Below are 285,829 nucleotides of genomic sequence, written 5' to 3' on the forward strand. Positions count from 1 at the left end.
GGCCCTTTGCAGGCAAGACGGATGAGCTGATTGCAGCTTGGAGGTTCACACGCTGGCTGTGTGCAAACCCAGGAAAAGGTGGTGTGTCCTTGGAGAAACGCTGCCTTCACAGCTGGTTTTGTTGTCTCAGCCACAGCAGAAAAGGCATGGGGTGGGATCTTACTGAGGTAGGACTCAGGTTGGCGGCTGCCACTTGTGCACCATGGGCACGTTTCAATTGCTTTTCATTTCAACAGGCCCCCTAAGCAGCTTTATTTATCCTTGTGTAGAGATTTGTAACAGCAATACTGTTTTTCAGAGACATTAGACATTAGGCTCGTTAGGCATTCAGAAAGTACCCATTTCTGCAAGGAATGACAAGGCTATTTAAAAACTGAAGATTATTTTGTCTTTTAAATCAAAAGTGGCATCATCAAATTGAGAGACTTTTAAGCAAGAGATTTACAAGCAAGTGAATTAATTTGTGGGCACAAACCTCACCAGCCAGGATTCCAGAATAACAAAGGCTCTTTGGAAAATGCTAATCCTTTTGACTAAATTTTGTTAGAAAACCACACTGTAAATTAATCATCCTACTAGCTCCAATACTGAGACTGAAAGGGAGAGCAAGTAGGATTTGGAAGCTCTTCTCAAGCTAAACTTGTTTCATCATGCAAGGAATTTGTCCATGATTCATAGATCTTTAAGGCCAGACTATATCACTATCACAATCCAGACTGACGTATGGCATAACATAATCCATACAACCTCACGCAATGTATTGTGCCAGCACAGCACAGCCTATTGCTGGCAAAGCCTGAACTCTTTTGTGCTGTTTTTTTTGCTGCTTTGAAGGGCTTCCATACCAATTATTGAGTGGAAATAACTTTGAAGAGCTTATTTTTGACATTGGCTGGTTATAGTGTGATTATGCTATTTACATAGTTTTTGAAGCAAAAGGCGCTCTGATTTGGGGAAGAACTTTCGCTTTAAAATGATAGCAGATTTTTCGAATACATAGGCACAGAATTTATAGCAAAGTCAAAAAATTGCTTGCGGTGCCCTTAAAAGTAACCCGATGACCTTCAAGCACAAACCATAGACTAAAAAGAAAAAATTTTTGTAGTTGTATTCATTCTTCTAATTAACTAGCCTGTTCGCATGTACTCTATAAAACATAGTTGATTCAGGACACAGGTATTGTTCTTTACATTACTCTGAGCCATGTAATACCATGGTCTGAGAGGAAACCATAAACACTTTTGTGTTCTGGAAAAGAAGTCTGTGAAAGATCTGCATTTGTATTTACAGGTATGCTGAGTAACTGCAGTCATTTGCTATTAAATTTCAGTAGAAAAAAAAGCTAGCTAGCTAGCCCTAAACAGTCACTTAAGTATGTTTTTATGTGAATAACAGTCAGCCTCTGATTATTCCCTGCGAGGAGGAGAGCACTTTTTTCCAGTCACTCTCAGCTTCTGAAATAGGTCTCTTAATTAAGAGTGGTGTGCATGGGTCTAGCTTGGTCCCAGCAAATACACACAGAAATTCGCATCCTCTTCAGGATGGTATCCCAGAAATGCTGACTGGATGCGCTTCATGTCCTGTGTAACAGCTAAGACACGCTATGCTTCAGATGTCATTAATCATTTACAGAAAAGAAAGAGGAGTAACAATACAGACACCTTTCTATAACTGCTCATTCTCAGGCTATTATTTAACTGCTCTGAGGTTTGATTGTTATTTTTACCCCTTTAGCAAGTTGTTGTATAAGCTGTTTGGAAAAAAGAGGTTATCCATTGCTTACATAAAGCATTCTGTCCTCTATTTTATAGCTAAAAGCTACTCAAGATAAAGTGCTCACCTAAAAACGGGGCAAAAATATCAAGTGTGGCCTACTCAAAATCAGTGCCTTATATAAACTGGGCTCCTACTCTGCCAAGACTCAAGGCTAACTATATGCTATAAACACCAGTTGCTGTCGTATAGGAAATGTATGAAATGTACGAAATGTTCAATGAAGAGACCAATCACCTTTGAATAAGAAACAAGTATAGTAAATTATGTTTAAAGTCTGTGTTAATGGACTGGTGGTGCCAGGAGATGTGGCATTGTGCACCGAGGAGAAACAGACAAGAAAACATGACAGGCAGAAATATTGCTGAGGGATTGATCGGATTTTCTGGCCTAGACGTACCATAAAGTGCCAAAATTTTCTGTATTCATTGAATTACAAGTAATTCTATTGTTGCACTAAAAAATATTAAATAAAATGTGAATAAGGTACAGGAGCTCTGTTTCTAGTGAGACAGTTTAAAAAAAAACTATTGCATTTTGAATGTCCTCACTGAATGTTCCCATATGGAGAGAGTTTATTTAATAGCTGTTAAACTATTAAGTTTGTTAAAACAGTTTTCTGGAACTACTTAAATTTTTAACTCACTGAGCTTTATAACAACAGCTATCTTCAACTAAATTCTACCTAAATCTCAGAAAGCTATGAAAGAAACACATCTTTGTTTTCCGTTTTTTTCCCCAGCTGTATCATTGACTAGGTAAGTTACTAATCTTCTACCATGTTACACTAAATTCATAGGTGTTCAGAAGGATTTTGCCCATGTCATTTTGTGACGATTTACTTTCTCAAGTTTTTTAAAGTGTTTTGGCAGACATACATGTTTATACATAATGAAAATAAAGACAATACTAAACTGCTGTCTTAGATGGGATGATGGAAGCAGAGAAGCGAAGATTTGATGAGTCTTCTGTTTCAAGCTATTAGCTTCCCCAGAATAAAATACTAACTTTCCTACACAGAGAAAACAGACCTAGAAACAGCTGGTTTACACATAGGAGGTTTTTGTCAAGGTATATCAAGCTAATGTAAGAATCTTTAGTAGGACCTCAAAATTTCATTAACTTTAAGGGGGGGGAGGGGAGCTTCCTTTTTTTAAAGAGAGTCAACATAAACAGTCTCTTCTAATTTTATAAATAACCATAATCACCTGTACTCTTACCACCAGTGGTGAGGTGCTTATACACGTTACTACAAGAGCCCCTCTGCACTGTTTCTACAGCTCCAGACTCATTGTTCGGTCACATGTGACTATCCTCTTGAAGAAAATAGCCTTTCAGAAAACTATCTTTCAAGCAATTTATTTCTGCAAGAGCAATTTTATAACCCATAGCTTTGTCTTAACCCTTTGTATGCTTGCAGCTTCCTCGGACGTGGGCAGATAAACGGCACTCACACACATATACTCCCCCTCAGCATAACATAGTCAATGAGGAAAATACTTATGTAAATAATACTCTTGCTTTTATTAAAACTACGTGGATCTTTTTTGCGTATTTAGTCACACTTCCTTTTTCACTTTTAGCAAAGGATGTTTTTTCTTTTTATCTTAACAGTAATTTTATTATGCCTCTGGACCCAAAATAACCAATCACTTGTCTGTAGCTCAAAGACACAAATTTTAACGACTTAGATAAGAATCACTAGAACAGACAGTGAAAGAATGTAATATACTTTACAAAATATTACACCTACTTTTGTTAGTTCCAAAGGAACCCCCAATACTAGTAACAGACAGAAGCTCTGAAAGCCTTGCAACAAAACAAAACAGTGCACTTGCAGAAGTAGCTTCCTTCACACAGGTCACCGATCATCTGGATCCAGCCTTACTGGTGAGTGGTAACAGCTGCACTGTAAATGCAAGTTCCCTCACACCTGAGTCCAATGGGTACAAGCAGCCACACACGCAGCCCATGAGGATGGCACAGGTAAGCATGTGCGGGTCCTAGGCAATAACCGATTCTGCCACATCTTCAACTGCAACAGAGCAAGCACAGGCTACATCAACATTAACAAGCAGGGCAGCACAGTTAAGGGCAGTTCTGTCAAGTGGAACAGGCATTGGTGAGGTCCCAATGCCCACACTGTATGTGTTGTGGAGTTCTCATTTCATACTAGCTCTAGTGGGGGTCTTGTTGAATGGATGCCCATTAACAGCTGGAGAACATTAAGTTTTTAGAAATGCATCCTGAGGTCTCCATGTAAAAGGAATACACTTTGCACACACCCAGACTACTCCAGGATGTGAACCAAAGCACGGAGAGGATGATGGGCAGATTCAGTTCAACAGTGCACCCCTGGTATTAGCAAAAAACACAGCTACAGAGCCTCAGCATCTAGTGTAATCCAGGTCTACTACACAATTTAATACACTGGTAAAAGTTAACCCTATTTTTATGCTACTTTTTACTGATATGTGTAACTGTTCTTTGTCCTGCTCTGATTACATGCTGGAACAGATGATCCGAAAAGGCCTCTCCCAGTGAAAATTATTACAAGATCCTGATTCTTCCTCAGACAAGGTGTCCTCTGTACAGCACCGTGAAAAATGCAAAATAGAATAACAGAATTCTTTAGGTTGGAAAGGACTTTAAGATCAAGTCCAACTGTTAACCCAGCACTGCCAAGTCCACCACTAAACCGTGTCCCTGAGCACCACATCTACATATCTTTTAAATACCTCCAGGGATGGCAATTCAACCACTTCCCTGGGCAGCCAGCTCCAGCGCTTGATGACCCTTTCGGTGAAGAAATTTTTCCTAATATCCAGTCTAAACCTTCCTTGATGCAGCTTGAAGCCGTTTCCTCTTGTTCCATCAATAGTAACTAGGGAGAAGAGACCAACACCCACCTCGCTATGACATCCCTTCAGGTAGCTGTAGAGAGCGATAAGGTCTCCCCTCAGCCCTCTCTTCTCCAGGCTAAACACCCCCAGTTCCCTCAACCTCTCCTCATAAGACTTGTTCTCCAGACCCTTCACCAGCTTCGTTGCCCTTCCCTGGACACGCTCCAGCAACTCGATGTCCTCCTTGCAGTGAGGGGCCCAAAACTGCACACAGTATTAGAGATGCGGCCTCACCAGTGCCGAGTACAGGGGCACCATCACTGCCCTGCTCCTGCTGGCCACACTATTGGTGGTACAAGCCAGGATGCTCTTGGCCGCCTTGGCCACAAGTAGCGGGTACAAAGGCGAAGGTAAAGCGATTTTGCGGGTTTTCCAGCCCCTGGGCACCGGCTCACTCGCCCGCCGAAATCTCGCGAGAAGTGTCCCGCCGGCCGGGCCGGGCCGGGCCGGGCCGGGCGGGGCGGGGCGGGGCGGGGCGGGGGGGTTGGCGGCGCCGGCGAGAGGGGAGGCTGGCGGGGCACCCCTGAGCCCTCCCCCGGAGCGGCGGGATGGGCTGTTTCTCCTCACCTTAGCTTACCTCCTGCATGCCGCCGGTGGCGGGGGCGCTGTGGAGCGGGGCAGGGGCCGCCCGCCATGGCCGAGGCAGGAGCGGGAAGCACGGAGGGGGCCGAGGAAGAGCGGCGGGCCGCTGCAGGTGGGGGTGGGGAACGGGCGCGGGGGGTGCCGCTGTAACGGCTGTGGGTGGCGCGTTGCGCTGTGTGTGTGGGCGGTCGTGGGTACGTATGGGATGGGGTCTGTCCGTCCGTCTGCCTGCCTCCGTAGGCACGAGCGAGCCCTGCGCGGCCGTCGCGGAGAGGTCGGTGCCCGCGGGGCAGCGGTGCGTGTGCGCAGGCTGTGCGCGGCCGCCCGTGGGGTACAGCCTTCCCGCGGGGGCGCTTGGGTCGCGGCGCGTTCCCGGTATCGCTCGGTAGCGGTGGGTTTTTTCCTAATGGACGCGGCTGCCGGTGGCCGGGCCGGGGCGCGACGTGGGCGCTGCCGGCTCCGCGCTCCCGCTGAAGTTCGGAACGGGCACTCGGGGGGCTGGGCGCGCCCGCCCCGCCTCGGGCACCCACAGAGAGGTCCCGGGCGTAACGCTCGCTCTGTGCTTCTCTTTTTCACTGTTACAGATGTGTCATCGCACCGATGTGATGTGGACTGAAAATGCTTTTGTGGGGTTTTTGGTTGTGTGTGTTTTTGGTTTTGTTTTTTTTTTTTTTTTTAACTTAATACGTAGTTTATTCTTCCTGATTAAACACTTAGATGTTTTATGTGTTCCTAATACGCTAGTATGATTTTTTTTTTCATACATAATTTAGCATCTTGGGTATAGTGATCTTGGCTTCTCTGTGTATGTGTGTGTGCGCCCACGCCTGTATGGTGACCGAGGTTTGATGTTCCTTCCTTGTTCTTAATGATAAGTTTCTGGTACTAAAACAAGGCTGGTTGCAAACCACCAGCAGCTGTTCGTGCTCCTTTTGCTTTGAAATGAGTGTGTAGCTTCCCTTCTCCGAGGAGAAAGAATGGGTTTTGCACGGGATTTTGAAAACCAGAAGTGAGCAAAGTCTCTCCTAAGTCATCGTTGCAGTTCTGTTTAGTTAGCACCAAGTCTCCTAGGTTAAGTAGTAATTGTTGTTTTCTCAGCGTCTGAGTTACGTGTGTTTTAATATATATGGGGATCCTGGTTGTCTGGAATAATCGGCACTTTTCTGTCTCTGCTGCTTGATTGTTATTGTTTAAGTACTGGTATAATTTTGTAGGAAATAATCTAGTGTTTGAAAACAAAGTGGGTTTTTTTTTAAGAGTTTTTGCAGTCTGTAAAATTGTGCTTAAAACAAGGATTGATTGTTTCTGTGTCGTGCACATACTGTAAGGAGAGGAAATAATCACAATAAAGAAAACCCCAAATATGCAGACATTTCCATTTACAAATAGATTTGGGAAAGCAATGAACCATAGGCTTTCATGTTCTGTTGTGAAAGAAACTTCCCTCCCTGGTTTCTTTTGTTACCCATGTTTATACCTATTCTTCTGAAGGATTTTGAAGAAACAGCATTTTTCTATTATTTTTTTTTTAAGATAAAAATATCCATTTTTGTGGAATAGGTCCACACTAAGATTAGCCACTTACCTTTTTTTTTTTTATTTGAGTGTACACTGGTATACTTGCACATTATGAAAAACCAACTCTAAACCGGACAGTTCACATCAACTAAGAATCAAATTCATTGTAAGAAGAAATAATTCAGTGGGAAATTGTGGGAAGTGAATCACTGTGAACACTGCGTTGAAAATTCCCTGTTTGGACTCCAGGGCCAGATAAAACCATGGAAGTTCTCCAGCTGACTTGATGGGAATCAGTGTTTTACAATAATATGAATCAAAAAATTTCAGGAAAACAGCTGCCCTCCATTCCTTTAGCAGTGTATGGTTGGAGAGGTGTTTTTTTCAGTAATGAACTACAATATACAAGACAGTCAATTTCTATCAACGACCTGGTTTGAGCCTGAAAGTGACTGGGAAAGCAGGGTAGCCTTTCAAAGGCCTGTGTAGCATTAGCTAGTGACAGTCATACTTTTTAATGCACTAATAGATTTGGCCAAATATTTGGTGTTTGAAATCTATTAAGTGTGTTTTTTAGTGAGTAGGTTGTGATTCTTGACTACTTCTCTTCTAAATGGTGAAAATAAGTAAAAATAGATGCAGAAAGTAATCAGTTGCCTATGTTAATATTTCATTTAAATTTCTATAATTCAGGATATTATAATTTTTCCTTTCATCATGTTGAGATATTAAAACAAATCCAGTGTTGTTAAGGTAACCTATAAGGGTTTGTTCTCTCTATAGTGTTGTTCATGAGATGGTTTCATTACTGAAGTCTCTGTCTTGCTTCTGCATTACATATGATTATAAAATTGGGGGGGGCGGGGGGAAAGCTGGTTTAGACAGCATGTTTCTCCAGTTGTCGTGACTTAACTACAATGAAGATTGTTGCCCCAGCTTTCGATGAGGGATGCTGTGGGCTATGATGTGGATGTCACCTTTCCCATAACTAGTCTGAAGATGCTTCTCATGGCCTATTTTAAAGCTCTAAAATTAATAAATAAAAATATTTAATATAACTCTCACCCGTGTTTAGAAAATGTAGTTATTTTTTTTAATAGGTGTTCCGATCTGCAGGACCTCTAAAGCAGTGCACATCACAGCACCTGTAACTTGCTTCTTCAGACAGGACTATATGTATGTAGGATATAGGTATAGTCTTCTCATTCTCTAATGAAAATCTGCAGTAAGAATCCATTAAAATTGTTTTACTATGGAGTTATTTTTCTAAATTTAAGCTATTTGCGTGACATAGAGTTATCTGAAATTATTTGACTCAATAGCTGTCCTCTGTGTGCTGCGTGTATAGATAGAGATATCTGTAATTGCTTAGGTAATAAGAAACATCTTATATCTTAAAAGTTAGCATGCCAATTGTGATAAATCTTAAGAATCCAACTTGGTGGCTTGAGTAGTATGTCAGTTTAGAAAATTTATGTTGCTTGTGTGCCTAGATGATTGTGGATATATCTTCCTTCTTTGTGTGACTGCACTCCTAAGGATGTTAGACTGAGACCCTGAAATCCAGTAAGTACTCGGAGGCTGCGTGTGCATTAGCGTTTTGATTCAGAGCAAAGCATTGGTTTAAATTGAATCCCATCATCCCCACTTACTGCTCCTTGGTTTGGTTGGCAGACCAGCTCTGGTATAAATGAACTGGACTCCTTTCGGAAGAGCCTAAACTAGAATTTTGTTGTAGCAAGGCTAGTGCTACTGCAGGTACATTCCAAACATACTCCAACTCCAAACGTAAGGGACTGAACCAGTGATTTGTTTTCAGACAGCTTTAAAACACATGCATTGTAAGGATTTTTGGCCCAGCGAATCCGACTAAATGTGATTTGGTGTATGTTCCCTGAACTACTTACAAATGAGAAACAGGAGCTTCTGCACCAGCTGCTTCTCTCCTACTGACCTGTTGCTCTTATGCCATTGAATTTACTGCTGTAGACATAGCCTAATAGCTCATGTGAGTAGATTTCAATTCTACTAACTCATCTAGTTAGACTAAAGAACCCTTATGTGCCACTTAAACTACAGTCACTTCTAACATAGTTTTGACTTTAAACTTGTCAAAGCCTGAATTTTTAGTTCAAGGTTTTTGTGCGTGCCAGGAACATATATTTAGAAAATACACATTTTAATAGTCTGTGGCATCTGTGGTCCTAGAAATTTCAATTCAAAGCAGCTTCTTCCTTCTCCTTTTCTTCTGCCAGAAAGTGTTTCAAAATAGGAAGCTGGATTGAAAGTGCCTTCTTACTCTTAGAAAGGTTGTGCCAGTGTTACCACGTTAACTGAAGCAGCTGCAGAGCTGCAGCATTTCTCCCAAGTCTGGTGTGTACATTTATTCAGACTGTGAAGGGTGCCACCCATAAGTTTCATAAATGTACACATCAATGGCTATTCCACTTTGAGCATATTTTCCTGTAATATCCTGATAGATGGATTTAGATGATCTTTTTTAAACTGGCTAAATGAGGGCTGACTGACAGCTTTTTTTATTAATACCTATGTGACTTGTATTTTTCTGCTGATTTTTGGAGTGCTTATGTGTATCTTGTATGATTTCCTTTTGATGGTTCTAAAAAGCCAAAATAATGTTCTAGTACTAAAGTAGTATTTTAGGAAAGCCTATGAGGAGTAAACCTAGCCAGGAAAGCTAACTTTTTAGCGGGGGTGAGTGGGTCGTGAGGTGGGAGTGCATAATTAAGGCAAAAATTTTGAAATTTGAAGGCAAAAAATTTGAAAATTTCAGGCTTAAACTTGTTGCATGTGGCACAAGCGAGTGCTGTGGCTGTTATATTTTAAGAATTGCATGATAGTTCTCTAGCCACCTTGGGTGGGGCTCATCATACTTATCTTCAGATGTCTACAGAGTAGATATCCAAGTCTGAGATAGTTACTTTAATCTTTGTATAATTACTGAATAGATATAGGCACTCTTGGACTGTATTTCATCTAACCAACTGTAGGAATCTATTTTAGATTGAGATGAATCACCCTAGAAATGTTGTATTTCATCTTGGCCAACTGTAGGAATCTATTTTAGGTTGAGATGAATCACACTAGAAATGTCGTCTTCCTTCCACGTGGGACTAGAATGGCTAGTTCAGATGTGGACATATTTATTTGTTCAGACGGATCTCACCTTTTATGGCTGGTGAGTTTGGCCATAAGCCTTTCCTAAGAGATTGTGTTTGTTTAGGAACAGAAAACCTTAAAACTGTTAGTGGAGAAAACAGCTCAGGGATGTGGCATGCCTTTAGAAAATATTATTGTCAGTAATTGGAAAGATGTAGAGTCTCCCAAGCCTCGTTTCTTAATATATTGCATGTGATTTACACAGAACCTTTGCCAAACATAGGAGTACGGTTGATTTCATATGTCTTTACTTCATATCCCATCACTAAACAGTAGTTTCGTGTAGTTCATTTGCAGTTGTTCACTTCCTTGCCAACACCCTTGGGGACTGTAATTTATTTCTTTTTTCCGTGTAGCAAAACATGAGAAAGGTTGGAGTTCAGTCGGGTATGGTCTTGTACGTTGATGTGATGAGAACTGTATATATTGATAACCACTCCTTAAATATTTTGTTTGCCTGATTATGAAGTATACTAAAGTTAGTGTTTAATAGGTTTTTACTTCTGATACATTTACTGGGAATGAGCCATTTTTCATATGGTGTGTTTGCAATGTTTGGATGGTCTTTGCTTTTTCACAGAGAGAAAAAGTGGTGGTTTTTTTTTCAGAATTACTTTCATCTGTCCTGATGTGCCTAAAAAATTAAAAATATTTTAAAAGCATGTTAATATAAATAAGCATATATGCTTAATACTGAGAGCCAAACATAGATCATAGACATATGTATTTGAGGAACTATTCACTTCCCATTAAAATTTGGTTATCAGTATGCCAGAGCATTAGCAAAACTTTGAAAAAAAACTTTTTATAAAAAAAAAAAGTGTAACTTCTCAGTTGGAATTTTATTTGACTTGTGAACCAGGCTAGTGTAAGTAATAGCCTTTGGGGTGGTAAAACAAAATATCTCTGGTTGAATTAAACTGTTTCTAGCAGTTTAAAAATTGACTAGTGATTTCAGTTTTCCAGGAGAATGAACTTGTAACAGAGAGTGGTCTTTCTGGATATTATGTTCTATGAAATTGGGAAACATTTAGTTTTGCTTCACATGTTCTTAGGGGTGTTTGCTTTTGATGTTAATGGTATGAAAATGTTCACAGAAATTGAAAATATAAGAAATGCAGCCAGGTATACAAATGAAAGGAAAGAATCCAGCTTCTTCCTATTGTAGAAGCACACCCTGGTATTGGGGTGCATTCTAGCTCATTCTGTTTGTGAACCCAAAGATTTTTAAATCCTTTGTCCAGCTTTCCCAAAGTGGTATAGGCCAAGAAGTAAAGAAATCTTTCATCACAGACTACACGAGGTTAAGACACTCTTCAGGGAAAGAGTAAGCACACTGGAACCACGTAGTACATAATGATAGCTATTATAAAGACCTAAGAGATTGTTTTAAAGTGCCCTTACTGTCTTTTCAAAGCTGACTTAGCTTTATGAACTGTTTCTGTCTGCTTCTTGTTCAGTGAGTAATAGGTATTAAAAAGATTGGCTCGTCTGTTAAATTCCAGATAATTACTTTTCTACTAACCTTGGTACTTCTGAAGCTTTAAATTTATTTCTCTATCTGTTTTCTTTTGCATTGTTTTGGGGGTTTGGTTTGGGTTTTTTTGAGATTCTTAAAGAATATATGCTGCATGCTGTACGTGTCAGGGATCAATACAGATTCTTAACCTTATATTTTTGTCTAAGATCAACCAGCGGTCTTAGTAGCATTTAGTTAGATGGCTTTTAACATGGCATTTATTTTGTCATTTAGCATTCAATTTATCACCTAAAAATTGTAGTGTAGACGTTCTTAATAGGTCACTGTAGCTGATAATCTAAACTTTTTTGGTTTTCTTAGTTAAGAGAAAGAAAAGGGTGGTGTTAGGAAATGTAGAGAAGTGCAGCATTCAGAATTTGTTGCCTGACTGTGAAGAAAAAAACCCAGTAGTTCCTTTGATAATATGAAGGATAAATTGGAAAATGGGTAAATGATGCATTTCATTTTGTTTCTTTAAAGGGAAGCGGTTTAGAAAGCAGGCTGGCCATCTGTGTGGAAAGGAGTATTTAGGTCAGTGGGTCTGTTCTGTCCTGCTTTGTTCCAGGATGACAGGATCTGTTGTGCTGAAGGCGTTCTTGTCTTTGATACATGTAGGTTTCTGTTTCGTAGGTACTCTTGCATTAATATCCATTAAGTATGAGTCTAATTTAATAACTTAATCTAGTAATTATAGGCTGCTGTGACCTCAGTGAATTAAAACTACTCTTCAGTTATAAAGAGTTCCTTTGGAATTGTTGGGGTTTTCTTGTTTTATAATTGAATGGATTTATAGTAGAAATATAAAATGAGACTATTACGAAGTGATGATTAACCGTAAAAATACTTCAAACATCTACCATTTGTGCCTTTGTAGTATTTATGGTGTCGTTTCTTTTAATATATATTTAATATCCCTGACTCAAATATGTTGTGTAGTTGAAGTAACCAAATTTTCTTTCTGTTGCAGATGCCCAAAGGCTGTTACTTATTTGTCAATTATTTATTGAGTCTTAAAGTTTTTAGAGCTTCTACTTTCTGGGGTTTTTTTTGTTGGTTTTATTTTTTTTTTAACTTCCTGTGTGACTTAATGAGTAAAGAGCTTTCTAAAATAAAACAAGGGCTGACTCTGTAGTCTGAATTGGTAGAGAGAGGATTAGTGGAAGACCAGGCAAGCTGTTGTTCAAGTATTAGCCTATTTTCATTTTAACTCTCCAGAGTCATATTCCAACAGAAAATGAGAACCTAGAAGGTAATTTTTCTGGTGTAAAACGTGCTTACATCTAAGGGGGAAAAAGCATACACTGTGTATCGTTCTTTTCACACATTTTTACCTATCATTTACAGACAGCACAAATGCTAAAAAAAAAAAAAAAAAGAAAGCTTACAATAAAGCATTTCTTCCTTCAGAAAAAGGAACATTTTCTGAAACACTTCAACAAAGCAGCCTGCTGGATTTTGAAAGTATCTTGGTTTTTGCCTCCTGCTAAAAGCAGGAGATGCTCACTTTAATGACCTCTCTCAATCCCTCATCTGTCCTTCCATGGAGTTAATTCTTTATTGTTTCTAGATGTATCACACAGGATATGTTCCTCACTAGCACACAAAGTCTAAAGGAGTGCCTACATTTACTGAAACAGGGTTAATTCTGATTCTTTACCTAAACCTCAGTGGGTGATTCTTTGTGATAGCTTTGCATTGGGATAGAAAAAAAAAAGTATAATGGTGCTTAGATTCCTTGAGACTGTTTTCCTTTCCCAGTAGGTCACTAGGATTATTTTGGCTTGTGACTTCTCCTCTGTCCCTCCCAGCAACAAAACAGTTTTCTTTGAGAGGGCAGTTGTGAAGGGGATATGGAGGTAGAACTTGACAAGCTTTCAAGACTCTTTGGACTTACGTGACTGATGTTATCTGTAATTGTAGATTTTATGTCAGAAACATAGTTATGGCAACCTTTCTTTTTTTTTGGATGTCCAGCTTGTTAAAAAAAAACCCAGTTCACTGTATGTTTAAGTTTAATTTAGTATTAGTCGCAGTTTTTTGATCTGCTAACTAATGCCACATCTTGTGATTTTGCAGCAGGATGCTTGAGGTGCTGGGGGATTTAAGTATCGTCTGCTAAGATTGTGTAAGGAGGAGAATAGGTGTATTTTGTATTGCATTGGTAAGTTGATTGGGTTGATGAGATTGTTACAGGACTGTGGGAAGACAATGTACTCTTTCTGTACTTAGGCTGTAGCAGTGCAGTCTTTGTTTTTTATTGTCAGAGGCATAGAAGCCACCCACAGATTATTTTGGGGTTTTTTTCTCCAAATGAAAATCAGAATGGATGCATGATGATATAGCTCTTCCTGGACACTGAGCCTTTTTTTTTTCTCATTCACAGATAACTTCTCAATAGATGGAAACCTGTGCATTGCTTCTGGAGTCCCCAGCCTCATGAATCCAATAACTAAGCCTGCTACCACCACTTCTTTCAATGCTTCTGTGGCTGAGATTCCAAGGAAGCGCAAAGGAAGTGATTCTGATAACCAGTAAGTAAATCGATTCTGTATGTGTCTCAACATAAATTTGAGGCATTCATTTGTTATTTATGCAACACAGTAACAGTCTAATCCCCCTTCCTTCATTTACTACCATTATTTATTACAGTTTCTTCCAAATGCATTCTTTGACAGTCCTGAGTTACTAAAAATAGAAAAAATAATCCTTAAATTTAAGGGATATATGTAGGATTCTATAAAGCTGTTTCCTTGCCTGAAGTCTCTGGGTAATGTGTCTTAAATGCTGCAATTTCAATTCTAACTCTCTTTTTTTTTTTTTTTTGCATGCTAGTAAAGGCAAGTTCTCTTTGCAGCAAATTGTTATTAAGTTGCTTGAAGTCTCACAAGTGCACACATGAATATCACCTTAAAGCGTGAAACAAGATTACTAGTTAAGCTCTTTGATCTAGAACTACAGAATGAGAACTGCTTTTTCAGTGACCAGGGCAGCCGTTTACTTCAGTGTCCGGACAGAGCTGTGACCTAAAAATGAGGTCTGTCTGACAGTAGTACTCAGTCTTTTTAAGTGGGTCATACTTGACTACTGAGATGATACTGTTCTACTGTTTTCTCCTGTTTTATAACTGCCAAATAGATGCCAGTTAATGAAATAATCATTTACATAGAAAAATATTTTTTGAAGTGATCTATTCAAAGCTATATTAATCAGCCAGAAGTAAGGGACACAAGTCAGCCTGCAGATCTAGTGTATTACAAGCTTCTCCAAACTAGTGTGGAAAATCCACTTCTAAAAAAGGGGGGGAGGTAGGAAATTTACATGTCTTTGTGATTATTAAAGCGATTCTTTTTAATCACTGCTTCTTCCATGTATAGTCCATTGATCTATAGAATGTAGCCATAATGTGGGTGTTGATATAACTGTCAACTTGGAGATTCAAGTGTATCTTGTAGACTGCTGAAAACTCCAGAAATACATTAGTTTCTGAAAAAAGTCTCCATTCTTTTTCAGTAGCACTTGTTGATTTTTACCCGTTCAGTGAAAGTGCTGGTTCATCAATAGTCTTTCCCTGAAGGTTGGATCTCTCTCTGATTTCATGAAACTTCATCATAAAAAAATTCATGTCCAAGTTGAAATACTAATTGAAAAAGTGTTGTTTTGTAGGAACTAGTAATTAGTTTCTAAAAATTAATGTTCTTGCCGAAAGTAACTATTCAAGTGGGGTTTCCTCTAAAATTTTTCTGTGACCTTTTTTCGTTAGGTATATCAGGTCATCTTTTTGTGCTTCGAACTACATTTTGCTTACTTTATTACCTGTTTTTACAGGGATACAGCTGAAGTTGATGGTGATCCTCAGAAAAGGTACTTTTTATAAATCAATCCTTTTCTGTTTTCAGTGCTATAAACATGTCACATTTTCCTGTTTGGCTAGATGAGCTGTGTGGTTTGCCTTAAGGAATGCTTTGTCTAAGGGCAGGTCTTTCTACAGCACAAGGTAATAAACATATAGCTAATTAAGAGGATAGATAGGTCCGTCCAATGTTAAGGTTTTCTGATACTTCTTTCTAAGACACTGACGTGCTTGTAACTTTACCAGGCTTGTTAGTATTGAAATTAAGGTAAAAATGTGAACAAATGAAAAGTAACAGTAAGATAAGAAGACTAAGGAGGCGAAGGAGAGGTCTCGTACTCTTCTAGGACAGGTGCATATAAGTATTTTTTGTTTCTTTGTTTTAACTTTGTCAAGTGCTTTTTAAAACAGAACTACCACAACTATGTTAAAATAATGCTGTTACAAGGTGACAAACCAGAGTTAATATTGGCTGTGCAGTGTAAGTAAACCTTTTGTGTATATATGTTATGGGATAGTTATTAATTACATTATTACTTTTTTGTGATTTCTTTTTCTGCACCTGGATACCTTACTTAGAAAATATATTTGTATTCTTTTTTTTATAAAATAGACGAGTCCATTTCAGTTGGAAGGGACCTACAATGACCACCTTGTCCAACTGCCTGACCGTTTCAGGGCTGACCAAAAGCTAAAGCATGTTACTAAGGGCATTGTCCAAATGCCTCTTAAACACTGACAGGCATGGGGCATCGAGCACCTCTCTAGGAAGCCTGTTCCAGTGTTTGACCACCCTCTTGGTAAATAAATGCTTCCTAATGTCCAGTCTAAACCTCCCCTGGTGCAGCTTTGAACCGTTCCCACGTGTCCTGTCACTGGATACCAGGGAGAAGAGATCAGCACCTCCCTCTCCAATTCCCTCCACAGGGTGCTGTAGAGAGCAATGAGGGCGCCCCCTCAGCCTCTTTTTCTCCGAACTAGTCAAACCCGAAGTCCTTGGCCGCTTCTCACAGGCCATTCCTTCCAGGCTTTTCAGTAGCTTTGTTGTCCTCCTCTGGATGCATTCAAGGACCTTCACATCCTTCTGAAATGGTGAGGCCCAGAACTGCACACAGTGCTCAAGATGAGGCTGCAACAATGCTGAATACAGGCAGGGTAATCACTTCTCTTGACCGGCTGGTTACACAGTGCTTAATGTTCCCCAGGGTGCTGTTTGCCCTCTTGGCTGCCAGCGCTCACTTCTGGTTCACACTGAGCCTGCTGTCAGTCAGCAGCTCCAGATCTCTTTCTGCAGGATAGTCAATGTATGGTACCTGGCTTATTGGGTAGTATGAAAAAAACCTCTTTCTTTCAGGATAAATCGTTTGTTCCTGTGTGGATTTTTTTCCATGGTGCTCGTGTTGGAAAAGTACGAATAAAAATACTCCTTTTCTGTCTTTAAAACCTCTGCTTCCATTTTAGAATAAATGGGGAAATGTGGTTAATAAATCAATTGAGAAAACAGAGGAAAAGGTGGTATTCTTTTTTTTTTTTCCCCTGATCAATACAGACTCTGTTCTTTCTAGTACCAATTAAGTATACCTAGATTATAGCCATGAGGTAGAATTTCACCCTATGTTCATCTAGTCAAGGTAGTTTTCATCTAGCTATTTATATCAGTAACAACACAGCTGTTAGGACAGAGGCTATATAAATCCATTGAAGGCTCTGACTGATTGCTTGAGCAGCAAATTTGTTCTAGTTTCTTCCCCATGTGGAGCTCCTGGGGGAGAAGGGAATTAGTTAATAGGCCACATGCTGCATTGCAGTTGGCCTGGCTCCTCCTTACCTCTTCTCCTACGGTCAGACAATGTAACTTCTGTTGGACTTCATAGAATATACACATTTCTGGTAAAAGTTTCTTTTAAAATGAAAGAAAAATGTTAGTTATGGCTAACTCATCTAAATCTGAAACAGATCCACTGAAGAGAAGTCCTAGGGTCCTGTGAGCCTAACCTACTCCTGTGTTCAGGTTTATCAGACTGTCTAGAAGACTTCTGGGTTCCAGCGAAATCCCAGGTTGAAGAGCTGGATCTCTGAATCGTGTGTTAATTTGGCTCTGGCTATTGGATCCTTGCTGGGGTCAGTGCTGAGTTACAGGTGGAAGCAGTTTTTGGGACCTTTCCTAAAGCTGTAATCTCCAACTGTCCTTCTACTTCCTACTTCGATTTCCTCATAGGAAACAGTTGCTGACTGATTGGCCTACCTCCTTATAATCACTCTGGTGCAACATATGCCTCTTCTAAAATGGTCATAGGCTAGCAGGTCTCTCCTCTGGAATGGACATTAGAGCACTGCGTGAGATGTTTCCAGTGCTGAACTAAAAAAAGCCAAAGAACTTCTGTAGAAAGGTTTTTGTATCAGTTTTTCTTTTAAAGAAAATTGTAGCCAGTATTTGGATGGGAACTCTCTCTCTGCTAGTACCAAATTGCTCATACTGAATTGGCAAGATACCCATTAGGCCACGTTCTGAAATTCTTAATAGATGGTAGCAAAGAATACAGTGATCTTGGGGAACAAGAAAAGATCATTGCCCTTGTTTGAATTGTCCTTTATATTTTCCTGCTGCCAAGTATTTGTTGTGATATAGGCACTATGATTGTCTTTCATTTACAATTTTCTTACATAGATTTTCCAGTCATTGCTGTATGGTGTGGGAAAATATTTAATTATTACTTTTTCTGACCATGAGCAATTAAAGTGTATTTTAGGCCCAGTCCAGGCTAGGGTTGATTTTTTTCACCTTTTGACAATAAGATTTTGGAAATAAAAACATGAATAGGTTATATCTCTTGTAAATTTTTAAATAATAAAAAATATCAAGCCTGCACTTATTTGAATGATCCATTAATCTTGTGTTCTCCAGCGTAGAAACATCTGGTAATTACAAAATCTTCATAATAGGTTCACGTACCTATGAATATTGGAAGTTATGCTTTGTTCTCTTTCTATTATGCATCACTTGCGAGATCATTTTTGTATTAGGAATTTTTGTGGGTTTGCTTTTATTAGAGCCATAATAAATATGTAGCATTTTCTGTACCTTCTTGAATTCATGAGAGGAAAGAAGTGCCTAGTATTAAATATGTCATGTAAAACTATATCTTGTTTTCTCTAGGAGTGAAGATGAAGAACATGTTAAAGTAAAAGATTTCAGGTACTAATTTACAATAAATGTGCATTTTGTTAGTAAATACTAGGATTCACAGTAGTAAAATATTATTATAGGGGTAACATTCATTAAAACTGTCAAATATTTATTTTTCTCCACTTAAATGTATAGCAATTTTTAGAGCCTCCTTGAGGATTTTATTTTCTACTAATTTTAATGGAAGTTGTGTTGTAGGGCATCTCAGATGGTTTAGCAAAAAACTGAGGTTAAAATTTTCAAGGTGAGAATTAAATGCAGTACACTGAAGTCATATATAAAGGGAGGAGCTGATCCTCAGTCTCTACGAATTTGAGAATTGTTTTTTCTAGATTTGTGTACACTTAGAGGTATTAAAAATTTATCCCACATGAAAATGGATTCAGCTAAAGCATGACAAAGAATTCTTGTTCTGGAACGAGGTTTTTTTGTAGGGAATTATTCAAGGTTTGCCATTGTACTTTGAATTCACATCTTACCTGAATCCAAATGGAAATTCATGTAAAGCACTTGTAAGATTCAAAATGCTGTGTGACTAAATGCAGTCATGATTCATCCAAACAAATACTTTAAACTACAGACAAGCCACTTAGCAAAAGTAGAGCTGTTTTATAAAGTTGTTTGAAAAATAGAAGTATCTTTTATTTGGCATGTGAGCAGAGATGTCAAAGCAGAAATACATAATCCACACTGCTGTCAAAAGCATTACTTAGCATAGTGTGTAAGTAATAATTATTCAGTGTTCTTGTCATTTAAATTAAATGGAAGAATTGAAAGTGTTCCAAAATATATTTACAGTTTTTTGTTTAACTCCAAAATTAATTTTTCTTTACTGAGTATCCCAGATTGCTGTAAAAGGTTCTGTTTTGTACATTGCTTTAATAATGTTCATGTTGTATTGGGTTTTTTTTCCCTTAAGTTTTGGTTCATTAGTTGGAGGAAAAAAGTTAAGTAGAAGACACTTTGTAGTTTTGCTTAACAGTTATCTCCCTCCAGTGTTTCTTTTCACAAGCTTATTGGAGACCTTGCTTTTCTCCCTTCCCCTTTGTAACTGAGGAATGTAACAGCAGGCTTTTTGAATCATCCAGTCATCACCTGAATTTCTGCATCCACCTGTTCAGGTTTCTATAACTTCTTATTGACTCTTAGATACGTTGAAGATTGTTCTCCTTCCCCAAATGTTTGTATCTGTCTTCCTGAGGTTCACAGTTCAAGGAGCATATGCAATATATTACTTAACTATTCCTACCTGACACAAAGGAGAAGTTGGGTGAACCTGCAGAGCTAAGAATAACTAATAAACTGAATTTTAAAAGAGCCTTTAGAGGCAGAAAAGCTAATTGCTTGGATGAGTGACCCAGAATTATTTGTGTAGAGGGGGGATTTACTTTTGGGAAAAATGATAAAAATAATAGAAGAGTAGGTCTTTAAAACTGTAGTTTGTTCTTTCTCAACAGGCCTGGAGTAGTTAAATTTATTACCTTTAATGCTTTCTGTTACAGTATGTGTAAGAGGAAGAGTTTTGGGGATTAGTTAACAAAACATGTTGTCCCTCAGTTTGGTTAGCTGCCACTGCGTCTGGTCTCAATTGGAAAGGAAAATAATCTTCATTTTTAACTGAGTGGGTAGCTTGTCTTCTGGGTAGGAAGGGAATAGAATGAATTAAACTTTTATTGATCTGCTAGAGGATATTAGAGGGGAGGAGATCAGCTAGAAAAGCTAACATATTCCACTAGAAAGAATTAAAGAAAAAGTGACCTGAGATATAAACATATTTGTGATGTGCACTGTCATGTGCCTTAGAAGAGGTTTTCTGATGAAAACTGTCCAAGAAGAGAAGCTGTCTTTCTGTGATTGAGTTCTTGGACAGAGGCTTACCAAGAGGTGAAACCTGAGACACAAGGTGTGCACAGAGGCTGAAACCCTTTCTGCGACCTTATCAAGTGAATGAAGGGGAAAGCTTTCTGAAATACATCTGGTGAAATTAGATGAGGCGTAGCTTTTTCTTTCAGTTTCCACTACATCTCATCTTTATACACCTATAAATGTGTTGTCTGTTGCTTGTGTTGTGCTATGAATAAATGCTTGTGTTTGTATCTGTCTTCAGTCTGAGTGTTTTTTAAGGTAATGAGATAACAAGAAGACATGGCTCATCTCAGATTGTTGTGGGTTTGCATAAAACAGAGTTCAGAGATGCTTTAGCAAGTGTTTAGATAGAGGTGGCAAAATGAATACCCCTTCTTAGTTACACAGGCCAGGTAGAGATTGGGCTGGGGAGCAGAAATGCCTTCCAGAGGTTACTAACGACATCAAAAGTTCTCTGGTATACAGGAAGATGTCAAAGTATTCACTTGGATGTCAAAGGTCACCAGAAGAACTTAACTTCTATAAGCCTTCATAACCTCTTGTTCCTGCCACATATAATCAAATTGCTGCTTGAGGTATTTTTTCCCCCTCTGTATTTCACATCATTATTGTGACCATTTCTGTTTTGTTCAAGTGAATCAATTAAATTGTCAAACACAAGTAGTGTGTGGAAAAAACTTCCAGTGCAGTAGTACTACTTGTGATATGTTCCTCTCCTGAAATCGAGTTGATGAATAATATGGGGAAAATCACGTCTTCTACATCTTTCTTAAAAGAATTTTTCTTCTTAGAGAGGCTCACAGTCAAACAGAGAAACGAAGAAGAGACAAAATGAATAATTTGATAGAGGAATTGTCTGCTATGATACCTCAATGCAATCCCATGGCACGAAAGCTAGACAAGCTTACAGTGTTACGGATGGCTGTGCAACACTTAAAATCTTTAAAAGGTGAGTTTTAGGAAACTAATCCTGAAAGTCCTTGTTCTATCAGGAGTTACACTGTATATCATCTTTGTTAAATAAATCAGAGGTCATTTATTTTCCGTTTCCTTACTGAATTCAGTTCCACATCTGTTCTTCCTTTAACTTTACGTGTTTGTAGCTTCCAGAAGTTAATTTCTTCTTTTCACTTAGCGTAAGAGAAAAAAAGCCACTTTTCAGTATCTGATATTTTCTGTTTGCTAAAGGTATGCCTTGCAATTAAGTCACTCCTTGATTCTTTTTAAAGAAAGTCTGTCTTTCATTATTTTCCAGCCCCCAAATTAAGCATGTGTCCTGTGATCTCTCCACTTCCCGTCGTACTTTCTGTAACAGTAATATCTGTGGTGCTGTACTGATGTCAACAGCTTTGCTGCTAATAGAGAAGCAAATGGTCTTCAAACTCCTGTTTATTCCCACATTTGTGATTGCATCAACCCTTTGTCTCTGTATTGGAATTTCATGTTTATCTGTTGACTTTGAAACTTACAACATCGTGGAAAAAGACCATTCAAAAAATGCTTACCTAAAGAAACTGATGTAAGTAGTTGCACTGGTAGGGAGCACAAAGATCTCATTTCAGTGATAGGTTAAGTCTTTTTGCAGTGTAACTTCATAAAACCAAAACCAGTTGAGTAAAACTAAAGAAAAAATTACATTTGGACATAATCATCTTTCAAACTTATTTTATTGCCTGCAAGAACAGTAGTCAAAAGCAATGTTTCAAGACAAAACGTACTTTAACTCAAAGTTATCAACCATTCTGTTAGTCTTAAACACCATGAAATCATAGAATCATTAAAGTTGGAAGAGACCTCTAGGATCATCAAGTCCAACCATCAACACAACACTACCATGTCTCCTAAATGTTAGAGAGTAGCAAGAAAAAGAGTTACCAAAAGCTTATATCCTCACTCAGCTACCACAGTTCATCATGGATCTCAGTGAATGGTTTAGTGTCAGGATTAAACCAGGATATATTCTTTCTGCTCTTTTTGCTATTGCTACATTTTGGGATTTTTTTTTTTCCCCCCTCCCCTAAAAAAAAAAAATAATCCAGGTTGCATATCGTGTGGTCTATTACCAGCACCCAAAATTTCAGGGTTTTTGGCAGCACTGTTTCAGAATAATAATTTGGTCAACTGTAAGCAAAAATCAGAGACTTCTGCATTGCAAAAAAATTTATTGTGAATAAACATAACTAATAAGAACCCCATTAAGTCTTAAGTCAAAGGAGTGTAGGGGATGAATTATGCTACTGACTTGACAGTAATAGAACCACAGAATAGTGTATGTTGGAAAGGATTTCTAGAGGCTCATTGGCCCAAGCAGGCTGAGAATTTTGTGTAAGGAAATAATGTGACAAATTAGCAGGGCAGTAAGTTCCCTTGCAGTTTAAACAAGCATCTACAAGAAATCTTCAGCTCAGATATTTCCATTTTACCAATAGAATATGAAAACTGGGCTCCATCCAGCACAGTTATTAAATGTATCTTCAAAGCAAATACTTTAAGAAAATACAAGATATTATATGGAATTATAGTGAATGCTGAAATTTGGAAAGTTTAACTACTATTTACCCCAAAAAATACCTATAAAAAGTTGTGGAAATGCTTGTAATGGGTAAAAATTATTTTAGAGTACTTGCCACAGGTGCTAGAACAGTAAATGTAGTGAGTCTGTCTCCTTACATTTAGTGAGACATGAAATTTAACTACAATGGAGTGGGTTTTGGATTGTTGGATATATAGCACTAATGAAGCATTATGTATAGCAATTAATAACATTGGAATTATTCAGATTCAGCAGATGTTAAGGATTCTGAAATAGGCCTATGAAATGTTTCTAGAAAATTCAGTTCTCATAATACCATTTCTCTAGCAGTACATTAAAGATATCTGAACAGTAGTTTCCTTGCTTTATGCTAAATAAAGGGCAAGAAAAAACTGGTTGTGTGCCCATATTAATTCAAACCAACACACGTTTACGAGTTTTTTTATTTTTCATATTTTTAGAATTTAAAATTTTTTTTTAATCAGCTGTTGTGGTTGCAAAGAGAATTTATAAAATACAAACCAAATATAACTCTGTTAAAAGTAAATTTAAAATGTAACTTTTGATACTATGTCTTTAAACTATTTTCCAGGTTCCACTAGCTCCTATACAGAAGTCCGGTATAAGCCTTCATTTTTAAAAGATGATGAGCTCCGACAGTTAATCCTCAGGGTAAGTGGAAGGAAACTCAGTTAAATGATGCACTTATTAAAGCTTGCCATTAACTCAGATTTTTAGTTAGAATGTGCTTTTTTCCCCATCTTTTTCTTGAAGCAAGTGCTCTGATGTACTTGATAAATACTGGTTTATAAATGCTGTACACTACAGGCTTTTTCATAAAGGCTACAGAAGATGATTTGTGAGCATGGCAGACAGCGGCCCTTGAAGGGATAATAAATCTGTATACAATCCATGTATTTAATACGTAAGTTTTTACATTGATATTGAAGTCTGCATGCAAGTATAGAGAATTTTTTATGCTTTTAATTACGCATAAATATACTTGCAATTGTTTGCTGTCCTTCATTTAAATTCTCAAAGACGTACTTTGAAAAAGATGCAGAAAAAATACCTGAAAGAAAATGTTTCCGCACTTCGTCACGTACACTCACCCCGTTACCCTTTCTCATTTGCATCTATTTTCTTTTTTCTTTGCTGCAATAACAGACACTGCCAGGATCTGTAAGATGACTCCCAAGTTAAGCTGTTTTGCAGCTGGCCACCTCTTTTCCCAAAGGCGTTTCTTAAAAACCTTGACTGTCTGTAGTTAAAGGTCTGATTCGGTCCTTGCAATCTTATTTGCTTTTTGGTGTGATATATAACTTACTTGATTTTTAAAAATCATGTTTAAAAGTGTGCTTCCTCGTAGTCATCAATATTCATTGTATATTTTAATTGTATGTTTTTAAAGACAGTATCTTTATATTTTCAGGCTGCAGATGGATTCCTATTTGTGGTTGGATGCAACAGAGGAAGAATTCTGTTTGTCTCGGAATCAGTTTGCAAAATACTTAATTATGATCAGGTGGTTATAACTAAGTTTCTTGATTTGCTTTTACCTTTAATTTTTAAACTTTTTCCATTTTATTATATATTATTAAAAAACAGTCCCTGTATATAATTTCTTGGAATTTCTTTGATTTAACCTGCTTCAGAGTAAGGCTGCATATCCTGAAATATTTGCAAGCACATTCAGTGTTCCTGACCTGAGCAATAGCACCAAATTTCAGTTGACCAACCTTAAGAAAACTGCTAGTCTGAGAGTAAGGGATAATTTGAAGATGTCTTAAAAGAAAATGTCTTGGAAATAGAAATTAGATGGTGAAGTGATTTTGGGGGGTTTTTTATGGCCAAGGAAAATTGGTAGTTCAGCAGTGGAAGTTAATTAAAGCTTTCCTTGCTAATGGCTTTATGCTCAGATGCACTACATACCACCTCATCCGCAATAACTATCCATGTTTATACTCTTAACTTGAAGGAAACTGATACAGTGTGAGTTAGCTTAGCCTGCAGAACAAGAGAAATAGATAAAGTATAAGCACCTTCCATTAGTTGACATTTAACATCATGGACATTTACCACAAATAGTCAAGGCATGATAGCTTGTTCATGTATCTATGACTTCTGTTCCAAAAACAGAGGCTAAACCAGTGCTTCCATCTGTCTGCTTCTGTAAGTTTGAAATCATTTGTGCTATGTTCATTTTCTTCAAAATGGAAGGGTAACCAATCTGGACTCTGTTTTCTAGAGATTCTTTTTTACCTTTTATTTAAAAAAAAAAACCAAAGCTATATATTTTTAAGTGAAATGAATAATCTTATGTGAACAAGCATAGAGCAGATGATTTTTTTAACACTTCTCACTAGCTCAAGGACTAAAACGTACCTTTTGGAGTCTCTCACATCAGACATACTTCCTTCCAGACCTATAAGATCTTCCCTGTTCTAGCCAAAATGGTTCAGAGAATGTGACTGACTTAACCCATGAATTTATTAGCTTATTTGGGAATCATTCTAGGTTATGAATCGCATCCTGCAGCCTATCTGTTACACCTATATATTTTGACAAGGCTGCTGTTAGCCTTTCTCAGTGGCAGTCAGCATTTTTCCTTTGCGTTAGGGTTGGATGGGGACTGGGCAAATGAAAGAGGCTCTATGTTTATCCTGCTTTCTTAGGAGCTTTTCATTAAACCCATTTCTGACTCTGGCTTCCTGGAAAAGTGCTCCCCTTTATGTATACAGTGATCACATAGCAAGTGGCATGGGTCCAAAATGAGTTGCAATTTGAATCTAGAATACTGCTTGTCAACACAGCTCCTTTCTACCCATTGATTTGACCTGCTGTGGTGAAGGTAAGCAATCAAAAAAACCCAAAACAACCAAACAAAAAAGCCTAGCCTACTTCTGTGAGAATTCCTTCCTGTTTCAAAGGAAAGTGGTGCTGCCTGCAGTAGTGCAGCAGTCCAGTTACTTTGGATCAGCAGAGTCAGCAGGTTGAATGGATCCCAGCTAGAGAGATTCCTGTAAATATCCCCTACTAAGGAGCACTGAAGTGAGTTGACCCCTGCTTCCAGGCAGCTCTTGGCTCAGTGGTACCATTTTGTCCAACAAATTAGAGCTCAGTCATTAAGTGGCATGAATATTTCTTCCTATTTCCCAACCTTCCCTCCCACCAGTAATCTGTGAGTGGAGTTACTTTGTGTGTAACCTTCTTTGGCTAGGGTCAGGAATGGTGTTATGTACATAAGTAAAACATTTGGTTTTACAGAACTGTTTTTCGATATCCAACTGAATATGTGATTTTGCAAAGAGAAAGTAAAAAATTATGGGTTTTCTACCCTGTTTTTATAAAAATATTAAACAATGGCAAATTAAATGGGGATCAAAATATTGATGTTTAGAGTAACTGTAGTATTTGACTTTAATGGTGTAGAAAGTTGTTTTTCTGAGATAACTAATGTATATGGCATTCCGTCCTAAAACCATGTGGTTCTTACACCTTTTGGGTTTTGGTGTTTTTGTTGTTTGTTGTTTTTTTTAATAGGCCAGTTTAATTGGACAAAGTTTGTTTGATTACTTGCATCCAAAAGATGTTGCAAAAGTTAAGGAGCAACTTTCTTCTTCAGATATCTCTCCTAGGGAGAAGCTCATAGATGGGAAAAGTAAGTCATATTTGAATGTGCTCAGATTTTTTGAAAGATACGTTAATAAACTTAGTTATTATGCAGGACATATTCATGTGTTCGTATGGGTATGGATGTACAAACTTGAGGTATAATTTCTATGAACCAAACATTTGAATGCTTATCTGCTGCTTAGAGTGCACTTACAGTTAAAAGCTAGCCCATTACTTAGATAATAAGAATGACTGAAATTTGCACTGTTAAACATTTACCAAGATGTGGTCTGACATTCTTCCTACCAGGCATACTACTTTTTTTTCTTGTATTTGATAGGTCTTGTCAATACAAAAGACCTGATGTAGTCGAACATGGGATAAAATACTTCAATACCAAGAATCACTGTCTTCTCTGAAAATGCTAAGTGTCAATCCTAATTTAACCAAATCTTATTTTGTTTACAGTTAATTCTAATATGAAAAATGTTATGTACTGTGCAGCTAATTGCTATTTTATAGCTGGCTTTTATAAGCATCTTTGCAGTTCTTCCTTGTACCAAATAGAAGGTGAAAGTTTATAAAGCATATTTAGTAAAATACCTTTCAAAATATCAAGAAGTGTTTAGAAATAGTTTGGTAGTTCTTTTTAATTTTGGAATATGTGTGACAGTCACGTTTTCTTTGCACTATTTAAGTTATTAGACTTTCTTAATTTTCAATTGTAAGGAAAAAATTTAGGCAACTAAAGAGTTTGGAGAATGTGCTGGAAGCTGAAATGAAGAAAAGGCCTTGTATTCTGAAGTTTTATTGTTGGATTTTGGTTTTTTAACTACTTTAACTAAATTTTTGTAAGCTGGCTTGCAAGTACACACAGATTTTCAAGCTGGACCAGCTCGACTGAATTCTGGTGCTCGACGTTCCTTCTTCTGTCGGATAAAATGTAGTAGGACCACAGTCAAAGAAGAAAAGGAGTGCTTGCCCAACCCAAAGAAGAAAGGTATTCAAGCAGTGTAGATGAAGTGGGGGCTTTCTGTCTTGAAACTTGGTGTATTTAAGTTCCAAGCCAGTAGTGTTACCCTTGTACTTATCATTGAATTCACAAAGTAGCTGTAGAGAAGTTTAAATGTGTACTAGAGACACGTTTTGAGAAACAGTCTAATTATACTCTTTCTCCTTGCTATTCGCTCCTGGAAAAGAGGGAGGGAGGAACCTGAGTTACAGTGGCTGCTTAGAAGCACATGGTCTGTTGTAGTAAAATTTCAGAAGTCTCAGGGAAAATTTTGAAAGCACTGGAGCAAATCAGAACAATGAAACTAGATAACATGTATCTTGGAGATAACTGTGAATAAGGCCTGCAAAATCTACTGTTTTGAAGGAAAAAAAAGAAAAAAGTAAACTGTCTTTTTTTTCTGATTTACTTTGTGTTGTGTGTATGTAAAAAGTATGAATTTTCCTTTTTTTTTGCTTTTAATAATAAAATTAATTCCATTCATTTTTCCAATAATTTTAGCTTAGTTCAAATTTTGGTATGGCTGTATAGCAGTATACTCTTCAAGTTTTCAGTGAATGGATCTTTTTTAAATGTAACTTCCAGCTTTTATTTGATACCTTAGTATTGATTTTTGCAAAGGTGTGCTGAAATTGTTTGACTCAAAAAATCCTCCTACTCGTTTTTCAATGTAACCTGTTATTGTTGAGACATACCATACAATAGTAAATTTTAAAATAGGTCTGCATTGTAAGTATATCGAATTGTCTCCCTTGATGAGCCGACTAACTTGGTCAGATAAGAATTTAACTTGTATAAATGTGTCTCGGGAATGGAGTACTGAGAGAAGGCGCTTCGACAATCTCTCATCCTACTGTGACTTTGTCACAGTTTAACTCAGCTTTTCATTTGACAGAGTTGCTTTATGTTTTCCATAGCTGATAGGGTTAATGCAGTCAAATTTAACTTTACTTTATTAGTAAAGCATAACTTGTTCAGAATACAGATACCAAGAATACTTCGGCAATTTTTGGGGGGTTATGGTAGAACACATAATGTCATCTTGATGTGTATGAGGGTGTTTACATGTTTTATAGGCAGCAGAGTCTACCAGCCGTAGGAATAAATGATAGTGTGTGCTGTAATTTAAGCCTTTTAAAATACGTGTACCCAGAAAATTGAGGAATTCAGAAGCCTGAGATAAATAGAAAGTAAGCTAGGTTGTTTTGGGTTGTTCTCTTGACTGATTCTTTTAGCAATTGCAGTAAGTATATGTTAAGATCATCATGTTCACAAAAGGTAAATTGATTTGGAAGCTACAGAGTGCCTCTCTAGTTTATTTTAATTTACAATACAGGTGAAACTATATAAAGAGAAAGTGATCTGTGGGTTACTAGACTTTTGGTTTACTTTCTTTTTTCTGTGAGACTGTGTTTGAACTGCCAACGCCTATAACTTATCTTCCTAAATCTTGCATAGGGTTAGAATTGCGCTCTCCAGGAAAGCCAAAATGTAGTAGTACAAAATTAATTTTAAAATACTCCGTAAATTTATCTATAGTCTTGTACAGTTGTCTTAAGTAAGCACAAAATAGAGTTGCTGGTCTCGTGGTGAACAGAATTAAAAAAAAAAAAAATTCGGTATACTTTTTGAACCATAACGGCTTCTTATTTCATTTCTTTTTATTAGATCACAGAAAATACTGTACCATTCACTGTACTGGGTATATGAAGAATTGGCCTCCTAATGAGGTGGGAGTAGAAGAGGAAAATGATGTAGAAAAGGACAGTAGTAACTTTAACTGTCTTGTTGCAATTGGGAGGTTACACCCTTACATTGTTCCACAAAAGAGTGGAGAGATAAAAGTCAAAGCAACAGAATTTGTTACACGATTTGCCATGGATGGAAAATTTGTTTATGTAGATCAGCGGTAAGCATTTTGTTCTTTAGTGAAGAGAAAATGAAAATGACACCACTAGTTAAATTTTCTAATACTTTCTGTCAGAACTGTGATTTCTCAAGCAGGGTAGAATTTCTAGGTGCCGTACACAGAAAGCAGTTCATTCTGAATCTCTGAGTACTGGGGCTTTTTTTTTTTGTCAAACATAAAACATAATGTATAAAAGTAAGTGTATCATTCTATAGGAAAAGATGAGCTAGCAAGATTCAAGTATGATGTAAAATGCACTGATGTGTTTATTCATAAAGAAAAATCTCAAGTTAGAACTTCATAGCTATGCATAGGACTTAATAATTTTTCATTAAGTGTTTATTACTTCTCAAAATCTTACTGTTTGGACCACATACACTATATCTGAATGAGGTACCAAATTATTTCATAAGAAGTAAAAGCTAAGTTCCTATTTTCTGAACATTCTTAAACAGACTTTTATTTGTTGTACAGACTGAGCTACTGCTTTGCATTTTGAATTTCACATTGTCACTGGAAGCTTTTATTGCTTTCAGTCATCTTGTCTTTCATCTAAAAGTGTCAGTTTAAACCTGTTCTTTAAAGTGGCAGAGCAAAATTCAACTATGACATTTTTTAAATGCCTTTATTATGTGTCACCAATACCCTGATTGGCTAATGGGAAGACCTACGATCATAAATATTTTGTGTGTACATGTGGTTTGCATGCTTAAATGCAGTTATTTTGTCTTTGAATTGCCATTCATTGCAAATTGATAGCTTGCAGTGAATAATATTTCCTGTTGTTTTAGAGCTATACTAATGCCATATCTTTTCCCCAAATATGAATACAAACATTTATTTCTTTAAATATTAATTTTCTGCTATCTGATAGCAAAGAAAACAAGCTTTGTAATTGCTTGACTCCGCTGTAGTTCATGTTTTTATTTCTAACAGTGCAACAGCAATTTTAGGGTATCTGCCACAAGAGCTTCTAGGAACATCTTGTTACGAGTACTGCCATCAAGATGATCATAATCATCTAGCTGAAAAACATAAAGAAGGTAAAAAATAATTGTTCCTCCCAGATTACATATAATACATGTAACTGCTGTGTGAAAGCAGTATGAATCAAAAAAACGAGAAGCTGAGAATTAATTACATTAAACAATCTTAGCATTGTCCTTTTCTATGTCTGCATTAAGACATGCCCCCATAAAGCTTGTAATAAAAGCAGGGAGAAACTTCTGTTGCCTTGGGTCTTGAAGCTGTGCTTTAATTACAAGGTAATAATGTTAATGCTTCTTTCAACCCCCTGCTTCAGTTCTTTGTAAGAATTACAAAGGAGTCCTGAAGAGCAAATGTGCCTAATCATGTCATTTAAAGACACTGATTATGAAAGTTCACCAAGTCAGGAGTCTCCCTACTAGTGGTTTGCAGAAACTTAGTACTTGGGCTTTAATATAGGATTAATTGCTGAAACTGTAGTTTGGTTTTAGCAGGGGTCCCGTCCTGTCAGTTTTTCTGGCATTTGATTTGTATTTCTGGCCATCAAAAACATTTCGGTTTTATGATGCTACAGAACGATTTCTTTTTAACTTTATCTTTCTAAGTATACCTATGGTGATTACAACTTCCCTTTCTTATCTAGTGTTGCAGAATAAAGAAAAAGTATTTACAAATTCCTACAAATTTAGAGCAAAAGATGGGACTTTTCTCACTTTAAAGAGTCAGTGGTTTAGTTTCATGAATCCGTGGACCAAAGAACTGGAGTACATTGTATCAAACAACACTGTGGTATTGTGAGTAAATAATAATATGAATTCCCATGTTGTTTTTTGTCTTAATTACAGTTAGCATTAACAGAAAGCATCCTGTTTAAGAAGCAGAACGAGACTAGAAAATATCAATACTGCACAGAAAGTAGTTGAGTAACCTGGAAGAACTTTTTTTTGCATTTACCAGTTATTTTTATTTCAGTCTTAAGTCTTGGATTTAACTCTGAGAACTGTGCTATTTCCAGTAGAAAAAATGAGGCGAAAGTGTTTATTATTAAGGGAAGAAGGATCTTTTTAAGAGAAGTAGGTATGAATAACTGGAAATGTGAAGTTAGTTCTGCTTTTCCTTCTGTGATTTATAAGACTGCATGTGTCAGTTGACATGATTTTAAGTGCTGTTCTACCTACCCATGTGTCACAATGTGAAGAAGCATAATTGATAGATCGTAGAAATGCAAGGCAGGATAAAAAGATACTTACTGAATTGATTTCAAGGGTGGAGCCTGTGAGACAGTAAACGTGTGTTTAAATCTTCGTGCTCTATTTTTAATTCTTCTTTTTCACTCTCTGTGTGTTGCAATGGAGCTGTAATTTGCATTGTTCCAATGATACCGAGGGTCTCTGCCAATGACTGGGTTTTTGAGAGGGGGACAGAGGGGATTTATTTCTTTTCTATTAAACCAAGTTGTCAAGGGGGCCTTGTACTCATTCTGTAGCTAGTTCATATCTCGAAGACAGAGAAGAGCAGTTAAGACAGTCTATGCTGCCCAACAGCCAAAGGCCACTTTTGCCTGCCCTGGAGATCCGGGCCTCTGCGGCTGTCTGGAGGAGGAAGGGTAGGCAGCAGCTGCTGCAGAAGGTATCCACTAACCTGTCCTTGTAGCGGTTGTTTCTGGTTAACTAGTCTCCTTCCTAGGAGTGAAAATGGTAGCCTTGTTCTCTTGTCATGGAACACAGACAACTAAAAGAAGACAGGCCACTAATTTGGAGAATAAGTAGAAATTAATATTTCACCCAGTGCTTCAGAAATGACAGTACAAAGGATTGAACATTGAAACATATGAGGAATATAATTTTTCTTTTACTACTTTGAGGATGCTAGTTTTTACTCTGTTTAAAGTATTATTGAAATCAAATGTAAATTGCTGGGTTTTGCCTTTGAAAAACTTGCTGATTTTTTTTTTGTTTGTTTATTTATTTAAATCTCAGAGGTCATAATGAGTCAGCTGAAGAACAGATCCCCCACGGTTCCCAGCCTGCAGAAGGCAAGTGTTACTTCTTACAGTTATCATAAGACCATCTCCTGATCAATCATTACAATTTTAGATTTATTCAGTCGAGGAATTTTTATTCTAGGTTGTTGTACAAGGAAGGATTTTTTTTTTTAAAGCTAATTCTGATGACAATTTCTAGTTACACACAGCATGCTAATTCATACCATTCACATAACTGTGATCAGAAGGGCTTATAGCATATCTTTTCTTTCTAGCAGCTTCTACTATAGCTAGAATTTTAGTTGACAGGATATTATGCTTCTGTCACAGACCCCCTTCATATTTTGCCTGGTTTTCTGAAGAAATGCAATTCTACTGTCTGAGTTTACCTATAGAATATAAAGTGATACTGATATTGAGCTATATCTTGTTAATATTTTTCTGCTATGCATAGATTCTGATTTCTACATGCTGTTTTGTCATCTTGCTATAAGGTTTTTTCATTTTTGCTTTTGAAATTGTTCTTTTTAATAAGTGATTTCAGTTTGTGAAAAATACAAGGGTGGTTTTTCTTGTGTTTTGCATTGTCTGTGAGAGACTGGAGGTGGTAATGATTAAAGCTCATTTCATTACCAGAGATCAGCAATTTCCACAAATATATTAATCACTTATCTTTATATTTCAAATGAGACTTACAACACCCTCCCCCATGAGTTAGTGTTTTAAGGAATTTAATTTCTGAAAATAAGACATACAGAACAAAATCTGCTTTAAAATGAATCCTTGAGGTGATTATTCCTTGCTGTGTACTGACACTGTTACAAACCTAAGGTTTTATTTTGTTTTTTAAACTGTAGATGCTGTAAAACAGTCTTTAGTAAGTGTACCTGGAATGTCCTCTGGAACAGTTCTTGGTGCTGGAAGTATAGGAACTGAAATTGCAAATGAAATATTAGAATTGCAAAGGTAATAAACTTAACATCATATGTTAGTCTTTTAAGTAAAGAGAGAGAAGAGTTTGATATGTGATTATGTGGGGGTGGTTCAAATTTCATTTTTTGTGGTGTTTTATGTATAAAACATTCTTAGTTTAAGCAGTGGCATTATGAGATACCAGTTATAACCCAATGTTAGTCTCATGCATGGCAGAACACATCACTGGTATTGATAAATAGTGTTGTCCTGAGCATGCAATTTTCTTTGTTAATGAAAGTATTACTAACTACCACCTCAAAAGCGTTACTGTGATGCAGCTTCTTCACATGATGTTGAAATGGGTAGATACATCATTCAGGAATGAAAAAGCAATTGTCTGTGAATAGTGTTTATATTTTTCTGAGAGCGTCACTCTGCTAGGAAGACTTTCCTTGAAGCAGTCCCCAGTGGAGTGCTTTCAAGCCTGCCTTGTCCCTTTCCTGACTATCCTGAACAAAAAGTGTTTGTTGTCTAAGAACACTTTTCTAAAAAATCTCGTGAGCCAGCTAATTACAGGACTTTGGGATGCACATGCACAGAAAAAGTCTGTCTTCAGACGCAACTCTTTGAGGAGTTAAGGCTTCATCAGAAGGTCCAACCACTTTTCTAAGGTCAAATTTAGGATAATGGTACTATCATCTCATCAGCACAGGACAAGTTATCTAAGTGTTAGCTTTGGATAATGAAGCTGTCCCTCAGACTTCAGATCTTATTCTTTCAGTTCCAGGTAAAGGAATGCCAGGAAACTTATGTTCTGAGGTCCCATGTTGTTCTTTTTTGCAACTGGACTTGAAAGAGCAGTAATATTAAATCTCCCAGGAAGAACTACACCAGTTTTAGAAACAATGGTAGAGGTATAAGGAATAGTTTCATATCGCAGAATATCCTGAGTTGGAAGGGCCCCATGAGGATCATCAAGTCCAACTCCTGACTCTACATGGGGCAACCTAAAAGTTAAACCATATATGTAAGAGTGTTGTCCAAACACATCTTGAACACCAACAGGCTTGAGGTCAGGACCACTTCCCTGGGAAGCTTGTTCCAGTGCTTGACCATCTTCTCAATGAAGATCTTTTTCCTTATATCTTCCCCGATACAGCTCTAAGCCATTGCCCATGTCCTGTCACTGGACAGCAGAGAGAAGATATCAGCACCTCCCTCTCTGCTCTCCTTCATAAGGAAGTTGTAGACACCAATGAGGTCACATCTCATTCTCCTCTAAGCTGAACAAACCTAATATCTTCAGCTGTTCCTCGTAAGTCATGCCCTCTCGTCCTTTCACCATCTGTCTTGCCCTTCTTTGGACACGTGCTTGTATTTTTCTATCTATCTTATATTGTGGAGTCCCAAACTGCACATAGTACTCAAGGTTAGGCCACACCAATGCTGAGTCTAGTGGGACAATTGCTTCTTTCGACCAGTGAGCTATACTGTGCTTAATGCACCCCAGGATGCCATAGTCCCTCTCGGCTACCAGTGCACGTTGCTGACTCACATTGAGCTTACCATCAACCAAACCCCTCAGATCTCTTTCTGCAGGGCTGCATTCCAGCCTCCTGTCTTCCAATATATACACATGCCAATAGGCTGTAGCATAGTCAGCTTCTGCTGTTTCAGTAGTAGCCTGGCTTATTAGTTGCGATGGGATGAAAAGATTGCTACTTCAAAAAAAAAAAATTAAAAATCCATCCCACAGCATGTTGGCAGGTTGCTGGGATTATCCAGCAAGGATGAGGAAAAGCACTGGCAACAAAAAAAGGATCGATACCCTCAACAGTGAAGATGGGATGTTACATTTTGGTAATACTGTTGTTAATGTCCTCTCATCAGTAGCACCTGTAGAGGGAAGGAGAGTCACTTTTTATTACATCTTTCTGAAGACAGAGTAAGTTGGCAAAGTTCTCATGTCTGATGGTTAATATCCAGGCATGACCCAGGAGGTTGATTCTTGTTTTAGACACTTCAGTCAGCTCAATGTGATGTTCTTGACTGAGAACACCTGACCTTTGCTGAAAATGCTCATCTATGTGAGCATACGTGTCATCAGCTTAAGGAAACCAGTAAGTAGATGAATAATAAATGTACTGGATGATGAAAGAATAAATACATTTCTGGGAAAGTTCCCTTCAAAGCTACCCTTTGAAAGTTCTGGTGTCTGTGTTTTTAAGAACCTCAAGCAATGCTCTTTCTCTTCATATTGCTACAGAGGCAACAGTTTCAGAAGCAGTATCTTCCTAAGTAACAGAGGGAAATTTTGAGATCTTTTAATGAAGATCAAACCATTACTCCTCTCTTGTGACAGTTCAGCAGGTCACAAGAGAGCAAAGTCTCTCCTAATCTTAGGAAATGGAAGAATCCATTACAACAGAAAGAATTGTGGAATTTGGAGAAGTAGTTATGGTACTGAATGAGTCTCCCTAATTTGGGGGAAAATTTTTTATTTTGTAGGAGTGGGATTTTTTTTTTGTCTGTTTAAATGGAATTCAGCTGTACAGTTGAGGCAGATATGACTGAGGCCTCTTTAGGGATATTTCAGAGGAATATTTATTATTTCATATGCTTCCTAATCCCAAAAGAAGAATAGGTTTTTCTAGTCCACTACAGACCTTACAGAAATTGAGCTTATTTATCAAAAAGTTCAGCTTCCATAGTATTAACACTGGCATAATTTTCTTTCTGTCTGTCTGCCTATCATAAGCTTGAAGCTCATGATGCATACCTTCCTATCTGTCAGAGATTCATTTTGTAGGTGTCTTGATTTCATTGTATTAGTGAAGTATGTACTTCTTTATGGAGCAGCCGTTTAAGGCAGCAGGATGTTTACCCCAGTTTGTTTGATTTACCAAAACATCTTTTCAGGAAGATCACAGTGATAGTTCAGACTTGCTTCTAATTTAAAAAGTGAGGCTGCCAGGAGAAATAAAAACCTGCAAGCTCTGGATTCAAAGAACTAGTTTCCAGGACAAACATTTGTGAAAGTGTTGGCAGTGATGAGCACATGCCTCAAGAAGCTGCATCAGGTAGTCTTATTCAAGTCATTGATTGACCTTAGTGGTTTTCCCAGCTATGTTCACATCTTGAACACTGGTTAGTAAATGAAACAACATTATGTTGCTTTCTTTGGCAACAGTCACCTTATTTCTCAACTAATAGACCAAATATCACAAGATCATGAAAGGAAAAATGGTTTGCTTGCCAGCTTCATCAGCCACAGTGATCTGAGCCATTTTGGTCTTGTGCAGGTGTGTTTGTTTCAGTGATCTCAGTTGTCCATGGACACTGGAAGTTGCAAAATAAACTTGTGGTGAAACTAATAGCCCAGGAAGTTGCTATGCAGGTGAAAGTAAAGGTTAAGAGTGAAGTCATGCAGAATAAGGTAAACTCTGTATCCAAAGGAAGGCCAGTTCTGAAAAGAAGCCAGCTATGGAAGGGAGCAGTTGCACTGTGTAACTGGGATCTCTGGCATCATATTCATGCTACAGTCCTGTACCTTTGGGGAAAATAAACAAATTTTTATCTCTAGAAGAGGAAGAGGTATTCACAAATACAGGCCTCATACTGATGAAAGCCTCATCAGTAACAACTGAATATTTCTGGAGGAGTCTGGATGTAGCTGCTTGCACCCAGATGTAGTTCACTTTTCCAGAATCATTGCTGAGAACAAGGCTGCATTTCCTTCCAGCCAAAGACTAGAACTTCGTGCTATTTATTAATTTTTCTTTTGTATGAACTCAAGTTACTATCTTGCACACACTGAGGCAATCAAAATTAGACGAAAGAGTGATCAACAGAGGCTAACACCAGCTGGTTTTCATCAATTAACTTTGTGACAACAAACATAATCCAGTAGGGTGAGTACGTTTACTACCTGAATCTGCTCTCTGCATTTTTTTAATATCAGTAAGGCACAAGATTCTTATCAAGATGTGCCTCAGGTATCACCCAAGTATTTCTAAAAATGTCAGGACTATGCCTACAGCTCTATTTACAAGCGTATCTGAATTGAATTAGCATCTGATGAACGATCACTTCAGTTACAGCAGTTCTATAAATATTCAATCTGGAGTTTGTCACGTCTTCTAGAGATGGCAGCACTGCTTATTAAATGGTGCGTGCATATTGGAATGTAGGGAACTAACAAATATTCCATGCAGATAATTCAACTTATTTAAGATAGGCTGTTTATTCCTCCAGTCCCTTATCACATTTTGGATCTGAGGAAATGACAGAAACAGAAGCATCCAGAGCACCCCAGTTCTTCTATAGGTTTGTGCTTTGGGAGTCAGGAGGAGCAGTGGGAGATGGGAGCAAGGTGTCCATATTTTTTGGTGTCTGATCAATGTGACTTGGTAAATCAACTAAACATGTACAATTCTAGGTTGCGTTCTTCACCATCTGGGGAGTTAAGTCCATCAGACCTCTTGAGAAAGTCACCTTCTCCAGCTTTAACTGTAAACTGCAGCAATGTGAGTATGTCACTGCCTGTAAAAATCTAAAAGTGAAAGGTTGATGTCAGATAGCTCAAAGCCTGTTTGAACCAAATTACCCTGACCTGTGTTTTTGTGAGAGAACGTGTAAGGGATTGCCAACTACCTTGCAGCTATGAAAGGCTTTTGAGAGATGTGCCAGCAGCAGAAGTTCCAGCCTGATTTGCAGGGGCATCAGTTCAAGCCTCAAGGGAGCTATCCCTGACGCTGAGAGGACTGCAGTCTCCACTCAGTTATTAGGATCCCTGCTGAAGCTCTACAAATATGCTAAATATAAGTGTGATTCATGTGATGAGGTTCTTCTGGAATTGGAGTTAAAGCTTTTAATAAGTAACTGTCAGGAGTAAAAGTGTTTCCACCTGTTCAGTTTGACAACCTAAATAAAATACCAGTTCTTGTTTTCTCTCACTTGTACTTTTAATGTTCTGGAAGACCCTTTTCAAAACCTATGCTGTATGATTTCAGTTTTGAAACATTTAAAATTTTTACTTCGAAGGTATTTCAGTAGTCTTCTAAAAATTGATAGAATATGCTGGTTTATTAATCTAGTTGTGCTGGTAACACCACAAACTATAACTATCACAGTTATTGATCACAGCTATGGAATAACTAACATTTTTTACCCAGGTATATTGTATGTTGTATATTGTGCACTTTATGAACAAACATTTACTTCTCTATCACCACTTCCCTGAATGTAGATTTCTTTCCAACTGAAGACAGTTTACCTTCCCATTGCAATTTGGATTTCCTAACAATACTCTTCTGGATGAGGGATTGTTCTGGCTTTCTCCCTTTTTTATGATCAGTTCTCCCCTCCCTTACCACAGGTCTTTCTCTCTAAGAGTTGGTTGACTTATATATACTGAACTCTCTAAATCATGCAGCATCTCATCATAAGGACAACTTCATTGTATTAATTGAAGGTTTTTCTTTATTTTGTGCTTTGGGGTATCCCCTTTGTTCCTAAAATGTTTTTGTAAAGCATTTCAACTTTATTCATTTCCTAGTAGAAGTCAGGCAAGCCAAGAAATCTATCCTGCAAAATTACATGTATTGTGTTATATGAAACAAATGGGAAAAAAAAATATTCTCCGGTACATTTGGGTTAGAATGACTTCCATCACTACTGTTGCTACCCTCATTTTTCCAAAGTGCAAAAAGTAATTTAGAACTACTTAGTTTTTTATCATGATGGTAACAAGATGCAAGATAATAGAAAAGATGCAAGTTTATAATTCATGTAGTTTAATGCATATAGAACATGGGAGGCATGAGGGTCTTTTTTTTAATCTTTTAGCTAGAATGTGTCGACATTGACAAACATGATGTCACTCGGAACTTGTAGTTTATGGTACTAGATATGAAAAGTATATACCAGTACACTTTGTTGTGCAGATTTATTTGCTGAATATTGAATTAGACTCTCAATAAAGCAAATGCCATCACTGTGAAGTACCTTCACAGATGTGTGTAAGTAGCACCTTTTGTTTAAGCCAAGTCCAGTGCTATGTGAACTTCTAAAGAAAAATATTTTTAAATGCAGTAGATCTGCCTGTTGATGCATTTTTTTTTCATTATTTACTCTATTTAGTTCTTAATAATTTGACAGCAATTTATGTTTCTGTAATGTAATAATTGCGACTAAATTTGGGATTTAATCCTGTCCCTTTTACTGCTTCTTTCAGATGCCAAATAAAGAGTTGATTCAGTTATGTCCTTCAGAAACAGAAGTTCTAGAGACTCCAGAACAAAACCAGGGTGCTATTCCATTTCCCAATAATGAACCTCTCCTCAGTAAGATTTGTTTATCTTGTGGGTATTTTGGGAGTAGCAGGGAAAGATATTTCTGATAAATGGTGTAATTTTGACTGCACCACTTCGCAACTATGTATAAATTGTGAAGAGATTTGTCTGCCTGTCTGAAAATGGGAGGACTCATAAAACAGATGTATTATCACTGGAAGGCAAACAGCAAAATTTGATCAGTGATTGAATCTCATAACAAAAATAATGTCCTGTAACAGAAGTTTACCATCCCATTCTTGCATGCTACAGTTTTAATTAGGTACTTACTAGTTCTCTCTCCAGGAAAGAGAGATGGGTAAGGAAAAATATTTCAGTGCAGTGTAAGAGAACTGGTTGTAATTTGTTAACTATTGTCCTTTTAGCACTTTGTCTCTTTCCGAACTGCAAGCTATGGATAGACAATACAACGGGCTAGTCAAAATGTTTCAGAAAGGAATTTTTTTGTCCTTCCCCTCCTTCAAGCAAGCACTAAGGCAGCAGTTTGTCTGTATATAGGATTCCCTGACCCTGTAAGAGGAGAATGCCGCTGTATTATTTTTAACATAAAAGGCCAAATGCTATAAAAGCAGTGTTTATGCTTATCCTGTGTTTCAGCTCTTAGAAACTTTCCCGTCCCCTTTTATTTCAGTTACTAGAGCTTTATTTATTTACTTATTTATTACCTATAGCTCTCTTCTAGTTTATCTATGAGGCCTTTATATATATAAAAAAACCCCTAATCCCCAAATAAGGGTTTGGAAAAAAAACCTAAAAACCCAACAACATTTATCAAAGATAGGCAATGAAACTTCTTTCACTGACACTAAAGGATTTTACCTTACTATTGTTAAAGGCAAGGGTATGGCATTGATTTCTAGAGCTAACATAGTAACTTGTAAGGTTTCAGGAGTTCATCCAGCACAGTACATCAGATGAGACTTGAGGTACATGATTGTGTTTCCACTAAGGTGATATGAAATAGAAAGCAGTTTTCTGCTTCAGCAACATGAACTATACTGCATGGATACAAGTTTTGTGAGCTAGCAGTTGGAGGTAGACCAATGGATTGGCAAGATCTAAGTCTTCTTAAATCAAGTTATGTATGTCCTTATAACTGTCTGCAGATAGCCATTGTTTCTATTAATTTTGTTTTAACATTTACGTGTAAATGTTAGGCTTGACTTCAAAGGAAAATGCTGGTTAGAAACAAACATGTTGAAAGTCACCATATTCTTCATGCTTTGTACTGCATACACTAATGTTTTAATAATATTATAGGTGGTAATTCTCAGCTGGACTTTGATGCAATATGTGAAAATGATGACACTGCTATGACGGCTCTTATGAATTATTTGGAGGCTGATGGAGGACTTGGGGATCCAGCTGAACTCAGTGATATACAATGGGCTCTCTAGTTTTGCTTTTTCAAAACAAGAAGGAATGTAAAATCCGTAATGCACAACAACCGTACATCCTCAGTACTGTATTGTAATTTTTTAATGTTTCATTTAAATTCATGCTTAGTGTCTATATATTTTTAAAGACTGAAGCCTTGTTCAGAGAGAGACAGTTTCTGCTGCACCTACGGAAAAATGCAATATTTTTTTCATGATGGGGAAACCTTGAAATTTTAGTATTGAACTATCTGTAACTGGAATGCTTAAAACACATTACTATATTTTTGCTAAGAAGCTTTAACCAAAAGGTGCTGTACAATGTACAGGAATATTTTTTCTTAATTTTAATACTGTTATTGTTTTTGTTTCAAACAATTCAAACAATTGATTATCCATGTTACTTTCTGTAGAATCTACTGTACTTATACATATAAGAATATTTGTAACTATTAAATTTAATTGAAATGATGATTTGCACACACTACGGTTGTAAAATAAGATATTGCGATTCCTTGCCCTTTTCAGAAGTGCAAGTTTTTTTAGTCAAAAATGAAAATAAAGCATACAGTTATGGGAGCAAGGATTTGAATTAGATCACCATAACGATCAGAAGATAATTTGAGAATAATTTCTCAAATCAGAAGATTTGAGAAAAATAGTCGCTTCCCCAGTATGCAAACATGATAAGGGTCTAAGAAAAGAGCAACAAAATCTTAATTACTATTTCGTATTATTTGTGATGTAGTTTTAGAGGGGCAGTGCATAGAACCTAAGAAAAGTAATGCTATAACTGTAATAAAGCACTTCGGTCTCATCACTAGAGGAGCTTGGATAGATTTTCTTGGTTGCTGAGTGAGGCCAGCGCTGTCTGTTAGTGAAAAAATCTTAAAATTCTACAGTATCTTTTATAGTTTCTATGTTTTTGGAGAGATTAGGGTGATTTTTCTATTGCTTGAGTCTGTGACTTTTAAAAATATTTCTGTAATATAGTGCTGTCTGTAAGTAAGTACTATATAGGATGATCTTTTGGGAGACAGCTTTTGCAAGAATTGTATCGCAGTTACAGCAAATTACTCAAGAATGTGGCACTTAAGAGGCTGTGTTAGAACAATATAGCATTAATATATGAAGTGGATCTTTTTATCTCTGGTATTAAAGGTTTAGACAAATTTTTGCGTTGATTATATATCATAAAAGCATAACTTTTCTGTTGGATTTTTTTATTTGGGTAAGGAAAGCATTTGAAGATATTTGATACATGTGCGTATTTTTAATACAGGCATTTAAACACAGGTGCCACCATAAGCACTATTGCATTTGTTTTAACACTCAAGGTGAGCTATAGGTAGCCTGTTTCAGACCGTTTTATGAAGGCTGAAGTGTGTGAACAAATAGATGTAGTAGCCACTAGATGTCACACTTCTACTGTTGGATAACTACCCTTTCCTGAATGAATACATAATTTTGTCATGCACTGACTTCCTATGCTTTGACAGAGCAGCTTTATATCTTATAGATATGAATCGTTTTACAAATGATGAATTTTTTGGCAACATCTTGTCCAGGTGTTCTAGAAAGGCTTTTTGGGTATTTTTTTTTAAGTCCATAGATATTTTTTTTTTTTACATTTAACTTGCGTGTAATTTCCTGCATTCAAATTTTTTTTTCCTACAGACATGGGGCCAAAATTATCTGTTCTCTAGCTGTATTAGAATAAAATTTTCTGTTTCTTCACAGAAAATGAATTTTGGGCTGTATCATGGAGCAAAGTGAAAAAATAAACAGGTACTTTCTAAGAATTGGTAGAACTCTATTTGTATAAATGAAATCTGAGAATTTCAAATTTTGCCATTGTGATATGTATTTTCTTTTTTCTATTTCATTCTAGAAATAAATTCTAAGTATAACAAATACTGTAGCTAACACAGATAAACGAGTAAATAAATAACTTAAAACTATAAAGACTTTCCTCAACATGCTTTCTTTAACTGGATTAGCTTGAAAATGGTGCAGATATTGTTACTGAAGGAGCATATTTATTCTTTCACAAGATTTGTATAACCATTCAGAGTCAAACCACTATTTTTTGATTCTTCTTGGATTTCCCTAAAAAAAATAAAAACAAAAATGTAACTTTGAGTCTTTTGTGGTCATTGATCGATATTGTGGCTCTCAATTAATTTCTTAGATTCTCCCTTTACTATTTGTGACTTTTTCTGGTTTAAAACAGTCTTACAAGAACAAGTGTCACTTGAAAATGTTTGTGATGAAATTAATACGTCTTTTTAATACAGTTCAGATAGCATGTGCTTACTTCTGTTCGTATAACAATACAATTCTAGTAAGATCTGGACAGGTTTTTTTCTTGGCATGGTGCAGATTGTCATAGGATGTGGTTAAATCAGGTCAATAAAATGTTATTTTGATGCACTGCTGTTAGTCTGACAATTCTACTTAATACTCCATTTAAATATGAAGTATTCATCCTTTCAGATCCCAGGCTTGTTCCCTAAAAATATAAATGGGGAGGTTGAACTACTGTGACTTTTGGTAGCTCAAGATGATATTCCCTAGCCAGGGTAACTTTGTAATCCAAACTAACGTGCATTTTCTAGGTACTAAAAAACCGCTGATGTTGCAGCTTAATTGGGCCATCTCTGGAAAGGAGAGTGCCTGTAGGGTGTACCTGAAGGAGCCTGTTTGTTCAGAAGCAAACAGAGTACATGGATACCATTCTTAGAGTCTTGCCGCGGGTAGGTATGGTAAGTGATAAAGCAGGTGTGTCAACAGGCTCTTAAAAGCCTTATTAGTTACTGAGGTTGTACTTGGAGATGGGTCAACTAATTTGTACTGCAGGCACATATGGAGTTAAAGATAAGAAAACCTTGATGGGAGAGGAGTTCTGATATAAGCAGCAGCTTATTTGGGAAACCGGTTCCTGTGTTGACAGGAAGACATGAGAAAATTCTTTTCAGAATCAGGAGAAGAGAATACGAATGTGGTAGAGGCAAATACCATCTGAGTATTGTTGGAGTGAGAAAGTGATCTGGCTGGGTGGAGGGTAATAGCTGGCTATCACCAGCCTGAGTTAGATCAGAGGCAGGCTGCAGGAAGGCCTGGACTGCTACGTGGCACACAGGATTAAAACAGTGCTTCAGCATACCATCATGGCTTAGAGTGGTGAATCGTGAAGATGTCAATATGTTAAACCTTAACTTTCGCATTTCCCGTAACAATAGTTGACAGTTGTTGGGGCGGGGGCAGGGGTGATCCTTTCTGTGTTCTTTTGGGTGTAATTGCTTCTTGGGATTCCTTTGGAGTGTTAAGCACAGTGCTATCGTGTGCATCTAAAGCAGAGCTTCAGTACATGTTTCTTTCCTGTGGTTCATTGTAGTTCTGGACTTTACTGTGGATCTTATGCTTTTTCTTTTCTTTTTTTGTGGTTTGCTTGTTTTTGTTTTTGTTTTTTAGGGTATCAGAAAATTGGCTTACAGCACAAAAAGCCATCAGTCATCTCAGTGGTTGCTGACAGTAGTATGTTCCTGTTCATGACCCAAACTGAAATGAAGAATTTATTCTTGCATAAGCGATGCCACTTCTCCCTAAGCCTTGAATTTCTGGCCTCTTTCACTTAGTCTTTTGCTTCCTTCTTGTAGGTTGACATAAATAATGTGAATTCATAAAATGTCCTGGAATTCCAGGAAATAATCGTCAGCTGGAAAGCTTTGTGCCATTACAGACTTATCTGAAGATGAAAATTTTATTCCCGATTCCTGATGAGAATATGGAGGTGAAGAGGATACTTGGGGTTACAGGTTAAAAGATACAAACCCATGTTACAGAGCAGCAGAATTAGAGGATCCAGGAAAAAGGCAAGGGGAATGGCAAATGAGCTGCTGAAATACAGCTTTTGCTGCTGTGGCACTTTTTGAGTGTACCTCATTTCTAGAGGGTTCATCTAGATCCCCTTTACTGTGACAGATGCCTGACATGACTAAATTTTCTAGGTTGTTCCTGGCTTAATTGCTTTCAGAATCTTCATTTCTCCCTGGTAAGGAAATGACAGAATTCCTGAGACATGACAAAAATTCTTATGTCCCTCGGAAGTAGCCAGTTCTACCGGTGCAGGTCCTGTCTCTATAGCTCTTCTTATTTAAGATCCTGTAGAACAGCTGCCAAGCTACAGCAGCCTCCTGCATTTAATAATAATAAAAAAATATTAAGGGCTCTGAGAACTGCATATATTATGTGTTGACTTCTGTGAAGTGCTTTTGTTAAATGAGAAAAGGGAATACAGTACCTCAGCATGCCTGATTTATTAAAGGATAAGTTAACATGTATGGGCAGTTACTACACATAGCTTTTTATCCTTCAGTTGTTTTCATGTCAAAACCTCTAGAAATAAACACACAATCTTTGGAAATTATAAAAAGGTTCACGGGAAAGATCTTCCTTGTTTGTTGCTCTCACAATGCTGGTCCTGTTCGGGTGGTGAGAGTTTTCTTCCCTAGCATTTGCGGACCCCAAGTGTACATGACCTGACATCAGTCATCTGTCCTACAAAACTTAGGGAACTTTGGCACAACTGAGAGAAAATAACTTACTTAATAGGCTCTTTTGTAACAGTGAAGTACATCAGTGCGTTTCTAGAAGGGACTGTAAAGTGACCAGCAGAGCTTTGAACAATAGAATATCTCAGGTAATATGTGATGCTTTGAAACAGCAAATCTGACTTCAAAGATCGCTTCTTTCATACATCTTATAGCTAGGGCTATAGAAGACAATACTACTGGGGCTTTAGCATTTAGACAAAATTTAAGATGAGCTCATAAAATTCTTTGACAGGAGTGGTTCTGTCTTTAGACTTCATCTTATCAAAATAGGATGATAAGCAAATTAATTTCCTAATCCCTCATACTTTATATGCACTTGATTTGCCAGGTCTTTAACAATGCCTTTGTTTTCAACAAACATAGTTACAGTATCAGATAACGTTTTTGTTAGTGTTAGAGATGGTAAACCTCTCAAAAAAAAAAAAAAACAAAAAAAAACCAAAAAACCCCACACAAACCCCAACCAAACAAAAACCCAGACAAACCACCAAAACAAAGCACCAACACAAAACAAAAAACAGACACATGAACTTAGTGTTTTTTCAGCAAGATGCAGTCAGCTGCTAAACTCTTGTTCTGAGCAGCTCTGGGCTGGTTGCACTTCATTCTGCGTGGAACGTAAGAGCGGCTACAGTGTTTAACCCTGCCTGTTCTGCTGCGGGCAGCAATGGGCACGAGCTGCCTCCTGAAGACAGTTACGGATAGGATCAGCACAGCAGCTGTTTCAGCTGCATTCAGCTCAGGGGTTTTCCTGAGCTTGATTTGGTTTGTCCATTTGGTAAACCCCAAGGGATGGCTACTCCAAGTGCATCTACCTGACCACCCCTCTGCTGATCCCATGGAGCTACTTGTACCCACAGACTCGGTTAATGGAGTGCCACAGGCCGCCCCCCTACTGCAGGAAAAGCCACTTCTCTATTCTGGCTCCCGCTAGCTTGATCTGCAGATTGCTGCTTCATTTGTGGGTCGCTGCTTCTGGTACTGGAAGAGACACCAACCAGTCATTTCTTACCTTCTGTCTCTCTGCTACTCATAGAAACCTAATAAGTCGTGGCAGTCCCCCTTTATGAACCCCCAGCTTTAAAACTTTTAAAATCATACAGTTCTTTGGAGCTGTCTTGCTCATGGTTTATTGCAGTGATTTACAGCATGCTCCTAGATAGTCTTCTCAAAAAAACCCAATGTATTTAGTTTCCTGTGGTATGCTTTAACTCTTGGGGGCATTTCGTATCCAAGTTCTGTAAGGAACTTGAAGTTTCCAGTATAATAACATGTGTTGTGTATCTCAGAAATCAGAGGTCATTATTCCAGAGTTGCTTTGGTAGAAAGCCATGGGAAATGCTCCAATGTTGTGGGAGTTTGCAGATAAACAGAAAGATCAAACTGTGTGAAACTCCAGATAGAGTTGCAGGAAAAATACACATTTTTCACAAAAAAAAAAAAAAAAAAAAAGAGAATCAGAGCAACTACTTATACAAATAATCTAAAGATCAATTCCATATCATGCTACAAGCAAGATGCTCTATGAGTGGGGCTGTGGCATGGTGCCCCATCAGTTCCTTTGTGATAAAGCAAAGGGGGCTGGATTGTTTGTTCTTCTCTATCTCCATCTTTGCTGTATTTAAACCCAGTATTTACTGATTTTGATAACCTTTCTCATTATGATCACTTTAATGGTGTTTCAGCTTTGGCAATAAGCATAAGGGTTAGTAACTTTAAAAATGGTGAAGAGGATTACTGATAACAGTTTGAGGGGGAAATATTTGCAAGTGGATTATTTTCCTCCTTAGGCTAGTATGCAACTGCTGCCTTTTCGGCCAGTCACTGAATAATAAAACCCACTTCAAAATTGTTGAATTTAGGTTTCTGAGGATTATCTAAACAGAATTTGAAACTTCACCTTATCAATCTGCAAGGAGTTGGCACAATGCTGAGTGGGACTTGCACTATTGGAATGGCTTGTTTGTGTCAGTAAACATGATCCTTTTTAGAAGGACTGCAAGTTACCATTTCTAACCCCTTATCCTGCTGCTTTCAGCCTGGTTTTGGTACCTTGCTTTAATCAAGCTAAGGTGTTAAGACAGGGTAATAGGGTATAAGGCTTTCAAAATGTAGATTTGAGACATTTGCAGTCTTGATGCCTCTCCCACTCCAATACAGAGTCAAAGTTGTTCAGGTATTTTTGGAACAAGCAATTTGGAAGATGTAACTTGGAGTCCGGTAATTTACATTTTTATGGCAGGAAGCTTTTCATAGGACAGAACTTCTACCTTGTTCCAGTAGTCCTAATTCAGTCTGGTTTATGTCAAGAAATAACTCTGGTTACTGATGTGCGAATTAGGCACGCGCTGTATGGGATGACCAGATTGTCTTTGGCTCCGAAGTGATCAGACATTCGTACGTATTTTCATTTGGTCACTGATGTGCAGGGAAATTTATGAGCACTTCTGTTTGTCATTCGGTGAAATGCCCAGTGTAATCTTGTGTATGCCAACAGATGATTAAGCCCTTCCTTGCCATTAATCAACTGGGGAAACTTCTTCTAACCCTTGAAATAGCTGTAATGGAGAATGAGCTTTTAGCTCTTTGCAATTTTCTTTCTTCTGAAAGTTGAGTTTCAGTGAGAATGCAGACCAGGATTTATAGGACTTTTAATAAGTCCCAAGTGGACTTTAACATTGTAATTGATTTATACTAGCAGAAACTGAGTGCAAACTTGACTCCACAACAATCGGTAAGATTCTTTGCTCTGGCTTCAGCGTGGCCAAGATCAATATTAAGAATAATTGCAAGGTGACTGTTAAAACTGAAGCTCAAAGTAGAAAAATGGGTTGGGTATAAATCCTCTCTACACACAGGCTGCGGGGTTTTTCCTGTTCTTTCTCTGCAGTTAATATTGGATAGATGAATGGGCATTTAGATACATAAATCTGTATATATTTAATTCACATAGGCTGCAGATGAGATCATCAGAGCAGAACTTGCTTTATCGCTTGTAGATGTAGTAATGCATCTTTTAATGAGACCGAGCTTTCTAAATGTTGTAGCTTTTCAGGAACTGATAGATTTAAGTCATGTGCAGCTGTTGATAGCTAAGCAGCAAAAAAAAAAAAAGGCAGCAAAGCTCATGTACTGCGCTCAAGGTTAGTGCACAGTTAATGACCTGGAGAACAAGTTATATTCAAAACCAGCATTTTGGCAAGATGTTTGTGTCAAAACAGGGAATTATGTCTTTAAATGGTTTTTAAATTCCATTTCAGCATCTTGGTGGAAATACAAGTCATATTCTAGCTAAGATGTGCAGATGTCCACATTTTAAAATTAATATAAAAGGTTTTGCAAAAGGTGTAAATTGTTGTAGAATCTTAATGATGTTTGTCATCATTACTCCCTTTCATAATGCCTAAATTTAATCAGTTTAAAAACTGCAGTCCTTGGCAGCTGTTCGGGAAGAGTTCTGCATAACAAAATGTTAATTTTATGAGCTTTAATTTTGAAGAAGTGGCCTAAAATTGATTATACATGTTTGATTTTGAGCTGGAAATAGTACAACCAATAATTGGTTTTAAGCAAGCGCTTAAAAAAATCTGCTGTGTATGAAAAGATGCTGTTATTTTTTTTTAATGATGTAGCATTTTCCTGCAGAAGCATTCCTGCTTTACTGATACTACTAATGATGTGATAACGCTGTGCAGTACGGCCTTGAGAAAGTCCAGGGCTAGTTCTGAGCAGGCTGGTTTGTATATGGCACAGTACAGCACCATCAGCGCCCCAGTGAATACTAGAAATTATCTAGTTATGATAGCAAAGCCTGTAGGACTAACCTAATTGGCTTGTCTTCCACCATCTAGCTCTAGATCCAGCTTGGGTATCTCTACAAAGCACTACTCAGTATGGTGTAAATATAGCCTAAACGCTTAATCTCGCAGATGTTTTAATGTATCTTTATTCACTTGACTAGCTCTCTTTAGAATTAGCCACATGTTTAAACAAGCATTTGCACTCGGAGCGTACAAGCTAGAATTAAACCCCACAGATGAAATTGCTTCTTTCTTTGGTGGTTAAGTGAAAGCTTATGGCAGCACAGTAATTCTGCCCTGGAAGTAAAAAAGAGAGAAAAAAAGAAAAACAGGTGGAGCCAGAGACAAAAAAAAAATAATAATTTTTTAGCAAAGGTTGACAGAATCAAAATTATATTGAGATATTTGTAAAACTGTAGTTAAAAATTAAATAGAAGTGATCTGCACCTCAATTTTAAGCCTAATTAGATTTTTAGTGCAACAATTTCAGTCAAAATATTTCTCACAGAAATGCAAAGGTATTAATAGCATTTTCTTGATAATATATTTCGGTAAACACTAAAAAAACACCAAGTTCTTTCTGCATCAGAGACGACACTGGAGTTTAAGTGGCATTTGCTGACACTTCAGGACAAATGTTAGTGACGGGCTGAGAGAGCTTCTGCTGTGGTAATAGGAAACTTGGCTGAAGAGCAAAGCCAGGATAAACATGTGAATTCAGCCATCGTTTAGCTTAAACAAAGCTGTACAGAAATAGCTGCAAACTTTACTAAGCAGATGTGACTTCCCTTTTGTAGGCTCAGGATACCACTTCCAGATTTTTAACTTTGCCTACCTGTTCTCAGTGTTGTAGCTAGTCTTACAATTGCTGTGTATTTTTAGCAATTAACTTACTTTCCTAAAGCCTATAAACTGAAATGAAAACATTTTCCAGTCCTGCCTGTTCAAACGCGCCACTGTACTTGAATGAGGGAAAGAGTCACGGGGCCAGAAGGAGATGGAGGGAGGGAGCACACTTCTATTCACAATAATGAATGAGTCTCTCCTGAAGTGACCACGTTACTTGTCATTTAGCTCAGGATGAAAGCCGATCATTCACTGCTGAAGGTGGTTTTTTTTTTTCCAAATAGGTGAGATCTTTACGTACACCTGAATCGTAAGGAAAATTAAGTCTAATTATTGGTTGGGAATTGAGTCACCCAGCTGGCCTCAGCAAATCCATTTCTCTCTTTAAGCCTTTTTGTGGAAAAGGAGTGAGTTTAGTACTCTCACTTGGCTTGTATTTTCAAAGCGTGTAATGGAGTGAGGTGCCGTCTCTGGCTGCACTTCCACAAGAAGTCAAGGCCTAACCCTCTCACGCTTCTTCAAAAATATCTGCTCTTCAGGCACTTGCGCATACCTGTGTTTTCCCACGTATAGTAAGTCTTGATGTAGAGACAAGTGCAGAGTAAAACAGAGGCATACACAACAAGGCTGGCGCGCTCATGTTTGAGGGTTATGCACTACCCCCAATCGCAATGTATGGTGTAACAGAGGTAACTCAGAGCAGTGTCTCACCTCATCTGCCTTCTGAAATAAGGAGGATTCAAATAGGTTTTTACTTAGTTTTCGTAATGAGAAACCTGTCGTGAGACTAACTTAATCTACAAAATCTCATTATCTGGGTTTTCATTTGGGGTTATTTGTCAGTACTGTGGCAGAATTACATCACTTAAATGAGTTTAGTGCTGAGAAGAGGAATTGGATCATCGAATCTGAAACCCTGCTAGGATAGCACAGGTGTTACTGCCATTTGGAGCTCACCATCATCTATTGCTGTGGGTTTTTTACCTGTAGTTTTGGAAAGGGAGTCTTTTTTCTTAGTCTTTTACTAATGCTGAAATAATGTAGATTAATAATGTTACCAATGAAATTTCTCTGCACCAAGGACTGTCATAAAGCAGAATAAGAATACTTAGCAGAGGTATTTGTAGGTATAGGTTTGCGTACATTTAGATACTGTGCAACGTCAAACACTACCGCCTGAATATAGGTGTTAGTCTTTTTACAGAAGTAGAAACTTGGATATAGACATCAAATGCCTTTGTCCCAAGGCTGTGCTAAAAGATCCTAGTCCATAGGTTGATTGATGCTGTGCTCTCTCTCCACACAACACCACTTGGATGCGGAGATTTTTCCTCAGCCTGAGAGGATGCATCAAATTCACCTTTGGTTTCCTTGGTTGCTTTGCCAAGTTTGGAAGCCCAGCTTATAACATGGCACCAGTTGTGATCTTATTTGTTTTGTAGTATGTAAATGCTTATGCGTCAGATACTGGGGTGGCCCTTATCACAGGTTTCGATCCTCGTGAATTTAGTAGGTTTGCAGTTTGTAGTGAAAAGGTACTTTGCAGATGAGAGATGTTTGTAATTCTCAGTTCTGGGAGCCTCCGGGTAAAGGGTGATCCCCACAATGGGGGCTTATGACAGCAGGGAGGAAACAAAAAATGCCAAGCTGAAACAAAGCAAACTAGGAAAACCGTTGGGTCCATGATTCCTCAGATCTTTTTTTTTTTTCAAAACCAGTCAGGATCTAGAGCCAAAGTCAAAAACCTACTTGCTATTTTCATTGGCACAATAAGGTTGAGACCATCAGCTGTGCAAAACTGTATTGCTCATAAAATCCTGTGCTTTTGAGTAAAGGGCATGAACCATCCTGAAGCTTTGCTTCTTGGCAATGGCTGGGCAGATGGATGGACTCCAGTGCTTTAACATCAGTGTCTACAATTTCATTTGTCCTCACGATGGCTACTGAGAGTTCTTCCTCAACCTCACAAGGAACTAGGGCAGGTTCCTTAGACACACTAAAGGTTCCATTTGAAGATGCATGTTGATGCAGGTGTTTTTGTAAACCCATGAAAAAGAAGGAGATTGAGGGAGCTATTCCAATAGCTATTTTTATTCTACCTTACACCACGTATGCATTTTAAACAACTAGGCTGGTGCTTGGGATATCTGTGTCTAGTTTTGCTGCTTTGCTACAGGCAACCTGTGTGACCTTTGGACTTCAGTTAATACCATTGTTTCTGTTTTCCACCTGTGAAAACAAGGCTCAAAGTACTCCATGCTTCAAAGGCCTTTTTTTTGAGAATTGCTTTACTGTTACAGGAAGAACAATCATAAAGTGCTCAAGGCAGAGGGACACCACACATTAGTAATACTCTGCTAGTTTTCCTGGGAAAGCACTGCATAGGGAGAGTTAATAATTGCCAAATGTAATGATTGTCAAGCTACAGCTGCATTTCTGAGCAATGTATTGAGTAGATAGCTAATGCCATACCAATATAAGGAAGTCAGTGTTGTCGCTTGTACTGTAGCTCAGGGATGGGATGGAAAGTTCTTGCCAATTTGTTAATGAATTAGCGTACCATTAGGTTAAAACCAAGAAGAATAATGTCAGAGAACGCTGGAGTGGCTGGACTTCAAGGCCTCGAGAAGTCTGTCTTCTGCTCTTGGTTCTCCTTGCCTTATGAGGAACATTGCAGCCTTAAAGTAATTATTTGGTTGGTAACTCTTCTTGAAAAGCGGAATAAGCATGATGAACCAAACTTGAGTTGCATATGAGAAGCTGCACTTGAAAGCAGCGACACCATTTTTCAGCTTGATTAATTCAAGTTTAATCAATAGCTGGGACACAGCTGTTGACTAGAAAACCAGGCTATAGGGCTGATCTGCGATTGTCTGAAGAAAATAAGAACTTGTGCGCACATTAGCCCTACACGTCTGTTACGGCAATTGCTGTTTATGTATAAATCTCGCCAGATTGACAGTAAGTCTGAGTTCTTACTGTGACTTGACTTGTTAAGGTTTTGGAGAAAATGGCATGTGAAGATGAGCTTTGTGCTAAAAGTGAATCTGGTGCTGTGCTGCTATCTATAGTATTTCCTGTCTCACAATAGCCCACCCAGCTGTCTTCTGTATAGCTGAATATTCAACCCTAAGTAATGATGCACAGACAACCTAATTCTGCAGTGCAGCACAGTGCCAATGGCAGCTGTAGATTTGCTATCCCCACACATTAATACAGACCACGGAGGCTTTAGCGTCTCACTGAAATAATTGTGGCCAAAACATGCTGCTTGGGAATTGTAGATTTACCTGGGGGATTGCTGGGTTTGTACTTGTAATCTTCCCTTAGGTGATTTTAGCACCTAATTTTAGCACTGCTAATTCAGCAGTGTGCAGAGTATAAACTGATGTTACTGCCTAAGACTGAGAGAGGTTTGAAACCTCTAAGAGAAGGCTATGCATAGAAGTACCTGAATCTACACACTTCTCCATTAGATGTGGCTAACCTCTATGTTGCACCTGACCTTGATGATCCATTCTTCATCATCAGATATTACAGCCAAGTCAGCTACTTCAAGATATATCTAGGATTAAGGGGTTCTATAAAAAAAATCCCACCTTTAATTAAATGAGATTGCCAAAGTCAGGACTCGCAGTGCCTTGTTTACTGCCAGTTACTGAGCTGAGCAGTGCTGTCCCTGAAAGAGTCACCCAGAATATTCCCATCACAGAGGCAGCTCTCAAATTGAGCCAGAAAAATCATTTAGGTTTCTCTGAAATTCTGCAAAATGTTGGTCCCAATTACTAGAAAGCAGATGGGAACAGAAGATTCACCATCTTGTGTGCGTAGCAGAGACCAGGAATGTGCAAGCAACTCCAATGGCTCATGGTGGCGTCGTTCCTGGGAACCTTGCCTGCTCCCTAGCTTGCGTAGCCGCTCACAGTCACAGCAATGGCACCGTCTTTCTCAGCATCTGGCCTAATATGCCACCATGGGGAACCTTTGATGTAACTGACACATACGGATGTCCACAGAGCCAGGTAAGTCCCCAGTGAGTGCACTGGTGCATGCGCAGTAGAACAAGTTACTCCAAAGTAACTTTGTGCTAGCTTTGTGCTAGAAACGTCCCCTCCAGATCTGCCTGCTCCAGCAGGTAATGCTTTGCTTTAAATAACATTCTGTGCTGTTTTGACATTTCCCCCTCCTGCAAGCTACAGAGCTTGTCTGAAAAGCTGGAGGGGCTTTTTTGGTGAAGTGGCAGCATTAAAGCAGATAGGCAGATCTGCTGCAGGGCACCAACAAATAAATGATACCAACCCTCAGTGAACATATCGCTGATGCAAATTTCAGCTGTCAAAGAGATGCGCTCGCTCCTCCTGCACCATCAGGGTATGCACCTCACAAGGATGGAGGCACAGCTCTGTGGTGTCCTGTAGTTATATTGTGGGTTCTTGCCTCCAGAAGCTGCTTACGTAGTTTCAGACAGAAGGCAAGTATCTGCAACAGGTGATAGCAAGGGAGGGAGGAGAAAAGAGTAAGATGACTGGAGATTGCCATTGTGTCTCTTGGCATCTCTTCTTGGTGAGGATTCATTTCTGGTTTGTGTTCAAAATTGTCCTCAGTCCTCCTCCTTATACCACTCTGCTGGAAGAGCTGCTGCCCTCCGGCCCAGGCACAGTGAGGGACAGCAGGTTGCATATGAAAATATTTCCCAGGCTACCTCCTCTCATTCTCGTGCTCCCCACAGCAACAGGTGGTGGTGTCTTATTCAACCATTTTCACCATAATACTTTATTGATTCTGGAAGTTCAAATCATTATTTACAGAGATTATTTCCCCCTGTGAAACTCCAAAAGCTAGTGGCAGGCCTGCATAATGCTCAGGCTAGCTGCTTCCCCACCAAAAGCAAATTCCAGGTTAAATCAATCTTGAGACTTGGCACAGGGGAGGGGACATGAGCTCTAAGCAGAGCGAGAACTTGCTTCCAATGCCCCTTTTTTGGAAATGCTGTGGCTACATTTGCGTTGGATGAGACGAATTTTTTGAAACTGCCTGAAACTCATTTTAGTTGAAGTCACTGGGGGCCCATGTCAGTCTCCCAGTTCTCCTTTGATGTGTGCCTCCCAGTTAATGCAGGAGCAATCAGCTGCATAATTTTTATGAAAAGCAGGAGCGCAGCTTGCCTTAATGTCCTATGTGTAAAATAAGACATGTTTAATTTAAAAATACCACCACATACTTAATGCAGCTTTGGTAGCTGACAGCCCAAACTGATTACTGTAGCTGATAGGGATCCTGTGGGCTGAATGACGATAGAGGACATGAAAGGCCTGTGATTTTTAAGTCTTTTTTTCCATCATACTTAATCATAAGAAATGCAGCACAGTTTCTGTCCTGTGTTACTGAAACACTCTCTCTGATCTCCTGTGCTCAGGGTGGTGACGGGGGCCTCCATCAGAGTTTGAAAACTTTTGCAGTAACTTTCTTGTAAAGAGTTTGTTAACAGGAGTTCATGAGGAAATGCCAAACTATGTCCTTCCAGCATGCAGGGTGGGGTGGAGGTATGTGGTGCTGGGCTGGAGGACTGGAGAGCAGAGCTGCTGGTGTCTGCTGCTGATTTCTAACTTTGGCAAAAGCCTTGCTTAAGTTGCTTGCTTTTGCTTGGCCGTACTGGTAAGGAGGCAGCAAGATTGCCCTGGAGGAAAGGTGTTGTGGCCCAGGTGATACAATACTCCCCTCCGCAGGTAGATGCCTGCAGCAGAGCTCAGGCAGAACCATGGGCCCCGAAACAGAGAGACCCACCGAGACCTTGCCCAACGCCGCTCGAAGCCGCTCAGGCAGCGGCTGCTCTGTGTCAGCCTGCCGGTGCCACCTCAGCACCTGTGAGATGGGGGATAGGGGAGCAAGGTGGCCGTGCGCAGCGTGTCCCCAGCCAGCCCAGAGGGCAGCAGGTCCCTGCCGGGACAGCACGTGCTCCGGCGGCCGCCGAAGAAAAGAAGCTGGCCCCTGTGGCAGGACCTGGGCATCTGCACGGGAGGTGGCAAGGAAGAACTTGTTAAACCGCCATTGTCTGCTGAACCATGGCGGCTGAGAGGTAGCCGCAAGCCACACTTTTGCCATGAGCTTGCTCCAGTCGGTTGGTGGGACCCCTGCCCAAGCCACACATGGCCAAACCTCCTGCCTGGGGGTCACACCGTACCCCAGCTGCACCAGCAGGCCTCATCCACCCCAACACCTTCCCCCAGGCCCCACAGCGCTGGGCAGCATTTTGGTGCCAGCCTCTGCCCAGCCCTGTCCCTGCTGTAGCAGCTCACAGACCGCCCCTCGGGGCTGGGGTGGGTGTCGGTAGCTCTAAGCTGCACCTTAAATTCATTTTCCAGCTCACTTGAGTGGAAAGTTTTGTTTTGCTTTGTTTATTTGGCAGAGGTTTAGCCAGGGTTGTGGTCAGCGAGCCCCACGAGGCTGGACAGGCAGGGAGGTGGCACGGCAGGCTCCGGGCGAAGCACCGCTGCTGCTGAGCCACCGCCGTGCATTGCTGACAGTGCGTTCCAGTAATTTGCTCTCTGCCATCCCAGCTCCAGGGGATGTGACTGACTGCTGTACGCCCCCCTCCCAGTGTCTCTGAGGGGTCACCCGCTGCCACGGAAAATACATTGCTGTGAATGATCATGTTGTTCAGAAACACTTTTTAAGAGGGTATGTATCACATATTTGTTTCATATATATCATTCTCCCCTAACGAAGGTACTACTACTTACACGTGTATTGGGCCTGAGATTGAAAATAAGCGTGGGCTGTAGGAGGTAAGTGAAGAGGAGCCAGCCTGGACCCAGCCTGCCTACACCAGCGTGTGGCTAATCGAGGTAAGCCTGGGCCAAAGGAGGCAAAGGAAAATGTGTACCTATCTCATGCAGGAATGAGCAACAGAGAATTTACGTGGCAGTGCTTGGTGCTTTACCCCTGCAGTGCCTGTGTGCAGGGTTGGAAGCCCGCTGCTTCCAAGCTGCCTGGGTGGGTGCCCCGCATGCTCAGCCTCCGGCTTGGTTCATGACTGGGATCTCAGCGCACACACTGTTCAAAAACAGTCTGTCCTTCAGTATCTTTAACAACCATGCAGACCATTCTGTCCACAGAAGAAACAATGCAGAGCTCATAGTTGTATATTTTTCATTAAAATGTCATTAATTTAAAAGGAAAATTTGCAGCTGGTGAATCGAAGTGCTTGCTGCTGATCACACTGTCCCTCAAAACGTAAGCATGAAGAGATGCCGCTTTCATTCCTCACTTTTATTCACAGCTTAGCAAGGAACACAAGCTTTTTGGTGCTTAGTTCCCAGTTAGTTTCTCGCCTTTGAACTTATTGCTATTTCTGTTTCAGATTATTCAACTTGTTCAGCTCCAATATTCTTTCTGCACATGTAGAAAAATTACTTTTATCAAAAGCTGGTTCAGTTCAGCCAATTCTTGTTCCAGATGTTCAGATGGTAATTCCATCAGTTCAGTGATTTTATGTTCTTCAAAATTTTAACGGCAAACATTTATGGTTTTCACCTTGAGTTTTATTTCATTCATTTAAAAAAATATATATTAAACTTATGTTTTAATACCCATTGTAAGAATTTCATGCTTTATTTTAAACAGGCTTACATCCTAAGTAGTCTACTGAATTACTAATGAATCCAGCTTAGGTGTTTACTTATGTATATGTAAAAGTATATGCATATACTTTAAAAGAAAACAAGATTTTAAAATATCATGCTTTCTAAAGTCCTGATTTCCAAAGATTAAGGGGGACATTTATGTTTGCAAAACACTTGCCAAAAGATAGTGGTTTCTTCTGATTCCTGTTTTATCTTAAATGTGAAAACATCATTCCTCGGATGCCTAAGATGGATTAAAACTTCCTTTGAATGTTCCTTGCACGTGTTTTGTATATGAATTAAAAGCCTCATATCTGAACTTCCTGACATTTTTGTTTGAATTGTAAGGCGATTTATGTACAAATATAGCAGTGCTATATGCAGTTATACAAGAAGACATCTGAGTAAGGGGAACTGGAGAGTAAGTTATCTGGAAATGCTTAAATAGTTCTTTACTGAACTCAGGACTAGAAGAAATATCCACAGACGTTAAGAAGAAATTACAATAACTTTGATCACCTAAATTTGAAACTTTCTTTAAGAACCTTTTTAAGATATAATGTTTATTTTAGAAACCAAAGACATTTTTTATGGCAGATGAACATAGCTGTTCTCACTAAAACAGATCTTCAGCTCTCGGAGGTCTTGATGAAACCTGCATGGCACTCTGGTACCTGGATTAATGGAGAGCTGTCTCTTTAAAGACGTTCTCAGAAGTTTTTGGCACAAAGACAAAACCGCCACAACCGGACCGCTGATGCAGGATCCCAGGCCTCATGCCTGTGCATTAGCAAATTGCACACTGACGAGCTGATAGGGCTAGTAAAACCATTTTGCGCAACGGCATTTAGCCAACCAGACGTGACAGCCGCAGGTGTTTTCATGAAGCCGAGCTGCCAGAGGAGGTGTGCCTTCCATCTTCAGCAAGATTAGGCTCAGCGTCTAATTAATCTCATCTGAGACACACATTGGCTTCTCCACCTTTATGTTGTTTTGTTATGCTCCCCTGTATTCTGTGCTTTGCTCTTTCTTTTGCACGTGTTTAACTTTTCACCATTCACAAGCCCGCTCACTTCTGCAAGCTGTGTTGCATCCAGCCTGTCCGTCTTGTCCCTGTGAAGGAGCTGCGGTGGCAGCAGGATACCTAAAATGAATGCAGAAGGTACAGCTCAACAAGACAGAGGGACCCTGGAGCCTGGCAGTAATTCTGCACTGTTTGCTTGCCACTGCATCCACCCCAGCCTTCACCTCCTTGCTTGGTCAGCGCTGCTTTGACCAGGCTGAGTGGTGAACAAACCCATTTGTGCATTCCCATGAAATAGCTCAATATTTATATTCTGATTTTCATATTAATTTGCTTAGCTGCTGTTCTTGGAATATTTCATTTCACAAGACTCCTAAATATTCATTTCTTCCTCCAAATGTGTTGCTCTGTTTCTCTCAAAATGTCAAAATCAACACTTTGCCCGGGATGGAAGTTAAAACATTTAACCAGCCTTAATAGAGATGTTGTTGAATAAAAGCTGTCTGAAAAAGCATTTTGACATCTAGATTTCAATGGCCTGTGTAACAACTTTGGTAAGACATTCGGATTCTCTTCTAATGGGAAGAGGCAACTATTTCTCCTGAAGTTTCAGAAAACTGGAATTCAGTTCATCCTGCACAACTTTTGATAAGAATGCCAAAGTGGGATTTTAATTTTTTCCCATTGTTTTGTCTTATGAATGATCCTCAAATAGTTTTATTTAGGTAAATAATGTAAATACTTTTAGTTCTATAGGTTTAGTGAAGTTCTATTTATAAACTCTTCATATCAGCCATACTAACTCAGATAAGACTTACTCCCCACTTAAACCAAAATCCCTTCGTCTCTTCTTCTACTTACCCTTAACACAAAAAGACAGGGCTTACAGGTGCTGTGGAGGATAGAGATCATTTTGTTGTTCTTTTCTAAGCTAAAAAATAGGTACCTTCCATGACTGAAAGCTTTATTCTCTCTCCTCATTCCTAAGGTGTAAACTCTCTGGAGAGACAGAGAGGCAGACCAAAACCGATAGTAACCAAACTGATGATCACCATCTCCTGTGCTCCCCCTGAGCTGTATTTCCCACTTTTCTCTCTTCTTTCTTTCAGAATAATAATCCCTGTTTTAAGGTTGTCTGTCACTTTGCTTAGAGCACGGCAAGTCTCACGCTGACTGATACACTAAGACAGCTTGGTCACTATCCTAGTCAGCCCCTAAGATTTTGCTTGTTGCCTTTTGTTTCTCTAGAGCAGATTTTAGTACTTTCAAGTGATTAAGTTGCTTGGTACTTGCCACCTGAAAGCATCCCTTCCTACCCTGCACGTGCCTGGGGTGACTCAGCTTGGGAGCCTGGCTGTGTTTCCCATCTCCATGAGTCACCAGCAAAACGCATTTCCAGAGAAGTCAGTCCAGGAACAAACAAGGTGCACATATCTCAGGCTCTTGGAAATGGGAAGCAAACGTAGTTCCTGCTCTCGTGTAGGCAGGATACTGTCGCCTTCCCCCCCGGCCCTCGCAGCCCTAGTATTTAAGGAATGTCTGAACTGGCGTTGTTTTCCTCTCCTGAAGGCCGCTTAAAGCCTGAGCCTAGAGGCTAGCTGACTGAGCTAGCTTTGACACTGACTCATTATGTGATCTGGAGTAAGACACTACAGTTATGTCTACAGCGTGCCGGGCAGAGATATCTGCGGCTCTGGAAGTGGGGCTGGCACCGCAGCGCGGCTGCTTTTGCCAGCTGTGCAGCAGAGGGACTCGACGGTGTGAATGCAAGTATTCAGCTACTCCGGATTGTGCAAATGCACTGCCGTGCTCCGAGATTTGCTCAGGAGACTCTGTATGGTGTTACACTGTGAGATGAGATACAGCCTTCATCTCTTTCCCCTTGTTTTCTTCATTGGCACGGTGGAGAGAATAACTCCTATGTGGTAGTATGCAATATTTGAGATTCTCTTACGAAAGGCATTTTATCGCAGTACTAGTGCTTTACTTGTTGGAAAGCCCCCTTCATGCATTTCCTGAGGGAGTGGGAATGTGAAAGTCATTATGAAAGGAACGAAAGGGTGATAAGGCCATGTCTGTATATGAACAGTGCCAGGCAAACCAGAGCAATATGAGCTCAGAATTAGTGGGAAATTAATAGTGAGAGTTATCCTAGTGGCTGGGGCACAGAAGGTGAAGTGTGGGGGTGCCATCACTGGCCAGGTGTAGATGAAGGGTAGCGGTGAGGTCAGACATGATTAACAGTGTGAGTTGTACAAGGGATTAATTTGGCTGGGTCTACAAGAAAAGTCTCCCTCAGATTAGGCAGATGTTACAAACTGAGTTTCTGGCAGGGTTTTCCATAAGGACCAGGGGAAACACTCGCTGTTTGTTATGTCCTGCTGTATCCACCATGCCTGCTTTCCTCTGATCACATTTTGCAGCACTTCATAGACTCGGGTATTTGCCTTGCTGGCTGATCACTGTGCAAGCTGTGCCCGCCTGTGTATTTCAGTGGAGATGTGCTTATTTGGTACATTCCATAGCGAGGTCTATCAGTAAAAGTTAGTGCCTCTACCTAACGCCTGTTTCTGACTACTCTTGTACCACAAAGTTGAACATTTTTTCCTGTGACTGAAGCTAAACACTCTGAGTACTCAAAGGGCTTCTCTCTAGCTCTTGATTAAGCAGTCGCCTTTACTGAGTATAGCAGAAAGCAGCTTCTGAGTGTAAGAATTATCTGCTGATACAGAAATAGAGAGAATGCTATGAAAATTGCATTGCGTGAACTTAATGAGTATTTCAGCCCAGTTAATGTACACTGCCCAGTTAATGAGCGAGTGGGAGACCTCCAGGGAAAGAAAAATAACGTTTTTTAGGCCTGCAGAAATTTAAGAATGTAAAACTTACTTTCCAACTGCAGTCTCTCCTTTCCTGCTTTTAATGATTGCAGTCATTCAAAATAAAGGGAAGACAAAGTCAGTCTGAAACACCCAATCTTTTCAACAGCGACACTATTGCCACTGAATGTGTATGCATTCCTCACGCCAGGAGGTTTTTTCTTGCTCGCATTTTACGTAAGATGTGCAGCACCTTCTCCTTAACATTATTACTTTTTGTGATTTCCAGCTACACACTGACACATCTCTGATGTTCATCGCAGTGCTCCAGCTGAAGAAGTTCCTGCAGCTAATTACTTTTTCACCCTCATGGGTGTGTAATTTTTTATGGGAAGCTTTCTTGCCCACTTGAGAAAGAACTTGAACTTGCTTTTTCCTGGTTTCCAGGAGGTAATTCCACAAGGTTCCAGATAAAATATGCAGAACTGGTCATCTCAAAGGCTGGCGAGGGCCACACCAAGCACCTTGCCAAACGTGAATAACACAGGTATGAAGTGGCATCTTCTCTCCAGCACTTTCTGGGAGACTGAGTCTTATCCAGCCATCAGGATGACTCTTCACAGATGGATTTCACCACTAACCCCTAGATCACAGATTCTCAAATGGAAAGGTGATGTGCTTTGCTGCCTGCTGCAGCTGCAGGCTCGCCCCATACTGCAGCTGGAGGTTCTCGGGCCCGCAGGTAATCCCGCCTCAGAGGATCAGGGGCACCTGAAACAATCCTATGTGCAGGAGCTGACTGGTCATTTCTTAGATGGCTTTCTTCCTTTTGAGGGGTTTAAACTGAGAACTGTGAGACAGTTCAGCCCTAAGCAGGTCTGCTGGCCAGCGCAGCAGAGCCAAGGCAGCATCCTTTATGTCAGTTCAGCGGTAGGTTCAGCATGTGGGGCTTTTCTTACAGTGTTTTCAAAAGCTTGGCTGCAGGAAGACCGAGGGGTGGAACAGCCAAGGTCAGAAGTTTGATCGTTCTGAGGGGTACAGTTTGGGGCCATTTTGTACTGAGACTGCTGTGGATTAAGTTGATCCTTTGGGCACTGAATCTCTCCTCTCCTTTTTAGGCAGGGATTGGAGGGGAATTTAAACATGAGGAAGGTTAAATTATTGATTTGACAGCTAGAAACTGTTTGTGGAGTGCTTTGTCCTAGGACTGAACATAATGTCATACTCAAGGTTTTGGCTGAAACAATTAGCTCCGTTGAGTATGTAACGGTCAGGACACTTGAGGCAGCTGAAAGCCAGGACAGCTTTGACAGCGTAGCTACAACAGTTGGTCAGAAGAGATAACATTTCCAAGGTAGAGGCAGCTTCTAACAGTAAAATCGTGCTTTTGCTGAGAGAGCGAATTCCAGCTTTCTCGAGTGGACAAAAGCGCCGTTTTCTCCGCACAAGGTGCTTTTGCTGGCACAGCTCTGCCTTCAAAGGATCTTATCTCGTCACAGCTCTGCCTGACACAACTGTGCCAGGAGACTCAGTAGCAGAGACCTGACCTGAAAACACCCTGGCTCAGCTTCAGGTTTAACACCCGGCCGGGTATAAAGAGAGCAACTTGCAGAACGCGCTTTCTGAGCTGCCCTGAAATGAGAGACATGCACAGCCTGGGTGTGCGAAATCATTGCCTGTTGGGAAGGAGATCCCTTGGCTCTTTCAGCTGTGGTATTCTGGGGAGTGGGTTTGGTCTAAAGGAAAACCTGAGGGTCCCAACAATGTGCTGAAGTTTAAAACAAAATAATTAAAAATTGGCTGCGATGCACACAGGTGGTTGTATTTCAGGGCCCTGACTGAGCAAGCACGGATACTGAGGCGTGGGGCTAACGACTGTTGCACTGCTAGAACCAGATTACTTCCAGAGGAGAGGAAAATTGAAATCTGGATCATACAAGTCATTAACAGTCAACAATTAACCAAGGTGAGTCACTTAAACTGTGTAAAATGAGATAGTAACGCTTGGGAGAACGTTGTAAGGAAAACTGCATTAAAAACTGAACGACGTTTATCACTAAGCAATGAGGCTCCAGTAAAAACATGGAATAGATGCACCACAGACGTAACAAGAGTGCTATTAATCGCTGTTTTGCAAGGTGCTTAGTCTGATCTCAGAGTCAGTGCCAGTGGGAGGCATGGTCCTGCTCATGCATCCACCCCTGACACCTGCTTTGTGCCAGTAATCCCTGGGGCTTGGGGTATATCTGCTCACCCCACTGATCCAGCTGAAAAATAACTGCGCTACAGCACCAGATCCCTGGTTGTAGCACCACATGAATGCGTGGAAGACTCCAAGCACCACCCAAAGAAGATCATGTAAGATAGTGCATGCCGTGCCTTCCAAATGCCTCTGACAGCTCTTGAAATACTAGGCTTGATGCCATTTATTGATTTGTAACCACGGAGACGGTACTCGTTCCCGTTGCAAAGTGAGGGAAAAGCTCTTTCCTGTCACCTCCTCATGCAGTGAAGAATGTCGGAAAACACTCTTACTGGTTGTAACCTCCTGTGGCCTTCACGGGAGGGGTGAGCAAGATCTCTGGCTTCTCAGAGGCTGCTGCGTTTTCACAAAGGTGGAGAAAATCAACCTTTCCTTGCAACCAGCCTGGAGCAAAAAAGGACTGAGCTATTTTGGGAGATGGGAGATAAGCAAGGCAGAAAGCCTTATCAGAGATTTGTCTTAACTTGCAAAGGTATTTTCCTTGATGAAGGAATTCAAACAGTTGTTCATCAGCTTGGATTTGTTTTCAGAGAAAAATCACTCATATACCATCCTGGACTAATGAAGCCCTTCTGCATTAGGTTCTTTAATAAGAATCTTCACTTTCTGAATTAAAAATTAATTAAAGTGTAAGCAAAAAAAAAAATCAACAGAACAAGCAATTCAGAAAACAAAGGCTGATGAATATTGGGATTCAGTGAGGATCAAGATTTGTTCCAAGCGCTTGTTATTAGGCAAGTCCAAATCTGGCTATTTCATGCGGGACAGAGCACAGGATGTGGAACCCCTGTGATTTAGCCCATCGACTGACAGCAAACTGGTAACATATGCTGGAGTTTCGATGAGGATTTGAGGAAAATGGTCAAAAAGGCCAATTGTAGAAACTGATGCTACAGCATAGCATGGGTACTTTCCCATTTTCTGTTGAGAAGTCAAAATATTTACTTTCAACATGCTTTTGAATGGAAACTTCCAGGTTTGTTTTTTTTTAAATTGTGATTAGAAAGTAAGTACAACCAAATCATTTTTTCCACATACAAAACCATTAGACTTTTGTCTAACCCAGCCATTGGAGGAGGGGAGGAAGTGGTCTGATAATTTAAAAAAAGTTTTGGGTCAACTCAGATCAAAATCAATAGTTGGCTGGACGCAGCTGCCAGGCCAACCCCAGTCCCACCGGTTGTGTGAAGGCACGATATCGGCAGGCCTTGCCGGCCATTTTGCCACGTGAGAGGGCAGCGAGAGCGGCATGGCTGGGTTTTGGGGTGGGCCTTGGGGCAGCCGACGCAGCGCACCCGTCCCCGCCGCGGGTTGCTGTGGTGGTTGGCGGTAGGTGTGAGGTCTCCCGCCGGCTGCGGGGCCGGGCCCTGCTCGGGGGGGACGGGGTCAGCCCTCCTTCCCTTCCCAAGGGGGAGTCTGGGGGGTTTGCACGGGCTGTGTCAGAAGGTGGTGCTGGGGGCTGAGGGGAGGGCGGGATCCTGAGGCGCGAAGGCGGGCGTGGAGCACCGCCGCCGTGGGGCGGGAAGGGTCCCCGCCCCGCCGAGTGACTGCCGCCGGGCCCAATCACGGCGCCGGCCCGGCCCGGCGCTGCCGCCCGCCCCGTCGGGGAGGCCCGGCCCCGGGGCGGGGAGCGAGGGGAGCGCCCGGCCCGGCCCGGCGCGGCCCCGCTGGGTGCCGGCCGCCGTGTGGGAGGCGGAGGCGGGGGCGGTCCGGGGCGGGGCCGGCCGGGACGGGGCGGGCGGCGGAGCGGAGCGGCGCGGCGCGGCGCGCACCGGACCGGAGGGCGGCGGGGGCTGTCCGGAGCCGGCAGAGGCGGAGGCGCGGCCGCCTCGGGAGGGCCCGCCGGGGTTTAGGCGCAGGTAAGGGGCGCGCCGGGGTAGCTCCCGGGGCCCGGCCCCGCTGCCCGAAACCGAACCGAGCCCGACTGCGGCAACTTTTGCGTCCCGGCGGGATGAGCCCCCGCCGCGTCCTTCCCCGCGGCCGCCTTGTGCCGGCGGCAGCCCTCCCCGACGGCTCCCGCCGCGTCGTGCGGGCCGCAGCGGGGCCGGCTCCTCCCCGCCGCCATGGGACCGGGCCGCCCGCCCCGCCGGCGGGGAGCGGGTGTGTGTTCGTCCGTTCCCCCCGCCCCTCCCCGGGGAACGGCGGGCCGGGCGCCGCTGCGCGCCCCGCGCGTGGGCTGGGAGCCCGCCATGAGCCCGGCGCCGTGGGCCGGGCACCCCCGCGCGTCCCCCGCAGCGCCGCACACCCCGCGAGGTTTCAGGGCGGGGGGTGGGGGGAGGCCGTGGGGCGCTGGGAGCCCGCCCGTTCTTCGCTTGCACCCCTCGCCTCGGCCGTGGCCCGGGCGGTGCGGGGCGAGGGGGTTTCCCCTCCAGCCTGCCCTCCCCGCTGCCAAAAGCAGCCGGCCCCTGTCCTCGGGCTGCGGCTAGGTGTGCCCCTGCGGCCCGGCTGGAAAGGGGGAAGCCGAGCGGTTTCAGAGGGAGAGTCTTTAATTAGCTTCTGACCTTTTGTAACTTACTTAGGTGCTGGAACTGGCGTAGCTTTTAGGGAAATTTTGGGGAGAGGTAGGCTCCGGTTTAATCTTTACAGGCTTTAGTAGGACGCTTCAGCCACAAGTGCTGTGAAACTTCAGTTATGAGTTTTATCTTGAACTAACAAATGCGTTTTGATTTAAGGTCTGGGTTTTTTACATCCTGTAATTATTTCTTCTAGCTCTATTTCTTGTAGGCTTGTGATTTAAAAAAACTGAAATAGTTATGCTGGCTCACACCCTGGCTGAGATGCAGCTGCAGTGGTAAAAAGGTGCTTTGTACCTACATAGTTATTTCTACAGGGGGAAAAAGTAAGCTATGGTATTAAACGCTTAGCTGTGGTATAACAGCATGTGTGTGCTCTCCTGTGGAAGCGTAGCACTGCCGGTCTTGTGCAGATGAAATGTTTAGGAGTTGGGCTGCGTCTGAACCTTCAGAGACTCTGCTGGCTCTCCTTATTTCGGCCCAAGCACAGATATTACCAACAGCACAACGTGTAAGCTCTGTATGTATTGCAGTGGCAGCACGATTGAGCAATACGAGCGTCTCTGCCTTCCAAAAAGTAAACAGCAAAAATGGGTCACAGAGGGAGAATATTCTCTGTGCTTACATGATTGAACATCTGAGGGGAAGATGTTTCAGTGTGCCAACTCTGGATGTATTGCTTCTGTTGAAGGTGGCAGTCGTAGCTTGAGAATTTGTGAAGGACAAAAGTGACTTGCAATTACAATAAAGACCCCAAGTATGGGTGTCAGTAAAACCAGTGCACTCAGTGAGGCGGCACGGCAAGTTGGTTTGAGAGGCATCGCAGAAATAAGGAAAACTGAAATCTGCTTAAACTCTTGGCTCCAAATGCAGCGAGCATTTTTGCCTCTCAACTTCTTCACGTGAGCAAGAAATTGAGACAAAGTGCTCCCTAGTTTGGCTTAGTGCCCCTCCCAGGGGAGTTTTGACAATAGCATTTAGCACAGTTTCTTGAAAAGCCGTATCAAATACATCAGCTCCTAGAAGCAGAGGGAGTTGTTTAGCTTGCCAGTGAGAATGACTGTCAATAGCATGCTGCGTTGCTCATAAATGAAGGCCTGTCTTCCCATGCCAAGAGTGTGAAGTTGATGTTTCCCTCCTCCGTGAAGGCAGCAGGAGCTCCATGTGTTTACCTGGCTGTGGAGTGGGGCCTTTAGGAGCAGGTTCCCCTTTCAGCAGCGTTGCTCCTGCTTTGAGGCACGCTGCCTTTGAACAAGGTGCTGTTAAGTATTCAGTGGCTACTGTAGCCCTCTTAAATGAGATACTGGCAAGAGCCTGAGTCAAAATGCATGAGTCCAAATTCAAGTGCATCCTCAGCTTTGAGTTTTGCCCTGGGTTTTTACCCTTTTGCTGGATCTCTCTTGGGTTTGAGTTCTGCTGAAGAATATTTAAGTTGATGTGTCTTGTACACATGTGTCTGCATCAGATCTGTGCTCTGGAAAAATTGGTGAGTAACGTTTCTGCTTGTCCCTGAAACACAGGGTGGAGTGCCTTGAAGTCAGGGGATGTCACGTGGAAAGTTGTGTTGAATGTCATCTCTCTTTTTTTTTTTTTTTTTTTTTTTCCCCTTACTTAAATGCAAGTCCTGTTTCTGTTTTGGGCTGCACTGCCTGTGCAGTGTAAAACGTTGCAGGGAGGAATGAGGTCCTGATGAGAATGTCTGTGGAGGTGTATGGAGAGACTTTGCTTGTGACCTGTGTCAACATGAGGATGATGTTCACATTCCTGGAATTACAGCCATTCCCAGGAGACTGAGGTTCCCAGGTGGTGCTGCCAGCCTGTCTGGTCCCATTGCTTGCTGATGACGAGGAAGATGAAGTCTGGTCCCTGCTTACTGGTCAGGTCTGGATGGCCTGAGGACAGGCAACGCTGTGTGCTATGAGGTGCACGGTACAGCATCCCTCAGGAGGTTTTGTGTCTCTTGAACCCCTCCAAATGGGGTTTCTGTGATGTTTGTCTTCCACCGCTTCAAGGAGCAGTTTCAGTGAAGTGAAAATCCTTCCCCTGAAGAGGTTTAAAACTGAAGAAGGTTTAGTCACTTTCTTGACAGTGGTGTAATTACATCAAAATATACCTTTGGCTTACTCAGGACAAGATAGTGTTGCTGTAAACTCGTTTGAATAACTGACTAATTCCCTTTGTTGTGCTTTGCGTTATGTGTTTTCTCTGAAGGTAGGGGAGCATGGAGAGGTGGCTGGATCACTAATCTGGTACAGATGGTCCAAAAATGTATCCCTGACTCCTGGGGTGGTGCAATAGGAGTGCAAAAAAACCCAAAGTGCCTGTGACTGGGGAGTCCCCTGGTTTGCAGTAGTTTTCAACAGAGAAAGTAAGAGCCCAAGTATTAGGCAGAATTTAGGGAGGTACCGAAGTATCCTGAAAATTACAGGAGTGTTAGAGGTGGTCAGTAAAGCCTCCGTCCCGCGGCTGACTTTGCATGCTTTTCCTTAAGAAGGTGCTGGTAACCTCTGCCTCAGCTTGTAAATGGTGATACACAAGTTAGGTTGGTATACCTGAGGCAGCTTCTTCTCGTACTTAAGTTTGTTATTTTCAGGCTTCAAAGCAAAACTCAAGTTTTGTTGCTGCTTTAAAGCTGTCCTATCATAGTCTGACCGATTTCTGTCTGTCTGAGCCACATCTGTAGGTTTATAAATGCAAGGAACAGGTTTATTGGAAGGTTCAGGCAGGTTTTGTTGTGTTTACTCTTCTTTTGTGGAGCTTGTGCATACAGCTGTGCATTAAGAATACATAAAAACACTTAATACCTTCATAAATAAAACCACTTAGTGTCTTCCTGTACTTAGGCTGAATAGTGGCCTGCTCCCCCATTTGTAATTGTGAGATCCCATTAGTCATCCCATTAGCGACTTTGCTCTTGGATCCAGCCCAGGAGAGGTAAACTACATTGCCTTGCCTTGCGTTTACTGCTGGTGTTTATACCCAGATGTTTATTTAGCATTTATGTGACATCTAGTACAAATTCCCACCCTGTCTTGCCCTGCATGTAAATGTGTTCGCGTGCCCAGAGCCCAGCTGGTGTGTTGCAGCATCTCTGTAGCAGATGTACTGTGCCTAGGTCTCTTCCTTTGTCAGTCTTTGCATTTGTGCTGACTTTTTTAGTTTGAGTAGGACTAGGGCATCAGCCCTCCCTGTGTCTTGGTAGGAAGATGTCCGTTAGTGCTGAAAAGTTGACTGCTGAACAGGTGATCTGTGAGTGGAGAAAGAGAGGCCATTTAATGACAGCTTCATAAATCAATGAGGTTTACTGTTCAAATAGCTTTTTGAAGATGGCAGGTTTACAAGCATTAATCTTTGCATAACATAGGAAAGGCTCTGTGTTACTCGAGAGAGATGACACCTCTTGCCCAATGTTTGGCAAAGTTAGCACTTGATGCCAAATTAAAGCTTGGCCCTTCTTTTGGGGTACAGTGTTACTCTTGCTGTGGGGTATTTATCTACAGTTGCATGTCTCCAACTTCAAGCGACTTTAGCAGATGATCACGTGAAGTTGTAATGTCTGTCTCAGTGGGTTTCTGGTGGGATCTTTGCTTTGGATCTTTCCTTTTTCTGAGTGCCCTAGTGAGGGTGCTTAGCTGTGAACACACCTCGAGATGCAGGGAATGATGCATCCATTTTTGCCTCCTGTTTTGTGCACCTCTCACAAATTGACTTCTGTGTTGGTTCAGCTCAGGCTGAGGATAGCGGCTGTCTCTTATTTTTCTAATAGTGTTTGCTGCCAAGATAGTACTTTATTTCTGCTTAAAGGTTGGAATTTTCCATTAATAATTCAGGCATCATACAGAATTTGCAGTTCCTTGCCCATGATGTGTATTGCCCTTGCTATAGGCGCATATGATTTCCTGATATCCTTTAGCTTCCAGAGCACTTTGTTCCTCTATGACTTCTGCTGTGCACCAGAAAATTGTGGTGCGTTAAACCTTTATCTTTTTTCCAATGGCTGTGCTTCTGTTTCTGTCAAAAGGCCAAGATAAACCAGTTAGGTAAAGAGCTGATTTCTTTCCTCAGTGGAAATATTTTTAGATACAGGTCTTGCAGCCAGCTGAGGCTATAGACTTTCTTCTCCTTGCCCGGGCCATCTTCATCATTACTGGGGGAGGCAGGTGGAGAACTAGGGAAGGGCTTAGGCTGTGCAGTATGGTCTCACAAACCCAACATATCCCCTAGATGGGAGTCCTCTGCTCTCTTGCTGTTGAGTGCTTGGCTGCTCTGGGCTGACAGAGCTAATGCTTCATCAGAGCGTTCTTCATCAGAGGTGCTGTCTGGGAGGAGTGCTGTTAAATCTCACCCTTGTGCCTTGCGTGTTGGGTCTTCTCCTGTGTGTCATCTCAGGGCCATGATGAGTGGCCCCTGGTGAAGACCAGAATTGTTCTCCTCTTTCTGCAGAAGCATGGTGCAAGTCTGAATCTTGTCAAAACCTCTGCGAGATGCAAAAGCCTGGTTCCCCCATATCATGTGAGAATACTTAGGCGGGGAGATTAGATCTCTTGTCCAGCACTGGGCTGGAAAATGGTGTCCTAGTCTGTGTTGAGGTAAGGATGCTCTCTTTCCCTTCTGCTGTTCTGCGTCATTAGTCAGCGCAGGTTGCATCAAAGAACCAGAACCAGAGGCCATTTATTCAGACTCTGGCTAGTGGTGTTTGAGGGAAGATAAAAATAACAAAAAGTGTGACTTTAAGCATCCATTTGCATAATGTTGATGGTAATCACACTTCCAGTAGGCACAGTGTTGTAACTCCTGCATGAATAAAATCTTATCGAATGCCACCTGTGAACAAAAGGCTCCAAGATCAACTATGCTGATCCAAAAGTTTATTTGTACATGCATCTTTCTTTACAGGCTTTTCCCTAAATATTACTGGAAAACTTAAGGCTAAGACTTGAGCCGGCTGTTGCAGCATCTGAACTCTAAACTGGAGAATCTTTATGCTGTCAGGCAGCTGTCTAATTATGTCTCAGATAGGAAAAATCTGATAACTGCTAGGATGAATCAGCACATTTTAAATCAAAGAGTTCTTGTGGCTCCAAATGTGATTTGGGAAAACAACTTTATTTTCTCGCGCTGTAATAGATGTGTCAAAATAAGAGGAAACAATAATGATTTGGTCTTGCATTTTGTCTTCATTTGGTCTTCTCAGACTGGTGAATTCTAAAATAAAAATCTAGGGGAAAAGTATAGAGTGGATTTTATATATAGATGTAGAATATAAACCCAAATAGTTCATGGACACTGCAGTGGTGGTGGAGATACAACATATGCAATTTATAGTTGGGAACAGAAAAATAGCTTTAATGCTGTAAAAACAAAAAAAAATTGCAAAACAATCTACCCAACCTCCTCATTTTCAAATCTTTCCCCTGTAGCACTCTTTTATGAATGACAGAAATGAGAACACACGTGTTTACCAAACCAGTACTAGGATCTGGTTTTGGGGATGAGGAAGGGCAGTTGATGCTGTTGCAGCTGTGCACACAGCTGTCCGTGTGCTCTCTCAGCGGGCATATGATGGTCATGGAAGTCTGGCGCTCTCCCAGCTTTGTGGTTGGGCATTCGCAGGCTGAGGGGTTCAGCCTAGCGCAGTGCAAGTCCTAAGGATTTCAGACCTAGTTCCAATATTCAGAAGGAAGGTCCTTAATAGTAGTGTCTTTCCTTGCTGTAAAGAAGAGTGGTGCCGTGAGTGACTCGGAGGTGGTTTTGTTGGCCTTTGCCCCTCGACGCAGAATCTGGCAAAAATGTTAGAGCTGGTTTCACTGCAGCAGTAGGGTGCAGTTAAGGTTTATGGTCACTCTTGCACTTAAAGGGGTGACCGAGCCATGGCTCACAGGCTGTGTGCTGCTCACAGTAGATTTTGTGGCCTGTGGTTTACTGCTGGCTACCTGTTGTCCCAGGGTGGTTGCAGGTAGAGGGCAGGAGGAAGTGTTGTTGCTACAAGCACAGAACTTCATCTGAGGTCTTGCAGTACATCAGATGCATTGAGGATGTGCTGGGTTTGCTGAGTGTGCTTAAACTGTTCTGCTCTGCTGAGTCTCTTTCCATAGCGTGGGTCTTGATCTGAGCAAAATTTAATTTTTGAGTACCTCCAGAGTTTAGGGAACTTCAAGTCCATTTGAAGGATCTAGAATAAGGCAGAAAATCTAGGTAGGTGTCTTACTGAAGTCTTATCTTGATGTTTTCTCTATATATGTGTATATGTATCTTATACATATATCTATATAGTATCTAGATATTAATCTATATGTGTATTTTCTATCTATATGCGTACTCACGAGCTATAGCCATGTATGAAGTTTAGGCAGAATTACAGCCTTTGCAAAACACAGGAAGGGTGTAAGCACTGTTGAAGGAGATTAGCTATTTAGACTAGCTGAGATCATAGGGAGTGTAAGGGTTGGAGAAAAGAGCACACAGGCCCTTTGGAGGCTGGTCTGCATGTTTTTGGATGTCACGCGGTTGGTACGTGAAGGTGTCTGTAGGATCAAATTAAGGTTCTGTGGAGTGTAATGCTGATAATTAACATCTGCCTTGAAGAGCATGTGAGGAAAAGTAGCTTCATTGTAAAAAAGTGCTGAGCTGTTTCTGAAAATAGTTGTTATCCCACACAAGTGTAGCACTTGTGGTCTTGGGTTCTGTACACCTTAGGAAGGACACAGCTGGCATGAGTTTGTAAAAATCACTCTTGCCATATGGGAACTGACAGAATCTGTTTTCTCTTAGGCTTGCATCAGGTAGTCTACTCATATGGAAGAAATCCTGTGGAGGCAAGGTGTTGGCAAGGAGAGGGAGCGTATGGCCCATTGGGATCTCCTCAGCTTGAGTGTGAATGGGTGTTTGTAGTTGTCAGCTGTGTGATTGTGTTGTTTTGCCCTATTTTTGGAAGCTTTTCTTGTTGATTTGAAGTGTCTCCTCTACCACCCTGGTTTAGGTTTATAAACCTGTGCTGAAATGTAGCGTGGGTTCATCTTTGTCCATCCCAGAGGAGCTCTGGGAGTGAGCCTGGTGGGGACTGTGCTGACTCCTAAGGATGCTGTGTGCAGGGTGTGAGGGGAGGCAAAGGCTGGGACGTGGATGAGGCTGTGGCTGTGTGGGACCAGGGAGCATTCCTGGTGCTGTGACCTGCTTTGGTTTCCCTATCCAAATGTCCAAGCTGGAAAATGTGCTTTACGGTGGGAGGTGGTGGTCTGATGGCTGTGCTCCCTGTGCTGCTCAGCTGGGGCCTTTTTGGTCTCTCTCCTGCACTGGAAGCATCTCTGATAGACTTTGGTTACATGGGAGGGGAGGGATGGTATATTGAGCTCCCTTTTTTAAGAACCAGACAAAACTTCATGTTCCCTAAAATGCTGGTACACTGAAAATGCAAGGTGCTCCACACCACAGCTGACACGTGCTTTGTGTAGCCTGCTTCCTGCGGACCTCTGTGCTGTGAGGGGGGACCTTTGTGTTGCAGCTGGAGGCTGAAGTAGCCATCCTTGGTGGCACCTCTCAAGATGTGAGCACAAATGGCTGTTCGCCTGTAAGAGGGTGTGTATTATAGACAATTTCAGTGGGTTAGTGGCTTCCATAGAGGGAGGGGTATGAGGACATGTTGGAGCAGCCAAGACACACCAAGTATTCCAAATTCCTGCCCACAGCTGTATGCACAGTGGAGCAAAGGTCCTCTTCAAGAAGAGGTGGGTGTGTTGAGCAGCTAATCTACAGGAGAGCTATATGGTAGCTAGATGCCTCCTGGTGCGTTCAGGTGCTAGCTTTGTTGTAGTATCCTCTGTCGTGCTTCCAAAACAGGATTAAGCAAAGGAGACTATTTCTTTACTTTTAATTTAAATCTCTGGGAAGTTGGTTTTGCTTCAGAACAGACCTGAAAAGGCTTGTCAGTTGGATCTTAGAGCCATCAGCATTTTTTTTTCTCCACTTGACTGAAGCTCATTTAACTTGTGACAGCACTTTTAATTTGTTATATTTGTAAAGGAAACATCAGGGGAGGGTTCAGAAATGCATATTTATGTTTCTTGGCTAAGCTTAATTTGGCTCTAAGAGGCTGTTTTTCTTATTTCAATAAAGAAGAATTTTTTGTCTTAGGCTTAGATTTCTTTCCATATTTCATGGGTTTTATTTGGTTTTTTGGTTTTGTGGGGTTTTTTTTCCCCCTCCTGCAAAAAGAGCATATAGTGACTTACCTTGGACTACACCTTCCCTTGGATGTGAAACATGTAATTAACAGGTCCTGAACAGAAGTATCCTCTTGGAGGTTTCCTCGCTCATCCTGGAGTTGGCGTTGGACCTCCTGTGTAGTGCCAGGCAGGACCATGCAAACTCTGATGGTGCTGGCGCCGGAATGTGTTTTTGGGGCCTTCCTTAGGATATGCAGCACTACCAGGAATTTGGACACCATGGGGGAGTACATGTCTCTCCCCGCTGCCCTGGCTTGGGAGGGCTGGAGCCCATTTTGGTGGGGGACCCCAGGGTGGTGTGTGCAGCGTGGCTCTGCTTTCTGAGTGAGCAGGAGGACTGCTGCTGTGCTGGGGGTGCGGATGTGGCCCCTCCTGCCCCAGCACCCCGGAGGGAGGCATGCAGCAGGGGCGGATGTGCTGTGCCCCACGGCATGGGGATGCTGCAATTGTGTGGCATGCCTCTGGCGCCTGGTGGGGCATACAACCAGATTTGTGGTACTGCTGTGAAACTGGGATGCTGCTGGTGGTGGTGGAGTGGCAGAAACATCTGGGAGCAGCCAGCTGTGGGATGGGGTGACTCCTGCAGCCGCCCCATGGTGTTTCCCCTTGGTTGGCTTGCCCCATGCCCAGTGTAGCCCTGCACTGGTGGGCACTGGGGCTGTGTGGCCTTGCTGGCCGCCAGGTAGTAGCACCAGCCTCAGAAGTACATGGCAAAGCTGTGACCAAAGCATTGTCAACGTGCGCCGATGTCTGTCACTGAGAGCTGTGAAAGTGTCTGTGTGCTGTCTAGACCAAGCGCTTCCACCCACGGTGGCTGGTGGCACCCATACACCCCGAGGGCAGTAATGACACTCTTCAGCCGCTTCCTGGGGAGCTTAAAGGATGATTAATCCTTCCTTGATTTCAAGCCTTCACATGAATTAATAAAGCAGTATTGATGATGCAGTTGCATACACAGGTGGGTGTTACATGAAGGGAGTGTTAACAGGTCTGTCATAGGTGCAAACACTTCTGCAGTGGCAGCGTCTTGCTTGCTTTCCCTCTGTTTGCGGTGTTGGTTGACCGCATCCATTTGGTGAACAGCCGTGAGGCTTTAAATGCAATGTGGCAATGTGAAGACTGAGGTTTGTTTTCAGGGTGGTGCTGGTAAACTTCCTGCAGCTTGGTGGAGGAGATAATTCTGCAAGTTCTGGCTCCATTGTTGTGATTGGGTCTAAGGTGAATTTAAGAAAAATATTTTGGTCAAACAGGCTTTCCTTTCTGTTTTATCCAAAGGGAAAAATCTATTATGAGCCTGATCTGTTGTTCTCATTACCGGGGGAGTTTCTGAATGGGACCTAAATATGTAATTATTTGCATGTCCTTATCTGTGTGACACAGTGTTTTCCAGGTCGGTATCTCAGGTTTCAGACGTGCTTGTCATGATGTGCGGTCTTAAATCTGCATAAGCAGAAGCATTTGATCATAGAGATGTCAATATGTTGAATGGCATTTCTCTTGGGATTGTTTTGGGCATCATGTTGGAATTGGCCACTGAGGACCAGCGTTTGTTCAGCTTATGGCAAGCTCTTGAGCTGCTGTCAGAGGCTGTCCCTCTGTTGCCGGCATACTATATAGTGATGCATATTTACTCCTTACTTTCAGAATTACTAAAGCAGGACCTGGAGTTCAAGGCTGCCTCTTGCAAGGAGCCACCATGCTGCTGTCTCCATCTGAAATCTGTTTCCATTTTCTTCAGCTTCTTGCTCTCAGACCTTGTGGTACTTAAAACTCCCCCTTCCTTCTCCACTCTTCCAAGGAATTTTACAAAGAAATCAATAGCTGTCTAGTTATGACAGCAAAATGAAGAAGGCTGTAACGTCTCCATAGCTACCTAGAAAGTACTTGTAAAATGCTAGTGGAAGAGGGTGCCCTACAATTATCCCGTGCATTCCTCGCATGTGGACTGAACAATCATTTGCATTAGTTAAGTAATCACTGCACACTTGTCCAGTGAGAAGTGTTTGGTTACTGTGGTAAATTTTTGTTCCTTTAACCCTGTGAAGCTGAAAAAAAAAGAATCTGTTTTACATAGAAAACTAGCTGACCTGAACTCTCGGTAGATTAACTGATTGTAAATGTAGCAGCTTAATCCTGGTTGATTTTTTTTTTTTTCTCGTGTTTCATGTAGCATCTGAAAAGAGACAGCTTGTGGCAAATTAGCCAGGGTGAGACTACAAAAAGATTGAATTATTCCTGTCTGAACAGTTCTCAGCATGTGAGCACTCGCTGCTTGGATTGTACATCATCTGTATCTTGAGTTGGCCTGCCAAAGCTGCTGTGATTGAGGTGAAAGTAAATAACCTCCAACTGGAGATCTTGCCTTTGATGTAAATGATAATTTATTCATTTATCAGTAAAAAGATCAGAGATATGATGAACAAAAATTGTGGTTGGTGTGTGAATTTCTTGCAACAAATGTCTTGCCCTGATGTGTTTCTACAGAGAGAGACTGTTTGACATGCTGTCCTGAAAAGTCACGTTGCTCCTAGTGAATCCCAGTGCTGGTATGAAAATGCAGTTGTCAAAACATACGTGAGGATGCACTTGGTGTGCCTCTGTGCCTTATGCTGCTCTGTTCACGTTGGGGCATGGCATAAAAATAACAGGCTGCAGAGTTAGGTCTGCCATGTTTAGGCAAGGCTAATCTTACTGTCAGGCATCTGTAAATGCAGAAGTGGTTGAAACAAGACGATGTTTCTGTAGGGACTTGCCTTGATATACTGATGTGTTGCAGCCCCTCTTGTGGAGGGGAGGGACTGAAGGGGCAGGGATGTTTAGTTGTTTAGGACAGTGTATCCAGCTAGACTGCTGATGCTAAATTGGAATTTGGCTGCGATATTGCAGTTAATTCCTCTTCTTTCTAAATGTGCTATATCATCTCTCTATGGCTGTGGCAATTAGGGCCTGGCTTTACTGTTGCACATGGTGGGGAACAACATTCCCCTTCCTTAGATCCAGCTGTGTTCATATAGCTCCCACTGAGTGTGCATTTAGGAGCAAAACGGGGTCTATGTCTGTTCTTCTGTGTTAAAAGGAAGAAATGGGACTCTACTGCCTTTCCTCTGAGCTGCATTGGGTTTGCTGTCCTTTTTGCCCTAAGCCATTGGGCAGTTTGTGGGTAAGATGTTACTTGCTGTAAGCAAAGTGAGAGAACACAGTGCAGTGGATGAAATATCTGGAAGAGGCAATGAAAATCCTGCTTTTGCTTTTAGTGCGACCTCAACTTGCCGTGTCTGACTTGCTGTGTTTTTCTGGAAAGAGAGAGATTAACAGGGATGGAGACCCAGTGATGGCCTCAGTGAAGATGCCTTTGCTGTGGTCCTCTTTGTCTGGGTGAGATGTTAGGGTGATGGCTGGTGAAGGCAGGAGGACATCGTGATACTGTCCCCCTGCATGGAGGGGATGGTGGGGTCTCTGCTGCTGAAGTCTTTGAGCCTGGAAGTGAGAGGCAAGGAAACAGGCCCCACAGAGGACCTGGGGCAGACTGGGCTGGGCTAGTGGGGGTAGAGGTGGGCTTGCTGGGTGGTGGGAGCTCCTCTGTAGCCAGCTATGGCAGAACAGGTGGCCTTGCAGGCTTAAGGGTTAGAAATCACAGGGTCAAGGATACAGCAGCACAGTCCAAAATACTGTCACTTGACGTAAGTATAACAAAAGATGACCCTTCCAGGCTGTGAAGTTTTAGATTGGGTGTGCTCAGCTAGCTGGCTGCCCCTTGGCATCCCTGGTGTTGCGGCTATCTGTTTGCAAGCCTACATCGCTGTGCCGCCGCCTAGCTGGACCCAGCATCCCCTGTCCTGATGGCCACTCTGAGAACAGTGGAGAGGAAGAGTGGCCTCAGCAGCCAGAGCGTGTGTGATCCTCAGAGGCCTCCATGGGCCCCGTTGGTGGACATGCTCCTTACGTGCGCTGGCACCCACCATGGGGTCTGTCCTCTAACTGCATGTCCCTCCCCTCTGTACTGCAGCCTCCGGTCTCCCAGAGGTGCGTGGGAAATTCAGAATGCGATAATTTGTGGTGTCCTTTCCTTAATCCTTCTTGTCTAGCTTGCCCTGTAAAGCTTTGAGGCAGAGACTTCGCTTCCCATATCTAGAGCCTCATGCCTGGATCTGCTTGATGTTTATACAGAAGTGCAAGGGCAGCCAGAGGTTCTCTGGGGTCTGATAGAAACCATACGTGAAATTAATCCAAATTAAACTGCGTTACGCGTTCTGCGATAAACAGGAGGTTACAGCACGGACTTAATATGTTGCACAGCTTTGAGACTATGAAGAATGAAAAGTGAATCCTCCTTGAAAAGTTGGCTGTGCCTGTATGAGGCTTGATGAAGTTTTGAGACAAGCCAGTACGCCAAGCTCACTGTGTAGGCGTTTGCAAGAAATGAGGCAGACTTACAGGAGAGGACTGTGGGTATAAGAAGGCAGAGGGGTGCTGGTGATGAAGTAAGGTAGCTAAATGTGGGCGTGCTGAGGGTGATTCTGTGGCTATGGACCTGCACGTGCCTTCCTGCAGGGGAGGGAGAGGTCAGCTTGTGTGCCCTGCTAACATGGGCAAGCTGGTTCGCGTACGTGGCGGGATTTTGTATGTTGTTTTGGTAGGCCTTCTTCCTCCTCATGCTCTGCACTGACGAAGTGTATGGCAGGGATCAGGAAAGCAAGGGAAAACAATCTGGTTGGGGCAGCCTTTGAGTGGGTGGGTAGGTGACGGCCCTGTTCTTGCTGCAGAGCTTCTTGTGGGGGGCGGGAATGCTGGAGGTCAGTTGGTAGCCAAAGTGTCAACAGGGAGCTTGGCACTTCCCATGACTGCGGGAAAAAGTGTTTCTGGGGCTGGCTCAGGCTCTTGTCCCCTTTTTGCCAGCACTGCGGTGAGGGTATGGTGGACTTCCCAGCAGTGATGGCATCAAGGACAGCCTCAGAGGCCGGGACGATTTTCCCTGAATGGAGGCAAGAGCCTCTGGGGGCTCAGGGCTTTGCTGACTTGTGTCTTTGGAGTGGGCAGATTTCTCCCAGTGAGGGTTTTCGGCCTTGTGAGGAATGAAAAGCATACAAAAATTTCCATGCTCTGTGATGTGTGCTGGTGTCAAAGAGCAGTGAAGGGAGGAGATGGACCAGTGCAATTTTAAGGTCTGGTTTATGCTGGGCTTGAACAGTCAGAGCACTGTGATGCTCTGGAGGGTTTGCAAAGCCACTTGCTACTCACAGGGCTGGGAGTGGAAAGGGATGGATGTCACCTAGGAATTTCAAACCACAGGTCAGCACGGATACAGAGCAGCGTTCCTCCATGCGAAAGCAGTGCCCACGTGGTCCAGCTGCCTCTCCTGCACGCGTGGAGACCGTGCTGATATGGTGGATGTAAACAGGCTTGCAGCCTTTCTGCAGAGCTGTGATGGGCCAAGGAGAGGCAGTTTCCCAGCAAAACACTGATTCTTAGTTGTGATCCTGTGCGCTAATAGCACCTGTACTGGAGAAAAGGAGCAATTCTGTATTACAGCATCTGAAGCTTGCATGTTGATTTTTTTTTTCAAGAACACTGCTTAGGGATAAAGGATGGAGGAAATACTGCTAGTGGTGAGGAAGGAACTTTCTAACTCTGCATATGGGGGTCCCTCCTTCCTGTGGGCCCTATGCTCAGCATTGGGACCGTATTAGCTACTTGTATTTGGATTTCCAGAGGGGAGGCTTCCTCTCAAGATTTCCTATTATAATTCACATCTGTGAAGCTGAATGCAGATGCTGTCTGTTGGGTTGTGAAGATCCATGTCCAGCTGTGTATGTACTGAGAGGGAGAGATGTTATTCTGGCATTTAGAAAGACAGCTTATTAAATTAGGCTAAAGCCCATGAACCCGGGAAGAAAAGTGGTTCTCCCAAAAGTCTTACTTGATGCATCTTTCTTTTTCTTTTCCCCCCTTAAGGAATATTTGTTTGGAATAGTCTCCTACAAAACAACATAAAAGCTAGTTGTGGTCATGCTGGAGCTGCTGCTGGGTGGATGGGGCCAGGCTAAGCTCTGTTTCTCACTCCACAGCTTGATCCTTCTGAGGCAGGGATATGTTGCCTCCCTCGTTTTCACTGCTTTCCTGCTATCAGGCCTGTTGTCTGTTCCTACTTTTGGACCCTGAGCTCCTCTGACCCAGGGCTGCCTGACTGCGTAGTGTGCAGAGCCCTCGCAGACCGTGCGGCTGAGCAGCAGCAGCGCTTTTCAGGGAGGCAGAAGTGATCAAGCAGCATGTGGAGAGGTCAGTATGTTGAAGTGAGGGCTTTCCTGTGGTTTGGGCAGCTGCCTCTGACCATGTTTTATGTATTTGGTAGGGGCAACTGCCCACATGCATGTAGCAGGCTTTGTCCTTGGCTTCTTCGTTCTTTTGAGTCCTTTCTATACCCGGATGCTGTCTGTCTTTCTCTGCTTCTATTCCCCTCATCACTCTCACGTGCATCCTCTGAGGTGACCTGTACTGAGGAGTCTCTGCTGAGACCCTGTGCAGGTTTTGGGGGTGGAACCAACAGGCTCCCTCCTTCGCAAGGCTGGGGCCTCTGGCAGTGCAGAGCTGGCTTCATTTTAGGAAAACAGAATACAGCAGATCAGTATTAACTTGCCTTTACGGAGTTGATCCTGGCTACGGCTCAGTTGGATTACGTTAGCTGGTACCCAGAGACTTCCAGATTTGAAGACTGAAGCAACTTAGCCTGTGAACAGAGCGATTGGTTGCTTGGCTGTGCTCTTGTCGTTGTTTTCTGTTCATTGACTGCATCGCTGGAATAGTATGGGGTGGTGTTAAATTTCTGGACAAAGCTTTGAACAAGATCTTCTGTCAAAGCGCTTGATAAACATCTACTGTAATGCAGAATGCTAGTCTGTCTTTTTGCAAATGGAATTGTCAGAGAGCTCTTATGATTATTAAAAGCTGCTTTGTGTTAATTTAATTTCCCGTAAAAGACACAAGCTGGATGATTCAAAGAAACAGTGCAGACACTTAATCCATGGAAAAGGAAAATTTCCATATCTGTGCATATGCAATGCTTAGAGGCTTCCAATGGCATCATGTGCAGGGAAGAAGTATAAAAATATACATTAAAAAACCCCAATACTTTAAAATTTGTCAATTTTGAAGAAAGCATTTAGTTGTTGGTGAGTAATGAAAAACAGCAAGAATGGAGAAAGCATCTATTTAATATCTTCTCGGGGTGACGGGAGATGGGAATTTTTCCCCCATTGTATTTTAAATGAGTTTAAAACTATTCCAGACAGCTTGTGACCAGTCACGATTGAGCGGTGATTTTGTGAGCAGAAGGACTATTATTTGGGCTCTCTGGCTGGGTTCCAACGCAAGGGGTCCTGAGTCAGAGTGCAATGGCTCCTTGCCCTAGGCAAGCATAACTGTTACCTCCCCCTCCTATTCCACAGGGACCGGCAACTTCACTTCCTTTCTGCCTGCTGACATCCTTCAGAACTGAGTTAAGCCCGTAGCAGCCTTGCCCACGTATATGGAGCTTGTTACTGGATCCTGATAGTGATCAAGGGCTTGTGTGCCTGGAACCCCAAATGGTGCTCTTGCCAGCCCTCCCCTGGTGAGTGGCCAAAGAGAAGAGTTTGTGGGGAGAGGTGGTCCCAGCTGTGTATCACAGCAGAGCTGACCCCTTTTGAGAGAGTCAAGCTCAAGCAATCAAGGAAGGTTACTGCCCTGGATAGCAGTATCTGTGCTTGCAGGATGCCAAGGGGTCTGAATGCTCTGCTGTATTTATATATAGCACTAAACTTTAAATGTAAGTATATAGATATAATCTCTGTAAATATTTATATACAAATATATGCATAAAAAAAGTTTGGTTGCTTTCTGAATTAGTCCACAGGGTACAAGGGTGTTTTTCTTGTGCATGTGGCAGAAGGAAAATAGCAGGGAGAACTTGGAGGGCTTAGTGGGATCCCTGAGTTTTGCCTGCTTGCACTGGTGTTTAGGTGTTGCTTAAATGTGCTTAGTAAAACCTTTGCCTGCGTCTCCCGCCAACTCAAGTTAAAAGTGCTGTGCTGCAATTAAAGATGCAGATGGGAGGTCAAGTTAGGGGCAACACCTGAGTTAATTTTTCAATGTAGACAAACTCTGCTAATTAGTCTGTTTAAGTCCTGCAGCAGTTTAGTAGTGTTCTGTCATTTTCTTTCTTTGTACCCTACCCTCCTGCTGCAATGCTGTTCAAAGTCTGTCTTGCCTCAGAAGTGGCTGCCTATCAATATTATGTCAAGTGTCCTTCCTTGGGCTATGTGTGCATTGTGAAAAATATTGTGTGTATAGCTGCTTGTATCCTTTTCAAACGCTTTTTATAGCAAGAAGCATGCTAATACAGTGTGGTTCATCATTAACTGAATTTTCTGCTTAGTAGTATCACTCTTACAAATACCCAGCCTGCCTGACGCTGAGAGAGAACAGCACAAGCATATTATCTGGTTGGCATTCTCTTAGCTTTGTGTTGTGAGAGAGCTTTTCTGTCTCCCATTGTTGCTGCAGACTCTGCTCCGAAGGAGTCCTGAGAGAAGCCTGCTACTGTGTACAAGCTTGAGCAGATGCCCTTTGCAGGACTGCTCCATAGACCAGCAGTCCTCCACTCCTGCACCACGAGAAGGGACTTTCTCACAGTATTTTTCAGTTCTCTGCCCCGGTGTAACACACTTCTGAGTGCTCTGCATGCGTGGTGTGGGTGTACTGAGCTGTTCTGAGGCGGTGACCTTCCTCCTGTTCCCAAACCGAACGCTGCAGGTCAGAGGAAGTACAGCTGCATTGCTTGGAGTCTCCTAAGTTATTTAGAAGGAGCTCTTGGGAATAAAGGATCTTATTGCTCTTTTGTTTCTCTTTTTTTTTTTTCTGTCTGCTAATAATCTTGGCTTCTTGTTCACTGTTTTATCCCTTTTTAAAAAGGCTAGGGAAATATTTCTCTTTTTCTTTCTGAACTGAGTTTGCTACAGTATCTGTAGGGCATATAAATCTCCTTTTTGCTTCTTCCTGGCATAAGAATATTTTCCATTTGAAAGAAACTACAAATCTAAAATAAAAATTATAGTTTGACCTTTATTAGTTAGGAAAATAGTGATGTAATGAAATGGCTACTGAGAGGACCAGTGAGACAAATTGTATAGGCCTTTATTTGTCGTTTTCCTGGCTCTGCTTTCCAGAAAGCCCCACACTTTGCCAAAATTAGTTCCCAGCTGTCCCAGCTATAACGCCGCATGGGGCTTTAAGTTTACTTTGCTGTAGGCGCTCAGCTGGATGATCAGCCCCATCACATTTAGACCAAGCAAAGCTGGAGGGATGACTGGCCAGGGATTGTGCCAGAGCTCCCTGCTGCCCCCTCCAGCCCAGAGCAATCTTGCCCCACTGGAGGTGGCAGCCACCCATGGGAGCTGCTTCCCAGATGTGCCTGCCTGCTGTGCAGCCCTTCTCCCTCCCTGGCCAAGCAGGCTGGAGCAGGAGAGTGGCAGGATGGCCATTTGGCAGGGAGAGCCTCTCCCTTCAGCTCAGGTGTAGAGGCAGCCTCGTTGGGGATGGTTTGTGGGTGGCCACATGACCCCTCTCTCTTCCTTTGGTTTTCCTTCCTTTTCCCACCCCACCCTGCCTCTTTGGACAGTCTTGGGGTGAACTGCAGCTGCCTGGGGGAGCAAACAGCTCCAGCTCCTGAATCAGTGGCTACCTGTAAATCTGGATCATTCTGCCTCGGGGTTCATGACTAGACCGCGTCTTCATGACTCTGACTATAAAGGATCTGTGACCAACATGAAAGGACTCGGAAAACACTCAAAATTGGTTTAACCCTACCCTGGCACCTTTTCCTTCTGCTTTCATGATGTGCAAATATGAGCTTCAGAACTTGGCTTTCTGGGACTAATCCAGCCTTGGCTCAAGGAAGTGGATGTTTAGGTGGTGCTCCATTAAGTCAGTCCTATAACCCTGTAAAAAGTGGCCTTTGAATCAAAAGAGGCACCTTTATGTTCAGACGGAAAATGGTTGGTGTTAGCCTGGGTTAGCAAACTCTCCTGTTGATCTTGTTCAATGCTCTCTCACTTGACATTGCAGCACTGTTGGGTCTTGCTTCTTCTTGGGTTTGGTTTGTGCAGTTGCCATATTGGAAATCCCAGCTGCAATCCTCAATCTGCTGCAAATCTGATGGAAAATGTTGTTGTAAAGTGCTCTAATAACACAAGGAGCTGAGGAGACTTGCAGTGGCTTTGAAAAGACACTGAGGATGGATTATGTGAAGTTCAGTCTTAAGCCATTTCCTGGACCCTTGTGTATTTGTTTGGTTGGTTTTTTTTCTGTACTAACGAAACTTATTTTTTGACTCTGTATCAGCATCCTTGTATGGAGGCTCAAAGATTATCTGTGCATTTATTAGGGCTGACTTCACAGCATGGATTTGCATAGTCTTAACAACTTTACAATGGGAAATTTTAATTAAAAGTGGTAGAGCCTTTGGATAGTAAAATCTTAATTTTTAATACAGTACAACTAAATTTCTCTGTACCTAGCTAATTACACAAAACTCACTGCAGTATGGGAAGGCTGTTTGGAAACATAGAAGTGTAGAGGTATGCAGAAGGTAGTCTTTGCAAATATCAATTGTCTGAATTGTTCTACTCCTTAAAAAGTGTTCTCCCTTTTGTCTTAAATAGTACTGTTTTTGTGGTTCAGAGTTTGTAAATACAGCCTATTCCTTTGCTTGGGGTGGATGGTTTTAAACAGCTAAAGCAACGGAGGTTTGCATGTAATAAGGAGCTGTAAGCCAATTATTTGTTTTCCTTTCATTGGTGAGCATTTACGGAGTTTTTGAGGGCTCAGCAAGGACTAGGACTCAGCCAGGAGCAAAATAATGTGTCGTGAACACTCTTGAATTACAGGGAAGGTTGGGTACAAATCTGTATTCCCAATTTTCAGCTCACTTGTAGGGAGTGGTAGTGCAGGACAGCGATTATTTCAGCAGTAAGTTTTTTGGCACCTGGGATATTTATTGTCCAACAAAATGTTGAAAAAGCTATAATGAGATTGGCCTTCAAAGTTTGGATTGCATGGACAGGATGGTGGTTGTCTTAACATAGGGTAACAGCTCTGGGTTCAGACTGTCTTTTCTTGCTTTCCCTGAGGGAAGCCTGAAACAATATGGTAAAGAGATGTGCTGGAGCCCCCAGATGAGTTGGCAGTAGAGCCCTGAACCTGAAGCCAGAAGCCTGTGGCTTGCCAGACCACACTGCAGCGTAATTACCAGATAGCATTGCTGCGACTCCGGGGATGAAGCGAGCCGGGGCAGACTGAGATCCACGTTGCTGTCCTTCTGTGTGTGGTACAGGTCTGTAAGAGGGTGTCTGTTATGCTCTCCTTTCCTGTCCTTGTTTTACATGGATGCGACTCTGAGCATCAGATCAACTCTCCACTCAGAGCAGGGTAAATGGAGTTTAATTCTTCAGTACTTTCTTTTTTTTTTTTTTAAGGAAGTTCATGGATTTGTTCTGGCAAGAAATGCCAAGTAAACTTGGAGATATACAGCTTCCTAAATTATTCATCTTTTCCACACAAAACTTGATGAAGCACTGCATATCTCTGTGATGTTTTCTAATGACCCAACATATTTGGCTTCATACAGAACATCTGAAAGAAACTTTTGGAAAGGAGAGCCATGGAATAAACGGCAAATTAAATCACTCTACAGCTCTGTCTCATTTGTATTACCAGGGGAAGAGGACAGTAATTACTTCTTGGCAAATTAGACTACATAAAGGAGTTCTGTATAAAGATTATAATAACCGCTCTAATGAATAAGAATAGGTGATGTAAGCAGGAAGGGGAAATGCATTATCACCAGCTGCATTGCTGCCGTGTATGTGTGAGGGTTACTGTGGTTTAATGAGCCCAGCAGGACCTGCAGTAAGCTGTCTTAGTAATTTCATCTTGTAGCAGGTGATCTCTCAGCCTGTGGGTCCTCAGCTTGCATAAAGAAGGGGAAAAAAATCCTGAATTAAAAAAGAACATGGTGTTGCATGTTGACAGCCCTGTGTTTGAGACATGTTTCTCTGCAGAAGAGAGGTAGCTGGCTTCTCTGTGCAGGAGGCTGTTCAGTGTGGCACACGCAGCTCATACAGACTCTTCCCCATCTGTCTGTCTCTTCTCTGCACTTAATTTCTCATGCTGTTCTGGTTCATCTAGATCACCCTCTGTAGAGTGTTGCCTTTGCAGTCCTGTCTGATGCTTAACTTGCTTTGCATCCTCCTCCAAATTGAGGGGCTCTGCAAGTTTGACATCTACTAGGCCTCGTCTTTGCTGGCATTAGAGGTGTGCTATACCTAAGGAGTTACCTTGACAAGTTACACAAAAGTAACAGTATGGTTTGCCTCTTCCTGGACTGTTCAATGAGATGACTCTCTTATGCTGGTGGTTGTTACAGTAAAATGTTTTCCCCAGTGACAAGGCCCCAGGATGCTCATGGTTCAATTATTGACTTTTAAACTCTGTTTACTGTGCACAAGGCCGTAAATCAGGAATGAATGGGAAGTGAAAGTTGTGCTGGAGCTCAGTAGCTAGATTTTTTTTTTTTGTGGAAATCTAAGTAAAATGGCCTTTGCCTCTTTTTGGGGCAGTGCTCGTGTTCCTAATGAAAGTCTTAAGTGCTTTTGTGATCATAAACAGTCAGTTGTTAAGAGAGCCACTGGAAACTACTGGGGTACAAATTCAGAACAACTTACCTGTATTCTTATGTATTCCTTTGTACTGTACCCCATAAAGACCTGTGGTTTTGCAAGTGATGACTTTCTGTATAGATAAAACACAACTCTTGCTTTACTATTTGGTCAAGTATGGGAGGCTATTTTTTGCCCTCCACAAATTTATAGGATTCTTGGGGGATATTTCAGAATGAAAGGAACAGAGGCAGAAACATGCTGTCACCTGAAAGCCTTTTCTCTATATCCTGACTTCATAATTGAAGCAACCTCTCATGTTGTCTGTGGAGAGGGCTCTAATGTGAGTAAAACACTATGTACGGTAACAGGAGTGGGTTGGATTGTGGAAGGTGAGAGGTATGATGGTGACTTTATCTGAAAAGACCTTGTCTGCTTCTCCCATCCCCATTGCTTCCACCGTCTCCTCTGGGAGACAGCAACATGCTCCTGGGTATGGCTTGAGGGGATGGGCTCTGCAGTCTTCCAGTGGAAGGCCTAGGTTTCACCCTGCCCTTCTGTGCAGGGGATAGGGTCTCTCTGTGCTCCACCATCTGTCAGAATATACTCCTGAAGATGGTCCTTCCCCCAGTTTACATGCTGGAAGACAATCAGACTAAGTGACCTTGGAAGTCTTTTTGCTGTGGCCCAAAATTTACACAGCAGTTAAATCTGTTTTGTGAAATTACTGGATTCTAGGAACATAGAATCATAGAATCATGAAGGTTGGAAAAGTCCTCTAGGATCATCAAGTCTAACTGTCAGCGCAACACTACCATGTCTCCTAAACTGTGCCCTGAAGTGCCACGTCTACACATCTTTTAAATACCTCCAGGGATGGTGACTCCACCTCCTTTCTGGGCAGCCTCTTCTAATGCCACACCACTCTTCCAGTGGAGAAATTTTTCCTAATATCCAATGTAAACCTCCCCTGATGCAGCGTGAAGCCATTTCTTCTCGTTCTATTGCTAGTAACTTGGGAGAAGGGATCAACACCCTCCTCGCTACAACCTCCTTTCAGGTAGTTGTAGAGAGGGATAAGGTCTCCCCTCAGCCTCCTCTTCTCCAGGCTAAACACCCCCAGTTCCCTTAGCTGCTCCTCATAAGACCTGCTCTCCAGACCCTTCACCAGCTTCCTTGCCCTTCTTTGGACACGCTCTAGCAACTCAATGTCCTTCCTGTACTGAGGGGCCCAAAACTGAACACAATATTCAAGGTGTGGCCTCACCAGTGCCGAGTACAGGGGCACGATGGCATGATCACTTCCCTGCTCCTGCTGGCCACACTGTTGCTGATCCAAGCCAGGATGCTGTTGGACGCCTTGGCCACCTGGGCACACTGCTGGCTCATGTTCAGCCAGCTGTTGACCAGCACCCCCAGGTCCTTTTCCGCTGGACAGCTTTCCAACCACTTTCCCCGAGGCTGTAGTGTTGCATGGGGCTGTTGTGACTCAAGTGCAGGACCCGGCACTTGGCCTTGTTAAACCTCCTACTGTTGGCCTTGGCCCATCAGTCCAGCCCGTCCAGGTCCCTTTGTAGACCTTTCTTACCCTCAAGCAGATTGACACTCCCACCCAACTTGGTCTCATCTGCAAACGTACTGAGGGTGCACTCAGTCCCCTCATCCAGATTATTGCTAAAGATATTAAACAAGACTGGCCCCACAACTGACTGGCCCATATGTAGGATGTTTAACAGAGACATCCTTGTGTAGAATGTTTGTGGCTTCTAATGTTAACTGTCCCTCACGGGAAAGATGATTATTAGGTGATTTCTAAATGAAGATACAACACACACATACTTAATGCTGCACTTGTTTGCCCCCAGTGTCTTGTAAGTAGTTCTTTCACATCCAGTTTTCATTTTAGAGTCTAAACAAAGTTTGCCTCTTTCCTCAAAAAACCAAACAATCTCCCACAAAACAAACCAACCAACCAATTAAATATGAAATAATTATTTATTCACATTTCACATGAAATATGAAACTAGCATTTCGTATTTCTGTTTGGCTGGTGTGGTGGTTAGGGCTGCATGTTCTTTCATGAGAGTGAAACTGCGTGGGTGAAGTGGGAGAGTTAATAGGACCAAGTTGAGTGGAAAACTTGTAAGTGAAGATACTGCTCTCTGGGGTCAGATATCCCCACTCATCTCTGTTTCAGGCGCTGCTGTGATGCATTTGTTGGTTTTAATTCATTGTCATTTAAGGCTTATTGTTTTTGTTGGATACTTTCATTTTTATGTTTAGGCTCTGTCTTGTTCCCAGCCCCAGTGTTTTGAAGCTCCATTCCATAAACCTTGCCACCTTGCTCTTGACATGGGGGTGGGTGTCCATTTTGGCTCTGCAGCACGCTCCCCATGCCTGTTCTGGCTGCTTGGCACCTCTCAGGGTAGTCATTGCTTGTTTCGGGCCCTCAGCCTTCCCCTTCTCTGAAGCAGGAATAATTTGATTGTACTTCTCATCCCCTAATAGCTGTCCAGGGTTATGATACTGAAGGCTCCTTGGACAAAACCAACCCACAATATGTTGCAAGTGATCTTGATTCGGCTTGTAAGCTTTTGTTCCCTTTGTACTCCTTACAGGCGGTATTGTTTGGTTGTCTTTCAGTAGTGCCTCTGGGTTGCTTCCATTCCCTAGCAAGAGGTCTGTGGGATGCAGCGTGCGTTTCTCCTTTTCTGTGATGAAGGGGAAGGTGGCTGCAATTTGTAGGTGACAGTTCTGGAGAGGGATCTTGCTTTCTGTTGCAGCTGTGATGCAGGTGGATTGAGGTGTGTCTAGTCTGTCCTGGCCCTTTCCCAGCCATGAGCTCAGTTGCTGCTGTGCTGTTCCTGTCTCATCTGCCAGCTGAAGGAATGGTCCATATATGGACCCAGTAGCATCCAGCATTATTTGTGGGTGTTTGAAGATGAAACACAGTTTGTAAACAAGCAGCCCAGGATGTGATGGGAGAACGGTGTGTTGTGAGCTTTCCAGGCGGTGGAAGGAGGGCAGGGAAAGGATGTTATTGTGCTTGTAGGTATGGAGATGGGAAAGAGCTGCCACCAGCTATACCTCAGGTAGCAGTTGACAAACCTTTACGATTTTGTTTCCCCATGTGTGTTGGCCTTCTGTCCACCATGACCGGTGATTCTTCTCTTTGGACCTCTTCATTTTCGCTTTTCCTTATCTCCAAATTATCTTTTCCCTCCCTTGGCTTGGTCCATTGTTTCTTTTCAGTGTCTCTCATGTTGGCCATACAAGAGTCAACATATGCGCTGGATGCCCACTTGCAGATGCTGACAGAGTGGCTGCTGCGCCAAACAAAGCAGGGAATTGTTGACTACTTGCAGCAGAGTTTGACTCCATGTAAGGCTAATTTGGATGTCTCCTCTACCTACATACTAGTTTGTCCCAAAGATCTAGGAATGTGACACCTATTCAGATTCTTTGCCTTCTGCCAAATGTGGTCAAAATTGACTAGCAAGTTGAAAATTTAATAGGGTGAGGCCTGACAAACAACACTACTACATAAACTTAATTTCCTTTAGAATCCAGGCCAAAAATCTGTGGTGAGGGTTTTATTCTGCAATCATGTGCTTTAAAACTGTTTGGAACAGTGTGATTAGTAGAAATGGTATTTTCAGGATTATTTGCAGTGTGTATGAAAACACGACAGCTGAATCCTGTTGTGTGCATGTGTATTAGCACGGTACCAACTTAAACGGGCTGAAACAACTGAAGTGTCTGCATAGAGAAATAGCAAAATAAACATACAAAACTTTTACTTGTGAAGCTGGCAAAGCATCTAGTTATGTTCATCTTAATGTCTAGGTTTTTAAATTCAAATCTTTTGCTGTCTCTCCTTAACAACAACAACAACAAAGTATTTTCTTCCTTTTCCTGGTAAATGCTTTTGGTTTTTGCTGTTTGCATAGCTTCCACTTCACTTTTCAGCTCTGGAAACACAGAATTTGGATGCGTGAGCCTCACTAACAGGATTTCATAAGTTTTTGGTGTTGGAGCTATTTAAGTTCCTTCTAGGAACAGCAAAGTATTGCTGTGACTGAACTTCAAAGCAAAGGATGCCCATAACAATTCAGGATAATTGAAGGGCGGGCATCTTCCTGAAAAATGTTATGGCAAATGTTATGTGTGAGCCCAATCCCTTTTTGTTAAGGAATGTCTTGTGCTTCTTTCTACTGGAGTTGGGCAGGAACACAGAAACCAGTATGTGGCAACATCAGTTAGATTAAGATGATGAACAACACTGATAGAGCAGCGCCTTTTGCATTTGATGGGGCATGCCAAGGTTGAAGGTGTCCCATAAACTTCCAACTGTGAGGCACGTGGAGGCTTTTCTGGGCTCTTTTGCACGTTTAGAAGCATAAGACCGAAGTGGTGCCTGTGAGGGAGAAGCCACTTTGATAATCTTTTTATGTTAGTTTAGTGATAGCAGTGTTACAGCCCGTTGTGATCACCTTACCCTAAAAAAGCAGTCTCCTCTAATGAAACTCTTGCAGCCTCTTGGCTTCCAGAACCAGGGCTGCTTGAGACACCAACTGATTGTTGGTATTTATGCAAGGTTAGAAATGGTGCCTGAAGATGGCTGTCCACCCTGTGTGCACTGGGTTGCCGTGTGATTAACAAGATCAGTGGCTTTAGTCACCTTGGTGTCAGCAAGAGGCAAAATACTGACAAGACCAGTATTTGGTGGTACTGAATTCATGCTATGGAAAATGTCTTCCAGGAGATTGAATTCTCTCATATCTGATTGCACAGACTTCTTATCACACTGCTTCCATAATATTGGTGCTGGCAGCATGAGATCTTCAATTAAGTTCATAAAATAATCTTCCATGTCTTCCAGTCACTTCTATGTCTTCCATCAACTGATGTCTGCATTTTCACAGATGATAGACAAAATGCATATAACCTGTTGCTTTGGCTTGTAGAATAAAAACAAAGCACTAGCTGACAGAAACTGCATGGAGTGGTGCTCCAATTCAGGTTGGACTCAGTCAGTGATTAACGTAAAATTAGTCATGGATTAGTCATGATTTTTTTTTTCCTTGCATAAGTCATGTCTAGTTTCAGTTAAACTCTTGATAAGTTAGTGATTTGAAAGCTTTTATTTAAACCTCTCTAGTTTGTTCTTGCTACTGATCTTACAAGTACTTCATTAAATGGTCTGTCTGGTGTTCTTCTCTGACTCAGATTATTTATAATATTTTATTATGTATCTAGAAAGTGTTTCTTTGCTGTGGCAATGGGCTATGTTGTCTGTATCCTCCAATGTTGGTATGTTGTTTCAGTGACATCTGTGCTTTTACATGGTTCAGATGTACTGTTTTGTGGTAGGAAACGTTGTTGTATGAGATATCACCTGTTCAGGTCACTGGAGTTAATGATGTGGTTAGTTTTGCTCAGGTCCCTTTAGTTTTCGCTTTGGGTTTCTGTGTGTGCCAGACCCCTTGGTTTTGGACTGAAACTTGGTTTTTAAGCTCAAGGCTGGCACTTGTAGGGTGGACAAGTACTGTTTCTGGTTTCAGCTGTGGGTATAGTAATATCCAAAACCAGATTGGTTTGTTAATGTTGGTACTGTGTATGTTTTGTCTGTGTCAAAAGATGTACAGCCTTCTAGAAACCAAAAATGAAAAGAAAGGCTAAAGCATCTGTGTTTTCTGTGTTTGTCAAAGTGCAGCTAGCCTGTCCCATCATAAATAAGAGATGTTACATGGTCTGCAGCAGCTGAAAAATGTATCGGGGGACAGGGTGATGTAAATGTGAGAGAGATTGGGTGATGATGGGTGATCCCTGATGCGGATAGATGATGTATACAAATATGGGGAAATTACTCAAGCTGCAGCCCTGATTACTTCCATTCAGGTTCAAACCAGCCTTTACCCAAAGGCCTTTACAAAAAAAATTGTACCATTAGTGTACCAAAATGAGAGACATGCATCAATGGCTTTTTCCATGGAAAAATCATTGGGTCCCCAAATCATTCTAACTATTAGTGTTTCTTCATTGCTTTGCTTCTTAGCTTTAAATCCTTTGCCCACCTTTCCAAGGCAAGATAACTGAACGTGATCAGCCTGTATTGGTGGCTTCGTTGGAAGTATACATTATTAATTTTCCTTCATAAATTTTCAGTCAAGTTATATCTAGTAGCAATTGATTCATTCTTTAAAGAAAAAAGAAAATTGAAAAGGAAAAATGGTCTGTTAACACAGACTAAAGGCAGAGTATGCAAATGTCAAATACACTTCTCAAGCAAGAATCTTCTCACTGTAAGCTTTAAAAAAAAAATAAAAAAGAAAGATGATACTTTGTACTGCCCAGCATGAGCTAGGTATTACCATTTGAAAGGGTGAAAGTGTATGGCCAAGTTCTGCAAAATTAACTTCTAATACATATAGATCTGGGGGAAGTCGAATAATGAGATAGCGGAGATGCCTGTGCAAGCCTTGACGAGAGGAGCTGTGTCTGTGTGGCAGCCTCCATGTACACTTGCATGAAGCCACAGCATGGCTCAGCGCCTGCAAGCACAACTGGGCTTTCGGGAAGAGGCATCTTGGCTGTGGGAGGAGGGCGACTGGAGGAAGCTGAGTACTCGCTCGTGGTTTTTTGCCCCGGGGAGTGTGTGTGGCAGACAAGGGGTAGGCAGAGGAGGCCTCTTGCCACCTCTCCTCCTGGCAGCCAAGCTGCAGAAAGGGGTGCTGTCAGAAGAGATCCAAGCGATACTACCTTGAGAAACCAGAGGCTTTCGCTTCTCTGCTCTGAAGGGATGAGAGGTCAGGATGGGTGCGGAGCCGCTGACCACCAGGGAAGCACGGGCTGTTGTCAGACGTTTCCTGGAGAGGTGACTGTGCCTGCTTCAAGCCGTTAGTGTTACAGGCAGCGTCAGCTCCGGTCGCAGGGCAGAGTGGCTCGTCTAAACCTTCACCACAGATTTCAAGAAACACTCCTCTTCTGGGAGACTATGGCCTCCTCCTTTAGTGTAGTCCCTTGCGGCAGGCTGAGCTTTGCTGTCTGGCTGAGGCTGTCCTCAGCAGCCGCAGCCCTTCTGCTCAGGTCCCTCTTTCCTGTGTGATTTCTTGGTGCTGAAAGTCCCAAGTCCATTGCCCAAATGACTTGCCCACCAGTCTGACCACATCCTCAAGGTGTAAATGGTCCCACTACAAAACCTAGTAGTCTTGAGCAGGGCTGGCCCTCACATTTCATTCAGGTATGTGTATGTATGTAGGTGGTTTAGCTCATGGAGTACTTTGGGCTTGGAGCGGGTGGTAGGAGATATTTAAATACATACTCTGAGTCCTGCTGCCTGTGGAATGTATTGCCCAGTTTTCTTTTGAAAATCTAGGAAGAATGCTACAGTAGCTTTTTAATTAAAACACAAATATGTAGACATGAAGCAAGTGTGTGGGAAGGAGGAGCTATCTGAATTGGGCTGTGACTACTTGGGTCCTGTGTTGCAGTCATTTTTGCTTTTAGTAGAGAGGAGGGCTGCTCTCAGATCTTGTAACGCAAACCTGTTCTTGATCAGAAGTGATTAGGCAAAACAGATCTTTATTTTTATTTAGTAAAGAACAGACATAAACCAGATTATTTGCTTGCAGTAGTCTTGCAATGTTCCTGAAACAAAGCTTCTAGTAGGCACAAAACAAAGAAATGGTGCTGCTGCTTTCCTGGTAAGCTGTGCCCCTAAACACGGTGCAACATGTGAATTTTTCAGATCTTTAGGTGTGGGGCTGTGTCCTGTTTAAATTCATAGAGTGTGCAATTGCATGCAGTTGTGTCCCTTTAATTTGTAACAGAAATGGGTGGCTATTGTAGAGAAGCTTTGATTGGCAAGGTAAAATATTATTGCTGAACATGCAAGATTGTAGGATTAGGATTTGTGTTTTCTTTCTGGTTAAGAGATTATGGTCTGGAAATGACAAAAGAAATTCACATCCTGCATCTCTCTGTTGTTTTATGTTTGTCTTACAGTGCTGTTTTTTCCTGGGTATGCTGGAAAGGTTCCTCCAGGGCATCTATATTTGCGTTGTTCTCTGTGTGAAGGCAAAAATGCAATTAAATTTTATCTCACCTGGTTTACCTACTCCTGCGCTTCTTAAATGACCATTCCTAAAAATTGACTCTTGATTATGAGTGTGGTTTTCTGGGAGGTTATTCTCTTGATACTGAAACTGTGCTTGCATTAAACTTGGTGTCCGTGGAGAGCTTAGCTTTTGCAGTCGAGGCTGGAGAGCTCCCATTCCCCAGATGCCTGGCTGCCTATGTGCCCTCTGATTGGGGCTTTGTGGCACATTTATCATGTGTGATGATATTCACATGTGTGATGACATGTGCAGCTATTCCCTCGGTTGCCATTCTTGGATGATAATTTACCCTTCCAGCTAAACCAGAAAATCTCCACCCTTTCCCAGAAGTCCAACAAATCCCAGTTTTTGCCCAGTGTGCCTGAGCTCCAGACATCTCCTGGGGGCTGCCAGCCTTCCTGGCATCCTGATGCAGGTCGCAGGGTAAAGGCCCTTGGATCTTTGTCCTGTGCCCCGTTCAGCCGGCATAAATACTGGGGTGAACGTCACAGTCAGCCCTATGGGAATCACTTTTGAAAACAGTCTTGAGAAGTGAGGGTGTGCAAGAGAGGTTTCCTTAGCTGTGCGATTAGAGGCAGTCTGAGATTTCTGGGGAAGTTGATTAGTAATAATTAAATTGAGTTTGAGGAAGGAAGGAAACGGATGAGAGGGGAAATGTAAACCACTTCCCTAGCAGCCTTTGAAACAAACTGAATCCTTGTGGTGACAGCTCACAAGGTAGGGTCTAAGACAGTTAGTTCGCTTTTGAGAAATGCATGCAAGTGTTCCCTTTCTCATTAGATAGCGAGCATCCATACAGCTTGCCCAAGGTGTGGGCTGTGTATGTGCAACTCTGAATCTGCTGGGAAGGAAATGACTAAACTTTCTGTCAAACCACAATAACAAAGAACATCTTTGATTCACCAAAATAGTCATGGTTGAGACACGTGGGAATAGCTGTGGTGGTGCTGGCGCCCCATGCCGGGAAGAGCAAATCAATCTGAGATCTGCACTTGTAGAGAGCATGACTCTCTTGTCCTTAAAGACAGCATCAATGGAGGAACACAGACCTGGCAGGACTGGGAGGGAGCTTTGTTCTGAAAAGCTGCTGGGACATTTCCTGTGCTGGAAATGCTTTCTGCAGTGGAGATGATGATGAGGAAATTGGGGCAAGGCTGTTGAATGCCTCTGAAGTGGGTGTCAAGAGGGGCAGACCAGCTGCAACAGCCAGCCACAGTGGGGCACAGCACCAAAATCCTGCTGCTGCTGTGGTGCTCTGCACCTCCTTCCCCTTTGCCTGACTGCTTCCTGTGGGTCCTGGCAGCCTGGGAAGTGGGAATCCCAAAGATCCTGTCAATTTGTGAGCCTTGCCTGGCTCAGCTGGAGTCAATTATTTGGAATGAAGGGGAGAAGCTCTGTTTAATTAGAAGTTTTCCATTTCAGCCCTTGGTATTACTTTAAGCAGACTTAAAATAACACTGTTAACTAACTTTTTTTCCCTAGCTTTGTAGTTTCATATATGACATTCTGCAGCACCCTTTATAGAAACCTCAAATATTTTTTTTCTCTGCCTACCACATTTTGTCTCTTTTTCCATCTGACGGATGTTTTTTTCCTGCGTTGTGCAGGGCTCAGTACATAATTATTCTGTTGCAATAGCCTGAAGCCCCAGTCCTGTGATGGAGTCTGCTTGCACAGACTCATATGTCCCTGTCATTTGTGTTCTGTGTAATTTTTTTTCCCGTGGTGTTCTTGCTAAATCTAGTCTAAAAAAACTGCTCTAAAAAGCAATGAGCACCCAATCATTTGTGCCCTGAGACCTTCTATTATAGCTTTTTAGTATCTAGACCTGAAAATGCCTTTTTTCCTTCTTTTTGGTGCTCATTTCCCAGTCATGCACCGGCTGAATTCTCTCTGTTCTAGTTTATAGCTTCTGGATATTTGCAGTTGGCCTTTGTTGCCCCAAGTCAACAAATAGTTAGTCTGTGTCTTTTTAGCCCTGCTTTTTTTTTCTTGAGCTGATTCTTTGCTTTCTGGTCACGTTGCCCGCTCATCCTAAACTTCTGTCAATTTGGCAAGATCTGTTCTTGCTCTTGGTGTGATTTTTGTTCAGAGAGCAGCATCTCAGCAAGATGGTGCAGTGTCCCAGGTGAGGGTGCCCTGGAGTGTTTCTGGTTGTTTCAGTTCTTCTACTAGCCATATTTCACTGAACACTCATATATGAGTTACTAATTCATAAGTCTCTTCTAATTGGAGCTTATGTAATTTCCTATGTTTGCAAGTTTGTTATTGGTCTGGAGTTTTATTCCCCAAACTTTCCTTTTGCATTTCAAATTCAAAGTTTACCCAGAACCTTCTGCCGGAACAATTTTGTCAAGCTTCCCACACCAAATAGCTCTTATTTTGACCACAATCTGTAGATGGGAGTATCCATGACTAAAACTTTCTGTCAAGCCACAGTAACAGAGAACATCTTTGATTTCCCAAAATAGTAATAGTAAAGAGACTCAGGAATAGCTGTTGGGAAGAAGCTGCAGTGTTGGTTCAGTGCTTTGGGCTGCTCTGACTTCCACTGGCTTCACTTCACGCTCTGATCTCTAGACGTTCAATGCCATGGGGTGCTTGGTTGGGATTTTTGGAGGTCACAACAGTGAGAAGGAAGCCTTGCAAGGCATCATTCGCATTCTTTGTTTTGAGTTACACACGTGTGATCAACTGGAAAGGTGGAGGGCATGCACAGGCCAACCGTGTAATAAATACTGAGAGGGAATGTTGCTGGGGATTATTCGGAATAAACAAGCTCATTTCCCCTTTGTACATCAGTTGCCATCCTTTAATCTCTTGGAATAGCCTTTTTTTCAATGCTTTTATGTATGTAATTCACTGTGCTTCCTGTATCCTGTGTCACTTGATGATAAACTTTTAGAAGATATCACTGTTAAGTCACCTCAGACTTTGTAGTGATTAATTAAATTCTTAATTTCTCTCTTTTCAGTGTCAGAAGTTTATATGGATCAGTGGTACTTGTTCAAGAGTGACAGTGGAGATCAGCATTAAGTCTGCTCCTCTGGGTGAGTAATCTAACCCGCCACCTCGCTGATGTCTAGTATCTACGTATCTGCTGGTTTTTTGCTTGATACTTACACAACAGCTCCTTTAGGCTTTTATTTCACATGTCATTAAAATTATGCTGTATATGGCTTCCAACAGGAGTTGTAGAAGAAAGTCATCCTTCTTCTCCTTGTATAGACATCCATTTATTTTGTATCTTTTAAAGGATAGCCACCACTTAACACAGTCTGAACCACTGTTTAGATTCAGGGAGGTTTTCCACATTTTAAAGACAGTGGCTTTGGAGTTAACATATGGACTGTGGTAATGAAGTATATTTTGATTATCCAAGAAATAAAACTGAAATGACCACTGGAGCTGTTCTGTGGCATATGATGGGTACAAGCACTGCCTGTGCTCCAGTGCGAGGCCCACTGAACTTGCCATGTGCTGCATGTGTGCAGTTAATCTGACTTGGCAGGTCTATGGCAACGTGCAGAGAAACTGCCAAGAGTTTTCAGATTACCCGGGCAAATTTATGTGAAAACACATTCAACAACATAGACTATCTGTTGCGTTGCCCCTTGGAAATGGCCAAGTTTAGTTGACTTCAAGGAGTGGCATTTTGCATTCGGTCTAGACTGATTTGATCCAAGTAGCCTAGTCCATGTCAGAGCTGGCAGTCTTGTCTTGGGAACGGTTATCCCTCATCTACTTTGTTTTGGATATTACAATATGATCTAGTAAGATTTGACATCCTAAATTCCAGCTGGCTCTTCACGTGGAGAGCTGGGTCGAGCATCTGCACTTCAGCCATGCACCCTGCGGCTGGCTTGTGCTCACCCCATGACACCACCACTGAGGTCCCAGCTGCTTGCTATCTCATGTCGTTGCTCTGTTTCATACCCTGTACAAATGCTTGCCAAGACTCACATCTACTAGTATGCAGCATCCTTTGTCTCGGCTTGCTGCCCTCCAACTGCTCTCATCTCTGAACCTGTCATCCTTGTCTTATCACTGGATGAGGAATGTGGTATTTGCTTGTACCATCCTCTCTGAGGTGGTGTGTGTTAGTCCGCTGGAGAAGCAAGCATACCTTCCTTCTTGTGATGCATCTATGTAAGGCTCTGGCCATTTATTTGTCCTGGGCCCCTGAAACTCTACCTGTGTCAGCTGTTAGCTTCTGTCCCACTGCTGTACTGGGCTGCTTCTTGACTGCTGTCCTCATGCTTCATAAGGCTGTCTCCCTACACCAGCTGAGCCTTGTTGCCTTTTTGCCTATGCTTTCTGTGGCGGATGGGCTGGATCCCCTTTCTGCTCCCTGACACACCACATGCAGCTGATGTTCCTCACAATGTTTAAAAGCCTGTGACCCAGTAGGGTGCCCACTTTGCATGCACAGGTTTGCTAGCAGAGATATTGGGCTTTGGAGAGAACAGGTAACGCTTCCTCTGCTGCCCAGGACTGATGGTATCACAGAATGGTAGGGGTTGGAAGGGACCTCTGGAGATCATCTTGTCCAACCACCCTGCTTGAGCAGGGTGTACAGGACTGTGTCCAGGTGGGTTTTGAATGTCTCCAGGGAAGGAGACTCCACAACCTCTGTGGGCAGCCTGTTCCACTGCTCAGTCACCCTCACAGTAAAGAAGTTTTTTCTCATATTGAGGGGAAACTTCATGTGTCCCAACTTGTGCCCATTGCCTTTGTCCTGTCATTGGGCACTAATGAAAAGGTATTTATAGGTATCAATGAAATCCCCCCTCAGTCTTCTCTTCTCCAGGCTGAACAAACCAGGTGTCTCAGCTTTTCCTCCTCAGGGAGGTGCTCCAGCCCCCTGATCGTCTTGGTAGCTCTCTGCTGGACTTGCTTGAGGAGTTCCACATCCTTCTTAAACTGGGGGGCCCAAAACTTAAACTTCTTAAACTGGGTATGCCGCTGCTGCCTGGAAAGAAGTGGGTATTGTTCCCCGTTTGTCAGAAACCCTAAACTCCAGTGCCAAATGCTTTTATTCCCTGGGTTTTTAACCAGAGGTCTGCTGGCTTCAGGTGCAGTTATCACCTATTGTCTCCCATCCTGGTCACATCTCTTCAGTTTTACTGCTGCTTATCAGAGTTGCTGGGATTACACTCCAGATGGCCCTGCAGTTCAGCTGGATTTGAGTAGGTTGAGTAGGTTGTGGCTGTCAAAAGTCCGATGTTGGCTAGCAGCCATGTTCTGCTGGACGTGTGTCTGGAGACTTTCAATCTCTTGGCATCACCATGCCAATGTCTTGCCTTCACTGCAAGTTTCTCTCTCTTTGCTCTCCAGATGCTGTGCTGGTTTCACCTCCCCAGGAGCAGCAGGAGTTTTGGGACCTAAATCTGCTTTGTTTTCCCCATCACTTGTGCTGTTGCTCCTGCAAAGGGGTGTGTGTCCATGTCCATCCTAGGCTGTAGTAGCAGGTGCTCAGTCCTCCTTTCGCCATTCCCATAGCTCTGGTATTGACATGTTTCTGGTATTTGGAGGCAGGCTGTTCAAGTCACCCGTTGCCCTCAGCAGGCGGTCTAGAAAGCCGGAGCTGATTTCTCTGGCTGCTGCTTGCTTTCACCATTAAACAAACAAATGAGAGCCTTTCCTAACAAGATGGCAAGAAATCCCCGTGCCTGACTCAGCATTGACAGGAGCAGTGGGCTGTGTTTCAGGCTGCTGTTTGCTTCTCACAGTCAGGGGGAGAAACAGAGGCTTTCTCCTTGTGTTGCCCCAAGTTCAGCCCAAATGTCTGAGCTCCAGTCGCTCCATACAGAATACACTGATGTGTTTTGCGTGGAGTTTCGGTGCCTCTGCCTGCTGCCTCTATGTAGCCATAGAAGCACGGATTCCCATCCTGTTGTTCCTGCCCTGGCAAGCACTGTGTTAAACATGGTGCCAACAGTCCAACTGTGGCCCACAGTTAAGGCAATGTGTATAAATAATACAGAAAAGCTAAATAAGGCTTTTAAAATAAGCCTTAGCAGAGAGAGCCGCTTAAGTGTGGTGCCATGAAGGCACGAAAACCTGGCTATGTCCGTGTGGCCCAATCCAGTCATACTTCCTGCGGCTGCTGCTCTTTCCTAGCAAAATCCGCGAAAGTTATCAGGTACCTCTTCACCTCGCTCCACCAGTTCTTGGGACTGCTTTGACTTGAAGTTTGCACTCAGTGGCAGCAGATTGTCTGGGTTCCCAAAGCTGGGATGGAGCGTGCACATGCAGCACTGAAATAGCACGTGTTCAGTCCACCCTGTTACAGTGCCCGTGTGCAAAAGGAAAAAATTAATATTTGTTGGTTTGGTTTTTTTCCACACCACACCCCCCCCACATTGAATATGGGAGGGAAAGAAGTACAAGGCTACTTCTGTGTACGTCTCATTATTGTGTTTATTAGCACTTGATGACTTGTCCTGCAGGGTGTAGCCCACACACAGCTTCTTTTGGGCTTTTAATAGGTGAGCTAAACTGAAATGTGCTCAAAATAGTAATAATTTAAATAATTACCCCAGAGCCTCTGGCTATTCTCTATGTTTAGGGGAGGCGTAACACTGCCCACAGTTGGGGCATGGGGGCTGCCCAGGCCACCCCCAGTCCCCCTGTTCATGTCTGGCTGCTGGAGCAGAGGGGTTGTGGTGTGAATGCTGGGGCAGGCATGGGGCAGAAGCCTGTCGGGGTCAGGGTGTGGGAGTGGGTCAGGCATGGGGCATGGCACAGCTCATACTGCTGCAGCTTCAGGGTGCATAGGGCGGGGATATTGCCTTCCTGTTGATGTGTTACCCGAGACTGATGCATGGCACAGGGTCCAGTGCAAAGTAAAATTCTTAATTTGTAGGAAATGTGGTGCCTTCCCCTTGCCCATACCTCCCCCTACCATTACCCAGTATGTTGCTGGAGCAGTATTAGGGATGGGGATACTGATGAAAGACCAGTTCTGACCTGACTCGCCACTGGGTTTGGTAAAAATTAAAACCGCCCTTCCTGGACCCTACCTGTCCCATGTAAGCCCGTCAGCTGAGCAATGATCCTTGGACTGAGAGGATGGGGAAGGAAAGTGCCACCCTGGCAGGCGTTGGTGTGGATGGAAGGAGGGAGGATTTTTCTGTTTTTTTTTTCCTCCCTTTCTTCTGAGAGGCAATATTGCTGCTTGGAGAAAGCAGTATGTTATTACACTTTTGCTCTTTACATTTTATGTGATGTGGTTTGGGTGATGTTAATGTAACTTAATGTTATGCTCACCCACAGTACTGATGGTGGCTTTCTAATATACATAAATCCCATATGAGACAGAGGTAGTTGTATTTATCTGTAAATAGTTAGCATACTACCCTGTTTATCTAGCATGTGACCTCTCTGTTGCACACTGCATTTCCCTGCCTCCCTCCCATCCGGTCCTTTTTATTTAATTGACTTTCCTAGTCCTGACAGTCACTTTATATTCAGAAAACATAAATTCATCCCCCACAAAGCTTTCAAATCTAATTTCATTTCTTCCCTTATTTCTTTGAGAAATTTTTTGCTCTCTTCAAGACGGAGAATGTACATTTTCCCCTGCTTATTTAGGCAAGCTTATTTTTGTCTGCAGAAACCTGGGCAAATGATATGTTTCTTTTCTTGCATTTATAACCCTGTGAGGTTTACGTATTGGGAATAATCTTTGTGAGCTGGAAGAAGATTGTCCAATCTGTTTTAAGATGTCCCACTTTCTGAGTGTTGCATCTCATTAGGAGTACAGTTGGCTATTTGCATGGCTTTTTTCTTCCCCTACATAGCTTGGGGGAGAAAATATATGATTTGATCATCTAGTAATAATGCTTGGCACTTTGCGTCTTCAAAGAACTATACAGCTATGAATGGAATAATTTCTATAACATTGTGTAGTAGTTTCTAATTATTATTTGCCCCATTTTACAGATGAGGAAAATGAATAAGAAGGCAACTGGCCTTAGGCCATGAGAGGAGAAACAAAATCAACTTGAGGTTCTGGCTCCCTGACTTGTACTAGAACAGCACCACACCTCTTTCTTGTTTAAACTAAAGAGGAGAAAAAAAAAAAAAAAGGAAAATTTGATTCCCATCGACAACAAAAAAAATTTATCTTTGATCCTGCCTAACCTTGTTAACTATTTAGTTAAGTGCATTTGTTGGTGGTGGTGTTTTGGTGTTTGTTTCTAAATACGTTGTCTAACTTACTGATGTGGTTGTCACTTCTCAGCATGTGGTTGGAGGTATGCAAGGAATTGTCTGGAGTTTACAAAGGTGAAGCAGTGTGTGAATTGAGTTAGGGCTGCTTGGAGGATGTGTTGCCCACCCCCCACCCGCACTGGCTGGGGGATCTCTCTGCTCCTTCCCTCCTCTTCCCCCTTGAACCAGAAGCAGTGGAAACTTTTCTCTAGTAGTTGGAAATGGTGTCCCCCTGCTCTTGTTTTCCAGCTGAGACTGAGATGGGAAAAGTGAGGCACCCTAAATGGGAACTGTGTTAACTTACAGTGTATATAGAAACTAATTTTTCTTGTCTCACCCACCACATGCCATGCTAGGATTTTTTTTTTTCCCTAGTGGGCTCTAATGGAAGTTGTTGGCTCAGAGTGGTGTCTGGGATTACTTCATTTGTAGAAATAATTTTATACAACTGTATAAGGCTATGGGGCTTGGTGTGGATTTACAGCTGCTTAATTAACCAATAAGACCCCCAGATGTGTTGCATGCCATACAGAAAAAGAGAGTGCCCAAGTAGTAAACTGTGGAATTATGAACTCATCCAGAGGAAGTCATGGTGACAATATTGTTGACTAATTCTTCAAAGTTAGTTAAAACTTCTATTTTCAGGAATTTTGGTTTTTTACAAAGGTGCTTTGGAGCATCAGGCAGTGCTAGAACGGTTTAGTCCTCTTGGGGAGGACAGATAATCTGCTTGGTAAAAAGTGGCTTGGTGCAGAGGAACACAGAAATCACACAAGTAATTTCTTCATCTTTCTTTGGAAAATGCCATGGCTGCTTCTTCACAGGTTCTCTGAGGTTCCCTGAACACCTTCTGGCTGGCTTGAGATGTCTTGTTTGACAAACTTTATGGCAAAAGTCTTGCATGACTTTATTCTGGGCATGCCCTGCTAGTGAAGGCAGCGGAGAAAGCAGCTGTCTTCAGCCATGCACTCTATCTGGGGATGCAAAACTTTGCTGAGCCTTTTTTAGGAGCTCAAGATTTAACTCCATGATTATATTTAGTTTTCTGTTTCTGATGAGTGGGAAGATATCCTGACTCCTTAGATGAGACTTTCAATGATGGACAGCAGCACCAAGGTATCACAGCCAGCATTTTTTCCTTTCCCTTTGAATCTCTTATGTAGCTGATACTTCATTTGTACGTGCTCCCTTCCAGCATTGAACAGAGCTGTCCTGAGCCACGGCATGCTCTCAGGGCTCCGGTTTCATCCAGTGTTTCTCATGATACCCAAATTGCTGATTGCTTGTCAGCTGACTTTTTGATGAGCTGAATGTGGCTTTTCAGGAATCTGGATGGTTTTCCCTTGCTGGGCTTGGAGAGCCATCTGGGCTGGGTTGGGACCTGGACTTAGCAGCAGTAAGTGTAGAGCAGCTGGTATGCAGGCTTTCAGGCTTTACTTGTAGGGTGCGAGCACTTGTGGTGGTGTCTTCGTGACTCTCCTTTGTCATCTGACAACTTCTCTCAGTAGACTTTGATTTCAGCTGCTTAGAAGTGTCAGCAGCTCAGCATGTTGGGAGTTGCATGTTTGCCTTCAGCTGTTTTGCTGTGTTTATTTTTTAATTTTGTGTTTTGTAATTTTTTTTGAGGTATTGCACCAAAAATGGTGCTTCCAAGAATGTGTTTGGGGCAAGTTGCTCAGATCATGCTGATGCCCTTACCAAGGAATATTTTGGACACACATTAGTATCTCTGTGTTACTTAGGTATTTGAAATTGAGAGAGGGAGGGAGCTACCTGTCTGTCTGGATAATTCTTCCTTCTCCTTTTTCCCCCAATGCAAATTCACCAAAACTCAGTAGCTTCTTAGCTGTGAGAAGAATTGCATGTCCTTCTGTTCGGCAGAGCCTTGAGAGTTGGATGGTGTGCCTGGCCCCATGTGGTGGCTGCTCCTCGGAGCACCATCCACCCAAGGTCCAACACAGTAGTCGCGGGGCTGAAGAGAACTTTTCCTGGCATTGCCCCTTTGTGGCTGCAGTTGTGCCAAGCACAAGAACAGAGGGCAGGGTTATTTGGGATGTTTGGGGTTTTCTTTTTTCCCCCATGTTTCCTCCTGTCTGCAAGCCACAAAGAGAAGGGAGAAGCTGTCATGTATTACAGGTTGCAAATCACAAACGTGTGGGCACTTAAGGGAGTAGGAAAGTATCAGGAGAGGGAAAAGGGTAGTGGGAGAGAGGATGGAGGGAAGGAAGAAGTGGGAGATGGCAGCCAGAAGGTGATCATGGCCAGAGGGAACCAGGGGGCAGGAACTGGGCTGGGTACCTGAGCCAGTGTGGTTCCCCATGGTGAACTTTGTTACTACCCTCTCTGCTTTTATTGTTATAACTAAGAAATTCCATTCTGAAATAGCATAAGGCAGCACAGAGAATTTTTTTAATTTTTAAGATCTTAAATTTGCAACTTCCATGATAAACCTGCCTGTCCAACAGCCCATACCCCCACACCCTCACATGCAAGCCTTGCATGATAGCTGGACTTCCTGTTGCCCCCTTTCTTACAGTTTTTCTTGGCATAGTATGTCTATAGCAATGTGACTGGGATTCCTGGTGTGTTTGGGATATGACTACGATTACTGGGTCAGGTGATGATCTTTGATTGCAAAATTAAGTGGTTGAGTCAATGTTTAAGGGAAGCCACCCCAGCTACTGCTTCAGGAGGAAGCAGTGTTGTGCCGTGGGGGATGCAGGATGCCAGCAGGCATGCACTTTCCCTTGGGACCAGCTGGGGCATTCCTGAAATGGGAAGCGATGGCCCAGGTGTGCGGACAGATCTTGCCCAAAGGGGCTTGGACAAAGTGGCTTTTTTTGCCTGGAGCATCAAACTGCTGTCAGAAGGCGCTGGGAATGTTTAAGGTCTTGAATGGAAAACCAGCTGTTGTCATCTTTTCAGCTCTCCTTACAACAAATTGGCCTGGTCTTCATTCCTCCTGTTTTTGAAAGGCTGAGTTGATGCTGACCAGGTTTGGCAAGTGATAACTGGGGAGCCTGGCTGAGTTCTCTTTTTGTGGTTAAAGGTGTAAGCTGGTTCTTAGAATTTAACAAGGCAGTAGCCTCCAGGTTGAGGTATCTGGAAAATATCAAGGGGTAGATGACAAGGTGTGAAAGGGAAGGGCTGCTCTGAGCAGTAAGGCCGTTCCAGAAACCTCCTGGGACTGGGGACAGAGCGGTGCTTTTCTGGTAGTGACGGCAGCACGAGTGATGCTGGTTACAACTAGGGATGGGCTGCAGCAGGAGCTCTGTGTCAGATCTCCCCAACCCTTTCCATTTGTCTAAGGGAGACTCAGATCCATGCTGCATAAAATTGATGTTAGTCTTCAGTCTGCTTACCTGCTGGCCAGCCCATACACTGACTCCCAGCTGTTCTCTTATCTCAAAACAAGAGATGCACCTGAAATTGTCCTTTCAGGATTTGGAAGCTTTTTTTAATAAAGCTGTCTATCTGCAAGCGTTTTCAAGGACATGTCACACTTCAAAATCATGGTATTAAAATAATGCCTTTGAAATGAAGGGAGGGTCATGTGCCCTACATCAGAAATTCCTCTTAGTGCTTATTAATCCGGTATATAAATGTCATGGCTTACATCCACAGGGTGTTTGTATTGCACTTTTAGCTGTATCAGTATCTCTTTCTCTTCAGAATAAATGCCATATAATCTGGTTATGAGCAATATTCTTAATTTAGATACCCAAAATAGGACATAGACAAATCTGAGTTGCTGTAAGAAAGTAGGAGAGGAAATAGCCTTGCCTCATAAGGGGCAATCAAATTCAATTGAATTTTCTGGTGTTTAATGTAATGGCAAGGCCAGAGAATTCAGCCTGTTTCATTAGGGTAACACAAGGATTGCCATATTTTCTCTTATCTTTGTTTTTATTCTGAAGCCCTGATTCTCCTCTAGTATACCTGAACTGAGGTGTGCAATGAGGGTGTAGGATGGGAAACATCCTTCCTTCTTTTTCCTCCCCCCTGAGCAGATCAGTGCACACTGGTTCATAGTACATAAAGCAGTAGGGACTTAGGCTTATCCCCTACCACCAAACCCCTGGTTTGAGGGAGATGAAGTTGCTCCTCAGAGACCTACAGTGAGTGGCACTGACAAGGATGAGATGCGCATTTCAGGAGCAGAATCATCCTTGCTGTGGCAGGTGGGCATCATCCAAGAGCTCGGATGTCTGAAATACCTTCTTCAGTTAACCAAGCCAATGGTTCTATGCCTAGAGGAGATTTCTCATTCCCTTAGCAGCTGTTTATTTTAAATAATGACAATGAAACTAACACTCATATAAGAATCAATAGCTAATAATAATCAGTGCCTGATAAACTAACGAAACTAAGATTGCAGGCTGTCCCTGCAGGTTGATGACTGAGTGGCTGCTGTTTGGCTCCTCAGCATGAGTTGCAAAGGCTGTTAACTTTTAGCGAAGTCACTGTCTATGTGCCGGGCAGGTGGGTGAGCTTCCTCCCAGACCCCCAGTTGCTTCAGTGGAGGCTTTCCCTGGCTCATTCCCTTCTGCAGGCACAGCCTCGTCTCCCACTCTGTGAGCTCTCTCATATGATACAGCAGTCTTTGTTTGCCCTGATCCACTGAGTATTTTTTGTTTTGTTTTCTGTATGGGGTCAAGCTTATGGGTCGCAGTGGTCCAATGTAACCTTAAGTAGATTTTACCTAGAAACATCATGGAATGTGCTTTTCTGTGTGGTGGTGGTGTCACACTGAACCAGAGTGATCTGGAGCAAGATCAGTGTTGGAAGACAATGTGTCTTTGTTGCAGACTTGATTTGAGTTTTTAACTTCAGCGTTTCCCTTGGGCCCAAACACCCCCAACACACACACCCCCTGCTCAGTTAGCTGTGCTCTGGTACTGTTTCTGAGTAGGAAGGAAGATTGTAGCCACAACAACCAGGATGCTTATGGAGACTTGCTTGTGTTCAGTTTGCAGCAGAGGTCATGTATGGCAGCTGATGGACTGAAGCCAGTCAAGGTGAGGAGAGCTGGTATTTTGCTGTGGACCTTATAGCAGAGGGTTGATATTACTGCAAGCACAGGCTGCACAAAGCTGGCAGGTTCTGTATTTTGAGGTCCTGTTTTGGTCTAGTCAAACAAGCAGCCGGTATTAAACACATTCCTAGTACCATTGACTTCAGTGGCATTAGGAGGACACTTGTTGTCAAATGTGGGCTTATGCAACTTGCTGATCTCAGGCTGGGTGGGTCTTGCTGAAAAGATCCTGTGCCGATAGAGACTGTCTCTATTTCAGGCTGTGGTTCAGCTACATTGTCAATCCAATTTAAGGGGGCCAGATTATAAACACTATGAAATGCTGAGCTGGTGTAAAGCCGCTTTGCTGATAAGGAGCTGTTCAAAATATTTTGAAAGTTCAACTCTGCTGTGGGACTGGGCAACCATTCCTGGCTGCACTCATAAGGCTTGGTGCCAGGGGCATTTTGGCTGGTTTGCCTGCTTGGCTTGATGCCGAGCGGTCAAGACTTGAAGTGCCCTGGGTGTTGTGCTGCTGGAAGTCCACCAGGCTGTGGCAGTGGTGAAGCGGCCGTGGTGGTTCTGCCGGACCCACCAATCTGGGCAGTGAACAGCCATTCCCTGGCCATATGTGGACAGAAAGCAGGATCGTACATCCAATCAGGTGCCGCAGTGTTGCTGGGAAAACCAAAACTGAGCTGGTGGCTGCTCTGGTGCCCTTACTGTCTGTTCTCAGCTCCCAGCATAGGATGAAAATCCACCAGGTGGGGGATGCCACTCTCTGCCACATATCTGGCTGGCTGGGGGAGAGCCTTGTTGTCTGTCAGTGTTCCAGCCCCAGAATAGTCTAGCAGTGGAGCAAAGGCAGTCTCAGTTGCCAGCTTCCAAGTGCTCACAGGAGGCTTTTTATGGATTTGGTGCTTTTCCATCCAAGACCTTGGCACAGATATCTGTAACTGCTGCCTGGCCTGTCCTCTCCTCCCTCTGCTTCTGATCCTTCTCAGTACAATAGTTTGCTACTGTTTATCGCTTCCCTTGCAGTTTTGGATGTTTTCAGAAGCTCACACCTTTGCATCCTGTGAGTATCTACAGGTAGATGCTAGTACAAGTAGTTAACCTTGCCCTCACTTGCATGTTCCTGCTCCTTTATAGACTATCTCATAATTTCATTTAGGGTCCTTCTTTCCATCTGTGCTCCTATTCACAAGACTTCTGCCAGCTGTGCTGCAGTGCTCTGGGCAGAGAAGTAGTAGTAGTGATGTGCACAGACCAGCACGAACATGGTACTGTGTCCTCTGGATAGTTTCCACAAGCACTTGTCTGGATCAGATGTCTGGTGCCAAGGGGTTTCTTGGTGCCTGGGTGCGGTGTTAAGGTATGCTTCCATGTTCAGTGGGGAGATGTCAGACAGTGATAATCCCCTGTCAGTAAAGGTAGGGGAAGCACTGCTTCAAGCAACTGAAATAACTGCCTGATGGGAGAACAGGAAAGAGAAGCCCAGCAGCATCAGAAGAAACTATTAGTGTAGTCAGTTATGACAGCAAGAAACCACGTATGTACACCACAGTACTAATGGACTACATCTGTCCCCTTTAATGCTTCTACTATCTGATTAGTTGTCAATGTCTGTTAATTTCTGCTACCACAAAATGTGTAGAGTGTTCCAAGGTTTGCATTATTAAGAGTGCGTGTTGTGTATAATTTACAGTGTATTATGACAGCTGTAGTGAATGCCATGATCCACACCATGGAGCACTGAGATACGGCTGAGTTGCTATCTTTTATATTATCTAGAACAAGTTTGGAGCCTTACTGGCATTACAGCAGGAGAGGAAACGTGTGTAGTCATGTTACTCTCATCAGGCATTTACATGTGGGTCTTTGGAGCACGACATAGCACACGGTCTCTGGCCTGCAGCCACATCAGCTTCTTGGGATCTTGTCAGATCTTGCAAGCAAAGGAGTGCCAGACTGGGTCACAGTACTTGGACAAGAAACCTCCAAGGAACAGGCTGCTGTTGCAGGGATGCTGGAGATGTCCTTGTGGTGCCCTATGTGTTGTGGCATATATGCATACTTTTTTTTTTTATTGTTACTTGATATTTTCTTACTTCAGAAGAGCATTGTATTACTTTCTACTGTTAGTGGGAAATAACACTTGATTCTCTTCTCCCCCATACCGTGCCCGGTTCTAAATTGTTTGAAGAAGAATTGCTTGAGATCTACAGACAGGTATAGTGTTGATTATTTACAAGATAACGATTACTCAGTTGAACGCTGAATATCCATCTGCATTAAGTGTAGCAGTGTGGAGCTACACTTGAGATTCCTGGATGCTGTTTCCATGTGGAGCGCTGGCTTTTTCCCTACAGGTGAGAAGTTCCCACGAGTGAGAAGTTTGCACAGGTAGATGAACATGTGTTGTATTCAGATAGGCTAACCCGTTAGAATAGCCATGAAGACCAAAGTAACAGGAGTCCTAGCTCAGGTGAGCAACTTTTAACCTAAGGCGTTCAGGGCAACTGGTTTAGCTGAGCTGTTTCTTTTGATTTAACACCCATTTTACTTCATCTTTGTTTGTCTTCAGTCAGGTTAGCTCTTTTGTGTTTGGCAGCTGGAATTAGGAAAAGAATGTATTTTTCACAGCATATCATTTGTGTTGGCAGACCTCTGTGGAAATGTTGAAAATTGCTGTCCCCACCTAAGCTGGAAGTTTCCTGCCTTGGACCACACTGCAGTAGTACCAGGAGAGCCTTGGGCCAGGCTGCCGCAGCGCAAGGTGTCATGTACGTACAGAGCAGGTGGTCTCAGCAACCAGGAGTGCTGCTGAGTGCAGCCCGAGGAGTGCCTGTTGCATCAGAACTCAGCTATGACTGTGTGGAAATCCTTCTTCTAGCAGGAAGGAATATCATAGCTGTCAGGCTGTGGCTTCTCAGTACTGGTTTCAGGCCTGAAGAAGTCCTCTATCCCAGGACCTGTCAGTTTCCTTCCCTCTGCAAGCTCTCAGGGCAGCCCTGAATGCTGTGGTGCTGCCCTCTGGGTACAGGTCCCCTAGCTGGTCACTCACTGTAGAGTCAGTGCTAAATGTCTCCTCCCAAGGCCCCCAGGCACATGGTCAGGTCAGACTGGCTTTGTTACCCGTGTCCTCTGCAGGCTGCCTTTGGGACACGTGCTGTTGGGGTGTCCTCGGTACCTTACTCAGACCTGTCTTCTTTCCTGCTGAGTACATGCCTCATGTGGTAAATTGCTTCCCTGCACGGAAGGTCACCTCTTCAGTGCTGACCTTGCCCTTCCGCTGCTGGATCTCCTGTTTCAGATACCTGGACGTGCTCTGCCTTTTCTTCCTCCTGGTTCAGCAGTTAGGTGGTGTAGGCAGCTTAGGCAGTCTGGTCCTGACCGGTTATAAGCTGTAAGAGACCACAGACAAAGTCAGTCTTTGCAAAGTAACCCCCCTCTATGCTGGTGGTGTCTTTTCCCAGTGAGACTACTGCTGCAGCAAGAACGTCCTGCAGCATCAACGCAGGACACTGGATTTGTCTCGGGGTCTGGCCTTGGCTGCACTGGGTTGGAAGAGGGTGACCAGAAGTGGGAATGCCCTCAAGTACTGAGGGCAGAGTTGGTGTTGCGTGTAGCAACAGCAAGTTAGGGTTTCTTTTCCTCAGACAAGGGTATTTCCATAAATCATAAACAGCTTTTGCCTGAGTAATATTAAAATAGGTTTGCAGAAGCTTCGAAACAGGCACAAAAGTGTCAGAAGCATGGCTGAGCATCAGCATTTGTTTCAAAGATAACTGAGCCTTGGTTTAGAAAAATGGGATGCCATTTAATAGTTGTCTTTTTCATGTTATTTTCCTAAGTCTTTTTTTAGACACAATAATGCAGCACAGGGAATTAAAACCCTACTTTTAAGGTTTTTAGTTAACTGACAGTACTGATTTAGGTCTTGATGTGCTGTATTTTACAGACTACACTTCACACTACTTCATCTTGGATAGCGCTCCTCTTTCTTTTTAAAGGCAATTTAAATAGAATATTGGGGGGTGGGGTGGGGAATGAAACCAGAGCACAGAAATGGCAGTTTAGTATTCTTGACATTTCTCAGAAAGCTGCTTAAGATTATCTCCTTAAAATGGCAGATTTCGCCTGCAAGTCAAGTAGAGGAGCAGGAACTGATATTTCATTAAAATACTATGAGAGGCCTGAATGCATTTATGATCCTTGAGACATTTGCAGGAAACCAGAGCTTGCTATTTGGAACTGTCAGAAGTTTTGGTAAAGGGCAAAAAACAAATCCCAAAGGCCTGCATGACTCAGACACCTCCACTTCGAGATGTGGTTGTTACCACACTGAGATACCTGTTCCTGGCCTCTTTTTTTCTCCCTCCCCACCCCAAATGTACCTGTAAAACTTTTTATTTTAACATTGGATGTTGAACCAGAATTTAGGTAAGCTAGAGTGATGATTGCCCCTATTTATTGTTACATATATGGCCAGGTAGACTCTCTTCCAAAAAATAATAAAGAATTGATTAAAAATTAAGAGACCGTGGCTTTCTCAAGGATCTGCCATGTGGACAATACTTTTTAAATGTTTCTTCATAGACTTGAGAGTTTTTCTGGGTTTTTTCCTTTTCTCTCACCTCCCAGTATCAAGGAGTTGGGCTTCTGTCTGAGACTCTTCACTTTAGCTCAAAAAATGGAGTTGGAAAAGTCAGGACATCGAAAGATCATTTCCTAGGTAAGGTCTATAACAGCAGGAGTAGTTGCGTAGAGCGTATTACTGTTCCATTTCAGAAAGTTCTACTTTGGCACTTCTAATAAGCTTGTATTTAAGGCAACAAGTTTAATAATATCCATCCACATTTTCCACTCAGATTGTGTTGCAGTAAATGTTATACTCAGAAAATGAAAAGGAAACCCTTCTTTTAAATTTCTACCTTCAGTCACTTTTTAAGGCAAGGTGTGTTCCAGTTGGGGGAATTTATTGTTAATAAAATACAATATAATGGCAATATATTTTTTGAGGCTTTAACAGCAGTGATCTTGCACTTCATTACATGCAAGTGATCCTTGTGCTTACGTGGATTTCCACAAGCTTCGGTAGGGCTTCCTGTTGGACTTGTACCTTATTTGCACACAGTATTTATCTTCAGTGATCAAGTAAGGCTGTTTCCCTGGGTAAAGCAGTTGAAGTGTGTAGTGAATTGCAGGAGCACCCACCCAGCTTATGCAGACTTGAGCACACAGTTGCAGTGGCTGGTCTTAAAAGTTTGTCCTAGAGAAGTCCTTGCATTGTAGCAGTTAAACAGTTAGAGCTTTCTTGTAGTCTTGCTTTTTGGATTTTCCTAAAAACCTGCTAATAACAGTATTATTTCAATACTTCCAAGGTATTTCAGTACTTGCAAAACTAGTACACCAGCAGTAGCACAAGCACACTCATGTTGACTGATGCATAGTAATTAATTTGCAAAAGTAACAGCATTTATCAGCTAGACCTCAACCTCTATGAAGTAAAATATGGTAGTTATATCTTACCAGAAAAACCTTGAAGTAGATGAATCCATCTGCATACGTGGCTTAGTTTCATGCTGTAAGAAGGGTAGTTACCATAAGGATTTTGTAGTGGAGGTGGTGGGAGCAGCAGCAGACCTTTCTGTGAGCAGTTCAGCACACTTGTGATCTAGAGCTGCCCTTGTTTCTGTCCAGTGACTGAAGAGGCAACCTCTCATGGCTGCTTAAATGTTTACTGCAGGTTGTTACTATATAGTGGTAAATAAATGATGTGCTGTCCCCAAGAGGAGCCATACTATGACAGGACCCTTGCATGAAGATGTATGATGATTTACATCCTGAAATAAGGGATGTTTCTTTTCCTAAACACGGGTGAAGCTGTAGGTCTGTTGTACATGTAAAGTAAACGCTCTAACTAGTCTGGGATTTGCGTTTCCCTTTTTACACACACAGTTGGGACCTTGGCATCACCAGTGTCTTCTGCAAGCCCAGACTAGACTGTCTCAGTGCCTTCTTTCCATTCAGCAGGGTAAGAATAAGATCCTCCTCTAAGGGAGGACCCCATCCTAACTTTAGCCAGGGAAACAGAATCTGCAGTGCTTCAGAGCTAAATATAACCCCCAGGAAACAGTCCCTCCAGTGATGGCCCAATAAGCACACAGAAAATAGCCCCAACAAAGGGAAATACAGGAGCAATAGTTCTAAAATAGTTATTTTTATAGATCTGTTATATATGAAGCAAGAAGCAACCTTTTAAAACTTCTTTAGTGCTTGAGAACAGGTGAGGCTTATCTCCAGGTAACTCCTGAGCCTCTGGGTATACCACAAAGGATTTGGCCCCAGATGTTCACATGGTTGCCGAGGAAGCTGCTGTTTCATGGTGATGATGAGAAAATATAATGATTTGTTTACTTCTGTTTATTTGGGGTGGGGTTTTGGTTTTTGGGTTTTTTTGGCATGGTAATAGAGGACAACTTCTTGGCCATTCTCTTTTTTTTTCAACTGGTCCAGTGAGGTCCTTGGTTGAGGCACAAAGACCTGGTACATCTTGCTAGCCACCCCCTTTCCCTTTCGCTAGCAACTTTCACAGTGTTTTGGGAGTCCTGTTGAGTTCTCTCCCTTGCCTCTGAAGAAAACCTGAAGATGATCAGCTCACCCCTATTAAACTTCTTAAGGGCTTTGACAGTGCTGGTGGACCTTTGTTTTTCCCATGAGCAACCTCCTCCCTCCTGTGGCCATTGTAGACTGGGTGCTTCCATTGATCACAAATTCCCTCTTGATGTCAGCAAGACTATTTGCATCTTATAGGTTAAACCTGTGTTGTTCATTGGGACCAGGATCTTCAGCTGCATGTGGGACTGGGGCTGTACCCTATTTCTGTTTGACCCTTGATACATGAAGAACTTCTTGGCCAGCTGGTATAGTGAAAATTGACATATACTTAATATATACCTTCCTACAAGACTTGAGTCTTCCCCCACACCCTACCCGAAGGTTGGGAGAGTGTGAAACACTTTCAATGTCTGGTTCTTTTAGCATCAGATGCCTAATTTGATTTGTATATAAGTAGGAAAACTTTGAAGTGTTGTTGAAATACAAAGAGGAAATACTTCAAAGAAATGAAACATTAAAAGTGTATCTGATCCCCCGAGGTTTTTGAAGTTTTATCTTGAGAATATGTATTCAGAGGAACATTTGTATGGAAATACTAAAGGTCACTAATCCATCCAAAACATTGAGTGTTGCCAGTCAGCATGCATCGAACTGTTCTGTACTAGTTTTGATTTCATATCGTGGCAGGCGAGTGGTCCATCACCCATCTGTGTTGCCCATGTCCGTGACACAGTAAGAAGTTAACGTCGTATCTGACAGGGAAACCAAAGCACAGTGCTGCTACAGCATGAGACTTGTTCAGTACTGTTACCCCATATCCAGCAGAGATGCCTGGATATGGCCAAATAAACCTGCAGTGTGTTAAGCTCTCAAAACTCATGATTTACATTGGTTGCTCTGATGGAGAAGGGCCATGGTGGTCCTTGGGAGTCAATGGGGTGGTAAATTACAGATTTCTAATAAGTATCTTGAACTTTGGGAGAGGTCGGGTGTCGGATCTGAGCTTCTTAAGGTTGGGCATCCACTCCTGTAAAAACATGCCCAACTGTGCTGGATAAGGGGGTGGTTGTTTTTCCTTTTGGCAAACAAAGATTCTGGCATCGAAGTTTTCAATTGCAGGAATTATACTAGCAGTTCCCAGAGCTCAACAGTGGGGGTGTGTGCAGGAGGAGCTAATTAGATGTGTATAAATCATGGGCTAGGGAGAGCTTTAAATCCTAGATGTATTGTTCCAACCTTGCAGTCTTCTGTTACACTGGGGCTTCAGAAAGGTAGAAAACTACAAAGTTACACAAGAACCACTTTTTCCTAATACAGCTATGAAACAGCAGTGAGGTTACTTTTGCTCTTTTTATGTTACGAGAACAACTTTTAATTAAAATAGCATTAAATTACTTGTATTGTTTTTGAAGCTTTATTTTAATTACAACTGTAGGTTGAGGGAAGGGAAATAGTTAAGCAGCCTAAGCTGTTTTTTTTTTCTTTATTGCAGAGTTAATTAAAAAAAAACAAAACAGGTGAACCTGCTTCCCCCATCCACACCCCTTCTATAGCTTACTATATTACATGTCAAATAAGGGGCTTCCTGTGTTCAAACTTTGAGGATATTCTCAGATGTCATCAAACTCCCTTCAGCAACTGTGTGGTTCAGTAATATTTTTTTCTTCCTTAATGAAAACTAAGATCCTGGTGGAATTACTTCTCTGTAGGATCTTGAGTTTGGGGAGAAATCAGCTATTGCAAGGTTTATGGTGTAAAACTGGCTTTTCAGGAGAGTCTGTAAACTTGACAGGCATATCAGAGTTGTAGACTGGCTTAAACGTGTTGCAGATACTTAAAAATGGGGAGGGCCAATTCAGCTCTTGCACGGGGCAGTATTTCTACATTATTGTTGCTGACATACGATGTAGCCACACCTAAGTTTGCTTCAGACTCGTTGACTTGGGTCATGACACCACTGGCCTGGGCAGTGCAGGGTGGTGTGTGCACTAACCCATCCACTGCTTATCCTGTTGCCTGAGAAAGCTTTGCAGCCCCTTGCTTTGGTTGGACTGCTCTGGGTACCTGAACCAAGTGGTTTATAGGCGATTTTGCACTGTACTGCTGTAACTGGATTGTAAACTTTCTTGCACCGCTCTTACAAGTTACCTTATTCTCCATTTTGGTACATTATAGCCCTGTCTACTAAAGGCAGCCTACTGTTAGTAAGGTCAGTAATAAACCACAGTTTATTGCTATATCTAACGAAACAGGCATCTTGCATTGTTCTACGTAATTTAAAAAAAAGTTTCACACTTAGCAGATCACCTGTACCAAGTAAACTCAGTCTCAGTAACCTTGTTATCCGACATAAATCTGGGTGGGTTTGTAGCAGCTGCAATTCTGTCCCCAGTTGGGCATCAAATGTGCATTGATCCAAGTATGCCTTAAGTTTTTCACTGCTAAGATTTCTGTTATCCCATGAGCTGCATTTTCCTCTGTAAAGCTGGCACTTTCTGCTCATCTTGCTGATGGGGCCATGGGTGATGGGTGGGATATTTCCCTCTACTACATATGCACAGAGGCTTGACCATGGGATGGGAAGTGGCTGCTCCCTTCCATCCCTGGGTCTTTCTCTCTTACTGGAGAAGAAGCAGAAGGAAGTAATCTTTTCTTTCTCCACCTCCTTTCTTGCCAGCTTCCCTCCTTTTTCTGCTGCAGAGGAAAGGGAGGACAGTAGGGCTGGGACCAGGTTTGTTTCATGCTCTGTTCTTGCAGAGGTCACAGCTCTGACTTGATCCTGACTTGTTGCTTCCTTCCACCTTGCTGGTGAAAACCCTCCTACCCTTTAGGATCCCCTGTACTCCATGACTATTACCGATGTAGCCTTCTAGTCAGCCCCAGCATCCTTCCCATTCCCCTAGCCACCAATACCGTTCTCTTGTGAGCTCCTCTGAACCCCAGGCACAGCTCAGCTCCTGTTCCGCTGAGTTTTCTTAGCCTTGGGTGATGCTGGAGGCCAAAGGCCACCAGGGCATAGAAACGTCTTCCTGCAGAGGACAGTGAGGAGGTGTCAGTCTTGACAAGAGGAGGGAGGTTGAGATGGGATTCAGAAGGCAACACCTCTACCCTGAAGAACTTGGCTGCAGGCTTTCTTGAAAAAGAAGCAGGCAACGAGAGAGCTGGTTTCTGTGTCCTAGCTGCAAAATTACCTTTGTGCTGAGAAGCGAGGCTGGCCAAAGGGTAGGCAGGACACACAGCTCACCAGCCAAGCAAGGGCAAGTGTTAGCGGTGAGGATAGTGTATGGCTCCTTAAAGTTGCACTCTAACACTAGGGGTTTTTTTGGGGGGGCTTGCTTTGTTGCTTCTCACCAGCACAGCATTCAGAGAGAAGGAGCCTCTCCTCAATCCAAGAGTGTGTGGCTCTTGTCCTTCATCTGTTGGCACTGAAACTTTGGTGTTAAAAAAGCAAGATAAAATCAACAGCCCTCTGCCCTCAGCTGTTTAAAAAAAAAAAAAGCTTTGCTTACTCCAGTGTTACTGACATCTCTGTTTATCAGAGTCAGGGCTGTGTTGTCCTAGGGACTGGAGGTTGTATCCTGGGAAGGGACATGGCGGATAGAAGCTGATGAAGAGAAAGTGTGGGACAGGCGGACAGTGCTGGGAAGGAGCTGTGTCTGTGAGTGCCTCTTCTTTGCCCTGGGCTTGAATGAGCAGCTCTGGAGCTGTGGGAAGGAGAGGATGATTCCAAGGGGATGGGGGAGAGCATCCTGGCAGCGTTGCACTCTATGGGCAAGAGGCATCTCCCTGTTCTGCAGCTGGGTAGTGCATTGCTCTGCAGGGTCCTCGTCTGTGGCTGCTCTGGCCAGCAACATGATAGCACACATGGCAGTTGTGAAAACATAAAAGTGACCACGTTCACTTTTGCTTTCTCATTGATGAGACTAAGTGCAGGTGTTTTGGGATGTGTTTTGCACGTGAACTACTTGGGCCTTTTCAAAGCTGAGAGCTAATTTAAAATCTGAAGTCTGTGTTTTGAAAGGCACAGTACCTACATCTGATATTCCAGGAATTTCAAAGGAAGAAGGTCCAGTTTTAATAGTGATTAAGGTCACATGTTGCCTAAAGCAGGTTGTCTTGAGGTAGAGACTCTCAGATTCCCAAGTGTACTACCTAAACATGTGCTGTTGGCAAAGCTCCAGCATGAGCTATTGGCAAAGGGCTTTAATTCACGAGAAGAGAAAATGCAGAGCGCCACATGTTTTTGAGGTGAGTGAGACAAAGCCAGAGCGAAAATTGGCCTACAGGGTATTTTTCACTCCCCTCCCCTATATTTTTCTCTTTAAAAATTCCATCCTATTACATGATGGGGGGGAAAAAAGTCCTCCACCATGTTGAATTTCACCCTGCTTAATTTTAGATTGCTAAGAGGAGAGAGATGGTGAATTGTGCTATATCAGGGGATTGTGGGTGTATCAGTGGTGCAGTGGTTTTACAGCCAACCTCAAGTTCTCAGATATCACGAGTCTTTAAAAAACTCAAGTATCCTCACACATAAGGCGTATACTTCAGATATCGCACTCTTCTTTTACATATTCATCCTGGAAAAACAGATCTTAAGATAACAAAATCAGAGGCAGACAGAGGGGTAAGGATGTAATGCTGGGACTTCATATGAAAACTTTCCCCATGTAACAATTGATGCTGTGGAATTACAAAGTATTGTTTTTTCTGTTGTTCTTTACAGGTAGTTGGTAGGTAAACATACACAAATAATGTTAAAGCTAAATATATTTTATTTACTTTCTGGGCTTTTGATGTTAGGTGGCCTCTACTTTTGCTTTGTGTTTGTGACAACGCTGTGGATCTGGAAAAACCTAGACCTGAAGGTACAAAATCCAGAGTGGAATCCTTTCAAATTTGGAAGTTTGTGAATTTGGCCTTCGGATCCAGCCCATTAAAAGAAAGTGGTATGAGCTATGAAATTGGATCTAAACGTGAGTCTGTGCTTGGGATTTGGTGGTTCTTAAGGCATTTGAAGAACTACCTTTTGGACTCATAACCAACAGTGCCTCTTTTGTTTTGTAGCCTGTGCGGCCACAGCGTGTCAATACCATGTTGCTGGGGAATGTGAGGCATTTCCCTGCTTGCATTAGAGCAAGGAATGAATATCTCAATTGTTTTTCTAATCAGTGGACTCAAGCAAAACATGTGAGGAAAAAAGTATTGATTTCTTAGACTCTCTTTAGGCGAGTAGTTGAAGGCATTTACTAAATAGTTCACCAGTAAAACATGAACAGCCTGAAGTGTATATGTGGGGTTTTTTTGCAAGCCTCCACTTAACCTTGGATTGCTTGTGAGTAAAGAGTGAAAGTGAGTCTGAAGAGTGTTTGCAGACAGATATTTGCATTACCACAGCTGCTTTGCAGGTGAAGTACTGCTGCTCTGCTGTCTCTCTGTCACCCAGCGTTCACAGAGCTCACTGGTGCATCATGAAACAGTGTAACCTGTTACCTGTGTTTTTTAAATTCCTTTCAATTAGAACAAAAAAAGAAGCTGCTGGAGGATAGGGTAGCAGAGATAAGCAACCAGAATTATTTCAATACTGCAAACCAAAATAAATGGTTTGTTTTGTAATTGGATATGAATCTAAGCCATAAACCTTGACTAAAAGACTTTGGGTGTTTATATAAGCTGTTTGCTGTGTATACCTCTCTGTAAAAGTATCTGAAGGATGCCTACCTTGTTGAGGTTTTTAGCTTTTGCATCATGACTAATGTGTTTAACAAATTTTAAGGCAAACTGCAGAATGTGGCTAAGCTAGTTGCTAATAAAAGTTGTGTGATTTGAGGTAAGCTTTTCCCAGGTATAAAGAACTATATCTTGGAAGGTCTTTTGTGCTTTATGTTCTTAAAATACTTTCAAGTCTTTTCTGTGGCTTGATACCTTTTCTCCCAAGACATTTCTTACATAATGTGGGATAGGCTTTCAGCCTCAGTGTGCTTCCATTCAGTTTTATCAGTTAAAGGAAATAGTGTTTGTTGTATAATCGTATAATAAAGAAATAGTGAAATTCAGGGAACAAAGAAGGGATCTACAGTTAGGGAACAAAGGAACACTGAATGCTTTTTTGAGTCCTGGGTAATAAGAGAACAGTATTGCTTTGATGTCATTGACTAGAGTTCAGTAAGAAGAAATTTACTTTTATATATAAAAATAAATAGACATCAGCAGTTTAAGTAAGCTCTTGCCAACGTTTGGGTTGGTTTTTATTTACAGTAATGTTTAGCCTTTTTACACAGTTGAGCATTGGGCTCTTGGAGGGTGCTGAGCCCTCAGGCTGGCGAGGCTGTGAGCGTGGCCCCACTGGGCTCCCGCTTCGCGGATGGGGCTCCTTGTAGCCGTCCTCCCAAAATGGAGGACCGGTGCATGGAAGGGCCAGCCAGAGGACGTGCCTGGTCTCACCAGGCCTCCTTGCTTCGGCCTCTGTGTAACGGCTGTTCCGCCATTGCGGGGCAAGGGAGCGTGGGTGCCTGCTGGGAGGGGCTGCCAGGGAGGGGCCCCCGTGCTCAGGAGGGGGCCGAGCAGAGGTACCTGCCTCCACACAGCCTCTCCTGGCTCCACGCAGGCCCCTCCGGCGCCTTTCTTAGGGGAAGGGGGACACAGTCTGAATTATGCAGCTGAAAGCGTATTTGGGACCTAACTAGTTACCTGTCTCTGCCTCGTGCTACGATATTTCTCTGCATTATTGCCATTAAGGTAGTTCCAGTATTTCCAGATTTTACTTCTTAAATTTTATTTGGTCTTCTCTTGCAAAACACCAGAGCAATATATTCAACAAGGGTCCATTTTTTTTTTTTTTCAGTTTCTTCTTTCAGGCCTGGAAGGTATGGAATGGAGTAATTTTTTATGTTAAAAGAAATGTCAGTGACTCCTAGTGTAAATTAGCTGAATGTATTCATTATTAAGTGTTAAAGTGCCACTGACTCATGGCACTATAGTTGACATCCCATGAGAAATTGTGCCAGAGATTTAGACAATTCATTCAAAGGCCATTTTATATGTGATTGAAATGTATTTTGCAAATAAGTCTGTGTGTGTTCATGTTTCTGCTGGTCAGCCAGAAAAAGCACAAATAGATGTGGTAATGTGTCTGAAATGGCATTGATCTTCCTGAAATAGAGCTTTACCTTGTAAAAATTGCTAGGGATGTGGTATTTCAGTGTTGTGAGCCGAGTCCAGAAGGTCCTTCAGATCTCTCTCAATCGTCTCATACATGTAGGACCAAGAATGCAAGGACGTTCATTTTGACAGCAAGGTGAAATGTGGGGCCTTTTGCTGTGGAATATATTCTCTCCCTCCACCTTCCCCGTAAAATATGCCTGCAGTTTGTTAGCTTTTTCATTGTATTTTTGTGGTAGAATGCTCTGGGGGGGTTGGGTTTTTTTAATTTTGTATAGCTCTCAGAAACAAGCCCTAATCAAGACTTTTCATTCCTGTGTATCAAAATTTCCTGATTTAAGGAGTGTTGTGTAGGAATGGGAGAGATGGGAAACTGAAGTCATTCATCCTATTGCATCAGTCATAAAAATAATCTGTAGCTGATGCTTTCTTTCCAAACGCTGAGTGTTTGCAGAGCGTGTGCACAAAGAGGAAGGCGAGCGGGATGAAAGGCCAGCCCCTGCCCTTCCCCAGAGAGTTTGCACATGGGGCATGGTGTGTCCTTTTGGCCTTCGGACCTGCTAGCAGGCAGCTGATTCTCCTTAGCTCTGCAAACCTCTGGGTTTTAGAGTGGTGTGTTTTGCAGGTGGATGTCTAGAATGAGACCACCTCAAAATAAAAAAAACAAAGGGCTTGAAGTTGTTGCCCCTAGATGCCTGTCTGTATGTTGTTTAATCTAGGAAAGAGAGAGCCTGTGGGTGGGGAAACTATAATTTCCTACATATGTAAAATGTTTAAGCACTTTTTTTTTTTGAGTCTGCCATCTTAATTAAATATCTGATTTTGAAATCCATGTTCAGGCAGCTTTCCTGATTGCATCCAGCAGACTGCAGTTCCTATTCACAAAGCCCCTTGGGTTTTTTCTAGCTTTCCTTGGATTTATTTGCAGGGCAGTGTTTTGCTTTCTCTGTAAGCTGTTTGGAATACATCTTCACAAGCACAGTACCCGGAGGGGTTGTATGTCATTCAAAAATAAAAATAAAATATCTCCACCTACTGAAAAGTGAACAGCATAGCCCTAGCAACCGGCTGGTGTGTTCAAACCAGAGGAAGGGACGTTAAACGAGTAAGACCAAATAACGTCTTCTCTGCAACGGCCAGGGATGTGGTAGAAATGCCAGCTAGTGATAAGATCAATTGTAACTGATAGTGGAGATAGTTGCATTTATATTTTATTTTTATTTTTTTAATGGTAGATTGTAAATACAGCCTTGATGAAACGATGCTTGTTCTTGTTGGCATGAGCAAGGTGTTCAGCTGGGAGCTTTAAAAGGGGGATCTACCTCTGTAAAAACAACCATCCCTGCCCCATCTTGTATTGATTGTGCAAGCAGGAAGGTAAGTGTCATAATTTTCTTGGAAAGTAAGAGAGAAACTTGTTTTAAAGGGTCTGTCAGACAGGGTACTCTCAGTACTTTCCTCCCAGGTGTGTTCTTGCTGACGTTATGCCAGAGGTGGATTTTGTGTGTCTGCCTCTGTCTCCTGCGTGCTCCTTGGTTTCCCATTCCTCTGCTGTGTCATAGGTCCATCTGTGTTAAAATTATTATTTTCCTTTTTTCCTCTCCTTTTCTGTTTTTGTGCATGAAAGGAATTTAAACTGCTTGACGTCATCTGAATTATTAGCTATTCCTTGTTTTCCAAAGGAGCTACATTGTGCTTCTCGAAGATGGATTTTCATTGGTGTTACCTGACTGTGGTTTTCCTTAGTGGCTGCCAACAAAAAAAAACCCAAAGCCTTGAGTTTTCTCTTACGTTTTATTTCTATTAGACCAAAGCCATAAAAAGCAAAGAGTAAAGAAAGGAGCATACATATCAGGAAAGCTCTGCTGTTTTAGTGGACAGCCGAGGCTCCTCTCAAAGTTTGTAAAGTCAGAGGCAGTCTTGGTGCCCTTCAAGTAGGCATAGAGATTAATCTGCTGGTGTTTCAGTATTGTCCTCTTTACTATCATCTACAAAGGGCTGCTGATTTATGACCTCTGTCTAATAATTGTTTTTCTTTGACTTCCTCTGCACCTCCCCTTTCCACCCTCTTCCTCCTGCAATTTCTTGTCTTTTCTTGTTTCATGCAGTTTGGTTTGCTGTTGTATGAGGTCTTTGATTTCCCCCCTGCCCATCCGTTCTCTGTGTGCTGGTGGTGGTGCGCAAAGAATAAAAGTGATTCTCTGCCCTTACCGGGGAAGGATGCCTCCAATATTATTTTTCTATCACAGCGGTTTTACTTCCTGACTGCTAGATGTGCTGCACTGTGCTGGGAAGGTGGCCAGAGCAGGATGTGCTGTTCCAGGCTAGTTTTCAATGAACACTTTTAGGACCAAATAACCAGGAAAATGGGATTATGTTGTGTCATCTCCAGCTGTTCGGCTTGGGGGCTTTTTGTTCTTTTGTATTTCACCTCTCCAAGTTTCTCAGCTGTAGGCTTGGTCAGGCTGCTAACAGATGCTCCATGGGTGGTGGAAGGGTTTTTGGAGATCAGTGTGTTTGCATAGTCTTGCTTCACTAAATTTTATCTTAAAATTTCTCACTGCTGCTCTCAGCCACATGGTGCCTTTTGCAGTAGCAGTGGAGGAAGCACTGTGAAGACTGACATGTTTCTTTCCTTGGAGGTAGGACCAGGTAAAAGTGGGGTAAATGCTGGAAGTCTCTTGGATGCCGTTGGTACCACCATCTGCTACTGCTGCTCTCATCAGGAGAGCTGTCTTAGGGACTTTTGACAACCATGGACAAACCCCTTGTTTAGGAAAAGCAAGGAGGACTTTATTTGGAAACGTATGGGGTGGTTGTGCCTGGATGAAGCACAAGGATGGTGATTTTTCTGTGCTTATGAGCATGGCTTTATTATGCTAGTGTAAATTAGCAGTTCTGTGCCCCCAGTTAATGTCTTTCCTAGACAGAAAGTGAGAAACGAAGGGTGTACTGGGAACAAACATGGTTAGGGAGCGCTCTGTTCCATAGCACACTTTTAGCCTGCAATAAGCTTTCCTAGGCAGCCTCCACAGTGCTGTATTTAATGCTTAATGGCTGAGGTGGGAAGGCACCACTGGAGGCCTCCTGCCCACAGCAGGGATGCCCAGGCCAGGCTGCACTGTGCATGGTCCAGTCAGGCTGTGAGTAGCTCCAAGGATGCAGACCCCAAAAGGTCAACTCTTTCCAGTGCTTGCCATCCTTGCAGTATAAAAGCTTTTTAAAATTTTTATTTAAGCTTTTTGTTCTTTTTAATGCTTAAGTGGAATTTCCTGTGTTTTAATGTGTGCCTGTTGCCTCTTCTCATGTCACTGGGTGCCACTGAGAAGAGTCTGGCTCTGTCGTCTTTACTCACATGAAGTGTTTATGCACATTGGGAAGATCGTGGGCACTCCTGATTGCCAAATATTTATTGGCTGTTGTGGGTTTGTGGGTGCTTTGGGCTGTTGGCCCTTTTCCACTTAGAGCTGTGAGGAATCAGTGTTTTGCCTGGGGCAGCAGCAGCCCTGGGCTTTCTTTGTGTGCTCTTTGCCTTCAGAGGGAAATACACTGCATATCATTTACACTCTGTGTTCATAGATGCCCATATTTGAGCAGGACCTGATTATCAGAGCCAGGAAATCCTAAAGGAGAAAAAACAAGATTGTCTTCAGTATTGTCCAAGTGAACATGCTTGCAAAAGCTGCATTTTCTGCTCATTTTTATCAGTCATAGAGGCACTGGACCAAATGTCTTGTAGGATCTGCGTATTATGGCAGGTATTGTACTGGTTGAGGTTTAAAATTTACATTGTGTTTAAAATCAGGGGCTTCCTCTTTGAAGGTTGGAAGCCTTCAGTTATGATGCTACTGCATTTTTTAAGGTTTTCAACATCTTAGAGGTATTTTGACTTTATAAAATTCTTTTGGCTTTTCTGACTCTGGCAACTAAAAAATAAAGCAAGGCATTTACCAAAAGTGCAGTCTTTGTGCTGTCGATTAAAAGTTACCTTAGGGTTTGGACCTACTTCATGTAATAAAAGTTTTGATATGGAAGATGAAATGTTTGTTGGCATTTTAAGGATAGCATTTCAGCAAAGCTAGCTGGTAGCCTCCAATAAGAGCTACTTCCCAGCTGGGTCAAACCAATAAGGTGACTCGAAGGAGGGAAAATGCAGTTTATAAGATGAGGTTTTGTTTTGTTTTTTAGTAGACTCTTTTCCAGGACTTATGCCAGAGATACTGTGAACAACTTTCTTAATTGCTTATGTTGGGGCAAATGTCAGCAGCAGTGTGGCCTAATACAAAAACCAAATGGCAGGGAATGCAAAAGGTTAAAGCGAGTTTTCCTTCCTGGTGTTTGTTTAGCTTTGTTCCCTAACTGCATTTATAGTAGAAGTAGTCTCACATGTCCTAGATTAAAGCCATGACAGTCTAGACTATTTCGGTGGCTTGTGTGCCCGTTGTGCTGGGGTGGAAGGATTGGGAATGCCTCTGACCTCTGCAGCTCCACTTCAGCAAAGTACCTAAGTACATGCTTAACTTTGTAGCCCATTGGGATTTCAGGTCTACTAGTTAGCCTGCCCAGGCAGCACGTTGGGCAGGTTCAATTTTCCAGACTCTGCTGGAAATACTTCTCTGGGGACCACTTCTGGCTTTTGAAATTTTGAGGGTAAGATCAGATTGCATTGTTACAGCATGAATCTCTGCTAAGCTCAGAGCAGCATCTTTGGAGGTGTAGTCTGTGCATGCATGCTATGTCCAGTGAGTCATAAGCTTCTGAGATATCCTGCCTGTAGGCAAATAGTTGCATGCCCGGGACTTCTGGATTGTCAGACATCCAGAAATCTCGGGCAAATGGTCAGACTCCTATTTTTCTATACAAAAAAATTACGGGGGAGAAAAAACACAGCCAGTAGACACGTGGTTTATTGCTGAGTTGCAGCTTCCTTTTAGTGATAGAAGGCCTGTGTCTTCTGTGCAAGCTTCCCTGAAGTGCCATATGGAATTTCTGAGGTGCTGTATGGGGTGCCCCTGCAGGCAGAACAGGCCATGGGCTGACCAACAGTAGGAACTGGATCATCAAGTTGGTGAATTTATGCCTGGTGATGAACACCTCCAAGTCTTGTTGTGGTCAGCAAATGGCTCCAGTCTTCCTGCTAGTCCGGCGACAATGGTGTCTGAATTCAGTGAACATGCAGTGAAATGAAATTCTCTTTTGCGGATTAAATTGCAGGCTTGAGGCTCCAACTCACGCTATTGATTATTTTTTTTTATTGCTTCTTGTAGTGTTGCTGGTGATTGTCCCTGAGAAGAGAGATGATGATGAGTGATGCAAGTGACATGCTCGCTGCGGCTCTGGAGCAGATGGATGGCATTATAGCAGGTAAATACTTGGGGCAGCTTGTTCATTTAGCTGTTCTGGACCTCTTTCATACATGGAGGGCAGAGTTTCAGGCTTAGAAGGGAATGTGCTGGTAATTGCATTTGGTGTCTTTCATTATAGCTTAAGGATTACAAATAAATGGAGTGGAGGGATTGCACAGGCTCACGCACAGACACAGCTAAATGGATTGTAGTTTTTTCTCCTACCCTCTATCAAAATGCTGCTCAAAGTGGCTGAGTGATGCAGTTCAGCTGGTGCACACAGCTTCATCAAAGCCAAGGACAAGGCATATTTCAAACCAAGATGAGTGTGTTTAAAGAGCTGCTGCAAGGCAGGAAGAGTAAGTTTGCCTAATACTGACTACTCTGAAGAATTAAAACACAAATTGAATTTTTCTTTTTTCAAAATTGGAATGTTTTGGGTCCAAACATTTGTCTTGGACCTGCCTTTAACATTTGAGTTTTTATAAGTGCCTGTAAATTGTAAGTGGGCTGAGGAGAGGCGTCACAAAGCATACAAGATCTGCTTTTAAGGTGAGTCTAGTGAGTTAGAAAATAATGTAAGTGCACAACACGGAGGAACAAAGCAGCAAGAAATTAATAGTTTAATCCTATTCCAGCAGAGCTATGCAAACAACTAGCTAAACTGAAAAAATACTCTGCAAGGACAGCAGCACAGTTATGAAGTAAAATAAAGTCTTTAATAGTTCCACTTAAAATAATTTCCCCCAGGGAGAAAAATAATCACACAGTGCTCTGTTTGAACAATGACCTCTCTCTGCAGTTTTCCTTAAGATATTAAGGACACATAGCAGGAACACATGTAAAGTGGATTCAGTTGGATCATAATGATCTCTAAAAATACATATAAGCTGTGACTTTAGTAATTTCCATAAGTAGATACTGGTATTTGGATCTGATCATGTATCTGTGTTTCCAAGAGCCTAAGTTGGTTATGGCAGGATGAGGTTTAATATAAAAATAAAATGTGATGTTGGGATGTTTAAGTCACCACAGACTTAATTTACCCATGTGTCTGAACAGAATTCTAAAGTAATATAACAAAGGGATATCAACTCCTATGCTGTTGTGGGGATTTTCTTCTCTTCACTTTTTTCAAAGGGAATTAGCAGAATACTCACATTTTTGTGGCTTACCAGATGAGGTGAATGAAAGTTCGTGGAAGTGCATATATGCCATATCACTGTAATTTCCAAAAGTTGACAGCACAAAAGCTGATGCTCTGTCATGAACATGTCTCATTGTGCCTAGACACTACAGGATTAAGGTCACGAATCAGTGTGCTGAAAATTATAGTTGGAATTAGCCAGGTTGACTTAAATCAACCTTAATCTTGAATTCATAGTTTCCTTCCTTCCTTAATATATAGCAGCTTTTAATGTAGGTCAAATACATGTACTGTGAGTTTATGCAAATAGGAGATTTCTCTCTTTATTAGCATGTAGATGTCAGTGCTACCATCTCACTGTTGGGTTTTAAATATATTCTCATGCAGAAGTGATTCAGGTTTTTTTATTTATCTTATTTTTCTTTATTCTTTTAAAAAAATTTCCAGTGCTTTGAAGCAGTATTACATATTTCTGCATGGAAAAAAAAAAAAAGCAGAGCAGAGTTTCCTCTGGAAACCATCAGCGTCTGACTTGGGTCATGCAGTCTCTACAGGGTGACTCAAAGTGTTAGCAGAGCCTGTTCCCCCCACAGTACTGTCTGCCTCCGATACATCTGGGGAAGAGGACCCAGCCGAGCCTGTGCCTTGAGCCCCTGTGGGGCATGGTGGTGGCATATATGTCCTCTGTCAGATCAGCCCACCTCCTTCCCACTAGAGCTTCCATCCGCACAGCACACCAGCAAGGGCTTGCCCTTCTCTGAATTGCCACCTGGTGCAGGCAGAATCCAGCACCAGCACTGAGTTTGGTTCAGATAAATGCCACCTAGCATTTCTCAGCCCTGCCGCGGGTCTGACCTGCTTGCCTCGTGCTTGAGCCTGTGCGATTTTGCTCCCTCCAGGTTCGAAGGCGCTGGAGTACTCCAATGGCATCTTTGACTGCCAGTCCCCCACCTCTCCCTTCATGGGGGGCCTGCGGGCGCTGCACCTGGTGGAGGACTTGCGCGGCTTGCTGGAGATGATGGAAGCGGACGAGAGAGAGGGGCTGCGCTGCCAGGTTCCGGACTCGACGGCAGAGGCTCTGATTGAATGGCTCCAAAGTCAAATGGTACAGTTTCACCTTGTTTCACTTGTAACACACTCGTTTTGTGTGTTAGCTAGACCAGCTCAGGCAGCGGGACTGGGTTTTACGCAGGGCATTTAAAAATTTTAGAGTAGGTGTCAAGGAACCAAAGGGAAGAGATTTTGGTTTGGAGATGATGCTGTGGGGCCTTGGAAAAGCTGTAGAACAAATACCATGTGCAGTGGTTTGGCCTGTGCTTTTTTTGATGTACCACTGTGCCTCATTCTGGGGAGCAAAAAATTTCCAGTAATTGGAGTTTCATCTCAGAGGTTTGGAGAAAGACATTTTTACAGGAATCAGACACTTAAATGGGGGGGAAAAAAAAAGCTGTTTTCAGTATGAACTTTTCACTGAAAAGCATTTTTGGCAGGGTATTTTCTATAGGGACCAGTGTTGTTACGGAGCTTCCTTACCTGGTTTATAACAGAATTGAGTGGTATAAGCTCAGCATCCCTTTAACCTGGAAACCAAATCAAATTTTTATTTTCTCTATTTGTGACAATGTACCAGTTTTTATCACCCTTGCTTTAAAAATACACCAAAATATACCTGACAGGCTGTTCTTTCCCCAAGACTTGATTTTCCCAAAAGATCAAATATTATTAGAGTGGAGGCTGCTTGAAGACTACACTGGGAAATAAAACATGCTTATCAGAAGGTGAGTTATATGGCATCATTTTCAAGGACCCACTGGTTTTACGTCTAGGTGCCCTGTGACTGCGGACTCCCTAGCAGGGCCAAACAGGAGTCTGTGTGCTCGTGGTCTGGGTTTGCGTTGTGGTGGTGTGGGTGTACACAGGTTTCGGGGAAGCTCCAGCAGTGGAAGTCAAGACCTATTTCCAGAAGCCATGCTTCAGGGTTTAAGTCAGCCTGTAGCTGTAGCAATGACAGCAGCAGTGGGTGCGCACTTCTGCAGATTTTGCAAAATCCGTATTACAGGAGTGTCTGGGTCCTCCCGTCTGACACGCTTGGCATTGGCCAAGGTAACGCCGTACTGTTGAAATGGGGATGCCAGGTCTGGTGAAGGCTGGGTCTGATGCAGAACAGGCCACCGTGGTGGCTCCGTGTTGCACCCTGTGCGTTGCTGCTGTTAGGACGGGCAGCTGCTGTTGCCTGCTCCCTTCCCAGGACGGGCATCACACCCTGCTCAAAAAAGGTTTGATCACCCTGGAGCCACAGCTGATGTTCTGTAAAACGTTTTTATCTCAATACACAGGTTTATTTCAGTGCTCAGTTGCAGCCTAGAGTGGTGGGTGTGGGACTGTGTTTGGCCAGCGCAGGTTTGGGAGGTGTGGAGCTGCGGCTGGTGCTGGGTGACCTGACGTGCCATCTAGCGGCGTGCAGGCTGTGTACAGCACTGCAGGAAGAGACAGGGACCTGGGCTAGCCCAGCTGCGCTCGCTTGCCTGGCTCTTGCAGAAAGTTTTGAGTGGGGGGCTTTTTTTTTTTTTCTTTGCTTTGAACTATGCATTTGAAAATGCCTGAAACTTAATGAAGTATGTGGGAGCTTTCCCACTGCCTCCAGTGGGATTTGGATCTCGCCCCCACTGTCAAAGTGTGGCAGCCAACGCTGGGATCAGGAGAAGACAAGAGTGACATTCAAGTCAGATCTTTAAAATATACAGAGTTCCTGCTAACATCAGCGTTTCCTTCTGTAATGTACAGTAGTGAACATCGCTATAACTAGTCTGCTCTGTGCAGAGCAGAAATCGAGGGACAGAACAGGTTTCACGCACGTATGGACTTTCTGAATTAAAAAAGCTTATATGCCAGATAAACAGCCTTGGAAAATTAACTTCTCCCCATGGTGTGTGTAGACATCAGTAGTTCATCATGCTTAGCAATCCTGATGCACCACATGTTATTCTGGAGTGAAGGGACCCAGCAGCATGGCCAGAGACTGTAGTGTCTGTTGAGACAGGTGAAGGCTATTCATTGTCCACTGTGGTGGCAAATGTGTGATTTAGGGATGCCTGGCTGTTAGGATCTGGAACGAGGTCCTTCAGACCTGCATGACATGGATCACTGCATGCAGTGAGACAGTTGCAGCCGTGGGCTGAATCTTGGAGAGGAAGGGCTCAGTTGTGCCATTCAGCTTAGTGCCTCCTGAGCACTGGCGAAGATGTGCAGGGGTTGTGTGTACAAAAGGTTGCAGAAAATAGCTATTCCAGCGATGCTCTTCCTCAGTCTGCCTCAAATTATTTCCCTGTACTCTCTGGCATCCTTAAAGCCCCTAGTAGGAAAAACTGAACATTACACTTTGTATTGTGCTACAAGCATGGGATTTGCAGATGTCAACAGTGTTGCTGATCCCTGTCTGAGCAGGAAGGTGTTAGGTGAAGTGCCTGGATGATTTGCAGGAAGGCTTTCTGCAACTGTGCCCATCCTTACCGAGGAAGGGAAGACACCTCCTTGGTTTGAAATTGGTTTAATCCTCCACGTGTGAAGAATTTGCATCCACCAGGCTATTCCAAGCTGCTGGAACTGGTGCGTGACGTCCCATCGGAAGCTGTAAGCAAGTCTCTCATGTCTCAGAGGAAAACAAAAATAGTGTTCACTGCTGCCAAACAGTATGTCACAAGAGAAAAATCCTCTCCTGGCCTCTGCAGGGAAACTGCTGATGCCCTAGTTGGGAAAAGGGTCTGACAGCAGTCTCCCAAAGTTGCTCACTTCTCTAAAACGGGGCATAGCATCCAGTTTTGCCGTGCTGGAATTGGCTACGCTGTGTCCCTGTACCCCTTCTTAGTGACTGTTTCCTTCTCTTCATTTTGGTGTGTAAGTCTATGCAAGCACTCAAAAAAGGCCAAAGAGTGAAAACACCTCATGCTGATTTTTTTTTTTAACTGGTGGATGCCAGATGGCCACGTGCCACCAGAGCACACGTACAGTGCCCAGACATCTGGCAGAGCTCTTCCAAAAGAATCCATCGGATGGTGCCCACGGGTAGTTCAGAGAAATTGAAAATACAGATCGGCGCTGCACAAATAAGCCAGTTTAACAGTAACACATCATTTCTAGTTGTATGTCTACAGCTCAAATATGATCTCTGTGTTGCTGAAACCCTGCTCACATCTCCGTGTGCAAATGGATGACAGGTGAATGTCATGGTTAAAATTACAAATGAGGCCATTTGTTTGAAGTCTGGAAAGGGACTGAGGCCTTTTCTAAGCTCAGGTGTGTTGGGACCAGACCTGAAATCCATAGCCAGATCATAACTATTGCAAAGTTCTGGAGTGTTTTCAGATTTCTTGTGATCAACAGAAATGTTTAATATATTCTGATGTGTGCATTAATAAAACATGTGCTGTACTCTGTGAAGATGGAGCTTCTGGCTTGAATATAGGCGGCATGCAAGTAATCTGTAAAATCATCACCAGTAACAAAACCTTTTAAAATTATACTCTGCCTTTTGCAAGACCGAGGCAGCCCCATTGTGTCCAGCTGGAAGTTGATAGATTCATTTCTTGAAGAATAATTCTCAGAAAATATGCTCCCAGTCATGAATGTTGCTCTGGTTTTTCTTCAGTGGAAACAAACAAGAGGTAGTCGTCTTTCTGGTTACTATTTTTCTTGACTGTGTGTTTTTGGTGTGTGTGTTTTTTTTTTTTTTTTTAAAATACATCTTATGCAACAATCTTCCCAGAAAGAAGAAACCAACTGTGTCTTGTTAACAAGAAGGGTGAAGGGTAGAAGTGGGCGGACAGTACCTTCCCACACCTTGGAGCCAGCTTCTCCAAGCTCCTGATCTGAACTCGTGTATGCGGGTTCTGTTGTGCATCCTCTCCTCTTTAAAGGACACGTTCCTGGAACAAAAGAGCCAGGATAATACTTTTTCTTCAAAATCCACAGCAAGTGCAACTGTGGTTTTAGCTGCAGAAGTGACTTTCTGAATTTGAATACATATATAATTTTTTTTTTTTACTCCAGCAGTGAGTTTCTGAAGTTGACTATAAGATCATTAAAACAAAACAAACTTTATGGCCTCCAAAGGTTTCTTGAAGAACATTTTCAAGCTCATCTGAAGGTGATAGTTAATTTGAGCTGTGGTACCCATAGTGGCTTGTGCAATCCAGAGTGTTGCTGCTGTGAATAGCAGGTCTGTCATCTCACAGACCAGCCTTAGATTTTGACACTTCTTCAACAAGCTGGTTCTTCCAGAAAGTGGTTGGGAATAATGAGAGTTAATATGAAGGGATATTAGATTTCAGAGAATTTTCCTTGCTGGATAAAATAGCTTGTAATCTTGCAGAGATATCTGGCCTATTGGGATGACAGGGTGGTTCCTAAGTGGGAGAAGCGGTTTGGTTAGCCAGAAATCATCTCATATTTCTTATTCATGGAAAAATCTTGTCTTCAAACCAAAGTTTGTTGTTTGATTGTCTTAGTGTGGGCATACTGTGCATTCATTTGGCTCTGCTTATGCTTATGTTGAGTTTAGCTCTCGAAAGGTCCTACGGTAATGTGTGGCACGCAGGCGTTTACCACCAAACAGCTGTCTGAGATCCCTCCTCAGGTTGCAGTGTGAAAGGAGCCTTGTGATACCATTTCAGTCTGTCATCATAAACTGCTTCCTAGTAATACTTTTTACCCATGAGACATTTACTTCTCAAAGTTCTTGAAACACAGGACCCTGCTCCTTGCTAAAGGTGATCATCCACACTGATGTGTTTCTAACACTGGAAGATAATATGGGCTCATATATAGCACGTCTTGGCCTGGCACCTTCATGCATTGTAGATAGGAGTTCATTGGCTGTAAGAACAACCCATGTGGTCCTGTGCTGGAGCCCTGATGGCAGAGCCATCAAAAATCACCATTCCCCATCAAAAATGCATCAGTCTGGCTTAAAACACTTGTCTTCTGCTCCTCTTTTGCTCTACTCTTTTGTTCTGGGTTATTCAGTGTTCATATTTTTCAGATTTTTATTTCTCAGCGGTAGTTACAAACATTTCTTTTTAATAATAGAAGCTGTGTTTTTTCAGATAACCGTAGGACTCCCAGAGCTAGGCTCTGTGGTCAGAAATTCTAAGGATTTGTTATGCTGCTGCTGTTACTGGGTAAATTGAAACTTAAACATGAGGACAGAGGTTGGTAATTATTGCTGCATTTCTGAAATATGACATAAACTTGAGACAAGCCACACGTGAGACCTGGGACAGTTGAGTTAACTTTTTCCTTCTTCTTTTTCTTGGCACCTACAAGTGAATTACCTGCGTTCTTTTGCAATTAATAGCCCATCAAGAAAAGAAAATTCCCTCCTGTCTACCTTGTAGTCAGTTAAAGGGGTCGGAATTGCTCTTTTCTTGTGCGCTTTTGGGTTCGATGGTTTCAGCAATGCTGGCAGGGTGCAGAGGAGGGGGTTGCTCTTGCAGGGGACTGTTCAGTGAGGAATGAGGGTTGAGATGCCCACCTGCCATTTGCATGGGGCTACCCTTACTCCTGGTCAGGTTTAAACAGCTCTGTACCCCCTGCCTGCATCCTCCTCCACTTTGCTGCCTGGCCTTTTATGTGTTGGGATCCCAGTGGCAGGCTCAGGTTGGAAGAAGGGTTGATCTTCCCGGGCTTTGATGTGTTAATTCCCCAGAGGAGCTGCTTGCTCCGCCTGAGAAGCGCTGCTGCTTTGCAGCTCCGCTTCCCACATCTCCCACTCCGCTGTCACATTTGCCTCCGTCCTTGGTTAGACAAGGAAACCTGCCGTTGCTTAACCGCTCCGTCTCGGTTCAGAGGAGACCTGACAGTGCCACTCCGTACGGCAGGTGCCTGCGGTGCTGGAGCTGCAGCTCTCAGCCTCGGCTGCCTGCCACAGTCGCTTGTGTCCTTGAATGTATGAAGATAGTTATGACCAGCATGGAGTATAGCTGGGACATTCATGGACACTGCATCTGGCTAAATAAGGTAAGGCTGTCTGTGTTTGTTCTGGCTCTTGCATTTCTCCAACTGACAAGCCATAGCTGGGCAATGCTGGTAGAGAATAAGCATTATATCTTTCTCTTGTATCAGATACCATCTGAGCTGCTGTTGAAGAAACTGAATATTTTGAAACTGTTGCATCTTCCATATTCAACAGCTGTGTTATTTATCTTTCCAAAATGTTTCCTGTAAATTCCTGTGAGCGAAGGTCTGTCTTAAGCTGGTTTTCTTCCAGAATTCACTTTTACTGCAGTGAAGCCTTTAAAATATAATGTGGGAGTTTTGAGCTGGTTTTTTGTTTGTTTGTTCCCCCCTCCCCCCGCTCATTCTGTAGGGCGGAAGAACCAATCTGTAAACTTTAGGAAAAGCTTAGCAGCAGGTCTGCCTGTATGCTACCAGAGCATGCTGAACAGGCTGCAGATATTCAGAGTGATGAGTAGGGAGGCATGAGTGGTGGTTTGGGAGGGCAGCAGTGGACTCCCATTCAAACTGGTTAAACACAGATACAGATTGTGTTCGTACAGATTGTGTTCAGACAGATTTGACCAGTATAAATTTGGGATGGAGTCAATACTTACAGAGGCTAAAGCTGTCACGGCTCTGTATGACAGGGGAAACGGTGGCAAATACTTTCCTTGGAAAAAAGGCTCTGCCCATGGTACACCAAGCCATGTCGCAGTAGCTGAGGCTAGAGGAGCCCCCCCACAAGGGAATCCCTAAAACTGAGCGAACAGGCAGAACAGCGGTAGCCATGCTTAGCTAAGCATAGGTAATATGTATGATAATGAACTGAACAACGTAAGCATGTTGATGAGCTCTAATTTAACTCCAGATGGTCAGGAAAGAGATGTCAGGGACAGCTCACTTGCCCAACTGTTGACTGGGCTGTTGTGGTCAAAACAGGCAGTGCAATCTGCTGCACAGAAAATAATGCTGTGGAGCAGCAGCTCCTTCTATACAAATCAAATTGCATCTTCAGCAAGAAGTATGTGATTTGTTCTGCTTATTTTGTGCCAAAAGCAGAAGAGAAAATGAGGGTATCAGCTGCAGTAGGCTAAAAATTAGTTTTTATTTTTGAAAGGAGAATTCAGCAATTGAGAGGGACGGATTTTTTTTTTTTAATTGGGAGGCTTAAAACAGCAGCTATTACAAACTTCCTTGCAGTTTGGAATGCTAGCTTACTTCCAGGGAAAATGGATTAAAGACTGAGGGCAGGCAAGCTGTGAAAGTTTGGTGATACATCTACTTACTACAGCAATAATTCCTTCCAGAGCAGTGTGGATTTTTACACTTATGTGATTGCAGACAAAGCTTACACACGTTTTTAACAGATTAGCCACAGATAGATCTTGCAGAGTTTTTAAGTGCACTGAGTCTGATCTTATAAGGTGTTTTAAGTAAATGCTTGACTTCAAACTTCTGCGAAGCCTCGGTGGCGTTGTGACAACTGTTCTTTTGTTTTTAGGATTAAGATCAGTATTGGTAAATCTGCATTCTCTTCCCATACAGTGTTTTGCAATTAATCCCTAAATTGAAAACACATGCTAAGTCTAACTGCTTAACTGAACACAAATTTTAAGTTTCTGCTGAAGAGTAGCCTTCTCTGGAGAATGGCAAAGCTTGTCTTACACAGCCAGTAAACTATGTTAATCCTGTATTGACTTTGATGATACAAATTTTATCCAGACCTCACAAGTACCCCAAATATTTACCTTTTTTTGTTTTTTGGTTAAAGAAGAGTCCTTGCTCTGAAGAGTCAGTAGTTGCCGGGCTCAGTCCCAGGGGACAGTGCAGGTCCCCACGTGAAGAGAAACTCCTCCTGAAGAATACAGAGTGTTGCCCATCCAGGTTTTGCACACTGCAGGTCTCCTGGCACCTTTCAGACCTCCCTGCAGCTTGTTCATCCCTGTAGGGGCTCCCTCCACCCCACCACCCTGATGCACTGCTTTCCCATATCTAGTGTTTGGGCATTGTCCCTCCACATTTCTTTTCAGTCCTGCCCACTGCTGTCATTACCCTGGTCTTTTCATGTGTTTCATCACCTCTCCTCTTCCCTCATATCTCTGGGAGGAAAATCATGCCAGGTATCAACTTTTTACCTTTGAAGACAGCACGGAGGAGAGATGTGGGAAGTCACTGTGTGGCTGTTGCCTGCAGGTCCCTGACCTCTGCACCACCCTAGGTGGTGCCAGGGCTGCTGCTCTGTGAAATAGCTGCTCTGACCTCTGTTGTCCCTTCTCCCACTCTCATCTTTTTTCCTCACTGTAACCAAAGTCAGAGGCTTTCTTGCCTTTTCATACCTAAAATGAGGAGTTAGTCCCAGGTATTACGCAGAAGTTAACAATATTTCATGCAAAAAGCAAACTGCTCTTGAGCTGTACACAAAAGTTTTCTGCTTTCAATGTACCACTGGAGGTCTGGTTTTATGCAGGTTTTACAAAATATTTCTGGTGTGTGCCAGCAAAGACATCTTTGTATTTGGTTCTGTGGGAGAACAACCTTTACTCCAGTCTAGTTTGGGGTTCCCATCACCTCCTCCCTCTTTCTCATGGCAATGTGCAGCTGTGGCCTGCACTCTCACTCTCTAAATGTTCCTATTTTAAAACAAAGTGTGATGTGCTGAGCAAAACAGGATAATTTTTTGAGGAATAGGAATGGAGTTTAACAACAAAGGTGTCTTGGCAAGATGCGATGCACAGTGACTAACATTCTGCTTTAACACCTCATTGCTTTTCACAGCATCATAGACGTTTTCATCATAGTGTGGAACCAACACTTACCTTGACTTATTTTCTTCGTGCAGTCTTGGGTTTTAGTTTATTTGTGTCTGGTTATGCTGACTAGAGATACCAGGAGGTTCAGTGGTAGGGGCGCTGATGTGGTGGCTGGGAGGAGGCAGGGAGATGACTCTGTGCTTTGACAAGGACTTTCATATGAGCCCCACCAGGATGGAGGAATGTCTTTGCACCTGGGCTGCCTGCTTGTAATGGGGGATGAATATCACTTTCCTACATCACAGACACATGCTAGAATGATAAATGGGTTGGATATTGCAAAATACAGATGCTGTAATTCATGGAGGCTGATCAAGTACCTGAGGTGTGTTGGAGGTCTTTAAATGAGAAGGGAGCTACAGAACAGCTTAAGTGTGCAAAACCCTCATTTTTGTAATTTGTCAAGTGAAGTTACAACATTTAAAGTACAACCTGCTACTTGAGTAGCTAACAAGTGTATTTTGGAAGCTCTTTGGCTTCTTTCACCTAAACTGAACCTGTTACAAAACTGAAGATCTTACTGATCTTGAATGGAAATCCTGCAGCATGAGCTGAACTCTGGTAGAGGTCAGGGGAAAAAGAGAGCAAACTGAAGTTTAGAGTACTTCTGCCTTGGTGCTTAGTTTCTCGATGGTCAGAAAGGCTAGTAATTTACTGCTAAATAATTCAGATTCAGGGTATTGTTATAGTGTGAGGTATTGTTACAGATTACTAGGGAGCATAATTTCCTAGTGTGCTTTAGCTCATGTGATTTCAGGGGAGATATTATGGTCACTTTATAAAGGTTACACATGTATTCTTGGGAGACGCATTTGCAACTGCCCAGATCTACAAACTGCCAGGACACAGCCAGATTTCCTGAGGAGAGCACTAAGGTGAGGTCAAATACTTTGTATCCCCTCCTATTTGCTTTGCATCTAATCTTTAAGTGGTGCTGGCAGGCATTTTATTCCTCTGGTTTCAAACAAGGCCGTTTCTCCCGTCACCCAAAGTGACTTAGAAAAGGAGTTTTAGCTGGCAGGTCTCCTGAGGAATCCTCTGCAACTGGGGGAGACAGGCTGTTTGAAAAAGAGATTCAAAGCAGGAGCCTGAGGCTTGTGGCTTCTACATGGGGGTGGCCTCTCATGACAGGGTTGGGCTGCAGACTCACCAGGGCACAAGGATCAGTTGCCTGGTTTCTTTTCATCACATATTCAGAGGGACATCAAGGCCCCTCAGAGTTGGTGGGAGCCTCTGAACTGAGCGTGCTGGATTTCAGAGTAGCTTCTCAGACTCCTCTAAGTGATTTATGCAGTGATGGGAACAAGAATTTCTTTTCTGAGCTGAGATCTGATTGTGGTGTCCGTCACAAAGTGCTTTGAGACAGCTTTGAATATGGATAGAGTAAAATCCTTCTCACTGCTCAAGAGCATTGAAGTTGTTATGAAGAAAGTAAATTGCTGATTCCCCTGAACTCTGTGATAGCATTAACATGTATTCTTGTTTCTCTTTAGCCTCAGGCATCTTTATGAAGAGATGCGTTTAGAGTGCAGACGTTCACCCATACCCAGTAAAATGTGCCTGATGTAAAAGGATGTCTCTTATTGTGTGTTTTAGAAAAAAATGTTTGACTTGCAAGAAGCATAATGCACATTTTGTAGATTGTACATTGATTTTTTTTTTTTTTCACTTGCTGAATGTCTTGGGGTATTTGTTTCTTTGCAAGTATGGCTTAGCATAGTACATCATTGAGCACAAATTTTTTTAACAACATGCTGAATGCACAGTAAGTGAATTTTGCAGAATTGGGTCACCGAAAGGTTCTTCCTTTCTCATCTGTAAGCCTCTCAACAATTCTCATCCTGAATGGTGGTCCTGTATCCTTTGTTGACTGTTTATTCAATTTGTAACCCTTTGGGGACTGAAGAATACTTTAAACCTGTTCTGGAACTGTGCAGACTGAAAATACTCCTTAAATGTGTTGATATGGTTGAATCATGCTTATGCTAGAATAGCTGACAACAGAATATTTGTTTTTTTCAGACTAATGGACATATATCTGGGAATGGAGATGTGTATCAAGAAAGGCTGGCTCGTCTGGAAAATGATAAGGAATCTCTTGTTCTGCAAGTGAGTGGTCACCTATATTATTTTTTTTCCGCTCTTGCATTCTTAGGAATTTTTATTAGATCCTCAGAGGTTTTATCACATACTATTTGCAGCTGTGGCATCTTGGACAGAAGCCTGTGCGTTCATGTGTACGTGTTCACTGTGTGTGAAGTGTTCAGAAGGCTTGCTGATACCTGAGAGTTAACACAGATTAAGGATAAGTGTGAATTTAGATTGCAGGAAAAATCTACAGGGCTTTCTTTCTGTGTATCTGATCTCTTTTTGAATCTTGTTAGGTGAGCAGGTCAGCAGAGCAACCACCTTCTTACATTCATGTGTATCCTTAAGATTACTCTTTTCCATGACCATTCACAGGCTTTCCACATCAGGTGACAAATGTCCTGTCCTTGTGAAAGGTGACAAATGCTGTGGGACTGGCCAACAGACCAGAGAAGACAAGTAGCTCCTTGGAGGTCCTGCTCACCTGCTGCTGCTGGACTGGGTCAGCCCCAAGTGCTCTTGCCATCAAAGCTGGGACTACCTGGCACTCCTTGGTCTGCGCAGGCACCCTGTGGTCCCCTGACACAGACCTGGCCTAAGGGCTGTGACAACACTGAGCTATGCTCTAGGCAGCTTGTCCTCGTTCCCAGCAGTACCCTAAATTTCCTCAAAAGAGCCTGTTTAACACAAAAAAATTCAGAAAAGGCAAAATGGTAATCAGTCTTTGTCCTAAAGGCATTGTCTTGCTTAGTTTGTCTGTGTGTTTTAACCTCCTTTGCTTTTATTGGTCTTAAAAGGAGAAGCTGTACACTATGGTACACCGTGTGCAATCACTTGGAAAGCAGAATAAATTGTATGCAGTGAGGTTTAGCTATTTGGTTGTTAAGGTAGGAGTTAGGGGGTTTTAGTTAATGTATTATCACAGCAAAGGCATAATTGTTGGCTGTAAAATGCAGCAGTCAGCCCTTGCAAAAACTTCCAGGTCAAGTCAGGAGGGGAAATGCAATATTGCATTGTGTCCACCAGAACTTTGGCTGAAATCCTAGAAAGCATGAGGGGAGAGCTTTCTGTCCTCTCTTGTCACCTTTGCCATGTGTTGCGTCCACTCCAGAGCTCTGCTGCTGATCCTTCTCCAATTGCGGTCCCATTTAATCTGTGGCCCAGCCAGCACTGTTATTCACAAACAATTCTTCAGGTGACACATATGGCATGGTTGCAAGGTACTAAATATACACCCTTTTTTCTCCACTCTGCAGGTAAGTGTGCTTACGGACCAGGTGGAAGCCCAAGGAGAAAAGATTCGGGATCTGGAGTTCTGTCTAGAGGAACACAGGGAGAAGCTGAATGCCACAGAAGAAATGCTGCAGCAGGTATTTTACAGGCAAATGTCTGTCTCGCTCTCTGTCTTCATTCTGTCTTAATGATCTGCATTTTGCTTTGGTGAGAGCAGTACACCTCAAGGTGTTGCACTCCTTGATGTCTCTTCACTAAGTGATAATTTTTTGTCATATTTGTTTAAAGTCTTTGCACTTGGTGATGTCAGTGCTGCTTTACACTGTAGGAATCCAGTTCTGTTCTTCTTTGAGCCTTTCCCTGCTGAAGTTCAAAGAGACTTGAATTAAAGCCTCTGACAGGGTGGGTGGGTTCCCCTCAAAGGTCCTTGCTGCCCAGAGCAGCTGTGATGATGGACAAGCTTTTTTTCTCTCCCTGGCAGCTAACCTGTGATACTGTCCCCGTGATCTCAGATGCATCCTAGGTGCTTGGAGTCTGTCAGATGGGTCTGTCGCAGGGCTTCAGAGAGTGCAAGGAAGAGTGTGGTGCTTTTTGCCATGAAGAGGTCTTTACCTGTAGAAATAAATTACTGATTTCTTCCCCTTGGATGAATATTTCTGTTCTCTTCCTCTTTATCTTGAATCAGGAGCTTTTAAGCAGAACGTCCCTTGAAACTCAGAAGCTGGATCTTATGGCAGAGATTTCCACTCTGAAGTTAAAGCTTACATCTGTAGAGAAGGATAGGTTGGACTATGAGGACAGATTCAGAGACACAGAGGTGAGTAAAACCCAACTGAATAAATTGTGAAAGCGGTGTGTGGCTTTACAAACCCTGAAAATTTCCTGGGAATTTTTTTTTTCCCGCCAGGCAAGAAGAGAGTTCATCTTTAGGGTTAAAGCTTGTACCTCTTAAAATGAAATGTCCTCTTTGGTAAGCTCTGGTTTTTCACAGAAGGATTTCCAAAACCAGTTTTTCATTCTTGCAATCAGATCTCAGGAGGGATGGCATTTAGGATGGATTTAAATAAAATCATGAACATAGTGCACTCTCCTGTCCCAACTTGAAACTGTCATCATCTTAGTAAGGCATGTCTGAGGCAAACACTTAAGCGTGTTGCAAGTACAGAAAGCATGCATGTGCGAAGGCACAGCACACTAAAACACACAGCTTTTCATTTCAGTAACAAAGAGAATGAGGTGACTCAGTATGAGGGCATTTTGAAGCCTCACTTGAAACCCTAACCCCACAGAAGCCCAGGACCGAGAGGCCAGCAGTTACTCATCTCAGCCTGGCTTCAGCCTAGTGGCAAGGTTTGGTCCAAATGACTGCAGTGGGCGGGTGCTTTCAGAACTGGATTCCACTGCATCTCCATTTGTAAACACGCTGTGGTTTCTTGTGCTTTCCAGAAAGGGTAACAAAAGTGACTGGGCTTTGGGTGATTTGCTTCCTCTCTTTCTATTCTTTCACATTCAATAAAAATATTCTTTGCTGAGCTTTCCTGTACTCCCCCTTCTTTCATTTCCCTCCTGAACTGCAGTCTCTCTGTAACTTAATAGCACAATGCTAACAGCAGACCGAGAAGGTGGATGTGGAGCTACCTCTGTTCCTGGAAAAGTGGTTAGTGTGAGGACCACAACATGCACTGCAACTCCGTAGGCTCAGTGCAAGAGGCCTACCTGCATGGCAGCTATGAAGACCTTTCTCTTTGAAATACCTTGAAATACGCTTAATGTCTTTGATAAAAATAAGATAACCTAAATTATGTTTAAAAGGTAATTACTATGATTAGGAGCTATGTGTATTTATTTCCTGGATATTTATGCTAGAAGTAATGAACTATTACTAAAATGTTCCTCCCTCCCTTTGAAAACCAGAATGATGTGGTTTAGTGTAATAGAAATTATTACTTTGTTTCTTCTTTGTTTCAACACTTTATAGCTGTAAAAAGGCTTATGCTTAGACACTGAAAGGGATAATACGTCTTAATTTCCATTTTGTTCAGTGGAAAAATGAATGGCTGATTAGTTGTAAGGGTCTCAGCCATGCGGAATCTCTGACAGGTATTTTGGCGGCAGGGCTTATTCAGAAGTACGCAATATTTTATTCAGTGTTGATATAATTGTATTCATGTTTAAAGTAATGGATAATCAATTATATCAGCAGAGCTGAGTATTTAAAAGAATATTTAAAATACTCTGCCATAAAACACATTGTCACTTACATGCAGTGTTCAAAATGGAAAAAAAAATCATACCCAAACTGGGAAAGAAAAACTTTGAATATTGTGTCTGTTTTTATTCTGGGGAAAGAAAGTGAAAATAAATAAAAAAAAACCTGGCATCTTAAATTAACTTTTGTTAAGCTACTGTCTCCTACAGAATTACCATTCAGATTAAATCCTTCATATTATCCAATTTTGACTTACGTTTGTCATTGCAACTACCCATTCCAGCTTGGTAGGTTTCTCATAGTCACCATTCTTTCTCTAAACAGATGCTTCACTAGATGTGTAAGCATTTTTCCCTTTGTGCTCTAGGACTTTTCTGTCTAGAGGTTCACAAATACATAGCTTTTTGAAAGCTAATTGTATACTTAATAGGGATTTAGAATTGTTCTGTTCTTTAAATCATTCCAGTCTTTCCACTTTCTCAGCAGACACCAGTATTATTTTCCTTAAGGAGCACGGGTGGTCTGAGCTGGGCTGAGTTTATGTAAGAAAATACTGTACAAGGGAGTTTATTTAGGGAGGAGTCCATAACCAGACATGGTCTTTGAAGCAGCAGCCAGAGGTTAAACCGGCTCACTCATGGGGAATTCTTCATAATTTAAACACCACCAGTCTCCTTTGTGCAGATGAACTTCTGAGTGGAGCAAAACTACAAATGTAGTTTGTGTTTCCAGTGCCAGTAAGGAAGCCTCTGACCTCTGAAGCTTAAAGTTATCATTGCTTTTTTGTGCCTCCCTGGCCCTGCCATGAGGAGCGCAAGTAACATGAGCAGGGAAGGAAAAGGCTTTGGGAAATAGGAGTCTGTATGCCCCACCCTGTCAGCTCCGTTCATAGATCTGTGCAAGAAACAGCTGTTGGATGTTCGCATGGAGGGACCTGACCCTGGATCAGAAGAGGACCATTTAATGGCTGTTTTCTGTTTAGCAGGTTTTAAAGACAGGAACATGCATTATGCCCAGGGCAGGTATTTTAACCCTTTTATAGGTGCCCAAAGAGTAGGTATTAAATGCAAGCAGAGCAGGTGCCGTACACTGGCCACCATGTGGGTGACTCTGTTACTGCTGGCTCATCCAAGTCATCCAGGGAATTTTGTGGGTTTTCGGTCTCATCTCAGGTCCTGATGAACTTGTACAAAGGCCTGAGTACCACAGGGACATATGCACCTCAAGCATCACACTAGTCCCAAAAGCTCTTCAGGTTGTAAGCAGTGATAATGGTTGGCAGCTTCAGGTTTCAAACAATGCTGTGATCTCCTTGCTGGGACTGCTGCAGGAGGGGGTGAGGCACAGTCATTGCTGTGAAAGGTTTGTAGTCAAAATCAGTTGAACAGAGAGTAGTGGAAGAAAAGGGTAAATGTTTCAGGGCAGCAAGCAGGAAGGTGAAAGGCACTGGGAGGATCTTGCTAAAGAAATACAGGTGCTGCTCTGTTGCCATCAGATTGATTAAGCACAAAATAATAACCAGAGGCTTGTAAGCTCAGAAAATGTGGCATTAAGCTGGAAGGCAGGTGTTACCAGGTATCCATGAATACCTTCCAAACGTCAGCTGCTGGCTTGTTTATAAATTATAAATCTCTATTAATTATACACTTAGCTCTGAAAAATTGTGCTTACAGTTGTTAGCTCGATGTACAGCACTGCTTGACATGAATAGGATTTGCCTTACCATGCAGGAAGACAAGCCAACCTAAGTACCATACTATCTTCTTCGTAGTTTAAAAGCCGTTATACTGCAGTTCAAGTTCTCTTACATTTTCTAGGATGCGCAAGGAACTTATCTCCTTTTTTGAAGAGTTTTCTGGCGATACAGCATTACAGTAGCTGCTGAGAAACTGCCTTTTTTTTTTTTTTTTCTTTTATTTGCACACAAACGTAACACTGATCTGGTAACCATACATAAACTAAAGGTCAGTGAGATATGCATGAGGCAGAAGGTTGCTGGACATCTTTGAGCTGTGCAAAACTCACAGGTTTCTGGTAATGTGTTCCCCTGCTGAGCAGGAGGATCATTTTCCCAATAAGCTGTGATTTGTTCGTTCTTATCTGGAGAGATGCTCTGTCCTGGCTGTCTCCCAGGCTTCCTGCAGGTCTGCAGCTGGACACTTGAGATCCCATTTCCCCATCTAGAGGACAGGGAGGTTTGGAGAAAGAGTGCCTTGCACCTTGGTGGGGCAGTCAAACTCAGGGTTTGTTTGACCACTGCAGGAAGGGAGCTGAGTGCCCTGGTGGCATTCAGGGCTGACCTCCAAACCTGGTAGGTCTCTCCAGGAGGATGGCCAGGAGATTGAGCCATTTTCCTGAGGAGCTCAGATATGAGTTGGTGGTGGCTCTAAGTTTTTTCCAAACCAGGCTGAATTTGCAAAGCTCAGATGTAGTGGTGCCATTGATGCTTAAACACATGTGCCTTTGTGCTTGTGGAAACCAGTGATGGCTTTTCCATTCAGCCCTCAGGTAGAACGGCTCATTTGAGTGGTGGAAATGTTGATTTACACTGTAATCGCTTCATATTTCGAAAAGGCAGGTGGCGGCTGGTGAGCCTGAGGTCAGAGGGACTCAGGAGGGGAGGATGTGACTGCTGCGTATTGAAGGACAGCTGCCATGGTTTTCTATTACCCACTTGTCGTGGTGAACATCCAAGTAGTTGAGCAGCCAGAGGGGCAGGAAGCCTTTCTTGGCCCTCAGCACAGGGAACACAACTGCAGTTGTTGTCTCCCTTTGTCCTCTGCCCTCTTGCAGTCAGTGCAGTAATGCAGAAACTGAGAAAAGTCCTTGGATATCTAGGAAGTTTTGAATTGCTTGACTTAGCTATGAATTTGGGTGGTGTGGTTTTGTGTACAGAGTGCCTTTTATTGCTGCTGTGTTTTTGCAGTCCTACCAATGGGTAGCTATTATTCTGTTTTGTTTACTGAATTTTGTTGTTGTTTCTGGTCTTGTTTTCCCCCCTCACTCAGGATTTGATCCAGGAAATAAATGAATTGCGGTTGAGAGTGGGAGAAATGGACAATGAAAGACTCCAGTATGAGAAAAAACTGAAAACGACCAAAGTAAGTGAGGCTGAGGGGAAGAAGCACATATGGGTGTAAGTCATGCTTTAGAAATTCACTCTCTTTTCCCCAATCCTTGCCTGTACCCTGCAAAATCCTGAATGCACTCAGGCCCAGGGGTTTCATGGTACTCACTTAGCAACAGGGGTTGTTTCCAAATTTCATGCTATGGTTTTCAGATCTGGGCATTGTTTTTTATGAAGCCTAACTTAACATGCAGCTGGCTGTTAACAGTAAATTTATTACCTGTTTAGACCCTTGTTTCACATATGTGTCAAGAAACACCAATTGCAATACATAAGGTGTGTGCCATAGGTGAGACCAAAGCTGAGATTTATTTTCTCCTAAATGTGCTAAAAATCAGCCACTTCTGAAGAGAAAGCATTCACCTAAGTAATTCTAGCAGCCTGTTTCTGTAAGTGTCTAACTTCTCTTTGCCATTTAGCCTTGTCTCTTTTCTATCTTTAGTTTTCTCTCACTCCTCTGTCTCTGTTACCAGTCTTTAATGGCCAAACTTTCTAGTATGAAAATCAAAGTGGGTCAGATGCAGTATGAAAAGCAACGGATGGAGCAAAAAAGCCAGATGCTAAAGGTGTAGTAGTTTCTGGGTAACATTGGGCCTGTTTTGAATCCTTCATGTTCCACCATTTTATGGTCTGTCTTGCATCATGTTGTCATGCTCTGTTCTTCATTAATTGTTGTGTGTTGATGTGCCCGCTTTGCACGCTGTGTGCACCCTTTCCCATTACATGTGGAAAGCTCTTTACGTAGATATTCCTTGTAAATAGCTTTTATATTGGATGGGAGAGGATTTTAGTGTTGTGAACTTTGCATAGGTATAGGTTACACATAATGGAATTAGACTTGCGTTAAAATCATTCCCCTTCCAAGTGAAGATTGCCTCTTCTGTAGCTTACGTCCATTGTTCAAATAGAACATTTTCTCACCTTTTTAGAGAAAACTTATTCATGAAAACTAGCTAGAAAATAATGATTCTTTTATACAATCCCCTCTCACATGTGAATTTACATATTGTGTTTCTAACTCAGGAAGAAATACACATCAACAACCACATGCAGCTCTAGTTGCCCATGGTTGTAACAGCGGTTTCTCAAGTGATGAAGAGATAGTGTTGGTCAGTGTGGGTCCTACGCTGGCAGAAATCCCATCAAAATCAGTACCAAGTTGGAACACTGGAGGACTGTATTGCCCAACCGCTGTTCTGGAAGAAGCTTTGTTTTCTTCACAATTTTAAGACTGATTTATTTTTTAATGATGCTTTAGAGCAAACAGGAACCAATTTCAGGAAGTTCTGTAGTCTGGGCCATAGTTTGGGTCACAGACATCCCTTTATATTTGCAGCAGATCTTTTGAAGGAAGCTCAGCAATACACCTGAGCCACAATATTCTAGTTTGGTTTATTCCTTTAAGGAGTTAGAACCTCAGTTAGAAGCTGTAAATGCCAAAATTATGAGTCTTGCCTTGTTTTGTTTTGTTTACAAACTGAACAAATTAAATTTTCAGTGTTGGGTACATTTGCACTGAGGGTCCTGTCTTGATGATGCTGTTGCACAAGATATCCTCGGACATCAAAGAAACATGTTACTAAACTGGGTAGGATTTGACTCAAATTTTAAAAAGTTAAATGCATGGATCCGTGCCAGTCATTTGCTAGTGCAGATGGTTAGATCTAAGTTAAAATTTGACAGCATTTATCTAATACACCCCAACTCCCCCAAACACCATCTGTCTTATTCCCATGAATCTCTAAGCTTCCCTTCCTAATGCTTGATCAGCAAACCCGAACTGTGGCAGAGGTACCACATTTTCATCTGAACTGCTTTCCAGTATGTTTATGTGCTTGATGGTGTTGTGATTGATTTTTCTTTCAAAGAAGCATTGGTTATTTCTGAAACTGTCCTCAGCCTGGTGTAAGCACAGTTCGATAACTGTCCAGCTTTGAACATGCAAAATGCCCTATAAATAACAAAATAAGTGTTTGTAAATTTTATCATTCAGCCGTATCACCTGCACTTTATCTGTCTCTACAAGGTTAAATTAATAAGAAAATTGCTTTTTTGCTTTACTCTTTCTTTTTTAAATTTAGATGTAAAATCTCTTTTCAATTATACATGAGACCGACAGTTTCGGACCATAGGCCCCCTGGTTTTGCCCCGTTATGGACTCAGTGGTCTGTTGTGATGTTTGGAGTCAGTTTGGCGGGTGTACCCTCAGCTGGTGTAAATGTCAGGGGCCCCTCGGTTGTTTCCACCAGCTGAGGACCTGTCCACTGTGCTTCATAGGAGGGAATTTTGGAAATGTCTCAGATGCATGTGGAAGCTGTCACTGAGTGATTCTGTGTCTGTTACAGGATGAGCTAGCAGCTTTGAAAGACAAACTAGAGCAGAAGGAAGCTGAGGTAAAAAGGTTGCAAGAAAAGTTGGTTTGCAAGCTGAAAGGAGAAGGAATTGAAATACTGGACAGAGGTAAGGAGGGAGGCTCTCTTACAATGTCCTCCTCAGTCACCTCATCTGAGGTTATGTTTCCATGAATGCTTGTACAGGAAATAACAGATAAAAGCCTCAATTCTTGTATACTTTCTGTCTTTGTGTTTATTTCTTCCAATATATTTAGTGGGTGTTTACGATGTAACTGCTGAACCTACTGTCGTAGCCAATTCTTGATCAACTTTAAACTAGCCTATGTAATCTCTAGTTAGCTCTTTACATGGCTTGCATGGTGTGTCAAAAGATGCAGTTTTATATTGGTAAAGAAATCCTTTAAACTAATTTCAGCAAGGCCCCTGAAAAGATTGTACTGAGAAGGAGACTCCCTATGTGGCTATCTATGCTGGGCTTTGCTTGTACACCCCTTACTGGTAAGGAAAGGGAAAAGCATACTGCAAACCAAAGTGTGATGTGTACCAGCAAATCTTCAGTGTGGACTCAGCCATAAGTAGGTGAAATTGAGGACTGGTTCTGGATTTTTGCACTGGTTAAGTCTAAATCCTATTTAAGCTTGAATTAGCGCACAAATTTTACATGTCAGATAATTCTTTTATTTGCTTTTGAAGAAGAAACAAAACCAGTGTTTACTGGGGGAAACTTAGATTTGGGAACTTACTTAAAAATAGAAATTTTTCTTTAAAGCCTCACAAAAATTTTCCACAGACTTTTTTTGACGTGCTGCAATTTTGCTTCTGAATATATATAGTTAGTTATTGCTGATTTTAAGATCATATTTTTAAAGTACTTTTTTTTGAAAAATAAAGCCACAAGAGATTAATTAGTGTCCTCCCCTGACCTGAGGAGGAAAATGCTGTGTGTAGATTGTCATATTCTATTTAATAAAATGATCTGTTTTCAAAACTGCTGCATAAGATCACTAAAAGTGACTACATTGAATGGTGATTTTTTTTTTTTGTGAACAAGGTCTAACTTTTTTGCACTTATGACTACTTACATGGGGCTTTTCTTCCTGGGGGCTGCTGTGTACGTTGAACTCCCATTACCCGCTGGTTCTCAGCTTTACTCCAGTTTTCAGTGTAGCTCAGCAGGAGATCTGCCATGATGCATAATGTTTTTTCTGCCTTGGACCAATATTAAGTAATGCTGTTTGCTGATAGCACAGGTTATCTGCCCCATTAGCTGAGTTGTACTTTCTGAACAAATATGCATACATTATCACTTAGCTGGCTTTTGTCAGTAAAGTGTTAGCTTAAGAGTAGATCTATTGGCATAAGCCTTTTCTGAGGCCTTACAAATGAAAACATACAGTTGAAAAATATATCCTTCAGACAGGTAGTTTTGTATTAAAGCAGTGAGACTATTTTCTGTCATTAGGAACAGCACCAGGGGAGTGCAGGTTGAAACCATGAACTGCTTGCATCTGCAATAAAATGTGAGGAGTAGTTGTTTCCTTAGAGTATCAATATTGCATTAAAAATATTTAATGTCATAACTTTCATGCTAATTTCAAATCCAATGGATTTTCCTGCACAGATGAAAATTGTAAAAAGAAGCTCAAAGATAAAAGTAAGGTTTCTGGTGTCTTTCCACAAGCATTTGCATTTCAGAAGTGCTTTCCAGATAGCTTTCTGCATGTGTCTGCAAAACTGCTTTAACAAACATTGTTAGGTTGCATCATCTATAACCCTTAGTTACACCTACAGTAAAATTTGGGAGTAAGGGTGGATATGTCACACTTGAAATACAAAGTTTTCTGAAGAAAACATGATAGATGAAGGAAGATTTGGTCTCACAGAGACTTACAAAACAGTTGCGTCTCAAGAGAATGCAGTCGCAATCCAGTAAACCAGATTTTCAGTTACCATAACCGAGTGAAAATCATTGGAACTGGATCAATTGCTGTTTTAGCCCAACATGTCTAAATGTCTGTCATCTAGAGAGCCAGCCAGGCAGCTTGTTTTCTTCTTGCATTTCATTAAGGAAGAAAATGTTCTTCCCACTGTCTTGGTTTTCCGATAAATTTGAGGAAGATAGAACAAGGTGAAATGCTTTCTTGCCTGTGAAGTTGGCTACCTGGTTATGTTTGTAATGAAATTTAAAGTTTACGTCATTTATGCAAGGTAGATTTTTAGTAAAAATTGAAATTATTTCCATTCTTTTTGAATTCCTAGTCCATTTCTAGTCCAAAATCTAACCTTGTGAGAACGTACATGTTTCCAGGTATTTATACTTCTTTGTAAATAAGGGTTGTAGATGAAGCACAGAACACTGTCGTCTGTACTAGGGACCTTTTCCAAGTCTGAACTACAGTATATATTCTAGCATGACTGCTCGTCACAGCAAATACTTGTGTCATTCCATTGTACTGTCCTTGTTTCCACATCCATACTGAATTAAGACTAAGCATCACTGCACAATGCTTTCTTCATCATATCTATTAATCCTGTTGCTTTATATATGGGTTTTTGAGATGCCATTTGGGGTGTTTGTTGACTATGGTAATGAGGATGTGCTTTGTTGCATTCCAACTGTAGTATTTCATATTTTGGACTTCTTGTTTTGCAATTATTTGATTATTTGAAAGATGGACATAGTGGAAGTCAAGTAGTAGTTTTACTCTTGACTTTTCTATTTTCCTAAGGCTGGGGGGGTGGGGGGGTGGGTAAGGAAATTTCCTGAATTTCATCATTTCCTTGATAAAAATGTCAGAAAAAAGGTTTTGAAGAAAAAGAGGTTTCTTCTATATATTTCCATCTACAATAGAATATAAGTGGCCTATGTTTTGTCTTTTAAGTTGTAAATTTACTTTCAGACATTACCGAGGTGCTTCTAGGATTTTGTTATTTCCTTACGCTGTCTTATTTAAATTGACTTAGAGACCTGTATTGTGTTTTTAGATATAGAGGTGCAGAAAATGAAGAAGGCAGTAGAATCTCTAATGGCAGCAAATGAAGAGAAGGTAGCCAAGTCATTATTTTTTCCATAATCGTTCATCAGATTGAGTTAAATTGCTTAAGAAAATCTTCATGTATGAACTTGTCATAATTCAATTAAAAGTAAAATTTGTAAGAATCAATAATTCACTATAGTCAGAAGCACTGCAGTGCCTTTAAGGGACTATAACTGAGCATTTAGGAGCTCTGTCACATGGACACAGAGCCCTTACACTGTTGTGTCATTCAGTTCAGTGCAACTGCAATTTACCATGTTCTGAAAATGCAAAGAGCTCCATAGAAGTTCCACGAGATACCACTGGCTGTGTTTCCAAAAGGGCTTTCTGTAAAGTATGAATTGTTTTCATGTATGGTTCTGCACATTCATTCACATGTGCATTTTGTAGGATGTTTTCTTTTGATCACCAAAGCCCTAATTACTTTGATTACTGCTTTCTTTGTACATGGTAAATTTATTATCCTCTACTTCTGACTTAAAAAGGGAGCTGAAATCCACTTTCAAGGCTGGGACAATTCTGGTGATTAATCAGATGATTGTTTTTGCTAAATACAGGTTTTGATATTTCAGAGCCTCTCAGAGTTCTGGGTTCTGTCCCATCCACACTTTCCATTTCTTTTAGTCTCAAAACCATTTAAGCTGAAGAATAACTAGTATTTGTATTTATTTTTTGTTCACTGAAGGAATAAGCACAGTCACAATTTTCCTTTATTTTAGGATCGGAAGATAGAAGAGCTTCGTCAATCTCTGAATAGGTACAAGAAGGTTCAAGACATGGTGATATTGGCTCAAGGTAAAAAAGGTATTGTACAATAAAAAAAAAATTCTACTCTCATTTAAACTCTAGGTGCATTGTGGTATTGTTGTATCGACTCCTAGGCTTACAATCTTTGGAGGCATCTCTTAGGTAGAGTAAAAGCCAATTCTTCAACTGATGTGAACTGGTAAATTGCCTTTTTTGTCCAGGCAGCTGCACATTTGAGCGCTGTCCCATTTACCATCTGGTAGTAGTAACTGTTACTGTCACATTGCTTATTTCCCCCTTGTAAAATTAGTTTGAGTATGATAAGGTCTGAGGCACTTTCCATGGCTGCCTGAAATGCCTTTTCTGAACTGCTAAAAATTGCTGTTCCCCTCCCTTGCATGTATTCCTGGCGGGGGGGGGGGGGGGGGGGGGGGGGGGGGTTGGTAGCTGAGCAGAGCACTGCCTGAGCATGCACATTCCTACGAGCCAAACCAGCACCACCCCAGTGGCTGCACAGGCTGTAATAGCAATGCCCAAGAGCTGCAAAAATGTTTGTAGCAAAGTGGATGTGCTGCCAGGACTGTGTTGCGATGACACGCCACGTAATGAAGCCTTCACAAACCACCACATGCAGCAGCTGTGGAATAGTTCTCCTTTACTGCAGTGGTGGGCCAGGCTGGCTTTTCCTACCAGTCTTTACTCACACGGCCCACCCCCGCACCCCTACGCCCACAAAAAAGCCTTCTCTGCCACCAGGAAATGAGCTTAACTCTGTGGCTGAAATGGTAGCTGTAATATATACTGTAACGGTCCATTCCATATGTTTCAAGACTGGTGGAGGTTTCCAGATCCAGGAGCTTCTGATCCCCAAAGGTGATAAATGTTGAAGTGGTCATCAGTTTGATGTGATTGCATTGAATACCCTATCTCTTTCCTTTCTCCCTTAAAAGAAAATCAAGAGACACATATGTAGACCATTACACTGAAATTGTTCTGGGTTTCAGATGAAAACACTTAGATTTTTAGAAAATTAGCATCTCCTTTTACAGCAATAATCCTGGCCTGGTGAGATTTTTCCCTGCATCATCCTACCCTTTCAGCACTCAAGCTGCATTTTGTGGGTTACTGTCCTCTGAAAGACCTGTCCCCAACAAATTTTAAACGTTAGCATTCTGATAATGTATGCATGTGTAATATATACGCAACCTAAAAGTCTGTGTGCCACAGTGCTGTATTACCACCTTACAGGATCCTCTTCTGTCACTGAGTTCTCTGAAGGCCAGAGAAGGCCAACCCAGCCTTCCACAGACATTGGATTGACCTGAGCTTGTTGCCTGAATTTCTTTAGGACAGACAAGGGCTTGGGGCTTTTGTTGGGCATGCAAATGTTGGAGGTGGATCACCTTCCTAGGAGAGGGATGTAGGAGCCCCCAGGGATCCTTTCGAAGAGTGAAGATTGTCAATAGCCAGATGTGAGTGAGGAGGCAAAATATGTATTTTTGTGGTGGTGAATTCACATTTGGGCTCTTGGTTGTCTGTCTTGGGCCAAGGCAGGAAAAGTGGAGGGCAAAGCCCCATCTGGACATGGTGCCAAGACTGGGACTAAGACCCAGGGAAAAGAGAGGTCCCTCTTTGCTTTTGCCTGACTTTTGAGAGGCCATCCCTGTGGGGACGTGATTACTGCAGCAAGGAGGTCCTGACCTCTGCTCCTGAGGGCACCAGCAGATTTGCATGGCTGTGTGAAAGCCCTGGACCACGGTCTCCAGCTGCTTGTCCTGTTCCCCTACGAGTGCTGCAGCCCTGAGGTAGGTGCACTGGTGGGTTCAAAAAGCAGCTTCTCGTTGTCCGGCATCATGAACGTAAGCCCAGATGGGAGCTGCTCTGTGCCAGGGCATGCTGAGCTGAAAACTGTCTGTGGGCTTTGAATCTTGGTATGTAAGGGCTTTCCTTCCTTGAAACCACTGAGGGGCACTAAGGACACAGCTGCATGTCTTAGATCTGCAAGGCTGGGGAAGCACATTATCAGTGAGGGAAGAGGAAGGGTGGTGATGAGGGCAAAACACCATGCTGAGTGTTGGAGGAGTAGCATTTTTTTAATAGGTATTGCTCTTTCATGCAGTGCTATGCCTTCAAAGACAGGAGGATGTTAAAACAGACCTCAAGTCTCTGGGAACTGTGGTTTATGGTCAGTTTATGGAGTGTGGACAGAGGTTTCAGGCAGTGAAAAATGAGCGAGAGAGGATATTGCTGTGAACAGACTTCGGCTTGTATTTGCATCAGATCTTTGACAATGAGTGCTAGGTTTCTGCTCGCTTTTTAGGAAGTATTGCTTGCCTTTAGCACTTTCTTGTCAGTGTCAGTACTCTAGTATCAATGAAAAGTGTGGAAATCCAAGCCTTTTGGTAGTACCGAGGCAGTTCAGGAGCAGCGAGTTGCTTGTTGGGAGCAGAAGATGCCAGATACTGTCGTGGGCTGCAGCATTAACTGAATGAGACACTCAGTTTGTGACAGTCTGCAAACATAACATAGTCACTTAAAAGCAGTTGTTAGACTTCTGTGCAGTGGGCTGTATTTTTCCTATGGGTAACTTGAAGATACCATTGAGACATCTTAAGTTTCAGGCAGACTTGTCCCTCTTGTCTTTTCCTAGTGACTATGGGAAAATAAGTATTCAGTATGAAATTTCAGAACACGGGACAGGAAATAACTATTCCAGTTTATTCAGCTTGTTGAAACTGATGCCACTAAATGCCCTGAGGTACTTGCTGGGGTTTTTGCTGTCAGATGTATGTCCTCCCTCTGCTCCAACCCTACTGTGTTGTGATGGTTGAATTATGAATTGACATTTGGCAATGACTCCCCTTCTCCTATTGTACTCTGTCCTAAAAAAAAAGATAATCCTAGCCTCTTCTGTTTCTTGGCCCATAAATGAGATGCCAGCTGCACCTTGTGTGGGAGCGAGGTTATCATGCATCCAGAAGTAAAACCAACAAGTTTCCATCTTCTCTTCCTTCAGGCAAGGAAAGTGATGGTGAAGACTTCTTGAATTCAGGGTCTGTTTCCACAGTTCTGTTGGACACACCAAGTCTGACTGACCCAGAGAAAAGCCCATCCCCAACCCCAGTAACAGCATCTCCAATCCATGATGATTTTAACATGAATATTCATGACGAGGTATTGTTTTTCCTTCCTCCTTTAATGCCATCACTTCTTAAAAACATTGCTTGTGCTGGGTTCATATTGCAGATGCCAGAACTCAAGTTTCTGAAAAGATTTTTTTTCTGGGTAGCACGGTTTTTAGTAATGTCCCATACTCTTTTGGAGAATGTAGTTTTCTTATGAAAGGTGCTGAGGAATTTCATTTGAGTTCTGTTAAATTTATTATTCTTAATCATCAAACAGGATCAGGAGACAGCATATAGCTGTATTTGTCATGAGAATAGGTCTAAATACAGAAATTACTTTTCATATCAGACATAGCTGTTTCAGGAGCTGCATTTAATTTGTCAGGACCTTGAAATAAACATGTTGGGACTTACTTCATGTATCCTGTCATATTTGAAAGGATGCAGTCATTACATCCATTCAATTAAATGATAAGTAGGTTGTGGTCCAATCACTGATTTTTACAATCACATTTTCCAGTGATAAAACTATAGATCTCTTCTCTTAAAGCTCTGAGTCAGAGCAGGGACTTAACTTACTTAACTAAACAGCATGAACACACTATGAAGAAAACGAAATTAAATTAAATGTTTAGCAGCTTTTTGGTCTTCTCTGGGTGGCTGAGGACAGGAGTAAACCTGAAAAGTGAACTACCCTTCATGGGGTCTGTGATAGTTAGATTTAGCAGGTAGCTTTGGGATACTTGAGAGATTTTTGTCTATGCTGTAGCTTATCTGTGCAGTGATTCATGTATATCTTCAGTGGAATCTTTCAAGTAGTAAATCATTTATTATAAAGAAAGAAAAACCACTTTCAGAAATCTTATTTCAGATTTCTCTTTTCATAGTTTATCTGTTACTCTTTTTTTTCCTTTGACTGCTTAATTTCAGGTCAAAACAGTGTAACATGTATTCTTCATTCTTTTTAGAATTCCTTACAGATCCACACCAGTATTTTACAGATTTCAATCCCTTCATTTTCATCAACATCCAAGAGCTCAGAAACTGTTGCAGAGAAAGTGAAAACACAGCCTAGGCCAGATCCTGCAAGTGAAATGAGGTATTATTGTTTCCATGTATTTTTCAATTGTAAATCCAATATTCTGTGATGTTTAATGAGAGTAATAATCTGTCAGTTAGTGTATTGTCAAGTCATTAAGTCATTTAAACAAGGCTAGCATTCACTTGACTAGCTGTAGAAAACTAAGCTTATGTTTGTGAAGTGCTTTGATTAAATCTTTTCCAGAAAGCAAGTATTAGTTTGGTTGCTGTTGCTTGTAGCAGCACGCATACTCTATACCAGCTGCTCCACAACAAATGAACAGAAGGAGAGAAAAACTGATGTAATGTAATGAAGGACACAGAATCATTATTTTTATCTAGGTTTACATCATCTAGGTCTGGCTGAGACAGTGTTGGCTGCACTAGCACAAATGCATTCCTGATGATTTGCATTCAGATATTTTCCTCAGTTCCTAAAGGCTGGTGTAAGGCACTGCCAAAACTGCAACAAAAGGATTGTCTGGCTCTAACCTTGAGCCCCAGAAAGAAACCCAACTGGTGTTTCAGTAGATCAGAGAAGGAGAGATCCTTGCTGCCATCCTTTGGCATGACGAAATGCAGATATTTCTTCACTTACTCTTATGACAGCAATGCCTGAGATTTTGAAAGCAAGGTGACATGTAGGCACAGCATCCCAGGCAAGCTGGGGTGGGTCTGCATGGCTCTACCCCAGGGCCATGGCTGAGCTGTGGTACCCATGGGCCCCCGTGCTTCAACCCAGTGGCAGCTCCTGGGTGAGAGGAGACCATCAATTTTCTCCAGTGTTTCTAAGCCTGCACCCTCATTGCCCACATGAGGAAACCCAGCCCCTGCAGATCTGAACTGGCAGGGAGTACTGAAAAGCACACCAGACTCACAGTTAGACAAAGGCTGTGCTAGGGTTTTTTTCTTCTGGGTCCAAATCCCTGGCTTTAAATGAATATCAAATACTAAGAATCCAGAGGGAAGGAAATCTTGTTGGCATTAAACTGTCATTGTTCTCAATGTGAAAAATCAGTGCAAGCAGAAGTTGATGTGTGATTTTTCCAGTTCCAGTCAAGGAAAGAATCCTATCCAGAAGACCAGCTTTGCTTGGTCTCTCTGCTGTGCCTCATGCAGCTCTAGCCATCACTAGCAGAGATTTCATCTTGGGGGGGAAACAACAAACAAAGCACTAACCTGCAGCAAAATGCCCTGCACTGTGGGTGACTCACAGGGAGCTGGTAACCTCCACTACTCTGGTGCTGCTGTAGACCCTGCATATGCTGCTGTAACCTCTGTATTTATTTAAGCTGAACAGTGCAGTATTGTCATCAACTTACAGTGCGTGTTGTGTTTCTTGGGGCTCTTGAGCTCACCGTTGCCCTTTATCTTTTACAAGACTTGCCACCATAGAAGAGGAAGTTTGCCATGTGTTAGTACCATAACAGCTGAATTGAAAACAGGATTAAAGCAGGCTGAGATGACAGGATTTCTGTATCTACAAGATATTTGGATGGGATCTCCAAATGCCTTTCTTCTTTCATATCTTTTTTATTTTTACAGTGAAGGAAGATCAACAGGTTCCTCCCCAGAAACTCATCTGTGTGATAGTCCAGTGTAAGTGTCATAATCAAGAACGTTTAGGAAACATGTTTATATGTGATTGTTGACTTGAAACCCCACCAACACCCCCCCAATATTTTACATACACATGTAAATATGTTAACTAATTCTAGCCAAGATGATATTTAGTGGCAGTAGTTTTCTGCTCGTGTCCTCTGTTTTCGTGATCATAATTTTCCAATGCCTTTTCTGTGCACATATGCAGCTAATTTCTTTTGCACTGTGAAGAATCTCTAATTGGGTTGTAGACTCCCAATATGCTTTGAAATCTACAGTTTTCCTTAGTACGTTCGCATATGATTTTGTTTTCTTTTGATAGCAGAGGAAAGGTGATAAACTGACTACAATGAGAGAATAATCTTAATTTCTGCCATGTAGCCGTATTCCATAGGGAAATCAGTGGGACTATGTACAAACTCAAAGTTGAGTCAAAGGGATTTGTTAGTAAGGAGCCTAAGTCAACAGGGTTTGTCTAGTACACAGCATGAGGCTCAGCAGCTGTTTTTGAGTGACTTAGTGCCACAAGAACATTCCCAAAGGCAAATTCTACTCCCCTTACGTTGGTATAAAGATAGGTAACTTTATAAAATTCAGTTATGTTACTTTTAATTTTTACGTGGTTGTGGGAGAACCTTTAATGGTAAATCCCACCAGAAGTTGGGGGATATCTGGTCTGAAATGGAGAATGGAACTGAAGATAAAATACTAAACACACATGCCTGATTTAATATGCTTGACTTCTTTAAGGATTAAATTAGTCAGAAGCCTGTTGCTAAAAATACTGGTTTTCATAGCTTTTGTTTATATCACTTCCTTTGCCTATGTAACTTCTGCTTGTGCTTCTGAAAATACAATGTTAAATAAGAAGGCAAAAATATCCAAAGGTGTAGGCATCTTGTCACTGAAACATTTGCAGCAGTAATTGCAATGTGGAGGTACTTACAGTAGCTGATCAAATTGTGTGGGCTCTGATTAGTGCATTGATTGCCTTAATTCAAAATATCTTTGTTTTTAGTATATCTCATCATGTATTATAATGCTTTCTTTAAAGCTGGTTCCTAGGAGTATGTTTATCTTAGCAAATTTAATGACAGTAACTTAGCCTGGGTTTTATGTTGTTGTTTCAGAACTTCTTCGCTGCAGAAGTCCAGCAGTCTGAGCAGTTTGAGAAAAGAGACATCTGAAGTGGTTGGTTTGGTCCCTTACTTCCTCCCATCCCCTTAGAAATAGGGGTGACATCTCTGTTGTGGCAGTAACCCTGTGGACACTCTGTTGCCTTCTGAGAAATTCTGAGTCAGAGTAGGGCTTCTCATGTCATGTGTTAGCAATGGTAACGTACATGTGACATCTTCTGGATTTTATTAAGGGACAAAATCCGTCCTTGAAAACACACGTGCTATTTTTTTTATGTATGAGATGTTTACCTGAGACACTTTTACTGTTTTTTCCTCAGATGAGGTGATTTTGTTTTTTAGTTGATATGCTTTTCTGATTTAAGACAAGTAAGTAAGTCCCACTACCACCCACTAGCACTTCCTACTTGTGTTTAAGGCAAATAATTTTGAAAGGCCATGTAATTAATGCATTATAAAATACAGTCTGGGGTGACTATATGTTTTATGTGGTTGGGAACAAGACACCAGGCCTTTGTGTGTTCTGGTGATAGCTTCAGTTTAGGTCTCTTTTGAAGTGACCAAAAGCAGCTAGCTTCTAACAGTGTCATTAAATCAGGGCAATTCCTGTGCTCTTTTTTGACTGTCTAAACTCCTAAAAGCTCCTGTGTTCATGATATCCAAGCCACTGAGCTGTGCTGTGCAGCTCAGGGGGCATGTTGATAGGACTGAAAATGTAACGAGAACTTGATGGTGAGAGCTAGAGTTCATGGGTTATGGCGTTTCTTTTGTTTGTTTGGACAGCAAAGGAGTGGAGGCTGAGGATGTTTTATCTACTTGGCTACTACCCTGTCTGATTCCTGCTTTGGGTCCCCTCAGCCAGCTGTGCCCATTAGTGCCTTAACAGACTGCATGTTGCTAATTATGTACGCAGCTAATCCTTTACAAAGTAAACTGAAGCAACTGTATTTTCATGTCAGCTCACTGACCTCAAAGAAAGCAAGAATTAATCTGTGTGAAGTACAGCTCTGAAGAGATTTACTGGGGGGGGCAATAGGCAGGGAAGGGTATTTCAGTCAGAATTTAACTCAGGGTAGCCATAATGAATTGAATACCAGCTATAAACCATGTCTTTTTTAATGTCTGTCTTAATCTTTCCCAAACAGGAGAGAGACTCTGCACAGAAGCCAACAGAGGTAACGTGTGTATGTGCGCTCGAGTGCATACAGGGCGAAACATAGACAGTGAGCGGGTGTTGAAAGGCTTGGTTGTGCAAAATTGCAGCATGCCGTTCCAGAGGGGGAATAGCAGACCTGCAGACAAGATAGCGAGTATACGACGGTTGTCAGCATCACTCCAGTGTTAGGCTTATAGTGTCTCACACATTTTTGTCTTCTCACACGTGGATTATCTTTCAGTCTGGTTGAGCATAAGGTTGCCATCTAAGCTAATGTTTCCCCTACATATTCTACTACTAGATAATTAGCAAAGCTAACCATTAAGTATTTGACTGACTCCGTAATTACCTTTGGCTTTCCAAATTGCTTTCTGTGAGTAGCAGCTGTGTTCCTAAAAAGACTGTCATTGCAGAACAGTTACCCTGCAGTACCATATGGCCATAGTTTGCATTCAACAATTACCTGTAGGAAAACCTGGGCAGAGGCGACAGCTCAGATACTACTTGTAGGTTGGATGCTGTATTGATTCAGCAAAGGCCGAAGGATCACATTTGGATTGTGAATGGGTTTGCTTCCTCCTTCTTTCAAAGAGATAGTGAAACAACCAGCAAGGTTAAAACTACTGCCTTAAATTGGTTAACTGGTGTGTCTGATGTCTGTCCTGGCATTTATACTCCTTGCTTGGTACTTAATTTCCTCTCAGCTTTGGCAGTGGACATAGTCAATTAATCCATTAATTCTGAAATTGCAGAGCAATGACAGACAAAAGGAGCTGTCTGATGCTTGGCAGAGAACCAATATACTGTGGGGGTCTCGTCTCTCCCTTTGATTCCCACTGCCCCTACAGCTACCGGAGAGATGGAAACCCTGGAAAGCTGGAAAAGTTCAAAGCCTTCCTGGACTGTATTTTTACCTTTTCCATACCTGTAAGCCAGCCTTGCAGAAACTGAAAAATATCTTAAAATATGTTACTCTTAGGAGGCAGTGATAGTAATCCTGGGTCCTGAGCACATTGAGATTAAGATCTTGTTTATGTTTTCCTTTATGGCTTTTACATTCTGTTTTCTTGTAGTAACAAATGAGAGGGACTCTCCAGATTATCTGTGAGCAGTCACTTTGCAGTCTCTCAAACGGTCTTTTGAATTCCCTGATATTGAATCTTTATTTCCCTAACTTGAGCAGGTTAAACCTCCGGTGGAAGGTAATAATTTTGCAACCCTGCCTCCAAAGTCTCCTTCTCATGGTGGCGCAGGCGATGAGGATAGTTTTGGTACCCGTAAAGCCAGATCTTCGTTTGGACGGGGATTTTTCAAGATAAAAAATAACAAGAGGACTGCAAGTGCTCCCAATCTGGGTAGGTATCACGCACCTGCATGCAGATTCTGTGTATATTGAAGGGCATTAACAGCTGTAACAGTCTTAAGAAGCAGGAAGGCCAGACTTAGTCTCACTGTCACTTGGTGGCACTTCTCTCAGTAGAATGTTTGGAAAATATCAAACAGCAACAACAAAAACAAACAAACAAACAAAAATCCTCTGATGTAATGAAGTATTCGATCTGTTTCAACCTCTGCTGTTATATCTCCCCATGGTCCTTGTAGTGGATTGCAGCTGTTTTGAAATGCTAGCTGTCCGGCAGTAGTTCACCCATGAGATTTGTGGGGTTTTTTGCCCCCTGGCTCCATCCTCAGTTTTTCTTTCATAAGATTTTTCAGATATACAGAAATAAGGCAGCAGCACTCAGTCTTCCTCTTTTTTTTTTTTTTATGTGTATTTAAGCAGCCTTGCAAAATTGATGGTTACAACAGGAACAGGATTGACAAGTTATTCAAGCTCATGTTGATTTTGGACCTGTAATGGAGTGGGGGTTGTTTTTGTATTGTCATTTGATGGCATGTGCACATGACAAAGAAATAAACAAAATGTTCTGCTTAATGCAGAAGTTGCTGTTGCCACCAGATGAATTCCTACTTGCATACACTGCTCTGCTGTAGTAGTCTTGTAGTAGTTCCAGGTCAAGCAGCAAGTCAGTCCATGGATCAGATCTACTGCCGTTCATCTGAAGTTTTTTGCTTTCTTTTGCACAAGATGTAGGAATTTAGTTCTGTCTTTCAGAAGCCTGAAGGGGGATAGCTTCTGCTTTGTTGAGCAGAGAGTCTTCTCTTCTTACTTACTCAAAGACAATTTTAGACTTTAGTTTGAAAGAAATAACATACCTACACACTTATACATTGCCCATATTTGCCTGTGACATAGCGTGGGAACTTGCTAGCTTACTTGGAATAGATGTACAGTCTACTCTGAGGGTTAGACCCTTTGCTTTGGTTTATTTTATGTGTGCTTTTGTGTAATCACTTGTTTCATCCTGAAATTAATTTGTCTAACAAAGTAGAGTACTTGTGGCTGTCATAAAGTATTGGAACATGGGCCTTCTAGGTCCGGGTCCTATGAATTTGAGTAAATTATTTATGTTATCCAGATTTCAGTGCTTCCACCTCTAAAGCTGGTGTCCAGATCCTTGCCACCTCACAGGAGCCTGTGGGAGGCACCTGCCCAATGTGTCATGGAGCAAGTGACCTCCCTGCACCAAAGTGACTGTGGTGCTGTTTTACCCTTTCCACCATAGAGCTCTGCTGCATTTCCTTTTTTGTGAGAGGAGGATTAACAGTGAATTGGTAATCCTAATCTCTGTGTGAATTCACCATTGCGTGTGGCGCATGTGTCTCATGTACCTCCCTCCTTTTGTCTTGTATTTTGCTGATGTAAGTTTTGAACTGTGTTTTACCTTGTCCCTCTGCGTGTTCTCTCCCATTGTGCTGCGTATGGTTATGTGCGTGTTTTGGATATCTGAAGATCGCAGTCGAAGTGCAAGTGCACCTACTTTAGGTATAGTAATCCTGCATGTCTGCCTGTACCAGCGCTGTGTTGTGACTGCTGCTAACAGCTGGTTATGGCCACACACTTTTCAAATGAGAACTAGACACCAGAGCTCTGCATCAAAACTTTTGTCCATCACTAAAAGGAGTTTTCATGTAACATCTGCCCTCTGCTATAAGTCAGCTACGCCATTTCTCAGTAACTGCTACTAATGAGAGAGATTGCGGGTTAATTTGCAGAGCCCTTTGCTGTAACTTTGAGCACAAAGTTACCCACAGACCAAGGTCTTAGGTGAGAATCCGTGATGTTGAAATACTTGGAGGCACCTTTGTGCTGTCGTCTGTCCTGGAGCCGCTGGAAAAGCTTTTAAAGGGTGGTGAAACAGGGAATGAGGTGTATTTCCCAGGCATTCACTTAGAGGAGTTCTGAGGGAAATGTTATGTAATTCCTTTTCTAAGATGTAGTTATTTTTATTATATAATAAATGAATGATGAATAATTGGGGCAGGTGGGGATGGAGCCTTTCACGTAGTAAAAACGAGTCTTGTGATGTGAGCGTTCCCTGGGTGGTGCTGGCAAGGGCAGGTAAAACCTGCGGGGTCCTGCCTTAGCAAGCAGAGCTGTGTCAGTTGGGGTGGTTGTACAGCCACCTGGTGTGCCCCTTGCTGATGAAGAGACCAAGTGCTCTGGACCCTCTCGGTTTCCTACGTGGCCCCTTAAATGTCGGCTGTTCTACAGGGTTGTGTCAGTGCATGAAAGGGAGCGACGTACAAGGAGCAAACGTTGCAATACCCGCAAATCTCTGCTACTAATGCACCCAACCTTGTCCTGGTATTCTCTCTCTACAATGCTTTTTAAATGTGTTTTTTTTCCTAAGCTATCACTTTTCTTATATAAGTAAAGCAAAAACCGCAAGTGCAAAAGCCTGGTTTGACATTAGTGCTCTCTCACTGGCAGGATCCCTGTATTCGATAACAGTCAAACCAAAGTGTCCAGAAATAATCTTTTATGTGACCTTGTTGCCTCACTGCAAGGTTAAACATCTAAAGCGTCAGTGGAAAATGGGACATGTTCAAATGTATTCTGGCTGAATCACCTAAACTTTGCCCAGCAGGAAGATATGCTGGCAAAGCCTGCAGTTTGTTGCTGTTCATGGCACGTTGTGGCCACATCAGTGTTAACTCCATAGCCCAAGACCACATGTCCCAGCAATATATGCTCTACTTTGATTCACATAACTTGTTTCGCTTTCTCCTGGAAGTCTGAGTCTCCATTTCAAAAACAAATGATGGTCATCTAATTACACAACCATGTTAAAAGATGGTAAAAGTGGTTACAGGCCTGACTGTCAGCCTGCTGCAGGCTGCCTTGCCACAGCTGCTTCATCCGAGCAGACTCGTGCTGTTGCTGTTCCTTAGCAAGTAAGTGGCATAAACTCGCCACGGTGGTTTTATTCATCTATCTGGCACTTGCTGGCACATCTCTGCTTATGTAGCCTAGTAGATACTACAGTTCTTTTAGTTGTTTTTTTGGTTGTTGGTTTTTTTTTTTTTAAATAATCGTAAAAGTTTTCTTCTTCGTTAGTTTAGCTTTTACTAAACCATTTTGCGACAACTTCACTTTTGGGGACAGGAGCCCTCAGAAGCTACAGATCAAAGATTTAATGCTTTTAGAGTGGGTGGTAATGTGTAGGGTCTCTCAGGGATGTTCTGTGCATCCCTCGAAAGAGATGATTTAGTTCAAACAGAGCCTCAACTCCTTGGCGTTTCTCTGCAGAGGTAAGGAGAAAAGGGCGCTCCTGCTCCTGGGGCAGGAAGAGTTGGTTGTTGCTGGAATTTCCTGGATGGGGAATTTATGGGATACTACAAGTTATTAGGAAAGATGCCTGCAAGGAAATTATTTAATTTTTCTGTCTGTGGGGACTTCTGGTTCGGTGCGGTGCCATGGCACTGAATTATTCCTGGGCATCCATGTGTCTTGGCTCTGTCTGTACAAGGACTGTAGGAGCGCTCCCTAAGGAAGAGTAAACTTGGGATTTAATTCACTAATTGATTCACGAGGTGGTTTTTTGCCCACCTTGGATGCAAGGCACTTAACTGGTGCAGAGCGTTGCCTTTGAGTGTTCCTAGTCAGGTCCATGAAAGAGTAACATGTGTTGTTTCTCCTGGACTTTCCCATCCCTCTCTGCCCCATTTTCTTAACATGAAGCTCTCAATAATTTTATCAAGAGTAATTCCCGAGTTCAGGAGTGTGCCTGTACAGTCCCGCACAAGTGAGTCTTGACAGGGCTTTTTCTTTCGAATAGCTGAAACAGAGAAGGGATCTGCAGATCACTTGGATCTGGCTGGCTTGCCCCCTCGCCCAAAAGAAACGGATAGCCTACAGATGACTCCGCCTTCTCCAGATTCCAGGAAAAAGGCCAGAGGGATCAAGAAGTTATTTGGAAAGTAAGTAAAAGATGAAAAATGACTGTTCTCCAAAGCTGGGGTTTGCATAGGGGTTTGCTGGGAACACATCTTCCCTTTTTCCCCCTCCAACATGTGACTCCATGCTCCACTGTCGGAAGAGCAGGAACCAGTGTGGCATTTGAGGGAGCTCACAGCAGGTCAGTGGGGGGGTAGAAGAAGAGCCACAAAGCCTGCAGGAGATCTTACCTGTATTGGTTGCAGCAGTAGAAGCATGGTTTTTCCTTAGACAAATGTGAATGCCCTTTCTTCCTTTAAACTAGACTTAAAAGAAGTCAGTCTACTACCTTCAACCCAGATGACATGTCTGAGACGGAGTTCAAAAGAGGAGGGACAAGAGCAACGGCGGGGCCACGACTGGGCTGGTCTCGAGACTTGGGGCAGTCTCACAAGTAAGACAAGTGGTGCGAAGTGTGCTGGTGCTTGCCTTTCCAGCACCATCAGTTGAACACAGGGTCCAAAGGAGAAGCGCAGTGCCAAAATGAAATGTCCCCTCTCCTGGCAAATGGAAGCAGGCAGATCCAGGCTGTTTCCTCCTTTGAGAGATGGTCTTTGCCAGGTTGAGGTTGGTTGGGTGGTGGGGTCCTGCTGCGAGTTGAACCTTCCTTGTCCACGGCTTTGCAGGAGTGCAGCTGTGAGGCCGTGCAAAGCAGGGTGTCAGCCCTCGTGTGGCAATGACAGATATTCCTCTGGTACGTTTCCTGTTGCACTTCTGGGGATTAAAGGTTAAAGGAAAACATCGTCTTACTTCAGATTTTTAGCCACCCTAGCAGCAGAGGTAGTTGTTTCAGTGGTATTAATAGACTCTGTTTATTGTGATAGTGGCAGGAGATCAGCAGCTATCAGTGCTTCATGTTGGTGACAGTTCAGAGGTAGAGACACCCTCTGCTTCATGAGGCTCACCTAACAGATCACCGTGATGCATGTTCTCCCACAGAGATTGTCCCAACTCCCACAAAATACTCATGAATTAGGCCTAGGTTTTGGTTTTATCGTTATATGTGAGAATAGGAGATTTGAGACACGGGATTTATTAGTCTTTTTTTTTTTTTTTTGTAAAATCTTCTGTAGTGAGCTGGACACACCATTTGCAAAGTGGACAAAGGAGCAGGTTTGCAACTGGCTCCAGGACCAAGGGCTAGGCTCTTACATTAGTAACGGCAAACACTGGATACTGTCTGGCCAAACACTTCTGCAGGCTTCTCAGCAGGATCTGGAAAAGGTGAGAAATACTGGAAACACTGCTTTCAATTAAACGTACAAAAAACTGCCATTTCTGTGCCTGTAAATCATGTCTGTAGGGTGTATCCAGTAAAAAAAAAATAGTAAACAGATGAGTTTTTAAAATTTTGTCATCTGCAGTGATGCCAAATCTGTATTTTTCCAGTTGAAGTTTAATAGAAATGTAATGCTCTGTAATGAAACTAATAATTACAAATATGTGATTTAACCTCATTAAGCAGGGACATATCAATCAGCTATGCCACTTGAAAAATATGCACACAGGAGTGCCTCATTATCATATGGGTTTGTAGATTAATTAGCACTTGTTTATTAGCACACAGTTATTTTATGCCTGTGTGAGAAAGGTGTAAAAAGCTGCTGTTTTGGTCTGACGCTATTTTCTGCACATTTTACACAAAGAGGGATGAGGATTTGTTATACACAAGCGTGATCAGTTTCTTTGTCTTAGATCATTATAGAATTGTTTACATACTGTTTTCTAAAACTAGAAACATGAAAAAAGTTGATTCAATCTGTACTTTGAATCCACAGTATTTGCTAACATTTGAATTTTCAGCTTTTAAAAATCACTATCTTCACCAAGATAGTAAGCCTGTTCTCTCAGTGAGACAGTGAGCTAATTCAAAGTTGTAGTTACACTACAACCAGAATAACAAAAGCATGATATGGGCATAGTGGCTTGTAATAATGTTATCAGAGGTAACATTAACTAGCAAGCACTGGTGAAAGTGTATATGGGATTGAAGAGATCCTGGAATGGCTGCACTTGCAGTTAAACTCAGGATGGTGTTATGCATTTGGAAGTACTAATAAATTTCAGTAACTCCTGGGATTTTCTGGTGCTCTTTGCTAAATAATTCTTATAATCTTACTTGCCTAAGTGGGAGGGAAGGAAGTAATCCCATCAAGTATTCTTCTGAATGCTAACGTGTTTTATAACGAGGGGATTTTTAACCTGGTATGAGAATATTGTGGCTGACATTTTCATTCTGTTTGGAGTCCACTATGTTTTGAAAGTAATCCACCACAGTGAGTGGGCCTTTCCCTAGTGCTGAACATGTGCTAAGATGATGCTGATATTCAGGAAATAGAAAATGCACCTGCCAAGTCACCAGCAAGTGCTGTGTACAGTGTGACTCTCTGAAACCATTTGTAATTCAGCAGAGGGAGAAATAAAACACAGTATTGTCTCTAGGTTTGCTGCTTTCCTTCCTTTCACAGGAGCTTGGGATAAAGCACCCACTGCATCGGAAGAAGCTTCAGCTTGCTCTGCAGGCACTTGGGTCTGAAGAGGAAAACAATCATGGAAAACTGGATTACCACTGGGTTACCAGTAAGATTTAATTGCATGCTGAAGCGGCAACTTCTGATAGGGGTTCCTAATCATAGCTAATTTGGGGCTTAAAGAGTAAGAATAACACTAACTGGTGCTGGGTAACTTGGCTACCACACTGACATGAGTGTCTGTCTCTGCCTTAGGGTGGCTGGATGACATTGGCCTCCCCCAGTATAAGACCCAGTTTGATGAAGGAAAGGTGGACGGCCGAATGCTCCATTACATGACCGTGGTGAGTAAATGGCATTTCTTTTCCTGACATCTTGTTTGTGTTCTTAGTTTCTCCCCACTTCAATGCCCGCTGGCATACCCCCAGATAGCTCACTAAAGACCAGGTGAGACTGGAGTGACCTGCTTTCACTGTACCTGTTGTTGTGGCTACATAGATACTATATTCGCTTAATATCCTCCTCCTTCTCCATCCCAGTCTCCATCTTCCTCCTGCTCCCTTTGGATCAATCTGCCAGCAACAGCAGCCTTTTTTGCACCCCACAGCACCAGGATCTGTGCCTTACTGTGCACCTCTGCAGGCAACCTTCTACCCTTCGCATATTCACCTCCTCTCAGCCTCCCCCAAGCCTTCCCCCACAGGTAGCCCTGGCCCCAAACACACCCTGCTATGAGGGGGAAAAGGGGGTCCATCCAGCAGCTGGCCCTGAGAGACAGCTGGCTGTGGCTGGAGAGGAGGTGCTGCTACGAGCCATCATTGCTAGCCTTCTTTCCCTTGGGCCTCCCGTGCAAGTGGCTACTGGCCAAATCCTGGCTGGCTCCACAAGCAGCCTACTTGTGGGGTGCAGAAGAGGATCTATGGCTGCTTGGGCAGCTCTCATGTCACAAACAGCTATCCTCAGGCCCCATATGGCATCTTATGGGATCCAGTGTCCACAGGGAGCCAAAGAGCCGGATCACAGCGATCTGGCTTGTAGCTTCCTAGAGCAGAAAGTCGGTGCCCATGTGGAGGTCAGCAGACCGTCTGTGCGTTACTCTGGGTCTGTGTTGAAAGTCTTAAAAAGGAATGTAAAAGTAGCATGCGGTCACTGTCTGTGCGTGAGTTTTGCTCCAGATGAACCCATCTGCTGAAAGGAAGCTAAACTTGGAGCTTACTTTTACTTGCTTTTGCAGTGTCACAGAGGCTGCACCTATATACTAACAACAGCTAAACATCTTGTGTGTCTCATGAGACTTTCTGACAGTAATTTCAAAGATGTTGAATGGTTCATAAACTGGGTCTTCAAATTTTCTGGATAACTGAAGGGAGAAGGCTGAAGGAGGTCAGAGTGTCAGAGGCATCGCTACTGCTAGAAGAATATGCCAGAATGCTGTACTTGTCTGTGTGCTTCACTGCAGTGTTTAAAGGACCCCTTGAAACTGTAGTTAGTGTCTTGTGTTAAGTTAATGCTAATAGCTGTAACCTGTAGAAAACAGAAGGCCTGATGCTACTACTCACCTGCAGGTATTTCCTATATTCTTTCCAGCTTTAAAGATACTATCTTAAGGTGGAAGACCAAACATAGTAAGCAAGAGCCCGGACTCAGGCACAAGAAATGGGCAATCTTGCGCTTAACAGCTGTGCATGATATTGATGTGCTCAGGCAGCATTTGTAAGTACACAAAAGTGTGTAATTCTGTGGTCACAATTCATGCAGCTGGGCCTTTGCTCTTCAGGTTGTTATTAATTAATAGAAGTAGGTGGAATTTTTTTCTTCAGTGAGCAAATATTCAGTCTACTTACCTATTCATGTGGCTGCTTAGGTGAAGAAAACCCAAGCAATTTCCTTTGAAGAAAATTGCAGTTTTAAGAGCCAACTTGTTTGAAAACAGGCTACATTTAATAGCTTTTGTATAATGTATTTAAAAATGCTTGGCACCAGCATCAGCTCCCCACGTTACTGCTGGTCAGGTGAAGCCAACTCAGCAGGTTTCCTTACTGTAAGGTTTCAGGTAAGATGAGATAAGACCTTTGTTCTTCTCTGGAGACACAAATGCAAACTGAGCATTGCTAATATTAATTCCTTCTGTATAACAAAGAAGAAATCAGTCACACTCCTGTTCTCCCTTGAGCCATGCCATGGGCAGAGTAAAAGTTAATTTTTATGCCACATTTGCATGTATTTTATATAGGCTGTACAACAGCACCAGGAGGAGACCTAGGGTTGATACATCAAACTCTCCTCCTGTAATACAAGCACAGCACTGCTGAGGAGCTGCAGCTGCTGCCAGGACTGACCTGCCTTGGCTACCTGGCATGACTTGGCTGTTGAGTCCATTTTGGTCAAATGTTAAATATTTGCTGCTTATGTAGTGTAGTTTGTTGTTTGTTTCCTTTAGCTTTTTGTGTTCAGGCATTAGTATAGAAGAAAGAGGTAGTTTCTTTCTTCTGCTTCTTAGGACTTGGAGATCTGGTGCCAGTAGGCTCCATTGAGCTTGATCTTGCGTTGGGAGACTTTACTCCTGTATTACCTGAATAAGGATTGAATGCAGATAAGACGCAGCATAGGCTGTATTGTAAGGGAACTTGTATTATTCAACAGTCAGCCTTTTTTCTATTAAAAAAGAAAGAAAAGTAATAGGTGGACAGAGGAGGGATGCGTAGCAGGAGCTTTGTCTTTTAAACAGATATTCTTTCTGTTACTTCCCCTTAACTGTGGATCACTAAGGACATTTTTAGGCAGAGTTTAACCATCAAATTGTAACAGCAGCTTCAGTGTAAATGATCGGCTAAATACATACAGCTAAATACAGGTATATAACAGAATCACAGAATGGTAGGGGTTGGAAGGGACCTCTGGAGATCATCTTGTCCAACCACCCTGCTTGAACAGGGACACCTAGAGCAGGGGGCACAGGAATGCATCCAGGTGGGTTTTGAATGTCTCCAGGGAAGGCAACTCCACCACCTCTCTGGGCAGCCTGTTCCACTGCTCTGTCACCCTCGCAGTAAAGAAGTTTTTTCTCATATTGAGGGGGAACTTCCTGTGCTCCAGCTTGTGCCCATGGCCCCTTGTCCTGTCACTGGGCACTATTGAAAAGAGCCTAGTCCCAGCGTCTTAACACCCACCCTTTAGATTTTTATAGGTATTGATGAAATCCTCCCCAGTCTTCCCTTCTCCAGGCTGAACAAACCCAAGCCTCTCAGCCTTTCCTCATAAGGGAGGTGCTCCAGCCCCCTGATCATCTTGGTAGCTCTCTGCTGGACTTGCTGGAGGAGTTCCACATCCTTCTTAAACTGGGGGCGGGGGGCCAAAACTGGACACAGTACTCCAAATGTGGTCTCACTAGGGCAGAGTAGAGGGGGAGGATAACAACTCTCGATCTGCTGGCCACACTCCCTTTAACACAGCCCAGAATGTTGTTGGCCTTCTTGGCCACAAGGGCGCATTGCTGGCTCATGGTCAGCTGCTTGTCCACCAGCACTCCCAGGTCCTTCTCAACAGAGCCACGTTCCAGTAGTTCAGCCCCCAGCCTGTACTGGTGGATGGGGTTGTTCCTCACCAGGTGCAGGACCTTGCCCTTGCTCTTGTTGAATTTCATGAGGTTCCCCTCGGCCCAGCTCTCCAGCCTGTCCAGGTCTTGCTGGACGGCAGCACAGCCTTCTGGTGTAACAGCCACTCCTCCCAGCTTGGTATCATCAGCAAACTTGCTGAGGTTACGCTCTATCCCATCATCCAGGTCACTGATGAATACATTGAACAGGACTGGACCCAGCACAGACCCCTGGGGAACACCACTAGTGACAGGCTTCCATCCAGACTCTGCAAAGTATGAAAGAAATACTTTTTAAAATCACATGGAGTTACCCTGACTTAGCAAACCACAAAAGAGAAACTCTAATCTTAGAGTTTATTTGGGCAAGTGAAGAATGTAATCTTAAATATTCTGACAAAATAAAGTCCAAACACTTAAGTAATTCTGAAACATATTGAGCCAGGTTAACCCTGGCACAAGGATGCATAAATTTATCTGTTAGCCAACTTACAACAGCAGAGATTTGGACTGTGAGACACTTAATTGGCATAGTTAGGACTCAGTTACAACTGAAGAGCCTACCTTAGCAGGAATGCAAGTGTCTCAGCATGTGACCACAGTTGCAGTGCACGGGAGGTTTTTCTTTTGTAGCACCCCTCTGGAGCAACAGGAGCAATAAGTGAGCTGGGAATTCTAGCCAGGCCTGTCACACACTCCTCCTTATAAGCTTTCCATGGCTTGGATCCCTGAATGACAGAGAATCTGATTGTTTTGGTTTTGAAATGATAAATTTCTGGGGCAAGTTGTTGGAATTAAACCAGAGGTGGGCAAAATGTGACATTTTCTGCATTGCTTAGTTTCCAAATCTGTCAGCAGGTCAGGGTGTTGGGTAGCACCAGCAGCCTTTTTTGATTTGTGAGCCTCATCTAAATCTTCCGTCTGCTTCACCATTGTCCACCACGTGTCCTGTGAGTTGAGCCCCCTTGGGTGCCAGAAGGCTGTCTCTCCCCTCCTCCGTGGTTTGAAGGAGCCCTGAGTACAAGAACGAGAAGAGGGAACTTTAATGAAGCCAAAGTAAAACTCCTGCTTGCTACTGTAGTCACAAAGAGGGGAACTCAACTCTCCCATCGATGCTAAGGTGGCTTAACATCAAAAAGCCACCTGTCCAGCTGAAGGCAGTCTTCTGTGCCCAGTGGTCAGTGCAGAGAGGGGGGGCATTGTGAGGCACTACCTCATTCTTTAGCATGGCATGAATTGTCCCAAGAGATGCCTGACACTTTCCGTGGACACTGGCGGGAGCCTAAACAGCCGGTCTGTGCAAGCTATAAAATAAGTCCCCTGTGAGATGAACATTTAAGTAAAAAACATTGTGAGGATCGAGCTTTTGGAGAAAGAACCGGCTGCTTTTGTTAGTAGCACCAGTGCATTACAGGGAGGAGTGTGGCCATGCCTTTGCAGGTTCTTGCCCTTCGATGTGTGAGGAGTGCCTCATCCTGTGCTAAAAATGGTGTGGTGTAAAGGCACAGCCAGGTTTCCTTGTGGTGCCTTGCCACAGAGCCAACCTTCAGGGTGCCCATGTGTCCAGCGTGCTCCCTTGACATGTACAAGGGGGAGTCGGCACTCCTGGCCAACCTGCTCTCCTTCCCTCAAATGGTAGCAGGTGCCTGCACAAGGTAGGAGCTACACAGTGATGGTGAGCTGGGGCCAAGGAAACTTTAGCTGAGCCTCTGCACAGGCTGGGTATGGGCACCCTTCCCATCATTCCATCACTTGTGACAAGCATTTTAAAAAACAATTATCATCTGCAGCTGTGGGAGACCAACCTGACACACCTTTGTATTTTTCTTCCCTCTTTTTCTTTTCATTCTAACCATACAGAATGTCTCAATTTTCAGGGTAATTTGTGTTTTCAATTAAACTTTTAGCTGGATGTTTGTGCTATTAAAACTTTTGGAAGGATTAAATGCAAATGACAGGTGAGTCTGATGCACTGTCCTGGCTCTAATCAGATCACTGAGGATGTGTCATCCCACCCTCTTCCCTTCTCATTACCCCAGGTTTCTTGTAGTAAGCCCTGTACCCTATGTGAAGAACATCACCCAGGAGCTAGTACAAAGCAAGCTTTTATTTTGGGACAGATGGTTTGATGTTAATCACGTGTCTCACAATTAAGATCTTACCCCAGAATGTGTCAGATATGCCATTTTAAGCCAGGGTCCAAAGCAGTCTCCTCCAGTTGGGTGCTGGCTCTACCAGTAAGCATAATTATGTTTATTAACTCCCCTTTCCTCTTGACAGGATGACTTGCTGTCCTTGAAAGTTGTCAGCGTCCTCCACCACCTCAGCATCAAAAGAGCCATTCAAGTTCTGAGAATAAATAACTTTGAGCCCAACTGTCTGCGCAGGAGGCCATCTGATGAGGTACTGTTTTAAGATGAAACTGTGAAGAGGAATCCTCTACAGTTTTGCCCTGGTGTTCCTGATTATTCCTGCTCTGCCCTCTCCTCCTTTCTTCTCCTTCCTATTCCACTGTTTCTTTTTCAGTTTCCTTTTTCTCATGTTGTTCTTCCAAGTCTCATGCTCTGTCATCACTACCTGGAAGACTGCTTTCATTCCTCCACTTGTCATGGCCCCAGACTCATGTCCCCTTGCCAAAACTCCTGCTCCTCTTCCTAGCCAACAGCTGGCTGTTTTGGCTGTCTCTGATGTGCTGTCTGGAACATAAATCATCTTGAACTCAGCGCACTGTTGCCGTGAGTCTTGTGTAACTCTCCAGAAAATTGATGTCCGTGTCAGTTTTCTGCATAAAACGAGTTTGGCCCTGTTACTGGGCAAGAGACTGCCATCGGTTTGTTTTGGAAGCTGCTTATGCTGGGTAGGGCAATGAACAATGAAGCAACCCAGACTCTTGGATTCACGATGCATATCTGCAAGAAAAGCACAGTGGCTCGTGGAGCTAGTTAAATTTTCAGTTCTACTGGTAGAAATTGCAAGTAGTCCTAGTGCACAGCAGGATAATCAAATGCCCACTGTCCAGACCCATCTCCACATCGGTATTGCTGCAAGATAGCAGTCCATAAAGAGGTTTTTTTTCTCAAGTGTGAAGTGAGCTTGCATTCAGTAAGGGCAGGAGAGGTTTGTTTCAAAAAAGATTGGGGCTGGGACAGCTGAGTTGGGAAGTCTCCTTAACTGCCTGTTCCTCCTGTTCACAGAATAACGTCACACCTTCTGAGGTCACCCAGTGGACCAACCATCGCGTGATGGAGTGGTTACGCTCTGTTGATCTGGCAGAGTATGCTCCTAATCTGCGAGGGAGCGGTGTGCATGGGGGACTGATGGTAAGGTTTTAGCCTGGCTTATTCCATTTTATTTAAAAAAAATATATGACTGAGAATCACTAGAGCAAAGTTCTGACATTATCTTTTCTGCACACACCTTATCTTCTTATTCTGCTCACTAAGGAGTCGCTATCAAAATTTATTACGCTATAGTTTAAAGGACACAAATGCCATGGACAAAATCAGTGTGGGCAGCAATGGATTTGATTGTCTGTATTCCCCTCACAATTTAATTTAGGTATGGGATTTTCCACCTTCTGTCCTACAATGCTGTACACTGATCCTGTGCTGTTAAACAGCCACTGTCTTCCTTCCTAGACCTGCATATGTTTTTATTTTGTGAGGATGGCTTGTTACTTTTGTGATTTCAATGTCAAACCAGGATTGTTTTTAACTGCTCTAACATCAAATACTCCAGGCAGGAGACTTAAGCTTGCAGAATTTTGTTGTGGTGATTAAGAGGTATATCCCTGCTCCAAACATTTTATGTCTGTTCATTTTCCATCATTCCTCTGCTTACATTCTCCAGGATTCAAGAGGATGGCGGGTAAACATTTTGTGGCAGCTTCACACATTACATGAGTTAAGCGTAGATTTATCTATTCCTTTCTTCTTACCTGCCAATTTAATTCTATTTATAACTCAAGAAGGAAAGCCTGGAGGTAGCATTTTATGAATCCTTTAACTAGTTAACTCTGTTTTCTCTCTCTTTGTTGTACGTTTCCTCTCAAGTACAAAACCTGCAAAGCAACCTTAGGAAGTGACTGAGATAGGCGTGCCTGTTGATGTCCTTGAGACCTCATCAGACAGCACTAGCTTCAGCTGGATTATCTGTGATTTGGTTAATAGGTTTTGGAGCCTCGTTTCAATGTAGAAACCATGGCACAGTTGCTGAACATCCCACCGAACAAGACACTACTGAGACGGCACTTGGCGACTCATTTCAACCTCCTCGTTGGGCAGGAGGCCCAGCAGCAGAAACGTGAAGCCATGGAGTCCCCAGACTACATCCTCTTAACAGCAACTGCCAAAGTAAAGGTAGGTCACTTGTTCTGGTCAGCGTGTGAACTCCTGGCAGACATTTAGATCTCCAGTGTGCTGGTTTTATCTGTGATTGGAGGGCAGTTCAGTAAGGTTTGAGAAAAGGGGCTGGCAGCTGACAAAAGAAGCATGAAGAGCAGAACTGGGCAGACCTGGGTTTGACATTTGCGTCTACTATGAATGCACCACATCTCAGCCTCTCATCCGCGCAGACAAGCGGTAGCACTCTTGCGTGTTGTCTTTCTGTCTGTGATGGAAGATGTCTGGGAGGGAGACCGTCTCTTAGTGTTTATATGTTCACGGTTTAATGCAGTGGGATTCTGATTTGGGATCATTTAAATGGTGTTGTCTTAACAGTGGTAGAATGAGGGGACACATCACATTCTTTCAGATGCTACTATTGTGAAATACAGCTATTAGAAGGTCTTTGTTTAGGAGAGCAGCGGGGGTTTGATCTTCCATCGTTGAAACACCAATGAAGAGTAAGAGACCTGTTAATTCTTTGCCGACTCTCTAACTTCTTGTCAATTTTCTCTTCACTTGTAAGCCAAAGAAGCTTGCCTTCAGCAATTTTGGGAGCCTGAGGAAGAAGAAGCAAGATGATGTGGAAGAGTATGTGTGTCCTATGGAGCTGGGGCGGGCATCTGGAAGTGGGTCAAAGAAGGGTTTTAAGCCTGGCCTGGATATCCGAGTATATGATGACGATGATTTGGACAGGCTGGAGCAGGTAAGCCAGTTCTAGCAGTTTGGAGTCCTTGACTGTGCTGTCAGATTTGGTTGAAAAACCTTTCTTTTCCTTTTGCTTTGGCCTGTAAAGGTCCTGACTTCCTGCAGTCACACAGCACCACTAATAAATGTGCCTCTCAGCCCAAGGAGGTTCAAGCTGTGAGTGCAGCGCCTTCAGGACCTAGTCTGGCATAACTGTCCTCTCCTGACAGGGACACTCCTCCCTTCCTCTGACCATATGGAGCGTAATCAAGCAGTTATATTATTCGTTGCACTTAATTGCCACTCTGTCGTGGCATACAATGAATTTATTATTCATTCATTTTTCATTATCTGTTTTTTGTAGATGGAAGATTCAGAAGGAACAGTAAGGCAAATAGGAGCGTTTTCAGAAGGCATCAACAACTTGACAGTAAGGCTTAAAAGTGGGGTCTGTGGAATATGATCTGTTTCTGTAAGACGGAAATAAACCCCTTGACAGTTGCTAGTGGTAAATAGCGGTGCTATAAATATAAATATTACCAGCACTGCTATTTAATACAAATACACTAAGAACAACTTTTCTTCACCCTTACTGGCTGTGTTAAGCAGCTACATTTTGTAGTTTTGGGGGCAATTGCTTTGATTGATTTCAGTGCATAGCGGGACCAAGTCTTGGAATAGAGTGAAGCACCAACTAGGAGTCAGATGAGGTCCTTTGGCTTTTGTACAGGGACAGCGGGGGAAAATCAAAATTAGCAGTTGTGGAAGATACCTGCCCGTCCTGGCTGGCAGGTTCCCCTGGCTGGGAGTGGTGGCCCATGGTCAGCAGCCCCCTTTGCTGACTCTCCATGCTCCAGGGAGGGCAGAGGACATGGTACCCAGCTCTAAGCTGGCGGGTTGTCCATGGGCTTGCCAACTTAGTTGGGCTTGCCAACTAAGAGTCATGGCACGTTTTCTTGGCGGAAGCCCAGCCCCAGCCTTGCATTCCCCCAGCCATTTGGGCCAGCGGAAAGGGACCGGAGTCACGAGCTGATCAGGAACCAGCGTGGGTGAAAAACATCCTCAGCAGAATGAAGCAGTGGCTGGCAGAGCTGACGGTGCTGTTTGCTGCCAGGTGCGAGACTGGACCGTCCCAGGTGCTTGATTTTTGTTGCGAGGGCCTGAATCTTGACTCTCCTCTCCTTTCCTTTCTAGCACATGTTGAAAGAAGATGAAATGTTTAAAGACTTTGCAACTCGCTCCCCTAGCACCAGTATAACAGATGAGGACTCCAACGTGTGACAGTAACCACCAGGCACTGGCAAAGGCTCACTTTCCTGTGTGCAAGAAACGTCATCATTATATGTGACGGGCAGCAGAACATGTACATTACATTGCTCTTGCTTCTGTTTGTTAGAAGTAATACTAGGGGGTGGAGAATAAAAAAAAATAAAGGAGGAAATAAAAAAGGTGCCTACTCTAAAGTTGCCATAAGAAACACCCAGACACTGGTGAATGCTAATTGTTTTTACTATATTTAATGTACAAACTGGTGATACGTTTCAGAGTGTTGCATTTAAATTTACGTGGTATCATAGTGCTCCTTTTGCTTATTCACAGCCTCAGATAATCCTTTATACTGTTTCAAAATAACAGAAGATGTTAGCTAGAAGTATTGCGTCTGTAGATATTGTGCATCAGCTTTCTCTAGGCTCTCGGCTGAAAAAAGATGTTACTGCTGTTTTTCAAGTGCATTTGTTCAGCACAGGTACCAGTTCTGCCCTTCCTACAGTATCCAATGTAGGATTTTAGTCATCCATGCCTTGCATAAGCTCCCCAGTAGCTCCTGACTGTTGCTCTTATTTTTATACTGTTTTATAAAAAAAAAAAAGAAAAGAAAAAAAGTATATGAAGTACATATAAAAGCAAAAATTTAGATTTTGTGATATAGAGTGATGGAAAGTTCGAGGTGTGGGGGAAGGGAAGAGGGTTGTAAAAAGATTATGCCAGTTTGCATACCAGCTGGTTACTGGAAAAGGCAGGCTGACCTTTGGAATTGTTTGCTTTCATTGCTTTTTACTAAGTGCACAGTTTAATGATCTTCCGTTGGGATGAAGCAATTATAAAGCGTGTTTCTTCTAGCAGTGACTCTTATGGAAACTGCACATTTTAAAATGTCGTCTTTCTCGTCCCCAGCAGCAGTATTTATAGTAGTCAAACAAGGTTATTAACACTTCTGTGACTTAAAATTTCCTTAAAGTCGAGAGTAATCCCTGTGTATGGAAGGGATATTTCTGTGCTGTGACTAACGTAAAGATGGTGTAGTTGCAAAAAAAAAATAAAGTTATATAGAGAAATGTATAGGAAATATATTATTTCATATTATTGAACATAAGGTGGGATTTTTCCTCAAATATTCAAGTATCAAACATGTTGCTTGTCATTTTTCCTTCTTAAATCACAGCTCCTCTACTTTTGAAGATCATCAGACTTTAAAAATCCTAACTAGCCAGTGGAAATCTGCCGTCAGCCTTTCGGTATTGCGAGGTGTCCTAATCAAAAGCAAACAAAAAAAAGTAACTCTGTTTATCACAGTGGTCATTCGTAAGGTGTTGAACATTGCATGTATTTTAGCACAATGGCATGAAGCTGCTTTGCTTTGTACAGGCAAAAAAAAAGTACAGCTGGAATTGTTCCTTGCGGTGGTGTGTTGCTTTGCCAAGCGTTTGTCACTTCTTTCATTGCTCTCCTTGCTGGAAGTGAGACCGTTTCCAACGTGTTGCTGGTGTGGTGCGAGGGATGTTAGATTTGTGCTGACTTTGTGGGTATTTCTGAAACACTGGTAACAACGCTAGGAAAGGAAGAAAGGTTCTTTCAGGGGCTTCCAGGGAGCTCCCATCAGATGTTGGGGTAGACTGTAGATATACTCTAGCATTCTATTATTGTAACCTGATAAGCTATTACAGCCTGGTTCTTTGAAGGATGGGCAGTGTAGGCTATTATTTATGTACCAGGATGAAAAATTTTATGTGGACCGGTTGTGTTACACACAATTCTAGTGCTGCTATTTTCTCTCTGGAGCCAGCCAAACAATCCGTAATGTATACATAAAATAGTTTTGTGCTGCTTACCGTTTGTCTACAAACAAATCACAACTGATGCTTTATTCCTGACTAAGTAACGTCTGCAAATAATACGCCGTCTGTTGTTTCTTCCTCTGCAGTCGTGGGGGTGTTGGAGCTATTTTATTCGGGTAGAAATACCATACTGTGTAACATTTGCCATCAGCTTTAAGGTGCAAATGCTTGGGATGTGAAGTCAGGGCTCACTTCCTGTGAGTACTTTGCAATACGGACTTAAGACCCTGCTGTCCCAAATGCTGCGGAAGCACTGGGAAGACGTGGCGCGGGCTTCTGGGCAAAAGTATTCCTCCAGATTCACGAGACACTGGCTAGTGAACATAACAACTGGATGTTCACAGGGGGGGAAAAAAAAGGAGGGGCTAGTGACACACTACATTATTATGTGCTGAAATAGGCACAAACAAATACTCTCTGTTTTCTCTTCGGTCCAGTGCTATTAGCAAGCATATCAGCAATGGCAGATGATGGTTTATTTTAAGTCCAGTGTAAGCAGCATTCTCTCCAACTAACCCTTTTCCTACGTTTATCAGTTGGAAATCAGGTTGCCCCTTCGAAGCTGCCTATTGTCTGAACGTTGGTTATTTTATGGGGGTAGAATGCAAAAGCAAGTGATAAAGTCAAGAAGTGTATGTGCGCTTGTGCACAATTTGATACCATTGGAGTATTTTAATTTGTGCGTGTTTGAAGAGGGCAACATAACTACTGTGTATTGCCATGTAAAATCCAATAAAGTCTGTGGAAAATGCCAAGTGTTTCTGGAAGCTAGTTCCTTTTTAATGCATCCTCTTTTTTTTTTTTCCTTTTTATTTTCCTAGGAAGCTCATTTTGTACTATTTAAGAGACAAAGGAAGGGAGAAGGGGCAAAATCGCACATTTTTTTGTGGACTGATTAGCTTGTTTGTCAATAGTGTCTGCAGAAAGACTCAGCTAAGAAATCAACTCTCCCAAGTGTGTTTACTTATTTCTGGCATCCGGATTTGAACCATCTTGGGTTGTTTGGTGTGGTGTGATTAGAAGGTGCTCCCCATTGCTCGGTGTGTGCTCGTTGGCGAGTCCTAGCAGGGTGCCAAAGGAAGGACCCGCTCTGGCCCTTCTTGCTGTAAAAGGCACCCATCTCTCCTGTCCCAGGTGTCGTTCCCCTCCCTGTGCCCTCGCGGCCCTCAGCAGTCATAGCAGCTCATGCCAACAGGAGTTTGAGCTTCCCCAAACTACATTTTGTTGCAAATGATGATCAGTGTTTTGCTGAGTGGAGTCCAGATAACGGACCAGAGAATGCAGAACCCCCATCTCATGACGTTCATGTCTGTGGTTTTGTTCATCAGCTCAACACCTCAGTGGGAACACTGACAATAAACAGTTTGAAACCTAGAGAATAACAAACTTTTGTTGTCTGTTTGTTCACAATGCTGAGGAAAAGTTAGATGCGTATCAATTGAGCCTATGGAGATAAAGCCCAGCTGTTTTCTGTTCGCTTAAATTACGTACATGCTTAGGAATGGAGAGGTAATACAGAATAACCTCTGGAATTACTCTTCTGATTCCCACCCACTAGGTATTGCTGCAGCCTGGCTTTCCCTTTAGGAGAAAAGTTGCACTTATCCTACCTGCATGCTTTTTATACCTTGTGCCGCTTCGTTGTAATGAATGTTTAGTACATACTTTATGCTTCACGTCAGTATTTTGGCATTTTCGCTTGCAGCAAGAGCTTTTCCTACTGAGCCTCTTTATGCTCAGTTGGGAGGAAGAAGGTAGTGCTCTTTGAAGCAGCTAAGAAGCAAAACTTTTGACTTGCCAGTAGATTTGGAGCAAGGAGAGATTTGGTGCTGGGAACCCTTGAAATTAAGAGTTACGGTCAAAGATAATAGGAGAATCATAGAATCACAGAATCATAGAATCATTAAGGTTGGAAAAGACCCTTAAGATCATCAAGTCCAACCGCTATCACTGCCAAGTCCACCACTAAAGCACATCCTCAAGCACCACACCTACCCTTCTTTTAAATACCTCCAGGGACGGAGACTCGACCACCTCCCTGGGCAGCCTGTTCCAATGCCTGACAACCCTTTCGGTGAAGAAGCTTTTCCTAATATCCAACCTAAACTTCCCCTGGCACAGCTTGAGGCCATTTCCTCTCGTCCTATCCCTTGTTACTAGGGAGAAGAGACCTAGTAACAAGCGATACCCTCATCGTTGCTGTGAGAAGGTCACGAAGGAATGGAGTCGGGCCCATGACACCGTTGTAGACCTATGGAAGAAAAGATATGTAATATGTAGGACATGATCTGTTTTTTAGAGAGAGAGACCCAAGGGCAGCAGTGGGACTGACCAACCTATGTACCTGCGAAGGTGTTTCCTTGGGGTGGCAGGAGCACGTGAACATCTGTAGGCAGACGAAGAGAGAGATCGACTGAAGATGTTTTGAGCAATGAGAGTAAAGAGGGCAGAGAAAGACAGATCCTAGGCACTTTTTTCTCACTTGTTCAGAATGAAGGGGAGGAGGAAGAGCAGCATTTAGCAGGACAGAGCCTGTTTCTTGAGAATGGTGGTGAGATCCTGGGCCAATGAAGAGACTATAGTGTTGCATTTGGCACCAGCAACATCCAGAGCTGAACAGGGGTGGCTCCTGCTGCAGCGGTTACAGATGTTCCAGCTTGCACAGCTAGGGAGACTGGACTTTTTAAGGCTAGGAAGCTTATTTGTAGCAGCATTTGATAGTCGTGTCTGGTGGTGCATTGACTGTCCAAGCTTCCCTGAGATAATCCAGTTAGAGGCAGCAAGAGCACAAGCTTCTCGGTTGACCCAAAATTCCGACTGAGTCCATGTGCGTTGCCACGGCACACCTAATGCCACTGACAGTAGCGGCTGTTAGTATTGAGATACAGGCAATGGCCCATCAAAAAAGACCACTGCGTCATTTGAAGCGTGTGGTAGAAATCTTCAGGTTCGGATGCTTACCCTTCTCTGGGGCATTAAAAGAAAAAGGTGGTTTATTCTCATCTCCAGGATCAACCAGTGCCAGTGAAATGGCTTCTCTGTAATAGTCCTAGAAAGGAGATCAAAGAAGGTAAGATCAGACTGGAATGAGATAGCATCAGCTAAAGAAATGGTGCCAGAATAAACAATAAGGAAAAGGACCACAGATGAATTCAGTAGGTGTGAAAGTTACTGGGCCTGTTGGGCTGGTCATGGCTCAGCGGAGTAACATACCCAGGAGAAAGCCCGTCTGCCCTGCGGGACGGCAGCCTGCTCACAAAGCTCAGCTCTCTCAGCTCAAGCTTCGTAGGTCTGGCTGAGCCCAGTGCCACAGAGCCTTCGCTGGAAAAGGAAGGGACTTCCCCGAGGCGGTCTGCATGTGGAAATGACCTCCTCCTCCACGGAAAATGGGCCAGAAGGTCTCACACGAGGACAACCAGGAGAACAAGGCTGAAACTCTAGTCAAGTCTTCAGCCAAGGTGTGGTCCATGCATCTCGAAGGCTGCAGGACTACCTTGGTTTCATGGATCCTCAGAGCAAATTCCAGCCAGCCACAAACATGCTGAGAGAGATCTTTTTGGTCAACTTCATCAGCTTCTTTGTGGAAAGAGGAGTGGAAGAATGTATCACAACCAGCAAAATGACCAAGCAGCAGTCCTCCCTGTTTGGGGTGGACTGGATCTGGACTCTATCTGGAGCTGACAAGCAAATCAAACTTCACGTTGCTGTGCAGGCTTTACAGCTGGCTGAGCTTTTCCATAGCGAAGGCGGCCCCACTGGGGCGGTGGAAGACTGCTGCCGGGAAGCCGTGCTGGCAGATGAGTGCTTCCAAAACAGGAGCAGGTCTGAGAAGCTGGCTGAGTCCTGCTGCCTGGTGGGACAGGACTGCCTGGGCTTGTTCATCGTGTTTGGTGTGCCAGGGAAGCCCAAGGACATCCGTGGAGTCACGCTAGACAGCATTGCCAAGGAGGAGCAAAAATGCCGCCTGTCGGGCAGGAATGCTCTAGGGCAATTTGTCACTGGTACTGACAGCTTCCTGCCCACAAAAGACATGCTGGAGAACTGCCTCAGCACAAAAATCTGACCAACAGAGGCGGGCAATGCGTACATCAACTTTCCGCAAAACGCTGTTTAACAGCAGGGGCTTTGCACGCTGGCACCAGAGCTCAGCTCTGCCGCTCTTCTCTTCTCGCATGCCATTCCCTCCACCCCCTTACTTCCCACTCTCTCCTCCACCCATGGCATTCCCTAAGCTCCCGCAGGAGCCAGGCTGAGTCAGTCTCTCCAGGTTTTAAACAACAGATGATGATACCTGCCAGAAAAATTATTATAGAACGCACGTCACTTTTCCAGAACATTTTGTTCATCAGACATTAAGTCTTGGCTGGAGCTGATGAAAGGTTTATCGCCCCAAGCCTTTGGGAGGGCATGTTAGACTTGACTCACAGCCTTTGTTTACTGTGTGGCAGATTTTTACTGTAACAGGAGGTTGAGGCTGTAATAAAGAAAATGTACTGGTGCTGGTCGGAAGATTTGCACCGAGTGTGAAGGACAACACCAGGGCTCAAAAACACTGGTTTGGAGATAGATAGGAGCTGGTTCACAGCTAAGAGCTGTTTCCCTTTATAGAAATGGGCTACATGACAAACTTACTAATTACCTGCCTGCCTGTTAAAAGTATATCAGTGCCAGGCTATGGAGGGCCTCGGAGCTGTGACTGTACTAGAGGGGCAGGCTTGGTCCTAGCTGCAAAGCCTCTTCTTGCTGAGCGGCTGCATCAGGTCAAGGTGTGGCAAAAACCAGTGGCAGGTGTTAAAGAAAACCTGGGGAAATCAACCAACAGGGACAAAAACCTGGTCCTGGAGACATTGGTCGGAGCTTTTGCTTTTCAGGGCAGCAGAGGCAGCTCCTGACCACTCATGGCAGAGAGCAAAAGCCTGGAGGAGGCAAAATTATTTCACTTTGTTTTCAGTAGCTTAGCAGCTGATTGCATTTATGGACTAATTTATTCCATTTTCCTCAGCTTTTAATGGACAAAATGAGACTTTTGGGTTGCACGGTTATAATTGTTTTCTTTCAGCCACTGTTAGCCAGTGAAGGAAGACCTGATCAGTTTTCAAAGTGGTAAACCCACTTTGCGTATAGTTCTCTGAATAGTTTTGTTGGTGCAAATCTCCTCTGCCTCTAGTTTTCTTATAATTTCATTCATTTTATTTCACAGATCAGAAATAATTTCAAAATTTCACTCACATTTTGATATTTACTATGTGAAGTATAAGATGGGGCAGTTGTGACAGCGGCGAAATAATGGCTGTTATTTACACAGCCATTAAAAAAGGGTATAAAGAAGCTGCATCATCAACAGCTGTTTTCGCTGCTTTCCATGGCGGAGGCTGAAAGGTGAATTGAAATAAAAACACACACAGAGAACTGTGAAGTTTTTGCTGAGGAGCCGTGTATGGGGAAGGGCAGCCTTTTAGTTTTGAAATAGTTGAGATACGGGTGGTTTTAAAGAGCTGGCATCATTGTATTTTGTGCATGTAGCAAGGGTTTGGTGGGACAGGACAGTTCTGGTGTTTTACATAGAAACCAGACTTAGCAGTGGGGAGCTGTGCAGAACGTGAGGAGACGGCCCACTCAGGAGGGTTGGGTTGTTGGTTTGGGTGGTGGGTTGGTTTGGTTTTGGGTTTGGTTTTTTTTCCTTTCCTGTTTAAAGTAACAGCATAGCCAATACTGCAGCGGGATTGACTGGTTTATAAAACACCAGAGAAAAGCTTTAGTTTTGCATTAAACTGGTATCTTATAACTAGTGCGTGTCTCTTAAGCAAGTCAGTTCTGTAGGAGCGCTGGCTCTCTGAAAACTGGTTGGTCTTTTTCCTTCACGTGTTTTTGCATGATTTTTCAACCTTGGAAAGGGAAGGGGAAAAATTAAAATGTCTTGACAATATAGAGTTTGGACTATGGAAGTTACACACTGGGGCAGTTGCCCATTTGGTTCACAGCCTGCAGAGTGGCTCTGGTACCTCAGAGATGTCACGCAGGCTTGGTGTTTATCCTGGGAGCTGTGCCGCACCCTTTGCGTCGTTGCCTTGAGAGTTTTAGCTCTGAAGCCCAGGCCCTCAGTGATGGTGGGAACTGGCCAAGACCCTGTACTACAGGTAATAATAATGATGATGCACAACAAAGCATTTAACAATGTAAATTTAACCATATTCATTTATTCAGCCAAGCTGGAATATCCGCTCAGGTGATTCACAGCCATACCACAAGTTTCAGTAACTGCACTTGCTGATTTAACAGGTAAGGTGCTGACCTCAGAATTTAATCCCATGGTAATTTGTGTAATAAGGTTAAGCAAAGTTAAGGGTTTGGGTTGTTTTTCCTTCCTTTGGGCATTGTTTGCTAATGTATAGTTTAGTATAATGTATAGTTCACACTGTAGTTGAGCTTGAGAGCTCTCGGAAGTGTAGCACTGAAGAAAGGCTATATGTGAAGTGGCAGCTTGCAGCAGTGCTGCTGTTGGCTGGTTAGCTTAGCCAGCTAGGTCTTCATAACAAGAAAAAAAAAAAGCAGCAGACCACCACACCCCACTCTCTTTAAAGAAAATTGAAGAAGCATGATTAGCTTATCAGAGGGAGCCACCCTACCTGGGTACACCAGGGGTTTCTGACTCAAGCAGAGAGGACCTGGGCCCACAGTGCTGGTGCTTTATTACTTCAGGAAGGCATCTGTCATCGCCCCTCTACCCCTTCTGCCTCCCTGTCGCAGAAGCAGCAGCGGGGCCTGCCTACCCGAAGCTGTGCACTACATGGACGCTGCCTGGCAGAGGCCTTCAGCTACCGCTGCCCTATCGCTCAGCCATACAGTGACCCCTCTCCACCCTCCCTCCCTGGGTTGATCCACCACGGATGCACCCCCTATTTTCTCTTCCACCCTATACCTGGGGAGGATAAAACCCTCCTGCTCCCTGCTGTACAGACATTTTGCTTCTGCTGCTGCAACGACTTGTTTCTGTCATTATAGCTCAGCCTGAGACACTGCTTGATAGCATCCGCCCCAAGCAACCAGTTGCAACAGTGATGATTTGGTTGCAGCTATGCACTTGCAGGAATGTGCTGCAACTAGCGGCATGTGTGCGCTCCTAACACCCATTGCTGAGAGCCACGCTCAGGCCAGACACAGAACAGCCTGATGCAGATGCCACGTGTGTGATGCGTTGGGAGTGCTGCATGCTGACTCTGGTAGAGCTGTTCAACAACAGGGTCCTGTTCTGATAATCCAAATGGGGGTGGAGGGTGGCAGGCAGAGCGTGATCCCCAGAGGCACTCAGCAAATGCTACTGCTACCCCTGTACACTACTGAAGCAAGGGAAGTCATAGATCCCTGCTGCCCCAATCCCATTTTGCTGCTGCCACCTCTTACACCTGACCCATATGTGGGAGAAGTTACAAACACAAGGCAGAGCCCAGCTGCTGCTCTGGCTGTGCCCAAGCGATGCTCATTTTCTTCCTGCTCACTTGGGCAGGATCAAGAGGAGAAAAACTCAGGAACAACATGAGGCTCCTTTCTGTAAACCAAGCTATTTTTACCAGAAACTTTTGGAGGACACTATTAAACCCCTGAGGCCTTAGAAAGAATGAAGCAGACAGAGCCCCAACCCACCCACCAGTCACAGGGGCAGCTCTGGCCCCTGTGGCTGCGACAGGGCTAACACTGGCACAGAGCAGCAGAGGCGCAGCTGGGGCTGATGTGGCGCCATGACAACTGCAGGCTCAAGGCCTGGCTACAGAAGTAAGATGAAGTAGCAGCTCATTTCCTAGCTCCTCCCTCTCAGAGCCTCTGTTGCAACAGGAGCAGTACCCAAAGAGAGCTGCTGCACACAAGCAATCATTTGCTATTTGGGGGTGGGGGGAATGAGAGTGTCCCTGTGCCTGCGAGAGAGTGTCCCTGTGCCTGCGAGAGAGTGTCCCTGTGCCTGCGAGAGAGTGTCCCTGTGCCTGCGAGAGAGTGTCCCTGTGCCTGCGAGAGAGTGTCCCTGTGCCTGCGAGAGAGTGTCCCTGTGCCTGCGAGAGAGTGTCCCTGTGCCTGCGAGAGAGTGTCCCTGTGCCTGCGAGAGAGTGTCCCTGTGCCTGCGAGAGAGTGTCCCTGTGCCTGCGAGAGAGTGTCCCTGTGCCTGCGAGAGAGTGTCCCTGTGCCTGCGAGAGAGTGTCCCTGTGCCTGCGAGAGAGTGTCCCTGTGCCTGCGAGAGAGTGTCCCTGTGCCTGCGAGAGAGTGTCCCTGTGCCTGCGAGAGAGTGTCCCTGTGCCTGCGAGAGAGTGTCCCTGTGCCTGCGAGTGACAGGGACCCCCCCTCTGGTGAAGCCAAAGCAGCAACAGGCCTTTCGATCCCTTCTCTCTCAGGAGACTTTCCACAGAAAGCCTTTCATGGAGGAGGTTCCTGTTTCCCCAGCTGCTTTGTATCACAGAAGTTAGTAGCACTCAGCACATCCTGTAAGAAAACTGGAAGAATACTCATATTTTCTATAAGACACATGAACTGGCTCAAAGGAAAAAACCAATAGGTAAACCCAACTTTTATCACTGACTTGTTTAAATGCTATAGTACAGAACCATCAAGCAAAAGGGACTGTAATACAGTTTTGCTTCAGCAGATTATATAAAATTCCCCTTATTTATTAAAAAAGCCTCACGTTCACAAGCAAGATGTACAAAATAAAGGTAAGAAGAGATTGGAGTGATACAGAGAAAAACAGAGGCAGTTTACTCCTTGACTCAGCATCCAAATACAGCAGTTTTCACCAAATTCAAACAAAAGAAATAAGCACTTGGGTAAAATCTAACAGGCTTTGTTTTTGAACCTTCACTTTATAGAGCATTTTACAATTACAGTTTGTCTCTTCAGCAGTTGAAGATTACATCCTCAGTAACACGCAGGTGGTTAACCCACAAGATACTTGATTTCTTACACAGATGTGAAGAAACCCCAGTAACTGAATAAGCAGTAATACAAAGAGACATGTAACAAGCTACTTTGGTTTTGGTGTGGATTTTTTTTTAAAACAAGAAAATTTCATTAAATAATAATAAAAAAATCTATGCGCTTCCCACAGTGCTACAAACCAGCAGCACAATAATGTCTCTCACATTTCTGCTTTTTACCTCCTAGAAAAGGGACTGAAACTTACTTATTTGAACTTCAGAGCACAGTATTAAGAAACAAGTTTCAGAAGTGCACATCAAAAATTCTGACTTCAGAGGCAAGTGCCTAATAAAATTACTAACAAAATTACCCATTTAATGTTCCTTAAGTTAACTGTAGTATCTTTTTCTCCTTTCAATTCATGCTGAAAATTAACCTCTTAAGAACACAATAGCCATCTGTTGTACAGGCACAACAGAAGACATGGCAAGTTATAACCTCAAATACCTACCCAAATCTTTAAAAGAAGTGGTATTATACACTGACACTTGTAGCTAACTATCATCCACATTACTTCACATATGACTAAACATCCTTTCCCTCTCTCTGATTTCATCACCAGAACAAGATTTTTAGTTTCATAGTGTCCCTGCAGGACAGCTCTAATCTCAGCAGCATCTCTGTTGTTCAGAAGCAGAATATTTGACACGAAGATGCCTCAAGTTTACTAAACTTTAGTTAAAAGGCTGCTGTAAGAGTATATGAAAAAAAAAAAGTGAAAATCCGAGCTATAGTTAACAGCATTTAATGAAACAGTTTTAGATTCAGTGAGACAGTTGAATTTGCCATCACTTTGGTGACTGATGGCTTCTCATGCATCCTTACCAAGCAAAACCCTTGGGAGCTTTGCCTTAGCAACACACGCAGTCCCCCGACTGTATGCATACTGCATCTGAAGCTGGGCTACCTGCTGAAACCCACCCTGGCTCTTTGCTCCACATAGACCTCTGGGAAACAAGAAACTAAAACCAGATCCAGTTTTCACCCAGCATGTTTTTCACTGCACAGGACATGCAGAAGAACTGCTCTTGTACTCCCATGGCATCATCCGCTATTTAAAAGTAAATACAAAAGTTGGGGCAGGAGGGTTTTCAGTATTCCACACACAAACAATCAAAAAATCCAGCTATTTGTGGAACAATGCACAATGCTGCCTGCTTTCTGTATTTTCTTTCATTGCCCAGGGATGAGAACAGTGACCAGCTGGGGAAAAGCAGTTGCATTTAAGAAAAGCTATTCCAAAATACAAAGGAAACCAATTTGGTACTGCTGTCTACCTCTCTTGTTTTGATTAACAAGGCAGCTTGAACACCTTCAGTCATAAATGGTTGTCATCCTCCAACTAACAAGCACCTTTAAGCTTCTGATGTTGCCGAGATTATGCACACAAGGCAAATGCTCCCGGCCCTCATACTGTAAAAGCTCTGTAAGGATTCAAATTTGGCATAAGAAAGTGAATAATCCAGCACATTCTATGTATTTTCATACCTCATACCAAATAAAATACTGGGTAAGCACAGTGTTAGGAAGTAGGATATTACTGCCATTTCATTACAGGGCTAAGAAAAAATGCAAATGAGTGTTTAGTGAAGCAGCTATACTTTCCTCTCTTAAGATGGAGTATACAATATAGCTGAGCACTAGGCATCGGTACCTTTCCACAGTACAGTTGTTTCTGTGCAACATACTGTCTTAACAGTCTTACTTGCCAGAGAAATGAAGCATTTTTTAATGTAAATGTAGCTTCCCAGCACTGTGCATCAGCCATCTCTGTAACTCTGTCCTGTTCCCCATTAAATGTTTCCTCTTCCCCTCCACACAAGATCACTGAATTATCAGTCGTCTTTAGAAGGAGAACATCATGTCCTTCGTGTAGCCTAGTTTGTCCAGGTTGGGAATGCAAGCATACTGGATCATTGGAGGAGGTCCACACATGAGGATCAGAACATCGTTTTGAGGTGGGGGCAGGTGGTCCCTGATCATCTCCTGGTTCACAAATCCTTGGCTGTAATCCCAGCCTGTTAAAAAAAAAATGGAAGAAGGGGAAGGGGAACGGGGGGGGGGGGGGGGGAAAAAGCAGGAAAATATAGACACAAGTCACTTTAGAATGAAGTGGGGTGGGGCTGGGGTTGTTCCAGTAACATTCTGGCCTGTAGCATTTGTAGACTCCACTCACATGAGCGTACGCAACACAGTTACGCTACATGCAAAAACTACCACCTCTGCTGATGTAAAACTGATGTATGGAGAAAACCAGGGCTACCTTCTAATAAAGCTTACTAAAAGCCCCAAGGAAATCTCAAGCAGAGCTGTGAACAGAATGTGAATCTTCTCAGCACCAGCAGTGTGAAATAGCAACATCCATCCTCCTTACCTCACTGTTCACAAGTTCACTAGGGGAAAGCTAGCTGCTGAAGTTGTTCCCAGTTGGAACACCCACGGTGCTAATCAGATAGCTCTAGGATTCAGGTTTACCCATCGCATCCCCAGCCCTCAATGTAAAAAGCTGCTGACCCAAACCTTTGGGGACAGTAAGACCGACACATTTTTTCTCCCACAGATTACTCAAAAATTTCCAGTTCTGGTCTGGTTTCTCATACAATAGGCCCCCTCAACACCATTCTGCAGACTTTCACTAAGGACGGACTTTCATTGCAACTACTAAGAACAGTTCACAATTCACAAATACCAAAGAAAAGGACACAGAACAGATTAAAAAATCCAGGCGAACACTAATTGCAGAAGATTATGTGACAGCAGACTGTGGGGATGGCAAGACCCTTCCCCCTGCTGAACAGGAGTGTGAATCTATCCTGATGCTGGTGGGCACGAGGAGGAATGGTAAGAAAGGAAAATGACAAGGAATGACACGGAAACTATTGAGCCTTTTCACAATGGCAGTAACTATTTTGCCTTTTCTTCTTCAAACTTACACAGCTGAGGGAGGCACATTCAGCTAGCTCACCCTCTCACCTAGGCCAGCCAGCTTATCACATTATATTTAAAACTAGACTGCACCAAGCTGGAACAGTATTTTCATTGAGAAACACTGTTAATGCAAAGGCAATTCCATTGCATAGGAAGAAGATCAGCTACCATGAACTACCATACAACAACAGCGAGGTAGGGTCTGTCCTTGGCCGCATCTCTGCGAGATACAGTGCCTCTGACGCTCCTGCTGCAGCTGCCTTAATGCATGCTCTAGACACAAGATAATAAGATAACATGTTGTATTTATGTCTGTGGGGAAGGAGAAAGGAAGATCGCCTTCCAGAGCAAATACGGTAAATATTCAGGTGTAGTCATGGGAGGAACACTGCACCGCCATTCTCCTGAGGTGAGCTTTGTAGCTTTGGAAACACAGCCTGATACAAACTAAGAGTGTCTGTGCAGCACTGCGTGAAGAGTGATGCTACTGGATGCATTCAGGCACGAATCATTAAGCAAGAACAGGGCTCAGAAATACACACATGACATAACATGCCCCCTGTCAAGCACAGGCATTAATACTCATAACTTAAGCTTCAGTGGAAGTAGCATTTTAGATCTTACTTTCAGGTGCTTTGTCCAGTGTGTACCAACACTTAAAGCGATCAGGATTCTCAACCTGGATCTCCTCTAGCTCGGAACGTAACAGGATATCCTTCTCGGTCTGCAGGATAAGGAAAATAATAATTACACTCTGCACTTGTGTGCAGCCCTCAGATGACCACAGAGCCCCTCTACAGCCCTGTGAGATGGAACAGATTATTCAACTCCATTCTACAGGCCAAAGAGAGCAAACACAAGTTATTTTCACAACTACCCCATAGCAGAGCTAATAAGAAGGCTCATAACTCTCCCAAATCCTGACCATGCAGTGCCTTCCCTCTAAAAAATAAAACAAAGCAAAACCTTTTCCAAAACACAGAACCTTCACTTGTTCAGGAAGTTAGTGGTAGCATCAGAAGAGTAAAGTGGAATAGCACTCCTATTACAAAAGCAACAGTCTTCAAAAAACTAACCATGACTCAACACAGGTATCTCCCTACCCCTCCACACTGTGCTGTTCAGTCAGGAAAATGCCAGGTTTCCCACCTTTGTCGCTTCAAATTTCATCAGCACTGCCACATGGACATTGCTTGGTTTTTAATCAGGATGTAGAACAAATAACCAAAAGGGTATCGATTTCTACCTGGAACAACAAACGTTACCCAGGGTATCAAGTTCTACTCCTCCCTGATGTAACATCATGGAAGGCCAAAAAAAAGCCTTATTCCCGTAAGAGCAGCTGCAGTTTGGAAAGGAAGGAAAAGGGCAGACACTAAAAGTGGTACCATCTTCTGCAGCCTTAATTTGGCACTGAGGACAAACCCAGGGTTACAGACCACTATATCTGTAACCATGGGGGTAAGGAGGAACATGCCAGCAACTATTGCTGAGAAGGAGCCTATTTCTGGATCTGCAGTTGCATGTGTTCCCGAAAAGCTATTGCTGGGTCTGACCAACTCAAAGCATGCTAGTCAGAAGCACAGTAAGAGCCCATGTACATTGTCATCTGTAATCCAACACAGCTCTTTCAGGACAGCCAACATAAAAGATCAGCAAAGCACACATTAAAATAACATTCTAAAATATTTTCAAATATTAAAAAAAATCTAGTTTGCAGGCTTTCCTGACTGACCATTTGTCACAAGGCTGCTTTATATTTGTGCAGTTACTGGGTACAAGGACTCTTTAAAGCCAAGGACTGACATTTACTCAGGCAACTGTTCTCCAAGCCCTCCCTGCACAAAGCTGTAGGCTTTCTAGGTTGCTAAAACAGCTCTAGCCCTGTATTAGACAATCTAATTACTCATAGCAAATCCTGGCCCTCCTGCCCCGATACTGACTGCACTTTATGCTAACTCCTAGGGCTCAGCAGAGACCAGCTGCTGAAGCCACACCAGCCAGCACCAGAGTGCACCAGCAGGGCTCTTAAGGAGGTCTTATTGTAATAAGGCATCAAAACAGGGGACCTGCTGGCACTTGGATGATAGCTTATGGTAGAAAAAACTTGGTTTATAATGCAGCTATGGTACAAAGGAAATGAGGACACACTGAATATCAGAGGAAAGAGGAATGACAGAGAGGTCAGACACACCCATAGAATAGGTTCAGTAGAACAGAGCAAGAGAAACACATGAAGAACTGACAGGGGGAACAAAAATGAAAGAAGACAGCCATGTAGAATCACCGCTCCATAGTTGAGGGAGCTGGTGGAGGCCACTGTTAATTTTGGCCTCACCTAAGGTGTTGTCGAATAGGAACATTCCACACAGAAACCCTGCTGTGAAGTTGGGGAGTTACAATTGCTGGAGGAGACAGATGTCCACCTCTTTCACGTTTCCACTAAGACAGCCAGCTCTGAAAGTCTGCCCAGCACATTAACAACTTACAGAAAGGAATGCAGAGTTTTAAAACATTTATAAACTTGATTAGAAACAGAGCAACAAGACACAGGAAAGCGAGCATTGGCTGGGAGGGAAGCGGCACTTCTGTAGTAATACTAGAAAACCAATTCATTATAGTGCTTTTATATGGGAAATTTTCAACATTTCAGTTCACTTGTCCCCTCGCGGTTTGTATTTCTGTACCAGGTTTTCTCAGCAAGAATTTAATTTGCTGAGTGGAGTTCTGTTAGTTAAGTAAAACTTCATAAACAGAAAAAAAAGAGAATTACCTGATTAGCAAACAGCAGCCGACAAACAGTAGGGTCATCTTTGTCTTTCATGATTGCTCGAATGACCTGCAGCATAGGAGTTATCCCTGAAAGAGAAAGGCAGGTCAATGATGGGAGAATGCGAAGGAGCAAAAGAAAGTGCAAGTGAGCACATGAGAGAAAACATGAACAAATACATCTACCGGCTGTCAGGAACCAAGGATGAATCTTTATACATACGTACCAGTCCCACCTGCAATCATCCCCACGTATTTCACTGTCTTAGTAACTGGTTCAGCTTTCTTTTCAGGCCGAATAGCAAACTTGCCTAGAGAGAGAGAGAGAGATATGGAAAACACTGAAGCAAGCAGGAAACAGCACTTGTGCTCCCTTCCCAGCACATTTAGCTAATTGGCTTTATTTCAGCCCTGTCACCCTTCCCCTTCTGTAAAGCAGGAGCAGGAAACAGAGAAAGGTGAAGATGTCACGAACTCAAACAAATCCTGAAAGATGATTAGAGACTAAGACATGTGATGATAACATCAGACACTGACATGGGTTATTACTTATTCCTGACTACAGCATCAAGCCATCACTACCTCTATTTCTATTTGCTCATATCCCATACCCCAAGTGATATTCAAAAGCTCATACTCTAGAAACAGTTCTACACAAAGGAATTAATCTGATCAGAGAGTTTATTTCCCCATGCAGGTTATTTTAAGGGAAAACCTGAAATATGCAGAGTGTATTGTTTTGTATATTTATCTCCTCTTTTTGAGCTGATTTGCCAGTTTCAGCCAAACCTGACAGAGTTTGGAGTTGCCAAAATGTTGTATTTTTTGTATTCACACCTTTCTTCATCCAGGACAACATGAACATAACATTCAAAGTTCTGGAAAACCACGTGTCTGAGTCCACTGTTCATAAAACTGCCAGAAGGTTTTCGTGACACATTTGTGGCTGCACTATGCCAAGATGAGATATTTTATATTGGCATAGAAGTAGATCCTCCTGATAAAGTTCATTTTCGCTTGGGAAATTAGCATTGGACAGCACAAATAGCAAGTGTTTTTATCAGTGTATAAACTGTGTCCATATAAGCAGGGAGAGAATTCCCTTCTTTGAGAATAGTATCAATAACAAGCACTTCTATAGCCATATAACAATCCCCCGCGGGATGGCCATCGACTTAATTATGGCACTAGCAATTTCTTTTGTGTAGAGATGCTAACAACAGGAAAGAATTCCCACATCTAGTCGGAGAGGGTGAGTATATTGAGTACCAGCCCTAATAATAAGTAAAGGGGATAGCAAAGGTTCATTTCATGCAGTATGTGTAATCAAAACATAGCCACAGAGATTCTGCCCCTCTACTCTGCTCTGGTGAGACCCCACCTGGAGTACTGTGTCCAGCTCTGGAGCCCTCAGCACAGGAAAGACATGGACCTGTTGGAGCGGGTCCAGAGGAGGGCCACAAAAATTTTCAGAGGGCTGGAGTGCCTCTCCTATGAGGACAGGCTGAGAGAGTTGGGGTTGCTCAGCCCGGAGAAGAGAAGGCTCTGAGGCTCTGGCGAGACCTTATTGCGGCCTTTCAGTACTTAAAGGGGGCTTATAAGAAAGATGAGAACAGACTTTTTAGCAGGGCTTGTTGTGATAGAAATGGGGCAATCGTTTTAAAATAGAAGAGGGTAGATTCAGACTAGATATAAGGAAGACATTGTTTACAATGAGGGTGGTGAAACACTGGCACAGGTTGCCCATAGATGTGGTAGATGCCTCATCCCTGGAAAATTTCAGGGTCAGCTTAGAGTGGGCTCTGAACAACCTGATCTAGTTGAAGATGTCCCTGCTCACTGCAGGTGGGTTGGACTAGATAACGTTTAAAGGTCCCTTCCAACACAAACTATTCTATGATTCTGTAAGACTTGAACCCAGGTGGAAAAAACAGCAACCAATACTACTACTACTTTATAAATTTTTTTTCTGTATTGTTTACTCTGGATAAATTGTATCTTCCAAGTCAGCCTTGCCTTTTCCATTGTAGACAAGTAGGCCACTTGGTCCTCTGAAGTCAATAGTATCCCCTATTTTCAGGCTGTCTAAGTATTGAGACATCTTCCCTCCAGCAGGAAACTTCGGATGGATACCTCTAAAGTAGATCTGTGAAAAATAACATTGAAGTAATGAATCCATACTCCTCATGCAAAGAACACAATTACTACATAACGAAATACTATCATTGCAGGTTTGACTGACAATAACGGAGAAGCACTGAGTATTCTGAAAAGGACTAAAATGCCACTCTTGCCCCAATTATGATCAGATTGGACAGAGAGACTGGCAATTTCTCCTTGTATTTCTGTCTCATAGACAATATCTCTAAATACCCCAAGTTCAAAAGGGAAAAGAAAAAAAAGCCACTGTGATTTCAAACAGAAAAACTTCTGAGGAAGATCCCTTACAGCTCAGTTGCACAGGGAGATACCCAAACCTTCTTCTTGGGATGACAAATGTTTGCAACTCTGAGTAACAAAAAAAAGTGGATATCGACTAATTGAATATTCAACTGTTCGCCAGCAGATATCAGTGGGTGTAGTTATATTGCTGAAACTGTGCTGGCTGTTTTGTTTTAAATCACATGGGCTGAAAAAAGTCAAGCTAAGACTAGCTACACTTTTTGAAGAACAGCATCGTTTGCATGCATTGGGAACCACGCTGGGAAGAAAAAGGTCTTGTGAAATTGTTTCTATCTAAGCCAAAGATTTACATTTTTCCCTTATCACATATTCAGTGTGCAACACTGTGCTCTGGAAGATATGAAGATATGTACATAATAAAAGGCAAATTTACATCTAGTTTCACAGTACGTGAATAAAGTGTTATCAGTTGTAAAGAAGAAAAAAAAAGAGTGAAATTCTAAGAAGAAATCCAGTGCAGATGTTCAGGTTTTAAATTCCGTCAACTTTAAATATATTTGCTTAGTCTAGCTACCAAGAGGCAGAACAAAAGTACATTATCACAAGACTCAAAATCACATTCACATTCTTGCCAATTAAATCAGTCATTCCCACTGTCTGGATCAGTAACAATAATTATCACCGCTCTTAACGATCATAATGAGCATACTACATTAGCTTCAGAAGAAGTTGACAGTTCAGGCAAGATTAATCCCTTATTTCAGAAGGATTAAAAAAGCGTGTGAACATCTGCAGGTCTACACAGATTCTGGAAAATTACAGTATGCAAATACAGAAAATGATGCAGCATCTCATGAGACACACTCCCTAAATAAGTGTTTACAAAATGCCATATAGATTGTAGGTAATTGCAGATCACTTGTTATAATAGTGGAAGTCCGCAATGGTGCATACCTGGACAGAAGCCGGCACATCAGACTTCACAGAGCACTGGAAGTGTAAAGGTGGGCTCAGAAGTCGCCCAGCCTTGTAAGAGAGCATGGCATTCTCACCTTGACAACAAGATCCACAAAGCCCTTGTCATCATCGCTGGAAACTGGAGTGTAAGGTCTAACAACCAGAGCTCCATCAACCCGTGCAGACAGGTAGATATGCTGTCCTGTATGCAGGGAAGAAAAAAAAGCAGTTTGCTTTCAAAAGATTTTTCTTGTCAGTAGATGTACTGAGTTGTCATGGACTGCAAACACTGTCTCAAAGTTCTCCTAACTGCCTTGTCTTAGGGCACCACTGTTTCCTCTCTCATCTTCCTGACATTGTAACACCTTGCCAGAGTTGTTAACCATGCACAGATTCTATCTGGTGGGGCAGATGACACCGCTGCTAATTTTACGCGTCAATCATATCTGTTCTGATAGCTTCATGCATTTACATTTACCGAAGCCCTAACTGCACATGAGATCTTGCAAAAGTAGTGATACGACTGTCCTGTACAGACAAGTAAAAAGGACACAGGAGGGGAAAACAGTCCAGTGCTGTCCACACTTCTTTATTAACATGTTAGTTATAAACTGTTACAGTCGAGTTACAATAGAGTTTATACCTGTTCTTAATTTGATCATAGATTCCTCATGTCTACCAGGAGGTCTTCTAGCTGTCGTTGCTAAGGCTGCCTAGACACAAAGCACTTTCCTAACCCTGCTTTTCCTCCAGCTTAACATTTGAATGTAGTGGTCACGTTTCAATCTGTCACACATTCACTGAACTCTCTACAACAGTTTATTTTCTCAATGTCTACAACCCTAGAATTAACTCCTTTTAAAGGTTTTCCTATAAAATGTCAACACCCTGAAGAGACTCAAGTGAAGAATACCTGGGGAGAAGGGGGGGGATTTGTTTTTTGCTATTTTAACACCACTAGGTCATCAACAGAACAAACTATCTCTTCAGATGAACACAGCTATTCAAAAGCAGTGCGGCTCCTCTGCCTGTTATGGGAACACAAAGATGGGATTTTACCGGGAGCCTGTTTGCCCAGCCAGAGAGCCAGCGAGGCAAACCCTCGCTGAAGGGTGAAGAAAGATGTGCTACCTGGTGACTTGGGAAATGAGCAACTGTAACTCACTTGAAGCTGTACACAGGCATAATGTAACGGTGATTCAAACAACCCTCTTGGCAAAGCCCATACACACCTGGTAGCACACATTTCCTGCTGGGGAAGACCTGAAGGGAGCTGCTGCAGCACCCTTCCATTCCTCCTCCAGGCAAGGGGCAGCCTTGCCGCCCCCTCCTTCAGGAACAGGCCCATGGTGACCACTGTAGATGGTGAAGCTGGACAGATGGGACCGTTGTTGGGGCGTGTCTCACAAGAATTGGTACAAATCCCTGAAAGGTGCTCCTCCAAAAAGCAAAATATCCCTTATGCTCCTACGTGTTAGGGTTTTACCCTGCCCTGACAGGACAGCAGCTAGCAGCTTCTGCGTGGGGCCACACACAATCCCACGCTCTGTCAGAGTGAATCGCATTTTTTCCTGTAAAGCTCCAGCCAGCAGTAAAAGCAAAATGCTGGTGCTGGACTAAACATGCAGAGTGCACACCACTATCTGTCCCACGGTTGCCAAGCCTGCCGCTCCCAGCTGCTTTTACCACCCTCACCAGCTTTCAGCTCCCTTTGCTTCCCAAGTCTCGCCCAGTAAACCACTCCCTCAGTCACCCACCCACAGATTATCCTGTGCAGAGCACCTTTGGGAGCATGACCATGTTGCTCCTGGGACCGTGCAGGGCAAGAAGGCACCTCATGAGGCTACGCTGAAATAACTGCCTGATTTGCCCTGACCTTACTAAAACACTGGAGGAACCTGTGGCATCCAGCAGGCCAAATTCACTCCAGATGGCATCCTTTCTGTTAGCATGTAGGATAAGAACAATTACAGAGGTGAGACAGCTCACTCCTCAATGTTTATTATGGGCAAGAGCAGGAAACCAGCTTTGCCCTCATGACTACTTAACAGGATCAAGAGAGTAATGTATCCCAAACAAGAGGGACCTAAACATGATGGACTAATGCTGGAAAGGTGCTGAGGGCTACCACAAAGCACCTGATCCACAGATCATTGCAACAGGTTGTTAAAGTCCCTATTAAACACAAGTCACAATTAAATGTTCTTTATGTAAGCAGTAGGAAACAATACCACTAAGCTATTAAGAAAGGCAACACACCACCTGGCAAGGCCTAAGGAAACATCTACCCCATGGTGATTAAGAAGTTCCTTCCATGAGACTGGCTGCACATTCAGAAGTGAGCAGATCATCTGGTAAACTGCATGTGTTAGAGGAGAAGCAGTTGAGAGTGCAGCCTCAGGGGATGGAAAGGGATTACAGAGACCAAGCACCGCAGGAATAACATACACTGGAAAGTTGAGACTCGAAAAATACAAGTAAAGAACAGTGTGTGTTTCTACAGTCTTCACAGAAACAAGCTGGATACACACCCTCTATTAGTACACAAGATTTCAGACCCTGCAGATGACTCACATCATGAGGATAATTTTGCAAAGCTCTAAATACCAGCTCAAGTCACGCGAACAGTTGTTGAAATTCTACAAATTTCAAAATGTAGGAAAAAAAAATCCCAAAAAAATCTCTTATAGTAGAATTGACAACATTTGGACGCTCAGTAAGGAAAGACAGAACATACCAACAGGGAGACCCAGAGTGTGATCTATGGAAGGGAGAGCAAATCGAAATCTTCTTGTGTCATGACTAACTTCCTAGAAGAGGAAAATAAAAAGAATAATCAGCTATGTTGTTAGAAGGTAATGTTTGTAATTTCACTTGTAAAACCAATATGCTAGTCTGTCTTCCTGCAGGATTAAATATTTGGGGAAGAGCAGCATCCTAACCAGAATTTTTGCATAATGCACATATGAACTCCTCTCAACACAGCAATCCTGCAGAGGTCAACTTTGCATTCAAACTCCCAGAAAACTTATCTCAAAATACTTTAGAAATAACATAGAAGTAAAAATAGAAATAAAGCAGATAAATGCAAATACTGTTTTGCTGTATATTTAAATGTGAATAGCAAAATTTACTAAGATACATGTAGATTAAGACTAAACGTTACCTTTCCAAATAGTATGACCGTTTACATACCTTCTGTGAGAAGGCCACAAGATAAAAACTAATGAGTTCTTCAAATCTCATTTGAAGTTTAAATATGCAGGAATTCGAGGCCAAAAAATTTTTATTTTGGTGCCTTAAAATCAGATGAATTAACCATTTCAATCTGGAAGATGATTTCAGGAGACACTAGTAGATGTCAAGATTAGGAAGTAGCAACCAGGTCGCCTTTGCTATGCTAAGAGCCTTAAAAATATTTTCCCTGTAAAAATATAATTAATCCTCAACTAAAATTGAAAAGAGCACTCTATTTATATAAAAACTTCATTATAAAATTATGACAATTTATGCAGTCCAACTGGGATAATTATTCTAATCCTTTACTAGGAAAATCACACCTTGAGTAAAATTTTGGTAATGAGTAAATAAAATGTTATTTCTTATACTAGGTAAGTTTTCTTATTTCCTATACTATGTAATTTTTATCTAAAACTTACTTTATCTTTAAAACTCAGGTCACATTCACAGGATTGGAAAATACAGCAAAAAAGACAGGAAGAACCAGCATACAGCCTAATGCCTCATCCAATGACTTTCTTTTTTTTAAAGCCCTATGGGACATAATGTCCCTTCTAGAGAAAATTTCATAAACATCTAAAACATAATAATCTTTTTCCTGTTTGTGTTTTTTTTTTGTTTTTAAAGTAACCAATGGAGACAGATTTCTTTCTCATCACAGTTCATTTAGTCTTCACTTATGAGTTCTGGTCACACTGATTAAATCTTCTTCACAATAAATCATTTTAAGGTAAATGCTGAATCATAGAATGTCCTGAGTTGGCAGGGACCCACAAGGATCATCAAGTCCAACTCCTGTCCATGCACAGGGCGACCCCAAAATTCACACCATGTCTCTGAGGGTGTCATCCAAGTGCATCTTGAATGTTGTCAGGCTTGGTGCCGGGACTGCTTCCCTGGGGAGCCTGTTCCAGTGCTCCACCACCCTCTGGGGACAACTTTTTCCTAATATCCTACACCTCCCCAGCACATCTCCCTGCCATTCCCTCAGGTCCTATCATTGGTCACCAGGGAAAGAGATCAGCACCTGCCCCTCCTCCTCCCCTTGTGAGGAAGCTGCAGACCGTGATGAGGTCTCCCCTCAGTCTCCTCTTCTCTAGGCTGAACAAACCAAGTGACTTCAGCCACTCCTCATACAGCTTCCCCTCTAAACCCTTCACCAGCTTCGTGGCCCTCCTCTGGACACTCTCTAGTAGCTTTATAACCTTAATGTACTGTGGTGCCCAAAACTGCACACAGCACTCAAGGTGAGGCCGCACCAGTGCCAAGCAGAGTGGGACAATCCCCTCCCTCGACCTGCTGCAATACAGGGCTCGACGCACCCCAGGGCACGGTTGGCCCTCTGGGCTGCCAGGGCACGCTGTTGGCTCTTGTTCAACTTGCTGCCAACCATAAGCCCCAGGTCCCTCTCTGCAGAGCTGCTCTCCAGCCTCTCGTTCCCCGGTCTGTATGTATGTCCAGGGTTGCCGTGCCCCAGGTGCAAAATCCGGCACTTGCCCTTGTTAAACTTCACACGGTTGGCGATTGCCCAGCTCTCTAATTTGTCTAGATCTCTCTGCAGGGCCCCGCTGCCCTCGAGAGTGTCAACAGCTCCTCCCAATTTTGTATCATCAGCAAACTTAATTAGTATTCCTTCAAGTCCTGCATCCAAGTCATTTACAAAGACATTAAAGAGTACTGGCCCTGAGATGGATCCCTGCGGAACCCCGCTAGTGACTGGCCGCCAGCCCTATGTAACCCTGTTTACTATGACCTTTTGAGCCTGACCCTTTGAGCCAACTGCTCACCCACTGCATTACGCATTTATTACTCACCCACTGCATTACATGAAGAAAGGAACTGAGTGTCGGTCTAAAAAGGGCTTCTCTGTACTCGTACCTACTCAGGAACTCTAAGTGCCATTGAAAATTCTGCTAGAAAGACAGCTAACATGAACTTAACACTGCTGCTCTCATACTGACTGCTGCTGTTTCTGTATGAAAATTTCAGCACCAGCTTCACCTCTTGAAAGCTGGATTTTACCAGTAATCCTTTATTTTAAGATGCTGTCTTTAACAGCATGCAGAAAAAGCAAAATTCTGAATTCCCAGTTAATCACCTCATCCATTAAAGTTGAGATAGCTTAGCCAAAGGTACCTTGAACACAAGTATTTTTGGTGCATCACAAGACACAATTGTGAGAAACACTGAAAGGCTCAAGAAATTCCTAGTACCTAGGTCAGCATGCCTACGCCTTGTCTCTGTTACATGACCAAGACACTGAGCATGCCATTCAGCGAGTCATCATCTCTGCTGCGTTCCCCAATGCCATCATTTGGTATTGTCCTAAGCGCCTGGAATCCCTTGGCCTCCGGCTATCAGCACGCATTTCTGTCTCAAATTGCAGGTGCTGAGGAGTTTTCCACACTCGCAACTGCAAACGCAAAGCTGGAGAACAGTTTTTGCAGGCTGGTGCTTTGCTGAAGCCACTGAAAGGCAAGAAATGAATTATGCTTACCATAACAAAAAAATCCCTGAGGTTGTGGACTTTAAGGCATAAACTAAATTAACACACCTAAGTATATTACAACAGGTTTTTCCTATGCTAAACACTAGGAAGCAGACCTATGACCCCTATTTCTCTGTTCAACATACAGGAGGTATAGCATACTCAATTTGGGCAGATGTCAATGCTTCAGCTGGTGGGTAAAAGGCAGACAGTGGGTAGAGGAAGAAAGGCTTCTGCTCACAACAGCTCAACAAAATGGTACGTTTGATTTCCAGCTTTTATACACAAGAAACTAAGCTGCATTAAAAGACATATATATGTCAAACTAGGAATTCTCTAGACTAGTGCTTTTCAAACCTCAGATTGCAGACATCTAAAAACTGTTTCTACGTATCTGTGGAATCCTTCTAAAATTTCACATACGCATATTGCTGTAGGGCAGCCCAGTACGTGTGACTCAGTTTTCACAGCTAAATAAAATGGACTGGTGATTGCAATGGAGATCGGTCTAAGCAGTGCCACTTTTCTTCCTGGTCAAGTTTCTTGTTCCTTTGCTTGGGTCACAGTCCAAAAAGAAAAGTTTCTGCAAGGCCATATGTTCAACTATATCATCAGAACAAGTCAGGTTAAAAATTAGAACCCCCAGCTACTCCCAAAACAGGGAATTCATCTGTTCTTTTTTTGTCTTAAACACAAATCATTTTGGTGCTTTGCTGGTGAAGGTACCAACAGCTTTGTAGTCACAAAAAGCAAATGATAAATACCAACATGGGAACAGCAGAAACTTTGAAAATATGAGTCTTTAGCCACATCAGGCAAGCAAAAGGAGCAACACTACAAGGTAAACCAACATACTGAAATTCCTCTTGCAATGGAAGGTAAACTAGCCAACCACACAAATGTCTTGAGTAAGCTCCACAACCAAACTGAGACACAAGATTCTCTTCCCAAGTTCAAACGTTTTTTGTGTAAAGACAGGTGTTTTTAGATTAAAGTTCTCACCTACTTCAAATTTAATAGATTGTAAAATACAGATTGAAGCACATCAGAAATACTCGGACTGATTTCATCTTTCCCAGGTAGGTGGATACGGCAACACTGAGAAGTTTAGTACCAAAGATCAGAGTGTGTGCACCAGATTTTTGGCAGGATTTTAGAAGCTACTGGTCCTTGTTGTACCAAGTTGTTGTTTTTCAAAATTAACTTCTGTTTTCAGGACATGTTCCCCATTTAGGCAAAAAATTATAAACATTCATCAGTCAAACATTCTCAGCTGATCAACGTACCACATGCAGCAGCATTTGACCTAGCTACATAAGAGCTGTTCCTCCATCCCAAGATTTAAAAAAAGCATACAGAAAATAACAACAGACTGAAAAACATAATCAGTAGTTAGGAAAAAAAAAATAAAATCAAGTAAACCGTGAATTCTCTTCTGTTACTAACTGATACAGCAGAAGCCTGGAAAAGTTTGATTCTCAGAAGCACGTGCTCAAGCGTCCCTCCCCTCCTGCAGGTCAGGCAGACTGTACCTACAACCACATGCTACAGATCTCATGAGAAAGTGAGGAGTATATAATAATTAATGTTGTTGCAGTATACATGAGAAATAAACTCAATAACGCCACCCAGCCCAAGCCACAGGGAAGCTTTCAGTTCCCACAAAACCAGGATCCAGAATAACAACAAGAGTTTTCTTTGACAGAGAACAAATGAAAGCCAAGCTATCAGTGCACTCTCTATACCTCAAAAAAAAAATATCTCTGTTCTAGCCCAAAGTCCTTTTCATCAAAACTCTTCTGATAACTTTCTGACAAGCTCATTGACTTAAAAAGTCAACTCTAAAAATATCTTCAGGTGTGACCACACCTGAAAAGCCAAGATTTCTATCTCATGCCTTTGATGGTGAATTTATCCAAGGGATATCGGGCCTTTTCACCTTTCATGGCTTTGGTCCCCTCCCCACAAGTTGAGTTACCAACTTCTAACTTCTGATAGCAAGATCCACCCCTAAAAGGGTCATGACCCCACTGTGAAAACCTGGTTGAGCAGCCCAGGAGGAACAGAACAGCTTCTATTATTAACAGACAGAAAGAGAAGCTGAGACAGCTCAGGCCCTGTCAGGTCTACATCATTTAAGCACCTTTCTTCCTTTAACACATTAGAGTACATAAATCCAATAACAGGAATGAGTATCGACATAGTTCTGACAACTACTACGCTGAATGCTACTGACCATGAAAAAACCACCTGCTCTGCCTGACAGCATGGCTACTGTCCCTCAGCTAATCTAGTAGCGCAGAGTTAGGAATTTCTGCTGATGTACTCCATGCCATGAGACACGCGTGACAGAAGCTATCAGTTTAGTCATTTCTGAAGCAGCGTTCTCCACCCTAATTTGCTTGGAAACAAGCTGCTTGCGGAACTGCAGAACTCAGTTATACTAGACAAGGAGCATTTATAAAGAAGTCCTTTCCTTAGAATACAAGTATTTGCCTTGCTGCAACATTACTCAAGATTTAAGAAGCTACAAACATTGCACAGTATCCATGGAGAGGTCATGCTCAGCACTGTACATGCACTTACCTCCTTATCAATCAGCCTCAATGCATACTTCACTTCAGGATCCTTCAGAGTAATCGCAGGACTGGGATTCTTGAAAAGCTTCAGGATGGTGGTGTAGATTATCCATAGCGGGTAGCTCACAATCCGACTCAACTGCAAGACATTAATATGTTAAAATAAACTGGTTTCATTTACAGATGTGGCTATCTAAAATGGACCAAGAAAAAGCACAGCTGTCATCTAGCAAAACTGCAGTTGAAAATGGGAATTCAAAAACTTAGGCTCAGTCCCAACTCCAACACTAACGTATGACAGTAACAGATGATCAGGAAACCAGGAGAGTGGAGCCCGTAACATCATCTCTGCAAGTCAGCTTCTCCACCTGTGTGCAGAGATAAATATTTTCTCCCATCTTTGCAAATCATTTTTGGGTCATCAGATGTCAAAGGAAAACAACAGCTGTTCATTAAGCGAGATTAACACATTCTTTCCCCAAGTGCGCATAATCATCACTTTTTGAAGCAATGCACCAGATCCGAGCCTGCTGGAACAGAATGCAGTTTAATTTTGACAAATAGCTTTAACACATTGTTAGCCTTGTGGAAGACAATTCCATATTCACGGTCAATTGGTGCAAAAGCCTCGTGCAATTTAGCCTGTAAAGAAACAGCACACCCACTAATTCAGACAGCTATTTTAGATCCTTACTCAGAAGGTACCAGCTGGTAGGCAGAAAAAAGGAGAAGAACTGAAGGCTGACTGATTACAAAAAGTTATCCTTGTTAATAGGTACATCCTCAGAGTTAAAAGTGATCTCTATACTCTTAGCACAGGGTATATCAAAATATTCATGACAATAACTGCGCTGCAACCACGGAAGCTGCATCAGATCTACAGCAGCAGAGGAAGTGACTGGCTGACCATAAGGCCAGTAATCACTAAATGAAGATCTGGTGACTCATAGTTTCCAGCTGCACAAATCTTTGCTAACAGAGATCACAAAATAAGTAACCAAGCAGGAATTTTTATTAATGGAAACAGACCTCTGCCAGGTAACAACAAAAGCCAGAAGAAAGAGGAAAGCCATAGCATCTAGATTGCCAGCCCTTCCCACTAGGGCATGGTGAGCAAAACACAGTTAAACGCGTTAAGCTTACTGCGGGACACTCCATCACCGAACTGCCCTGCAAACACACAAACCAAATGCTTCTTTGGCAAGAGAAATCTTGCACCCTCAGCTCCAATCCCCCCCTCCCACTTCCTCGTTCAAATCCTATTTTTAAATTATCTTAGTTAAACGTTCTTCTCATCTGTTTTGGAAAACGATTACAGGATTAAGGGACAGGCATTTCTTCACTTCTGCAGCTTTAGCATCTGCCTCATCCTTTTCTGTTCAAGTAACCTAATAAACAGCTGCACCCAGACTAGCATATGCTGCATCCACCTCTGTCCTGCTCCTCTCACAAACGCAGAGCCAGAAACGTTTGAACAGGTGAATCAGAGGAGAAACGACGCGTCAGATTTGCTCTCTGGACCCCTTCACCAGCTTCGCTGCCCCCCTCCGGAGACGCTCCAGCGCCTCAGTGTCCGAGGAGGCCCCAGAGCCATCGCACCCCTGCGGGAGGGGGGGGGGGGGGGGCGGGGGGGAGCGGCTGCCCGCGGCTCCCAGCACAGACACCCCCGTTCTCCCTCCCCGTTTGCAGCAGAGGCCTCGGGCACCGTGTCACACCGCCCAACGCCCCCCGCTCCGGTCAGGCATCCGGAGACGGGCCCGCCCCGCCGCCGTTGCAACGGGCAAAGGGGCCGCGCCTCTCCCCGAGGCCAGGCCTCGGCGGCGGAAGCCGGTGGGGGGGGGGTGGGGGGAACGACGGACGGACGGACGGACACCGGGCAGAACGCACCGCCGCAGCAGCCGGCACCCGACCCGGGAGGCACAGGGCCCTACCGGCCGCCCGGGGCTGGGTGAGTAGGCCGCACTCACCGTGCTGAGCTGAGACCCCATCGCCGCCCCTGCCAGAAGCGAAAGCACCGCCCGCCGCGCCGGGCCCCGCCCCGCCGCGCCCCGCCAATCAGCGCCGAGCCGCTCCCGCCCCCTGAGCCGGTTCCCGTTCGCGCCCCCCTCCCGGCTCCCCGCCCGCCCGGCCGGCGCCCGCCGGGGCCGCCAGGGGGCGGCCGCTCCCCGCTGAGGCGCCCCGGGCGGGCGGCGGCCGCGGAGGCCGGGGCGGGGCCGGAGGGCGGGGGCCTTCCCCTGCTGACGGCGCGGAGGAGGCGGGGAGCGGGGTGCGAGAGGCGCCGCCCCCGTTGTTTCCCCTGGCGGCCGCGGGGGTCGAGAAACGGCGGGTGGCGGCGGCCCGGCGGCGGCGGCGCGGCCCGAAATGGCCGCGGGCGGGGGCTGGCAGCGCGGTGGCTCCCGGCGCCTGCACAAGTGGCAGCGGGAAGCGTGGAAATCACACAAAACCGCGAAATCCTGGAGTGGCGCTTTCACCGGTCGCCTTTGCGCGGTCACCGTCCGTGCCTTGCCTCGCCCCGCCAAGGCAGCCGCTTCCTGTGCTTACTGTGTTACCGTACCACGTCCATAACGCCCGTCTGCCTTTTGTAAACTGTGTAAATAATGATGGGGGAAAGCAAGGGTAGTAAAACTACAGCATCTTCCCTTTCTAAACAGTAGTCAAAGCCTTGCTGTCTTTGAGATAAGAGGATAACTTCTGTATGTCAACACCGCAACTCGCAATAAGGACCCGAGGGAATGGCAGGAATATGTGCCAGGGGAGGTTTAGGTTGGGTATTACGAAAAGGTTCTTCCCCAGAGGGTGGGAACAGGCTCCCCAGGGAGGCAGTCACGGCGCCAAGCCTGACAACATTCAAGAAGCGCTTGGACAACACCCTCAGAGACACGGTGTGAATTTTGGGGTCGTCCCGTTCAGGGACAGGAGTTGGACTTGATGATCCTTGTGGGTCCCTGCCAAGTCAGGACATTCTATGAGTCTATGATTCTATAATTCATTATTATATCAAATAAACTCCTCAAGCCTTAACTTCCCCTACTTGTACTGCTCCAGAGCCAGCGCCCACACACAAGCTGGAGTAAGGAGAAAGGTGCCTGGGTGCCAGGATGCCCTGTGCTGGCACTTCTGAACCCTTCTGTGAATGTACTGTGTCTCATCTAGGCTGGTGATAGCTGACAGCCTGACTCATTAATGGCAAAGTTTGTCTGAAAACTACAAGAACTGAGTTGTGCAACAAGAAAGGATGTTCCAGCCAGACCGCCTAATATTTTGATTTACGTCAATGTGTACAAATTAATGACTAATTAGCAAACGTGTCTTTGTGTCTGTGCAAAATGTAAAACGCTTCAAAGCTCTTTAACAGGTCTTAACACGCAGTAAACAGGCCCTGTTTACTTTACTTTAGACACAGTTTCGCCTTACAAAATCAAGGAAAGCATATGCTTGACAGTTCTAATATTAAGATTAAAAAAAAAACAACAAACACAACCAAAAAAACAATTAAAAATTTCTTCTCTTATCCCCTGAGCTCACACAAGGGTACTGAGCCACCTGCGTCCCCAAGCACTTGCTTTCTCCCAGCCTCTGGGTTTGCTGACTGTGCAGGCTGCTCCTCTGGCTGTGAGAACATTCCTAAGTCAGCCATGGTTTACTTATTAAACCTGGGAATTAGTACTGGTAAATAAAGGTACGCAAGTCACATCACTGCACAGTCTAGGTAGAGACGTTTAGCTGCAGAAATAGTTACTTATTCCTGGCATTTCTATGACAAAAACATGCCTGACTGTGTAATCCTCTTACTTTTATCTTCAAGGACAGCTGCTGCACCAGAAACTTCCAAATAAACAGAGGGATTATAACACCATTGGCTAGAGACAAGGACTTCAGGACTGAGAGGCTGGGGCTTAGGAAACTGGAGAGGTAACTAAGAGACAGGCTGGGCACAGGGACCATGGAGTCTGGTGAGGGACAACCTGTAAGGTGAGCCTCCAACTTGAGAATTAATGCTTAGGGAAGAGTGAAGACCTCAAAGTCCCCACTCCTTGCTTTCAGAGAGCTCTGACCTGGCTAGGTTCCCACTGACCAGCCTAGGCTGTATCTCTACCACTTTTGAGTGTTGGACAGCTTGTGGGTGGCTTGGTCGCAATAGCCAAAGCTTCCATGGGAATGTCCAGCAAACTCAGTTTCTCAGAAAATTTCCTCTTCCCTATATCCATGCACAGAAAGGGACCCAAAGGCCTGCTCTGGCTTCTCTGGGGAAAGGACTGATCCTGCTGCACGGTGTTTGTTCTAGCTGCCAGCTTTTACTCTCAGTCAGCCTAAGCGAGCCTGTCCAGCGCAAATACGTCCTTCGTGTGAGCCCTGGCTGCTTTGGTCTGGAAGCCTGTAAAGCACAAGTGTTCTTGCTTACCCTCTGTAGATCTACCAAAGAGGTTTAAATTAACTCTGAATGATCCCTTTCCATCTTCAGGGAAGTTTAGGCACCTGACTAGGAGTGACAAACCAACACTTACGCATTGGCCACCTTGGTTAGAAAAGTAAAATACTTAGGCCAGAAACACACAGAGATGCCTACATGCTTTGGAAACAGGTCTTGTTCACAGGGTTTCCTTGATCCTTGACCCTGGCAAAGGTCAGCATCTGATGCTTGAGGTGGCAGTTTTGTTAGGCAGAGTGTCTTCTGTAAGTCTCTTGCCCCATTCCTTTGGAAAAGCTGTTCACATGTGAGTGAGACAGCGCCAAATACTCTCCCTGTTCCCTCGTGCCAGAAAAGAGAAAGAGAGTGCAGGGGGGAGCCTGACTTCAGCTCCCACGCAACAAACGGACGCTGCCCTGTGCTGTGGGTTTGACAAAGCATTGCCTGGTCTCTTCAGAGAAAGCCAACCCACAGGGTTAGCAAGGCCACTCTCTGGACACTCAGGTTTTCTTACTGCCTGCGTTAGATCTGGGAATGACCCAGGTTCTGCACTGGTCTCATTTCCCTTTGATCAGTACTTTTCCTTCTGTTGGCAAACACACCATTTTACACCCTTTGGGATCGCTAATTTCTTCTTAGCTCAAAAGCTAAATCATAGGGCTGAAGTTTTACAACAGATTTAACTATACATTTGGTTTTAAGATTGCTAGCGCTCCTACTGATAAGATGTGTAATTTTATCAAAGATTAACTTAAACCCACTGAGCCCAGTGATGCTACTGCTTGTGAATGGCAGTTCCCTGGGCTCCTATCTGGGCTCTTTCTGCTAATGTGAATAAAGGAGTTTCAACCTTATTATGGGCAGAATATGCCCAGTGGCTTTTGTATTTTAAATGAAAGCTTAGGAAAAGACTTCCTGCATTCAGTTGATAAATACAGGCACTGTATTTTTGTCATTTATATTGCTTACCCAGAATGGCAATAAGTAGTAATAAAAATGGTAAAGAAAAAATTCTGTTAAACTTAAGAATAATCAGTTTTGGGATACATTAATTTATCCTACCAGTGTCAGAAGGAAGCTTCACTTTTAAGCGAGCTAGCTGCATGTCTTGCCCCCTGTGCAATTCCGTGTGGCAGGCATCTTCATTATCTACAGCTTCGTTTGGCTCTAATACGATTATTTGAAGGGGCCCAAAATTCATGTAGAGATCTAAAATCTGTTAACAAATAATCCAGCATAACTCCAGAAGCAGTGCTGTGGCTCATGTCTGCAGTTCATAGAAGTATCTGACGTTCGTATCTGAAAGCCCAGGTGGGAGAAGGCAGCGGTCACCATACCATCTCTGCCATCGCTTTCTGTATTCCCTGCCATACCAATTGTCTGCGGTGGTGAGGTGAAGCAGGAACCTGGTAGAGGGGCTCTGGCTTCCTGCTGTAAGCATACTTGCACTGAAAGAGGCGTGAGACATGGTACTGTCCTTACACTCCACGTCTTATTGTGTGGGGTTTGGCACCTGCCTTCTGGCGCTGACTGTCAATCTGAGTGACAGTCCTCAGCAGGCAAGCGGAGTATAAGAGGAAGACAGCTCCATGCCTTGGACTACCAGAAGGATTTCTGAGCTTCAGGTTGCATTTACCCTGCTCAGTGTATTTACTAAGAGAAAAACGTCTTCCTGGCATGGCTAATGGGTAAGAGAAAATCATACTAATTCCTCTCTAACGTGAAGGGCAGTGAGGATGGGATATATTTGAGAGACATGTAAAAAGGGGTTATGTAAAATGCAATGCTGCAATAACCCTGCTTCCTGTTTTTGTTCTGTTTTACTAACTCATTTCAGTGTAAAAGTTAAGACAGGTGAATCATAAGCTGTTTTAGCTAAACTAAGGTGATGCTAAGGTCAGTTTTCACTTAAACATAGCTGATAATGTAGAGTTCGTTCTCCAAATATCATGTGTCTGTCCAGGACCTTGACAAGAGTGTTTGCCAAGTAACTGCCCACTCTTATGTTTGTCCCTTGACAATGCATTTTCCTTTCCACCTACAAAACCTGTCTTGTTTATCCTTTGGTATTTCATTTACCAACTTCAAACTAAGAAAAATATCACTGGACTCAAGTAAAAGACATACACACTGGTGTAAGAGGAAAACCGAGAGAATTGCTTGTATCTTCTATTAACCATATAAGATGATGCATATATTTATCAACATTGGAACCAATTTTTTTTTTTTAATTATTGGAAACTCCTTGTAAATGGCTGCTCATCAGGTTTTCCAAATGCTTTTCTTCTCTATGCCAAGATTAAAGGCTTTTTTAAAATTATATGTTGTTCAAAGGATCTCTGAAAGTAAATTTTCTTTAGAGAAGGTGTTCAGTCAAGCCTTCTTTGCAGGGCTCCATGTGACCTATTTGCAATACATGTTTTTCTTGCTTTGACACTATTGACTTGCTCACATGATTTGCCACGGACCCTTTAATTCTCTTCATGTCTTGAGTCATTTCTGATTTATAGCAATAAAAGAATTTTGTTTGGGGTGTTGTTTTGGATAGAAGGAAGGTTTCATACAATAAAATAATTTGGAAAAACAGGCACACCTTGTGAATGTTTCACTTGAAAGCTATAATGGAGGTGTTAGATTGTTTTGCTCTAGCTGCATTGCTGGTGCTGGTGCATTAGAGTTACTATTGCAAAAAGCCTCCCCCAAAAGTTTTCTCAGCTCTTACAAGTGCAGACTAAGTGTTCTTGTTATTGGGGTGGTGCTTTGCACAAGTAAGCACATCCAAGCGAGACTCTGACTGGGCAAAATCCAACTGGCCAGACTTCTGGCACAGAAATAATTTCTTCTATGCAAAAGCAAAAATGTAACAATTGAGAGATTTCACCATAGGGAGGGGATTAGAATTAATGATAAAAATCTCTGGTTTGAGTCATACATGCAATCATATTGAAAACCAGAGAGTAAATACACAATGCCCTTCTTCAGGAAAACCTTACTTAAATGCAGTGTGTCATGGATTTGCATGAAGGTGTTGGGCTTCTCTCTGAAGTTGTCTCACCCCATATGTGTAAGCTAAGTTTATGGACCTTTTTAAAAGAAATATTGTCCTGAAAGAATTTTTACAAGATGGCTATGTAAGTTGCTAAACAAGTTCTTAGTTTTGGCAGGGATATATTTTTCTTGATTCTAATCTGCAGTTACAGTGTTTACAGACACTCTGCTCTGCTTGGAAAATGAAGGGATAACTAAAAGGAGAGGAAAAGTCCATGATGATATTGTGGTAGCACCCAGCAGAGAAAAAGGAGAGAAGAGGCTTTTGTTTCATAAAATTAAGTGACTTTAGAGTTTTGGGACACATTTTCTGAATGCAGTAATACATTTAGTAGAAGTATATTTATTAAATAAATATGAGGATTGAAATCTGTAGGTACACTCTTGCTGTAAGCCTCTCCTGAATAGACACCTTGAGCTTGCCTCCGTGAGCTCATGCAATATTCCATAACATTTCTAGAGGAAAGATCAAACAGAGCCCTACAGTCCTTTATAAACACAGGACGAATCCGCCAAGAGCAGTCCAAGAACAAGCAGTAGGTATTGAAGGGATGACAGATTTCCTCTATAGGTGACTTTTACTAAAATACATACAAACTAAAGTATATGTATATAAAATACTATATATATGGAACAAAATTTTTAAAAATATTAAAAAAAACCAACCCTGACATGCCCCCCAATATTTCACATACCTTGAATATTCAGCAGACAGCAGCCACTGGTAGTTATTTCCAAAGTAAAAACTGTATTAAACATAATATGGCAGTACTCAAACAGGTGGGATTAGCTGATGCACAGGAGTAGGCAGCAGCTGGCTCCAGAACCCAGGAGAAAAGTGATTCAATAAAATTAGGTCAGTCCAAGGTAACATGAATGTAGACGGTGACTGAAGTTTGAAAAACATCTCCGGTACTGTTCTGTGCATTTGCTGATCCTGTTCGTGGGACTTCAGCTGAGCTGGTGAAATGAACAATTTTCTCTTTAGTGTTGATTTGTAAACACTTTTGAGAAGGAATTGCTCTTTTAAGACTCTGGAAAGAATGTGAAGGTACAGCTGAAAATAAATAAAAATGCTGCTGTTGGTGGCTTCTGTGCTATGCCATGAGGCTAACTCCCATGAAGTTGAGCATGTGCCTTGTTTGGGCTGCACAGCCAGTATTGATAATGTGATGCCACAAGCCAAACTTCTGCTGTATAAGCAGAGCCTGGGGTTTGGGCAAGGGCTGTCCTCTGTGACAGCCTCCTTCTGCTCCACTGTAAGTTCCATGCAAGTACTTGTTCCAAGCAAGAATCCTCCTTCATATTCGTGCCTGACCCTGTGTGATTCTGTGATATCCTGTGGCTCCCATATACTAGACTTTTCAGTCCTTTTCCTTCTCTTGGGTATTGACACCTATGTAGATTTCCCATCAACAACCGTCTCAAATTATCACAGAGTCCAAACGAAAGCAGACTGTCAGTGCCTCTAGTGTAGCAGAGGTATGCGATGGCTCAGATTCCCAGCTGCAGGCAGACTGAGGTGTCGCAGCCAAAGTAGTTATGGTTGTCTGCCCTGCCCTTCTGTAGGAGGTTGCTTTCCTCGCTCTAAATAAGGCTGAGTATAATATGAATATCATAGATGCTCTTTACGCTCCTCAGCTGCTGCAGCTTAGCCTCTGGTGCATTAATGCAATCTGGCTGCTTTTGGCTCTTAACTCAGGGATATGAATTTCTTTGGGCAACAAGCTCTCAAGGAGTTAAGTGCAGATTACTTATGTTTTTCAAGATTTCAATCTTAGGTTCCATAAGCTCCATCCCACAGTTACACAGACAATTCTGGAGAAAAAGGATTGCTCAATAACATGAAAAAAAAAATTCCCAGTTCTCCAAGCATAGTTTGCCACCTTCTGTTTCCTTCAGTATGGAGCTTAGACCAGCAGTTTCTGAGCCAGCCATGAAGTACAGTCCAGGACAGGAGAAGGCACATAAAATCTTGCTGCGCTCTTTCTAGACTAATTTCCCACCACTTGGTTAATGCCCTCTTTTCTGCTATGACTTCTACCTCCTCCCTGTCAACAATGGGGCAGGTGCCTGCCTGGCTCACTTTTTGCTCTTCCTGGCTCTCAAGCTGCCTCACATCAAGGCTGCCATGTCAGAAGATTGTGACCTTACCACAGTATTTGCTCTTTCTGCTACAAAACGTGGAATTTGCCACTGGCTGGAGGATGCAGTGAGTATCTCCATCCTGGCCAGAATAGAAGGAGAAGACATAACAGTAATCAGTTAGGACGTTCACAGTTGGGCTTGAAGATACCTTGGTTCAGTCTGGGAGTTGTTAAAATAATGTTAAAATAATGGCAAGTTGCCCAAATAGCTATTTGAAAGAAATGCCCATTCTTAACAAATTTCTGCACTTTTTTTTTGTTTGCCTGAGAACACCTGCTTTGGAAGAGAAGTTCAGAATTATCAAGCAGTTCTTCTCTGGCCTTCGATACCTGTGCTGGTTTGTAACGGATTAATTCAACCATTAGTCATTTAAAGATTAAGCTACTTCTCTCTCTTCTCCACTCTGTTCTTTGTCTTGATCTTATGTGTTAGTGTGGACATAATGCCCTTGAAACTGGAGCTACCTTTGGGTGGTTCATCACAGTAACAACCCTTCCTAAATCTTGTTGATCGATGGATAGATGGACTTCTGAAAACTATACGCTATTATGCAGGACAAAATTCCATTAAAATGAGTAAAGGACCAGCCTGGGTAGGTTTGTATGTGAGTCAGAGATCAGTGCATGAGAGAATTTTGTTGTATGCAGACCCTGTGTTCAGAGTCTTAGTCATCCTTCATCATGCTAACTTTATGCTAGGATAACCATTCGTATGGCTGAAGGAAAGCATCTCTAGAGTGGACTCTTGCAGGAAAAACGGTAGGAAGAGTTGTATATAAGAATTGCTGCTAGAAAAGCATCATAGAGGGAATTCTTTGCTTCCTGTTTTATTGGGTAGTGTTGCGGCATGCTGATAGCAATCTCCTGCTTGCCTCCAGTTTGTACATAGAATCCTCCTGAATGAAACACCACCATCTTCATTTTTATTGCAGTACATGGAAAACCCCAGGAAGGCTTATTAACAACAACTTTGTTAAAATACAGTCTAAAATAACCTTGGGGAAAGCTCAAGTTTCCTTACAGGTTGCCTGCATTCTTTAGATCTGAACATGAACCATAAGATCTATGGTTTTTACAGCAGCATTGACAGGAAGGTGGGGCGAAGAGGAAGCTCTCCTGATGACAAGCCAGTATACAGAACATAGAGTGTCATTAGAAGACTCTAGAAGTAACTTGCAGAAATAACAGCATGTGTCTTTTTTAACGTGCATTTATCTGGATTTCTTGACAGGAAGGCCTTAAATCATGAACTTTCTAACCTTTTCAATGAGATGTGGGATATGGATGTTAACCGCCTTATGCCTGGGAAAGACTACACAATTGATTTGCAGGTAACCAATTGCTAAACTACATGAGATTTAAGGGCAGTATGGTACTGTAGGAAAAGGTGCCTGCAAAACTGCCTTTTGCTAAAAGAGTTGCCTATGCTTCATCATTTCCACTGATGGCATAGGCAGGACTTCCTAATGATGAAGAATCACTTAGTAGAGGGAACAGTACAGAGAACACGTTAATGGTCCACACTTTCTGGATGTTGGTTACAAGTGGCATCTCTCAGGTATCTGCCTTGGGTCCTATAGCGTTTAGTATCTTTATCAGTGGCCTGGAGGAGGAGATGGAGTGCAATCTTTCCAATTTTGCAGATGACAGCCACCTGTGGTGATGAAGCTGGTATGCTCAAGTGCAGGGCTTCTGAAGAGAAGCTGAAGATCTGGACCTAGGCAGGCTGGGGGAATAGGCTAAGGAAGGAACATCATGATATTCAACAAAGACAAATGCAACTAGAACAGGATGACCAGCGAAGCTGTGAAATCCCCATCTCTGGAGGTTTTCAAGACCCAACAAGATGACACCCTGGGCAATATGGTCTGAATTCAGTGTGGACCATACTTTGAGCATGTCCTGAAGTCCCCTCCAGCCTGGATGTTCTGTGTGTGTATGACTGCTTGTGTGTATGGTCTGGGTGACTTGCAGCAAGGGAAAGGGGGAGATAGGCCCCCCAGTCATTCCTGGGGAAATAAGGGAGGAATTTGAGGAATTCCTGAGTCTCTCCTGGAGAGTGTGGAGTAGCACAGATGTGTGGGTATCAGATTTGATGAGCAGCCATTTCACTCCTTGCCAGCTCAGTGTAGTGCAAACATGACCATGTGTTTTGCCACAAATTGCAGCAGGCCACTGAATATTCAGTATCCAATTTTGTACTCTCACAAGTGCTTGCTTTATTTTAGTGTTGCTTCATATTAAAAGATATCATTTTCTGTTGCTGATAAACTTGAAAAAGGGGTACCTACCTCAGGCCAAAATGTGGGGGGGGAAACTTCTCCCATATGGTTTCTCTATTTCTCAGAACAAGGCTCTAGTACCCCTTGCCCATGTGTGCTGGTTTTGGCTGAGAAGGGGTTAATTCTCCTCACTGTGGTGGTCGGCTACCTTTCCAGCTTCCCGCGCTCTGCCGCGTGGCGGGGGGGGCTGGGAGGGGCAGGGCCATGGTGGGGATGGCTGACCCCGACTGGCCAATGGCAGGTTCATTCCATACCATGTGACACCATGACCAGTATATTGGGGGGGGGGGGGGGGGGGGGGGGGCAGTTGCAGCGCGAGCGCGGAGGCGGCGCGGCGTGGGGTCGGCGGGCGTTGAGCGGCTGCGGCGCGGGCGGTTTGTTCCGGCGGTTCGTTCTCCCCTCTCCCCTCCCTTCCCCCTCCCTTCCCCCTCCCCCCCCCCCCTCCCCCGGGGCTTTGCGCCTCTCGTTGTTCTCCTTTACATTGCATTTCTACTGTTGTTTCTTTTAATTTTAATTATTAAACTGTTCTTATCCCAACCCACGAGCGTTACCCTCCTGATTCTCTCCCCCATCTACCGGTGGGGCAGTGAGTGAGCGGCTGTGTGGGGCTGAGCTGCCGCTAAACCACGACAGTCATTTGGGCGCCCAACGTGGGGCTCAGGGGTTGGAGATAACAACAGCTGCTGGTCACAGCATCTTGTTGTCCTTTTTGCAGTTGGTGTTACAGATTGGTGTTGGTTTGTTGAGCCTGCTGTGTTCTGCTGTGATTAGTAATGTTTTGCCTACAAGATTTGTTATACAAACACTCGTTTTCAGCTTTATCTGGTATTTGGGGTTTTTGCTGAAACCGTTACTGTACTTTGGATACCACCTTGTTGAGGCAATTAGCAATTATACCTCCTCCTCTGAGAGATTTTATATGGAGGAAATACAGAATAATACCTTTGCAACTTTGTTGTATGATGTCTGTGCCTTTGTTACAACAACGTTTTTGTATCTTGAACATCCTTGGGTGGTTAAGGTGCACTTATTGTTAGTTTTTGGGTAGGTTGTTTTGGTTTTGACTAAGCAACTTAAGAATATCACCCAGAAATCTGCCCCGAGGCTTGATAGTTACGAGTGGCAGGGCATGTGGGATAGCATGGGCAAATACCTAGGGCAGTGGGCACCCCCAGTGTTTTGGAGTTTCACCCCCGAACAAGTGCAGAATCCTAAAAAACTAGTAGAATATTTGGAGAAAGTATGTTGTTACACTGGGAACTCCAGAGAGACACAGATCACTGCAACATGCTGGGGTCTGGCCCATGCATACCGAGCCCTGCTCAACAGCATTCAGTGCCCCCAGGGGGAAGAGAATGTCTCTGGATTGAAATGCAAAGTGACTGGCACTGTAGACAATCCAGCCCTGACAACAGGCACTGCAGCCACTCAAACCCCCACAACAAGTACCGGAGCTAGCTCAGAAAATAAACCCGTACCAGTATCAGTTGCCCCCATACACAAGACAAAATTTTGGAAGCGGACATCAACTCGTTTAGAACGGGATGATGAAGAACCAGGGCCATCGCGGGGAGAGGAGGGAGAAGTAATAAATGAAATAGAGACCACCCGATCCCTGTCCTTAAGCGAGTTGCGAGATATGCGAAAAGATTATAGCTGTCGTTCAGGTGAGCACATTGTCACCTGGCTGCTCCGATGCTGGGATAATGGGGCCAGTAGCCTGGAACTAGAGGGAAAAGAAGCCAAACAATTGGGATCCCTTTCTGGGGAAGGGGGTGTTGACAAAGCAATAGGAAAAAAACCACAAGCCCTCAGCCTCTGGAGGCGACTCCTGTCTGGAGTGAAGGAAAGGTATCCCTTTAAAGAAGATGTTACATATCGCCCAGGAAAATGGACAACTATGGAGAAAGGCATCCAGTATCTAAGGGAATTAGCTGTGTTTGAGGTGATTTATGGTGACCTGGACGATCAACGGTCATCCAAAGATCCAGATGAAGCCGAGTGCACACGACCCATGTGGCGGAAGTTTGTACGGAGCGCACCATCTTCGCATGCAAACTCATTGGCAGTGATGTCCTGGAAAGATGACGAGACACCAACGGTGGCAGAGGTGATAGATAGACTCCGAGATTACGACACAAATATCTCTTCCTCGCTTGTCTCTGCTATGGAGAAACTATCCCAAGAGGTCCAGCAACTCAAAGAAGATCTGTCCTACTCCCCACCTCGACAGAGCAGTGTCTCAGCTGTTAGGAATAAGCATCCTTTGGCTCAAAGAAGGGGATACACACCACGGGCCACCCTATGGTTCTACCTGCGTGACCACGGAGAGGACATGATGAGGTGGGATGGCAAGCCTACCTCGACCCTACAGGCACGAGTGCATGAACTGCAAGGAAGAACAGTCACTCAGGGAGGCTCTTCCAGGAAAGCTGCTGCTCCAATTTCCAGTGAACAAGTCCCCAGACAGAGGAGTAGAAGCGCAGATTTTATTTCTAAGTGTAATAGAGGGACTCCTGATTCACATTTGCAGGAAGTGAGTTGTGACTGCCATGATCAGGACTAGAGGGGCCCTGCCTCCAGTCGGGTGGAGGAAAGGGATAACCGGGCTTACTGGACTGTGTGGATCCGATGGCCTGGCACGTCCGACCCACAGGAGTATAAAGCTTTAGTGGACACTGGTGCACAGCGCACCTTAATGCCATCAAACTATATAGGGGCAGAACCCATCAGCATTGCTGGAGTGACAGGGGGATCCCAAGAGCTAACTGTGTTGGAGGCCGAAGTGAGCCTAACCGGGAATGAGTGGCAAAAGCACCCCATTGTTACTGGCCCAGAGGCTCCGTGCATCCTTGGCATAGACTACCTCAGGAAAGGGTATTTCAAGGACCCAAAAGGTTACAAGTGGGCTTTTGGTGTAGCTGCCTTGGAGACGGAGGAAACTGAACAGCTGTCTACCTTGCCCGGTCTCTCAAAGGACCCTTCTGTGGTGGGGTTGCTGAAGGTCAAAGAACAACAGGTGCCAATCGCCACCACAACAGTGCACCGGCGGCAATATCGAACCAACAGAGACTCTCTGATCCCCATCCATAAACTCATTCACCAACTGAGGAGCCAAGGAGTCATCAGTAAGACCCACTCGCCCTTTAACAGTCCCATATGGCCAGTCCGGAAGTCCAATGGAGAGTGGAGACTAACAGTAGACTATCGTGGCCTGAATGAAGTCACTCCACCGTTGAGTGCTGCTGTGCCAGACATGCTAGAACTTCAATATGAACTGGAGTCAAAGGCAGCCAAGTGGTATGCCACAACTGATATTGGTAATGCATTCTTCTCAATCCCTCTGGCAGCAGAGTGCAGGCCACAGTTTGCTTTCACATGGAGGGGCATCCAGTACACCTGGAATCGACTGCCCCGGGGGTGGAAACACAGCCCTACCATTTGCCATGGACTGATTCAGACTGTACTGGAACAGGGAGAAGCTCCAGAACACCTTCAGTACATTGATGACATCATTGTGTGGGGCAGCACAGCGGAAGAAGTTTTTGAGAAAGGAGAGAAAATAGTCCAAATCCTTCTGAAAGCTGGTTTTGCCATAAAACAAAGTAAGGTGAAGGGACCTGCACGAGAAATCCAGTTCTTAGGAATCAAATGGCAAGATGGTCGTCGTCATATTCCAATGGATGTGATCAACAAAATAGCAGCCATGTCTCCACCAACTAGCAAAAAGGAAACACAAGCTTTCTTGGGCATTGTGGGTTTTTGGAGAATGCATATTCCAAATTACAGTCTGATCGTAAGCCCTCTCTATCAAGTGACCCGGAAAAAGAATGATTTCAAATGGGGCCCTGAGCAACGACAAGCCTTTGAACAGATTAAACGAGAAATAGTCCATGCAGTAGCTCTTGGGCCAGTCCGGGCAGGACAAGATGTAAAAAATGTGCTCTACACTGCAGCCGGGGAGAATGGCCCTACCTGGAGCCTCTGGCAGAAAGCACCAGGGGAGACCCGGGGTCGACCCCTAGGGTTTTGGAGTCGGGGATACAGAGGGTCCGAAGCCCGCTATACTCCAACTGAAAAAGAGATATTGGCAGCATATGAAGGGGTTCGAGCTGCTTCAGAAGTGGTTGGTACTGAAGCACAGTTGCTCCTGGCACCCTGACTGCCAGTGCTGGGCTGGATGTTCAAAGGAAACATCCCCTCTACACACCATGCAACTGATGCTACGTGGAGTAAATGGGTTGCACTGATTACCCAGCGGGCTCGAGTAGGAAACCCCAGTCGCCCAGGAATCTTGGAAGTGATTATGGACTGGCCAGAAGGCAAAGATTTTGGATTATCACCAGAGGAGGAGGTGACACGTGCTGAAGAAGCCCCACTGTATAAAAAACTGCCAGAAAATGAGAAGAAATACGCCCTGTTCACTAATGGGTCCTGTCGCCTTGTGGGAAAGCACCGGAGATGGAAGGCTGCTGTATGGAGTCCTACACGACAAGTAGCAGAAACTGCTGAAGGAGAAGGTGAATCGAGCCAGTTTGCAGAAGTAAAGGCCATCCAGCTGGCCTTAGACATTGCTGAACGGGAAAAGTGGCCAGTGCTCTATCTCTATACTGACTCCTGGATGGTGGCAAATGCCTTGTGGGGCTGGCTGCAGCAATGGAAGCAAAGCAACTGGCAGCGCAGAGGCAAACCCATCTGGGCTGCCGCACTGTGGCAAGATATTGCTGCCCGGGTAGAGAACCTGGTTGTAAAGGTACGGCATGTGGATGTTCACGTCCCCAAGAGTCGGGCCACTGAAGAACATCAAAACAACCAGCAGGTAGATCAGGCTGCCAAGATTGAAGTGGCTGAGGTGGATCTGGACTGGCAGCATAAGGGTGAACTATTTCTAGCTCGGTGGGCCCATGACACCTCAGGCCATCAGGGAAGAGATGCAACATACAGGTGGGCTCGTGATCGAGGGGTGGACTTGACCATGGATATTATTGCACAGGTTATCCACGAATGTGACACATGCGCTGCAGTCAAGCAAGCGAAGCGGGTAAAGCCTCTGTGGCATGGGGGACGATGGCTGAAATATAAATATGGGGAGGCCTGGCAAATTGACTATATCACACTCCCACAGACCCGCCAAGGCAAGCGCCATGTGCTTACAATGGTAGAAACAACGACTGGCTGGCTGGAAACATATCCTGTCCCCCACGCCACTGCCCGGAACACTATCCTGGGTCTTGAGAAACAAGTCCTGTGGCGACATGGCACCCCAGAGAGAATTGAGTCAGACAACGGAACTCATTTCCGAAATAGCCTCATAGACACCTGGGCCAAAGAGCATGGCATTGAGTGGGTGTATCACATCCCCTATCACGCCCCAGCCTCTGGGAAAATTGAACGGTACAATGGACTGTTAAAAACTACACTGAGAGCAATGGGGGGGTGGAACATTCAAGCACTGGGATACACATTTAGCAAAAGCCACGTGGTTAGTCAACACGAGGGGATCTGCCAACCGAGCTGGCCCTGCCCAGTCAGAAATCCTACATACTGTGGAAGGGGATAGAGTCCCCGTAGTGCACACAAAAAGTATGCTGGGCAAACCAGTCTGGGTTCTTCCTGCCTCCGGCAAAGGCAAACCCATTCGTGGGATTGCTTTTGCTCGAGGACCTGGGTGCACTTGGTGGGTGATGCGGGAGAATGGGGAAATCCGATGTGTGCCTCAAGGGGATTTGATTTTGGGTGAAAACAGTCAATGAACTGCATGGCACAATGTGAACTGCTATATAATACTGTGTGTCACCTCTGTGTTGTATCAATGATATCAGAGTACGAGCCTCCCAACCCATGGAAGATCAACTATGAAACAAGCCGTGCAGCAGTGATGGAACGATGACTGACTCGGTATGCAGCGACCCAACGCCACACACCATCTCTCCCACCCGGAAAGACTGATACAACAGATGGAGCCCAGAGTCATGGACTGGATGAACTCAATGGACATTTTAATGGACATTTTACAGGGAAGGTCCATGAACTAAGGGAATGATGTCTGTGTATTATGTTAAAGGATGGGAAGGGGAGGGGTGGTGGTTGGTACGGTTGTATTGCATCATATGGGACCTGGGCATGGTGTAAATGGTATGGAATAAGGGGTGGAGAATGTGCTGGTTTTGGCTGAGAAGGGGTTAATTCTCCTCACTGTGGGGGTCGGCTACCTTTCCAGCTTCCCGTGCTCTGCCGCGTGGCGGGGGGGCTGGGAGGGGCAGGGCCATGGTGGGGATGGCTGACCCCGACTGGCCAATGGCAGGTTCATTCCATACCATGTGGCACCATGACCAATATATTGAGGGGGGGGGCAGTGGCAGCGCAGAGGCGTGGGGTCGGCGGGCATTGAGCGGCTGCGGCACGGGCGGTTTGTTCCGGCGGTTCGTTCCGGCGGTTTGTTCCCCCTCTCCCCTCCCTTCCCCGTCCCCCGGGGCTTTGCGCCTCCCGTTGTTCTCCTTTACATTGCATTTCTACTGTTGTTTCTTTTAATTTTAATTATTAAACTGTTCTTATCCCAACCCACGAGCGTTACCCTCCTGATTCTCTCCCCCATCTACCGGTGGGGAGTGAGTGAGCGGCTGTGTGGGGCTGAGCTGCCGCTAAACCATGACACCATGTTAACAAATTGCTACTCATCTGAGATGGGTTGACCCTGGCTGGACGCCAGATGCCACCAAGCTGCTCTGTCACTTCCCTCCTCTGCAGGATGGGGGGGTGGGGACAGGAAATGAGATTAAAAAAAACCCAAACCGTCATGGGTCAAGATAAAGGAAACATAATAAAAGCAAAAGCAAAGGCCATGCATGGAAGCAAAAGGAAAACAAAGATTTTATTCTCTACTTCCCATCAGCAGGTGATGTCCAGCCACTTTCCAGGAAGCAGGGCTTCAGTACATGTAGCAGTTGCTCTGGAAGGCAAAGCCAAACACAATTCATTTCCCCCACCCTTCCTTTCTATTAGCTTTTATTGCTGAGCAGACGTCATATGGTATGGAATATCCCTTTGGTCAGTTTGGGTCAGCTGTCCTGACTGTGTCCCCTCCGAAGATCTTGCCAACCCCCAGCCTACTGGGGGGGGGGGGGGGGGGAAGGTTGGAGAGGCAGCCTTGATGCTGTGCGAGCACTGCTCAGCAGTAGCCAAAACACTGGTGTGCTATCAACACCTTTCTAGCTACTCATACAAAGCACAGCGCTATAAGGGTTGCTGTGAGGAAAATTCACTCCATCTCAGCCAGATCCCCTCTTTCCTTGACAATGCCCTTTTTGGAACAGAAACTTGAAAATTGTCAGGAAAGCCTCCTTTCCATTTTGGATGTGCTTATTGGTAACATTGATTAAAATGCCCTCAAATGTGGCCAACCAGAAGTCTTTGAAAATTTCAGAGCACCAGGGTGCACCAGTCCAAAGCTGGTGGAGCTGCACAGAACTGTCTCGGCATCTCCCTGGCACTGGGGCAATGGCTGCGGCTGCAGTCTTGAAGTTGGAAAGAAAAAACAAAGGCTGAGCCTGAGGGATCCTACTCAGGAGTTGGATTGCTTAAGCATTATTGCAGAGGAAAGGAGAATTAGACTGGCAAGCTTGGTGAATAGGGACTCAGGAGAGAAACAACCCCTCTGCTGAACTGCATGGCCTCATAAACTACATGCAGTGGGTCTGTGGGTTACAAATGAACAGAGAGGAAAGGTGTGCAAATCTTTTTAGTTATTTGTGGTGGGAGAGAGCCTTGGCTCCCATGTCACTTCCCTCTATCATTTGTGACATATATAGCATAGTAGCACACCGGGTTACCTATCAGAACTGAGCAATCACATGTGTCATCACAATCGCCTCTGAAAATGAGTCAACAAGAAATTTCAGGCTCTTAGGGTGTCAGAGATTATGTCTTTTTTCTTTATGCTGGCAGTTCTTCTGTAATGTCTTGTCTTGTTTCATAAGAAGACCATTCCTAACAAAGAATCCTGATAGCATTATGGGTTTTGTTTTGACTATTATAAAGGCAGACACTGTGTCCGCTAAGGACATCTTACTTCTTTCATTGTTTTACCCTTGTGTTTCTCCTAGGGAAAAGCAGGTACCACACAGCAAGGTGACAGTGCTGTCCAGGACAGAGCAACCAGACATCTGTTTCACACTGTAAATGAAGAACGCCTGAAGAACATAAAAACTTTTGCAAGTGAGACCCATTCTTTTGTTAATGGTGGAAATGACATGAAGACTCTGCATTGTTTTTTATGTGTTTGCCTAAAATATAACATCGTATATAACTTAGATGGTGGTGAGGATCATCAGGCCGCATGTCATTTGAAGCTAGTTTCCACAACATTTGCATGGAGGTTACCTATAGCCTCAGCCTCAGGAAGAACACCCTTTTGTGCCTTTGCCAAAATCTGATTTCTCTGTGGTTTTTCCATTACAAAGTGAAATGGATGAGACTCTTGTCATTGCTTTGATGTTATTCCACGTATTGAAAAAGATGCCAAAGTCATTTCTTCTCCTTTGTTCACAGCTTCTAGCCCTTTCAGACAGCACTAGGTCTGCAGCCACTTCCTGCATGGGGGCTATACTTCAAGCGTATCTATGAACATGTTCCCTTCCCTGATTTTTCTTTTCCCCAGATAGAGTTACATTAAGCTGATTGAACAGCCAGCATGATGGGGAGCACTGTTTTTCCCTGTTCCCCCCACTCTGCTCTGAGCCACATAATCCTGCTTCTAGTGAGGGCATCTCTGGCACACACTGAACCTACGCTGCGTTCCTTCAGCTCACCACCTGGCAGGAAATGACTTAGGTTTTTGACCTCAGGTATTTTTCTACCAGCTTGGTGTGCGGAATCAGCCCTCAGAGACCACTGAGTGTCAGAGCACAAGTAGATGAAGTGCCGTGAGGGAGCAGGTGGCAAAGGGGTGCAAAGGAGAAAATCCATTCACTCAGTAGTGACGCACTTAAGCTCAAGCCATCTCATGTAGGTTTATGCTGTATTATTCCCCTACTGAAGCAATGCCCACAAAGCCTTCTGCCAGCATAGCTCAAGTTCCTAAGTCTATGTCTGTAATTTTAGTGGTCAGATACGATTTGTTTTGGTAGAAGGTCATTATTGCTTCAGCACTTGGCTCCATAACAAAGCTCAGTAGTGAGCTGTTTATCTTAAAAAGAAGTACAATGGTGGTCTGGCCTTGAGCCACCTCTAGACCTATACCCAACAGTATACCTGAGAATGAAATTTGCCATATAAAGGAATGTCTTTCTCTAAGGGCTGTCAAGGCATAGTATATGTCATCTCTTTATGATGCAGCCTCTAATGACTGGATCACAGATATGATTAGGCGTATGGCCTGTTCATCAGGATGAGCATGCTGAAATGTCCTCTTTTTCTACAGCCTTTATTTCCTTATTGGACAACTATGAGACATCAACTGGTGTAGCAGAAGTAGTGACTCCAGAAGAAATAGCTGAAAACAATTGTTTTCTTGATGCTATCTTAGCAACAGAAGTCATGAAAGTGAGCAACACAGATCTTTTTCAGTCTCTCAAAACACTGAATTCAAAAATAAACTGTATATATCTCTCTCTCTTTGTTTTTTATCCTTCAGCTAGCTCACGAATATCTGTGTAAAAAAAACCTAGTGAAGCCAAACCTTGCTGATTTCAAATATCAGCTCTATGACATCTGGTTCCAGCTCTATGCCAGGAAAGAAGGCGACAGGTATGTTTGATGGATATGGCCCCTGATAATCTCTACACTATTCTGACGCAGGGAAATATAAGCCTGAGCACCATCTGTTACACACAGAACTGGAAGACAGCCTCAGAATATAGCCTAAATCAAGTGTTCATTGCTCCCATGCAGATCATGTTTAAAGACTTACTGATCAGATACTAACAGTATTGACCCTTGGGGTATACCACTGGTGAACTGCATCCAGCTGCACTTTGTGTTCTTAATCACAGGCCTTCAACTGCAGACATTCATCCACTTTTCAGCTCACCACTTCATCCACTTTTCTAATCTGTATGTTATCGGTTTGTCTGTGAGGCTGTTACGAGAGAGTGTCAGAAGCCTTGCTAAAATCTGCATAAGCAGCAGTGATGTATCTGTGGCATTTACTAGCAACCTTTATCATCAAATACAAATTTAGACTTAGCGGCTAGATTTCATGGCAAGTTTTGTGCATCTTCTTCCCTTTAACCTCTGTCAATTTGAACTATTTAAACACATAAAATACCTATATGATCTATATATGATCCCTTGGTTTTATTGCAGACCTGATTCTTGCGGTTTCGAACATGTCTTTGTTGGAGCAACAAGGCGTGGTAAACAGGTTTGCACAACTGGGTGCAATTTTACCTTCAGGAAAAGCACAACCAAATTGACTGCAAGGGATATGTTGCTCGGAAGAACAAAACCAGGGTAAGACAAGCAGGGTGCCTTTGTAAGTAAGACAAATGGATCCAGAGATAAAAGCTGTGGTGATGAAGCAAGGCACAATGATGCAATCATAGGCTCACCTGCTTTGAACTTAATTTGCCTAGGTGCATATGCCCAGGTGAGCATGCCCTAAAGTCCAGCTTCTTTTTTTTGCAAAAACTATTTTAAAAAGTAGTGCTGATGTTTATAGAATAGCAACACTATTGAAGGGTAATTGAGATAAATGCTTGTGTATGCTCCAGAGGACAGGGAAAGGGCTGTGCTCCACCAATAACACCCTGGCACAGCAAGGAGGACTGAATCTTGCAATGGCCTCAAAAATCTGGAGTCGGAAATTTTATCTGTCTGGTCACAGCTGTGTTGGAGGTTATTCTGTTCTTTGTTTATGCTTTCAGCCTGACAAAGATGACCAAGTTTTGAGCATCCAGTTCAGCTGGAAGGGCTCGGTTAAGCCAGTTGGAAGCACCTTTATTGGTGTCAGCCCAGAGTTCGAATTTGCCCTTTACACCGTCATTTTCCTGCTGGCTGAAGACAGAGTCACACGTGAAACAGTGAAGATAGAGGAATATGACCTACAGATGGTTGTTTGGCGCCACGGGCACCACATTGGAACAGCATATCCAGTACTACTCAGCACCAGTAGTGAAGACTAGTAGTTAGAGTGATTGGGCAACTTTTTTTTTATTTATTTTTTGGGGGTGGGGGCATGGAATATGGGACCAGGTGGCAGAGTAAGTTGATGTGTGGTTTTATACAACTTATTTCAAGTGAAAATTGATTACTTGCTTGCTCTTGGTCTGCAGTGGAGTGCCATGGCTCAGTGTCTGACAAATTTTGAAACATACTGGTACTCAGATTAAAGGCTGGATCAAACTTACATCAGCCTTCCTTTGTTCACCATAACACTGTACTTTTCAGCAGATAATGGAATTTAGGAAAAAGCTATATTAAAATTGTTACAAATATCTCCTTATTTGTAAGCTACTGTGATTCTGAAAGAGCAATAACCCCACATAGCTTATTTTGCCTTCAGGACAGGAACTTTGATTTGGCACCAGCAGAATTGCAGTATGTTTTTTCTCCTCTCACTTCATAACAGGTTAATTTGAAATGCATTTTTTACAATTACAGGAAACGCATTCAGATGTGAGAATGGTCATCAGATCAACAGGAGGTTGCATCAGCTTTGCCCAGGTTTTCTAGAAGCCACAGTTGTCTTTCCTTCAGCTAACTTTAAAAGTCTATGGTATAGGCACTTGTGTTCCCATCACAGGCAGTGATGCCTGCAGTCACTTATCTGCTTGTGTGATCTGCATTAGGGTTAGGTTAGGTGCATGCATAATCCATTGACTAGGTCCCCAGTGACAATAATAAGATGTCACTGGGGTGTTGTGGGTTGACCATGGCTGGATGCCAGATGCCCACCAAAGCCTCTCTATCACTCCTCCTCCTCAACTAGACAGGAGATAAAATATAGATAAAACTAGACAGAGATAAAATATAACTAAAGGCTTGTTGCTTGAGATATATAAGGACAGGGAGATCACTCAGCAGTTACCATCTCACAGGCAAAACAGACTCGACTTAGGGTAATTAGCTTAATTTATTAACAATCAAATTAGAGCAGGGTAATGAGAAATGAAACCAAGTCTTAAAACACCTTCCCCCCACCCCTCCCTTCTTCCCGGGCTCAACTTCACTCCCAATTTCTCTACTTCCTCTCCCCCAGCAGCACAGCGGGACGGGGAATGGGGGTTGCGGTCAGTTCACCACACATTGTCTCTGCCATGCCTTCCTCCTTGGGGGAGGACTTCTCACACTCTTCCCCTACCTATGGTCTGTTCCACAGAAGACAGTCCTCCACAAATTTCTCCAATGTGGGTCCTTCCCACAGGCTGCAGTTCTTCACAAACTGCTCCAGCATAGGTCCTCTGTGGGGTCACAGGTCCTGCCAGCAAACCTGCTCCAGAGTGGGCTCCTCTCTCCACAGGGCCACGGGTCCTGCCAGGAGCCTGCTCCAGCCCAGGCTTCCCAGGGGGTCACAGTCATCTTTGGGCATCCAGCTGCTCTGGTGTGGGGTATATTTGAAGCATGACGTAGGATATGAGGCAATATTGGAAATGGTACAAAATCACTGAGGTGTCACATGAAATACGTGCTCTGCGGAAGGTGAAAGGCACTCAGTTTTCTTCAGGCTGGGGAACCTCCCTGCAGCCAAGGGCCCACAGGTCACGTTAGAGGCCATGACTGCTCTTCAGAGTCCTTCTTCATCTTCATGCTTGTAGCAGGGCAGAACTGGGAATACAGCTGAGCCATCAGACCCTGGGACGTGATCTCTAGCCTTGTACCATGGCTCAGTTTGTTCCACACATGCACTGCGTAGGTGTTGTGAAGGAGCCTGTGAAGCTCCGAGGAGCTGATTGTATCAAATAACTTCTTCCAGTCCTCCCACCGAATAGGATAAAAGCCTTCTGGGGAAAGAGCACGCACCCCTTTGCAGCTCATGTTGTTCTGGATATTACTGATGGAGCACCATTTCTTGAAAACACGTGTCAGCAGCCACGGGCCCATGTGCCCCCAGATCCAGCCGCTGTAGTTCTCCACAAAGTCCTGCATGCAAAGCTCCATGAACTTGTGTTTGGGCTTAAAGGACAGAAAGGCCCCATTCAGGACACCCTGAGCCTGCAAACCAAGGGTATTGGTGAGGTTCTTGAAGTTCTTAAGCACAATGAAGTCTGTGTCCAGGTAGATGCCACCAAACTTCCACATGATGGCAATTCTGCAGGCATCAGACAGGACGGGCAAGTAATAAGGTTCCTTCTGATGGTCAGGCTGCAAGTACCACTTTGCCAGAGGCGTCCCTGAGAAAAGCTCCGGCAAGTCCAGCGGCCGGATTTCCACGTTGGGGAAGCAGCTCAGCAACGAGAAGCCCCAGTGGTTGGGTAATGAGCCATTACCATTTGCCAAACCTTTCATGAGCACCACAACCCTTGTTCCAGGGTGCGCCCGGGCCGCTGACTCCACAGAGCACGTAAACAGGTAACTTGGGTTTGTTTGCTCTGAAGTCTCCACAAAAAACACATCCCCTGGGGAATTACGGGGCTCAGCGGTGCTAGGGTGGAGAAGGCAAGGCAAAAACTGAGCATCCCTGCTTAGCATAGGCAACCTGTAGAGCTGCCCCACAGCATTCTCCCCAGTTCTCCAGTACATGAAAGTGGCAAAGAATACAAAAAATGAAATGGTGAGGGTAAACAGAGCCTTGAACCTTTGGCGCAGCACCAACCTGGTCAGTTCTGGCAGGCTGTTGGACATCCTGAGCATTCTCACTCCTGTCAGAGCCTGCTCTCCCAAGACAACTGTCATGATCTGAAGGGGAAGAAAGAAGAGAAAGACATTGACAGGGAAAGGAACAGACCACAAGCCTTGGGACAGTGCCACGGCAGAGCCGACCTCTCCTTCCATCACCTCAGGGCAGCATGCTTAAATTATGCCTTTTGGTCATTTCTGAAACAGTCTCCTGGCTTCTCAGTATTGCCACAGGGCCTTCAGGTCAATGCACAACTGAGGGGGAAGCAGCAAGGAGGATTCTTGCATTTCTCCTGCCTCCCTCTGCTCCATCTCCAAATCCAAATCCCCATGCTCCAGAACAGAGAGCTTCAAGAAACAGCAAAAGCTTTAATCTCTAACCAAAGAGACAGGGAACAGAGCAGAAAACCCAGATGGCACAATGCCATTTGTCATTCGCCCCTGCTTACTGCGAATGGGTCACATACTAAACTCTCCATGTAGCCAGAAAATTACTTCTCAGCCACACTGAGAGGTTTCCAAACGCAACAGCACGGAGCCACCGCTCTTCACTAGGCACCGCGGCTTGTGGGACAGAGGAGATGCAGCCGATACACAAATCATCACCTCTGGATTCCCAGAACATTTTTGCCTCCTTCAGAGAAATGCCAGCATGTGCTGTGCGTGTTACAGGCAGCAGAAAACCCCCACTCTGCTTTTTACATACCTATTTCCCCCTCCCTCCACACCACAGCCCGCTGAATACTGTAAATCATTTTTAGGTTGGTAAGCTGTAGAAGAGAAAGCAAACACAGGCTTGAGGGGACAGAGTCCTTTCTTCCACATAACAGACACAGGAAAACTGTCTCTCTACCTTCGCCTGAAACTGCAAGTGCCACTCACAGAAACTGCGAATACTACTCACCTTTCCCGACTTCAACACACCACAGAAGTCACTGCTCAGCTGGACAAGATTTTGAAGAGGTCTCTGAGAGCGCCTGTAACTCTGGAGTCCGGCACTTCCTCTTTGTGAAAACGGAAGGTGAAAGATGGAGTCTGAACACATGGAGATACCACGCAGATATCATGCAGATCAGGGAGCACGTGACACCATGCATACAGCTAACACATTGGTGCAAAGAAGGGTCATGCAGCTGAGGGGTCATGCGCTGTGCTGTGAAGAACCCATCTAGCTAGGAATGAATCAGGAAAAACAGGGAGGGGGGAAAAGGGAAAAGGAAACCCCTCCTGGCTACACTTTAAGCTTCATACTGTGTCAGGAAACTGTTCTGCTGTTTTCTACACCTTTGTTAAAAACTCCCAGTGCTCACGCTGCTTGGGTGGCTGCCACGAGAACTGAACTGAGAGTTTCACAGACCTGCCTCCTCCCAACCCAAGACTTCCGTTCAGAACACTCCTTTGAACATGCACCCTTTTGACTGATTACTTTACTCATCCCTTTGGGAATACTCCCTCTTACACCGGATACTTCACTGAGTGACTTTCCCAAAATCAGCTGTCCCTCATTTTATGATGGAGTTCCCCCTTGTCCCTGTGCTCGATGGCAGCTGACCTTCCCTTAGAGAAGACACGTTGATGCAATCATAAAATGCCACCTTTACCCATACAGCTGCTAAGTTTGGGGTTTAGTGCAGTTTCTACACGTTTGCCTGCAGCAAATGTCATGCCTATTGCTCTGTAATTCATTTCTGTCTCATACCAATGCAGATGCTAAGACCCTCTGAGAGTGTGACCAGGACTGGCTGGATACTCTCACAGCACAAGAATTTCTTCGACAGAGCGAGAAACCTGCTAATGCATATTTTCTGACAATAAATGATTTGCAAAATACTACATATAATTTCATGACCTTCCTTGATAAATTTAAAAGCCTAGCTAACCAATGCAGTGCTCGAAATAAGCAAATAAAAACCAAAAGAAAACAAAAACCCCAGTCCAAATAAAAAGTGTAAAATGTACAAAGACACCTTACCGCATAATGTAAAGTCTGATATTTGAATGATAATTTCCCTTGTTCCAAGCACAAAAAGGATAAAATATAGTATAAAGGGAACAGACATGGAAGATCTTGTAGCTCCTCTGTGCAATGACATCACCCAATGTGATGCTGTTGGATCAGCATGTGCTCACATCTACTTTTGGTGCCCCTAAGGGGTCCTGGAGCACCCTGCAGTAAGCAAAAGGGTTCCTGCCCTACATGACTGTAAATGTGCTTTACTGATGTTTTCCTCAGTAGCAAAACCAGAGACAACAAAAAAATGCAAACAACCAAATCTGGATTACAATTGGATGATTGGGTGAAGGTACAACATGAGTTCTGTAATCCTCTATTTTTCAAACTGCAACAGCAGATCCTTGGAAGTCCCTGAAAACTCGCAAATCACTCCTAATTGGAAAAAAGTTACACTGTTGAGCAATGTTATTGTAGAACATTATCATATGTTCACAACAGTTCAAATAGTGATAAAAAATGGCAAGACGTAAACTGTACAAATTCTTTAAGGGCATGCGTTTAGCTATGTCAGAAAATGAATCGTTACATTCTCAGTTCACACTGAAAGCGGTTAGAATTGCTTTTACATAATTAATTTAGAACTGTGTAATTCTCAGATTATGACTTCTGTGGAAGTCCTCAAACCTCCAGGCCTACACCTTAGCATAACCAATATAAACAACTGTCTTAGCCAGAGGGGATCAGATGCTGGGGAAGCATAGGAGACTTGCAGCTCTTAGTATGGGACCCAGTGCTGGAGGCACCGAGACTGGGGCAGGGCTGGAGAATTTGGTACAGCTGAAGTGGTCAGAATATGTCATGAACATCCAAATCTAGCTTCACAGGCTAAATGAAAGTATAGTGTGGTATACCTACCTTCCTTTGTCTTAGTATTGCTCATCTTTGTTGCATATTTTTAGTTCAACCTCAACTGCCTTATGCCGTTAAACTATTCAAAAGCTACATTTGTGGTACATTAAGTAGAAACACAGCAACGTAGCTCTAATCAGCCTTGGAGGTGGTTGCACCAGTCCCAGTTGTCTTTAGGAAAATGAGTCAAGTACTGTTGAGTTCAGTGATGTCCCTTCAAGTAAGCATGTGGACATATGAACAGAAAAACACTGGAGGGGGTGTGTAAATTTGCTACAAATTCAGTAGCAAAAACAGAAAGGAAAAAGGTCCAGCAAAGCGCTGCTGCATACCCAAGTAGCTGCTAAGGGTCTTGAACAATATCACTGATCATAAGCAGCCTGACAGGAGTATTTTTGGGACGCACCAGAAAACAGCTGAAGATCTCAATTTTCTCTAGATTTACATTACCAACAAGAGTAGAAGATGTAAGATGTCACAATACCAACATTCAGTGGGTGACTAATCAGTCGGTCAGGCATGGAAGAGCAGTGCAGAGCCAAACAGGGATAAATCCACCAGCTAATTCCCCTAGTATTTCGGGGAATTAGTATTTAGCATTTTAGCAACAGCTTTAGAGCTCCTCCTTCTGACCCAGAAAGAATGGCACACCAAGCATGCGTGAATATTTGAAGTGAGATGAACGTAAGTATTGTAATTGTAATGGGTATATTAGATCAAGTCATAAGATACTGCAGCTATATACAGAGGACATGCTTAAGGTACCTGTCTCTTAACTGCACCTTTTGTACTTAATCACAGCTTCACCTTTCCAGAGTGAACCCTGCAATATCCAATTTCACATACATGTTTTTTGGAACTAAGTTTTCTCCAAAAATAAAAGTTTTCTCCTGAAAGTACATACCCACTCATACAGCTCTAATGCAGTGCTTGATAGACACTTCGTTGGGTAAGAATAATTAACAGCAAGCCACAGTAAAGAGTTGGAGGATATTAATAAGTTTCTGCAAAAAACAGATTGTGGGGAGAAATGATATGGCAATTTTAATAGCTGTTGATTCCCAAATCACTGTACAGAATTTGGCCACTGATGTGCTGGCATCTTGCTGAAGTTATCCAGAAAAAAATACAGAGACTCCATCTGTTATTTGCAACCGAGAGAACCAATGATGCATGTAAGTAATGGCCACAAACAGAAAATCACATAACCAGTCATGGCAACATCATTCAGCTTCAATTCAGCTTCTGCCTCCCTAAAAACAATAAGCAGTAGTCTAAAATTAGAGGAAAATGGTCAGTAATGCTATTACACTTAGATAGAGTAGGAAGTTTGTTGAATGAATTAAGATAGAGCCGTAACAGCTTCCAAAAAACCAAGCATGCTCGATTTCAGTCAAGCAAGCTTGCTCAATAGCTTCATCAAATGTAAAAAAAATGGTAGCAGGAGCTGTTATTTTCTCAGGCAGCAGCACTGACAGGATTACCTTGCACCCAGTGACAGTGCTATTTGAGAATGGTGGCATATGAATTCACAGCAGAGAAGTGGTTCTTCTAATGTTACCAGTGCTGTTAGCTACAGCCACAGTATAAGCTGCTTGGTGAGCAAGCTCAGAGGCAGTGCTGTCATGCACCAGAACACTGCATGTGAGCACTAACTCCTGAGCCAACCCTTGCAGCAGGAAAAGACCAAGTTTAGATATAAGTATTGCCACTAAGACTCTGAACCCCACTGACTGCTGCCAGACCCTAATACCAAGTGTAGCAATGGCTCAGTCTCAAAGATATCCAGCCATCAAGGAGGGAACTGTAGCCCAGAGCCTGGTGCTGTGGAGTCAGCTCTCTGTTTCCCCAGGAATTAAGGCATCTAGCAGGACTAAGAAGAAACACTAGACTCCTGGTTTCTGTCAGACCACCACTGAGATGCAGGGAAGGGAACAGCTCATTCTTTGTTCATCTGCACCTGAAATCATTCCCCAGGGGTCTGTGCTGGATGCTGTCCTGTTCAATGTATTCATCAATGACTTGGATGATGCGATAGAGCGTAACCTCAGCAAGTTTGCTGATGATACCAAGCTGGGAGGAGTGGCTGTTACACCAGAAGGCTGTGCTGCCGTCCAACGAGACCTGGACAGGCTGGAGAGCTGGGCCGAGGGTAACCTCATGAAATTCAACAAGAGCAAGGGCAAGGTCCTGCACCTGGCAAGGAACAACCCCATCCACCAGTACAGGCTGGGGGCTGAACTACTGGAACGTGGCTCTGTTGAGAAGGACCTGGGAGTGCTGGTGGACAAGCAGCTGACCATGAGCCAGCAATGCGCCCTTGTGGCCAAGAAGGCCAACAATATTCTGGGCTGTGTTAAAGGGAGTGTGGCCAGCAGGTCAAGAGAGGTTATCTTCCCCCTCTACTCTGCCCTAGTGAGACCACATCTGGAGTACTGTGTCCAGTTTTGGGCCCCCCAGTTTAAGAAGGATGTGGAACTTCTCCAGCAAGTCCAGCAGAGAGCATCCTGCTCTCTCCTCAAACCAGACATGAGAAAGCCTCCTCCACCAAAGGCTTCAGAAGAGAAGGGAACTAAATAAGTTGCTTTAGCTCCTCCTTTCTCCCCTGTTTTCCTGCACATTTTTCTCAGGACTCCTCCTCTAGAACATCCTTAACTTCCTCCTCAGTTCCTGTTCTTTGCTCTCCCATCCTTTTGTTGCTTTCAGGGCTGCACTTCAGAAGTCCTGAGAATCAGGCTGAGTTATGCATTTCTACAAAGGCCTCTTCCAGATTAACAGCCGTAGAAAGGGGCCTCACGCCTCTGAAAGGCTGATGGAGGCTGCCACAAGTGGCCCAGCACTTGCTCCCCGTCTGAGATTTCTCTACCTGACCAAGCAGTGCAGAAGAAAGGTCCTGCAGATGAACAAAATGATGCTGGTAGGCAGTTGAAGTCAAGACAAAGAGCTGCACCGGCATCGGCTGAAGCTACAGGCTCCACCTACACCCCACAAATTACTTTTGTCCTCAACACCCACCACGTCACTTCAAAAGAAGGTTCATTTGTGATCAAACAGTTGGAGAGTTATGGGCTCCCAGGCAACACCTCTTAGCTGACCCCTGAGTCACTGCCGTTCCGAGTTCTTCTTCATGATATCGTATGTGGCAGGGCAGAAGTGAGAATGCAGCTGAGCCAGCAAAGCCTGGGATGTGATCTCCAGCCTCGTCCCTTGGCTCTTCTTGTTCCATACATGCACTGCATAGGTGTTATTAAAGAGGTGGTGAAGCTCTGAGGAGCTGACCACTTCAAAGTATTTCTTCCAGTCCTGCCACCGAATGGGATAAAAAGCCTCACGGGGCAGAGCACTCACTCCTTTGCAGCTCGTACTGCTCCGAAGACTCCTGATGGAGCACCACTTCTTGAAGACACGCGTTAGGAGCTGTGGGCCCTGGTGCCCCCAGATCCAGCTGTTGTAGTTCTCCACAAAGTCCTGCATGCAAAGCTCCATGAACTTGTGTTTGGGCTTAAAGGACAGAAAGGCCCCATTCAGGACATATTTGGACTGGGTACCAAGCACGTTGGTGAGGTTCTTTAAGTTCTTAAGCACAATGAAGTCTGTGTCCAGGTAGATGCCACCAAACTTCCACATGATGGCAATTCTGCAGGCATCAGACAGGACGGGCAAGTAATAAGGCTCCCAGCGCTGCTGAGCCTGCAAGTACCACTTTGCCAGAGGCGTCCCTGAGAAAAGCTCCGGCAAGTCCAGCGGCTGGATTTCCACATTGGGGAAGCAGCTCAGCAACGAGAAGCCCCAGTGGTTGGGTAATGAGCCATTACCGTTTGCCAAACCTTTCATGAGCACCACAACCCTTGTCCCTGGGTGCGCCCGGGCCGCTGACTCCACAGAGCACATAAACAGGTAACCTGGGTTTGTTTGCTCTGAAGTCTCCACAAAAAACACATCCCCTGGGGAAGTACGGGGCTCACCAGCAGTGGCGCCAGGAGGAGAAGGCACAGAGTGACCACAGTGGATTTCAACAGGCAAGCTGTAGACCCGGCCCCTGCCCTTGTGGTCCTGGGTGATTCTCAAGTACAATATGATGGATGCAAAAGAGACAAATAAAACGGTGAGGGTAAACAGAGCCTTGAACCTTTGGCGCAGCACCAACCTGGTCAGTTTTAGCAGGCTGTTGGACATCCTGAGCATTCTCACTCCTGTCAGAGCCTGCTCTCCCAAGACAACTGTCATGATCTGAAGGGGAAGAAAGAAGAGAAAGACATTGACAGGGAAAGGAACAGACCACAAGCCTTGGGACAGTGCCACGGCAGAGCCGACCTCTCCTTCCATCACCTCAGGGCAGCATGCTTAAATTATGCCTTTTGGTCATTTCTGAAACAGTCTCCTGGCTTCTCAGTATTGCCACAGGGCCTTCAGGTCAATGCACAACTGAGGGGGAAGCAGCAAGGAGGATTCTTGCATTTCTCCTGCCTCCCTCTGCTCCATCTCCAAATCCAAATCCCCATGCTCCAGAACAGAGAGCTTCAAGAAACAGCAAAAGCTTTAATCTCTAACCAAAGAGACAGGGAACAGAGCAGAAAACCCAGATGGCACAATGCCATTTGTCATTCGCCCCTGCTTACTGCGAATGGGTCACATACTAAACTCTCCATGTAGCCAGAAAATTACTTCTCAGCCACACTGAGAGGTTTCCAAACGCAACAGCACGGAGCCACCGCTCTTCACTAGGCACCGCGGCTTGTGGGACAGAGGAGATGCAGCCGATACACAAATCATCACCTCTGGATTCCCAGAACATTTTTGCCTCCTTCAGAGAAATGCCAGCATGTGCTGTGCGTGTTACAGGCAGCAGAAAACCCCCACTCTGCTTTTTACATACCTATTTCCCCCTCCCTCCACACCACAGCCCGCTGAATACTGTAAATCATTTTTAGGTTGGTAAGCTGTAGAAGAGAAAGCAAACACAGGCTTGAGGGGACAGAGTCCTTTCTTCCACATAACAGACACAGGAAAACTGTCTCTCTACCTTCGCCTGAAACTGCAAGTGCCTCTCACAGAAACTGCGAATACTACTCACCTTTCCCGACTTCAACACACCACAGAAGTCACTGCTCAGCTGGACAAGATTTTGAAGAGGTCTCTGAGAGCACCTGTAACTCTGGAGTCCGGCACTTCCTCTTTGTGAAAATAGAAGGTGAAAGATGGAGTCTGAACACATGGAGATACCACGCAGATATCATGCAGATCAGGGAGCACGTGACACCATGCATACAGCTAACACATTGGTGCAAAGAAGGGTCATGCAGCTGAGGGGTCATGCGCTGTGCTGTGAAGAACCCATCTAGCTAGGAATGAATCAGGAAAAACAGGGAGGGGGGAAAAGGGAAAAGGAAACCCCTCCTGGCTACACTTTAAGCTTCATACTGTGTCAGGAAACTGTTCTGCTGTTTTCTACACCTTTGTTAAAAACTCCCAGTGCTCACGCTGCTTGGGTGGCTGCCACGAGAACTGAACTGAGAGTTTCACAGACCTGCCTCCTCCCAACCCAAGACTTCCGTTCAGAACACTCCTTTGAACATGCACCCTTTTGACTGATTACTTTACTCATCCCTTTGGGAATACTCCCTCTTACACCGGATACTTCACTGAGTGACTTTCCCAAAATCAGCTGTCCCTCATTTTATGATGGAGTTCCCCCTTGTCCCTGTGCTCGATGGCAGCTGACCTTCCCTTAGAGAAGACACGTTGATGCAATCATAAAATGCCACCTTTACCCATACAGCTGCTAAGTTTGGGGTTTAGTGCAGTTTCTACACGTTTGCCTGCAGCAAATGTCAGGCCTATTGCTCTGTAGCTTCCCAGACCCCTTCCCCCTCCCCAAATCCTTCCAAGCACTGCAGTACCACAGACGGGCTCATAAGATGCCAACACTGGGGAAGCTCTTTGGAAAGCACCTTAAGCTATTGCCAGCCCTTTCACTGACAGAGAATTCCGGGCCTCAGGTCAGGCCCCATCTAGTCACAGAATCACAGAGGGGTTGGGCTTGGAAGGCACCTCTGGAGACCATTTGTCCAAGACACCTGCTTAAAGCAGGGTCACCTACAGCAGGTTGCTCAGGATTGTGCCCTCCTGGCTTTTGACCTTGTCCAAGGACAGAGACTCCACAACGTCTCTGCGCAAGCTGTTCCAGCGCTTCACCATCATTTTCATTCTAATTCCCCCTATTTCAATTTCTGCTCATTGTGTCTCGTCACTGGATTCCACAGAGGAGAGTCTGGCTTGTCTGCTTTACCCCACCCGTCTCCAACCAGGTGTTTATACACTTTGGCAAGACACCCCACGAGCCTGCCCTTCTCCAAGAAAAATGATCAGCGTGCTCTCAGCCTCTCTTTGTACGGCACGTGCTCCTGTCCCTTTCTCATCTTAGCAGCCCTTTGCTGGATTTGCTCCAGTATGCCCGTGTCTCGCTTGAACTGGGAAGCCCAGAACTGGGCACAGCACTCTAGATGTGTGTCACCTGTGCTGAGTGGCGGGGAAGGACTGCTTCCCTTGACCTTGCAGGCAACGCTCTACGTAATGCAGCCCAGCAGCCTGTTGGCTGCCTTTGCCACAAGAGCACGCTGCCGGCTCCTGGCCAGCTTGTTGTCCACAGGTACATGGAGTTATGTCTCACCAGTTCCATCTCTCCGTTGAACTTCATGAGATTCCTGTTGGCTCATTTCTCCAGCTTGTTGAGGTTGCTGGGAGGCAGTTCAACCACCTTGTGTACCAATCACTCCCCACAGTTTTGTATCGTCGGCAAACTTGTTTGGTTTGCACTCCATCCCATCATCATCAAGGCCTCTAATAAAGACGTTAAACAGTACTGGCCCCAGCAGAGACCCCTGGAGTATACCACTAGTTACTGGCCTCCACCTGGACTTTGTGTCACTCATCACAATCCTTCAAGTCCAGAAATTCAGTCATTTCTCAGATCCACCTCCCTGTGCTTATACACCAGAGTGCTATGCTGCTATCCAACGAGACCTGGACAGGCTGGAGAGCTGGGCTGAGGGGAACCTCATGAAATTCAACAAGAGCAAGGGCAAGGTCCTGCACCTGGCAAGGAACAACCCCATCCACCAGTACAGGCTGGGGGCTGAACTACTGGAACGTGGCTCTGTTGAGAAGGACCTGGGAGTGCTGGTGGACAAGCAGCTGACCATGAGCCAGCAATGCGCCCTTGTGGCCAAGAAGGCCAACAATATTCTGGGCTGTGTTAAAGGGAGTGTGGCCAGCAGATCGAGAGAGGTTATCCTCCCCCTCTACTCTGCCCTAGCGAGACCACATCTGGAGTACTCTGTCCAGTTTTGGGCCCCCCAGTTTAAGAAGGATGTGGAACTTCTCCAGCAAGTCCAGCAGAGAGCTACCAAGATGATCAGGGGGCTGCAGCACCTCCCTTATGAGGAAAGGCTGAGAGACTTGGGTTTGTTCAGCATGGAGAAGGGAAGATTGAGGGGGGATTTCATCAATACCTATAACAATCTAACAATAGGGTGGGTGTCAGGACAATGGGACTAGGCTCTTTTCAATAGTGCCCAATGACAGGACAAGGGGCCATGGGCACAAGTTGGAACACAGGAAGTTCCCCCTCAATATGAGAAAAAATGGTCTTTCCTGTGAGGGTGACAGAGCGGTGGAACAGGCTGCCCAGAGAGGTTGTGGAGTTGCCTTCCCTGGAGACATTCAAAACCCACCTGGATGCGGTGATGTGCCCCTTGCTCTAGGTGTCCCTGCTCAAGCAGTGGGGTTGGACAAGATGATCTCCAGAGGTCCCTTCCAATCCCTAGCATTCTGTGATTGTGTGCTTATGTAGTCCACATTTCATCAGTACATCTACAAGGTTGTTATGGAGGCTGTGTCAAAAGCCTTACTAAAGTCGCAAAAAACAATATCCAATGCTCTTCCCCTGTCCACTGAGCTGGTCACTCCATCACAGAAGCCTATTGGTTTAGGCAGGCATGACTTCCCCTTTGTAAATCCATGCTGGCTACTCCTAATCACCTTCTTGGCCTTAACAAGTTTGCAGATGACTTCCAGGAGGATTTGCTCCGTCACCTTCCCAAGGGCCAAGGTAACACTGGCTGGCTTGCAGTTCCCTCGATCCTCTTACTTGCATTTCTTGAAGACAGGCAAGATAGGAGTGACCTTCCCTTCCTTTCACTTCGCCTGACCTCTACAACCTTTCAAACATATCAAAGAGGGGTCTCGCAGTGACATCAGCCAGCTCCTGCAGCACTCGAGAAGGTATCCCATCAGGTCCCATCACCTGTCTGTTCATTCAGTCCTGACATGTAATCCATGGACACGGTGATGTGCAAGAGACTGTGGCATGCATCCTCCCCAGGGAGGGATTACATTGTAGAAAACATCACCAAGTTCCTCTTACCTGTAGCCAGATGCAGAAATTAATTTTGGTTTGCTTCAAACTGATCTCTGAACTCCCTTTCAACCTCTCATCTTATACTGACTTTCCACCTCTCTAGCAGGCTTCCTGTTCCTTCTGCAGTTGGGAAAAAACCCAACACTGGTAGCTTTAGTATCTTTTGTTGAATGTTTTTCAAACTGTGTTTTCTATAGCTTAATGGTATTTTCATATTTAACTTGCCAGACTTTATGCACCTACCTAATTTTCCCCATGGACACAGATTCCATTTTGTGAACAGTACTTTCTCACTTCTCGTACCCCTACTGATGTACTGCAGAGCCATGGCGGCTGCTATTTGGCTCCACCATTATACACAAATTTAAAGGTCAAGATCTCAGCTTGAGCTGTAATGGCAGGGTGCAGCTGAAGTGACTTCCTCCCGTAGTTTTCTCTTCTGGACTGTGCCTATTCATCTGAGTTCCAGGCATGGTTGCAAAAAAGGTACCAGAGAGACCACAAGCCAAGTGCACACAGGGAGTGTTCACAAATATCTGAGGGTTGAACCTGAAGTACAGAAGAAAGACCAGAGCGCCGGTGTTCACAGGTGGCATACCCAAACAGAGCAGGTGGAGAGCTTTGTTTTTCTTCTTCTCTCCTGCTGAGGACAAACCAGCCCTAGGCAGACCTCAGCTCCTAACGTGTATATGATTAAGGCAGGTAACTGCACTTTCCCCAAAGAAGGGCTCTTAACCTGCTTTGCACCGCAGCCTTCCTGGACTATGCATCTTGGGGGGGCGGGGGGGGGGGGAGGGGGAGAAACAGGGAGGAGAAGAACAGGGGGAAGAAATAGCCCTACAGAGCATTACTATTTACTGCACATCCTAGATGCCTGGACGCACTCAGCCAGCACAGAGAAATACAAGAGCTTCTGGGAGCACTCAACCAGCATAGCGTTCAGATTCTTTCCGGGAGACCAGGTCCAGGATTACCCTGCTGATCCTTCCTTACTTCTCTTCTGTTGCACTGTCCAATCCTGCATCTCCAGGCCCCACCCCTGGCTTCTCTCCTTCACGTGCTGCACACCTGGCTACCAGCACTAACCTTCATGAGCTCAAGGACAAAGGAGACAGGGCAGGAAACAGCTAGTGCCTTCTCACCACTTCCCATCATCCCTGACTGCATGTCAGCAATGAAGAAAGCACAGGCTGCTATTTCACATCTCAAGATCTCAAGGAAAAACTGTTTCCCTGGCTCTTGACTCAAGGAGTCACAATAAAACTCCTCTGCACACCAGACCCCACCAGTCCTTTCACAGCCCCTCAAAATGCTCCCTGCACTCCAGGGTCTTTAGATCAAGCTCTGAAAGGCAGGTGGCAGAACGACTGGCTGCAGTACAAGCTTTCCCCTTTCTTGTGCTGCAAGAGCACAGACACCGTCACTACTGAGGGAGGCTGTAGCTCATCACCCAGGGAAAACGCAACACAATTTCTCATGGAGTTTCCTATTCCATAACATCCAGACCTTCAGAGCAAGATTAAAATGCCATGCTTCAGACAGATTGCAGGTCATGGATGATGAGGCAATACCTGGTTGGATTAGGAATCAGTACCACGCGCTGCGCTTTCCTCTGTTCCCTCTGCTCCAGTCCCAAAGACAGCGTGTAGTCATGGTTTGCAGAGCCTTCTTTCCACATGTGCTTATGCTCAACTTGTTTCATGTTCATTCCACACTCCTAATTTTAGTGAGTCACTTCAGGACACAACTTTAAAATGCTTTTCTGCATAACAACTAACAGATTGCTCAGACCTACCACCGACGCCTCGCAGAACAAAATGGAACATCTTGGCAGAGAGAAGAAATAGTAAAAACTGTATTTATTTTTCTTTTACAGGACAAAAGGAAAAAGGCCAAAGGCTGCTTTGGTTTGATTCTCTCCTTATCACACCTCGGAATGTTGACGCTGCCGGGGGTAAAAACAAAGAAAAACAACAACAACACCACCACTACTCCATTTACCCAAAAAGGCACTTTCCTAGAACAAGCAGTGGTACATCAAGCCAGATATTCATTGCAGTGGGTACCAAACACTCCCATAATCAGTGTACGGTATTGCTGCAGCAGAGTCTCCTGCTACACCTTTATGATCACCAACCACCATTTTACCATCTCTGGTAGGGGTTCCTAGCTCACTAAGATTTCTGCTGCTTAGGTCAAAGGGCTTCAGAGCAGAAGGAACCAGTAGAAGGAGAAAAACCATGCCTCAGCGACCACATGTTCGGCCAGGGCTGACAATTTTGTGGCTGCTTCTAAAGGAAGCAGTGAAAAAAAACTCACAGAGTGGCGACAGTGAGAGCAGGGAATGAAAACAGCATCCTTTTATACCACTTAGTGTGTTGAAGATGCTTCGGGAAGATCTGCTGTTTCCCCACAAAGTCTCTGCTCTTAAAGATGTTCAGTGTTGGGAGGGCTGCAGACATTCCAAATCCTGAATGCCTCTGGGATATACCATAGAGCTGGGCAGAACAACGGGGCAGCACTACATACATGCACACGCGTGGTGCCAGCCACTGGAGGGGTGTTTCCTGCACCTCCTTCACTCCAGTATAGCTACCTGTGCACAGACCTCACACCCTACCCAAATCACAGGCATGTAGTTTTCAATCAAAGCAGCACTGGCCTCCGATCAACACCGGACAGCTCAGCATAAAGTTAGAAAAAAAAAAAGGCAAAAGGTAACACACCCGCCTTAAGCTCCCACAGCCTGAGGGGCAGGGAACTGTTTAGTGAAAGTGATGGGCAATTTGCCTTTCTTGTTTTTAGCATCAAAGAAGAGACAAATAAACCTGAGAAAAACAGAGAAGTGTTGCATGCAGTGTCTTTTATGTTTTTGACCATTGCCTTGGCTCCACTGAGCAAACCTCACATTGCTCATGGTTGATCTGGGAAACAGAAGAGGCCTCAGACAACTGCAGACCTAAAAATCATTTGAGTCACACCCAGAGGACTTGCAGGAACCACCAGGTGAAAGAGACGTTCCGTCACTTTGGGGCCAGGCAACACTGAAGGTCTGACTGACTCGTGGTCATCAAAGCAGCCATTGGACCACCCCACTGCTGTTCCCAGGCGTAAGAAAAGGAGGCACACTGGAGGCAGAAGAGCTTTTACAGTGAGATCATAATCTGGTAGTAGTGTAGGAGAGGGGATGGCCAACGCTCTGCTCGTCTGCATTAACCCTATTGTAGTGCCAAGCTCTTCTGCCTCAGCAATGCCCTTTGGAGTGTGGTGGGGACCAGACGTAACAATGCTGATGCTCTCGACCTTATTCTTGTTTCTCACTGCTCTTCCTCCGTTAGTTCCCGACAGGAACTCTAAGAGCATTAATAAGTCCTTTTGGCCACCAACGCAAGGGATGAGTTTCCTCCCACAGTTTGTCCAACAAACTTGCCTCCGTGGTGGGAACCCTCAATGGCACAACAGCACCTTGTGAGAGATACAGTAACCTTCTCCATTGCAATTCAGGAAGATGCTCAGGGAGAACCGTAAAGGTTCCCGCCACCCTCCTCAAGACCTCCCAGGAGAGATCTGCACTCCTGGACAGTGGATTGCAGGAGCACTCCAGGCTACTTGAAGAGGTCCACCATAAACAACTCCTAAATGGACCTGCATTTAGACAGTACAGGTTCCCTACCAAGCTCTCTGTAACGTTGGAAATATCATGCCTTTCCTCTAGAACCTGTCCAAGTGCTGAAAGGTCTGGTGCATCTTAGACATTGTTATGGACATTTGGTCACAGAGACAAACACAGGGTAAAAGACAGTTCAGCTCTTCCTGTGTCAGGTGCAATTTAAGGTGTGATTTGGACAAGCTGTCCTGCTCATCACAGGGTGTTGAACTGCCTACTATAAAATAAAACATTGCTGTGCAAGAGCTCCTTCTAAATGATGAGCTGGCCTCTGATCCTCATATTCTGATTCGCACCAGATTTCCACATCTTCAGATCTACGACATCAAACAGAGACTGCAGCATCCTGCTCTCTCCTCAAACCAGACATGAGAAAGCCTCCTCCACCAAAGGCTTCAGAAGAGAAGGGAACTAAATAAGTTGCTTTAGCTCCTCCTTTCTCCCCTGTTTTCCTGCACATTTTTCTCAGGACTCCTCCTCTAGAACATCCTTAACTTCCTCCTCAGTTCCTGTTCTTTGCTCTCCCATCCTTTTGTTGCTTTCAGGGCTGCACTTCAGAAGTCCTGAGAATCAGGCTGAGTTATGCATTTCTACAAAGGCCTCTTCCAGATTAACAGCCGTAGAAAGGGGCCTCACGCCTCTGAAAGGCTGATGGAGGCTGCCACAAGTGGCCCAGCACTTGCTCCCCGTCTGAGATTTCTCTACCTGACCAAGCAGTGCAGAAGAAAGGTCCTGCAGATGAACAAAATGATGCTGGTAGGCAGTTGAAGTCAAGACAAAGAGCTGCACCGGCATCGGCTGAAGCTACAGGCTCCACCTACACCCCACAAATTACTTTTGTCCTCAACACCCACCACGTCACTTCAAAAGAAGGTTCATTTGTGATCAAACAGTTGGAGAGTTATGGGCTCCCAGGCAACACCTCTTAGCTGACCCCTGAGTCACTGCCGTTCCGAGTTCTTCTTCATGATATCGTATGTGGCAGGGCAGAAGTGAGAATGCAGCTGAGCCAGCAAAGCCTGGGATGTGATCTCCAGCCTCGTCCCTTGGCTCTTCTTGTTCCATACATGCACTGCATAGGTGTTATTAAAGAGGTGGTGAAGCTCTGAGGAGCTGACCACTTCAAAGTATTTCTTCCAGTCCTGCCACCGAATGGGATAAAAAGCCTCACGGGGCAGAGCACTCACTCCTTTGCAGCTCGTACTGCTCCGAAGACTCCTGATGGAGCACCACTTCTTGAAGACACGCGTTAGGAGCTGTGGGCCCTGGTGCCCCCAGATCCAGCTGTTGTAGTTCTCCACAAAGTCCTGCATGCAAAGCTCCATGAACTTGTGTTTGGGCTTAAAGGACAGAAAGGCCCCATTCAGGACATATTTGGACTGGGTACCAAGCACGTTGGTGAGGTTCTTTAAGTTCTTAAGCACAATGAAGTCTGTGTCCAGGTAGATGCCACCAAACTTCCACATGATGGCAATTCTGCAGGCATCAGACAGGACGGGCAAGTAATAAGGCTCCCAGCGCTGCTGAGCCTGCAAGTACCACTTTGCCAGAGGCGTCCCTGAGAAAAGCTCCGGCAAGTCCAGCGGCCGGATTTCCACATTGGGGAAGCAGCTCAGCAACGAGAAGCCCCAGTGGTTGGGTAATGAGCCATTACCGTTTGCCAAACCTTTCATGAGCACCACAACCCTTGTCCCTGGGTGCGCCCGGGCCGCTGACTCCACAGAGCACATAAACAGGTAACCTGGGTTTGTTTGCTCTGAAGTCTCCACAAAAAACACATCCCCTGGGGAAGTACGGGGCTCACCAGCAGTGGCGCCAGGAGGAGAAGGCACAGAGTGACCACAGTGGATTTCAACAGGCAAGCTGTAGACCCGGCCCCTGCCCTTGTGGTCCTGGGTGATTCTCCAGTACAATATGATGGACGCAAAGGACATGAACTTAAAGGTGATTATAAACAGAGCCTTGAACCTGTGGCTCAGCACCACCCTGGTCAGTTTTAGCAGGCAGCTGGACATCCTGAGCATTCTCACTCCTGTCAGAGCCTGCTCTCCCAAGACAACCGCCGTGATCTGAAGGGGAGGAAAGAAGAGAAAGACATTGACAGGGAAGGGAACAGACCACAAGCCTCAGGACAATACTATGTCAGAGCTGCATGCTGAACTCTCCTTCAGTCCCCATGCTGAATTACGCCTTTAGGTCATCTTTATGAAAGCACCCTGGCTTCTCCATGCTGCCACAGTGTCCACAGGGTCCCATCAGAAACCACAGCCCATATTCAGGTTATAGTGTTATGTGACATAGCTCATCTGCACGCTGAGAAAAAGCTCAGGGGGACAATGGCAGGAGTTGGAGCCCAAATATGCCCTGCCAGCCTACTTCCAGCCCATGGAAGGCCCATCTGCCCAAGGCCAGAGGAGCTTAGGAGCACAACTGCAGACAGGATCCCTGATCAAGGACGCCAGAGGAGCCAATACCTTGTCTGGGCCCCTTCCAGGGCTGTCCCAGTGTCCAGGCATGAAACCCATCACCACAGTCACCAGAAAGAAGCTCTCCAGATCACCTTTCAGACTAAGGGTGTCACTGCCTAGGGGTGGGACATATTATGGCGTGTGGGGGAAGAACAGTTTGGAAGCGCACAGGACTTATTGAGATATTTAGCAAACGAATCAAAGGTGGGGCAAGGGAGGGCTTTAGGTAATTTTAGGAGGAACAAGAGTAGGAAAATAGAGGTGTAAGGAGATAACAAGGACCAGATGCAGGTAAACAGCTTGCTGGTCAGTATGCTTGTCTGGCTGTGCCCTGCGCTTGATAACGCAGTCTCTCTTGTCTTCTTCTTAAATTCATTTCTGATGCTATCATCTGTTCCTGTCAAGAGGTCTCAGCTCCCAGAATCACAGACTGGTACTTGTTTCCCTTCCATTTATTCCCCGATAGCCACCCTGTGTCCCATATTTGCTACAAAGCTCCACAATGTGTTAGTGTTTTCTGTGCTCCTTCACACGGCACTTCACACGTCTGTTCTTCACAATGCTCTTAATTTTATATTTAAGCCTCTAGACTTGAAGTACTTAACACTTTCCTTCACTGGAAAAAAAATCCTATTTTCCCCTTCTTTCACCATTTAAAACCATACTTTGTGGAAGAGAAACTAACATTACAGCTGTTAGGCCTTCAGTACAGCAGTCATCTTTAAAAGACACATTCTCCTCTTTTCCTAGCTATTCTACCCACAGAGCCAGACCTTCACTATCTGTATGCTCAAGTGTAGGGGGGACACCTACATACCCTCCTGTCAGGCAGTTGAGCTGGGATACAGAGTGCTATTTCTGCTTTTACAAGCTTCATGTGACTGTCCTGGCCAGCCTCCAAGTTTAGATCTCTGAAGTCCAAAGAGTAGATTTAACCATAATGAGATATGTTGCAGCACATGGAAAAGTAGAGCTGAGTTTACCTCCCAGAATGTCCAACAGTTTTTAGCAGCCTGAAATAAGGTGTGCCAACGCACAGTCTAATTGAAGGGCGCTGTCATCTATGTGCCAGTGCCTTCCTCAAAGCCTGCATAGTCAAAGTGATGCCAGGCTCTTAATAAAGAAAACAAACAGTAAGGTTTCACAAGGAATATACTCTTGAAAGAAAGAAAAAAAAAATTCTTTGAAAGATGCAAAACATTTAGTGTCTTCTCTGCTTTAATCCCTGTTTCCCTTTTGGTAAAAGTTTACATAATTTAGAAGAAATAGTATCAATACAATCCAACAGTAAAAGCAGAAGTTTTGTAAGACAAAAAATGTGCAGAATGTAATCAAGGACTACATTATGCCTGCTACAGATAGCTACAGGTCATCTTAATAACAGAAAAGAATTTTCCATTTCAGATTAATAATTCTTCAGTTGAAAAAAAAAAAATCTCTGCTGAGAATTTTTTTGTCTCAATTTTTTTTGCCTCCATTTGAACAAAAGCCTTATCATCCTATGATTTTTCAACACATCTTCATTCTCTCAGAGACACCGCTTTGGAGTGTTTCTTCTCTACCTGTAGACAATGACACATCATCTGGCCGGTAGCACAGGGCACTGGCATGCCTGGGAATGGCCACATCATGGTGAGCTGCCCTTCCCCTCCATACCCTCTGCTTTCCTTCAGACTCTAAGAGGGCAACACACACTTTCCTTCCATATCGTTGCAAGAAATGGCAAGACCCTGCCATCTCCCCTCCCTCTGTTCTCTCTATCGCTCCACTCATGTTTGGAAGGAAGAGAAGTGAGGAAGTGAGGTTTCTTTTAACCACATTACACCAGGTGTACACAGTATAGTTACTGCTAGGCTTGTAGTACTGCACCAGCAGAGTTTGGGGGTGGGGGATAAAGAAACAGCTTTGCAACTCCACCCTGCAGAAACAGCACATCAGTGGCAAAAGGTTACTCCAGCTCTGCCCCACAATGAATCTTTTACAGCCTGAATATAAGGGTTTGCAAATAAAATTGCATCTATTCTACAGCTTTTGCCAACACAACTTGTTGAAAGATCACCATTCATGAACACCTGTAACTAGCTAGTGCTGGCCCTTGTCAAGAAAGCTGTACTTGGGAAAAGCCAAAGCACCAACACATCAATACAGGGGTATGCCAGTCTCACACATGGAGAGGGGAAACTCTACCCAGATGATGTCCACATGGGGTTTGTACTGTTTGGCCATGTCATTGCTAAACCGCATGACATCCAGCATAATGAATGGATAATGAATGAATGAATAATGAACACTTTTGCCATAGGGAAAATGTTCTTGACTTGAGGAATTTCACTTACTTTATTACAAATCAGCATAAATTTTTAATTACTGATTCAGGTACTGAGAAGAGGAAATATAATTAAAGAAAAAAAAAAAAGACAACCAACCAATGGTTAAATCAACACTTCGGGAAACACCCTTCCTCCTCTTTCCCCAAGCTCGTCTTCAGTACACCAGCTCTCCTGCTCCCTTTCTAGTCTCAACTTCCCTTTTTTCACTGTGGGTTACACTCAGTCTGTCCCAACTCCTTCTGTGAGGCAACAGGAGGCAAAGGACATTGTGGGACAGTCCTTAACACTTTCTTTGGCCGCTCCCTGCATCTCACTTTTCCCCTGCTGCTCCTTGCTTTTTTCTACTCCTCTGCTCCAGCATGGGTCCTACACAGCGTGCAGTCCCTCAGTGTGTCCCTGACCCAGCATGGGCTGCAGTCCCTCAACAGTACCTCCTCCAGCACAGAGCACCTCCTTCCAAGACAGCATCTCCAGCCAGGTACCCAGCAATGTCCCCTTCCACACACACCCTCCACTTCCACCTCCCTTTACTCCAGACATGTCTCTTCACATATCTCCTCAATCTCCTTTTGCACGTCCTCTTGTGTCTCCTCCTCTCACATCTCGTCCCATGTGTCCTCACATCTTTGCTTTTGTATCTCCTTTTACATGTCCTCACATACGTCATTTTGTGCCTCCTGCCCCATGTCACCCTTTCATGTCCTTTTTTGTGACTCCTCACATCTCCTTTCTGCATCCTCATATGTGTCCTCCCATGTTTGTGCTCATATGTGCCCTTTTGTGTCTCCTCTCGTCTCCTTTCTGTGAGTCCTGAACCTAGCAGATGCTGCCCTTTCTTAAATACATCTGAGAAGAGGCACTGTGTGCTGCTCTGACCAGTTGCAGTTTTGGCGTACAGTGGGCTGTTTTTGTCTGGTTTGGAGCTGGCCGGAACCAGAACAGGGCAGCTCTCAGCCCCTTTCCCTAGAGATCACCCCTGCAGCCCCCGACTCCTCACACCCTGCCAGTTACACCTACTACAGCGTACCTTGTAAAGTTTACATACAGAGAAGTCCCTAGGTTTTGGGTTTTTTTATCTTGTAAGGTTGAAATCCAGATTTGGATGTTGAATTGCCAACTGCTGAACAGTTGGCCACTACCTAGGGCAAACAAAACCAGTTACAAAACTATTTAGGTGGTCCAAGTTACTGACCTCCCAAATGACTCATGCATTTATTTTCCTTTGTCGTAACATCTACTTCCAAAAGTTCCCTGTACAATTCTTTAAACAAAGAAAATGAGGGACTGGAAGTGACACGTCATTATTTACCTACTTGCAATGCAAAGGACTTGTCAACAATTTATTGATGGCCTCATGTTCAAGAGAATTCATTTTTTAATTTGCTCAAGGCTGCCAACAGCTTACCTTAAACACATCCTTAGCACACACCAATGACTCTCTACCAGTTAAGCAGGAAGGTAAGGACCTCCTAGCACTGCCACCCTACCTGTACATCCTTCTCCAGAAAGCAAGGCTTTGTGTTGGAGCTAAACCAACCTAAGGAGAAATTTCCAACAAAACAGGGATTCCTTCAGGTATCTGAGGGAGAAAATTCCACCTACAAAATAAATGCAAAGCTTTTTTCATAGTTTAGCTCCCACAGAACAGCTCAACTGAAGCACAAATCCTGGGAAAACTGAGGGAAGGTAGTTCAGAGAGCACTATTACTCCCTCAACATTTCTCCCTTACAAGCAATGGGAAGACAGCAATGTCCCTGTTTGATTTACTTTTAAAGATACTCAGCAGCTGAACACCCTCTGTTGTGAGGGTGCCAGAGCAGTGGAACAGGCTGCCCAGAGAGGTTGTGGGGTCGCCTTCCCTGGAGACATTCAAAACCCATCTGGACGAGTTCCTGTGCCCCCTGCTCTAGGTGTCCCTGCTCAAGCAGGGGGGTTGGACAAGATGATTTCCAGAGGTCCCTTCTGACCCCTGCCATTCTGTGATTCTGCAATCTCAGGCAGTAAATAGGTGCAGGCAGTAAAGAGGTGCAGCAGATTACAACAGCTGTTCCAGCAACAACAGTAAAAGCACCAGGAAACCACAGGCTCCTTCATGGCAGTTCAAACACCTCTAGGGCTAGAGCAAAAGCTCCATTTCTTCCTATCATGTCTGCTGAAGTCTTATCTGAAGCTACAAGGTGGCTGAGGGTGATACAGCACCAAAGTCCCATCTAGTAACTTCTATCGATGAAACAAAATAAGAGGAAATGACCACAAGCACAGAAATTACTGCCACACCAATGCAAACATGCAGCTGCATTTGCTTAAAATTCACTCACATTTTTACTTTAGAAGCACTTTGTGACTAAAAAGCAAAGCAAGTATTAATAAGCTCTGAGCAAGGGAGTTTCCTGACCCTGTCAGAAAGAGGTGCTTTAGGACACTGCTGGAACAATGCAGAGATGACTTAGCAGCAAACAGGTACCACAGCAGCAAGAGTCAAGAGCCAGGTTCTCCCTCACAGAAACCAGGCTGCACTTTCCCATGGGGCAGGGGACAGATCTGTTGAGTTCATTTACTGTGGTACACACACCAAGAATAAACTTGTTTGTTATTTTAAAGTACCTTTAATATAGTGTTTTCTGTGCAGGATGGCATGCCACACCACAGCATCAATCACAACACCCGTCCCACAAAGTGGCCTTCACATGCTGCCACATACCTCCTCCTATTTCAGCCCCGACGGTTAGTTAACCATGGCTGAAGCAATATGCCGTTGGCTTAGCAAGGCACAGAGCATGCCATTCAAGAATTTCCACAAGACAAAGACAAAAGCTGCAATTCACTGAAGGTGACAAAATAGAAGTTTAGAGCATTTCTACATGGGTCAGGTAAAGTGCTGGTTTTAAATGCTTTATTAAATATGCTCCCTAATATTCGGTCCAGGATGTTTTCCCAGATTAACATTAGAAAAGATCCAGAGTCTCTTTGCTGCTTCTTTATGAAGCAGGTCAAATCCATAATCCTATTTCTTTCTGCTGACAGGTTTTAGCCCTTGCTTTTGTTTTTCTCAGAAAGCCATGACAAGTTTTATGGGGGGGTGCATCTACAGCTTTTCCTCTAAAAGCTGCTAGAAACATAAGTCACAAGAAAATACACAAAACCTTAAAATCTCAAACTCGTATCAACGGAGAATTGTCAAGGTAGACTTTTAAGTAACATTTGGTGCACCAAAATTAAATATATTAAGCTTGAACCTAGAGCTACGGGAATTTAGAATAACCAGTGGGCGTAATTCCCGTCAAAAACATTTGGTGTTATGGCACCCTTAAGTATAACCAAAAAAAAAAAAAAAAAAAAAAAGCCGCTGGAAGTTTACATAAATCTGTTCCTGGTTACTGTGTTTCAGAGCAGCTAGATATGCATTTCCTTCCTTTCAAACACAGTGGAAAATTAAAGCTTGCAAAGCTTTCATCAAGAACAAATGAGGAAAAAACCAAATCTACAGACTATGCAAATTGTCAAAGCAAACATGCCGCATCTTTCAGTCTGAAGACCATACACAACACTGCTCTGCACTGTCCCTTTGCTCTTTCAGGATTAGCACATCCGCCAAGAACAGTAAACACGAAGCGATACTCTGAATTGTTACTACGTGCTGTGGAGAGTTACGGTCAGGAGTCGCCTCCAGAAATACTTGGAATAAGGCAGCCTGAGCAAAAAGGTGGACAAAGGGCTCATGTTTGGAGCCATGCTTTTTGGTTCTGTCCCAGTGCTACAGCTTGTATGGAAGTAGGTGCAGGCCAGTTTGTATGAAACCATTACCATGATCACAGCCTAAGAGGGCAGCATGGTGGCCTTTCCAAAGGAAGGGTACACCAGGTACCACAGCTAACACATTTAAAATACCTTTACTTTTTACATGACCTGAATCTAAGTTAAAGTTTCGTGCTTATTAAGGCATCCCCCGGTACTAATACTGTACATATGAAACACCAAGAGATAATGCATTTGATTCTGTTCACTTCCGCATACTTCATGGCAATATGCTATTTGCACTTAGCTCAACCAGTGTGTATCAGGATCCTATGTAACCTCCCTGAATGCACTCCTTTTAAAATTCAATGCTATTCACACTCCACATGGCATTCACATGGAAAATTTAGCTACCCGATCAAAAGCAGAGATTTCTAATATTGAAATCGTGACTGCCTGCCCAAAGGAATACAGGGCTGAACTGCTCAAATAAATACAGGGCTGAAGGGGAAACATCATTTCTGACTCGCAGCTTTCCCAAAGCCTTACAGGGAGCTAGCTCTGCAGGTGTGAGCAGCACCTCTGCGGCGAGGCCACCAAGGTGTGGGGCGTGGGGTGGGAGGGCCCCCTGGTGGATATCTGCTCCTCACTCCCACACTCCTCACCTGCTCAGGGACACCTCAGGTTACCCAAAAAGCCTCACGGAGATTAATTTTCTTCTTAATTTTACGAAAAGCAGTCGCTACTCTTTAGACTATTTATTGAAATATAAGGCTCTGCGTGTCCTTCCAAGGATCTCAAATGATGTCGGGTATTTCTTAGTGAAGCTTCATAAGCATAAGTAAAGCACTACAACCTGGTGTCTTCCTGAGATTTCTATGCCTATTTCATGAATAAAGTGATTACTGCAAAGCCCCCAGCACTAGGTATTGTACAGCTAGCCGGCACTCCTAACTGCCGAGTCCAGAACACCAGTGATGTGGGAGCTGTAACCTGTCTCTCAACTCAAAAAGTCCTGTGGTAATTTGAAGCACACACCTCTGTTTTTTGTTTTGTTTTGTTTTTTTGAACCTCCATCCCTCCTTCACGGTGGGCCATAACCCCTTCACTTACTCATCGCAGGTGCATCCTTCCCCACATTGCGCTGCTCCACACCTTCCTCCCCACTCTGCCATGGCCCTTCAGCCCAGCGCAGGAGAAACTGGGGAGCAGCAGCTACGTAGGATGGCTTCAGGAATCAGAGATGGCAACAGTAAGAGTCACCAGCTGAGAAGCCCTGAGCTGTGAGGCAGGACAGAAGATGGAATTTTTCAACAGAAGAGAGAGCACTGTACAAGGCAGCCAGGTTACAGGTAGGGAACTGGGAAGGAGCTGAGAAATGGTGGAGAGGGCTTTTAAGCTGAGGTTCTTGCCTATAACATTGCAGCCATGTCTATGTCTGGCCCTGTACCCCATCAGTCCAGACCCTGCCCCACACACCGAGCTGCCCTGCCCCTGTGTGGAGCTCCTGGCTGAGCCTGCTGCACCCCAGGGCTGCCCCACTCAGCTCCCGGGGGCTGGCATGGGTCAGGGAGGGCCTGCCTGGCCCCCTCATTCCCCAGCACCCCCCATGGCTCCCCACTGTACTGCTGGGGTAATATCATATAGCATCAGGGTGCTGGGGTCCACTGTGCCAAACCAAGGTCCCTGGGGGATGGAGCGGTGGAGGGTTTCATCCCAGTGGGAGCACCAAGCAATGCAACGAGTGCGGTGGAGTGAGGAAAGGTGCCAGGGTCACTGCGAGGCATAAAGGGGAGCAGGAGGATTTATGGACAGACCTGGGTAGAGAAAGGCTGTCAAAATTTGGAACCCAGCTACACTGGTTAGCCAGAATGTTATCATCTCCTTCCCCCCAAAATAGGACATAAGCATCTTATTCATCACCCCGTGAAGTTTCCCAAGACTTTTTTTTTTATAGCGTAGCATTTAGGTTTTCTTTAACTGAAAGGAGCGGGTTTTGTACTTCACAGCTTTTAGCTTTCAAGAAACAGACCATGCAAACCCATCATGAATATTTAAAATAAAAGAGAAGGCAGACTTTGGCCACAGAATGCTGCTGGGAAGGACAGACAAAAGGGACAGATGCTAGCAGATCAACTAGCAAACTGATACAGCTCTTCGCCACCAACGGCTTCCAAATAGTAGTTTCCTGTTACTGCATGTTTGCAGAAAGCCATGCGTACTCATTGTACAATAGGGCTGGAAACTGTATGGAATTGAAGACTAAACACTATTCTAACTGCTACAGCTCAAGGAAAAACTGGTACATGGCTAGAAAAGGATCAGCTTTTTTGGAAGGACGTGTGAAAATACAGAATTCAGAAGGTTGCCTGGTCAGGAAGTGAGCAATTCCTGTTAATCATCAGTATTACTGCTGCCTACAAGTTTATGCAAGGGCTTCACAGCAGATCTTGCAAAACAGGGAGAAGGCACTGGAAATGGTGTCCTCTTTCACAGGGAGATCAGTCGCATGTGACCAGGCATCCAGCAGCATTAACAAGTGAAGAGATAGAGTGTATCAGAGCACACTAATGATTAAACACTTCAAGTCTAATAGGCCAACGTGTAGTGATTTTTCCCTACCCTAATCTGGAGGACACTTTCCTTCTCCCTTTTTAAAATCCAGAGACATGCTGGAGAGGAAAGACAGTCCAACAGCAGACCACTACCCATGGATTCAGGGGATTTCTATTTACTTTGCTGCCCTGGAACTGGTTTCTACAGGCCAAGAAATAGGCCCCTTAAAACTAAAGTATAATATCTCACCTCCTCCTTGAAATCATAGTGAAGGAGATGTCTAATTTCTTCAAGGATCTCAGAGGGTTGTTTTTCTGTCTCTAACACTACTTTTCTCCTGTGAACACAGAAGTAGTATTTTCCTCCCTGGATGGAGCCACTGCAAGACTGAACATACTTAAGATCGGGAGATATTAACCCATGTATCTTGCACAGATCGGAGGTTTTGTGCAATTATTCAAAACATACAGCGCGAACATTTTCCTTTTTCAACTGAAAAACCTAAATACTAACACGACTGTACTTAATCCTTTGCTCACAGAAGAGCGGTTGGTTCACAATGCCATAAGCTGAAGTTGCACCAGACCTCATTTAAATTGATGAGCAGAGCTCTCAACCCCGGTTTAAGAAAATTGTAAAAGCCAGTATAGACAAGCAAAGAAGTAAGTTACAAGCAAATAAGTGAGTTGTTAACATATCACCTGTACCCCAGTGAAAGCACCATCCAAAATAAGATTTGTGAATTTGTTCTGGAATCTGAATGACCCAGCAATGTTAGGGGTTTTAAGAGTTTGTCTGGGTAGGAATGTCCGTGGGGAAAAAAAAAAACCAAACAACCAACCCCAGATGAGAACAGAGAATGGGATCTCAGAGCCAGAAGACACAGTCCAAGCTTTTAATAAGCATGGGAAGCAGAACCCTTAAGGAGCTAAGCGACACTACAGCTACACTGATTTCCTGAGGGCCTGCCAGTAAAGACAAGAGGGGCGTCCCCAGTCTCTCCTGCCATCACATGCTGGACCTTGATCCAAACCACACCAGCACGGATGGCAAGACATATTCAACGCTATACACATCTCATCTGGTCTCCCCTCTGTATATGGAACAGGCACATCTGTATGGTTTTATATACAGGAACTGCACCTGGCAGACAGCAGCTTGTCTCTATACTAATGACCAAACAAATGCAATGAAAGTAAGACGAGTAGTTCTCCTTCCATGAGTACTTGATGCCAAAGCATCTGCTGATGGCGTGACAAAACCAAGGCAATGGCTAATTGTTGCTAAAGCAAGCGGCCCCACTCCCTTCCTCCTCAGGCTCTTCCTTGACACTGCCATGACCAGCCCTGAAGGCTAAAGCACCAAAATCCATCTGCTGAAGGATTTGATTTTCTTACTGGTTTAGCTCCCAGAACTGGTTTTGCTCTACTGCAGGGTGAGACAGGCACAAAAACTGGCATAGAAAGAGATTCAAGAACAGGCAGCCAAGAAGCTGCAGCCTTTTAGTATCACCAAACCTATCTGCGTGGTAACGCCAAATTGCACACCAAGGCCTTCATGGTCCATGGCTACTGAACTTGGCCCCGTGATAACCCTGACCAGGAAAAACATCATTAGAGCCACTCTCCAATGGAGACAGCCAATGCCTTTAGAGCCAGCAGAAATCCTGTGAGAAGGAAAACTTAGGGCATAGCTACCAGCTGCTACTGGAACTACCCACCCAGAACTAATTCATGGCAGGCAGACTGCTGTTCACTCAACATCAGACCCTCCGGCCCTCACAGATGACCGCCATTTTTGTGTTGTCAAATGAGGGGCATGCAAACAAGAGAGAGGCGTTCACGTACAACTTCCTAGTCAGTGCTTCCTCCTACAGAGCCTGTGCCTCAAGACGCTGCTGGAATTACTACAAGAACCAAAAAAGGGGAATTTGAGTTCTGCAAGATTTGGTCCTCTGACTTCCACAGCAACAAAAACCATGAATAATAGTGCAAAACCATTGGAGCTCAGCAGAAGCTGGAGAGGGTTTCTTCAGGGTTAAGAAACATCCAGCCTTTTCTGAGCAACCTCTCATGCATTAGGAAACAACATGTTATTTTGACCAGGATAGGTCACTCTTAGCCAAAGCTTCTAAGCTTGCCTTCTTTCAGCAGCATTACTAGTTTTAAGTTACTACAGTTAAGAGAGTTACGTATTTTCTTATGCCTCTTTTGTAGGGGCTTTCTGTCCCCCTCTCACCACAGCAAGGATTTCTACAGTTCTATTGCAAGTCTCTGTCTTTCTTCCTCAGACCTCATTCGTGCTCCGACATCTTTCAGGGCACGTCTGCCTCGGGACACGATGGCCAGCTGCACTCTCCTGTCACCAGTTCTGCCGCCTTTCCACCCTCTCGCCCAAGCCAGCCTGTCCCCGTGGGCAGAGAGGACTTGCACGTTTCTCCACCCCATCTGACCCTTTTCATCCTCCCACCATGCTGCTGCCAGCCACCTGCACCCACAGCTTCAGCATTCGCCTCGTCCTTCTCAAGCGGGACGGAGCCCCTCCAGCCTGCAGCACACGCAGGCACCGTACGCGCCCTTCCTGCGGCCGCGATATTCATCTGCACCTTCGCCAGCTCCCTCCGACAGCCGTGGCTCCCGCTGACAGCGGTGCCTGCACAGCAGAAACCCTCACAAAACTCTGTTAGGGACCCGAGAGAAGCCCCCCATTCGCAAACCTCAGCCGAAATGCCTCGCCACCACCGGGAGGGGAACACACACCCACACACCCGCCCGGGCCGTAGCAGCTGCTACCCGCGGAGCAGCCGCACGGAGCCAGCCGGGAGCTGCCCGGGGGTCGCGGCGGAGGGCCGCCCCCTCCCCCGGCCTGGCAGCTCCCCCCCGGCCCGGCGAGGCGAGCGGAGCCGCCGTTCCGCGGGTGGGTGGGCTCCGACCCACCCGCCTACGGGCTGCCGTCCGTGGGGAGGCTAGTGGCCGGCACCGCGGGGGGCACGGGGACGTGTTGTGCTGCTGGAAAAGTTCCCCGGGGAGGGGGGGGAATGCACCTTGTCTCTAGCGGGGAGGGCGGACGAAGCCACCCAGCCCTCGCTGACGGGCAACCCGCGTCCCCCTCGCTCCGGCTGCGCCTGGGCGCCGTCGCGGCCCCCCGTGTGTCCCCCTCCCCGCAGCCCAGCCCGGGGCTCGGGCCCCCCGCCCCGCTCTCCGGCTCACCTCCCGGGCCACCGTTCCGCGCGCGAGGGAGAAGCGCGGCTCCCTCCGGCCGCCCCGGCCACCACCGACGGCGCCCGCCCTCCGCCCCCCGCCGGGCCCGCCCCCGGACGGGGCCCGGCTGCCCCCTCCCCGCGGCCGCCGCCTCCGCGGGGCCGGCCCGAGCCGAGGGAGCCGGGGGGAGGAACCGACCCGTTACTCGCCGGCGGCGCCGGCCGAGCCGCCCCCGCGCCCCGGAGCGGCGGCATCGACCCACCGACGGCACCGAGAAACGGCTCCTCCCTGGGCAAGGCCACTGCTGCTGTTTTTGGGGTAGAGGACTGGGTTGGGGTTTTCTTTTTAATTCATAATATACAATTTTTAATTACTGTTAGGCTTTCCCCCCCTTACGAACTCTCCTCCCCACCTCCAGGAATTTCTCCTTCTACCCCCACGGCCGGTCGGGAGCCCTGTAATCCGATCCCCGCTTTTCACGGCAATTTTTCCACTTGCCACGCTGTGATACCATCAAGCGGAGCCCAAGTCACGATGCGTGTCGGTGGTCGGTGGCGCAGGGCCCCCGGGCGGGCAGCGCCGGGGCGAGGTGGGCGATTAAACCGACCCCCGTTTGAGACTTCCCGGCCTAAAGGGCTGCTAAAGTATGGACAGAAGGAGGAGCAGGGGAGGGTGGGAGCTTCTTACAGCGTTTGACGGCAAGGGAGATGGTTACAAAGCTAACACGAGTCAACAAAGATGAGAATCTGAAAACTTGAGTTTCAAACGAACAAAAAGCAGCCCGCAGATGAGATGCTTACACGTTGCAAAGCAAGTTTCCTGTCTACCCTCGGGCAGGAAGTTTTGCCTAAATTATTCCTGGCACATAATTGCTTAACAAGTTCTTGATGAGCGTGAATAAAGAAAGGAAATTGGGGCTTTCATTTAGAAAAGCACCTTTGGCTACAACGCTGTTATGGGGTAGAGTAAATTGCCTGGGAAGATCACCAGAGATTTGGGGAAGCAGTTTAGATGATAATCGGGAATGGCTGGGGTGGAGGTAATCCTACCTGGAGCAGAGGTTGGACACTAGCCCTTTTGAGATGCCTTCCAGCCCTATTTTTTGTAATTCCCCTGTGTTGCTTCTGTGTTACAAGATACTGTACCCATGAGGAACATTTCCACGAAAGAAATTTTGACATTTGCTTAAACCCCCTGCCATGTTTTCCCCATGATTAAGTAATCTGAAACTGCTCCCCACCCACACCCACCCCCGAAATAATGTTGAACTGTTTCTTTTATTAGAACGGGCTTTAATCAAACTTGGAAGTTAAAATTGATTTAAAGATATTTTTGTCTGCCCCGCTGAGCAGAATTTAGATTAATGAGACAGAGTCAGTGCCAAAGTTGTTGATACTCACCCCCATTGGAGCGAGGGATCAGGCTGAATGATGGCTTCCCTCCTTAGTTTTTCTGCATTTCTGAGCTGCATGAGCAGCCCCTTCAGCAGCCTGTGGCAGTGAGCCCAGGGGTGCTATTCGTCGCCTGGTCCCTGGGTGAAAGCAGGCATTGGATGCAGGGAAAGATGAGGTGAGGTCTGTGAACTTGGGTGCATTCAAGGGCAACAGCTGCGTCATGAGAGCTGGTAGGGTGAGCGCGGTATCTGCAGCACTGCCATACACAGGCACCCTGTGAAATGGTAACAGCAATGGGGAAGGAGGACCTGAAGCTCCGAGATGTCTCCAGAAGATTGCCAGAGCCAGGATTTAGTTCCCATGGGGCTACTACAGCACAGATGGTGTCGTGGTTTAGCCTCAGTCGGCAACTGAGCACCACACAGCCGCTTGCTCACTGCCCCTACCCCAGTGGGATAGGGGAGAGAATCGGAAGGGCCAAAGTAAGAAAACTCGTGGGTTGAGACAAGAACAGTTTAATATTTAAAATAAAACAGTAATAGTAATAGTAACAGCAATAAAAATATAATGAAAAGGGAAATAATGAGAGAGAGAGGCAAAACCTCTGGATGGAGGGGAAAAAAACAAACAAGTGATACCACCCGCCGACTGATGCCGCCGGTCCCCGAGCCAGGATCGCTGCTTCCCCCGGCCAACCCCGCCCCAGTTAATATACTGGGCATGATGTCATATGATATGGAATATCCCTTTGACCAGGTTGGATCAGCTCTCCTGGCTGTACACCCTACCCTCCCAACTTCTTGTGCAGCCAGCAGAGCATGAGAGGCTGGAAAAGTCCTTGGCTAGTGTAAGCACTACTTAGCAACAGCTAAAACATCAGTGTGTTATCAATATTATTCTCATATTAAGTACAAAGCACAGCACTATACCAGCTACAGTGAAGAAAATTAACTCTACCCCAGCTAAAACCATGACCGTTTCCACCTCTTATTCCATACCATTTACATCATGCTCAGGTCCCATACTATCCAACGCAACCTCAATAACCACCCCCCCGCTTCCCATCCTTTGATAAAATACACAGATATCATTTATCATCCCCCTAGTCTATGGACCACCCCTGTAAAAACTCTGTAGAGGGTCCACAGATGTCCACAAAATGTCTGTTGAGTTCATTTAGTCCATGACTTTGGGCTTTATCTATCGTAACATTCTTTTGGGCTGGAGAGATGGGTGTGTGGTGTTGGATTGTTGCATGCTGAAGTAGAGTCCTTGTTCCATCACTGCCACACTGTCAGTCCTTGTTCTATCACCGCTGCACTTTGCTTGGTTCAAACAAAATTCATTCTTCATTAATTTGGGAGAGACCTACTATGATACCATTGATACAGCATGTAGCAACCATAGTAGTCATGACATACAACATTATATAGCAATTAGCAGCATACCATTCAGTTCATTGGCTGTTTTCACCCAAAATCAAATCCCCTTGAGGTACACATTGGACTGTTCCATCCTCCCACATCATCCACCAAGTGCACCCAGGTCCTTGAGTGAAAGCAGCTCCACAAATGGGTTTGCCTTTGCCTGAGGCAGGAAGAACCCAGGCTGTTTTCCCAGCATATTTTTGACATGCACTACAGGGACTTTATCCCCTTCCACAGTACATAAGATTTCTGATTGGGCAGTGCCAGCTCAACTGGCAGATCCACTAGTGTTGACTAACCAGGTGGCTTTTGCTAAATATGTACTCCAGTGTTTAAATGTCCCACCCCCCCATTGCTCTCAGTGTAGTCTTTAACAGTCCATTGTACCGTTCCGTTTTCCCGGAGGCTGGTGCATGATAGGGGATGTGATACACCCACTCAATGCCATGCTCTTTGGCCCGGGTGTCTATGGGGTTGTTTCGGAAATGAGTCCCATTGTCTGACTCAGTTCTCTCTGGGGTGCCGTGTCGCCATAATACTTGTTTTTCAAGACCCAGTATACTGTTCCGGGCAGTGGCGTGGGGCACGGGATATGTTTCCAGCCATCCAGTGGTTGTTTCCACCATTGTAAGCACATGGCGCTTGCCTTGGCGGGTCTGTGGGAGTGTCATATAGTCAGTTTGCCAGGCCTCCCCATATTTATACTTCAGCCATCGTCCCCCATACCACAGAGGCTTTACCCAATTGGCTCGCTTGATTGCAGTGCACGTTTCATATTCATGGATAACTTGTACAATAGTGTCCATGGTCAAGTTCACCCCTCAGTCATGAGCCCATCTGTATGTTGCATCTCTTCCCTGATGGCCTGAGGTGTCATGGGCCCACCGAGCTATAAACAATTCACCCTTTTTTTGCCAGTCCAGATCCACCTCAGCCACCTCAATCTTAGCAGCCTGATCCACCCTGCTGGTTGTTTTGATGTTCTTCAGTGGCCCGACTCTTGGGGACGTGAGCATCTACATGACGGACTTTCACAACCAGGTTCTCTACCCGGGCAGCAATATCTTGCCACAATGCGACGGCCCAGATGGATTTGTCTCTGCGCTGCCAGTTGTTCTGCTTCCACTGCTGTAACCAGCCTCACAGGGCCTTTGCCACCATCCATGAGTCAGTATAGAGATAGAGCACTGGCCACTTTTCTCATTCAGTGATGTCTAAGGCCAGCTGGATGGCCTTTACTTCTGCAAACTGACTCGATTCACCTTCTCCTTCAGCAGTTTCTGCGACTTGTCGTATAGGACTCCATACAGCAGCCTCCCATCTCTGATGCTTTCCCCACCAGATGACAGGACCCATCAGTCAATAGGGCATATTTCTTCTCATTTTCTGGCAGTTTTTTATATAGTGGGGCTTCTTCAGCACATGTCACCTCCTCCTCTGGCGATATTCCGAAATCTTTGCCTTCTGGCCAGTCCATGATCACTTCCAAGATTCCTGGGTGACTGGGGTTTCCTATTCAAGCCCATTGGGTGACCAGTGCAACCCTTTTACTCCACGTAGCATCAGTTGCATAATGTGTAGAAGGGATCCTCCCTTTGAGCATCCAGCACCGGCAGTTGGGGTGCCAGGAGCAGCTGTGCTTCAGTACCAACCACTTCTGAAGCAGCTTGAACCCCTTCAAATGCTGCCAATATCTCTTTTTCAGTTGGAGTATAGCGGGCTTCGGACCCTCTGTATCCCCGACTCCAAAACCCTAGGGGTCGACCTCAGTTCTCCCCTGGAGCTTTCTGCCAGAGGCTCCAGGTAGGGCCATTCTCCCCGGCTGTGGTGTAGAGCATATTTATTACACCTTGTTCTGCCTGGACTGGCCCAGTCTTAGACTCTGGATATGGAGATGTATCTAAACAGCAGAATTTGGATCACACACGTGCCTCTGGGCCATGTTATCATTAGTTCCTGACCTGTCAGCTTACAGCCCTGTGAGAGCTGCCACTGGTTTGGATTTGCCTCAAAGCGCTGGCATGCAATTGGCACAGCTGCCCACGTGCTTGAAGGAGGCAATTACCTGGTGAGCACCCCAAGGATGTTAGCCAGCTCTTCTTGCAAACCAGAGCCAGGGTACACTGGGTCTCAGGGAGCTGAGACAGGCTGTGGGAGGCAAATGACCTACACCTAGCTACCGTAAAGAGCATAGCACCATGCAAATCATTCTCCAAAGCACCTGGCAGAATAAGGGCAGCATCAGCTGCAAGCTAATTTCACAGCTGTAAATCACCTGAGTAAATAGTTTTAAGTACTTTCAGCCTGGTTTTGATTAGATGAGCAATTTTCTACCTTGTCTGTCAGCCAGTGAGGTGGCTTTGGTTTGAACTGGGAGAAGAGATTTACTGGGGAGGGCTGCTATGACAGTACAGGTGGATTTATCCTCATCCCTGTTTCAAAATAAGCCAGTAAGCTGCTAGCCAGGGCTGAGTCCTGCTGCTGGAAATGTCTGTGTGTCACCTTCCAAGGTGCCAGTGCTAGAAAAAGCTTACACAAAAATTATTCACGTGAAAGATGTGTGATCACAGCCCTGGTTTCTTAGCCTGGAAAATAAGTAAATGGCTTATCGAAGGTGGGGAGGGAGAAGAATGCGGCGTGGCTGGCACTTAGCGATTAGATTGTAATGGCCCGTGTTGGGAAGGAAGTGGGAGGAGGAGCTGGAGGAGCGAGGACATGTTCCTGGGGTCATGGGTTCATGGGGTCAGAGGAAGCACATGCCAGAGGCTTTGGGTTGCCTGCACGCAGCACAGGGGCAAGGCAGCCAGCAGGGTCATTAGGCCCTTATGGTATCAGTCTCCCAGACATTATACACACTTTACTGCTGTTATATGTACTTTTTCCTTGATGGACAGACCATAGCCTAGATGTTTGTGGAGCTGAAAGGTCCAAAGTGGTAAATGGGCATAACTGAGGGCACAGTCTTGTACTTGGGGCTGTTTTCCTCTGTCCGAGGGCTGCCCTCTGCAGGCACTGGGGACGTCTGGTGCAGCACTGCTCCCACCTTTCCATCCAGCGGCTCCTCCTGTGGTCACGTCACAGGGGTGGGCCATACTGGGGGGCTGCAGAGTGGGACTTGGTGGCCAGGCTGAAAGACACCCACATCTGCTCTTCTTCCTCCTGCTTTTCAAACTTGGCTGTTGACTGTCTCTTCTGGCTTCAGTTTTAAGCAAACCAGAAGTATTCCCCTCTCTTCAGAACAGCAGAACAAACTCTCTCATGATGTGGCCACCAGTGCTTGTCTGGTCTTTTCCTGGTAGAAGCCAGATTGCAGACTGAGACCCGCAAACCACCTGCCTTTTTTGTCCTATGGTGCCAAAGGAACGGTATTCCCGATCAGCCATAATGCAATTGAAACTGGAGCATGTTCCTGTTGCCAGGTTTTCTTGAGCAAATTTCTGTGAGAGGAAAGAAGGGGGGGGTGGGGGTGTAAGTGAACGGTTTTGCTATCAGACACTCGCCTCTTGAAATGAAGTCACTGAGCCCCTACCAAGAGACCTTTTTTTTTAAAACGAAGTTGGCAGATACGGGTAAATCCTTTCAGAAGCATTAGCTCAGTGTTGTTAGGGATTGTATTTATTGACCAATAGTCACCAACAAGGGATATACTCTGAAAAATTTTGCCAGTTGAGTCAAGTGTGATGCTAAGTGCCGTGTCCGGCAAGCCAGTTAGAAATGGAGGTGTCATAAGAGGGAAATTAGAACAGTGTGGTACCTTCAGACAGAAGGCAGGATGGCTGATACATAATTTAAACCCAAAGGGAAGTGTGCTACTGCAGGCATAAGAGCCTTCAGCTGGATGAAAGGCCATCTGAGCCATCTGAGCCATCTGCTTTGCACGAAAATGGCCAAGCACATCTCCGCTTCAGCTTTCTACCAGGCCAAGCTCACTCGGGACAGGAGACGGTAAGGGCAACCCCCATGTATCTATAGCTGGCTGCAGGAAGATCTGGAAACATTTAGGTATGTGGAAATCAAGGACATTTTTCCTTCTCTGTAGGAACCTTGAGATCACAAAAGCTTTCCTTGGCCCAAGTCCAAAGTAAAAGGGTATTGAATTAATAATTGCCAGCAAATTGGGTTGGATCATGTTTAAAAGTTTTGTGCTGATTGAATCAAATAATAATAATTTCTATCATATTTGAATAACTCAAAATTCAAATAATGTTTCAAAAGGAATAATTATTTTGAATTGGAGGGAAAATGTTTGCTCAGAATGTGTCAAATTTGGAAATTTTTTTTTGCCAACCTCTATTTTCCTGCATCACATTTTCTTTTAATTCTGATGTTCACTAAAATTCTCTCCTTCCTGCCAGAAGACCAGGTTGAAAGAAATTTCAGAAAAAATGAAGTAGTTTGAAAATCCCAAACCGACTCCACCGATCATAGCAATGATTTTCTAGGACAAATTTCATAGCTAATAGTAAGCGTCCACATCTCTAAAGCTGTGTAATGCTGACGGAGTCACTGGCATCAGTGAGGGTTGCCAGTTCCCCTAAATCAGGTCGTTCTGATTTGGGCACCGAGATTAAGTTACAAACAACCAGTGTTTGGCTCTCCCCTCTCCCTGCATCCATATATTTGTTAATGCTTATCAGATTAATATTACCATCCAAGAGCATAACATGGAGTTTTCCTAAGATAAGGAAAGCACTTGCAGCATTTTCCAGCTCCAGTGCAGCATGTAATAAAATGCCCTTGTTTTTCACAGCTTAACCTACCGTGGGGCATAGATATAATTAACATGGTGAGGACAGTCCTAAAAACAACTGACCGTTGTGTTCCTACATGAATAAAGGTCATTAATAAAGTCCTCTGTTACTCTTTTGTTCAACATGGCCTTTAAGGATACCTGTTGAGTTAAACATTACACTTTAAATGTGAATTACTCTACTCTGAGGCTATTTGGAAGTAAAATACATTTAGGACTGTAAACATAGGCAGATGCAGAAGGTCCATTTTCAAAAAAACTGCCTGGCTATTCATCTGGGGCCACTCTCTCAAAGTCTTAATGCACCTTCCAGGAAGAGGATGGTCTAGTCTGAGTGCTGGGGCTTTGGGCAGTTGGACATTTTCATTTAAAAGTTTCCTCTTGTCTTGAAGCAAGTGTATAATCTTTGATATAAAACCTGTACCAGTTTGAAAGCAGCATGTGACTGACTGAGATTTCTGAGATACTGAAGCTAACTTGTAAAAAACAGGCAAAACCACCTCAAGTAGAGGAATAGGCATCGATACATTGACACCCATCAGCCAGCTCACAGAAATATTGTATAATTGAGAGGGTTTTCCACATCTTTGTACATTGCAAAGGGTTTGATGTTTGTCTGGGCTAATTCCAGAAGACCTGTCTGGTTTTCCTGTCAGCGGTATCCCTCCTCGGTCCCACCTTGGTCCCCACAGGTCCAGCTAGGCAGAGCTCCAGGCTCCTGAGCATGAGGCCAGAACCTGAGTCTAAAGGATTAGCAGGCGCTTAAGCGCTGACCTAGCCACGTGATAGAGGTGCTGTATAAGCCAAAATACCCACAACACCTATGCAAACCAGAAATTACTTGCCCCCAGTGAAATTTATCCAGCTCTGGTACGTGGCGTTCCCAAATGACCAGGGAAAAAACACGGTCACAGAAGATTACAACCAATGCCAACACACAACACCTCAGCACTTATCAAGTTTAAAGTAAGTATTTAACTAGTGAAATAGAGTCCTTTTGTTCCCAAGAGAACTGCTGGAGTTTACTGAGGTTTTCCTGTTCTCCAGCAGGCCATGGGTAGCTGATGTTGTTTAGGTAATGTTTTCTGCAACTCATCCTCTCCTTAAAGTCTAATGGTCTTTCAACAACCCGGATGTCTTTCCCAGCCATTTTATCAGGCTTAATTTTGTTTGATTTTAATTTGAAAAGTATAATTGATAGTACATGCATAATATTTGCCATTTCCTCTGGTTGTCCACAGTAGTCATGAGGTTGGTAAAAGTGGCAGGACTGTGCTTGCTCTTACTCCCAACCCGCAGGTAATTCATGTATTCACTAGTAACAGCAAGCAGGTCTGCCTTAAGCCCTTGGTACGACATCAGAGAGAGAAGGAAAAATATCATTGCTTACCATGGCAGGGGAGGATTAGGAATTAAGCATACTGCCATGGCTGCAGGGCTCCTGGCACCGTGGGCTCCCAGCCCTGGGAAGACAGGATGTCCCTGCCTTGGGAAAATGTCTTCCCAGATTAAGAGCCTGGAGCAGGCGCAGCCTCAGGGATATCTTAGGAGACTCCTGCATGTCGGACATCCCCTGCACTGTGAAGCTGCAGTTGGCGAAGAGGATGTGCCCATGCTTTCCCCAAAACTGCTGCTGCTCAGGGCTCGCCCACCACAGGCCACTCTCGTGGAGAACCGTGGCAGTCAAGGGAGCCCCAGTAAGTGTTGCACATTTTTGCTTTCACTGGCTTCAGAGCAAAAATAACTAATCTGCAGTTGGTTAACAAAAATAAAATGAGCCTAAAATAAAACAAAGGTGAAAACAGCAGAGCTGTGTGCAGTGGCATTAGTGGTTTGGGGGGGTGGGGTGGGGTGTGTCACCTGGAGAGGCCACGCTTGCATGTGCCATGAGCAGGTGACATTCAAAGGACCTTTCCCAAGCTGTGATTTCCATCTCTAAGGCAGGGGGTAGAAAGTCATACCCTCCCCAGGTTTTCTGAGCGTGTCTAATGTGGCAAATGCCAGGATCTCCAGGAGCCACAACTCTAATTTTGGCTCTGATGCAACACCTGGTTCTGGGAGCAGCAGTGGTAGGGAGTTCTCTGCAATAACTCAGCACTGAGAGCTATCTCCCACCCAGAGCCATAATTTGCTGAGGGCACAGCTCCTGTGCAGCCTCTTCCCAGCCCTTTACTCCACGAGTAAAGACACAGTTCCTAAAAAAAAGCAGCTTTGCTTCTTTCCAAAGCTGATGAGCTGGCAATACGCCCAGTGTGGATAGCAGGCAGCTGCAGCCTGGCTAGGTCATTCTCTTCTGGTCCATCCTCCCTGCACCATAAGGTTTTTTTCAGGGCTCCTCTTTTCAAACCACAAATGCCACAGGCACCAGGCAAAGCATTTTCTGTCTTTTACACCCCTTTTGCTCTGTTCAACCCCAGGGCCAACACTGTGACCAGGCAGTGCTTGCTGCCTGCAGCCAGCACTCCTGCCTGGGTGGCAGCAACCCCACAACATCCCTGTTCCAACAGCTGGGGGTGGCCCCACTGGCCTCCCTGGGAAGCGGCACCGTCCAAAAAACCCTGGTGCTGCTGCTGCACCAGTAGCGATGAGAGCACTGGGATAAGCAACGGCACAAAGATCAGTGGGGAAGCAAGGGTTTGTTGATGGCCAGTGCATGTGGTCCAGGTGCTGCCCCCCCGAAGCAGTGCCTGCCCTCAGGCAGACATCAGCTGCTCCCAGCCATTGCATTTGCCATACAGAGAGGTGCAGACCCCTGGGAAGCAGCACCCGAAGGAGCAGTGTATTAATGCAAACAGGAGCTGACCTGGGTGAGCCTCTTAACATGCCAGGCGGTGAAGCACAGTGGCTCAAGAGGGCTTCCCAACGTGCATGTCTGCTTTTCCTTAAGGGGCTGCCGGCATGTCAGGTACAGGAACCAGTGCCATTAGCCATCGGAGTCGCTGAGGCCAGAGCTGACTTTTTGTGCTCTTACGCACTAGAGTAATATGTAAAAATAACAATCGAGACCCCCCCCTTCCTTCCCTCCTGGGGCTTTGAAGATACCTAAATTATTTCAGGTGCATGGACATCTTTGGTTCCCAGCTAGTAGCTTCCTAATTCAGGACACCAAGGATTTCTCTTAGATGTCGATGGCTCCATGTGCTGGTTGTCAGAACAAGGTTTGCACCCTGGCTGGAAGCCTGGAGGTAGAAGCTCAGCCACAAGGACTTACTAAGGGAGTATTTGTTTTGAGCTATTGTCTCACCTTCTGGATTTTTTTCCCAATAACTCAACAAATCAATAGATTATTACAGTTTAAAAAAAATGTTTGGATTTGAACAAACTATTTGGTTATTCTGCCAGGCCAGAGTTTGGCCTATGTGCTGCATTTAGTGCCCTGACTTTCTGCAGTCAGCATAATGCTGCTGCACGCCTGTATGATGCACCTGGCTCATTTGGCAAAAGTGGCTGCTCACTCCCCTGTGCTCCAGATCCCGGGTCTCTTCACCACTCAAGCAGGCTGTCCCTCCTCTGTGGAGTAACAACCACTCACAGGATCCTACCCACGAAGCTGATCCGGTTGCTCCAAACTGTTTCTGAGCAACCGGCCAGCAGCTGCAGAGACACCACACACCCCTGCAGCGCACCTCAGCAGCGCCCCTACCCGCCCCGCGGGTACCCCTGGCACGCTGTGCAGGGACAGGCCATCTTGTTGCACACGGCTTGGTCCATCACAGATTCACAGTATGGCAGGGGTTGGAAGGGACCTCTGGAGATCATCTTGTCCAACCCCTCAGCTTGAGCAGGGACACCCAGAGCAGGGGGCACAGCACCGCATCCAGGCGGGTTTTGAATGTCTCCAGGAAAGGAGACCCCACCACCACTCTGGGCAGCCTGTGCCACTGCTCTGGCACCCTCACATTAAAGAAGTTTTTTCTCATATTGAGGGGGAACTTCCTGTGTTCCAACTTGTGCCCATGGCCCCTTCTCCTGTCGTTGGGCACTGCTGAAAAAGGTCTAGACCCATCGTCCTGACACCCACCCTTTAGATATTCATAAGTATTGATGAGATGCCACCTCGGTCTTCTCCATGCTGAACAAACCCAAGTCTCTCAACCTTTCCTCATAAGGGAGATGCTCCAGCCCCCTGATCATCTTCGTAGCTCTCCGCTGGACTTGCTCAAGGAGTTCCACAGTCCTTCTTAAACTGGGGGGGGCCCAAAACTGGACACAGTACTCCAGATGTGGTCTCACTAGGGCAGAGTAGAGAGGGAGGATAACAACTCTCGATCTGCTGGCCACACTCCTTTTAATGCATTCCAGGATACCATCGGCCTTCTTGGACATGAGGGCACGTCACCCCGCAAAGCGCATGGGTCCTGCACAGGAATGCTCATGCTCAGCCCTTCCTGTGTTTCCCTGCTCTGCAGCTGTGGCTCTCACACACACAGGAGGCAGATCTCTTCATCTGAACAACTTAATGGCAGCTAATGACAGCATGGTTCACTGGTGCTGCCTGGTCAGGATGCTTCTTCCAAAAGCCTTAAAAAATACAAAGCGTTTTGAACTGCAATGGTAACTTTTAAATGCCTGCCTTGAATAGCTCTTAGTCTTGAAGCAAGTTTAAGAAATTAAAAAAAAACAAACAAACAACAAACCCCATAATAAGGAACAGTAGCAAAGTTTTCAGTTTCCTGCCCCTCAAATCCCTCCACACCTTTAAGGAAAATAATTTTTCTGAAGAAGAATGAAGAAAAGGGTTTGGGGGTTAAAAAGGCATGAGAAAGGCCACTGACTCCAGCCTACCTGACAGTTTTTTTGCAGTACGTGGATTTCGAGGGGTGTTGGGTCTCATTGCACCACCTGTCAAAACGCAGGGAATGGCCTCCTTCTGCTCTGTCCTGAGAGCAGGGATGCATGTGAAATTATTTTAATGTCACTTGTGAAATGGTGTGTGGGTTTGCAGAGCGCATTTTCTTCCGTTTTCTAATGATGCCGGGATCGCCTCACCCATGAACATGAGACCATCTGGAAAATGTCATCCAGCGCATTATTCCCTGAGCCAGAGGGATATTTATAGATAAAGTAAATCATCTTGTCATGATTGAAACAAATAAGGAAAGGCCCCAAGGGAATGGAGTGCCTCTGCGCCCATTTCTGTGCATGGCTTTGCCTGATGAGGGGACACCGGTGCCTGGTGGCCCCCCATGCCCACAGGGTACCATCAACCCCCAGAAGTTGTATGTCCCCACCACACCACGGAGGCCCAGTGCAGGACCAGCCAGACATGTGTGCCCAACTGCAGCACAGGGGTGGCACATGTAAGACCGTGCGCACTGAGACATCCCTGTTTTGTGAGCAAGCCGTGGCATGAAACCTGCCCAGGTCCAAAAGGCAAGTGAAACGTCAGCTCCCCTGCCTCTCACCCCCATCCACTTCTGAAATGGGCTGAAATACCTCACCAGCTCAGGCGCAGCCCTGCCGCCACATGTGATCAGCACAGCCTCATGTTATAATGGCAGCTGCCAGTGGTTCCTGCACACCACTGCACTTCCTCTCCTTCAGCAATGTCTGTGCCAGTAAGAAAAACCCAGAGGCTTCTGTTGGCTTTCGCCCATCCTCCAAAACCCTGCTTTGATACAGCAAACTGAGGAACTGAATATTTTCATCTCAAAAACCAGTCAGTTTTGAAGAGCAGACAGGAGTGCTCAAAGTGGTCTCTCTGGCAGACGTGACCTCCTGTGGCTGGGCTCCCCCTCAGCCCCTTGCTGAAATTTGCTGTGTGTCACCTATTTTTGCACCAGCTGGGATGCCCAACAGTGCAGCCACAAAACTGCATATGGCTCAAAGTTTGTATATTTTGGACACAAAATAAGGTAACTTCAAAGGAGTTTCTCACAAAAGGTGACACCCTTCCCCTCAGCTGAGCAATTCGGAGTAGTAAACATTTGAACATAACCCACTTAACATACTGCCTTTGCCTTCTGGAAAGTACAATCCATTGAGTTCAGGACAGGTCTCATCACAGGCTTCCGATATTTATTCATGGGAAATTAAATATTTACTTTAGATAGGCAGGTATGTGCCTCCAAAATGGTTTCAGGCTCTCTGTAAAACTAATTGATATAATTTTCTTTGCAGCATTACCTAGAGTGGCTCTGTGGCACCGTGGCCCCACTCCCTCCCGCAGGACCCCCAGGCACACCTTACATGGCCAGCAACAAGCCATGAGCAATTAAGCACTCGTATCTGTCCCAGAGCGGGGACACCCCTGTGTGAGGAGGCTGAAATGAGCCAGAGGCAGCGGCGAGGCCGAGTGCTGCCAACAAGAAGCAGCCCTTGCTGGGAAGGCCAATGAAGCGTGTGGGAAGGGGACATTTTGGGTGGAGAGGCGCACCGATGGATTATATCCACACGCAAACACCCAGAGCTCACTGCGGCAAGCTGGGACTTGCCAACCCAAACGGCCGAGATGGCGCAGGAAACCACTGACGCACCACTGTTGCCACCCCAGTTGGACGACGGAAGGAGCGAGGCCTCCCGGCAAACTGCTGGTGAGCGCAGCCCTAGGGCCATTAATGGTTGAATGCTGGTGGGAGAGGAAACTCTGGCACTCGAGTGGCATGGGCTGCCCTCCCCTCTCCCCAGCCCGGCGCCCACCTGGCCAGATGCACAGCTGTGTCCACCGGCAGCAATGGGTGGGTGGCCCCAGGTCGGGTCACCCTCAGCTCCCAGCCCAGAGGGGTGGCAGGGGGGTTTTGGATTAAACCCCTCCATGTCCTGGGGAAAATGAAGGAAGGAGAGAAAACAGTAATTTGGCAAAAGAACCAAAGGGTACTCCAGATAAACAGGGCTCTCATTGAACAGGTAGCCAGGTCGATATGAAACCTGTCCATGACTCTGCAAAAATATAGATGTCTTAGTCCTGAGACGTGCAAACCAGGAATGCCTGGCTTTATGTGAAAACATTGACATAACATTTTAAGTGTTTGATGAAGAAAAGATGGTTCTTGGGATGCAGCGCTTTGCAAATTACGGGGAAACAGTGACGAGCCCTGTGCTGGGGAGGGGAATGTTCTCCATCTATTCAGTGGACAGCGATTTCCCTCAGCCTGGTTTGGGGGAAGCTGCTGCTTTATCAGATGAGTCCAGCTGAGTTTTGTTCCTCTTTGTGGCCACGTACTGCACACACTTTCTATGTGAAGTCCCAGCAGTTTCAGTTGTCAAGAGAAGGAAGCAGCAAGCCGCAGATTTATAGAAATATTTTAAAACCTAAAAAACCCCACTTGTAATTAAAAGAGCAAGCCATTTTGTATAAGGCACTATTAGTGCTGTTGTACTCATCCCAGCAGACTTGCAATTAACCCAACAAGCCCACAGACCTTCCCAAGCGTGCTCCCAAAAATCAAGCACATGCAAAACCCACCTCAGCAGACCCTGCCTGTCACTGACCACCAATTTTTAGAGCAGGGCAGGCCCCTGAGAGTCTCCTGCCCATCCCAGCAGCCCAAGCCACAGCATTTGCTCTCCATAGACAGCCCAGCCCCAGGGGTAGGTGCTTCTGTGGCCATGGGTGGGGGCACACAGCCGCTCCGACCCCACCTGGCTCCAGGAACTCTTCCCCTGTGGGCACCCGAGCTCGTGCATAGCTTTCTAGTGCCGTGCTGCTTTGGTCATGCCACTGCTTTTTGCCTTGATGTGCTCAAAAAAACCCATCCCACCCTTGGTGGAGGTATTGCCCACCTCATGGCGTATGGACACAGCTCTGCACGCTGTGGGCAAATTCTGCCAAAAATCACATCGGGTGCCACCGATGGACCTCCATTACAGGACAGTTTTACTTTCGGGATGAGCCATGGTGGCCATGTCCCCGCAGTGGGCAGTCAGGGCCAGAGGGCCAGAGCTGCTCGTCTTCTTACCTGGAGACCCCTGCACCAGGAAGATGAGGAAGAAGCTTAAAATTGCTGCCCATCTGGCTACCTTGCTGGTGGGAAAAAAAAAAAAAAGGAAAAAGGGAAAACCCAGCCAGGCACCTGCTGAGTCAGCGGCCAGTTGCCCCCTCTCACCACTCTTTGTCACTTGGGACCCCTTGGGATGGCCGGGCTCTCCTGGTTGTCAACACTGCAGAAGGGGAAGCAACACACTGCCTGAACAGCAGGAAGAGCTGTGGGGAACTGGGACATTAACCTCGCTGCTGCAGGCAGGATTAACCCTTGGTTACATTCATTTTAAGTTATTTCCTTAACTATGAGTGTGAGGTGGTTTTTTTTTTAGTAAAAATTTAGATTTTACATAATGTAAATACTCTTGTGTCAGGAATCTCACTCAAGATACTGTACTGGATGTTTTTCTTGTGTAGCTTCATTATACTCCCCTAGTCCGAATTAGCTTTGTTGTCAAAAATGGGGCCTTGAAAAAAAAAAGTTTAGGAAGTGACATTATCTTTATTGTCAGCTAATATGCTCTTTTAAGTTAGCTTTTTATTACTCTCCACTCTCTGAATACCCTGCTGAATTTGCTGGCAATTAAAATATAATGTAGACAAAAAGCCTTAGGGGCCAGCTGCGGGCCATGCGTGGAGAGGCTGCTGGCGCTGCAGCTGGTGGAGCCGGAGCTGGAGCAGCCCTTCCATACCCAGGTGCAGTGAGCTCTTTGCATCCCCAGCGCTACCAGCTCACCTGGGCAGACTGCAGCACTGTTTGGCCTGAGCTGAAAACAAACAGAAACAGCAAACACTGTTGACCAGGGCAAATAAAGGCTGGCTTTAATGCGTGGGGACATACAGGTGTGTGCGTGCAGGTGGGCTGCACCTTGGCGCAGGGACCCGTTGCTGTTATCATGGCTCCTGCCAAGGCTGCCTCTGAGGCTGTCGACCTTCTCAGGCAGCCGACCTTGCACCAGCCCTGGGCCTAGATGAAGAGATGGGATTTTATTTATGTGCACCTGAAGGAATTGCTAAATTGGTGACTCAGAGCCACAGGAAGCATCTGAGGGCAGGGCATCTCAGTTAGCCCAGCTGCTCTGGCCAGGGAAAACCAAACCCACTCTCGCCAGTGTGCCTGTGAGGCTGCCTGCCTGGGCACCCCCTGCCAGTCATGCCTTAGCATCGTGCCCTTCCTCCTCCTCCTCCTTCTGGCTCTGCTGCTTCTCCTGCAGCAGCCTGCCTGCTACAGACGGGGGACAGAAGCTGACCCCCTTCCGGGTGCTGAGTGCATGGCTGAGGCATCCCAATTATTTCTTTCCTCCACCACCTATCTCTGACACTCCTTTTTAATTAAGTAAAAGATTTTTTGGAGCAGGATGTGGGTCTCCATCCTGACCCAAGTGGGCAGGAATCGAGCGTGGGAGCCCAGTCCCTCTTAGCTATGTCTCCTTCTTTTTATATGAGGATACTGGGCTTTCCCCCTGCCGTGCACCGGGGTCATGGCCTCCCAGCAAGGGCATCTCTCCTCACCAGTACCAGTGGAGGAGGAAGACTGGAAGCAATCTGGGAAATGGGCTGTAACTTACCCTGCGTGCATAGTGAGGGAGAGGCCAGGGAAAAAAAAAAAACACCAAACAGCAAAACCAAACACTTACCACCACCACCCCAAACTCAGGAGAAGCTTTTTCCAACACAAAGTACAGATTTGATGCCAGCAAAACATTTTGTGGATTCCAGACTGTTCATGCCAAAAAACCAAATGGGTAAATAAAAGGAAAGAGTCAGAGAAAAGATGATTTCTTCCAGGTGTTTTTGATCAGCCTTTTTGTTTTTCACTTAAGTGCATTTAAGTTGTCCTTCAACTGAAAGGTCTCAGACTTGAAAGAAAGCATCACCTCTCAGGTTGAACAAGGTATTTAGTTTGATCAAAAACATTGCATTTACTTGTTTTTCACCTGGTATTTTTTAGTTGCTTTGAGTCAGAAGAAAACTTTTCTCCTCCAGTTTTTTCAAAACTAATTAAAAAAGGGAATTATTCACAGAGTTCTGTATACACTGCTGTGCATGATGGACCTACTGGTCTCCACAAGAGCCTGTACTCACTCATATTTATTAGCATTTACATCATGGTTTTGATGCTTCCCAAAAACAATGCACTGTTTTGCTTGACATTCTGTAAGGTTTCAGAAAACTCCTGCTCCCTTCCCTCAGTATTTCTGGTATTAAGTCTGCCACAGGAGAGGCTGCAGCTGGAGTTAAACCACCTGTACATGCCCTCTTACCGGAGAGGGGCTTGCCCTATAACCTGGGACCTCACTCTGTGCCACTCATCTGCCACCAGCGGGCTGATGGGGGCTGCCCCTCTTCTCCCACGCACTCACGGCATCTCATCAACTCCCTGAAGTCAGTGAGGTAGCTTTTGCGCTCTCATTGATGCAGATAGGCCAGTGTGTCCAGGGGATGAGTCAGAGAAAACACTGTTTTTTCATACCCTGAGGTGTCTGGACTTCATACCAACCTTTTCCTTCGGTGGGGAACAAAAAGTGCATTAATCTAGGAGCCAAGACTGAAGAAAACTAGGCTGCAGCCCAGACCTGCTTGCTCTGCCTGGCAAAAACAAGCAGCTCCGCACTCCTGCATGCTTGCTGCCTTCATTGCTGCTCAAAACCACCTCCCAGGCTGCAGAAATCTACTGCAACCCAGGGAGATGCTCACAGATCGAGCCTGCTGTGAGAACATACAAAAGGTGGAGTGCCACAGCTTTCACTGAGAGAAAGGGGGAGAAGAAAGTATTAAACAGTATTTCCATGGATGTTTAGAAAACAGAAAAAAAAGCCAGAGAGGGTGACGTTTGAGAGGAGGCAAAAAGCTACTGAAAATACTTGCTATTGATTTGCTGCGTCAGCTCTCCTCCATTAGCCACATTTGATCAGAACAGCAGTTATATCTTGGTTATGCAGTTATATATCAGTTATACACTTAAGTAATGCCTTACTTAACATTTCTGCCCACTCCCTGTTGTCTCAAGCCTCGGGTGTGTGCTCTCCCACCTCCCTGGCCCATCATGTCGTTCAGTGTCAGTTTCAAGCAAGCACATTGTATTTACATTTGAAGCTTGCAGACTGGGTTTGTAATAGCTTCCAGGAACCACCCTTTAGTGGTGGACTTGGCAGTGCCAGGTTAACAGTTGGACTTGATGATCCTAAAGGTCTTTTCCAACCTAAACGATTCTATGATTCTATGGTTGTTTTCCATCAAAGCCAAGGGATTGAGATCCTGGGACCAAGCAGCTTCTTCCCCGCCCTGCTCAGCCAAGAAAGCTTTCACGCTTAATGCCATGGCTCTGTTCCTGCATATTGCAGCGAGTGCCAGTGTATACATCATAAAAGCAATTACCAGGGTTGCAGAAGAAACACAGGCAGCAGAAAGTCAGGAGCAGCAGGGATAGGCTGAATTTGGGAGATGGGGTGGAGCAGCAGTTTGGGGAGTTGCAGGATGCCCCAGCTGCACCCAGACCCACACTGTCTCACCATGGCTAAAACAGGTTAGTGCCAGACACCCCATATGTATTATTAATTCCTTGTGGAAATGTTTACTGTTCAAAGCAGCACAAGTTAATGGCTGTGCAAGAAGAAACTAATGAGTCTGGGGAGCAGGGCTTGGGGCAGCAGTGTCCCAGCTCCCTCTCCAGCCGGAGGAGACCCAGGCAACACGGACCAAATGCAAACGCCCCTTGGCTCGCCAGCCAGCTGCTCCCATGGCCCAGCACCTGGGTCTCTGCCAGCTGCGAAGGGAGCTCAGACACTGACCTGAGGCATCAATCCCAAACCAAATCCCAACAGCAATGCCCGGTCCATGGTGCACATCAGTATGAATGATGCCTACAGCCTCGCTGTCGAAAAGCCTCAGCTCTCTATCCATCTCCAGTGGGTGGAGGAGCTGGAACTAGCCATGTGGGAGAATAAATTTGAATTAGTTGGTGCTACCGTCAGGACTAGCACTGTAACATCAAAACAACCAGCAAAGGGCATAGGTGAGGGGGGAGCTGGTGTTCTGCATCAGGTTTCACCTGCATCTGTGCCACCAGACGAGGCACCAGCCTCAGCCAGGATCTCACCCCATTACAGCCGTGTAGGTGACAGGAGCACATCTCCATAACTCTGGGAACAGGGAGGGAAGTCACTATGACTAATATGTGCTGGAGGCCTCCTGCTGCCACTGTGGTAACAGCCCTGGTATTTCTGAAAATTTGTAGACAACAATTTTCAGGAAGAAATTTTGAACTAATCTATTAGGTCTTGGAAAATGAAGAGAAATTGAGCACAGAACTGAAACTAGTATTAGTAACTGGTATTCACGTCATTAAAGAATGAGAGAAATCAAACTACTATAAATACACACAGTGCCTTAAAAGGTTGGCTTCATAATGTTAAAAATAGCTGCATGGCAAATCACTTAAAGGGGAAGAAACAAAGCAATAGAAATGCTGAGAACAGGAGGTCAGAGGCTACAAATGCTATAGTGTTGTCTAACTGGAAGAAATGATTGCTGAGAGATGAGCCCAAATAGCTCTAGACAGAAGAAAGATGTGGGGGGGAGAGGAGGGGAAGGCAATGTGAGCAAACATAACAGAGAAGGTAAAATTTCTGAGGGACACAGGACATAGTTAATACTGTTCCATTAGGAAGGATAAAGAGGTTGTAAAGTGAAGAGGCTGAGCAGGGATGTGGAAGCTGTTTTGTGCCTGTGATGCTGTTTCCAGGCCTTCTGCCTCTGGAGATGAGGGTCCAGTTTGGTGGGTTGAGGCCCTCCATTCGTTTCTACCCATCTGTGCACCTCCGGGGTTTCTGCTCAGTCATCCCTCCAGCAACTTCTGGCAGAAACCAGTTCAAACCTGGAGGGTTTCAAGTGCCTATATTCTGTGTTTCCCAGGTCAGGACCGGTGAGCCAGGACCATCTTTCCCTGCCTTGACACCCTGCCCTGGGTTTCCAGTCATGGTCTGTCTTCTTGATGTGACAGAAAGCCCAGGGCAGGAAGATGGGAGGACACAAGCCCAGGGCGGCTGGCGAGAGCTGCCAGAAAGGCTGCTAATGACTGCCAGAGCACAAAGTCTTTCATCCTGTCCTCCAAGGTCCTCCCATCACCTGGCACCAAGCTAAAAGCTCCTCTGGGAAGCTCCTGTTGCAGACACTCCTGGCACCACCCCAGCCAGGCACAGGGAGGACAAGGTGCATCCTTCTAGGAGCAGTTTTCTTCCCTCAAGCCCTGGCAGCCCAGAATGACCCCCAGCCACCCTCAGCAGTGCAGCACCCTCCTTGCTTCTTGGCACTTGCATTTAGGAAACAAGCAGCTGTCAAAGACCCAAGCAAAACAAGGGAGGCTTCACAAAATTTTCTCCCCTCCCACAGAATGAATACAAGGCGGATGCTCGCAATGCCACGCAGTGACAGGTAAGTCCCTTGGCAGGAAAACACTGCACAAGAGGATGAGACATTCACCAAGAAAAGGTGGGATGCCAGCATCCAGACAAGCCATCACGCATGCCTTTTAATCAAGTATTGCCCCACCTTGGCAGCTGAACTGCTTGGCATTCATTTGGTAGAAATGTCAGTAGGATGAAAGACAAATAAGGTTCACTTTGGGGGGGCGGTAGAAAATCAAACAACATTTGCCTTTATGTATTTTAAATATTTTCCCCTATTTCACTGAAAATGTCTCATGAATCATAAAGCAAAAGCAATATTGTAGTTATTTGCATGCTATTGATGTATTTTGTCTCCTTTGTTTTTCAGTTGGTTTGTTCATCTGAGCAGACTGGTTTCATTTAGTGGTTTTCATGAATTAGCATAGTTAATGCTTTTAACAAATTTTTAACTTCAAATCCTACTTCAGTAAGATGAGGTCTTCATGCCACACACTGAATTTCAGAAAATGACCACTGAATAACTTTGTAATAGAAAACTTACTTGAATTTTTTAATGTGGTTGGCTATATGTAGGTAATAATGCTATGATTTAAATAATTATCTTGGCAATTGGCTTGGCACTTAAAATGACTCAGCAGTTCATACATCTAAGCTGAAAGATCCCTGAAAACCTTTTAATAAACTTCTTAGCTGTAAGAACAAAATCAAACACCACACCACCACCCCCAAACTCTGGAGACCCTACAAAGCAGAACCATCTTGTGCATGGTGGCCCTTTACTCCCCAAAACTAGTACCCCTCCCACCCTGAGCAGCACGTAACACACATCCAGTCAGGAACTCCCAAGATTGGTCTGAAGGATTTAAGGACTTCATGTAATAAAAATAATTTCAATATTATTCTACCCAGAAGTACCCAAACTCTCTTTTTGTCCCTGACATTTTCCCTTCAGGTATGACTTATTTTTGCAGTAAAGAGGTGTTCTCAGTATAAACTCATAGATGCACTTTCCCCACCCACCCACCCCCACTCTGCCCATAAGCAGGATGTTTGGGTTCACTTTATCATTGTTATGTGCCTTAATTCTGCCCCTTCAAGCCTATAGCCACAGGTTTCCTTCACATTTCAAGGACCAGTGAAAGCAGGGATCTGGGAACACTACCATGGCCTGCATAAGTTCTTCATCTGGTCTTCACAACCCAGATAATGGTCGTGGTGCTTACCTTCAGCACCAGTCTTCAGAGGTGACCTGGAGCTCTTGTCATGTCTCGGGAGAGACTTCCCTCAGTACAGCGAAATCCTGTTTTCAGCTGCATTTATAGAAGTGGGACAGCAATGTGCAGGTTTCCTTAGATCCACTGGATAACTGGATGTTGCTGCCTGAGTATCCACAATACAATCATCCCTAATAAAGAGCAGACCCAGCAGGCTGGCACACCAGAAAACTTCCCTCAGATGTGATGGCAGCATTTTGTCTCCATGTCCATAACACCTGCCAGGTAGGCCTTTGGAGCACCTTTAAAATACAGCTCAGAGTGAAGCCATCCTGAGTTTGTAAAGAAACTAAAATAGCTGGGGGTGCGGTGCCAGTGGTCTCATTTCCTCCTCACTGAATTTAGCAAAGGATTTCAGACAGCAAAAAATTATGGAGACAAACATCAGCTTATTTTTAAAACTAAGACAATTTTGCGTTAATCAGAATCAGACAAAAGCAAATTGCTTATTTCTCAATTTAGCTAAGCTGGGGAAAGGAGGAAGAGCTCTTTCCCCTAAGAGAAATACAGCCTTGATGTTCATTACCCCGGGTCTGAAGCCAGGTTGCTGCGTTCACCTTAGTTGTCTTTGTGAAGGGTCAGCTCCCAAAATCTTAGGAAAACTCACTGACCATAGCCATGACTTCATTTTACCTGGCTGCAAAAGCCTACTCCAGCAGTTTCCCCCCCCCACGGCTATCTGGTTCTGAAAAACTGGTTCACCTAAATGATCTTCAGAGCACCTGAACCAAACGCATCCCTGAAGCTGTGCTGCCTCCCAGGTTCTTCTTGCCTAGTTTGTTCTAACCTTGAACAGGAGGGCAGGGAGAGAGGGCGACAGGGCATAGCCCAGGAGCAGGAAAGGGGCTCGTACCAAAAAGCCACTGCTAAATCCATAATTAGTTTACTATTACTCAGGGACCAGCAACTCCCTTATCTTTTAAGGTGCCCAGTTCCATGTCAGTTATTCCCTGTTGCTATCAGGTATTAAAAAATGCACCCCTCTTCAGTGGATGTTTGGTGCTTATTAAGATGCTAGCTAGAAAATTCACCAATAGGTTTG

At 44.0% G+C, this 285,829-nt stretch overlaps 8 protein-coding genes across 26 annotated transcripts; 4 read left to right on the top strand and 4 right to left on the bottom strand.

Moving 5' to 3' along the window:
• The first annotated feature begins 5,153 nt into the window (after positions 1-5,153).
• BMAL2 (basic helix-loop-helix ARNT like 2) lies at positions 5,154-43,204 on the top strand. 3 transcript variants are annotated; one of them, XM_064460505.1, is made up of 17 exons: positions 5,154-5,370; positions 13,859-14,006; positions 15,301-15,336; positions 18,483-18,521; positions 21,170-21,327; positions 23,504-23,583; positions 24,344-24,436; positions 26,455-26,572; positions 27,383-27,526; positions 29,207-29,447; positions 30,384-30,490; positions 31,078-31,228; positions 32,414-32,469; positions 33,276-33,384; positions 37,772-37,859; positions 39,569-39,677; positions 40,947-43,204. In XM_064460505.1, exons 1-17 carry the CDS (start codon positions 5,310-5,312, stop codon positions 41,081-41,083), a joined length of 1,875 nt encoding a protein of 624 aa, XP_064316575.1. In that variant the 5' UTR covers positions 5,154-5,309; the 3' UTR covers positions 41,084-43,204. The 3 variants fall into 3 exon arrangements, 2 of the variants coding, with proteins under 2 accessions (XP_064316575.1, XP_064316584.1); XM_064460514.1 differs by having other exon boundaries at positions 27,395-27,526; XR_010374448.1 differs by lacking the exons at positions 39,569-39,677; positions 40,947-43,204 and adding an exon at positions 34,493-34,648 and having other exon boundaries at positions 37,772-37,858.
• A 22,492-nt stretch (positions 43,205-65,696) lies between these two features.
• Positions 65,697-182,149, top strand: PPFIBP1 (PPFIA binding protein 1). Of its 14 annotated transcripts, none has more exons than XM_064460529.1 (31): positions 65,698-65,911; positions 98,571-98,646; positions 127,880-127,976; positions 130,004-130,209; positions 140,930-141,016; positions 142,252-142,365; positions 142,914-143,045; positions 147,446-147,538; positions 148,038-148,130; positions 149,910-150,024; positions 151,540-151,572; positions 152,904-152,965; positions 153,676-153,760; positions 156,720-156,877; positions 157,797-157,927; positions 159,454-159,507; positions 160,641-160,701; positions 161,792-161,821; positions 162,986-163,157; positions 164,657-164,689; positions 166,986-167,127; positions 167,409-167,537; positions 168,217-168,367; positions 169,612-169,723; positions 169,870-169,958; positions 175,490-175,612; positions 176,404-176,529; positions 177,379-177,567; positions 178,118-178,297; positions 178,643-178,708; positions 179,473-182,149. In XM_064460529.1, exons 3-31 carry the CDS (start codon positions 127,910-127,912, stop codon positions 179,557-179,559), a joined length of 3,120 nt encoding a protein of 1,039 aa, XP_064316599.1. In that variant the 5' UTR covers positions 65,698-65,911; positions 98,571-98,646; positions 127,880-127,909; the 3' UTR covers positions 179,560-182,149. The 14 variants fall into 14 exon arrangements, with proteins under 14 accessions (XP_064316676.1, XP_064316599.1, XP_064316633.1 ...); XM_064460563.1 differs by having other exon boundaries at positions 153,676-153,751; XM_064460547.1 differs by having other exon boundaries at positions 98,571-98,645; positions 127,884-127,976.
• Positions 182,150-184,750: 2,601 nt separating this feature from the next.
• Positions 184,751-185,457, top strand: REP15 (RAB15 effector protein). The gene is given in 2 exon segments (XM_064470173.1): positions 184,751-184,835; positions 184,838-185,457. Coding segments are annotated over 2 exon segments (705 nt in total).
• A 4,552-nt stretch (positions 185,458-190,009) lies between these two features.
• Positions 190,010-209,761, bottom strand: LOC104048880 (NADH-cytochrome b5 reductase 3). The gene is made up of 9 exons (XM_064460660.1): positions 209,684-209,761; positions 207,724-207,855; positions 202,147-202,219; positions 199,505-199,611; positions 198,061-198,195; positions 196,277-196,355; positions 196,054-196,139; positions 193,905-194,004; positions 190,010-192,370 (listed from the first exon to the last, which is right to left on the bottom strand). The coding sequence occupies exons 1-9, from the start codon at positions 209,702-209,704 to the stop codon at positions 192,198-192,200; spliced, it is 906 nt and encodes a 301-aa protein (XP_064316730.1). The 5' UTR covers positions 209,705-209,761; the 3' UTR covers positions 190,010-192,197.
• A 1,898-nt stretch (positions 209,762-211,659) lies between these two features.
• LOC104040912 (poly(U)-specific endoribonuclease-B-like) lies at positions 211,660-230,993 on the top strand. Its single transcript, XM_064471343.1, is given in 8 exon segments — positions 211,660-211,688; positions 218,551-218,650; positions 227,704-227,815; positions 229,020-229,177; positions 229,179-229,345; positions 229,904-229,956; positions 229,959-230,050; positions 230,464-230,993. Coding segments are annotated over 8 exon segments (969 nt in total). The 3' UTR covers positions 230,722-230,993.
• Positions 230,994-231,652: 659 nt separating this feature from the next.
• On the bottom strand, positions 231,653-240,469 carry LOC104040701 (alpha 1,4-galactosyltransferase (P1PK blood group)). 3 transcript variants are annotated; one of them, XM_064460699.1, is made up of 3 exons: positions 240,385-240,469; positions 234,279-234,409; positions 231,653-233,434 (listed from the first exon to the last, which is right to left on the bottom strand). In XM_064460699.1, exon 3 carries the CDS (start codon positions 233,429-233,431, stop codon positions 232,298-232,300), a length of 1,134 nt encoding a protein of 377 aa, XP_064316769.1. In that variant the 5' UTR covers positions 233,432-233,434; positions 234,279-234,409; positions 240,385-240,469; the 3' UTR covers positions 231,653-232,297. The 3 variants fall into 3 exon arrangements, with proteins under 3 accessions (XP_064316769.1, XP_064316777.1, XP_064316761.1); XM_064460707.1 differs by lacking the exon at positions 234,279-234,409 and having other exon boundaries at positions 240,385-240,457; XM_064460691.1 differs by lacking the exon at positions 240,385-240,469 and having other exon boundaries at positions 234,279-237,111.
• Positions 237,256-262,882, bottom strand: LOC135315028 (lactosylceramide 4-alpha-galactosyltransferase-like). 2 transcript variants are annotated; one of them, XM_064460672.1, is made up of 3 exons: positions 262,623-262,882; positions 241,312-241,411; positions 237,256-240,467 (listed from the first exon to the last, which is right to left on the bottom strand). In XM_064460672.1, the coding sequence occupies exons 1-3, from the start codon at positions 262,865-262,867 to the stop codon at positions 239,340-239,342; spliced, it is 1,473 nt and encodes a 490-aa protein (XP_064316742.1). In that variant the 5' UTR covers positions 262,868-262,882; the 3' UTR covers positions 237,256-239,339. The 2 variants fall into 2 exon arrangements, with proteins under 2 accessions (XP_064316742.1, XP_064316748.1); XM_064460678.1 differs by lacking the exon at positions 262,623-262,882 and adding an exon at positions 244,900-246,366.
• Positions 246,501-262,693, bottom strand: LOC104052768 (lactosylceramide 4-alpha-galactosyltransferase-like). The gene is made up of 2 exons (XM_064460719.1): positions 262,623-262,693; positions 246,501-250,392 (listed from the first exon to the last, which is right to left on the bottom strand). Exon 2 carries the CDS (start codon positions 250,345-250,347, stop codon positions 249,265-249,267), a length of 1,083 nt encoding a protein of 360 aa, XP_064316789.1. The 5' UTR covers positions 250,348-250,392; positions 262,623-262,693; the 3' UTR covers positions 246,501-249,264.
• Positions 262,883-285,829: the final 22,947 nt, after the last annotated feature.

This window comes from Phalacrocorax carbo, chromosome 1, assembly GCF_963921805.1.
Source record: "Phalacrocorax carbo chromosome 1, bPhaCar2.1, whole genome shotgun sequence".
NCBI lineage: Eukaryota > Metazoa > Chordata > Aves > Suliformes > Phalacrocoracidae > Phalacrocorax > Phalacrocorax carbo.

Bases quoted from the DNA above. Each gene is read 5' to 3' on its own strand.
- LOC104052768 (XM_064460719.1), bottom strand. From the start codon at position 250,347: ATGCTCAGGATGTCCAGCTGCCTGCTAAAACTGACCAGGGTGGTGCTG.
- PPFIBP1 (XM_064460529.1), top strand. From the start codon at position 127,910: ATGATGATGAGTGATGCAAGTGACATGCTCGCTGCGGCTCTGGAGCAG. The intron at 167,538-168,216 runs GTAAGACAAGTG...AATCTTCTGTAG, and splicing joins GACTTGGGGCAGTCTCACAA to TGAGCTGGACACACCATTTG. The intron at 168,368-169,611 runs GTGAGAAATACT...TTCCTTTCACAG, and splicing joins CTCAGCAGGATCTGGAAAAG to GAGCTTGGGATAAAGCACCC.
- LOC135315028 (XM_064460672.1), bottom strand. From the start codon at position 262,867: ATGCCGCCGCTCCGGGGCGCGGGGGCGGCTCGGCCGGCGCCGCCGGCG. The intron at 241,412-262,622 runs GTGAGCCGGAGA...ATTTTCACAAAG, and splicing joins GCGGAACGGTGGCCCGGGAG to AGGAAGTGCCGGACTCCAGA. The intron at 240,468-241,311 runs GTGAGTAGTATT...CTTCCCCTTCAG, and splicing joins GTGTGTTGAAGTCGGGAAAG to ATCATGACAGTTGTCTTGGG.
- LOC104048880 (XM_064460660.1), bottom strand. From the start codon at position 209,704: ATGGGGTCTCAGCTCAGCACG. The intron at 202,220-207,723 runs GTAAGTGCATGT...TTCCTCTTCTAG, and splicing joins TGAGGCTGATTGATAAGGAG to GAAGTTAGTCATGACACAAG. The intron at 199,612-202,146 runs GTATGTTCTGTC...CCCTGCATACAG, and splicing joins CACTCTGGGTCTCCCTGTTG to GACAGCATATCTACCTGTCT.
- LOC104040701 (XM_064460691.1), bottom strand. From the start codon at position 234,419: ATGTGTTCAGACTCCATCTTTCACCTTCCGTTTTCACAAAGAGGAAGT. The intron at 233,435-234,278 runs GTGAGTAGTATT...CTTCCCCTTCAG, and splicing joins GTGTGTTGAAGTCGGGAAAG to ATCATGACAGTTGTCTTGGG.
- BMAL2 (XM_064460505.1), top strand. From the start codon at position 5,310: ATGGCCGAGGCAGGAGCGGGAAGCACGGAGGGGGCCGAGGAAGAGCGG. The intron at 5,371-13,858 runs GTGGGGGTGGGG...TCTCATTCACAG, and splicing joins AGAGCGGCGGGCCGCTGCAG to ATAACTTCTCAATAGATGGA. The intron at 30,491-31,077 runs GTAAAAAATAAT...TTTCTTATCTAG, and splicing joins AGCTGAAAAACATAAAGAAG to TGTTGCAGAATAAAGAAAAA.